Below are 288,358 nucleotides of genomic sequence, written 5' to 3'. Positions count from 1 at the left end.
AGCGAGAGAGGGAACACAAGCAGGGGGAGTGGGAGACAGAGAAGCAGGCTTCCCGCTGAGCAGAGAGCTCAAGTGGGGCTCGATCCCAGGACCCTGAGATCATGACCTGAGCCGAAGGCAGACACTTAACGACTGAGCCACCCAGACGCCCCTGTCTGTATATTTCTATTTCTATATAGATATCTATAGGTCTATATCTCTCTATATAGATATCTAGATCTCTAGATTTCTTTCTCTATCGAAAGATCTATATCTTTGTATATCTATATCTTGTATATATCTTTCTATAGAGAATGATAGAAATACATAAATATCTTGAGAGATGTATTATAAGGAATTGGCTCACATGCTCATAAAAGCTGAGAAGCCCTACGATCCGCAGTTGGTAAGCTAGAGACCCAGGAGAGCTGATGGTCTGAGTTCCACCCTGAGAGCAAGAGAAGACTGATGTCCCAGCTCAGGGGTCAGGCAGGTGGAGTTTCCTCTCGCTGGGCATTTTTGTTCAATTCAGGTCTTCAACTGATTGAATGAGGTCCACTCACGTTAGGGAGGGCAATCTTCTGTACTCAGTCTGCAGATTCAAATGTTAACCTCAGGGGTGCCTGGGTGGCTCAGTCGTTAAGCATCTGCCTTCGGCTCAGGTCATGATCCCAGGGTCCTGGGATTGAGCCCCACATCGGGCTCCCTGCTCGGCGGGAGGCCTGCTTCTCCCTCTCCCACTCCCCCTGCTTGTGTTCCCTCTCTCACTGTGTCTCTCTCTGTCAAATAAATAAATAAAATCTTTAAAACAAAACAAAACAAATGTTAACCTCATCCAGAGACACACCCAGAATAATACTTGATCAAATGTCTGGGCACCCCATGGCCCAGTCAAGCTGCCGTTAAGCATATCACTCAGATTATCCCTATAGTGAGTGGTACCCACTTTCTAAGAGCTATTCTGGGAGGACTCTCCACTCCCCACCCACCAACCAGAATGTCTGTCCCACGCTTCTGCAGTTCAGGAATAAAGGAGAATGATGAGATGTTATTTTGTATGTATGTATGTATGTATATCTGTATGTATGTATTAACAGTAATCTTGCAATGGTCCAGAAGACTAACGAAAAGCCTTTATTTCTGCTCCTGTGCCTTCTGATCCCTGGAAAACCTTGTAAATTAGGGCAGAGCCCATGACTTTTTAGACTCCCCAGAAGAGTGGGAGAAAGAATGGGCTTAGAAAAAGATGAGCGTCATCTAATACAGTACAGCTCACTCTTGTGTATTCAATATTACAAGTTTTTTTTTTTAAGATTTTTTTTATTTATTCATTCGAGACAGATACAGAGAGAGAGAGAGAGAACATGAGCAGGGGGAGAAGTAGAGGCAGGGGGAGAAGCAGGCCCCCCGCCGAGCAGGAGCCTGATGCGGGGCTTGATCCCAGGACCCTGGGATCACGACCCGAGCCGAAGGCAGACGCCCAACCATCTGAGCCACCCAGGCGCCCCACAGGTTTGTTTTTTTTTTTTTTTAAGATTTTATTTATTTGTTAGAGAAAGAGAGAGCACAAGCAGGGTAAGTGGCAGGCAGAGGGAAAAGCAGGCTCCCCACTGAGCAGGGAGCCCGATGCGGGGCTCGATCCCAGGACCCTGGGCTCATCACCTGAGCTGAAGGCAGACGCTTAACCGACTGAGCCACCCAGGCGTCCCCAATATTACAAGTTTTTAATAAAAAGTTTTCCCCCCAATTGGGCCTGATTTCCTGATATACCACCCATTGGTCCTCTTTCCCCCTAGCTTCCACCTCTCCTCCTTCAACCTGCAGCTGTTGCTGGAAAATGACCACCGTCATTCACCAGGAAGTTCCTGCCTGTCAATGCTTAAATGACTTATTAGTTGGAATCTTCCATTTATGTTGAGACAGTATCCAGATGCCTTATGCCTTATTTTACACCTCCTTTACACAAACACAGGCCAACTGATAGCCACAAGCATGATGAGTTTCGGTCATTAAAATTCCTGAATTCCTTTGGGTTCCATTTGGAAACAGATTTCATTACGGTTTTAATAATCATTCCTGGTTGTTACTTTGGTTTTGTTTCTTTATTTGTCTGTTTCGTTTTATCTCATGGCCAAGCTGTGAGAAGTTCTGTAGAGATAAGGTGTTCATATGTCCCAATTTGCCTGGGAGAGTCTCCATTTATGATGATCGCCTTGACTTAATTTGTTAATGACCCCTTTTTTCATTCTCAAAAGCATCCCAGTAGAGATGATAAATCATGTGTTCACCCTATAAATAGGGGCCATTTGGAACAGATTAATGTTAATTTAGTCTCATGGGTAAATGGTAAAGGTTTCCACCGTGTTCCTCTGTGCTTTTCTGAGACCAGATTCGAATTCCAGCATAGATGTTTCTGGGCTCCAAGGTAAACGTCTGAAAAGGAGGTCCTTTTTGGAGTAGTCTCCACCATGCCATTTCAAGGACTACTGGAAATTTCTATATATTTGATATTAAATATTCCAATCTCAGGAACTTTCAAATTTTGCTCCAAAGATCTATTCCTAGAACCCGAAGTTTTTTAAACATTATTTTAATGTAAACTTGGGACATCTATCCTTCAAACTTAATTTTTTTATTTTTTAACGATTTTATTTATTTATTTGAGAGAGAGAGAGCAAGAGAGAGAGAGCACAGGCAGGGGGAGGGGCAGAGGGAGAGGGAGAAGCAGACTCCCCGCTGAGCAGGGAGCCCCACTCAGGTCTGGATCCCAGGCCCCCGAGATCACGACCCAACCTGAAGGCAGATGCTTCACCAACTGACCCACCCAGGTGCCCCCAAACTTAATTTTTAAAATAAACGAACTTGATTTTGAAAAGAAAAGTTTATTTTTACTTGAAAACCTGAAGAACCTGCATTTACCCACGCATTTTTCACTCTAGACAGCTGATTTCTTTCCTTAGTAGGTCTGTGTCAGTAGGATTGTCCAGGGTCCATTAGAGCCCAAGTTGCTGCTCAAGACTGTTCATGTAGCCTAGCCTATTTGACTGCACCCAAGTATGAAGCAGAGCAATCCTCATCCTTCTGATGCACTTCTGGAATCATTGTTCAGTTCACTGTTATGAGACCTTTGCCTGAGTATAAACCTGTGCTTGAGTCAACCGTCATGGGGTGCAATAGGAAAGAGTAAGGGCTATGTGACACAGCTGGATGAAAGCTGGACGGAAGGGGGAAATTTCCTGGTGCCCCGAGTCTCAGGAAAGGTTGTGGGATGAGCCTTCTTGTCCTTCTTTTCTTTCTTCCCCTCTTCCCTTCCTGTTCTCTGACTTGCATTTATTTTCTTTTGTTCTTAACCCCTTGTCCTCTCTTCTTCTCCTCCCTTCTACCGTTCCTTTCTCCTCTTTCCCTTGTTCCTCCTACTTTTTTGCACCTCATGCTTTGTCCCCTTTCCTACTCTGCCTTTGGGCCTGTCATTGGCCCCATCTTGCAATGGATCTGAAAACCTCTCATTTTTCTCATCTCTTAAGCCTCTGACAAAAGCTAGGAGCCCTCTCCCTGGGATAGAGCACAGATGTGCAAATTGAGCATACAACTTCCGGGAGTTGATGATGCCTGAAGCTTTCCAGGTTAAGAGCTTCTAGAATAAGTGCACTTGTGGTCCACTTCTCGTTATAAATCAAGTGATAAAATGGTTGCAAGGAATCACCTTAAGGAGACAGAAACAACTTCAGTGAAGGAAGTTGACAAGTAGGTAATCAGCATGGATGTCAAAAGATGGCGCTAAGTCATATAGCAGGCAGTGAGCTTTGGAGAGCATATGAGACCGAGACCAATTTCAGACGTCCACACGCTCCTGCAGTTGGTTGTTAGTTAGCCAATGCTGAAAATAGGGACACAGCATCATCCACCCGATGACATCTGTTTGCTGCACCTGCAGCTGTCATCGGTGGTAGCTGTGGACGGCACCCTCTCTATACCATAGGGCCCTAAAGCAGTATATACTTGTAAGGAGTGACATTAACGTGAATTTAACTGGTCAGTAACGTAATAGCCTCGAGTAATTCTTTTTATAAATGAGTACTCTGAACATTGAAGAATAATTTTAGGCTAGTGGGAGTTATTTTTATTTTAAACACACACACACTTCATTTAGTCCCTGTTCGTTCCAAAATATATTTTTAAATTTCTTCCTTGAGGTACTGTCCTGTGTATGGGGAAAAAAACTGGGGCACCTGGGTGGCTCAGTCTTTAAGGGTCTGCCTTCAGCTCAGGTCATGATCCCGGGGTCCTGGGATCGAGCCCCACATCGGGCTCCCTGCTCAACGGGAAGCCTGCTTCTCCCTCTCCCTCACTTGTGTTCCCTCTCTCGCTGTGTGTGTCTCTGTCAAATAAATAAATAAAATCTTAAAAAAAAAAAAACTGCATCGCATATTTCTTATCTTTCCCCAAATCTCCTATTTGGATTTTTTTTCTCATTTTCTACCTACTGCCCAGGAGAACCAGATGACAATTTTATATTCAAAAGAATTTGCATGATATAAATGCACTCTTAAATAAGCATAATAGAAATGTATTGCTCTATTGTAAATTACTAATATAATCTCATTTTCATCTGGAAATTCTTTAAAGCATGGTTAAATTTTTAGTAATGGTAAGTTAATGACATATTAAAAATGAAACAGGAACCATTTAGCTGAAATATCAACAATATTATTATTATATATTTTAAAAGGTCATCATTTATTTGAAACGTAATTATGGAATGACTCTAAACCACACAGAGACTTATTTTAAAAGTATACATTACATTTTCCCACTGATACTTAGCTGTATTTTAAACAGTGGTGGTTGGATTTTTAAAGGGAGGAAGCACTGTATCATTATCGTGTGTTTATCCTTTGAACAAATTTGGCCCATAGGGCACTGACCTTCTAAAATCAAAACCAACGGTGCCACATCAATGAATCGATAGTGTTAGGTCTGCTCTTTTCTTTTGCCCTAGATTCAGGTTCTAGGGGTTATGTGAACTTAAGATAAAAAGGAATATGATGAAAATAACTTGGCTAGCTGGAAAAAAAAACGCACTTGGGCAATGGGGAAGAGTCAAGTGTATCAGTTAAATGGCACTTTGTTTTGGGGTAAAAATCTCTCGAAATTATCATGATACATTGAACATAGTGTGTGTTGGCAGTTAATTCCTGATTATTTAAAAAAAATGAGGTGCCTAAATGATCCAAAAGAGGATAATATTTTGAGACTTCTGTTTCACTGAACATGTATCTTCCTGCTGCGTTTTTCTTAAACAACTATTAAAATCATTTTATGTTGCCCAAGGGGCACATCTCAGTCTGATGGTAAGGCGTACAGGCTCCTTGAAGTGTGCCGTGGTGGGGAAGACCCACATCAAATGAAATATTTACCACAGAAATATTTACCGATAGAAAGTAGAAGTGATAATAATTAATTGGTATTTATATAGCACTATACAATTTATAAATTTTGCATATGTGCTCCCCAACTTTGGGAGGTAGGAAAAGCATATGTAATTATTACCCCTTGCTTACAGATGGATGGAGGATGGATGGATGGATGGATGGATGGATGGATGGATGGATGGATAGATAGAGAGAAAGAGAAGGAGAGAATGAATCAATAATAGGATTATATTTTTAATGAACCATGTAAACACTTAAATTTCAGTTTAACATAAACCCCAGTTGTATCCTTCTTAACTGCCACAGACAAGTTTTCTTAATTTTGCTGATATAGGTGTTATACGTTATTTTCTCTCTCTCTTTTAAAGATTTTATATTTATTTATTTATTTATTTATTTATTTATTTATTTATTTATTTATTTACTTGAGAGAGAGAGCATGAGCAGGGGTGGGGGAGAGGGAGAAGCAGGCTCTCCGCTGAGCAGGGAGCCCAATGCAGGGCTCAATCCCAGGACCCTGAGATCATGACCTGAGCTGAAGGCAGTCGCTTAAAAGACTGAGCCACCCAGGTGCCCCAATTTTTATAGCTTTGAAAGACCCTAATTCAGTCATTTTGAACTTCAATGCACTAAAAATTCCCCGGGGGAATTTGTTTAAAGTGAGATGCTTGGGGGGACGGTGCCTGTCTGGCTCAATTGGTGGAGCATGTGAGTCTTGATCTCAGGGTTGTGGGTTCGAGCCCCACACTGGGTGTAGAGGTTACTTAAAAATAGAATCTGTTTTAAAAAATGAGATGCCTGGGCCCCACACTCAGATATTACAACTCAATTTCTCAGTAGGGTCAGTGAATTTGAATTTTTGACAACCCCCCCAACCTCAAGAATTCAATTAAATGGGATCAAGAGACTCAAAACATCTTCCAACAAAGTACATCTTGCACATCTCCACGTACCCTTTCTTCAGAAGCTGATTCATAGAACAAACTGAGAGTCCAAATGCTTGGAATTCTCATGAGGTGGGTGATCCTTGTGAATCACTCTCTGTTTACAGTGAACATTCTGTTTTCTTGAAACACCTTGATTATAGAGATGAACATTTTGTACCCTGTGTTCTGGTGTGGGTCTGCCTCTTTCTCTCACTTGACAGTGAGCTACCAAAGGCAAAGGCTTCACTGTTAACAGCCTCCCCCCGCCCCGCCTTGCACCTAAGAGGTTTGCGACAAATACTCATTTGATTGACTTAAATGGACAGGATTTTAAAAATAAAAAATGCATATGCTTTCCTCTTCCAAGAACTGCTCAGAATTGCCTTAAGATAATTATTTCCTGGGTAGCAGTGAGCAGAAAGCCTTCGGAAGGGTTCTTCCCACCCTCCAAAGAGGCACGCGGAAAATATTGTTTTAAAGGGCTCTTCCCCATGGTTCAGGCCTCCCTTGGGCTCACCCTAACTACAAACTCATGTAGAACAGATAATTTACTTACCCATATTTTCCTAAAGTATTTTCTCATAAAACACTTGGAGCCAAGTAGAAAAATTTCCCTGAAATGTTGAAGTAGAAATGTAAAGCTTTGGAGTGAGGTTTCCGTGCAGGTCTTGTTTGATGAGTTATGAGCATTGAACACACACACACACACACACACATATATGCACACACACACACGAACGCACACATGCACACGCGCACACGCACCAGCAACAACATCTGCAAAAACGTCCATGTGCATCATTCCATTGTGCTACTCAAAAATATAAAAGAAAATGAGTTAAATAAAAACACACAACAGTGAATGTGTCCACTGGGAGTACTTCCTTGTGTTTTACATTATCACAGCTCAACATAAAGTCAGACCCTTAACTTGATTTTAATGTATTTAAGCAATAACCATCAAGGCACAGCGTACTTTCTGGGAATTAATGAGAAGCAAGAAGGGTTGATGGCCCAAAGTCAAACCAAGGACCGTTAACCCCAGCTGGCTATTAATTCCCCAGGAAATGCCTGGCACTGAAGTTGGTATTACTATTTATAAGCCCTTTATATATGAAGAAAAGAAATACATATATCCCCCCTGCCGTGCCTTCATTTCGCAGAGTGCTGTGGGAAAGCAGGGAGCTGAATCACACTGTTGGTTCGGCATCAGGCCTTTCCTGCTAAATTAAAAGTAATTATCAAAATGAAGGCTTTGGTCTCCAGCCAAAGACATACGTAAGAGCCCCCACACTACCCTCCTCTTCCTTGTCCCCACCGCTGGGAAATTCAAGGGCAGTAGTAATGCCAGCCCCTTCCCAGGACATTTTTTAATGAGGTCTCACACACGAGCAGTAAAGTGCGTGAGTCTTAAGCATACAGCTTGATAGAATTTTTAGATAGGTACTCACTCACATTATGGCCCAGATCAAGGTGTAGAACATTTCCAGAACCCCTAAAGCCTTCCCCATTCTTTCACCCAGGCAGCACCCCAACAAAGGGAATCACAATTCTGCCCTCAGTCCCATAGAGTCATCTTGCCTTTCCCTAAATCTCATAGAAATATAGGGTGTACTCTCTTTGTGTCTTTTTTTTTCCTCGCTCAACATTATGTCTGTGTTAGTCATGTGTTGTCCTTTTTTATTGCTGCTCCAGCATAACTTTTTTTCCCTGAGATTTATTTATTTCTTTGAGAGAGAGGGAGCACGGGAAGGGGAGAGGCAGAGGGAGAGAGAACCCCAAGCAGACTCCCTGCTGAGCGAGGAGCCCGATGCAGGACTCGATCTCACGACCCTGAGATCATGACCTGAGTCGAAATCAAGAGCTGGCCGCTTAACCAACTGAGCCACCCAGGCGCCCCTCCAGGGTAACTTTTAAATGCCCTCAAGTTTTATAAAACAAAACCAGAAAACTTTTTTTTTTCTTTTTCTGACCTGTAAGAAGGTTTTATGCCTCAAAGCTTGAATGTCTAGATTCTGTTTGCCCTGATAAGGTAAGACATATTTACGGGACCCCACACACTAAAAGGCCAGCAGCACCGTGCGTTTAGGACGTAAGAAATCCTACCTGTCACAAGGTAGCTGCTTTAGAAGGCTGTTCTAGGGCAGTGTAATCAGAATTGGGTGTAAACAGACATTCATAAAAATGTGATTGGGGTATCTTTCCTAACCTCCTCCCCCTGCCCCATTATGAAAGGAATTATTACTAAGTTCCTAGTATGCACTGGGTGCTTTATTTTTGTCCTCACAACACCTCTTGAATGTAAGTATTGTCTTCTCCAGTGTACAGTTGGGGAAACTGAGGAATGCTGGCTGATTTGCCCAAGGTTATAATAGTAAGTGGCAGGGTTAGGACTTGGCATCTGTCTGACTCGGAAATTCAAGCCCTGTCATCATACCCACAGCCAGGTGAGAAGGGTAGACCAGAGGAAATCAGCGACTGGGGCGAAGAAAAAGACCGAAGCAGGATTTGCACTCTGATTCCAGCATGAAGCCTGACGTTTGTGGGGCACACCTGAGCCATTAGCCCCTGGATTATTTAAGTGACTTTTTAGTGGAGCTTAGCTTTAGTCTGCATTCCTCTGTGTGGGGTATGTCTTAAGCGTCCTTTCAATATTCTTCCAATGTTGACACCTAACATTTATTGAGAACCAAATATGTGCCAGGCACCATTCTAATGCTTTATATGCATTGCTCCTTCTATAAGCAAATTTACTCTTGCCCTGTATTTTGACCCAACCATCTAATTCACATACAAATTCCTAAAGGACAGAATGTGTCTTATCTTTCTTCTTCTCCTTCTCCTTCTCCTACTCCTTCTTCTTCTTCTTCTTCTCCTTCTTCTTGTTATTATTATTATTAAAGAGGGAGAAGGGGGGGTGGGCAGAGGGAGAGGGAGACAGAGAATTTCGGGCAGGCTCCATACCCAGCGCAGAGCCCAACGTGGGGCTCGATTCATGACCTGAGCTGCAATCAAGAGTTGGGCACTTAACTAACTGAGGCACTCAGGTACCCCCTCCCATATTATTATTTTTAAACTTACTCTGAATTCTGTATTTAGTGGGTGCTGAGTAATTATCAGCTATAATATATTCATTGAATCCTCCAATAGGTTTTCATTTGGGGGCATGGAACACATGATGAACACTAGATAGCAGTGGGTGCCTGGGTGGCTCGGTTGGTTGGGCGGACTGCCTTCAGCTCAGATCATGATCCTGGAGTCCCAGGATCGATCGAGTCCTGCATCAGGCTCCCTGCTCAGCAGGGGAATGTGCTTCTCCCTCTGATCCTCCCCCCTCTTGTGCTCACTCACGCTCTCTTTCAAATAAATAAATAAAATCTTAAAAAAATATATTGATAACAGTGATCCTACTTCCCTACTGAAAAATTAGGAGATATTCTCTGAGTAAAGATTTAGTTTTTAAATTTTTGAATATAAAAAGCATATGGTATAATGATTAAATGACATGTGTTCACTATTATTCTGGTTATCTATTTCTGTGTAACCAATCACCCAAGGTAACCACCTGCACCCAGCAGGGAGCAACAGCTCTTCCATTATGCTCTCAAATTCTGCGGGTCCAGAATTCAGGCAGGGGACAGTAAGTGTGGCTTATTTTTCTTCCATAATGTCTGAGGCCTCAACGGTGAAGGTTCAGATGGCTGTGAGTGGCTTGAATGGCTGCCAAGGACTGGAATCAGGTAGAGGCTTCTTTACTCCTATGTCCGGCATTTGGTCTGGAATGACTTGAAGGCTGAACCTGATAACTGGAGCTCCTATACATGGTCCCTCCGTTTGACTTGGGCTTCCTCACATCCTGGCATCTCAAAATAGTCTGACATTTCACATGGTAGCTCAGGGCTCCAAGAAAGAATGTTCTAGCAAACGAGGTAGAAGCTTGCATCACCTTTTTTGATCGAGCCTCAGGAGTCACAAAGTACCACTTTTAGTGGACTCTATTGGTTAAAGCAGTCACAAGCTTGGCAAGATTCAAAGAGGGAGATAGGGGACGTAGATCCCCACCTGTCGATGGAAGTGTCGGAAGAACTTGCGGCCATGTTCCAATATCACCACAGATAGTCATTCATTCATGACTTTTATTGAATTGCATAACATCTGCACGGTCCCAAGAAAGCCAAGACCAAGTTGGCTTCAGTAGAACAATAATGGAGCTTGAAACTGGTGATTTGGGACTGTGAACTGTAATACTCTGGTGCCCAACTAACTTTATTTTGTACCCATCGGACATCTTGGATCTCCAGGAAAGTCTTTAAATTAAGCACTCCCATTAATGTGGGTGGGTCACCTTTGCTTTTCCACCATGAGAGTGAGGGGACCTTTCAGCTGATAGCTTCTATTTTGTTTCCTCACCCCTTCCTAGGCAGTGATATACCTTGAGATTTTCTACCTACTTTCCTGTCACGGCTGAAGGGGGACACTTCCTGTTTCCTGTGTGAGAAATCAGTAAGCCTTACCTCATAAAATTCTTAACTGGCTTAGGAAGCTGGGATCCAGCTGAGGAGACAACTGTGGAGCAGAATAATCGATATCTAAGGTCACAACCCAGGTTGATAACCTTGCGGTGAATGTGGCTCCAGTAATCTAGTAAACAGTTGCGCAGAGTATTTGCATTTGTTATCTAGCAGATTCGTCATTTTGTAACCATCAGTCTTTCTGTATGTTCAGTTGCTCTAATCTAGAATCAAGTGGTCCAGAATATCAGAGGGCACTTGGAGTTCATATGTTGGTTCAATGCATGCCTTTTAGAGATGAGGACACTGAGGCCAGGGAAGTTGCCAGGGGAGCCTTCTCCAAGGTCAAATGGCTGGAAAGGAATGGAGCACGGAACAGAACCCAAGTCTTCTTACTGTCAGTCCAGAGGCTTTCCGCTTGCATCCTCACTACCCATTCTTAGTGCCCTTCAGACTTCCTTAAAAGAACCTTACCCACAGAGGCAGCTGGGAGCAGAGGAGTCAAGAGACCTCTCTCCTTTTGTTTTTCCCATTCTCTTTTCCTGCACTAGATTGAGGGTGGTATTTTTCTGGGATTTTAACAGAGTATATGGGACCTTTTTGCACGGAGGCACATTTAGGACCGGGGATTACCTTCTGCTTAGGAGATGTCTTTAGTTCCAAAGGACTGAGGGTACCAGGACAAGGTTCAGAGGATAGGAAGCATTTGCATGAGACTCAAAGGTAAAAGGTAGAGATATAGCAACTTCACATCCTCCAAATTTTTCCCTTCTTGCAGATCTTAGGAGGATCATTAAGCATGATCTTAGCTGTTGGTATTTCATAGATTTTCTTTTCTTTTTTTTTTAATATTTTATTTATTTATTTGACAGAGAGAGACACAGCGAGAGAGGGAACACAAGCAGGGGGAGTGGGAGAGGGAGAAGCAGGCTTCCCGTGGAGCAGAGAGCCCGATGCGGGGCTCGATCCCAGGACCCTGGGATCATGACCTGAGCCGAAGGCAAATGCTCAACGACTGAGCCACACAGGCGCCCCATAAGATTTTATTTTTAAGTGATCTCTACACCCAACATGGGGCTCAAACTCACAGCCGCAAGGTTAAGAGTTGCATGCTCTATCGACTGAGTCGGCCAGGTGCCCCTAGATTTTCATAATCACATTGAAAAAGATTTTTTTCCTATTCTTAGCTTGCTTAGAAAACCCTCCAGCTAACACATTCCCTGCTCCGCGGGAAGCCTGCTTCTCCCACTCCCCCTGCTTGTGCTCCCTCTCTCGCTGGGTCTCTCTCTGTCAAAATAAAATAAAATAAAATCTTTAAAAAAAAAAAAAAAGAAAATTCAGTGTTCAAGGAAACGTAGCTTTTATAGCCACTTAGAGACCAACATAAGATGGTGACTTTGACACGGGGTATGTGCACACGTTTTAAAGATTCCTAGCTTTGAGAGGATCATTTACCAGAAATAACTCAGCCTGAAACTTATTTGTTTCTGCTAAACCTGAGGTTGATGTGTGACACCCTTCCGCACAGGCAGGGAACGGGCATACCTTTTCCAAAAGGAAAAGTAACGTGGAGCCATCCTCCTTAAGTTTCCATTTTTCCATGTATCTCTCCATTAGCAAGTGGAAATAGCTATGGAATCATTGGTGATGTAGACATTGTGACGTGAATTCTTAACTCTGAGTACTGGCAGACAGAAAACAAAACAAAGAAACAGACTCTTAACTATAGAGAACAAACTAATGGCTTCCAGAGGGGAGAGGGATGAGGAGGTGGGTGAAGTAGGTGATGGGGATTCAGAAGGGCACTGGTCATGATGAGCACTGAGTCATGTATAGAACTGTGGAATCACTTCATTGTACACCTGAAGCTAATAGAACACCGTATGTTAACTATACTGGAATTAAAATTAAAAACTTAATTAAAAATTAAATTAAGGATCGCCTGGGTGGCTCAGTCAGTTAAGTGTCTGCCTTCGGCTCAGGTCATGATCCTGGGGTCCTGGGATTGAGCCCCGCGTCAGGCTCCCTGCTCAGTGGGGAGTCTGCTTCTCCCTCTCCCTCTGACCCTCCCCCTGCTCCCTCTCTCTCGCTCTCTCTCAAATGAATAAATTAAAAACTTAAAAAAAAATTAAAGTAAAGTAACAGAAAAATTCCCTGCCCAGTCCAGGTATCAGTCCTAATATAAAACAGTGAGTATTGCAGTGTGGGTCAGCATGGGTTGAGATGACAATTGGCCACCCTGGCCAATTAGTGGACAGAAGATGAAGATATTGACAAAATCAAAGTACGGGCGTTTACTCTAGCCAGACCTGGCCAAGGGTTATAGTGAGAAGAAATTGAAGGTAAACATCAGAACTCTGCCGTAACTAATTAGCCGAGATATTTACATCTCTTTTCCTTTAATAAACACATTATTGGGAAAAGTCCCTTTGTATGTGGCGAATTTTATCATTTGTGATACAGAAGTGTAGAAAGTCTTACTTCAGAAGGAGGTCAATGTCAGCTTGCTCCAGTTGTCCAGAAATCTCTTTTATTTTAACACTTGCCAGCATAACAAACATCATCCAGCAGCTTCACTAAGCAAATGATTGTGCTCAGAAAAAAAACACTCTCTCAAGAAAACATTTTATGGGTTATTATTTACAATTTGAAGGCACCACCTGATAAAGAGCGAATTCATACCCTATATTTTTTATCAGCAATGCAAAGATTCAATTCATTAGGCACACATTATTTGAAAATTTACTCTGTGACTGGCCGTGGGCTAAAGTCTGGAAAGAATTGTCATAGAATTTTGCAGTGAAGAATTAGAAAATCAGATCGGGAATCTTTCACAAAAGCCTGACACTTAGAAGCTGTACCACGCTACTGTAAAGGTAAGATTAAGCTGAGAGTCATGGGATGGATGACAACATCCAACTTTTCATAACCGTTTCAGAAGGTAAAAGAAACAGATACCGCATCTGGTTTCTTTAAGAGTTTTACTTTGCCCCTCCCCCCCCCAAAAGAGTTTTACTTTGGCCAACGTATCATAAAATCCACATTTTACAGAGTAACCACGGGTGTTCTAAAGGCAAGCATCCACCACTTGCTTCCGGCAACCTGGCTATGGCTGGCAAAATAATGACCCCCTAAAGGTGTCCACCTTCTAATCCCCAGAACCTTTGAATGTATTCTTTTACAAGGCAAAAGGTACTTTGTAGATGCAAATAAATTAAGGATCCTGAGGTGGGGAGATTATCCCGGATTATCCAGGTGGGCTCACTGTAATCACAAAGGTTCTTACAAGAGAGAGGGAGGAGGGTCCGAATTAGGAGCTGTGAGGACAGAAGGACAGAAGCCAAGGTCAGAGAGGGGGCTGGGGAGAGAGGTTGGAAGAGGAAACGCAGCTAATTTTGAAGATGATGGAAGGGGTCACAAATGGAGGAATAGCCCCGACCGCTAGAAACGGGAAAACACAAGGAAATGTATTCTCCCCTGGAAGACTCCAGAAGGAAAGCAGCTCTGGCGATGGATACCTTGATTTTAGCTCTGTAAGACCCATTTTGCACTTCTGACTTCCCGAATTGCAGTCGAGTAAGTCTGTATTCTTTTAGGCCACTGCTGCAGACTCGAATACTGTGGCTGATGGAGGAACGTTCGTGGGAAATGACAGTGACCTTACCTTGGTAGAAATCTGAATGGGCTAGAAGCATTGGTCAGGCAGTGGGGCAATTGTAAAAAAAATTGTCACTCATTCTTTGACAGACCTCCCCTGGAGAGGTAGAGCCTATGTCCCCCTACCCTTGAACCCGGGTTCTCTTTGGGACTGCTTTGACCACTACAATGCAGAAATGCCACCATATGACATTTGGGGCCAGTCACAGAAAACCATGCAGCTCCCAGTGAGAAACATGACTACTCTTAATGTTCTTTTTCACTCTGTGAAACTGAAATTTGATAAATGATCACATCTCTTAAGGAAAATACCAGAAAGAATAAACACATTTCACCAAAGAAAGAAATTAAGCCACGCTTTGTAGGATTCCAATTCAAACAAATTATGGGCAATTTCCCTCTGCCTTTTTTTTTTTCTTTAAAAGGCATTGTACCAGTCTTTGGGCTCATTTTCTCACCAGGTTTGGCCAGATTCCATTTTTCACCCTGTGTTTTGCCATTTATATGTAACAGGAATTATTCCGAATGCCACTTCCTTTATTTGCTACACCAAAGGGAGAAAACCAGTCTCTACTCTCCAGTCTGGAACTCGGGGCTGGCACCAGCGATGATGATTTTTACTGCACCAGTAATTCCTACTATTTTCGTATGTTCTCACCTTCCAGTCTTTCCTGTGACCCTTCTTAGACCTCCCTCCTCTACTTTATCACCTTTCAAATATTGATCAAATTAAATATTCATCCTCTAACAGCACTTATTTAAACAAAAATGCTCTTCACCACCCAATTCCTTTCTAGCTCAGGGAAGCAATCATTTTTTTCTTGGGGACGCTTGGCCACATCGACAGGCAACTGCAAAACTATTTCTGATAAAATGTTTGTTCAGCTTTGCTTATTTAAAGAGATGAACTTTGCTGGGAGCCTCAGTGAGTATTAATGGGTTCTTTCTGAAGACATATTAGATGGCGGTTCTATATTCGAGCAATCACTTGCAGCCCCGTCTATAGAGTTCCAATTCAGGTTGGGCACCACTAAAATGTGATTTTTACAGGTAGCTCACATCAGTGACGATGAAAGGTACATGATTCAGAAGATTTTTGGAAATTCTTTATTTTGATATAATTTCAAACCTGAGAATCTCTCATATGACGTTCACCCAGATTCACTAATGGTTTACCTTCGGCGCCATTTGCTTTATCGTCATTGTCTGTGCATGTCTGTGTGTGTATTTTTTTTCCGAGCCATTTGAGAACAAGTTGATGATATCAGGTCCCTTTGTTCCTCAGTTTTTCAGAGCATATTTCCAAAAAGAAGGACATTCTCTTACATAACCACAATACAACTGTCAATGATTTGAACAGTTTTTAAATACCCATTTCCACTGAAAATTCAAAATGTCTTTCAAAGGACATTTCGGTTAGAACACTTTTTTTTTTTTAAGATTTTATTTTTAAGTAATCTCTACACCCAACATGGGGCTCGAACTCACAACCCAGAGATCAAGGGTCGCATGTTCTACCAACTGAGCCAGCCAGGTGCCCCCGAACACATTTTTATAATCAGGTCAAACCTATAGGTGTTGTGTGCTTTTTATACTGGTAGTTTCTGAGGGTGGAAAAGTCCTCCCTTTCCTATTTCACATGTACATACTTCATCCTAAATTCCTTTTGTTCCTGTAAATCCTGGGTCAGGGAGAAGGGAGAGGAGAGGACTTCTGAATTCAAGACTAAAAGGAAGGTCTGATTAAGTCTTTCTAGATTTTTCTGAAAGTGCGATCCCAGATGGTCCTAAACTGGACTTGGATCTTTGTTCTATCTGCACAAAAATTAGGAGACTGCCGCTTTTATTTAGTGATGCAATTTTCACTTTAGGCAGATCTCTATAAAATTTATTTTTTTCTGGACTTTGGAAAAATACACTTCATGGTACATCATGCTTGTCCAAGCTTTTAAGTAGCAGATCTAACTATCACCTTCCAAGAAAACAGTGTCTCATTTCTAATTTATTATAGCATCCCTACTTCCTTTTTTTTAAAAGATTTTATTTTTTTATTTGACAGACAGAGAGAGAGAGAGCACAAGCAAGGGGAGTGGCAGGCAGAGGAAGAGGGAGAAGCAGACTCCCCACTGAGCAAGGAGCCTGACGTGGGGCTCAATCCCAGGACCCTGGGATCATGACCTGACCCGAAGGCAGACACTTAACCTCCTGAGCCACCCAGGTGTCCCTCAAGATTCTATTTTTAAGAATCTCTATGCCCAGCATGGGGCTTGAACTTACAACCCCAAGATCAAGAGATGCCTGTACTACTGAGTGAACCAGCCAGGTACCCCAGCATCCCTACTTTCAGCTCAAACCCTTAATATATTATTTCCTTTATTCCATACTTATCTGGACATATAAAATTCATTTTAATACCATTTATCTATTCTTTAGCTTCACTTGAGTTAACTTAGCCATCAAAATCAGTAGCAGCCATGAAAATTTGACAGTGCCCATGTTTTGGTTGAGTGAGGATTTAATAAATTCTATTTCCCCTGTTGCCACAATTTAAAAATAATTATTTTAAATGACAAAATGTAGTTTTAAAATGTTCAACAAAATAGAATATGTTCTTACTGAACAAATTTCATTCTACTTTGCACAAAAAAGATGCAAATTTTGTGGTTAATTGAAGGCATTTAGTAGATAGCAAAGTGCGACTGGAAGCACAGAGTAGATGGGAAATTACTGGGTTGGGGCAGCTATTCTATTAGTGAAATTGTCAAAATTTATAGCATCGTAAATTGCAAGGTACTATAGGCATGTTAGATTTATTCTTACACATACAGTGGTACCCAAGGCTATTGTAGTAATATTGTTTTCAAATTTTATTTTCTAATTGTCTATTGTAAATATAGAGAAGTATGATTTATTTTTGTATAGTGACCTTGTACCATGCAATCTTGCTATACCCACTTATTCTACTAGGTTTGTTTTGTAGATACCTTATTGTTTCCTATGTAAGCACTCATCTCATCTGTAAATAATGAGTCTTATTTTTCCTTTCCAATTTTTATGCCTTTTATTTCTTTTTTTTTTAAGATTTTGTTTATTTATTTTAGAGAGAGAATGAGATAGAGCCTGAGAGGGGGGAGGGTCAGAGGGAGAAGCAGACTCCCTGCTGAGCAGGGAGCCCGATGTGGGACTCGATCCCTGGACTCCAGGATCATGACCTGAGCCTAAGGCAGTCGCCCAACCAACTGAGCCACCCAGGTGCCCCAATGCCTTTTATTTCTTTTTCTTGCCTTATTTCACTGGCTAGGAATCTTTAAACAGTGTTGAATCAAAGTGATGAGAGCAGATATCTTTCCCTTCTTGCAGATCTTAGGAGGATCATTAAGCATGATCTTAGCTGTAGGTATTTCATAGATTTTCTTTTCTTTTTTTTAAACTTTAAAAAAAAATATTTTATTTATTTATTTGACAGAGAGAGACACAGCGAGAGAGGGAACACAAGCAGAGAGAGCAGGAGAGGGAGAAGCAGGCTTCCCGTGGAGCAGAGAGCCCCATGTGGGGCTGGATCCCAGGACCCCGGGACCATGACCTGAGCCGAAGGCAGACGCTTAATGACTGAGCCACCCAGGCGCCCCTGAACACTGAATTTTCAATGAGTCAGGCAATGGCTATGCCCAGCAAGGTTCCCCTGGGCTGATGTTTCTCACTGGAAACTTCAGGAGATGCAGAAATGGGGAGTCTTTAACAGAAAGCCAAGAATCTATGAGAAAGCTAAAATCTACAAAACTAGAAAAATCCAAAGGGTGTCCCAAATGTCAGAGCTAGAAGCGGGTTTAAGTACAGAGCTAGGAACCTAAGAAATAGAAACGGGTGGAAAAGGGGTGCCTGGGTGGCTCAGTCGGTTGAGAGGCCGGCTCTTGATCTCAGCTCAGGTCACGATCTCAGGGTCCTAGGATCACGCCCGAGTCAGGCTCTCCACTCAGCAGGGAGTCTGCTTGAGATTCTCTCTCCCTCTCCCTCAACCTCTCCTCCTGCTCACACTCTCTCTCTTTCTCTCTCTCTCTCTCAAATAAATAAATAAATCTTTTTAAAAAATTAAAAGAAAAAGAAATGGTGGAAAATAGTAAATGGAGAGTATTCTGGACCAAAGACTTAGAACAGGAGCTACTAAGGATAATAATAGCTTCCCACCCTTACTAGCTTCAAGGTGCTTCACCATTCCTTGCTGGTTCTCATTTCCCTGCCTTCATCTTCGTAAATATTCCCCTTATTACATTCGGATGTGCTTTCTCTTTCCTGTTGCTGAAACTCTAACAAAGTAAGAGTCAGTGAAATGGATATTCACTATAGTTGGCAAAAATTCTAAACATTTCTGAATGGCATTGCTATCTGTTATGTAAGCCTGTATTTTTTTTTTTTTTTTAGATTTTATTTATTTATTTGACAGAGAGAAAGAGCAAGCGAGCGCACAAGCAGGGAGAGTGGCAGGTAGAGGGAGAGGGAGAAGCAGGCTCCCCGCGGAGCAGGGGACCCCAGGATCATGACCTGAGCCGAAGGCAGACGCTTAACGACTGAGCCACCCAGGCGCCCCTGTAAGCATGTATTCTGTGCTATAACTCACCTTTCCGTGTAACTTGTGATACAGGAAGAAAATGCTTTGTTCCTACCTTTTAGTGGCTTCTGGTCTGCCAAGATGACAAGATTGACACACAGTATTATAACACCACAAAGGAATTGCCATAGTGCTGCTAAATATAATGGGCAAATGGAAGATTTACCCAAGTTCCCTTGGCCTTTTCGGTAAAACTCTCCATTGGCAACACGAAGAAGGAATCACTGCTGGATTGATGATCTATTATCTTCCCTTGACTTTGTAAAGACAGAGACCTCCTTCTCTCCTTGGCAGACATCTAAGCAAAGACTCAGCTTGCTTATTGGTGTTTGTTATATCTTTTTCATATAAGACCTTCCCGAATCAAGTCTATCTTGGGCCAGGTTCCCCAGAGCAGAGACTGCGAGGAAGATTCAGGTAGAAGCTATTTCTGAAGGAAGTGCTCCCAGGAGAAACCAGTAAGGGGGGTGGGGCAAGCAAGACAGGGGAGGAGAAAAAAGCCAAGAGTGTGAGTTCAGGTGATGTCCCAATGGGAGCTCAGGAGTGTAAATTGCGCCTCAGAGTTTGTTGCCCTTGTGACAAGGGAAGGGGGATCTTTCATATGCCTGAACCAGTTAGTTATGGCTTATGGGCTGCCCAGGGTAGGAGGATGAGGTGGGAGGAACATGAACCTGCCAGCGGGTCCAGCAAACTGGATCCAGTAGCCCAAGGGTAGGTCGCTGAAGACAGTTGCAGGCGTGAGCAGTTAGGAGCAAAGCAGAGCACACAGAAGCTAGGGGATGGATACACAGAACCCATAAAGGAGGGTCTAGGGGATCTGACCAGAGTACCAGCATTATCTGCTACACAGCCTTTCCAGAGACACATCTGCAACTGGTTAACACACAGTGAAGCAAACTGGAAGGGAAAAACAAACAAACACGACTTTCCTCATATGCACGTGTTTAGGTTCTGGAGACTCTGGAAGAGATTACGAGTGACATCTTGTACCTAAGGTGCCCAACAGTATCCCAGGATGCTGGATTTTTCAGTGCTAACACCCAGACAGTCCGATGTAACCTAGGATGGTGGGTCACCCTACCTATATCTGAAATGCTACTCAAGGAAGACCTCTCTGATGGTGTTACGGAAGATCTAACCCAAGCAGAGCCAGCCGTGAATGAACCTCCCCTGATGTAGCACTTGGTGGTTTCCAGAGCTGCATTCATTTTATTTATTTTTAAATATTTTATTTATTTGAAAAAGAGAGTGAACAAGAGAGAATACAAGCAGGGGGACATGCAGGCAGAGGGAGAAGCAGACTCCCTGCTCAGCAGGGAGCCCATGCGGGGCTCTATTGATGCCAGGACCCTGGGATCATGAGGTGAGTCCAAGGCACCCACGTGTCTCTCCAGAGCTGCATGTAGAGTCTGGAAATCTGGAAAGAAACTGAGTCTCAACAAGGCACCTGGGGGCTGCAGCAGAGGATGGGGGACGGCTTCAATTTCGGACTGCCTTTCAGGTACAGCAATGGCTTTTATGAGCCAGGACAGACACAGGGAGTGCCCTTCTCAAGATGCATGTCTGAGGAAGACTCTCATTCCCCAGAATGGGAGAGGGTGCAATTCTCCAGAGAGCATCACAGGAGTGGGGCTAGCTCAGGATCAGAAACTCTCCAGGGACCTTTCCTGGGAGGTTTCTCCCGGATAAAATTCCCACAATAGTGCTTTCATGCTCCCTAGTCTCCAGGGAGAAGGGCATGGGGGGAAGATGTTTGACACGCATTTGAATTTTGTGTGTGTCACTGTTGAGTTCTATTGATGTGATAATAAATTTCCATTTAGCAGTATTCTTGTTTAGCTTCAGTTCAAATCTAATGTGAATGATGATGAGTAATAACACTTCAAATTATATCAATTTTCTATATGAGGAAAATATGCCATTTTCGTGACATTTTTGTTTTTGAAAAGGGGAAATCAAAAGGTGATTCATGACTCCAGCTTTTAACTTATGTATGAGTCAAAAAATTTTCTAAAGAATGTTGTCATGATGATTTCATCCAGGATAAGCTGAAAATGTTTGAGTGAGGGTTTTGAGTTATTGAATTACAGATAAGTTTGTATGCAGGTGTCAATCACAATGGTAAGAATCTTTTGGCTTTAACAGTTCCTGGAGCTAGAATGAGGGTTTATAATCCTAAGTGCATATAAAAAATATTTAGGGAGCTTTTTTGGTTTTTTTTGAAGATTTTATTTATTTATTTGACAGAGAGAGACACAGCGAGAGAGGAAACACAAGCAGGGGGAGTGGAAGAGGGAGAAGCAGGCTCCCCGCTGAGCAGGGAGCCCGATGCGGGCTCGATCCCAGGACCCTGGGATCACGACCTGAGCCGAAGGCAGATGCTTAACCACTGAGGCACCCAGGTACCCCTTAGGGAGCTTTTAAATGCCCCAGTGCCTACACCCCACTCAAGAATGAAATCTAGATTTTGGGAGTGGAGTCCGGGCGGTGGGCTTCATGGGCCCGTGATGTGTGGCAGTTTCACGGGACCCTACACGCACGAGGGCCCTGCCTTGGGTTTAATGCTCTGCCGCCGTCTTGAAAACTCTTAAGTAATTTTTGAACGAGGGGCCCTGCAAATTATATAGCAAGCCCTGGGTCCGGGCATTAGCATCTTTTTAAAAGCTTCCCAGGCGGTTTCAGTGTAGGAAGCACTGAATAAAGTGCACTAATAAAGAAGCCTTGGATCAGCTTGCCAGCAAACAGTGGACTCTGTGCTGATGAAAGAACCCAGAGCCAAAGCCTCTCAAAAAGACTGGCGGTTGCCCCGCCCCGGGGCTGCTGTGCTGGGCCCTTCCCGAGGCTCCTGACCCCGCCCGCCTACCCTGTCTCAATGGAGACTTCTAGGGGCCAAGCGGTGTGAGCCTTGTGGGAAGCGTCTACCACATCTCCTACATCCAGCCCGAGAACCTAGGGTGAGACAAACAAGGATGGGCGATGCCTTTCTCCTGGTCCACTGCTTTGGAATTAACAGGCGGAGAGGGCTGGGTTTACCCTGTACCCTCTGCCAAGGTGAGGTGGGGAGAGCAACCCTTAGGCTTCCCTTTGAGCCAGGTACCCGGAGAGGTCTTGAAACCCTGTGAGAGACTTTGCGAGTCTTCTCCTGCTAGAAATCTCGGACCCCTCGGCACCAGAAGGAGTGACCTGACCCTTGGCAGGACAGAGACTAGAGAGAAAAGAAGGCAGAAAACCCAAAGCCCTGAGTGCCTTTCCTTATTGTCCTCGCTCTCTGGAGGGGGACCGAACCTGAATCTTGTGTTCTTCGAGTCAGAGACACCCTTCGTCATCTCTGTGGTTGGAACACTTGGACTTCTGCACAGAAAGCAAGGCGAGACCAAATTATGCAAAAGAACGGTCTTGAATGGACAAATCCTATGGTTCAAAAATTGTCAGGTAGATCTATGTTAATACATTCAGAAATAAAAATTGAGCTGATGAAGAGGAGGGACACAAAGTGCTCATCGTGAATCTTGTTTACTTTGTACACTATCTCATTATTATCAAGTCTTTGCTACAACAAAATAAAATTAGACCAAAAAAAATGAACTGGCTTATCCTCTTCAATAGGTGAGCACGTTGAACATTCTTCAGTCCTATTCCGGAAATATATGAAGTTTTAACACATATTTATCGAGCACCTACAATGTGGTAGATACTGTTGCAGAGGCCTGGGCCTCAGCAGTTAACAGAATAGACCAAAAAAAAAAAAAAAAAAAAAAAATCCCAGCCCTCAGGGAACATGTTATTCTAGTGGGGAGAGTTGGACAATAAAAATAAATGAGTAAAATATAAAGGATGTTGATGGGAACAGATGCTACAGAGAAATAGAAAGCAGGAAATGGAGCTGCTGGAGGTTGGAGGTCCGTGGGGGTTGGGGATTCAGGGAATATTTAGATGATCACTTTGGCCTTGGGCAGTGGGGAAGTTTTGTCCTCACTTTTGGCTGGGATTGGCTACGGTTACCCTGCTACCCACCCCCCCACACACACCCCGGCCACGCGCCCCAGAAGGTTTAGTGCCCTGGGACCCACCTGCTGGGTAGCATCTCCAGACACGAAATCAGCCCACCCTAATGAGACCATCGAGTAGGTCTAGCAGTTGATGGAGTTCATGTGCCTTGTAAAGAAGAGCGACGCTTTACTGCGAATATCCTAACAAAAATACCACGAGTAGACCACTAACATTTTGGGTTGTCGACTTTTCTTTAGGGGCCCGATTTCAGATTTAAAAAAAAAAAAAAAAGATCAGATATAAAATTGGTTTGCATTCTACTGTAACGCTTTGATTCAATCTGTGGGCTACCGTTGAGCTCCGCCCGCATATTTTCATGAGGGGATACATCCAGTGAGGTCTCAAAGCAACTCCTGACTGCTTCACACATTTTCAGAAGTTTTTAGAGTCTAGGTATCGAGATCCAACAACAGACACACAGGGAGAATTATTCCAGTTTTCCTTTCTTCAGAGAATCGACGCTTTCCTTTTTTTCTTTTTTTAATATTTTATTTATTTATTTGACAGAGAGAGACAGAGTGAGAGCGGGAACACAAGCAGGGGGAGTGGGAGTGGGAGAAGCAGGCTTCCCGCCGAGCAGGGAGCCCGATGCGGGGCTCGATCCCAGGACCCTGGGATCATGACCTGAGCCGAAGGCAGACGCTTAACGGCTGAGCCACCCAGGCGCCCCATGACGATGCTTTCCTTTTTATTTCTCCTGGCACTTCTGGCTAAAGCACCGCTCTATTTATGTTCAAGTTGGTGCGGACTTCTCTCAAAAGTATTTGTTTCTCTTTTACTGATCGTATACGAAGTGGGAGGATTTCTGATGGTGACTGTGGGTCTATCTCGGGGTCTGTCCCCGGCATACATTGCAAAATGAGTTCCTCTCTAGGCAGGGGCAGCTCCAGCATTTCCATTAAGGAAGGACACAGGGGCCTGCATCTAATTGGAATTTGGAGGTGGGGGCAGGCATAGGGAGTCCTGCTGGGGCCTGCTCGAGGTTTCATTTGCATTGCAAATACATTATTTTTCTTCAGTTTAGGTATTTTAAGGGAAATGGCTGGAGAGGGGTTGAGAGCTCGTGGAGGGTGTTAGAGAGGCTCAAAGCCTCCCGCCCTGCCTCCACACTACCCTTTAGGGTCACAAATGCTTCCCGGTCTGGGAAGAGCAAAGAGGATAAAGCTCCTAGCTGACCTGTCACTCCTATGTTCCAGTCCCGTGTCACGATCGGAGTCAAGTCTAGGACTTCTATATAGAGCTCTGAGATTAAGTTTGCCTTGGGCTCTCCTTTGCCTCCTCTTCTCCGCTTTAACCTTCACCGAGCTCCTGCTAATCTCTGCTTCTCACTTCAGCTTGGCAAATATTTATGGAGGATACTCTATGAGCTCAGCATTCTACTAGGCAAAGGAGGGGGGGATAGAATGATGAACTGATAAACATACAAGTTGGGAACCGACATGAGTTCAGGCTGGGAAGTCTTCCAGACTCATTTACATTTTAATTTGGGATTACTGAAGACCAAACGCTGTAACACAAAGGGAGGAAGCTATTATAACCCAACAACTGGAGGTAGGATTGAATCAGTGGGGCCTGTGGGGTGTTGGGGGTGCAATGTGTGCAGAGGACCCCATCCTGCACATTTTTAAGTCATGCCACCTAGGTATCACGTAACCTCAGAGGAAGAGAAAAATCTCCAACCGTCTTTAGACACGTTAAGATTCTGTGACTATGATTCTTAGTTGTGGCCAAGTCCCATCTTGGGGGAGCCATGAGATTAGATAAATGCTCAAGATTCCTTCCAATTCCTGGATGATTCCACCCTGCTGTTGTCTTTCATGTACAGAGATGACTCCGCCTATCATTTTTTTAAAATATTTTATTTATTTATTTGACAGAGAGAGAGACAGCCAGAGAGGGAACACAAGCAGGGGGAAGGGCAGAGGGAGAAGCAGGCTTCCCGCCGAGCAGGGAGCCTGATGCGGGGCTGATCCCAGGACCCTGAGATCATGACCTGAGCCAAAGGCCGATGCTTCATTGACTGAGCCACCCAGGAGCCCCTCTGCCTATCATTCTTAAACATTTTACAAGTAAACATTTACTCTGTGCTGGATATGAGAGATTAGAGGCTGGCATCACCAGGAGTTGATGATTCCCTGGTATATTGGTTTTCTAGGGCTGTGGTAACAAAGTACCACACAATGGTTGGCTGAAACAACCGAAATTTATTGTTTCATGGTCCTGGGGGCTAAAAGTCCACAATCAAAGCATCAGCCGGGCCTCTGAGGAAGGATCCTTTCTCTGTCTCTTTCCATTTTGGGTAGTCCCAGGTGTTGCTCGGTTTGTGACAACCTCACTCTGTCCCACCTCTGCCTTCATCTTCACATGGCTGACTTCTCTCTGTGTCTGTGTCTCTTCCAGCAAAAACACCAGTCATATCGGAATAAGGGCGCACCCTACTTCACTATGACTTCATCTCAATTTACATCTTAAATACATCTGTAAAGACCTTATTTTCAAATAAGGTCACATTCACAGGTATCATGGGTTAGGACTTCAACATCTCTTTTTTGGGGACACAATTCCACCCACAACATCTAGTGGCCAACAATGTTTGTCTATGTTGAGGAATAAGGTTTTGATCGGCAGCCATGAAACAGACCAAAACAAAATGGTCCTCGGGGGAGCGAACCATGATCTGACTAATCTGGTATGCTTCTCAGTTGTGCTACTGAGTCATACATGTATTTACCAGATCTATCACACTGGCTGAACCCTTCCTTCCTTCCTTCCTTCCTTCCTTCCTTCCTTCCTTCCTTCCTTCCTTCCTTCCATCCATCATGGAATGATATGGTTAAATATTTGGTGCTGGGAAATTTATGGGAAGATCTGGATCAGAAAAAGTTACTCTTGGGGACACCTGGTTGGCTCAGTCAGAAGTGCATGGGACTCTTGATCTCAGGGTTATGAGTTTGAGCCCCATGTTGGGTGCAGAGATTACTTAAAATAAATTAATAAAGTTTCAAAAAAAGGTATATTCCTGTGAGTAAGGGAAATATTGAAATACTCCTTAGTTTATCACATACCCCCAAACCGTAAGAGAGCTTACCAAGAGTTTCATAACTGAAGGATCTATTGTAAGTATTCAGGTTTATATTTAGCTTTGAATTATACATATACCCCCCCCCCACACACACACACATTTTAAGTAACTTAGCTTAGAGCATCAACATTTCAATCTGAGCATTATATGGGTACTATTGTCTCTGTCATTGTCTTGTGTGATAATTGGTGACATAGTTTCCTAGCACCAGGAGACCAATTATAGTCTGGTATTCTGCAAATTTGAATCAATGATGCTGCTCACTAATCCCAATCAACCAAAGTGGAGAAACTCAGTTCATGCTTTTCTTAGAGCCAGAAAAGGAGACTCTGGCAAAACGGCTATCCTATCATCTACCCTTACCCCATAAATGATCTCCAATCCTCAGTTATCACAGAAAAGAAAGGAGAGAAGACTATGCATAATATGTTCGGCTCCCTGTGAGTTATAACACAGCCCAAAGAGTAAATGACCAAAAAATTTGTTAAAATAATTATCAGGAGAAAATTGCTCAAGAGGGGTAAGCTGGTGTGTTCCAGAACTCTGTGCTGGGGTAAGGATCAGAAAGGATTAAGCTGTTACAACAAACTCCTGTTTTGTTTCAAGCTCACTGTTTTGAATTTGGACTGGTCATCGGAACTCTCTCTCCATGGGTCCACATGGGATGTTCAGATCCGTCCCTATCAATGGCATGGACATTTCAAAAAAAACTTTTGAAAACAAATGGAGGGTGACACAGGATGCCTTGGAGACAGCAGGAGTGTCTGGTTAAACTTTCTTATTTAAAGATTAGTGAAAAATTCTCAATAGCATGGGAACTAAAAGGGAAACGTGAAATGTAATGGTATTTGGTCAGTGGAGCAAGGGATTTGCAGTGGTGAAAGAAAATACAGATGAAGTTATTTGGATTGTGCTTTTTATATATCTCTTAGCATAATTCAGGCTTAGAAAGGATCCGGATTGTGATTTTGTTGGCTTAGTTTTTGACCTGAACAAAACGGATTTGCCAGTTTTGTTTCTTCTTTTTATTCAAATGGGACACACCCTCCTGGTTTTGAGAAATCTGATTGTTATCTCTTAGTCAGAACCGTGCTTGACGAAGTACTTTTTCCAATTTTGGATGGTTAATCATGCTGGATTTTTACCGAAGACCTCAAGGGAAACTTCACTTGAAGGACAAAGATGCTTGTCAAGTGAGCTATGGATTAGGATCTGATTCTTTGGTGGAAGTTCAATGAACATAGTTTAGGCCAAGGTAGATTCAGTAAGGCAGACACAAAGAAATAAAATATGCTTCTGGGGAATGGGCAAGGCAGAACAAACACACTGGAACTCATTAAACAAGTAGCCGATGAGCAATTCATAACCAATATCTGATATATCATTGAAGACCCAAAGGTCACGTAATATCAACTCTATTGCAACACACATGCTCCAAAAGAGTCTGGCTGGCCATTGTTCTTGAGCTACCCTTAGCTGTTTTTATTTCACACAAAGTGTTTCTCCGGAGGCACCAAAAAAAAAAAAAAAAAAAAAAGATGTAAGAGTAAAATCGGATTTATCGGAGGCATTTACTTGGATTAATTAGGTAATAAAAGCATTTTCAAATTGCTAATTTACTAAGCAATGTCACCGGAATGCTGAATTACTTTACTTTTATTATGATGATCAAAAGAGATAAATGCAGGCCCAGCCACAAAACCAAAGCAGAGAGAAGAGAGGCAGCAGTCCTTCTTTGCATAATTACTGGTATTTGTTATCCTTGCCTTGAAAAGGGGATCATCAGTTTTTCTAAAGACTGTTTTCTTTGCTTCAGAGCCTCTTCTTCAGAATGCTGTTTATCATCCACGTTGTCCTCATTTACCCAGCAACAAATGCACTACGAATACGCTTTTCATTAGTCAATTTAATTTTCGTTCAAAATGTTAATTAAAAAGTGTGCATTTCATTCTTCTAGGGATGGAATTTAAAAAAAAAAAAACCACTCTTGGTTCTCAAGTGTTAGGTTAAATTACTAAAAGCAGTCGAAAAACAGGGTTAATCAGTGTGAAACTTAGTATCAGGAGCCTGGAGTTGACTTTGATAATTGATTATAATTCATTTCCCTATCCCTTCAGGAAAACAAAGGCTCAAAAATCATGGTATCTATAGCTTTATTTATATTTAGGGGGAAAATTTTGAACAAAACAAATATAAGAGGAAGCAGAAAGGAACTTTGCCTCAAAGAGAGAAACACTAAAGAAAAAGCTGCTAAACCAGATATCCCATCCCTAGAAAATGAATGAGAATTTTATTATTTCTTCGTTTAAAAAAAAAAAATCCGTCCTTTGCCAAATCTAAGAATGTTGCCAACTCGGGAGAAAAAGGATCCATTTTTCTACATAACCACATTTAATAATTTCCATGAAATTGACATTTTAGAATAATGGCAAAAAGCCAAATTATAAATTATGGATTCCTAATCCCTAAATTCTGAGCTCATTTTCTTAAGAAATACCTAAAGTACACTTTAAAACGAACCCAATTAATATAATTACGGAGGGCTTAAATAACACATACAAACTGGATCTGTTTCTGTAAAACACAGCTGTTCTGTTATTTATATTTTGCTATTACTTAAAATTAGAAATGTGGCCACATATATTAAGTAACTTTTTAAAAAGAGTGAATCGGTTGTCTTCTGCATCATTAAATTTTTAAAAAGCCCCTACAACCAATTAGCTTGGAAATCTGATATTCATGCCTCTGAATATTGCTGCGGTCGTAACAAGGAAAGCAGCACATCCAGGTATTTAATGTAACAGAAACAAGGCACAGGCAGCAACTTGTATCCCCTGGCAGTTGACATGCTAATTTCTTTGCCTTCTCTCTTTTGCTCACTCCACCCCGCTTCACCAACCCCCTTCCCCCCCAAGAAACGAGGCACCCTTCGGGCCCGTGGAAGGTGCCTTGCGGGGAGTGGAGACGCCGGAAGAGCGAGGGCAGAGCGCGCGCGGTGCCCACACCCTTGACCGCGGGGTGAGCGCGGGTGGCCGCCGCTGGCGCGGGAGAGGGGAGCGGGTCAGGAGCGCGGGGTCTAGGCGGAACCCCTCCACCCCCCACCGCCCGGGTGTGGGAAGCTGCGACACGAGGCCCGGAGCCCGCAGCCCCCGGCTGGGCCCGGGCGGGGAGGGGAGGGCGGGGGGCGGAGCGCGGCGCTGCGCGGGGCGGCGGGAAAGGGGCGGGGAGGACAGCTCAGGCTCCGGCGGGCAGAGGGACGGTGGCAGAACCTGCGGGCTAAGGTGGGAGGCTCACCCTCAGGGAGGAAAGGAAGCGAGGACCGCACGGCTGGGCAGCGAGGAGACGTTTGGAGTCCGGGGCTCAGGCCGCCTACACCTCCTCCTGCAGCGGACACGGCGCAGCGGGCGGCTCACCGGCCGCCTCGGCTACCCTGCGCGCAGGTGGGCACCCCTGAGCGCGGCGCTCTTGCCCCCTCCAGGGCCGCCGCAGGCCGGACGCCTTGGCGTCCAGGCCACCACGCTCGGGGACGAGGACCGGGCAGGTCCGGGGGCAGCGGGAAGGTGCACGGCCCCTTGGTGTGCCCGCTTGTGCGCGCGCGCTGTGCTACGTGGGGAAGAGGTGCGGAGAGGCTGCCTCCCTGGGGATTCTCCCCCTCGGGTCTCACAGTCCCCACCCCCACCCCCTCCTCGAGAGCCGAGCCCCGGAGTGGCTGCGGAGGACTGCGACCGCCCCCCCCCCCCCATCTCGGTGGTGCGCGCAGGTCGCTCCTCTCTTCGCAGTCTACACCCAGCAACCATCCGGAGGCCCCCTGCTCGGGGCCCTCGGGACTGTAGAAACCTGGGGAAACGAGAGTGGTGGCAGGACCAGCCGGGGCGTGTGCGGGGAAGGCAGGAGTTGCTGGAGTATTGTCTGCCGGGCGGGTGCCTGAGCCCGCGCGCTCGCTCGCGCTTTCGGGGGCCGGAGTGGGGTGGGGGGGAGGGTGGGATGGGGTTTGCCGAACTTATCTCTGAAGGCGGACGGTGCACATGCACTTGGCGCCTTGTGCACGTTTGGACGAGGGTTTAATGGAGGCACGTGGGAGCAGGACTGGTCGCTGGCGGGCCCCCAACGAGCCTCTTGGGATGGCCCAGCGCGTGTTCGGGGTCGGGAAGGAAGGGAGTGTGAGTGTGGGTGAATGTCCGTCCTAGGGAGAAGGAGGAGAGTGGCTCCAGGAGACGTGATTTTCTTGGATTGGCTGCAATTCTTTCAAGCGAGCCAGACTTTCGGGGCGTTAAAGTAAATTGCAGGTAAGTGGGGAACGGATCTCTGATGGGGCCAAAAAAAAAAAAAAAGTCCGCAGGGTTTGCGGATTCGGCGGGCATACTGGCTGGGTGGCTCCTGGCGCTAGCTCGCCTAGCGGGTGGGGGTGGAGCTGGGGGTGGGGGTGGGGGTGGGGGTGGTGCTTGCGTCTTTGGCTTAAGGTGCTGGAGCTGGGGCACTTGTTCTCGGTGGACTGTGGGACTCCGAGGAGGTAAAGAGCTGCGCGGCGCGGTGTGTTATTCTCAATTAACTCTAGAATCTGTATCTCTCTGTCTCTCTTACACACACACACACGCGGCGCAGTGTGTTATTCTCAATTAACTCTAGAATCTGTATCTCTCTCTCTCTCTCACACACACACACACACACACACACACACACACACACACACACACAGGTTTGGTCTGTTAGTCTCAATTAACCCGAGATAATCTTTGTCTCTCTGTTCTCTCTTACACAAAACACACCCTGGTTTGGTCTGTTATTCTCAATTAACTCTAGAATCTGTGTGTCTGTCTCTGACTCTCATCACACGCGCGGGCACACACATATCCCTCACATCTCATGGCTCCTTTGACTAACTGATAGTTTGTGGATTTTTATTTATTGCTTGTTCTGCTCATAGATTTTGATTCATCTGACTTTTTTTTTTTTAAAGAAAAAAAGACCTACCTGTATTGAAATCTGTGGGGTGTCTGAAAGACCTTTCAGCACTCTACATTCACATTCAAAATGGGAGTAGGGCATTATGAAAATAACCCCACCTAACTGCTGTTTAGAACGGAGAAAGCACCAGTTCATTTTAGAATTGATATTATTATTCTAAAGAGACATTTTACATTTTATGACCGTGTGAGAAAGTACCCTTTGCTTGGATCTCTCCCTCATTTTTTTTCTTCTTTGTGGTAATTTACGGAATTCTTAATTACCCAATTAACAGAGTGGTTAAGTTGTCTTCTGATTTGAAATGGCAGATCTTGAAATGGTTGTAGATTGGCATGTGGATGAGTTCTGTGACTCCATCTCGTTCTTTAATGAACTGATCAGAGAGTGGTGTTGATCTGAGACTTAATGCATGTTTCGATATCTGAGTAATTTACCAAACCATTGGGGGAGAGGGACTCCTTAGAAATTTTCCACAGAGGAGAAAGAACACTTTTATCTCTTGGAGCAAATATTTTGCTACTTGTTTTCCAATTGTCCCTGTTAGTTGCCTAGAAAAGATGCGTGGTTGATGAATAATACATAAGGCTTATTTCTTTTTTATGTCTACAGGTGGCAGTGTGGAAGCCAAAAACGGGAGCTTTCCAAAGTGGCTTCTGAAAAATAAGAGTGAATATACATGAGTAAGCTAGTACAGGAATCAGAAAAACCACAGGTATGTAGAACAATTAATACACCTAGCCGGCTTTATAATTACTGCATTCCAGTATCTTGACATTTATATAGACTCTTACGAAGTGAAACCTATTTTGAGGTATTGTGCAAGGAGAAAATGGCTTATTCTATTCTAGACAATGTATTTAAATAAAATCCTGCATGTCGTTCTATTGCATTACTTTTTACTCTCCTAAAAGAAGCATTGCTTTTCTGTTGTGACCGTGTGGCTTTGCATTTAACATTTAACCAGTTGTTGTTTGATACTTGCTTTGAAAAACACTTAACGAAACTGTATAAAACGGCCAATTTGGGGGAATAATTTCATTTGGGACACACTTAACAAGTCACCCTGTTGAGCCGACATAACCGCATCTGCTTTTGACAAAAACTACCTCTCACTGTTGACTTAGCATACCACTTGTCAGAATATGGATGCATTAGGCTGCTTCTTTTAAACCAGCCTTTTTTTTTTTTTTAACCATCTTGTCCGTTTTCTTCTACCAAGCTGAACATACACGACGTACCTTCATAATTCACCCATTTTACTAAATTAATGGCAGGTTTCATATGGGATCAAAGACAATCAAATTGAGACCATTTTTCATTTTGACGCAGTTTAAAAGAATTTGCCTTTGAGGATCATTGAAATACAAAGTTTTGCCTATTAAGGCCCTTTTCCAATAGCTGGGTAGCACAGTGTTATGAATGGTAGAAGAAGGGGGGTGGGGGGTTCCATCTCTGTGGATTTTTATCTTTTTTTTTTTTTAAAGATTTTATTTATTTGACAGAGAGAGATACAGCTAGAGAGGGAACACAAGCAGGGGGGTGGGGGAGGGAGAAGCAGGCTTCCCGCAGAGCAGGGAGCCCGATGCGGGGCTCGATCCCAGGACCCTGGGATCATGACCTGAGCCGAAGGCAGACGCTTAACGACTGAGCCACCCAGGCGCCCCTGGATTTTTATCTTCTGAGAATGGTGGGCCATGGCTCATGATGCTCTCAGAAGGAAGCTAAAGTTATTACTATATTGACTGTTAAGGGACAGGCATCAAAATGGCTGTTGAAGAGAATGAAGCCTTCTCTTTCCTAGGGGTGTATGCATTCATCATAATGCCGGAATGTGGTGATATCTTGTGATTTTTGACATTCTGCCTTTACGGCCGAAGAGGGATTTAATTAGCCCCTGCCAGTGAGGATGTAAAACAAAGTCAGATGCTGTTCCCGAAGCTTAAAATGGCCAAATTGGACTCTTAACCAGTAGAAGGCAAATTGGGAGCTCTGACTCAGAAAGTATAGACTACACTAAGGACTGAGAGGTTCTTACTGTAAAGACCCCAGGGATAGGGAGTGGCTTCAGGAAAGCTCGTGGACATTTAGGAGCACGTAATTGCACTGCGTGGGACTTAGATTCCTTATCTGACTCCGGAGCCTGGGAAGTAACTAATCATCTCTCTAACGCTTCTTCTTTTTTTTTTTTTTTTAAAGATTTTATTTATTGATTTGACAGAGAGAGACACAGTGAGAGAGGGAACACAAGCAGGGGGAGTGGGAGAGAGAGAAGCAGGCCCCCCACCGAGCAGGGAGCCCGATGCGGGGCTCGATCCCAGGACCCTAGGATCATGACCTGAGCCGAAGGCAGACGCTTAACCACTGAGCCACCCAGGCGCCCCTCTCTAACGCTTCTAATAGGAATAGGGTCTAATCTTCTAGGGCAGAAAGGAAGAGAGCAACAAGTTGAGGTTTTATTCTGTTTTTGAATCCTAACAATCTCATTGTAGAGACATGAAGGGCTGTAGAGATATTTTGTTTTATGAGGTATGGCATCCATACAATAAAGTGTAAAATGCATTATTCCAACGTGTCCTGCTCAGTGAATTTTGACACGTGCGTACACCCATGTCAAGATGGAGAACACATCCACCACCCCTGATTTTCTCCTCTTTCCCCTTCTGGTTAGTTTTTACCCTGCTTCTAACCTGAATGAAGGTAGCCATATTACGATTTTTGTTTTTCACATTGTGATTTTAAAAAACTCCATCCATTAGTTTTGTCTCCTGTTAAGCTCCATATAAATAGTATGTTACAGAAGGGATCCTTGTGTATGTCTTTCACATTAACATAATATCTAGGAGATTCACCCATGTTATTGTGTGTAGTAGTAATTTATTCTAGTTTATTGTTGATTTGCAGTTTCAGTGTATGGACATAGTACATTTGTTTATCCATTCTGTTGGGAGTTTTGGTTGTTTTCAGTGTGTGGCTAATATGAATAAAGCAGCTATGAACATTCTTTTTTTATTTTTAAAGATTTTATTTATTAGAGAGAGAGAGAGAGCATGCGGGGGCGGGGGAGAGGAGCAGAGGGAGAGGAGAAGGAGGGGGAAGGAATCTCCCCCAGCCGACTAGGAGGCTGAAGAAGAGGAGGACGACGCGGGGCTTGATCTCATGACCCTGAGATCAGACCTGAGCTGAAACCAAGAGTCAGAGGCTCAACCGCCTGAGCCATGCAGGTGACCCTGAACATTCTTGCTAGGAACATTCTTGCTAGGAACATTCTTGCTAGGAACATTCTTGCTTACGTTTTTTGGTGCACATGCCCACTCATTTCTCTTGAGCACATAACCTAGGAATGGAGTTGCAGGGTAGTAGAGGAGGCTTCTATTTAGCTTTAGTAGATAATTGCCAAATAGCCTGCCAAAGTGATTGTACCAATTTAAATTCCACAGTGGTGTAAGGAGTTCCATTTGTTTGTTTATTTATTTATTTTTAAGATTTTATTTATTTATTTGACAGAGAGAGACACAGCGAGAGAGGGAACACAAGCAGGGGCAGGGGGAGAGGGAGAAGCAGGCTTCCCGCGGAGCAGGGAGCCTGATGCGGGACTCGATCCCAGGACCCTGGGATCATGACCTGAGCCGAAGGCAGACGCTTAATGACTGAGCCACCCAGGCGCCCAGGAGTTCCATTTGATCTGTACTTTCACTAACACTTGGTTTTGGGGGTCTTTTTAGCTTCAGCCGTTTTTGGTAGGGGGGCAAATGGGTATCTCCCTGTGGGTTTTAAAATTTCAAAAAAATTTAGTTGTGGTAAAATACACATAACGTAAGATTTTCCACGGTAATCACTTTTGCATGTACAGTCGTGGCATTAAGCACATTCACCATGCTGGGTAACCACCATCAGCACCATCCATCTCCAGAACGGTTTTCATCTTGCAGAACTGAAACTGTGCCCATGAAACAATAAGTCCCTGGTTTCTCTTTCCCCAGCCCCTGGCAACCACCATTCTATTTTCTGTCTCTGAATTTTTTTTTTTAAAGATTTTATTTATTTATTTGACAGAGACACAGTGAGAGAGGGAACACAAGCAGGGGGAGTGGGAGAGGGAGAAGCAGGCTCCCCGCAGAGCAGGGAGCCCAATGCGGGGCTCGATCCCAGGACCCTGGGATCATGACATGAGCCGAAGGCAGACGCTTAACCACTGAGCCACCTGGGTGCCCCTTGTCTCTGAATTTGACCACTTGAAGTACCTCATATGGGTAGAATCCCAGAGTACTTGTTCTTTTGTAATCAGCTTATTGTACTTAGCACAATGTCCTTAAGATTCACTCGTGTCGTGTTACTTGTCAGAATTTTTTTTCAGGCTGAATGATATTACACTGTATGCATATGCCAAATTTTGCTTGTCCTTCTGTCGGTGGACACTTAGGTTGCTGCCACCTTTTGCCTATTGTGAATAGTGCTGCTCTGAACAGGGGTGTACAGATATTTCGAGACCCTGCTTTCAGTTTTCTGGGGCACATACCTGGAAGTGGAACTGCTGGGTCATATGGTAATTCTATTTAAATTTCTTGAGAAACCACCATACTGTTTTCCATAGCTACGGCACCATGTTTCATTCTCAAAAGTGTGGAGGGGGTTCCGGTTTTTCCACATCCTTGCCAACACTTGTTCTTTTCTTCCCTTTTTTTTTTTTTTTTTTTTAAGAGAGACCGTGCGTGTACATGCACGTGAGTGAGTTGGGGGGGAGGGAGAGGGGGGGAAAGAGAGAGAGAACCCTAGGCCCCAGGCAGCCTGCACCCCAAATCCAGCACAGAGTCGGGGCTCAATCCCACAACCCTGAGATCACGACCTAGGCTGAAATCGAGTTAGACACTCAACCAATTGAGCCACCCGGGCGCCCCTGTTCTTCTGTTTTTTTCTTTTTTTCTCTTTTCTTTCCTTTTCTGTGTCCTCCTCTCCGCTCCCTTTTGATAGTAGTCATCCTAATGGGTGTGAGGTGGTCCTTATGGTTTTAATTTATGTTTCCTAGTGCCTAATGTTAGATGCCATTTCATATACCTACTGGCATTTTGATATCTTTTTGTGAAATTTTTGTTAAAATGTTTTGTCCGATTTTGAGTTGGCTTTTTTTTTTCTGTTTGAGTTCTTTTCTATTCTGTAGAGGAGTCCTTTGTCAGATACACGTATTATTACAAATATTTTCTCCCAGTGTGTGGCTTGCCTTTTCACTATCTTCGTGCAATCTTTTGATGATTTTTAATGATGTCCAATGGTGGATTTTCCTTTTCTTTTATGGCTCTTGCTTTTTGTGTTCTGTTTATAAAGCTTTTGCCTACTTTGGGGTTATTTTTTAAAAATCTCTCTTTTAGTTATTGAAAATATGTAAAGGCAATCTGTTTGGAAAATGCAGTATATTAATTATAAGCTCATTTCAAATAAGTGCCCTAAGAATGAAAGTTGGGAATGTTCTTTGTTGCAGCAGGTGCCAGAGAAGGGGTTTGAAAAAGCGTGTTTTTCAATAAGATACATGGACACGGGTGCTGTTACTCAAAGTGGCCCCTGTTTTGGTCTCCCCCTAACACTGATTATGTCCTCAGGGCCCCTCTGGAGTGGGAAGAACCCTAGGGAAGAGCCTGGTGATGACTTGGCTAGAGGAAGGAATGTGGCAAAATGGATGAGTATCCATTTTTCCTTAATTCATAATCCATACTTGCTGAATGATCCTTCCCCTCTTCCATTCCCAAGGAGGGTTGCCACTGGTCGATGCTCCTTCTTTCCTTTGCCTCTGAAATATCAATGCCTCTTGGTATTCTGCCATTTATTATCCTTTTCTCTTCTCCACCTATATTTTTTCCCCTCGGTGCCCTGTGTTCATGTTCACTCTTAGGTCTTGAGTTGTCCCTCTCCCTCTGCCCTGTGTTCAAAAGGCTCCCCAGGTCTTTATCTCCTGCTCTCACCACCTGTCCTTCAACAGAAGGTCTAGATCTGTATCCTTACCTGCCTCCTGGACATTGCCCACTGGATATCCCATAGGCGCCTTTATAAAACACACGTGTTGTTCCTTTTCAGTCTGCTCCTCTGCTTTCCTGCCTTAATTAATGTATTTACCATTAATCCAAGATCCCGAAGTAGAAATCTTGGCACTGTCTCTATCCTCCCACACGGCCCCTGTCCCGCTCAGAAGCTATATTTAGTTTGGTTCAGGTCCCCTTTGGGATTTGTAGGAATAGACTTCCAGCCGATCTCCCTGAGTCTTGCCCTTGCCTCTAATCCCCCACTTGTCATCAGCTTGCCTTTCCTAAAACACAGATTTAATCATGTCATTTCCTACTCAAAAGTGATTTGTAGCTCTCTATAGCCTACAAGAGGCATTCAGATTCCTTAGCATGATTTACAGTGTGACACCCTTCATTATTTGCCTTCAACCTGCTTTTCCTGTTCCGTCATCTGCCATGTCCTCCCCACACTCCATCTGTCCTAAACTATTTGCCATTCCTAGAACATTCCGTGAGTTCTTCCCTGCATCTGTGCTTTTGCACATGGCTGTTTCTCGTCTGCTTCTGATGTCCATTCCTATCTACCGGTGACTTCGTATTTTTTTCTCTAAAAACCAACTCCAATGTGACCTCTTTGAGTGAGCCTTCCTATCCTCTGAGTAGATCTTGTTATTCACCCTTCTTTTAACGTCATCGGAGGAGATGCCTAAATGTTGGCATGATTGCATTATTAATCTTTGTGCCCCCAGTAATTACTGAGAGTACTACTTCACACATATGAAGGCATTTACTACATGTTCACTGAGTGAATCCTTTCCTTACTGTAGCAGTTAGCTTTTTGCTGCTTAACAAAACACCACAATATCATTTTATCAGTGGTTTTATTTTATTTATCGTTTAGTTATTTGAGAGAGAGCACGAGCAGGGGGGAGGGACAGAGGGAGAGGGAGAAGCGGACTCCCTGCCAAGCAGGACCCCGGGATCATGACCTGAACTGAAGGCAGGTGCCGTGCAGGCACCCCAGTCAGTGGTTTAAAACAGCCAGCATTTAGTTTAGCTCTTGATTCTGTGAGTTGGCAATTTGGACAGCACTCAGCCGGGCAATTCTTTAGATCTGGGCAGGTTGTCTGCTGGGTGGGTTTGGGGGTAGGGGGGCGCTGGCTCTTCTAGGATGGCCTCAGCTCTTTACATATAGTTTTTTTTTTTTTAAAGATTTATTTATTTATTTGAGAGAGAGAGAATGAGAGAGAGCACATAAGAGGGGGGAGGGTCAGAGGGAGAAGCAGACTCCCTGCTGAGCAGGGAGCCCGATGCGGGACTCGATCCAGGGACTCCAGGATCATGACCTGAGCCGAAGGCAGTCGCTTAACCAACTGAGCCACCCAGGCGCCCTACATATAGTTTTTTAAAAATTTTCCTTTTTAAAGTAATCTCTATGCCCAACGTGGGACTCAGACTGACAACCCTGAGATCCAAAAGTCACATGCTCTACCGACTGAGCCAGCCAGGTGCCCCAACTTTTTTTTTTTTTTTTTTTTTTTACTCTTTAACCAGGCTTGCCTGGGGTTCTTCACACTGTGGGTGGCAGGGTCCTAAGAGTGCGGGGCGCACACAAAGCCTCCTGAGGCCTTGGCTTGCAACTGCCACAAGGTTACTTCCTCTGAATTCTGTTAGCCCAAACGAGTCACAAAGCCAGCCCTGATCCAGGAGGTGGCGAAATAGATTTCCATCTCTTGAAGGGAGGAGCTGTGTCATGTTGGAAGGAGCAGAGATAGAGGAGGATAATTGCAGCCATTTTTTTTTTTAAAGCAATATACTGCATTTGCCTGGAGCAGGGATATGTGATTAGTGACTTGGGTCACCAGCAGGGAGGACAGTTTTGACCCCAGGTGCATCTAATTGCATCTAAGATGAGTCCAGCTAAGATGGTCCCATGTTTGCTAGCATCCTCCTTTGATTCTCCTGCCGAGTCCTCTGTCCTTATCCTTTTATCCAAAGCATATTTAAGACAGCCCCAGTTTCTTTTTGGCCTTGATGAGATACCATTGATGCTGTAGGATGGGGAAGCTGCTGTAATGTGCTGGAGAACGGGGAAACCTCTCTTTCCTCCTCATTCTGGAAACTGCCGTGGATACCCTTGAGCATTGGGGACCTTCTTGTTATGACACATGCTTTAGTATTTGCCATTGATTTGTCCCTAGCATCCCAATTTAAAAGGCATTTTGGGGGAAGGAGAATGTCAGGAAATGAAAAGAGATTTGATTTAAAAAAAAAAGAGAGAGATCTGATTGATGGGGGTTGTTCATCTGTGTTCTTCTGCGCCATGGGTGAAAATTGAAGATCTTGTACTGAGAAGCAGTAGTAGTTTACCCAATCTTAATGTGTGTGCATTTTTGCAGCTGTTACAAACTATTCAGAGTGGAAACCTGAATTTAAGTATTGGGTTTTATTTAAAGATTTTATTTATTTATTTGACAGAGAGAGCACAAGCAGGGGGAGTGGCAGGCAGAGGGAGAAGCAGGCTCCCCACTGAGCAGGGAGCCCGATGCGGGGCTCGATCCCAGGACCCCAGGATCATGACCTGAGCCGAAGGCAGATGCTCAACCAACTGAGCCACCCAGGCGCCCCTGAATTTAAATATTTCTGATGTACTACCTATTCAAGGATTTTTTTAAGGACCAGTGTACGTTAAGAGGAAGTATGGTTACAATATATGTGCAGGAGCTTGGTTGAAATATACATGAAGTGTATACCGGTAAATATTCTTAGAAAAACATAAATGAAGTGACCCTGACTTCCAGAGGTAGTAGAGTAACCTTGGGTCTGTTTGAGTTTCTCCAGAACTTTGTTTTAGTACAAATTTGTATGTGTTAATAGAGCTGTTAGAAGTAAAGAACACAGATCTAAATTTTTCCTCCTTCAAGCCCATTTCTACTGATCCTAGAAATACAGGTGAACTGTGAAGGGACCAAAACATAAAATAGGAGGCACTTGAAGGGCCTAAAGACCCCCTTATCCCTCTCACATGTTTGCCTCCTGCCTTGTGCCGTTCCTAGACTGGCCACTGATACAAGTTAGAGGCATGAAACATCCACAAGCCGACTAATCCTCTGTCAAAATAACAGATGTGTTACTATTTATGGGTGAAAAGAGAACTTTCACTTACGTTAACAAATATCTTCTTAGCATTTTTTCTTATGGCATGCTTTTCCTTTTATTTTGTAGAGAACGAACGATGTAGATCATATCTCACTGTACTCTATTTATAGATCAGTTTCTTACTGAATCTCTGTATTGTCTTTGCTGCTGGCTTAAAATATCGTAAATTCAAATGGCCGTAGTTCAGTATTTTTAGAAGGCCATGACTAGTTTGAGTTAGAGAAATCAATATTTTGGTGGTGACTAACATATAATAAAATAAAATTAAAAGAAAGAAAAATCAATATTTTTAACTATTCCCAGTTGAGCAAATCAAGGCATTTTAACAGATTGAAAGAGGATACTAATTGAGATGATATTGGCAGGTATTCAGGTTTTGTTTTTCCAAGAGCTAGTTTGATAGCCTAGACAATAGTGTAAAATGTTTTAAATACTAGGGGCGCCTGGGTGGCTCAGTCGTTAAGCGTCTGCCTTCAGCTCAGGTCATGATCCCAGGGTCCTGGGATTGAGCCCCGCATCGGGCTCCCTGCTCGGCGGGAAGCTTACTTCTCCCTCTCCCACTCCCCCTGCTGGTGTTCCCTCTCTCGCTGTGTCTCTCTCTGTCAAATAAATAAATAAAATCTTAAAAAAAAATGTTTTATATACTATATTCCTGACATGTTGCATAATGTGAATTCTCCTTCCCAAGTTATATCTACTGATGTATAAATACATAGCCTATACGTACTATAATTTCTGGGGAAGGAGCGAGGGAAGGAGAGGGAGAGAGACAGAGGGAGAGCGAGAACACACATCCTCCTGCGTAAGGTTAAAATACTAGCAAGAGCTGTACAGAAATCATGAATAAGCATAGAGCTGAGTTATTGAAACAACCACATAGAACAGTGACTTGGGGGCACCTGGGTGGTTCAGTCGTTAAGCGTCTGTCTTCGGCTCAGGTCATGATCCCAGGGTCCTGGGATCGAGTCCCGCATCGGGCTCCCTGCTCGGCGGGAAGCCTGCTTCTCCCTCTCCCACTCCTCTTGCTTGTGTTCCTGCTCTCGCTATCTCTCTCTCTGTCAAATAAATAAATAAAATCTTAAAAAACAAAACAAAACAAAACAGTGACTTGGGTTTTACCAGGGATTATTAGTAAAGAAGTATTTACATTGAAGAAGGTTATGATAGGAAAATGACTAACAAATTCAAGGTGATAGTTTTAGCAGGAGCCTCAGATGCCCCACTGAATGGTGTTAGGGGCCCTCTTGTCCTTTGAATACTAATCCCCACATTGGAAAATATTTGAACTGATTTGCTGGTTTTGTAAATAACTATATTTTTGTTCCCGATTAATGATAGCAAAATTTTCTTGTTATGCTCGCTGTCAATATTTTGGGTGTTCTGAAGGGTGGCTTGTGTACAGAGGTTGGGATCTGGGACCACAGAGGTCAGCTTTGCCTGTCTGGCAGCCCAGCTGTATGTGTGGGGTGGAGGGTCTTGGACTGTGTTTTGACAATGAAAATAAACAAAAACATGACATGTATTTGACCAGGAAAAGGTAATGGAGGAAAACAATGGAGTCTTAATGAATTTCCTAAAGAGGAAGAGGTATGGCTGTTTTAGCTAATCATAATGCCTCAGATTTGACGGGTGATATTTTTCCCCAAAACATCTGTGGGAAATTAAAAGGCCACGGGTACTGAGGGGACACCATGTGCTTTGGTGATAAAGAATCTATGCAGAGGGTCAGCTGTTGTCTTTTCTTTACCTCTAGGGAGGGCACTGTGGGATATTTTCCTTTGTTCACCATGCGTGTTCTTACCCATGTTATGGAGAAAGGCCTTGAGACACACAGAAATAGCCTGACTGCTGGGGTTTAAGTGATAGCCCTTGGCCATACCTTTCTCTACCTCTCTGACATGTTTTTCTGCTCTGCCTGTGAACATCAGGTTCACAGAGTGACCAGGGTCAGTGTGTGTGTGTGTGTGTGTGTGTGTGTGTGTGTGTGTGTGTGTAGGAGCTCTTCCCAGTGATGATGTTGGGTCTCCATGTCTACGTAGTCAGTGAATGAGCACCTGGTGTGTGGTATTTTGCATCACTAGCAGTGATTTTCCATCACTATCAGTGAAAATATATGTTCATTAAAATCAAAGCATTACACAGAGAGTTTTCACATTTTATTAGATTTGACCTTGGACCGGCCTGGTGCGAGCATCACAGGGCTGGACTAGAAGTTAGAAGGATGCTGTTCAGGTTTCTAGTCAGCTTCTAAATAGCCGTGGGTGCTGGGCACATTGTTCTTAATGCTCTGGGCTTCAGTTTTGGCCTAACATGAGGTTTGGACTGTTCACCTCTAGAGTCCCATCTTATTCTGCTACTCCATCAGGCTTAATGCCAAGATTGTGGCTTTTCCCCCGATTTCAGTAAACTCCACCATAAAACTATTACTGGTATTAAAAACATTTTTTTAAAAGATTTTATTTATCTTAGAGAGAGAGCACAAACAAGGGGGAGGAACAGAGGGAGAGGGAGATTCAGACTCCCTGCTGAGCAGGGAACCGCATGCCAGGCTGCATCCCAGGACCCTGAGATCATGACCTGAGCCGAAGGCAGACACTTAACTGACTGAACCACCCAGGGTTGATGTCTTTCATCAGTATTGGAAAATTCTCGGGGCACCTGGGTGGCTCAGTCGATTAAGCATCGGACTCTGGATTTCAGCTCAGGCGATGATCTGAGGGTCCTGAGACTGAGCCCTAAGTCAGGCTCCACAGTCAGTGGGGAGTCTGCTGGAGAGTCTCCCTTTCCCTCTGCCCCTCTCCCCACTTGCATGCTCTCTCTCTCTAAAAATAAGTAAATCTTTTTTAAAAATTCCGAGCCATTGTCTCTTCAAATACTGCTACTGCCCTGTTCTGTCTCTTAATTTCTTCTGGCTCTCCAGTTACATGGGCAGGAGACCTCTTCATGTTCCTTATGATATGTTTTTTTTCTTTCTTTCTTTCCCCTTTTCTATTTTTTTTTTTAAATTTTAATTTTTTATTTATTTTTAAGTAATCTCTACAGTAAGCATGGGGCTCGAACTCACAACCCCGAGATGGAGTCCACTCTATGGACTGAGCCAACCAGGTGCCCCTCCCCTTTTCTATTTGGGCTTTACTAGGGGTGTTTTCCATTAAGTTATATTCCGAGTTTACTATGTCTAGTCTGCTATAAAACCCAACCCTGCTAATTGACCCATCTGAGTTATTTCAGACACTATATTTTTCTTAAATTAAGCTATTTTATTTTTCTATGATGTCCATTTGATTTTTTTGCATAGATTCTAGTTCCTTTTTGAAATTCTCCACCTTTCCATCCGTTTCCTCTTTTTTTCCTCTCATTTCCTTTGACCAATTAATCAATTATTTCAAAGGTTTTGTCTACTGAATCCCATTATCTGGATCATCTGTGAGTCTGCATCTGTTGTCTTTGTTTTCTCTTGAATATTGGTTACATTTTCTTGCAATTTTTCTCATGCCATAATATTACCATAATATTTAATTTTATAACAAGCAATTTTGTGTGGAAGAATCTTACTAGTTGTACACCACATCTTCCTCCAGAGAGGATTTCCTCCTTTTCCTCTGTTAGGTAAATATAGTGAGGAGCTGATCACCTTCGTGCCATCGGGAGTTGAGCTAAGTCAAGGCCAGGTTGCAGGTTTAGGAAGACTCAGTCCAGCTATGGCTGCCTGTGCTCCTCAGGCCTGGTTCTTCCAGGCTTTTGATTGAAACCCTAAAGGATCTTTTGTCTTTTTGGGCCTGAAACACTGTGGGAGATTAAACCTTGCCCTTTGGGGGTCTTGACCTTAGCTTCCTGTCCCCTTGATTTTAAATTTGGGCGACTGTTTTGAGGAGAAACCTGGCTATGTATTTGGGGGAGCACTCCTCCTTTAGTAAAAACTTCATCCCTGAAACATTGTGAAACTGGAGACCTCACTCTGCCTTTTAATAGCCTTTGGCCTAATATCTCAGTCTTCCTCTTACAGCTCTAGAACTGGACAAATGTGGGTATTGTCCATTTGTCACATTAGCCTCCATTAGCGTGTTCACCAAAAAGTTTTGCTCACTTATTTTCCTCAGTAGAAATCCTTTCTCTTGGTACGTCTTAACCATGATGCTCCCAAGGGCCCTGAAGGAAGAGAATCAGAGATTTCTGCTCACCTCACACGGGCTCCCCTTCCTTTGACATACTTGTCCTTGAATCCTTTATAGTCTAACGGAAGCCTTATACTGTTTTTTTCTGCATAAAACGTATAAGGTGGGATCTGCAGTTTCATAATATACATCATTTTCATGTCCTCATCTATTCTCCTTGTGGAGTCTTCTGTTGAAACATTCAGTATTTTTCAGCTTCGTGATAAAAGTAATTTTGGTAGTGAAGCACCTGCTGACTCATTACAATATTGCCAAAGGAGGAAAATGGGACTACTTAGACAATATGGTCCTCTTCAAAATATTTGCATTTCATTTTTTTTTTAGTTTTTCAATTTTAATTTGTCTAGAAAACACTTTTTAGGTAGAAGATGGTGATGGAGGCACTTTCAGTTGATTTAAAGTTCTCTCAGATGGGTTCCTTACTGGACACATTTACTTCTCTTTTGTACTAAAAGGAGGCATGACTCATTACAAACCCTCCCATTTGTGAGGAGAATTTGCTCCAGAGAAATCTAGGACATTAATAGGCAGCATCCATATGGTTTGCACGTGTAAAAAGGAGAGAATGAGCCCCTCATATTATTTAAATTGGAACCATTTCAGTGTTAAGGAGCAGTTCTGTTGTTAACTTTTCTTAGAAGCTGCGTAAGACCTGGCCAGTGCCAAGAGCCCTAGGCCTGGTGGGAGCTCTGAGTTCTAGTATTGGCTTGGCCTCCCGCAAGCCGTTTGTCCCAGGGGAGGCCTCCGTGTTCTCATCCTAAGAATGTTAGGACATTGGAACAGTTGAATTCTAATCCTTGACCATCTCTGCCCTTTGGATTCCTGTCATTTATCATGTGGAAATTAAGGTTGTACTTGCATTTCAATGAACTATTTGCCAGGCTCAATTGAAAGAATAAATCCCTGCAAATTTCTTTCGACCCTTGCATTCTCTTGTGCTTGTGACACCAAGTGGGAAATCTTAGATCCTGTGTCTCAGCGTCTGAGAAACAATTTTTTTTTTAAAGATTTTATTTATTCATTTGAGACACAGAGATACGGAGAGAGAGAGAGAGAGAGCATGAGCAGGGGGGAGACTGAGGGAGAGGGAGAAGCAGGCTCCCTGCTGAGCAGAAAGCCCGCTGCGGGGCTCGATCCCAGGACCCTGGGATCATGACCTGAGCCGAAGGCAGACGCTTAACCATCTGAGCCACCCAGGCGCCCCTAAGAAACAATTTTTGTTTTTTTAAATCGTGTGTCTTCAGTCCTGAGTCCCTGGATTCGAGTCCTGGGTTTGTCACTTATCTGCTCTGGGGCCCTGGGCATTTCACCAACCTGTAAGGCTGAGTTTCCTCAACTGGAAAATGGATAGAAGAAGACTATAGCCACGCCAGTTTCACTGAAGAACGCAAATGATTCATACGTGAAGGTGCTCTATGAACAGTCAAGAGCTGTAAAAACATCAGTTATCATTAGGACTGTAATGACACATCCCTTGTCAGCAGTAACCATCTGTTTGTTGTGGCTGTCACTATTAAAAGAGAGATGTGAAATCAGCCCAAGGGTATTTAAATTATATACACCTTGACTTTTGTTCCCACTTCGTTTTTGTTTTTTTTGTTTTTTTCTGGGGGCTGGGGTAGGTAAGCTGACACTGCGAAGGATAAACTCTCTGCTTGAAACCATTAAAATGTAGAGCTGGAAGGGACAGTGGGATTATTTTAGCAAATCCCTTTCTTTGAAAGATGCTGTTTTAAGAAGTTGAACTGACTTAGCGAAGGTAACAGAGCCGCTTCGAGGTAAAACCGCAACTAAGACGAACCGTTCTCTGTTTAAACCTTCACTTGTGCAATGACTTCTACTATTTTGGTCAGGGACCCAGATAAAGAGATTTCTTTCGCTTTTAAACATTGGGGTTCTCCATTTCTCTTCTCCCTAACCTTCTGACATCCTTGACTTCTCTCTTGTCTCACAGCCAGCCCTTCCTTTCTAACCCTTTCTGGTGGTGGTACCTCACCCCACTCACCCCACTCCAGAGAAGAGAGTCCCCCACCCCTTACCCAAAGCTGCTCCCCCCACCCATGTGTTCTCTGGATTCTGACTCCGCTTGCCTCTTCTGGCATTTATTTATTCTAAAAATTATACTGTCTCTGTCCCATATTATCTTTCTTTCCCTTACTGTTGGTTCTTCTCCTTGGCCTACAAAGGTGCCCAAGCTTCTTGTAGGATTTTTTTTTTACTTTATCTTACAACACCACTTTTCAATATTTGGCTACTAGAAGGAGAAATTGGTAAGCAGAGTCACTCCTTTCTCAAGTTCCATCCATTCCTATTCTTTTTCTTCAATTTAAAAAAAAATTGTGGTGACACTCCCATAATGTAAAATTTACCATGTTAACCATTTTTATGTATGTAATTCATTAGTACTAAATACCCTCACGTTGTTGGGCACCCATCACCACCATCCTCTCCAGGACCCTTTTTGGCTTCCAAACTGGAGCTCTGTCCCCGTGAAGCACTGACTTCCCACAGCCCCCTGCTCCCAGCCCCTGGCAACCACTGTCATTCTTGGTCTTTATGGTTTTTCCATGCATTCCTTCTATAGTCTTGCACAAATGCAGTGACTGGCACTTGGTGGTGGCCAGAAAAGTTCTCTGCCTCCTTCCCCTGCCCCTGTCTTATCCTCAGCTCCTCCTTGTCCCCCATTTGTTGCAATGCATTTTCTGGTTTCTCCTGGGAACAATCCTCTCCTGATTTTGTAAATGGCGCACTTCTGCACCTGCCCGCTCTGCCCCTTTCTGTGCTCACCAGCCAAGGGGGGCTGTTTCCTTACACCCTTGGCATACCATGCTGAGCCTCCATGCCTTCAGCCCCTTGCTTCTCTTTTCTTCCATACACATTTAACCCAAATGCCTTTTTCAGTAAAGCCTTCACCCACAACCTTAGCTTCTGCTCCACAGAACTTCAGAAATCTGATTTCAGTGTTACTGGGATTTCACTTCGTCTCCCCTCTCCCCCGAGTTGGTAAATGCTTCATGGGCAGGGACTGTGGGTGATTCTCCATCAGACTTGGCCCTCACACTAGGCCCTTTGGCAGGGCTGAATAGATGGAGAGCATTCATTCATTCAAGGACACTTCTTACAGAAATGTGCTTTTCTGATTTAAGAGACTGAATGTTGATCAACCACAGGGAACATCAGAGTATAAGATCAGAAGAGAGTGGTTCACTTTGTGCTCTGTTGTGGGAATCTATGATATCAGCCAGTTGGTTAAATACTGAGTTACTATACGTGAAATCCCACAGTGTGCTGGGTAAAATAATGGTCCTCCAAAGATGTCTATGTCCTAATCCCTGGAACCTGTGAACATGTTCAGTAGGAAAGGGGAATTAAAATTGCCCATGGAATTAGGTTGCTACTCAGGTGACTTTAAAATAGATTATCCTGGGGGCGCCTGGCTGGCTCAGTCTGTAGAGCATGTGATCTCAGGGCCGTGAGCTCGTGAGTTCGAGCCCCATGTTGGGTGTGGAACCTACTAAAAAAAAAAAAAGAAAAGATTATCCTGGATTACCTGGGTGGGCTCAGTGTAATCAAGGATCCCTAAAAGGGGTGTGTGCTGTAGAATAAGCTTGTAGCTAATAAGTTCCTGGACTGCTGAGGGTCTTAAATTGCCTTGAATATTATCTTTGGTTAATGCTTCATTGATAAATTCCTTTCTATAACAGATCTAATTAACATCCGTTTTCTGTGTTACTAGCTGTAGTGAAAGAAAGGTATTTCATTGAATGCAGGTATAAGTCAGGTGCTTTATATAATATATTACCCTATTTAATGTGCTAAATAACCCAAGAAGTTGATATTATTAAATCCATTTATGGATGAGGACACAGGCAGGGTGGTTAACTTACACAAGGTCACATTGCTAGTAACTTGGCGACCCTGAGTTTTTAGTGCACATAAAAAGAAAAAATTCTGAGGTGTGGCATTCTCACTTTTGCAGGGCATGCTCATGGCTTCTCCAGTCTGATGGTATATTGTACAAAGTCTTGCCTTGAAATCTGAAAGTTGATTAAAAGTTAACCAGGAGTCCAACAAAATCTGGATTATATTTTGGTATATTTCCCTTTTGTCCTCCCCCCCGCCCCGTGCTTATGTATGTTGCAGTTTCCCAAAGCTGCAATCCTAGTTTTTTTTTTTTAATTTTACATTGTCTATTCTTCCATATCCTGTGTCTTTATAATTATTATCTTTAATAGACAATAGGTGGTGTCCAATTTTTTATTGTTACAAGGAATGCTGAAGGAACAGTTTCCAGCTGGGACATGCTGTTCTCTGGAGAGCAGGAGCCCAATCCAAACCACGCAACGCAGTTAAAACCTCGGCTTGGAGGTGGTCGGCGCCGTATCTGCTCACATTTCCATTAGTCAGTGTGTGTCCTAGGGCCAAACCCAAAGTCAAGTAAGTGGGGGCCATGTACTTCTCCCCCATGATGATCAAAAGGATGAGTAATCCTGTTATACAGAAGAAGAACTAGTTGGGAATAGCAATCCCATCTACCACCTGGAGGGGAATGAGATGATTAGAGCAGAACATAAAAATAGAAATAAATAAAAGTAGCAGATAGAGACAGGCAGGTGGATTGTGATTCCGACCTTGAGCAGAGGCTCTGTCTTCAGGCGCCTCCTCTGTGATGTGGAAAAATGAAAAGAAATGATGTCTCCAAAGCATGCTGTGCTCGCCTGACAGGTGAAAGGCTGCCAGCAAATACGAGTTCCCTTTGACGGTGTAATTTTGCCACAGGACTGGATGTGCTATTTTAGCGTCTGTTTGGATGGAACTTGACTTTCTTGGGTTTTAACTCAAATACACACAGTGCTGTGGATTTTCTAGTCATTAAAGAAAAGATGGGCCTAATTTCTGGATAATTCTCCTTAAGTCCCTTTAAAAAATGCACAACCACCAGGGAGCTAATGTCAAATTCCTGACCCCATTTCCCAAGCAGCCAAAATCAACATTTCCAAGGTAGGAGCTTGTTAGAATTGCCATCTTGGGCCCCACCTCTGACTTAACTGAATTGGATTCTGTATTTCAACAACATCCCCAGGGGATTCATATTTACGTTAAAATCTGAACAGCACTGATCTATAGATTGTCCTTAGAAATGCTGTTCTATTTTTATTTATTTTTTTTAGAGAGGGATGGGGGAGGGGCAGAGGGAGAGGGAGAGACTCTTAAGCAGGCTCCGAGCCCCAGAAATGCTGTTTTATTTATTTATTTTTTTAAAGCTTTATGGCTCTTTTTTTTTTTTTTTAAGATTTTATTTATTCATCTGACAGAGACAGAGACAGCGAGAGCAGGAACACAAGCAGGGGGAGTGGGAGAGGGAGAAGCAGGCCTCCCGCTGAGCAGGGAGCCCGATGCGGGACTCAATCCCAGGACCCCGGGATCATGACCTGAGCCTAAGGCAGATGCCCAACGACTGAGCCACCCAGGCGCCCTGGCTCTTTTTTTTTTTTTAAGATTTTATTTATTTATTTGACAGAGAGAGACACCACTAGAGAGGGAGGAACACAAGCTGGGGGAGTGGGAGAGGGAGAAGCAGGCTTCCCGTGGAGCAGGGAGCCTGATGCAGGGCTCGATCCCGGGACCATGGGATCCTGACCTGGGCCGAAGGCAGATGCTTAACGACTGACCCACCCAGGTGCCCCAGAAATGCTGTTTTAAAAGAAGAGTTTTCTTGGGGTGGCTCAGGTGGTTAAGCATCTGACTCTGGATTTTGGCTCAGGTCATGGTCTCAGGGTTGTGGGATCCAGCCCCGTGTTAGGCTCCAAGCTGGGCATGGAGCCTGCTTAAGATTCTCTATCTCCCTCTTCCCCTCCTCCCCTCCCTCTCTAAAAAAAAAAAATTAAACTAAGAAAAACAAGTTTTTTGAATTATTATTTGCCTTTCAGTTTGATCATAATACAATCAAAAATATTTAGGTAAGATTTTTTAAAAGCCTTCTTTTAGGGTATCTAGTATTTAAAATGGGCGTAGTTAGAACAGTAAGAATTTAGAATTATTTTTCTCTTTTCCAGCTTCTAAGAAAAACATTTATTATTACCTAGAAGGTTTAATTTTGATTATGAGCTTTTGGCCCATGACGTTTTGTTTGGCTTATTTGAATTTTAGAAATCTTAGATTTTAAGGGATCAAACTCCCCATAGTATTAGAAATAATCTAACAAGTAATGTTTAGAGTCTTTGGAAGAAAATGGTAATTCTTAAAGAATCTTTTGTTATCTGGCCCCGTTATTTGATAGTATTCTTGTTCTTGAATTTTGTTAGGTGTAGATTGTATGTCCAAGGGCCTAACTCACTGGAGGGAGGGTGCAGACACTGAATGAAGTGGTGTTTGTTTAAAAATCCTTTACAAACTCTTAGATGCCCAACCAGTGTAAGGTTTTCACCTAGTTTTAGGGCAAACCACAGCCTGTGGGGCCGTATCTGTACCTGTGTTTATAAATAAAGCTTTATTGGAACACAGCCATACCCATTAATTTACTTCATCGTCTATGGCTGATCTCAGGATACAACGACAGAGTGACAGAGACCATGTATGGCCTACAAAGCCTATAAACTATTTACTATCTGGCCCTCTGCAGAAAGTTTGTTGACCTCTGGTATCAATTAATGAAGGATAGCTTTTTGTATGTGTGTGAAATTCTTGTGTCTGAAGATTCTTGATTGTTTTTTTCTTTTTAAATAGAAAAAAAAGGAGTCAGCCTAACATTTAATAGGTTTTTCTTTTTCTTCTTCCAAATTGTATGTTTTTTTTTTTTTTTTAAAGATTTTATTATTGGACAGAGAGAGACACAGTGAGAGAGGGAACACAAGCAGGGAGAGTGGGAGAGGGAGAAGCAGGCTTCCCACCGAGCAGGGAGCCCGATGCGAGGCTCGATCCCAGGACCCTGAGATCATGACCTGAGCCGAAGGCAGACGCTTAACGACTGAGCCATCTAGGTGCCCCCAAATTATGTTAATATTAGGGCCCTGACCACAGGTTAAATTCACTTTGCCACCTTTTGGACCTGTTTCTTTTTTTAAGTCTTTCAACCAGTCCTTCGCAAAGTACTGGAGAAATGCTGTTATCAGCTGCTGACTTGACTACACAGATGCAATAGTTCATCAGCGAGCTGTATATTATATGTTTCGTGGCTGTATGCTACTTCCCTCATGCAGCCCAAAGAATCTTTTTCTCTTGGAACCCGGTAACCTTTGGCTCTTCCTTCCCTGGGGTGCCGCCTTGTGGTGGGTTGTGGGTCCCTCACTGACAAACTCCCGCACTGGTTAGTCACGGAGGAAAGTGAGTCAGCCAGTGTGTGACTCATTGCAAACTCAGTTCAGAGTAACAAACCCCATCGTACACCTCAGAGATCATGAGTCATTAGACTGAGACAGCCTGCTGGTGGATACGATTTGGAAAAACTCCCCTATTGTGATCTTTCAACCCTTTCTCCTCTTACTATAAATGGGCTTAGAGTAAACATTAACAAAAGAAGAAAGACGTTACTCATTAGTGTCTTTTGGGGATTCAATCTTGATTTTAGCTAATTCAGTATTATTCACACTTTACTTTGTTCTGTATGGTTATGTGTATATATTTTAAAATTAAATATTTTAAAATTATATATATACACACACATTTATATCTATCAATCTGTTTATAGCTCCATGTATTTTGAGTGTGTGTACATGTATATGTATAACTAATTCTCATTACTGGTAAGCCTTGTTACCGAAAGTTAAGAGAAGAGGCTGTGATTGTACCCTGTAGAGGCCCTTTTGGTATCTGGACTCCCTCCTGTGAAAATTTTACTCAGGTAGGTGTTAATCCATCACTCATTTATGAGTCCACAAACAGGAGAAACTTTATGCAAAGAATCACATCCATTTTCTTTCCACTTAAGTTATTTCTAGGGAAAATATGTTGACAAAGCATAGTAGTCCACTAATATTCCATCAATTCAAATAGCTACCATGGTAACTGCTAAGTTCTTATCTAAAGAGTAGGACCAATTTTCGAAATCTGTATAAAGATACCATTTATTTGCAACTATTGTCAGGGGAGAAAAATACATGTGTCCTAAATAATCAATTGTTTAGCTATACACGCCGGGTGTTAATGTCTTCAACTCCAAACTACATTAATAATGAGCAAACATATGAGCCAGCTTATTCTGCTGTAGCTTTTCACTCGTCCACCTGCATGAAAATAAAGAGAGAGACGTTACAAGAATTGACAGATCTGGGGTGGATTCAGTGCAAATAACACTTTAGAGACATTTGAAACTATGGTATTCAGCTAAGTGTTCCCATAGTTTAAAGCTATATTCGTTTCTGAGTGTTGCCAAGGATCCGGGTGCTATGAGCAGCTTGCAGCAGAGATTTGTGTGGTTGCTATGTGCAAAAGCCCTAGAATAAGCAAATGGGAACTGATATCAAGGTGGGTAAATATTACTATAGTAACGACTCATTTCTATAGGAGAAATTTGGAAAATAAACCTAGAATCCCTGGAACACGGGTAGAAATGCATGTTGCACAAAATGGACAGTACAGAAAAGCAAAAGTCAGGCTTCCACTTCCATTAAGAATAAAAAAATTTTAAAAATATAAAAAACATATAATTCAGTGGCCTCAAATAAAAATTTCAGCAATGTATCAAAAGGATAATAAAAAAAATAAAAAAGAAACAAGAACGACCTCAAATGAACAATTTTCTTCTTTTTCTAGTTCTTTGAGGAGTCAACTAATCCTAATGTTAGCAGAAGGAAGAAAATAAAGATCAAATCAGAAATTTAAAAAAAAGAATACTTTTCTTTTTGATATGGGCTAATTGAAAACATTATGTTTTGAGTGACTATCTCATGCCCTGTTGAGCATGGATAAAATCACAAGAGAAAGGGATAGTGTTCCATTTTTTTTTTTTTTAAGCATGACACAATACCAAAATACGCTTGTCGTATGAAATACAGTGTTCTAGAGAAGCTAATTGTATGTCTCCTTTAATTCCATTATATCAAATAACTCTTGATCATGAAATTCTTTTTAAGATTGATTTATTTATTTGAGAGAAAAAGATTGAGAGAACACGAGCAGGAGGGGCAGAGGGAAATGGAGAGAGAATCCCAAGCAGACTCTGCGCTGAGCGCAGAGCCCGATGAGGGGCTTAATCTCACAATCCTGAGATCGTGACCTGAGCCGAAACCAAGAGTCAATGCTTTTTTTTTTTTTTTTAAAGATTTTATTTATTTATTTGACAGAGAGAGACACAGCGAGAGAGGGAACACAAACAGGGGGAGTGGGAGAGGGAGAAGCAGGCTTCCCGCCGAGCAAGGAGCCCGATGTGGGACTCGATCCCAGGACCCTGAGATCATGACCTGAGCCGAAGACAGACGCTTAACGACTGAGCCACCCAGGCGCCCCCAAGAGTCAATGCTTAACTGGCTGTGTTATCCAGGTGCCCTGATCATGAAATGTTTTAAATACAGGCTGGATCTCTTGGGTTGCCCTTTATCTGACTCTTTCATTTTTAGTAGGATAGAAAAAGGGCCACACCATTATTAAAGCAAATTTTTTTACTATAAAGTATTGACAATTAGGTTTCTTTGCTGTCTTTTCGTCTGCTGTGGTGGTCTCAACCCTTGCTGCTCATTAGAATCACCAGGAGAAAGTTTTACAAAATATAGATACCTGGGTTCTACCTCAAATTTCTGGTTCAATTCTGATTCAAGGTGGAACATGGGCATGTGTGTGTGCGCGCCCACGCATGTATGTGTATGTGTTTAAACTACCCGTGTGGCTCTAATGTTTGGCCAGGGCTGAGAATTACTGTTCTAGACCCTTAACAAATCCTTAACAATTAACCACATTGTATTGATAATCTGTAAAATGGCATAAAAATTGTAAGCTTAGGTAGATGGCACCAGGTTATGTCTAGAGTGTCTGGGAGTCTCCTGCAGCTCTGAATTTCTGGAATTTTAGTCCCATGTCCTGTAGGTGATGTCTGATTATTAGCCAACTTACTTGAGACCCTTAGTAAGGAAACCCCTTTGTGAAAAAGGCCCAATCTGGTGGGGTGGGATGCCTGACTTAAGAGGTGGCTTCACTCAGAATGATGGTCCCCCAATTCTGCAGTGAGAGATTTCTGTAAAACAGTCCTTTGAGATTGGTTTTATTTCACTGGGACAACTCAGGACACTGAGGCTTAAAGAGAGTATCTCATTAGGAGGTGGCGGAGCTAGGATTTGCGAGTGGATTGGTTTGTCTCTTGGACACATGCTTTTTCCCGTTATCACACTGTTTCTCACAGGTCGAGTGGATCTTCCATGGCCTCGGTTGCTTGTGCTATGGTGCGCATAGAAATAAGATGGACTGAGGGCTCGTGAGCAGCCCCTGCTGCCATGGCGAATACCCATGTATTTGAACACATTTGGACTAATGTGAACAAATGCTCATTAGTGATGGGTGACATGTATGTCCTTAATGCTTGCAGACTGTGAAGACTCTTTTATTGTTTTTATGTATAAGTTCTACTGTGGTCGTCTAACATATATATGTAAAAGGGGTTCTTACAGTCCTTTTCAGGGAAGAACGATTGGAGTAGCCTATTAAAACCATATTTATTGAATGTATTAAATGTAATTTATTGAGGGGCGCCTGGGTGGCTCAGTTGGTTAAGCGACTGCCTTCGGCTTGGGTCATGATCCTGGAGTCCCGGGATCGAGTCCCGCATTGGGCTCCCTGCTCGGCGGGGAGCCTGCTTCTCCCTCTGACCCTCCCCCCTCTCATGCTCTCTATCTCTCATTCTCTCTCTCGCAAATAAATAAATAAATAATCTTAAAAAAAAAGTAATTTATTGAGAGTTCTGTAAAACTTGTCATCTAATAATGTGAGGTAGTTCCTGATGATTGATTTTTATTAGCTGAATGACTGGTAATGCCTTTGCTCAGAACTTTACGTGTCAGGTCAAGAGTGTAAACTTATTAATGGGGAAGTACCCACCTTCTAGTTATAGCAGAGATAATTACAAAAACAATTTTCATTTACTGACCTTCTGTTACGGGACAAGACACTGCAGATGTATTCTCTCTAATCTTCATGAGTTAAGTGGAATTCTTATTTTGCAGTACAGAAAACTAGACTTTGCTAAAAAAAACCCCCAAGACTGCAGTGCTAGTAGGTAATAGAGCTAAGATTGAAACTTAACTTTTCTGACTCTAAAACCTTGCTTAAGAGCTGTCCTGGTAGGGAGACTCTTCCTTCCTGTTAGTCCTCTTTTTTTTGTTTTTTTGTTTTTTTTAAATAAAGAAATTTCACTGAAAGTGTTTCTTCAAAGTGATTGTTCCAAATTAGTTTATCCTTATGTCTCAAAGAGCCGTTTACCATATGGATCTCCCCTTTCCCCGTTTGGTAGCTCGTTCTTTGGGGATTTTTCACAACCTCTTATGTATGTATGTGTGTGTATGAAATACAATATACGTGCAGAAATGTGTTGGAAACAGTGTGCGGCTGAAAGATATTGTAAACAAGCACCCATCTAACCACCACCAAGGCCAAGAAATGGAACCTGGAAGCCCTGTTCTTCTCCCTCCAGTCATTATCCCTTTCTTCCAGAGATACCCTGACTTTATGAAAATCCCTTCCTTGTTTTGCTTTTTAATTTTACTACTTAGATATTTATCTCTAAATTACGTAGTTTTGCCTGTTTCTGAACTTTATGTGAATAGATTAATAAAGCAGATACTTTTGCATCTGGCTTTACTTGCTCAACAGATTCCGTAATACCATTTTCTGCATAAGGATCATGCACATATTTTGTTAGACTTATTTCCATGTACTTGTTATATTTTTATGTGATCAAAATGGCATATTTGTCAAAATTTTATTTTTAACAATTGCTCTTATAAAATTAATAATTAATTTTTTTGAGCTTTGATGTTATGGTCAGCAATGTTGGTAATAAAAATCCTTTAACATCGTAATAATAGGGGCGCCTGGGTGGCTCAGTCGGTTGGGCGTCTGCCTTCCGCCTGGGTCATGGTACCAGGGTCCTGGGATCGAGTTCCGCATTGGGCTCCCTGCTTGGCAGGGAGTCTGCTTCTCCCTTTGCCCCTGCCCCGCCCCCCTGCTCATGCTCTCCCTCCCTCTCTCTCTCTCAAAAATACATAAATAAAATCTTAAAAAAAAAATTAAATTGTAATAATAGTGAGGCCTTTGATTTTTTTTTTCTATGAACATAGTCTTCTCATCTGTAAATAATACCCCCTTTACCTTCTTTTTTAACTCATGTCTTTTTCTTGCCTTATTATCATGGCCAAGACCTCTAGTACAATGTTGAGTAGAAGAAATGGTGGTAGACATCCTGTCTCATTCCCTTTTTGGGAGTGCTTTTGATATTTTACCAGTTAGTATTACGTTTATTATAGGTTTTTGGCATGTATCTTTTAGAATAGGAATTTCCCTTCTGTTGCTCAAGTTATTTTTTTAATCAATAGATGTCACTTTTTCTATATCGAGATTAGAATATGATTTTTTTTCTCTTAATCTGTTAATATGGTCAATTATATTGACTTTTATTTTATTTTTTTAATTTAAATTCAATTAGCCACCATATAGTACATCATTAGTTTTTGTATATTGACCGGCTTTAAAAATAAATAAATAAATAAGGGTGGAGTCCAGATTTAAATTCAGTTCGATCAGGGTGTTAGGATCCTTTTGAAATAATGCAGATTTGATGTGCCTAATATTTTCTTTAAGATTTTTGAATCTGTGATCAGGAATGAGACTGGCCTGTAGTTTTCAGCTCTTGTACAGCTCTAATTGTGTTTTTGTACTTGGCTCAATCTAAACTCCAGGCTGTGGAAAGTGCCCCTTGCTCCTGTTCTCCGGAAGGATTTGTATAATTTAGCCTTAAATCTTGTGTTAAGTGTTATTGCTTCCTTAAATTTTTTGGTAGAATGTGATGGTGTAGGTCTGCAGTTTATTATTATTATTTTTTTTTCTGTGGGAAGGTTTTTAATTACTCATTCAGCTTCTTAAAGGACTGTTCGGGTTTTACATTTCTTGGGACTGTTTTGGTAGGTTGGATTTTTTGACAATTTTTCCAAGTTGTCCAAAATGTTAAACTTTTTGGGATAAAGTTGATTGAAATATGCTCTTTAACTATCTTCACTATCTGCAGCTAATGTCTTTTTTCTCTGTTCTGTTCCTCAGTCTTCATTCAAAGGTTTGGCATGCTTATTAATATTCTCCAATGGCTAGCTCACACCTTTGCTGATTGTCACTGTTTTATGCTTGTTTTCTATTGAATTTCTGCTCTTATTAGTATTTCCTTCTGTGCGCTTTCTTTGGCTTTATTTTGGTCTGGAGATGCATACTTAGCTTTGTAATTTTTAGCCGCTCTTATTTTCTAACATATATATTTCTTTTTTTAAGTAACCTGTACGCCCAACGTGGGGCTTGAAATCATGACCCCGAGATCAAGAGTGTTACATGCTCTACCAACTGAGCCAGCAAGGTATCCCTCTAACATATATATTTCTTGTTTTAAGTAGTTTTGGCTTCATCACACAAGTTTTAAAATGTAGTAAATTTGTTATACGGTTTAAAATATTTTCTAGTTTTTACTGTTTTTTTCTTTGACCTAAGAGTTACTTAGATGTTATTTAATTTTCAAATAAATTGGGGTTGATTTAGTTCTGCTTGACAAAACATCATTTCTATTTCCTTTAGTGTAGTTCTGCTAGTGATGATTTTTTTCAGTTTTTGTTATTCTTTTTTTTTAAAGATTTTATTTATTTGTCGGAGCGAGCACGAGCGGGGGGAGGGGCAGAGGGAGAGGGAGGTCAGCAGACTCTCTGTTGAGCAGGGAGCCCCACACAGGGTTCGATCCCAGGACCCCCGAGATTATGACCTGAGCGGAAGCAGACACTTAACCGACTGAGCCACCCAGGCGCCCCTAAAGATTTTATGCTCTACATCCAATGTGCAGCTCGAACTCACAACCCCGAGATCAAAAGTTACATGCTCTCCTGGCTAAGCCAGCCAGGTGCCCACCCCTAATTATTGCTGCTTTGAATGTAATCTTCCTCTTTTCTCTGGCTCCTTTTAAAATTTTATCTGCATCTTTTAATTTTCTGCATTTTTACTATATTGTGCCAAAAGCATAGATTTCATTTACCCCTTCTGGGTTTATTAGGGTTTCTTGAATCTGAGAGTGGAATCTTTAGTGAATTTTGGAAAATTCTCAGTTGTTATCTTTCTATGTTGTTTCTAGCCCATTTTCTCATTCCTCCATCTCCAATGAAATATGTGTTACTTATTTTAGTGTGTTCTCCATATGTCCTTCTGTTTCAGTTATCTGTTGTTGCACGTAAGTCACTAATAATTAGTGGCTTGGAACAGTTCATGAATACTGGGAAGCATGGTTCACTCAGCCCTGTCTTTAGAAACTAGCTACCATACCTCTTATCCCTGCAGTTTTGCCCATCCTTATGCCTCTCTGTAATTCATTTTGAATACTCCCCCCTCCAACTTAACCTTTCAGCTTTCTTCATCTGTTGAGTTTCTAATTTAAAAAAGATTGTTTTCACATGGAGAACTAGTATTTTCTTCTTTTTCAAACCCATGTCATTAAAAAAAAAAGTTTCCAGTTCCCTACTGAATTTTCTTTTTAAAGATTTTATTTTTAAGTACTCTCTATACCCCGTGTGGGGCTTGAACTCACAATCCTGAATCAAGAGTCGCATGCTCTTCCGACTGAGCCAGCCAGGCATTCCAAAGCCTACTGACATTTTTAAGTTTGGCTTTTAGCCCCTTCAATATGTTAAGCATAGGTATTTTATAGTCCCAATTCAGACAGTTTTAGTATTTGGAGTCTTGTTTGTTTTTGTTTTTTTTTTTCTGTTGTGTCTCGTTTCTGCTTTTTCTTGCTCATGATTGCTTTTTTTCATGCATAAATGGTTATGTTTGATTATGTTTGGATATTGTGCTTGAAAAGCTAAGATGCCTTACGCCTCTAGAGAATGTTTTTGTTTTCTGCTGTCAGATGCCCGAAGGTACTAGCTTTCTGGAATCCTCTTATTAATCTGAGTCATCTGAGCCACCCAGATGACTTGAAGCCTGGCTGTAAGTCCATATGAGGGTTGGTGACTTTCTGTTCACTGTCCTTTTTTTTTTGTTTTAATCCCCAAATGAGGTGGTCTACTCTTATTGGGCCCCAACTTCTGTTTTTTTCTCTCCCAGAGGCCATCAGAAATAACCTTCATCCTCTCATTTTCCTAGGGTATCAGCAGATACAGCCATGTTTTCACTTTTGTTTCATCTTTTTTACTTCCCAGCAACATGACAAGGTTAGTTTCAAGGCAAGAAAGCGCATCTCTTCCAAATCCAAACAGACAGCTTATTAAGAATTTGGAAGCCCATGGTGACAAAAAAGTAAAAGCTCGGTTAACAGGCCTCAGCAAAGGTCACCTGGAGTGCTGTCACACATAACTCAGATCATTTTTTTTAAAGATTTTATTTATGTATTTGACAGAGACAGTGAGAGAGAGAGCACAAGCAGGGGGAGTGGGAGAGGGAGAAGCAGGCTTTTTGCCGAGCAGGGAGCCCGACACGGGGCTCGATCCCAGGACCCTGGGATCCTGACCTGAGCTGAAGGCAGACGCTTAACGACTGAGCCACCCAGGCGCCCCTCAGATCATTTTTTTAAGGAGCAAGTCCCCATGTCCACACAAGTTACAATACTGTAGCATAGATAGACATCTACATAGGCATTTCTACATTTCATCGTGCCAACCAAGTGTAACTGTATCTGAGCAAAACAGCCCCATCTGTGTCCTCCCACCCACCTTGAGACTTGGTACTCAGTGGTTTCTCACAGTTTTTTTTTTTTTTTGGTTTCTCACAGTTTTAACAGCTCTTTGGTACCTGTTAAGGTATTCTTCTTTGCTCAGCTGTTACCTTCAGTGGGTATATTGGCCGTGATTATCTGGTCCAGTAAAAGTTGATACAATTTTTAGGATTGGTTTGCTTTTTAGCCTTTATTCCTTAGGTTTTATGTGCATTCTTTATACATCGAGGTAATACATATTAATGGTGATCTTGGAGGACCAGTAACTTGTCATACCCCTAGTTTAATATTTGTTCTGGTCAGCATTGGCTTCCTGTGTTTTGCCTCCTCTTTAAACTCTTTACAACCCTAGACCATTAGAAGAGCGTCCTAGGCACTGTCTGAGCCATTGCTTTTCAATATGGCTTATGTTCCTCCTGCATAAGAATTATCAGGGAGGAAGTTACTAAAAATGATCTGGTCCAATGACTGCAGTTTTCATACAAGGAAACACAACAAGAACAGTTAAGTACTTTGAATTTATTTATTTTTTAAAAGATTTCATTTATTTGAGAGAGAGAGCACAGGGGAGGGGCAGAGGGAGAGGGAGAAGCAGACTCCCTGCTGTGTGGGGAGCCCGATACAGGACTCAATCCCAGAACCCCGGGATCATGACCTGAGCTAAAGATGGTTGCTTAACCGACTGAGCCACCCAGGCATCACTAGTACATTGAATTTGAAGTTATGACTTAATTTGTTCAGATACAGTTACATTTGGCACAATGAAATGCATATGTAGAGGTCTAAGAGATGCGCTTCTGGCCATGAAACTAACCTTGTCATGTTGCTGGGAGGTGAAACAGGTGAAGCCAAAGCGAAACCATCCATCTCAGGAGGGAGGTGATCATTTGGCAGCCCTCCTCCTAGGAAAGCTACAAGCATTCTCTCTCAAGCCTTCTTACCAATTGGCTAGCTCTGGAGACCAAAACACCTGTTCTGTCAACACCCTTTCCTGGTGTTCAGGCTGTGGATGGAATGTCTTTTGAGAGTGAAGTTGACTCCATCTTAGAGTTACCTGAGATCTCCACAAACCGGTGGGTCAAGTTAAGAGTCTGTTAAGGTTTTGGGGATTGCTCCTTTGTTACTCTAGTTGTTTTCCATTTTTGTCCTTACTAGAAACTTGCTTAAGCTTGTTACTGTTTTATTTTTTGGTTGCTGTTTTGATTTATTGTTTGTTACCCTTCCCTCCTCTTTATCTTTACCATTATGATGCCCATCCGATAGTATTCCTTTAGCGGAGGTGGAATGGTGGCTAGAAAAGCATCAGGTGACCAGAGTTCTTTCCTCTTTCTGACCTTTGGGGACTTAGTTTATTTCTGGGAGCCTTGGGGTCTTCACATCCAGAATGACAGGCTAGATGATGTTTATACTTGGGCTATCCATTTCTTAACAAAATTCTTAAAATTAGGCATCTGCTATAGACTGAATGCTTTTTTCACCCCCCCAAATTCATATGTTAAAATCCTTTTTTTAAAAAAGATTTTATTTTTAAGCAATCTCCATACCCAATGTGGGACTCAAACTCACAACCTCAAGATCAAGAGTCACATGCTCTACTGCCCGAGCCAGCCAGGCACCCCCGTATGTTAAAATCCTAACCCCTGAAGTGATGCTATTAGGAGGTGGAACCTTTGGGAGGTGATTAGGTTATGAAGGCTGTGCCCTCATGAATGGGAGAGACTCCAGAGAGATCCATTGCCCGCCTTCCACCATGTGAGGTTGCAGCAAAAGGAGGGCTGTCAGGAAGCAGGCCCACACCAGACACCGAATCTGCCAGTACCATGACCTTGGACTTCTTAGCCTCCAGATCTGTGAGAAATAAATGACTGTGTTTATAAGCCATGCAGTTTATGGTGTTTGTGTTACAGCAGCCTGAACGGACTAAGAGAGCATCCGAGTAACAGTATTGCATACTCACTTGGATAGCTGAGTATCCCTGAGTTTAGAAGCATCCAGGCAGAAGCTAGACATTTGGGAGCCATCAGTTATAAATGGCATTCAAAATTATGAGCTCACATGAGGCCACCAAGGGAGGGAGCTGTAGAAGAGAAGAGGGGCCAGCTGAGCACTGAGTCCTGGGACATCCTCCTATTGCTGGTAAAGGCACAAAGAAGGAACCAATAAAGACCAAACAGCTGTGGCCCGGCAAGTAGGAGGAGAACCAAGAAAACGGAGTGTCTTGGAGAGTCAAATGAGGAAAGTGTTTCAAGAAGAGGGCTGTGTTAAATGCAACAGCTAGTTTAGGTAAGGTAAGGACAGAAAGTTTACCATTGGCTGTAGCGATGTGAGGTCATGGTGGATCTCGATAGGCACCCTTTTGGTGAAGGGATGGCATGGAGGGGACACACTTTAAGGGGGGGAGGGGAATTAGCAAGTTTGAGAACAGAAAAGTGGGGCTGTCACTGAAAGGGAGGGGGCATGAGGTCAAGGTTTTTCTTTTTGTTTGAGTTGGGAGAACCCAAGTAATTGTAATGTTCATATGCTGATAAGGATGATCCAGTAAAGGGAAAAACAGTTATGAAACAAGAGAAACTGGGGACAGTTACAGAACTGTTGTCTTGGATGAGGCAAGAAGGATCTAGTACACGAGGGGGTTGGCCTTACTTAAGAGTTTAGTGTATTCATGGGAGAGAAGGTAGAGTATGTAGGCATGTTGGAAGTCATTAGCACCAATGTCAAATATGGTCCAGTCTCTACCTTCTGGACACATGGTAGGATTGTGCTTGCCCACCTCTTATGACACGGTGGGGTCATGGAACCGCTTGTGACCGGTGAGTTGTTTTAAGCGACACCCGTCATTTCTTTGCTTTAGCATTTGATTGTCAGCGCAAACATCCTCAGAAGTTATTTTCCCCTGTGCTGTGGCCACCAGCAATGTTCCAAAATCCCTGAGTAGGGACAACATAGAGCAGAGCCCCTAGCTGACCATGACGGACATTAGTGTCCTCTGTTGTTTTAAGTAGTTGTTCTTAGAGCATAAGCTTAGCCTGTCCTGAGTGACGTAGGCACAGATGTAGACAGGAGGACGTACGTGATGGTGGGGCATGTGGAAAGTCTGTTATGATCGTATCTGGTGTTGCAGTGAAGTAGGACAGTAAGCCATTAAGCTGAGAGTGAGGATGGGGGGAAGGCGTTGGAGATTTGAGGAGAGAGCAAAGGGGATGAAATAGTCACGAGGGAGGATCTTCGAGTGATCGGACCAACAAAATGTATCATGATTATCAATCAGGCAGCACTCAGGGCCCACTTGAGGTTGGTGGCCATGATGGAAATGAATAGTTGGTATGGGTGTGTTTTTCATTACTGCTGTTGACTGAGTGGGCACAGGCATGGTGTAGGCAAAGAACTGGATTGAAGGAGGAATTGGATTTTGCCAAGCAAGTAAGACAGAGGGCGGAAGGGGAGTTGGAGATACATACAAGAGTGATTATGTAGCATATTCTTTTAGGACTTTTAATCAGCCTCAGACATATTCTTAGGGTAGTTGACACTGAGGACTGAGAGACATAGTAAAAGTCAAAGTCAGGTCATGTAGACCTTGGTTAAATTTACAAAGCACTTTTGCACATGGCAGAAGATGAGAAAGGGCAGATGGTACCTGGGTTGGCCATAAAACAGTGCAGCTCTTTTCTTTTGGGTTGATAAGAAGGCCCCTTGTGTGCCCATGTCTATCCTCTGTGCTTTGTGAAGTCTCTGCCATAGTGGGCCTTCTTCCTGTTCTTTTATTCCCTCCTTTCTTTCTCTTTTCCCCTATGTATTCCTCTTTAAAATATCTGTACTCCCCATGTGTGGCTTGAGCTTGACCACGATCCTCCTTGGCCTTCTTTTGTCTCTGCTTCTTTTCCCTTTGTTTCACTGTAGGATTTGGCTCTTTTTTGGGCAGGTGGGGAGGGAAGAGAAGATAGATGTGGTGGGTTACCACAATTCAGAATTAGGCCTGGGGGTTGGATCTGTAAGCTGTGAGTCACCCACATGAGAAGCTTAAGTCATCCCTCTAGATCACCTGTGAATTCTCCAAATGACAAGCGAGAAAACTAAAGCCTGAGGTTACTTGTGTTATTTATGCAATAAGGGACAATTGTTTTTGACTCACGACTCCCCCCCCCCCCACAACATAGGGAATGTGGCCCATTAATGGTAAGAATTGTCCCTAAATCTCCCAGTTGGTTTCATGTGCACATGTGCCTCTTTCAGACCACGTAGATTGAAATAATATCCCACAGGGCACTCAATCAAAGCTTCTGTTCTCTCTTTGCAGCTTCTAGGTACAGATGCTGGTTCTAATTATGGAACTGTTTATAGGGATGCCCCGTGTTGATGTTGGGTCACTAGAAAGCCAGAGGGGCCAGCTAGTTCTAAGAGTTGTTAAATGTGTCTCTTGTGTTTCTTTCTTTAGATAGGGACAGGGGAGGGCTGGTTTGAGGAGGCCCTGCTGTCTACTTTTGTACTGAGCTTGAACCCTGGGCTGAGAATCCCAGACGCCCATTCTCATGACCTTGCATGCAGCCCACCCTACCTGATTTGAGAGGTGGATGATGCTCACGTGGGGCCTCTGTGCTGTATCAGAGAGAAGCAATTCATACGTGGTGTGTTGGGGTTGATGTTGGGAGCCTGGTGTTGCCCACACGAAGGGAAGAGACAGGCTTTGGCCATTGGGAGATGTCCTCTCTCACTTCTGGGAGTCCCCAGTGCTCTCATTAGGGCTTTCTTTTTGGTATCTCCAAGATCTTGAGTGCTTCCTATTAAAACATGAACCTTTTTGAGAGGAAGAGAACTTAACAAGCTCCCTTGAATGCATACCGTGTACAGAGTCATTAATTAGCATTTCCTTTGGCTAGATTTGGGCATGATGGCTGTTGAGGGATGAGAAGGACAGGATCAGGCCTTGCCTACATCACAGTTTAAGCCTCCCCTTGGCTTCTCTACAGCACGTGAGTTGGGGGACTTGGTAGGGTTTGCCGATTTCAGCTCGGGGCCACAGATGATCGCTTGCCCTCTGACTCTTTGCACTGTGGCGCCTCTGCTTTGTTCCTCAGACCCTCACCAGGATGTATGCGCCTACTTCTGGCCTTTCCTAGCCCAGTATGCTGAGGGCTCGCCCAGGGTAAAGCCTCACAGATCGGGTCACCCCGCTTTCTGATCTGTACCTCTGGGCCGGCGCTCCGGGTTGGTGGCAGTGAATTCACTGAGATGGGGCGGGTGGAAGAAAAACTGCGGTGCCCAAATGGGTTTCCAAAACGAGCTTTCCCTTTTTTACGAAATAGACTGCAGTTTTGTGGAGGAGCATGCAAATCACCTAGAAGCGGTGCAAATATCTTTCTCATCTCGTTTGTGATTTCATGTGCCTGAATAATGCCTGCGGTGAAATTCAAAGGAGGCTGTGTTCAGAATCCTAGGTCCCAACAGCCAGTTGGGTCCTGAGTGACTGGGAAATGCGGTCACTTAGTACCTGCTTCTTAACGCCTAGGGCCAAGATACAGAACCGTTCATTACATTTCTTTACAGGAGAAATAGCCCTGGATGTCCGAGTCCATTCCCTTCTGTCTGCTTTCTAACCAGCAGAACGTGGAAATCTGGAGCTTTCGAAAATGGGCAGTTTCCTTCAAGATTAGCCCTTTCTGAAAGGAAGGCTGGCCCAATAAGAGATTGCCCTGCCTTTTTGCTCTGGCAACTTAAGAGTTATTATTGTTCTTCTCACAAGTGTTGTCTCTGTAGAGTAACTTTTCCGTTTTGGGGGGAATGCATGCCAGATTGGGGTTTTCGAGTACTGAGAAAGTAAAGAGAGTTTTGGAATAGAGGGAGCTGGTGCAGGAACCTTTCACGAAGTCACAGTTGTTCGGAACAAACACTTGGACCCTCTGGCTCCGCGTGAATTATTCATTTTGCTGCCGTCGTGATAATAGCCACAGTGTTCGGGCTCTAAGGCTGTCTTGTGATATATCCTTCTTTTGCTAAAAGGCTACAGATCAGCAGCAGCCTCATTTGATTTCGAAGCCAATTCAGCATACCACGCATACCATTCGAGAAGAATGTGGGGATCCTGCCTGCTGTGAAAATGTCATGCATGCTTAAAATGACAAAGTTTGTCACAAGCCATGGCTGCCAGTACTTTTTAATTCTTCTTCTTGAATCTTCGAAGCGAGTTCATTGGAAGGGTTTTCATTTTCAGTAAGAAAACCCACTGAATTACCTGTTTTGTTTTCTAGCATCAAAATTGTTGAATTGGAAATGCAGAATATCCAAAACGTAGAGCGAAGGCAGTGTGTGTGTGTGTGTGTGTGTTTTTTATTGTGGTAAAAACAAAACACCGCATAACAAAGAATTTGCCATTTCAGCCATTTTTAAGGGTCCACGGTACAGTAGTGTTAACTGTATTCACATGGTTGTGCCACAGACCTGTAGAACTTTTCCATCTTGTAGAACTTTTCCATCTTGTAAAACTCTAAGTCTGACCCATTAAACAACGTCTCCCCTCTCCCTCTCCCCCTCCCCACCCCCAGCCCCCCCTTCCCCCTCCCCACCCCAGCCCCTGGCAACCACCATTCAGCTTTCTGTTTCTAGGATTCTGGCTACTTTAGATACCTTGTATAAATGCAACCAGGCAGTATTTGCCTCTTTGTGACTGGCTTATCTCACTTAGCCTGATGCCCTCACGGTTCACCCGTGTTGTAGCCTGTGACAGGATTTCCTTCTTTTTCTAAGGCTGAATAATATTCCATTGCATGCATGTACCACATTTTATTTATCCGTTCATCTGTGAAGGTGGTGTGTCCTTTCATAAGGGGTTCTTACGGAAGCTTTTCATGGGAGTTAAAGCTACTGAACCACAGAGAACATGGAAAAATCCAATCTGAGTCCCTCATGCTGAGCAATAGAACTTCTGTGATACTTAATACCAGACTTTTATACTGGCAAAACTTGGAATTTCCTCAACCGAAATTCTAGTATAAGGGGTTTAGGTTCACCCTGCCCCCACCCCCCCTCCCTCCTATCCCCACACACCGCCCTCTTCGAATTAGAGGCCCTCAGACTGGCCTTAGGGAATGATGTGCCTGGGAGGGAGCCCCTAGAGCTGGGATCCCGCCTGCACAGACTGAAGCATGTGCTCGAGGGCTGGCCCCAGGAGAGGGTAAGTGGTGGCATTTTCTCCTCAAGTTGTGCTTCACTGACCCTCTAGAGGAAAGAGATAAGGGAAAAGGGGTGGGGTGGGAAAGCAGCTGTTGTAGCCCTGAAAGGATGGATGACCTATGAGCTCATTAGGGTTAGTAATGGGCTCTCTCACTGGACTCTGGATCTTTCTCACACATCAGCTTCTCTGTGGATTCCAGCCCCGACTCAAAGCTGGAGCAGCTCTGGCTAGAGCGAAACCACACAAGCAATCTGCTCTGCCGTCTGGGTTTAGTCTAAATGTTGCCAGAGCACAGAAGACAAAGGTTTGACTTGAAAGAGCGAACACATGGTCCGGGAGACTGAATCATGTCGTGTTACTTTCACTTTTTCTTGACTTTGGTTCTTCCTCTGAGCAAAAGGAGGAGGCAGATGGGGAGGCCTGATTTGGGTAGTGGCTGGGCTCCCTGTCCTCACAGATGCTGTAACGGCAGTAATTTCCTGTCTTAGGCAGGTACGAGCTGTGAGGCTGAGCCTTTCCCCACTCCTTGTCCCTTTATTATTCTTGGATAAGGCTGAGGAGCAACAGAGGGTGGGAGCCCCTCTTTTCCTTTTCCCTGCAGGTTGCCAGCCACACACACACAGCCAGTGCTCTCCATTCCGTCCCTGAAAATGCACCCCCGCCCCCGCCCACACTAAGGGGACTGGGAGTGCCTTGCCTGTCTCTGGAACTTCTTTGCCCTCCTCCTAGGAACGCCCAGCAGGGTGCTGTTGGGTAGGTGAGAGCAGGAGAGAAGCTTCTGGAAATGCCCGGCAGCTTTAAGGAGAGACCTGAGGTGTCTGGGAGAAATGCTTGTGTGCTTGGAATGTGGCTCCCTGGAGACCCCCAAGCCTTGGGCACGCCAGCCATGGCGGCCAGGTATGGGGGGGGGGCGGGGAACAGGGAGAACTAAGGGCCAGGCATGCAGCTCTGTAGCAGTGACAGGCGGCTCTGGCCTGCCTCCGGAGGTGGAATGCTGAGGAGGGAGGTATACACGCAGGGCAGTCAGCTGATGGATTTTCAGGTGTGAGTCAGGTGAGGGCCCTGACAGATCTGTCCCCCACGGTGAGGGATCTCTTTAAGAGGCAGCTGGAAGTCAAAGACTTTGTTTTGTGGATGACAATTTGGAGACGCGAAGAAATATTTTAATAAGAGTTTGAGTGAGTCGTGCGTATGGCCTGTGAAAATAAGTTTACACTGTTGATTCCGTCTCCTCACATTTTTTTATGAAAATCTCCCAAGTCTGCCACAAAGTTGAAAGAATTTTGTCATGAACACACATATGCCCACCACCTGGATTAGGAGTAGCCTTTTTAAGATACTTGCTCTATCAAATATCTAACCATCTACTTGTTCATCTAGCCATCCATTAGCCCATCGTATTTCCTGATGTGCTAAAAAAAATATTTACCCCTAAATGCTTCTGCATTATAAGTTCAGTATTTGTTTTTAACTGTTTTTTAGATAAAATTTGCGTACAATGAAATGCACAAATCATAAGTGTAGAGTGCAGTGTTTTCTGTCATTTTGTCCTATTTTATAAAACTAACCTTCTGGTTCTAGTCACAGAATTTCTATAAATTATTTAAGAAGTGCAGGTTTTTTATAGATTTTATTTACTTATTGACAGAGAGAGCACAAGCAGCAGGGGGGGTGGCAGGCAGAGGGAGAGGGAGAAGCAGGCTCCCTACTGAGCAGGGAGCCTGATGTGGGGCTCGATCCCAGGACCCCATGACCATGACCTAAGCCAAAGGCAGACACTTAACTGACTGGGCCACCCAGGTGTCCCCATGCAGTTTTTTTTTTTTTTTAAAGATTTATTCATTCTAGAGAGAAAAAGAATGCACGCACGCGCCCACAGACACGCGCGCACACACGAGTGGAGGGAGAGAATCTCAAGCAGACTCCCCACTGAGCGCAGAGCCTAATGCAGGGCTCAATCCCACAACCCTGAGATCATGATCTGAGCCTAAACCAAGAGTGAAACCAAGAGTCAGATCCTTAACTGCCTTTGCCACCCAGGCGCCCCAAGAAGTACAGTTTTGAAAGTAGTTGGGAATGAGAGCATATGAGGAGCATATCCTAAAGATTATGTTCACTGTAACATGAAGTTTGTTCCTTTACCGCCCCTGGTCCTTCTTTTAAGTTCTTTTCCCCCTCCCACCCCCCCTTCCCCCGCCACACACACTGGACAGAGAAGAAAGTAAAGCAATTGATTGGTGCAGATTATGTTTTTTTAGGTCCAAAGGTGAAGGGCTAGCTAAGAAGTGACTTCTGGCTTTTGCCATTTGCCTGTTGGCAACCACTTCCACCTTTCCTTTTCTTAAGAAATTCAAGGAGAAACTGTCTAGTCCACACAGTTCACAACAGACAAAAACTCTCCCTCCATTCGGTGTAGCCATTCTATGAGGTCCCAGTAGACTGTTTGGTTTACTTGGGGAGAGAAGATGTAGGTATGTGATGGATCATGAAGGATCAGGATAGTCAGTGTGTAGTAGGAGTTCACTGGCAGCTGGTGGTTAGCGAAGGGTTCTGGAGGAGCACCTGCTTTGACGTGGTTCCGTGTGGATGGAGAGAAGAAGGGGAGAGGGCTTTCAGGGTCCCTGTGGAACGCTCAGAGCAGGCATGCTTTTTCCTTCAATCCCGTAGAACTGATGGCAGGTTTGAGGCGGTCTTGACAGATAATGTTGAAAAGGTAAATTGTCACGATTATGTCGGGCCGTAATTGACAGATCATTTTAAGAGGCCAGGACAGTTTATAGTTCCCTGGATTAGTTCCCATTTCTCACTTGGGGTTAACAGAAATCATACTGGACTAGGGCTTTTTTTTTCCCCCTTTGGTCAAGAATGGTTATCCATTTCCCTATTGATTGTTTGAATAAATAAAGAATTTGTGTGAGCTGTTTCCAAATAAGGTTATGAGACACGATGATCCCAGCAACCTACGTGGCATAAAGTTTCAATCCGAAGGTTTCGAAGTAAGTGTCCTGTTTTCACGAGAAGACGGTAGAGTCGTGCTCCTCTTATTAATGGGGCTCTGGTCACTGTTGAAACCGGCCCAGCAGCGTTTCTTGAGTATAGTTACTCATCTCCTTAAATGTTGCAAAAAAGAAAAAAAAAACCCTGAAGGGATAGGAAAACCAGAAAAGGGGAGGGGGGGGTAGTTGGTGATTTCGGAAATACAGTGACTAATTGCTTGTGCTGACTAATACCAGTGGACTCATAATGAGTAACAATAGTGAATTGAGAAGGGATATAAGTAGAAGGAGAGCTATTTAAAGGTTGCTTTAATACCAAGGACAGCTGAGTTGGTCCCACAAGTTAAGGATTCCCTTTGGGAAATTTGGAAGTAGTTCATTCGGTTCACCCCTACAAAGTTCTGTCTGTCCTTTATCTCGAGTCATCTTGAGGAAGTTATATACCCGTTCTTCGAAGTATGGCTCCTTTCCCACTTGGCTTCCTGGGGGGGGAATTCTGGGGACATGAGCTTGCTTGTGGTTTTGCGTTGAAGAAATGCTGGAGGTGTCCATTGAGAAGCAAGAACAACCAATTGATTAAAAAAGGTGGTTGGTGGTGGTGCCTGTGAACTAGAAACAAGAGGTTTGCTGGAGTTTATGTTCTCAGTTCCCGTTTCTAATCGTGGTATAAAAATATAAGAACTGACCAACCCATCCTTTTTGTAACTATACATTTTTTAAAATTGCAATTTCTAAAGTTGAAAATTATAGCATGTAAATAGAGCAGCAATACAACTGACCGAAAGGTGCAAAGATGGGAAAGTCCATTGTGGGATTTCCAGTTACCAGAGTGTTAACCAGAAAATGGGTTTTTTTTTTTTTTCATCCTTGTTGAAAATGTTTTTAAATGTTCATTTTCCTTGAAACTCCTTTTTCCTAATTCCACTTGATCCTAAGACAGATAAGGGGACTGACTGTCATTTCCTGTCACGCAGGTATGTGATAGGTTTTATTTTTATTATTATTTTTTTAAAGATTTTATTTATTTATTTGAGAGAGAGTGAGAGAGGAGAGAGCACGAGCAGGGGGAGGGACAGAGGCAGAGGGAGAGGGAGAAGCAGGCTCCGCGCTGAACAGGGACTCTGGGATCATGACCTGAGCCCAAGGCAAATGTGACTGAACCACCCAGGCGCGCCCCCCCTCCCCCCCGTCTTATTTTTATTGATACTGCTTATTGACTGGTCTCTTGTCCCCATTAGACTTAAAATCCCTGAGGCCAAGGCGACCATGTGGGTTATTATTACAATACCAACACCCACCTAACGCAGTGCCTAGCACATAGTAGTAGCCACTTATTAGTTGATCAAAGAAATAAAATCATGAATCATAACATTAAAAATGGATTTATCTAGGTAGTGTCTCGGGGATTATGATGTTGTATAGGATTTTTTCTTGAAAAAGATCTCAAACTCCCCTAAACCTAGGACATGACTGCATATTCAATTTTTAGCTAAAATCTTTAAATGAGTTTATTTTCCCATTGTTTTTTCTTTTTTAAAAAAGTTGAATTATTTATCATTAGTAATCTCTACACCCAGTGTGGGGCTTGAACTCATGACCTGGAGACCAAGAGTCTCATGCTCTACTAACTGAGCCAACCCAGGTGCCCCTTCCATTGTTTTTTCTGTTCTGTTTTGTTTCAGTATTTGGGACTTCCAGGCACTTAGGTCACTCATAAATTTTAGATGTGTATATATAGATAATATACAATTTATAAGATATATATATATTTTTTAAGGATTTTATTTATTTATTTGAGAGAGAGAATGAGATAGAGAGTATGAGAGGGAGGAGGGTCAGAGGGAGAAGCAGACTCCCTGCTGAGCAGGGAGCCCGATGCGGGACTCGATCCCGGGACTCCAGGATCATGACCTGAGCCGAAGACAGTCGCTTAACCAACTGAGCCACCCAGGCGCCCCTATAAGATACATTTTATATTATAATATATAACATATAAACATATATTATAAATTATATATGGATAAGTATTTTCCTCTTTTAGTATGATAAATAAGTAAGAAAATTATCTCAAAACGCATGAATTTGAACAGCATGAATAGGGATGACAAAACTTCAAGTTTCCTTGGTGAAGGTATTATCTGAAGGTCTTTGAGAATTTATTGAACGGGCTATTTATTTAAATAAATTCAAGTCCATAGGCAAGTTCATGAGCAGTTTTGCTTTTTTAAAGAAATCTAATGGTTTAGAAATAATGAATTGAAATTCTTATTAAACCATATGAGTTTCTCTCAGTTTAATTTCTTCAACATGAAAAAGCATATCCTTGCATGTAAAGCTGGAGATAATTTAAGTAATTTTGTCTTAAATTTAGCAGGCTTATTTTTCAGTTAGAGGTGCTGAGAGCAGACTCACGAAGTACCATTCCCTCCAAAGCGGTGGTTAATTTAGATGAAGTTTTAGAGCACCAGAAGAAACATACTATAGAGCTTGGTTTTGTCTTTAAGGAAAATTTCATGTAAAAATTTTGCTTTCACAATTAGAACGAATTGTTTCTACAAGGAAATAGTTTGTAAGATCCAATTTGGTTATCGTATTCTATCCTTTATAGATTTTGTTGGTTATATGAGAATGAGAAATGAATAGAGAGAGGGATTTATATGGACATTTGATTGAAGAGTTGCCTCAGGCTTTTTTGCATGCCACTTTAAACTGAGAGCATCTCCTGTTTTTATGTCCTCTGGTTTGGGCTGGGGCTAGGTGTTAAAAAGTATTGTCTCTTTTATGAAGAATCACCATTACCAGTTTGTTCTGAAGTACTATAAATGTTTATTCTGTAACATTCTGAGATCGAATGCTTCCCAATCTTATCTAAGTTCAGAACTTTGGAAATAAGTTAGTGAACAGCATGACTCTGTTTTCATTTTGATATATAAGCACCCCCAAAGGGGTTTAATCCTTTTTAAAAAAATTCACATTAGCGATGCTTGAAATATCTTTCCTAAAATCAAACTTCAGAATGGAATGGAACTCTGCAGAGAGCAGTGGCAAGGAACACAGGTGACAGAAATGTTTTGCAAAGAAGTTATTGAATGGGCCAGGAAATGCTGCAGATAAATAAGATTGAAGTGCAAAAGCCAAACCATACTGGAACTGGTAGACTCCTAGTTATTTGCAGGAGGATGGGAAGTTTGTGTGTGTGTGTGTGTGTGTGTTTAAGAGAAAAAGTGGGGAAGGGGCAGAGGGAGAAGGAGAGAGCAAACCCCAAGCTGGCTCCACACCTAGCACATGAGCCCTATGCAGGGCTCGATCTCACATCCCTGAGATCATGACCTCAGCCGAAATCAGGACGCTTAATTGACTAAGCCACCTAGGCGCCCCAAGGATGGGAAGTCTTTAATATTGGTCACCACTAAAGAGCATGGGTTGCTTCAGAATGTAGAGAGCATGTGGCACAAAGTAAGGGCTCAAGAAATGTGTTGAATGACCAAATTCATGATCTTAAAATTCTGGAATGCTAATGAAGCTTGAATCCTGGAAGAAGACATTTTAAGAAAATAAAGCAAACATTGTTTTATGTAGTGAGAGTCAAGTCATGGAATCCATTGTACAAAGATGGTGCCCACTGACACTTTAAAATAAGCTCAAGAAAAATTGCTATCAGGTGATGATGGAGGGTAGGTAAGAGGTGTCTCTGGTCACTGGAAAAAATAGGGCGCCATCTAGTGGAACCATTTCACTAGTGGCGTGTTTTGCATTAAACACTTAGAAGATTTAGGTTCTTCATAAAACCTATAACAATTGATTTTCTTTCTCAAAGAGTGTTATTTTTTAACATTTTGTTTATTTATTTGAGAGAGAGCATGAGCAGGGGAAGGGGCATTTCACTCCCCCCAATCTTTTTTTTTAAAGATTTTATTTTTAAAGTAATCTCTACATCCAATCTGGGGCTCAGACTCACAACCCTGAGATCAAAAGTCACATGCTGGGGTGCCTGGGTGGCGGCTCAGTTGTTAAGCGTCTGCCTTCGGCTCAGGTCATGATCCCAGGGTCCTGGGATCGAGCCCCGCGTCCGGCTGTCTGCTCGGTGGGAAGCCTGCTTCTCCCTCTCCCACTCCCCCGCTTGTGTTCCCTCTTTCGCTGTCTCTCTCTGTCAAATAAATAAATAAATAAAATCTTAAAAAAAAAAAAAAAAAAGAGTCGCATGCTGTACCAGCTGAGCCAGCCAGGCATCCTTTTTTTTTTTTTTTTTTAAAGCCCCCTCCAAATCTTAAAATCCCTTTTTATATTTGCCAAGTGCTTTAGAAAGTTTTACTTGTTCTGAAAATTCGTGAGAGGCAGGAGCGAATCTTTGACAATTTTCTCATTTTACTTAAAAGAAAATGGTGCCATAGGGGAGTTTTATATTTTGCCTTCACTTGAACAGCAGTTTCATGCACATTGGAAGGTACAAAAAAGGACGACAGATTACACAGCAATTGAAAAGTAAACCTCATTTCACCAACATTTTTTATTATGACAGTAACAAATTTAAAATGAAAGACAACTCTTCTAAAATTTTATACTGTTGAATAAATCAAATGTTTTATTCCTCAAAAGTTGGTATCTTCAGTGCTTTCAAATGCTCTCAAAATATTTGTCTCATATATATTTATCTTGTTTTTTGAAGCAATAACTTGAACTATCAATTTCAAGAGTTTTAAAGTAACTTTTTGCTGTTTTGTATATAGAAACAAATATTTGTATTACAAGTTAGTTTAAAAATATAAATGATTTTTTTTTTTTGGTCCTTAAACATCAGTTATTTTGCTCTCAAATAAATATAATGGTTTGAGGAATCATGATTAAGTTAGAAGATGCTGTGTAGGAAAGATGAGAATGACAAGTTGAGGGACACAGTGTGAACCTTATTTTATTGGTTTATGGCTTCATTACCCAGAATACTGCCTTTTGCCCTGCGTGAGTATCCCCTGAATCTAATGACCACAGTGAATTCTGGTGTACCTGAAAGCAGTGGAAAGGCCTAGAATTTCCACAGAGGTTATAACATTTTCCTTTAGTGCTGCCCCACAGAGGTGCCATTTGAAATGAAACTGCCTTCTAAACAAGAGGAATGGAAGGCCTCCCTTGGCCAACAGAAGACTAGCTTATTCAGAAAACTCATCATCGGGTTGATGTTGGCATGAGCGAAGGATGGGTTATTCCAAGACACCAGTGGTCTTCTGAGCTGTGGTCTGCCCATAAAGCGGTCAAGCTTGCAGAGGCTGTGGGACTTTGGGAAGCCAGAGTGTCTGCTTTCCCAGAATGCTTCACTAGACTGGGAAAGACAAAGGTGTTGTTTTTCCATGAACTGTGTAACTGGACCTTCTACGTTTTCTTGCTCAGTACATTTTAATTCCTGCCTTTCCGTATGTGCACAGGTCAAGTTATTTGAGAGTTAAACACAAAACAGAATTGCCTGCTGTTAAGGCAACCTAGAGAAGCAGAGAAATCAGTGTTTCAGGTTTCTTACCTACCATTAGGAACCCTCCTCCCATTTCCTTGACCCCAGGCAACCCAACGGGGGTGGGGGTGGGAGGCACTTTCAGTTTCTTCTCACCTGGTGACCTCTTGGCTGACAGAAATAAATTAGTGTGCAGTATTTATTCATATATGTAGCTGTTAGCTATTACTCCTTTCAGATAAAGTAGTTGAAACTTAACCAAAGCCTTGAAGAGGTAATAACTGAGGCCAAGGACTTGCCATTTTAGGATTGCGAACATTCGAGCAAGTGAGCGTTTTGCTGTTACTCGGTTGCTACCCACACGGGGCCAGCCCTGCCAGTGTCTAATCACATGAGAAGCACGCAAAGTAAATCTTACAAAAACTACTTATTATAAATATGGTTTCCTCTGGAACACAGGAAGCAAGCATTTGTCAGGCCTGTGAATGAAAGAAGGCTTTTCCGAATGAAGCCGTTTACACAGCGTACTAGATCGGTTGTATTCTGTCTTGTGAACTGAACTTAAGAGCCACGTGTCCACATTCTGAAGGATATGGGAGAGATCAAGAACTTGCCTATTTGGCTGCGTGCTTCTAGAAATTTGTAGATCTATATGTTCATTCTAGACTGGAGCCTTAAATAATTTTTACATTAAAAATAATTTTTGTGTTAATGTTTAGCAAGATTATGATTATTTTTCATGTACCTCCATATTTTATTTTGACAGCTTGAGTTTATCATTAAGCATTTTCCTTAAAGTGCGCACGGTTTTTATTTTTATTTTCTTAAGTAAGCTCTGTGCCCCAATGTGGGGCTTAAACTCACGACCCCAAGATCAAGGGTCACGTGCTCTATCGACTGAGCCAGCCAGGCACCCCGTCATTAAGCATTTTTAATAACATTTTGGTTCCCTTTCCATATTTTTTTCTCTTAGAGTCAGTGTGAAAAATTGTATTGGTTCTTCTTGCAGTTGTTAATAAGTAAACATTTCTTTGTACTTTCCACGCTGGAGCCCTATGCGTGGCTTGAACTCACGACCCTGAGATCAGGGTCTGGGCTGAAATCAAGAGTCGGACGCTTTAGCGACTAGGCCACCCAGGCGCCCCTCTTTGTGCTTTTTTTTTTTTTTAAAGATTTTATTTATTTGAGACAGAGAGAATGAGAGAGAGCACATGAGAGGGGGGAGGGTCAGAGGGAGAAGCAGACTCCCTGCCGAGCAGGGAGCCCGATGCGGGACTCGATCCAGGGACTCCAGGATCATGACCTGAGCCGAAGGCAGTCACTTAACCAACTGAGCCACCCAGGCGCCCTCTCTTTGTGCTTTTTAAGGAGAACTTCCTAAAATGCTGGAAGTCAGACATTTTATTCATAGCATTAAGGTCCGAGGAAGCTAGTTGGAGTGACGAAGGAGGGTTCATGCTCCCCTTAGAAATATTGAGAGATCAAGTGTCACTTGACAGACACTTTGTACAGTAGTTAGTATAAACCCACTTATTCCAAATGAATTTTCTTTAACTGATTCCCAATGTAGGTGCTTTGTTAACTTTTGACTACAGTAATAGTTATTCGGTTTTTAAAAATGGACTTTTATCACTGCAAATCAAGAATACTTCAAGCAGTTATAGAATAAGGCTGTTGTAACAGGCTGTTACACTGTCCCCTAGGGTGGTCACTGTTACATGCTTGAGTCCTTATATTCTGTGGGTGAGTGGTCTCTCTGTTTCTGTACAGTTCTTAGTACATAATCAGTGTTGGATATTCTATAGCTACATTGGGTTCACAGAGCGTGTAATACCAAGTCGAAGGCCTATGAAAGAGTTTGTACAGTGTTTAATGAATGCTAAGGTTTTCTCTGTATAGGAATTTATTAAAAATACATTTTTCTTCATGTACTCTAAATGCTGTATGCTTTTATAGATTTTATTTATTTAATCGACAGAGAGAGACACAGCAAGAGAGGAAACACAAGCAGGGGGGGTGGGAGAGGGAGAAGCAAGGGGAGTGGGAGAGGGAGAAGCAGGGGGAGTGGGAGAGGGAGAAGCAGGGGGAGTGGGAGAGGGAGAAGCAGGCTTCCCGTGGAGCAGGGAGCCTGATGAGGGGCTCGATCCCAGGACCCTGAGATCATGACCCAAGCCGAAGGCAGTTGCTTAACGACTGAGCGACCCAGGCGCCCCTAAATCCTGTATGCTTTTAAAATAGGCCTGGTTTGGGCTGCATTTGTTTTCATGACTTTTCCTTCATTATTATTTGACAGGGTTACAAAATGAGGCCTTTGCTGGTATGTTCACTTGATTGTCATTTGTATGTATCACAGAAGGATATGCTGTTCTTTCATCAGCAATACTAAATCAGAGCACTCTTTAAATCTTGGATTTTCTTTTGTCAACACCTCACACTCCTAGCTGTGGGCTAAGCGAGGGTGTTGAGATTAGCATGCAGCCCTGGGTGCTTGGTAAGCTATTGACTTGATACTGTGCTCATTTTATGAGTCTGTAACAACTCCATACTTGGCAAAAAGAGTTTCCAGCCTGTAAGAAGATGTATTCTGTCTTAAGACAGGCCTTGGCTAATAGGAGAGAGGTTTATGGCATCTGGGGAACAGAGTTAGGGAAGTCTGATTCAAAGAAAGGGGAGGGAGGGATGTGGTCTGTCCCGTTTTGGGGTGAACCAGGTGTCTAGGAAGTTTTCCTTTAAGCCTGCATTTGCTCATTTGTGTCATTTTTTAAAACCCTGGTCCCTTTTCCCCTTCTCAGGAGCCACATATTAAAAGATAGGCATATTTAGTAATTAAATACTTGGCATAGACAGAAGTAACAACGATTGCTGTTTATAGAAGGGAGGCATAGTGTTTTAGAGTTTGCTAGATCCATCCCTCCTTTTTTTAAACAGGTGGAGAAACTGAGTCCTGAAAGGTCGTGACATCCTTGAAGTTACACAGAGAACTGAAGTAGCATATGGCTCATCTAGAAGGTAAAGATGAAGGTAAAGATGAGAACGACTTCAACTTGATTGGCACCCTCTTGAAGAGAAATGCTTTTGCTCAGCTTGGTGAGTCTTGCCCTTCTGATTACATCACTTACGATTTTTAAAAATATGTTAAACTTACATTGAAAAAATACATATGTTGCTTTTAAAATGGAGGCTTTCGGTAGCATTTAGATCTATCCATATGTTATGGTTTAGGCCAGATTAACCAGCCAATTTCAGATCTGTTTTTTTGGAAAGCTTAGATGTATATTCACTCGAAGTTTCTGTCAAATCACAGCTTGTAGAAGCTATTTCCAAACGGCCTTTCATTTACTGGTTAAATTAAGGTTGCTCCTCGGGGCGCCTGGCTGGCTCAGTCGGAGGAGTGCACGACTCTTGATCTCAGGGTTGTGAGTTCGGGCCCCATGCTGGGTGTAGAGATTACTTTAAAAAAATAAAAAAAAAATTAAAAAAAAGATGTTTCTCTGAGGAAGAGGTCGTGTGCTCCTAATCGGCTGGCCAGCCTTCCCTGGGCCTCCCTGTGCTTTGCCTCCCTTCCACCTGCCTCTGAAGCCTCACGCTCCCTGTGTCCTGACCGCTTCCTTTTTGCTGTCCCTCTGTCCCCATGTACCTGGGCTCCTGGAGGGCCCAGGGGCTCAGAGCCAGGTGGAGGACTCCACCAGGCAGCTCTGTCCTCCTCCCACACACCACCGGAGAGTCACAGTGAGCACGACACCTGCCTGGAAAGCTCCCCTGGGGTTCTGATCTGCCACCAGGTTAGAGAATTCTTGTTGTAATAAGCAAAGGACTCCTTTCTTTGGGAAGAAGCTCAGAAAGTGACATGGATAATACAATCTTCTAGTTGGAATCCATGTTTGAGGTCAAAGGAGAATATGGGAGTTTTTCCCCCTACACTCTCACGGGTCTTCATTTGCTGAACACCTTTTGTGTGCCAGGCTCTAAAAAGTCTGACCATATTTAAGTCTGTAGTGCGACACTGTGAGGAGGAGATTATTGGCCTTATTTAGATATGAGGTCATAGATACTTAAGAGAGGCGTTCAAGTCACATGCCTAAGATCACACAGTTAGCAAACTGTAGAGGGTATTTGTTAGTTCTGTTTGTCTGTTTTCACCAAACCATTCTAAGAAAAATAACGAAATAAATGTTTGGTTTGATACTCCCTTTCTTACTTGTATATCAGTGTGAATGATAAGATAGTAATCTTTCAAGGCATATATTTCTGGTTTTGCAGAGTTTTTAACTGATAAGTAAACTGTGTGCTTATTTAAAAAAAAGTTTTTTTGAAGTTGCACTGTATGTCAGGCTCTGTGCTAGGTGCTCCGGATACAGCAGGGAATGTATAGAAAAATAAGTATTATTCTTACCAAGTCCTGAGATAAAACTAGAAGCTTTATCTGTGCATACGTCATCATGTTCTTTCTTGACTCTCAAGGTGTTGAAACAAAGAGCCCAAGATTAATTGTTGTCATTTCCCATTGACTCAACAGAATTACTGAACTAATTGGGTACTTCTTGAGGTTACTTAGCCAGCTCCTGAGGGTCTGGGGGAAATGCAAGCTAAATCATTCTCTTATTAATAATTTTTTTTAAGATTTTATTTATTTATTTGAGACAGAGAGAATGAGATACAGAGAGCATGAGAGGGAGGAGGATCAGAGGGAGAAGCAGACTCCCTGCCGAGCAGGGAGCCCGATGCGGGACTCGATCCCAGGACTCCAGGATCATGACCTGAGCCGAAGGCAGTCGCTTAACCAACTGAGCCATCTAGGCGCCCTCTTATTAATAATTTTTAAGGAGGGAGATTCCATTAAGCTTTTAAGATAGCTGTTGCTTTAGACTCAGACAGCCTGCTGTGATCCTGATAAATGATTTCTGCCCCATCAGAGTTGGCTGGTATAAATGTGCATTCTGAATACGTTTTAAAACCTTAAATTCTATGCCTTTGACCAAAATAACCACCTTCAGAGGTTTTGAATTGACAAGAGAGCCCCGGCAGGTGGTCAGACACCTGTTTGGTGCTGGTGTGGTCTGAATCCTCCTACGAACTGTGGTGACAGTCTCTGACGTTACTCCTGTTTTTCTGTCCCAAACTGTGTGGTCAGTTAGCCCAACTTTGCAACGTGGTTTAGAAGCTTCTAGGAACATCTCTTCTTGTAGTTATCTCAGCCACCTCATAGGTGACTTGACTTTTGTTTTTTCTTCCAGAACATTCTATGCTTCATATAGAATTACCTGCCTACTTTTTTTGTTCTTCTGTTGATTGCTGTGGTGAAAAGAGCCCGACCTCCTGTTACAATTGAATTATCAGACTCCAGTCTGTTTTATCAAGCTCTCCCACATGGGAATTTAACATCTGTAAAGCTACTTTCACCTCAGGTCTTCGGCTTTGTGATTGCATTTATGCCTTGAAAGTATAGGGGGAAATTAGAGACCCTTTAAATGCTTCCATCAGGAGAGGGCCAGTTGTAGGGGAAACCTCTCCCAAAAGAATAACTTGATCAAATGTTTATAGAAGTTTCCCATTAAAAGTGTTAATATTTATCAAGTTTTGAGATAAGCTAGAAGGTCTGTCTGTGCATGTTTCTTTCTGTCCTTTCTTCACTGTCGGGGTCTTGAAACACGGAATCCTAGAGTCCCTACTCTGCAGAACTACCTGGTTTACTCAGCAGGGAACTCCTGCTCTCTGGAGTATGTCATGCTGGTTGCTGGAGCCTGTTCCAGGGCCTTCGTGGCTCCAGGGCTGTTTCCCCTGCAGTATCTGGGTCATGCTTGGCTTGAGTCACCACACAATGGCTCCTTCATCTTGGTTCAACAAAATGCCCAGGGCTAGAATCATTATTTCTTTCAATGTCTGCCTTTTTGTCTTAACTCCTTAGTCTACTACTAATATGGCGTTCTCCATGTGCCTATCTGAGATCGTGCTTCAGATATAGGACTAAAGCACTTTCTAGGTTGTAGACTTCACCAACAGGAAATTTTATTTAGCCACCAAAAGATCACATATAATCATTCCTCAGTTTACCAAGGTGAAATTTTTCCACTGGGACCACTATGACTCTAGTGCTGGCGGTGGTGGGTTGTGTCTTGAGAAGCCTTTTGAAGGCCATGTATTTACACTCACTCCCTGCATTTTCTCCTTAGTAACTTCACACTCATTTCTGTTTATCTGGGTAATTGTTTAATGTCTATATTCCCTACTGAAGGTCAGATTCTATGCTAACGGGAACTGTCATCATATTGCCTCACAATACAGTAGCTGTCCAGTCAACACTTGTTTTTATGTGTAGTGTAAAGAGCACTGAGCTGGGACCCTTGGAACGTGGGCTCCAGTCCCATTTTTGCCTCAACAAGTCTACGACCTTGAGCCAGTCACTTCCCATGTCTAGAACAGAGTCTCCTCATCTTGTGAAATCAGGCCATGGGCAGGGAGATTCATGAGGTCGCCCTCAGCTTTATGAGTCTCGGTTTGTGTCTGACTAAATGGAGGAAGAAGTGAAGCCAGTCAGTTGAATGCCACGACTTTGTTTCCATACCCAGGCTGAGTCCGTGGAAGTGCCCTGCCTTGGGCTGGGAATGGCTGGCCCACTGCCTTCTCAAGAAGCCCGTGCCAGAACCCGAGTCACCTCCTTTGGGACATCTGAGGGCAGAGTTTTCCAAACTTTTTCTGTAGCAGCTGCCTTCCCTTCATAATAATAAAAGAATTAAAAAGACTGCGCATTATATGTGGGGAAGAAGCCATGTTGGCACTTAACCTGTCCCTGGGCATATGCTGTATGTAAGAGGGAAGAATCTCAGAAAGTGGTTCAGAGAGTACTTGTTCTGGTGGAGAGGGTGGGGAGACCCCGTGGCCTTCCCTGGCCAGCTTTACACTTAGACCTGACCCCACCTCCCATACCTACCTGCCACCCCTCAGTATCACCTCTACCCCTGTGGTTCCCAGCTCTCGTCATGGAACAACATTCCAGCCTGGCCAGTGACTGCAGTTAACTGTACTGGCCTGGCGGTGTGGGACAGGCCAGTCTCAGAAACAAGGAGTCTGCAATTTAGCCCCTCAGCACCCTTCCCTGAGCCTCCCTATAACCTCCCCCTACTGCCATCTGATTACTGCCAAGAAGATTGGAAACCTCTCTGCGACAGTCTGAAAGATCCTGGATCAAATTGTCTCTTCTCTGATCCAGGAAGAGTCAGACAATCCAACAAGACTCTCTTGTACCCATTCCTGAAAAAACTGCAACCTATCCAAACCCACCTGAGTTGAAATCCATAACCTCAGTAGTCCTATAATCATTAATAAAACCGGATTCATGGTTAAAAAAGAAAATTCTGGAAAAGACATTTCCAGTCCCAGTAGGTTTCGCCGGTAAATTCTAACAAGCATTTAAGGAAGACATAACACCAGTTTTAGACCATGTCTTTCAGAACAAGAGGGTAAACTTGCCAGTTTACTTCACAAGGCCAGCATTAATGATGGTAAAAAGCAAATTACAACAGTGACAAACCCACAGACCAATATCCTCATGAACATGGACCAAAGAAATTCTTCAAAGGATGGAAGCAATATTAGTTGCTGAATTTATGTATGTAGAGTTGTTCTATTTCCCTATCCTTTTAATGTCAGTGGGACCCCCTCTTTCATTAGTAAGAAATGAGTTTTTTCTTTGTCAGTCTTGCTAGAGACTTAATAATTTTGATATTGTTAGAGAACCAGCTTTTGTTTTCATTTATTTTTTTTCCTATTGTTTTTTAACTTTCAATTTCATTTATTTCTGCCCTTATCCTTAATATTTCCCCTACCTTCTTGCTTTGGATGTATTCTGCTCCTTATTTTCTAGTTTATGCAGGTGGAAACTTAGATTATTGATTAGAGACCCTTCTTTTTTTCTAATATAAACATTTAATATATGTTTCCCTCGAAGCACCATTTTTAACCGCATCACACACATTTTGTTATGTTGCATTTTTATTTTGTTCAATACAAAAATCTTTTTTCACTTGAGACTGTTTTTTTGACGCATACGTTATTTAGAAGTATGTTGTATAATTTCCAAGTATTTAGAAATTTCCCTTTTCTCTGTTTTTTGTTTCTCTTTTTGTTCTCTTTTGATTTCTAGCTTAATGTCATTATGATCAGAAGACATACTTCGTATTATTTCAATTCTTTTAAATTTGTTTAAGTTTTATACTTCAGGGTACGGTTAGTCTTGGTGAATGTTTTATGAGTACTTTAAAAGAATACATATTCTGTTTTTGTTACTGTTTTGTAAATACTCGATTTAATTGGTTGGTGGTATTTTCTGTTTGTTATTGCTATATATTACTGAGAGTGGAATGTCAAAGCTTTCAACTATGACTTTAGATTTATCTCTTTCTCCTTTGAATTCTGTCAGTTTTGGCTTCCTTTATTTTGAAGGTTTGTTGCTGGGTACAAATGTATTTAGGATTGTCATGTCTTATCAAATTGACCCTTTTATCATTATGTAATATCTTTGTCCCTGGCAATGCAATTGTCTTTGTTTTGAAGTCAACTTTATTTTATATTATTTTATATATATAAGATTTTTATGTTTTTTTAAAAAATATTTTACTTATTTATTTGACACAGAGAGACACAGCGAGAGAGGGAACACAAGCAGTGGGAGTGGGAGAGGGAGAAAGCAGGCTACCCGCAGAGCAGGGAGCCCGATGCGGGGCTCGATCCCAGGACCCTGGGATCATGACCTGAGCCAAAGGCAGAGCCCCCCAGGCCCCCCAGGCCTGAGCCCCCCAGGCCCCCCAGGAGATTTTTATGTTTTTTAAGTAATCTCTACACCCAGCCTGGGGCTCAAACCCACAACCCCAAGTTGCACGCCCCACTGACTGAACCAGCCAGGTGGCCTCCCCCCCCAACTCCAGCTTTCTTTGGAATGGTTGTTTGCATGTTATACCTTTCCCCTTCTTTTACTTTTAACCTACCTACTAATACTATATTTCAAGTGAGTTTTTTTCAAAGATTTTATTTATTTGAGGGAGAGAGCTCGAGAGCGCAAGCAGGGGGGAGGGGTGGAGGGAGAGGGAGAAGCAGACTCCCTGCTGAGCAAGGAGCCCGATGACCTGAACAGAAGGCAGATGCCTAACTGAGCCACCCAGGCGCCCCTCAAGTGAGTTTTTGTTAAGATCTAGTTGGTTCCTATTTTTTTATTCATTCTCACAGTCTCTGTCCTGTTTAGACCATTTTAGTTGACTGTAATTATTGATATGCTTGGATTTATGCCTACCATTTTATTAATGATTTTCATTCCTGTTTTCTGTGTTCTGCCTTTTGAATTATGTGAATATTTCCTAGTGTTTGATTTTTAATTGATCTGTGTGTCTCCTTGTATCTTTTATTGTGTATGTGTGCCTGCTGTAAGGATTACAACGTACATACTTTACAGGGGATTTGGAATCAGCATTTTACCACTTTAAGTGAACTGTGGAGACCTTACCACTGTTGTTTGTTATATTTATCTTATGGTTACAGTGACATACACTGAAAACCCCATAGACAATGTTCTAATTTTTGCTTTCAACAAAGAGCTCAAGAGGAGAAGTATAGTGTTTTATATTTACCCAGATGTTTCCCATTTCTGCTGCTCTTTCTTAATTCCTGATGTTCCGTGTTTCCTTGTGGTATCATTTCCCTTTTGTCTAAAGAGCTTTCTTTAGCTATTATCTTAGAGGAAGTCAGCTGCTAGTAAGTGATCTTAGTTTTCCTTCATCTGAGAATGTCAGTATTTTGCCTTCATTCCTGAAAGATCTATTCGCTGGATATAGAATTCTGTGTTGGCAGTTCTTTCCTGAGGAGGGTTAAAAATATATCAGGCCACTTCTCTCTCTCTTCCATGGTTTCTAGTAAGGAATCCATGGTCATTTGAGTTTTTGTGCTTAGAGGTAATATGTCATTTTTTCTCTCCCTGCTTTCAGGATTGTTTTGTGTCTAGTTTTCAGCACATTTTTCTTTGGGTTTATCCTAGGGGGAGGGTCACTCTGCTTTTTGAATTTGTGGATTTGTGTCTCTTGGGAAATTTAGCAAGTCTTCAGCCACTAGTTTGTTACATTTTGTTTCTGCAATGCACTCTTGCTCTCTTTTTGGGACTTCTGTGACACAAATGGCAGACCTTCTATTATTGTCCCCCAAACCCCCAGGGCCTCTGTTGTTTTGTTTTAAATCTTTTTTTCTCTTCGTTGTTCACATTGGCTAATTTCTATGGCTCTGTCTTCAAGTTTGCAGACTCTTCTCTCCATGCTGTGTTGAGCCCATCCAGGAAGATTTTATTTCAGTTATTTTTTCAGTTCTAGAATTTCCAGCAGTTCTTTATAGCTTCTGTATCTCTGCTCAGACTTCTGTTTTTCCATTGCTTTCACGATGGCTTATGATTGGTTGCTGGAACAGTTCTGTAATAGCTGCTTTAAAGTCTTTGTCAGATAGTTCAAGCATCTGTGTCATCTCAGCATTGGCATCTGTTGATTGCCTTTTCCCATGCTGAGTAATTCTGGATTTTATCCAGGCCATTTTTAATGTTATGTTATGAGGCTCTGGATCTTGTTTAAATCCCATGGAGAATTTGATACTTTTGTTGTCGCAGGCAGTTGATTTGGTTATGTTCAGAGATCGAGTTCTAACCCAACCTTCTGTGAGCTGTGGTCCCAATGTCGTTTCAGTTGGCTATGCCTTGGCAGCGCCATTTGGATGTGTTGGGTGGGTACGCCCCGTGGTGACCCGTCTGGCGCATAGGCCATTCTAGAATGTTCTCATAGTCTCAGGTAGGCTGTTGAGGGTGAGATCTGTGCGTGCCAAGCTTGTGGGTGAGCCCGGGAGTTTATAAACAATTTATATGGTGCCTTTCCTGAGCTTCTCCCTCTATATAATTTTTTCAGTACTTTCTAGTTCCATGGGGCTTCCTTTGGTCATTTAGCATGGGATTTCATTACTCTGCCACGTACTTCCACAGCTGTGGAAGTGTCCCTGGCACCAAGTGACAGGAGGACAGAGAATAAAAATTGGCATGGTTTTACCCCATCTTCTTGTAGCCACTGCTCCGCTGAACCCAGAGGAAGGCTCTTGTCCCTCAGAGTTCTGGTCCTGCACGGCTCCCGCTGCTGCAGGCTGCCATTGCCACTTGGGGGTTGTGACCCGAGAGAACAGAGCAAAGGAAAAGAAGTGGGGGATTTCTCCCACTCTCTGAGCATCATGAGTTCTTTCCTGCTCCCTGAGCCAGAGCTACAGGGTATCTCCAGGCTTGCTCTCTGTCAGCTCTCTCAGGCTTGGGGCATATTGGAGGAGAAAGTCATGGTAGACTCACTGGCAGGTTGGTGGTATTTTGAATTCCTGTCTTTTCTAATCTGCCTGCTACTATTTACTTTTCAGAATCCTCAAATCGCTGCTCTGTGCAGTCTCTCCAGGTTTTATAGTCTTGTTTGCTGGGAAAAACAGGGTGGAGGGTGCTCACTCTATTTTATGTAGAACCTGAACCTCTATGTCCATTTTTGAATGTGTAGAATAGTATGAGTCTAAACAATGAATGCATTAACTGCCTTTTTAAAAAAGATTTTATTTATTTATTTGCACGACAGCGGGGAGAGGCAGAGGGAGAGGAAGAAGCAGATGCAGATGCCCCACTGAGCAGGGAGCCCGATGCGGGCCTCGATCCCAGGACCCTGGGATCATGACCTGAGCCAAAGGCAGACGCTTATCGGATTGAGCCACCCAGGCGCCCGCATTAACTGCCTTCTTAATGTCACTCTACCCAGCTTGACATCTTTGCTTGAGAAACCATCCTGAGTACCCCCCATGCATCTTTTAGGAGGAAGGCAGGATCAATACTGCCAGTCATCTGATGAAACAAAAAAATTGCTTCTTTCTTGACTCTACGACTAAAAGTAAATGGGGAGTATTTTTCTCATGACCCTGTTTATTTAAATGAAAGCTCTTTTTCAAAGACAAGCATTAATACATGCAACTCAAAAGATTTCTGAAACCCTTCTGGTCCAACTAGAAAAGGACCGTGAAGAGAAGGCTTATGGAAATCTGAATCCCAACAGGCACCCTCTCTAGTAAGGGAAGAAGTATTTCTTCAACAACGACACCTTTGTTGTGTTAGATTCTACAGGTTGGGGGCGCCTGGGTGGCTCAGTCATTAAGCGTCTGCCTTCGGCTCAGGTCATGATCTCGGGGTCCTGGGATCGAGCCCCGCATGGGGCCTCTTGCTCAGCAGGGAGCCTGCTTCTCCCTCTCCCACTCCCCCTGCTTGTATTCCCTCTATCGCTGTGTCTCTCTCTGTCAAATAAATAAATAAAATCTTTAAAATTAAAAAAAAAAGATTCTACAGGTTGTATGTGCTTGTAATTCCTGGAGGAGGGATTATTGGGACAAGACTTTAAAAGAGTTTCATTAGAATGAGAGAGCCAGCTTCCATGAAAATCCACGTACCTCCCCTTTAGCTAAACGGTTAAAGGTGTCACCAGGGTGGTGAATGGTATTCAAAGACCTGTTGTTCAGGAGGGGTGGGGAGGGGGGCAGGAAGCTCTGTTGGTGTGAGAGGAGAATGGAATGTTTTAGGGAGGGGGGGGTTGTAATTTCCAGGGGCAGGGCGGGCAGCACGGTGGGAAGGTCTGGCTCCAGCTTGAGCCCACTCACAGGATGTCAGGGGGAAGTGTGACTAAGGTCACGGCCACGCTGCGTGGTGGGCCAGCTGTGGCCACACATCCTGAGTTTCCATGGTCTAATGCAGTGGGTTTGAAAGAAAGGGTGGATGCAGGATGCTGGCTGGGCGTGCAGAGTGCGTGGGCTGTTAGCTCTTAAGTGACAGTGGGCGGGGATTACAGCATTTCATCTGCTTTTCCTTTGACACCTTTTAAAGATACAACCCACGGTTTTCAAGGGCTTACGCCTGTGTCTGCTGGAGGGATCTTAAACCCCTTCCGATCCTTAGGAGCCCAAGGAAAAATTTCATTTGAGTACCCTTTGCAACAAACATGGAAATTGAGAATTAGATGGAGAGTCCGAAATGCTGTTCCTGTTCAGAAGTTTGCAAGGGAGTCATTTTGACGTCCTTCTCAGGGAATTTTAAGACGTGTCCATATCTGAGAAGTCTGCATACATTTCTTGTAACTTTCCTTTGGAGAAGGGGCTGTTCAGGATGTGTAGCAGGTTGGGTTTCAGAATTTCAGCAGCTTTATGCTGTTGTCATCCAGTTTGACAGATTGAATGTGCACTTAGAGGAAATGGAGTGTATTTTTTTTTTAAAGATTTTATTTATTTATTTGACAGAGACAGAGATAGCGAGAGCAGGAACACAAGCAGCAGGAGTGGGAGAGGGAGAAGCAGGCTTCCCCTCGAGGAGGGAGCCCGATGCGGGGCTCGATCCCAGGACCCCGGGATCATGACCTGAGCTGAAGGCAGACGCTTAACGACTGAGCCACCCAGGCACCCTGGAATGTATTTTTAATCGCTGGAATGTATTGTACCTAAGGAACTCGGGAGAGTGTATGTCAGGTTTCAGCTGTGATTAATATTTTGCTGATGAGTTTTCAACTCTGTGGCATGCTTAAGCTCTGCCTCTCCTTGACCAACAATGCCTAGTACTTCTTGACTGTAAAATGATAAACGAGTCTCAGAAAATCGGTCCGGGATTTCCATCCTCTGTTCACGTGAAGATTTGAGAAGGCTCATGTGCACATTTTTAATTTCTTAATTTTGAACAAAAAATTTATTACTAAAAAGTATGAAGTATGAATCTTTCTTCCCTCCCCACCCCCCCAGCAAATGAGAAGATATGCTTTATGGAATGAGGAAAGGGCTTTTCTTTTGGATTACTCGGTAGTTTGAATTCAAAGCATTTGAGTTCAAGTATCACCATAGAAACATGGGTGGGAGGCTGTAAGTACTGTTATTGTCAGACATCTCTGTTCAAAGTGCTGTGTTTTTAAGACCATGCCTCCTGGCAAGAATTCACTGAAGTGTATAAAGCATTTCCTTTAAAGTGCTAAGTATTTATTTGGTTCCTGGGTTCTTTCTAAAAAATTAAAGACTTGCATTCCTCCTACAGAAAGAGAAGATAGAAGAAATCACAATCTTCAGTTCTAGTATTTTGAACGTAATTGCCATATTCAAAATATGTGCATTTACCTTCAAAATCAGATTCCTGGAAGAGACAGGTATCTGCTTGAGGAGCTGTGACTTCTTCAGCAGAAAGAAAAAGTGGGAACCCACCCACATTTCTTTTTTTTTTTAAATTCTGACTGCCATTACGTATTCTTTTTTTTAATATTTTATTTATTTATTAGAGAGAGAGAGAGAGAAGGAGGGAGGGAACACGAGCAGGGGGAGGGGCAGAGGGAAAGGGAGAAGCAGACTCCCCACTGAGCAGGGAGCCACATGAGGACATGGGGCTCGATCCCAGGACCCCGGGATCATGACCTGAGCCGAAGGCAGACACTCAACCGACTGAGCCACACAGGCGCCCCCCACCCACATTTCTTGAGTGCCTCTCCTTTGCACTCCTGGAAGCAGGTCACCCCTTCTCCTTATGGTTTCTTGAAGTCAATTTACAGATTGGAAAGAAAATTCATAAACGGGTTGATCAGTGTGGCTTTGGTTGGGTGGGAGGATGATGAGAAGGAGAGGCTGCAGAGATGGGTGTGTTTGGAGAACTTAAAACCAATGGTTCTCAACTGAAGATGACTTTGCCGCCAGTGGACATTTGGTAGTATACGGAGCTGTGAGTGGGGGGGTTGTGGAGATGCTGTTGGCATCTAATGGGTGGTGGAGACCAGGAATGCTGCTAAACACCCTATGATGCACAGGACAGCCCCCGCCCCCAACAACAAATGATCTAGTCCCGAATGTCAACAGTGCAGATGTTGAGCAACCATGACTTAAAATTAACACAGAATCGCAGTGAAAGCCAATGTCCTCCCTTCCTCAACGGAGATGTATGGAAGACATTTTAGCTGGATTCCTCCATCTTAGCAAATAGCTGTAAGGATTATTTCTAGACCTCTCATGGAGTGGAAACTCCAGCTTACTAACAAAAGGATTTGCTTGTGATTTCTGGGCTCCATTATTCTTTAGGTTTTCATTTTCAGGATACACTTCTTTTCTCCAGCCCCCATTTCCCATAGTATAATTATGGTTTCTACTTCTACTTGCTCGCTCCACCATAGAGGTAATAATTAGCCGGTGGCCATTCAGTGTGAAGTATTCTTTTGTCCTGGGTATTTGGAGCCTGCTATTACATTGCCCCTGAGACTTAGATACCATCAACCAGTCAGGAGTGCTGGAGGGTGTTAGCATTGCTTAGGTCAGTACTAAGCATAAGAAATAGTAGGGTCACAAAGTCAGAATACAATGCATTGTAAGAATCTGGCTTTGTTAGCACCAAGTGGCATCAATATGTGGTTCTTGTTAAGAAAACACTTAAGTTCTATTTAAAGGAATTTTTTTGAAGTTTGTTTATTTACTTACTTTTAGTAATCTTTACACCCAATTTGGGACTTGAACTCACGCCCCGAGATCAGGAGTTGCCTGCTCTTTAGACTGAGCCAGCCAGGTGCCCCAAAGTTCTACTTTTTAAATGTTTAGCTTGTGCCTGGAGACTCAGAGATTGAGTTGCAAGACCTCAGCAGTTTAGAGGTCCCGGCCTCCCATCTGCCATCCAAACAGGTTCCTTTCTTCAGCATTCCAAGTGGTCATAGATTTGTAAGAGGTAATGTACCCATAGTATCTGGTGCAATCCATCATTCTTAGACATTTTGGAACACTTACCGCTGTTTTAAATGTCAGAACGCTAAAATCAATGAAGAGATAGAATGGAACTGAGGCAAGAGAAGAAAGCTGGAAGGCTGAGGAAAGGAAAGTTTGTGAAGAATGGGAAGTGTCAAATAGACCGGCCCTCCCAGGGGTGCATTGTGCGTGTCAGGAAATCTTTTTGAGCACCTAGCAGGTGGGAGTTCTTTAGGCACTGGGGATGCAGTAGAGAGAGGGGAGGGATAGGATTTAGCCCAAACTGAAAGGGCAGATGGAGGGAACAGCAAATAGAACATTCTAGTCTGTTGCTTTTATAAAATAAAACCTTTTATTGTGTCCTGGGAGAAGAGCACATGTCTGCTTCTTAGTTTTATTTAGGAAGTGTGCTTAATTACTTGAAAAGGAAATGATCTCTACCCTCTTAAAATTATATTGTAAAAAGATTCCATCGCTCTCGCTACCCAAACAGAGGTGTATATGGGTATAAAATAACACACAAATAAAACGGTCTTCTCAGTTCTAGACATTAACTGTCCATTTGAAAAAATAGAGCTCTACCCCCCCTTTACCTTTCTAAAAAAATCACTGAACATGGACACACAGGCTTTTGTCGTGGTTCACTGAATATTAACCTTTCGCCTGCTAGCAATTTAAATTCCACAGAAAAATACAAAACAACCTCATTATTTAAAACAATATTTGGGGGGCGCCTGGGTGGCTCAGTCGGTTGAATGTCTGACTCTTGATTTCAGCTCAGGTCATGATCTCAGGGTGGTGAGATCAAGCCCCACGTTAAGCCCTGAGTCTAAGCCCTGGGTCTGGCTCCTCGCTCAGCAGGGAGTCTGCTTGAGATTCTCTCTCTCCCTCTCCCCCCCCCCCCCGCCACTCTCAGTCTCTCTCTCTCTTTCAAATAAATAAATAAATCTTAAAAAATACACTCCTTGGCCTGAAAAGACTTATATATTGTATAAGTTTATATATATATATATATGATATAACTTCTATAAGTTTTCCTACTGATTTTTGATTTTTTTTTTTTTTTAAGTTCCTGAGGGAGACGGAATCTACTTAAAAGGATCGTAAGTGATTTTTACCCAGGGTCTATTCTTTTCTTTGTTTCTCCTCGGTTTTAATCTCTCAAAGAACCTTTTACAATTTTTTAGGAACTTGGCCTGAGTTCTAACCTTTTATCTGCTTCTAACAGGGTGGCTCTGAGTGGGGCCCTTGCCCTCTAATACCAATTTTGTTAACTATTAGAATGGAGTTCATTATGCTGTTCTCTCAACTTTTGTACATGCTTTTAAGGATTTCCATAATACAAGTACTCTTTTTTTTAAAAGGGCAGCAGAAATAGATAAAAGTGTTTCTTGTTCCAGCACTACCTTTGGTGTTCTTTAAAGGTCAGGGGGAAGATCTGAATATACTTCGAGGCCAAGTGCAAAAGCAGGCATGGTCTGGGATCAGGACCTGTCTTTGGTGAGCAGAAGATGAAGGGAGTAGCTGTGTGTGTTTGAGGTGGGGCCACATCGAAGTTCTTAGTTGTGACTAGTGAGTCCTGACCCACCTAGACCAGGCTTGCTTTCTTTTATTGGGGGGTCGGGGATATTTTCAAAAGCGACTTTTTTTTTAAGTTTATTTAATTAGCCTCTACATCCAGTGTGGGACTTGAACTCCCAACCCTGAGATCAAAAGTCACATGCTCTACGAACTTTTCCGATGAAGCCCATCCTCTGCCCATCCTCTGCTCATCCTCTTCAGCCCCAGGTTTTTTCCTTTCCCCTGAACACTGGCCCAAACTTTCTGTTGCTCTGAGCCGTGGTATATGTTCCTAGGCTGGATGTGGTGCCATCGCCAAAGTCTTGCATGCTCTTAGCAAGATGATCAGGAATTTCTTCAGTCCTGGCAATCCTAGGATCTGCTCATTTCTGGGACGCTTTGGTCTTTGCCCTGAAGCCCTGATTAAGTGTCTCACTTCAGTGCTTGCGTTTCTGGAGCCATCTCCTCATTATTTTGTAAGAGTTGTTTCATTCTGATGAACGCGATATGCCTTAGGTAAAACTTTTCCCTGGTACATCGTGGAACTCACTGATGCCTCAAACCTCACACTTGACTTTCTGTAAAGTCCAGCCAGAGCTACTGAGAACAGAGACTTGGGGATCCATCCTAAAAACCCCAGAAATACATTTTGATACATGAGCTCGGGAGATGTTCCTAGCAATCCGATGAATCTGCACACGTCCCTCCTAGTTTTCCGGGCAAGGACAGGGGGCTCTGAAGGGCGGAGACTCAAAAGAGCCCGGTCCTCGCCACTTTGAGGCTGGAGATAGATGTAGCGCCACCTGCCACGCTGATAGGGAATTGCAAGGCGCTCCCCGTTGACTTAGTGATAATGATTTTGTTTTTCTTGGTAAAACTCCACATCTTTGAAGAGGGCGAGAAGGGAGAAGAGGAAGGAAAGGATTAGATTGAGATTGTGCATAACTGCATAATAAGTGAATTTGAAGAATTGAGGTGTGGAGAGCAAATACAGTCACCCTGGCGCTGTTAATAGCGACTTTGTGAATAACTTCTACATAGGTTTCCCCTTTACTTAGAACCTGCTACCCCATCTACTTCCCCCAAACCGCAGTGTTTCTCTAAAGGAGGAGAGACAAAGAAGTTGGCTTACAATTTGCTGCCTAGTCTGATACTTGGTTCTCACATACTCATTTAAGCGATAGGTATTGGGCACATCGTGTACTAGCGTTAGACCCTGAGCAAGATGCTGGGGCCGGCCTAGTGGGCAAGACAGACTCAGACCCCTCTTCTAATGCAGGAGTGCCCACCGGCCTGTTGGTATGTTCTCTTTGGCCCACATAGGGCTGTAAGTGCTGCAGTGTTTTTTCCCCTCTTGAAACATTGGGAAATTTGGCCCCTTAGAACTGTATTTCCACGTGGCGTAAATGTCAGGGAAGTGAGGGGGTGGTGTTGAGAAATACCTACCATGGTAAGCACAGGCTTACCTACCACCTACCTTGGCCTCCCTCTCCTATTGTATTCGATCTGTTAGCTCTTGGGGGCCTCTTTGGTTGCGATCCCCATCTTTATGTGCCTCCTTCTGCAGTGATCACCCTGTGACACGGGGCACCTTGGGTGAGAGCCAGGACAGGAGGCCAGGTTGGGATGGGAAGTGTGGCTCCCAGCTGGTTCTCTCTGCCAGTGGTGGATGCTCTTGAGCTCTGCCCTTCATCCAGCCCTGCGCAGGCCACTGCTACACCACTCGCATGAGCCTGCTGTTCAGGATTAGATTTTGCCTCAGAAAGGGGAAATTGCCCTGGCCTTTTCTAGGCCTCCACACCTGTCTTTGTCTTTGTGGTTCCTTCTGCCTGGGGGCCACCTTTGAAAGCACATCCCGCCTCTCTTTCTCGAGTGTTCTGGAGGCTGGGCTTCAAGGCTGGGGGCAAAAGGCAGCAGAGACTAGAGCTGCCTACAGGGGCTCTCCAGATTCTACCGGATCACTTGCCTTGATCTGTTTTACATATTGGGCTTTCTTGTAAATTTCCTTTGAAGAAAGCATTTCGAAGCCCAAGGTATTGTCTGTTTCATTAATTGAGAGCCCACAAGTTGCCTTAGATTATTCGTTCTTTCCTTATGTTCGTATCTGGTTTCTGTAATTGCATCTTGAATTCTGGAGGGTGGGGTCTCTGTCCTCTGTGTTTCTCCCCACCCAGAGCCCAGCCTGGGACTGCGCGAAGGAAGGTAAAAGAATAAATATCCTTTGCACAATCAAATCAATATCTCATTTCCTGATTGTTAGAGCACAGAGTTTATAGGTGATACAGATTTAAGTTTTAATAGCCCGAGACCCTCTTCTGAGGGCACATGCATTCCTTACTTCTCTGAAAATTTGTATAGTTTTGAATATGGAAGCCATCCATACCATCGTCTCTATGTTTCTCTTATCCGTCCGGCTCTGTCTCATTAAGTCTGGGGCTAAAAGTAAGGGACAGGTAGTGACAGGCCTGGTTGGAACAACCCTGGGAGCCTCAAGCCACCTGATGGTGAGGGAGACAGGGAGGGCTGGGCCCTTTGACAGCATTCAGGGTGGAGACCACAGACCTCTCAGAAATACCCTGGGGATTTCCCGGACTCTCCCGCTAAGAAACACTGTCCTTACAACACGGCCTCTCCAACTGGGCAACTGAGTACTCTCTAGGGGAGAGCCCACATCCCCGGGCAAGGTGGAGGGATGACTGACTGGCACTTGGGAGCCCTGGTTTCCTTGCTAACCCCACCACATCGTATTTACTTAACCTTCAGCAGTCACTGGCATCTTTTAGGGCTGTTTCTAGTTTTAGGGATTAAATATGGAAGAGTCCTCACAGCACGATTTCCCATAGGTTCTAGATCTCCTCTCTGACTCAGCAGACAACACTTTATGCCAGTGCAGCCCCTGAAATTTCAGAGGAGGCGGTGAGGATAAAAGGCCCCTGAAGCAGGCATACATACCATTCATCTCAAGTCTCCACCCAACCCTTAAAGGTGCATTTTTGTATTGTCATCTGCACCAGATGTCAATGTTTTTGTGTTAAAACAATTTAAAAATTATTTTTGCGAAACCCATTATTTACCGTCCTCAAATTTTGGAGTATGATTGACGTCCCAAGGATACATGACATGCCGAGTCCCTGGTTTGGTGAATTTCCAAGAGGGTCCTCCTGCTACTTCTATGTAATTTTTTTTTCTCTTTCACGTCTATGTCATTTTTTGTGTGTGTGGGGTCAGTTTTAAATTCCAAGATGGAGAATATGACTTTATAATAATTATTCCATAGAGCAATTCTCTTTATCCTCCTAGTAACCCTATGAAATAGGTACTATTCGTTACCTCCATTTTACAGACGAGAAAACAGGCCCAGGGATATGTTATAACAGTAAGTTGCTCGATGTTGGTTCGTAAATGGTGAGGCTGGGATTTGACCCTGAACCTGTGCTGTTGACCTTACTCTGCTGTCTGCCTGTGGAGTAGACTAAGCCAGGAAGACCGATTTCTTTTCTGTCATTAATAACGGTTCGAATTATGATGCTGCTTTTCAAAGAATTTCATGTCATTTCCAGGTAACCTATTTCTCTAGAACTCAAGAGGCTCAATCATTGGGCTTTATGTCTTCAGTTAGCAAGAACTTGATCAGCCTCAGGTCTGTGGCCACCGATAGACTCTACCTGATGACCCCCAACTCATCCACTTCCGAGAGATGCCCCACAGAGAGTAACCTCTCTGACTGGAGTGACCAGTGTCAGACTAGAGAGAGATTCAAACTGAGGCTTGTGTCCCGATCCCCAGGTGATGGATCTCCATAAGCCATGTAGTTGGGGTGTTTTCAAACAGTGTGACTAAGATACAAAAGATACTGATATTGAACTTGCTGCTGTGGCTTTGTAGTATTATTTGGTGGTGATGCTCTTTACTTTTCATTCATTGTGTTTCTTAGCTATGTAAACAAAAAGCCAAAGTGATTCATTACCCACAGCTCTGTTTAATGCTTGTGGTTTAACATTTGCCAGATAATTCAACATATAGCCACACATCACCCCGGGTGAACAACAACAAAATCTTTCTGTTCCTTTCTTTCTTTCTTTTTAAAAATCTGTTTCTTTAGTTACTTTTATTTATTTTATTTTTTAATATTTTAGTTACTTTTAATTAAAACCTTTTTTAAAGATTTATTTATTTATTTTGAGAGGCAGAGGGAGCACGAGTGAGTGGGGGGTGGGGTGGGAGGGACAGAGGGAGAGGAAGAGAGAGAATCCCAAGCAGACTCCTTGCTGAGCGTAGAACCTGACGTGGGGCTCGATCTCATGACCCTGAGATCACGACCTGAGCCGAAATCAGGAGTTGGATGCTCAATTGACTGAGCCACCCAGGCGCCCCCCCCCCAATTTTTTTAAGTGATCTCTACACCCAACGTGGGGCTCAAACCCACAACCCCCAAGAGCAAGAGTTGCACGCTCCACTGACTGAGCCAGCTAGGCACCCCATGTTTCTTTAGTTACTTTAAAAAATTTCTGGATTAGGACTGTAGGCTTATGTATTCAGTGTGGCAACAGCAACAACAAAGAGTCAGAGAACAAACGAACCCATCTCTTAAGGTCTTGAAGAGACATAAAACATAGAAATTAGATCTTCCCCACTTTCCTACCTCTGGACCTACACACATTACCTCCATAGGTGCTCATGGGTTTGTTTGCCTATACTGCCTTACTGGGTCCTATCATCCGTCTCCTAATTGAGGCTCCTGCAGTTACCCATGTGTTCCTCAGCATCATCCACTTCTCCCACTCACATTCCCTTCCAGCTACTGTGCCATTTCTTGGTGGTGTCTTTATGTACTGCCTCAAATGCATTTCCTCCCATGCTCCATTGTTTTCATTCCAGTTAGGTTTTGCCTGCCCACCCCCACCCCCCAGGCTCCAAATGACTCCTGTCAAGAGTGCCCAGGAACTCCACCTTCCAAATCCAGGGCTGAGTTCTCAGTCCTTATCTTCTTGAGCCTTCAGGCAGGATTTGACCCAGCTACTCCTACCCTTTTCCTTGAAATCAGTTTCTTCACTTGGTTTCCTTGACACTACACTTGGTGCTCTGCCTATCCGAGGGTGTTCTTTGCCGATTCCTCCTGGCATTGCCCCAGCCTCTTCATATTCAAGTGCCTCGGTCCTCCTACCACTTCTCTATCTGTCCTCACTCCCAAAGTCAGAATTAATCCCTTGGCTTTACATACTACTTAAACGCTGATGATTTCATCTCCCAGCTTTCTGCTCAATTTCAACTTCATCTCTGCTTGGATGTCTCCTTGGCACCTCCAGCCTAGCATGTCGAAAACCCAGCTCTTCATTCCCCTCTGCATACCTCCCCACTCCTGCTGTACCCAGCCTGTCCCAACTTGGGAAAGAGCAGCTTCGTTTTTCCTGTTGCCCAGGCCAGAAACCCTGGAGTCCCCATTGAGTCTTCTCTTTAGCTTACCCCACCTCAGCAACTCCTGTCTTCTCTGCCTTAAAAATATATGCTGAATCTGACCAGTCACCCTTATCTCCACTGATACCGACCGGGCCAGGTCACTGTCTTCTCATTTGGATTCATCAACTAGGCACTTTGTCCCTCCCTTGCCTCAAGAGTTACCCTCTTAGATGGTTCCACTCTCCTGATCAGGAGCCCCATGCCGTTTGCTATTTCTCTCCGAGTCCAGACCGCAGTCCTTGAAAGATGATGGCCTAGAGAGCCCTATGTGATCTGCTCCCTCCATCCCCACTCAACCTAATCACTGCCATGTCCTTTTTTTTCCCGTTCTGCTATAGTGAGCACTGGCCTCTTTGCTGTCCCTGTAACTGACCAGGAATGCTCCTACTTCAATGCCCCTGCACAAGTTTTTCTTCTGCCTCACCCCCTCATTTATTGCCCAGCTCTCTCCAGAACCTGCTTCCTGCCTTCCTTCAGGACTCGATTGAAGTGCCTCCTTGATCAGAGGGGCCTGCCTTCCCCGATCACTCCAAGCAAAAGAATAACCACCCCTACTCCTACCCCTTCCTGCATCCCAGGATTGTTTGTTTGCTCTGTCTTGCCAGAGACCTCATCACCAGCTAGCTTACTTTGCATTTATTTGATTGTGTGTCTTTCCCCTCTGGACTAGAAACTCCCTGAGGTCAGGTACTTTGTCTCTTGTTAATTGCTGGATCCCCTGAACTTAGCCTGGTACCTAGAAGTTAGAAGTACTCAATAAAAAATAACGTTTGAATGAATAAGGAATTCCCTGGACAAGGTAGTCAGAAATAGGCTGCGGGGAAATGAGGATTTGCCTGGGGCGAGAAGAGGACCTAAAGCATCTATGACATTTAGTGTATTCTAAGACCCCCCTCCCGCCCCCACCTACTCCCCATATTTGACCATTTTTAAAATCTGGATGTAGATTAGAATGGGCAGCCACTCTCAGTAGCCATCTGCCAGGCCGTGGTCGTGCTGTTGCTGTTCCCACGCATGCACAAAGTTGGCCAAGAGCTGTTTACACGGGCAGCAGTTTCGTTGAGTTGTATTGTTGGTTCTATATATGACTGGGGGTATCTGCCATTTGATATGCTCTCAGTAAGATTACACTTACCGAAATGAAATTTTATTGGCATTGAAACAAAATCCTATTGTGTGCACAAAAAGGAAGGCATTAGCACGGCAGGGAGCAAATTTGATATTAGTGAGGCAAATGTTCATTGTTGGAGAAATGACTGAAATCCCACGTTTTCTTTTAAAGCAACGACTGGGAAAATACAAGTAGTTGAAACTGTTTCATTTGCCGCTGAGATAGATGCAGAAGGACTGCCAGTCCCGTGCCAAGCAGCACAAATGAAGGCAGGAGAAATAGCCCATCTCTCCAGACAATGCAAATGAGAAGCTCGTTTGACCCTCACTCAGGACTGTCTTTGAGGCATGGCGGCGTCATAGTTAATTGGCCACGTTTGTTTGTTACATAAAAGAAGGGAATGTCTTACAATGCACGACATTTCAGGTCGGGTGAAACAGAGTGGGTGTCTTTTCTACATCTTAGAATTCTAAAACTAAGTTTGTAAATCTTATTTTGTCATTTCTAGTTATTTTCATCTTTAAGATTCCAGTGTATCTTAAATCCGTGAGTATTTAAAGCGTATGCTACCATAGGCATTCAGCAACAAGGGAGAGGCTTGGTCAGTTACAGTTCGTTGGCTTTCTTATGGAATGTTTCTCTGGCATTTAAGCGCAACCAGCACCATTGGGAGTAATTATCCAGAAATGAGTTTGGACTTCAGTTTGCTACAATTAGTTGAAGGTAACTTTTTCAGACAGCTGCAGGTTTGGGTTTTGAACTCTTTCTTTTGAAATAATTACAGGCTCCTAAGAAGTCACACAAATCGTATGGAGAGGGCTCGCGGAGCCATCACCCGGCTTTCTCCCATGGTGACATCTTATGTAAGATGCAGTTTTTAAGGGGTCATCTTGTTTTCTTTTTTTTTTTTTTAAAGATTTTATTTATTTATTTGACAGAGACAGAGATAGCGAGAGCAGGAACACAAGCAGCGGGAGTGGGAGAGGGAGAGCAGGCTTCCCACCGAGGAGGGAACCCGATGTGGGACTCGATCCCAGGACCCTGGGATCATGACCTGAGCCGAAGGCAGACGCTTAACGACTGAGCCACCCAGGCGCCCGGTCATCTTGTTTTCTTACAATGACCCGTTAGGGTAGGAATTGAGAGGAAAAGTCGTTTTGTCATACTGTACAGCCAGCCAGTTCACGGTACAGGGTTCCCAGTCACAGGAGGTGAGATCAGAGGCATTGATGTCACAGGGGGATTCATAATATTGACCATCCTGTCACAGAGGAAATAATCAGGTTAAATTAATTTGCAACCTATTCCTCCCAACAGAAGAACTCTGCATCGATCTGTTTCGATCTGTTTTTGCTTCGACACAGCCTCTCTTTCAATGAAATTGTTTTAGAGTGATGGAAAATGCTCTACAGGGGCACCTGGGTGGCTCAGATGGTTAAGCTTGTGCCTTCGGCTCAGGTCATGATCCCAGGGTCCTGGGATCGAGACCCACGTCGGGCTCCTGGCTCAGTGGGGAGTCTGCTTCTCCCTCTCCCTCTGCCTCTTCCCCTGCTCATGCTCTCTCTCTCTCTCTCTCTCTCTCTCTCTCTCTCTCTGTCTCTCTTTTTTTTTTTTTGAATAAATAAAATCTTTTAAAAAAAAGAATAAGAAAATGCTCTACAAAACTCTTTAGTTCTAGAATCGCAGAGTCAGAAGGGACTGAAGGTCAGCCACACCCACTGGATAGGGTGACTTCCCCTTTATCATCCCTGCCAGGTTCCTAGTCCAGCTCTTCCTAAGGCCCCTCCTCTGCTGAGGGCCTCAGTCCACTTTCTACATGGACTTTTCTGACCCACATGTCAGACAACAGTCAGGTATCTCTGTGCTTTCTTGCCTTCTCTCTGCTTAAATATGTCCAGATCCTTTAATCCCGGCGTACCTGAGCTCCCCTCACTACCCTGCCGGCTGTTTCTCCACAGGCTGACTTTTTCGATAGCTTGGCCACATCCTGGAGGGAGGATAATGATGGATCAGGTATATTCATTAGAGAGTGAACTGAGAGATACAGTATAGGAAAAATAACAATAAAGAGGACTTGGTACAAAAAGCTCACCGTTAAGATCATATTTGTTTTTAAGCTTTCTTTAAAGATTTTATTTATTTGAGAGAGAGAGAGAGAAGGAGAGCACAGAGGGAGAAGCAGATTCCCTGCTGAGCAGGGAGCCCCTTGTGAGGCTCAATCCCAGGACCCTGAGATCATGACCTGAGCTGAAGGCAGATGCTTAACCGACTGAGCCACCCAGGCACTCCAAGATCGTATTTTTTTTAAATGAAGTCATTCCCTCCTTTTCTTGTTTTCTCTTTCCCATTTCTATTATTTATTCCCTATGATAAGCCAGACTTCTGTGGTTTGGTCTATGTTGTGACAACCCCGTTACTCCTGTCTTCCAGCCAAGTCCCCTCCGCAATACCTCTCCCCCCGCCCCCCAACACCACGACATCTTCCTGGATACCTGGCCTGCAAGTTGTCTTTGTTGCTGTTTTTGATTCTTCTACACTATTGCTAGGTACGAACTGGGTCACCTCCACATAGTTCATGACTGATTTGTAAGGTCTTCATGCATCTGCACTAAACATCAGTTATGCCTTTGAAAATCCTGGTTCTTCCCATTTGTAAAAACATCAGAATGGTCACCACCCCACTCCCCACTGCCACCTCCAAACATTTGGTATGTCATGGTGGGGGGCAGCAAAAACCCACACAAAGTACTCCAAGGACTTTTTTTCAGGGGACTCAAATTCTGAGAATTGATAAGACCGATTTTTCAGTGTCTTCTCCTGCAAATACTGTTCAGAATGTTTAAAAAAACAGAAGGAACTAAAATACGAATAGAAAATTTCTGGTCACTTCTAGCCCCGTGTCATAGAGACAGGTCAGGATGTGACAACATCAGGTTTGGGAAGATTATTTCTACTGCATGAGAAACTGGACAGTGTAAGTAGGAGAGTTTACTACTGGCTTGAAATGTAGAAAGTCAAATACAGCAATATCATTAACTTGGCTGTGTTCGGGTAGCAGGGACCTGGAGGGCTGGGGTAGAGATAGCCAAGTTACCTAGTCTGAAAACACATCTGGCTCATTTTTTTTTTTTTAGATTTTTATTTATTTACCTGAAAGAGAGTGAGTGTGAGTATGAACGGGGGGAGAGGGGCAGAGGGAGAGGTAGAAGCAGGCTCCCCACAGAGCAGGGAGCCTGACTCGCGGGGCTCGATCCCAGGACCCTGGGATCATGACCTGAGCTGAAGGCCGATGCTTAACCGACTGAGCCACCCAGGTGCCCCTCACATCTGGCTCATTTTATGTGACCCTACTATTGATATATCCTTCTAGATTATATAAATAGATCTGGACTAAAATCTCCAAAATATTAATGTTATATGGCAGATTTGGCAGTGTGTCAGCCTGGGCATACAAACTGTCATCCCTAAAGAGCTGTCGTTTCAAATTACAGTTTTCAAATTGAGGAACATAGAGGCATGGAAAAGTTAAAAGCTTTCGCTTATTCAGAGTGCTCTTGAGATAATTTATTTGGAGAACCCCCCGCCCCCCAAGAAGGTTGTGCTGGCGCAGAAGACACTGTCCCATAAATAGCAATGAACTTTGAAAAATGTGACAGTGTGATAAAGACACTATTCTCCTCGAGCTCCTGTGTGTGGAATATTCTGTAAGAGTACTAAAATCATAGGGTGCTACTTGCCTATCTATAGAATATCTGTAGATGAATAGATATACCATGCCTTTCTCTTTAGATGGCCAAGTTTTTCCCATGGTAATATTTAGATTCCACGAATTACTAAATAGATCGGATTCAAAAACATGGCATAAAAGGAAGTGCCTTTCTATAGGAATCTGGTTAGAGCTGCACCCTGACTACAAATAACCGAGCTGTGTTCTTGCTCTTTACGTACATTCCCAAAAAAACTGATTTCATAGGTTTTGGTCCATCGTTCTCTCAACCTGACTTCTCGTAAATTCTTAAAACGATGAGGATCCACTTATTTCAGCATAAGGAAGTTCAGACATTTTGTCCAGCAACTCTCTTCGCACCGAAAACTATTCTAAAAGAATGCCCACTTTTTCCCGACGGTTTGTTGTTGCACGCAGCATTCCCTTTGGAAAGCTCGGGAGAGGTGAAACTCATTTCTGAGCGATTGTTTTCATAAACTCCGTACTTGGCTTCTAGCACTGAAGGCTAGATAGTGTGTAACCTGGTCGCTACCCAGTATTAGCCACGTTGTTTTCACACTGCTCTCCAAGGGCCAAAGATTATCTCACAGAAGCTCCGAAATAATTCCTGTTTCTGAAATTCATGTGTAAAAGGAAATTTTTAAAGGGAAGAGGGTGAGACTCAAGTTCAAACCCTTAAGAATTTTTGTACAGGATTATATTGATTAACAGAAGCTCTCAGGCATCTTCTGGCAGCTGTGTGAGAGAAGGCAGTGGTTATAATTAATTTTCAGTGAGCGCCGCATATTTGATAATTGCTCTGATTCACGCTATTATATTCCTCTTCCTTCATCCACAGCAAAACAAGCTTAATTTGATTCATACCCTTAGGAAGAAAAAAAAGCCTAAGATTACTCACATGGCTGTGATTCAGCTCTTGGCTCCCACCTCCTCCTCCTCGTCGTCCTCCCCCCTTTCTCCCACCCTGCCACCCCCATACTCACTCCCACTCAGTGGCGTTGCCATCAGAAAACTGAGTCAGTTCGTTCTTTAACATGGGTGGGGAAAGAAGACAACTAATAAACTTTTCTGAGCAAGTATACACTGCTTAGATCTGAAAATCACTGCAGGAAGATGGGCAGTGCGGCTGCTTATATAACATGAAAAGCATGGAACAGAGAGGCAAGCTCTCCAGGAGAAATATTCAGATTGCCTGATATAAGTCTAGATAGAGTTGTTGTGTGTGTCCGTAGAGGTGTACGCATACACAGCCACGTAGGCAGGTTTCTTTTTTTTTTTTTTTAAGATTTTTTATTTATATACTTGAGAGAGAGAGAGAGAGCGTGAGCGTGCGCACAAGGAAGGGGGAGTGGGAGAAGGAGAAGCAAACTCCCCGCTGAGCAGGGAGCCCTACTCGGGACTCAATCCCGGGACCTTGGGATCATGACCTGAGCCGAAGGCAGATGCTCTACCAACTGAGCCACCCAGGCGCCCCCATCCCCATGTAGGCAGGTTTCTATGAAAATTCTGTAATATTGGGACTCTCACATATACTGTATACAAAGGTAGTCTTCTGATCTCAAAGGATACTTTGTTATAATCAAAAAGTGAATCTAGCAGCTGTCCAATGTTTTTGATCGTCGTAACACATAGGTGATAAAGTTGCTTTGCAACCTTCTACCTCCAAAAGAGCAATGTGACTTGGAAAGCCTCAGACTGTTGGGTTTCCTGCCCCGCCCCCCCCCGCCCCCGCCAGAGTTTTAAGATTGGTAGCCAGGGATGGCAGCTCACCCTTCATGGTGACAAACATGACTGAGGCAGCAATTTCTCTTCATTCCTTGGGTTTTCTCATTTATTCCCATTCTCCAGATGAAACAAAAGCCTTGGCGTGAAATGAGATGACTTTCCCACGTCCCCACAGGTGATAGTCCCAGAGCCAGTCCTGGGACCCAGGTTGTTTGCACCCTGACCTGTAGTTCTGGTTTGTGGGAACCCGACACAGTTGGATCATTTGGTATTTTAGCGATTGCCTGGGGACAGGAGTGGTAGCCGGGAGGAAGTTCTCTGCTGGAGCTCCAAACCTGTCTTTCACTGAACTGTTGAATCAGGTCTCTGTGCATCTTGGAACTGACACGCAGGGGAACAAAATCAAGCCTTCCCCCCAAACTCTCATTTGTAATCCTAACCACCTTCTCTCCATTTTGCTGGCTTTCCCCCTCATTATGTTACCATCTGTCTCACAAACATTGCCTGGATAAAACAGGTCAGAGCAGTTGCTCACCCTCGAACAAAACATAGAATCACTTCTTGTGTCCCCCAGAGCAGTGTCGAGCACCATCTTTGAGGAGTCCCATATCTATAAAGTTCGCCTGAGCCTCAGAAATGTCTGGTGCTGTCCTTTTTATCATTCTTCAGATATGTTAGATGCTGGCTGGAAACGATTAGCTTGAATTTCTTCACATAGTTTTCAGATGGAAACCCATGTAGTTTTCTCCTTTAAGACATGAAATTTCTTAATGAAAGACCACATAGGAGAGAATGCATGCTGAGGGGTTTTTTTTTTTGTTTTTTTTTTTTTTGTACCCCCTTCACACCCTCCATTCTTTGGTTTTCCCTTAGGGTAGCTATCGTAGAGTTTTATGTCCTGTGACCCTGTAGAGAGAATAAACAGTGGATCTCGGGTACTTTTTAAAAATGTATTTAAGGGCGCCTGGGTGGCTCAGTTGGTTAAGCGACTGCCTTCGGCTCAGGTCATGATCCTGGAGTCCCTGGATCGAGTCCCGCATCGGGCTCCCTGCTCGGCAGGGAGTCTGCTTCTCCCTCTGACCCTCCCCCGTCTCATGTACTCACTCTCTTTCATTCTCTCTCTCAAATAAATAAATAAAATCTTAAAAAAAATGTATTTAAATTCAATTAGCCAATGTATAATACATCATTAGTTTTTGATCTCAGGTACTTTTTCTGAGCCTGGGACCACTTCCTCATACCTCTGTTTGTGGGCCCCCTGCCACACCCCCCTCGCCCCCCAAAAGAACCATAGCATTCGCCCTGGTCTTGGACCCATTCACCTTCTTTTCTGGCTGATGAGTTTCCACGTCTTGACCCATCTGGGCTGACTGGAATGGAAGTTCTTTTTGAATGTCTTCCCTGGCTGGTCCTGACCCGATTCTGTACTGGATTTTGGGAATTCCGAGAAGTTGAAGCAGAAAGACCCAAACAGATGTCAGGTGTAAAATCAGGGGAGTATTTTAAACCACTGAAACTTAGGGAGCAAAATACGGCTTGGCGAGGTGTTTGTCATCATTGGTAAAATAGGTTACAAGTGATTCTTTAAACAAAAAAAAAGTTACGGAACTGTATTTTTCTCGTGCAGAAATGTGGTTTGGGGAATGACCAAGGTGTATATTACTCTAAAGTGATGGCGCAAAGAGCATCCAAAGGGTAGAGATTAGGTGATAATGATAATAGAAAAGCCAACCTTTAGGGGTGGCTCAGTCGGTTAAGTGTCCGACTCTTGATCTCAGCTCAGGTCTTGATTTCAGGGTCATGAGCTTGAGCCCTGTGTTGGGCTCCATGCCCTCAAAAAAAAAAAAAAAAATAGAAAAAAGAAAAGCCGACCTTTATATAGTGTTTACTGTCTGTCGGGCAAACACTGTGTTCAGAACTACATATATTATATTTTTAACCCAGGTACCACAGCTAGGAATGGTAGAGCCAGGATTCGAATCCCAGCAAGTCTGGCTCCAAGCTTTTAAAATGTTATAGATTCTTTTAGATGCCAAAGTTTTAGGTGTTTGATTTTTTATTAACGTTCTGTTTTCATAGTCTGTTTTTATTTCCATTGAAAGCCATGTAATTATAGATTTTATGTTCTCTGTGTGTCGTAGGAAGGTAACTTTCTTTAAGCCAATAAAATTTTACTCAAAAAAGTCAGTGGCTAGATTAATACATCCCTTTTGAAGTATGAATACATTTTAATAACCGAGAACTATGTACCCACAGTTAAAATACCAAGGCTTCAAAAGTGTAATTGGGAAATGCACTTCTTAATTGTAGTGTGTGAGTTTAATTTCCGAAAGCCAATTCTATATGTAAATTTAATGTAGGGTTTATTCCCGTAAAACCCTATAGGGAATCCTTTTGAAAAGTGAATAGTCAACTCCTGAATTAACTCTTTTTCACTGTTTTCAGTGCATGTGCTCTTTCTCTGGCTTCGTCTCTCAATTTGAAAATTAGATATTTGAATAGTTTTATATATTCTAGAAATAGAATGTATTTTCTATATCGTAACAAAATAAGTTCCCCATCAACAATAAATGCCAAGCCTCAGTCCGGGCAGTTGCTGACTTTGCTCAAGGTTAAAGGAAGTATGCTGAAAAGAGATAACTGTAGTGAAACTGCTCAGGCCGAGCCTTCCAGATTTTTTGTGTGGGGAATTGCACTTCTTATTACTGCGTTCTTCCTGTCTGCGTAATACCTGGGAACAATTTATTCCATGTAATGCCACTCCCATCTTGGTAGTAAACTTTTTCCTGAAGAGGAAGACTTTTAGGCATGCCCATTTATTTAATTGGAATTTTCACAGATGACAGTTGATGATTTTCAAGTTTTTCTTATGCCGCTCGTAGCAGGTTGGGATTAAAGGACTGTACAGATCTGTGTGAGTGAGTGTGTGTGTGTGTGTGTGTGTGTGAGAGAGAGATGTGGCTGTATTGTACGTGTGTGCTTGAGCGAGTCGCTCAGGTTAGAATGTGAATTGCAGTAAATGCAAAAGTGAAAGCCTCAACGTGGCTCTCATGCTCCCGACCACTTCCTGAAGAACCTGCCACGTGGGCCCCAGACTTGGACTTGAACTTGGGTCCTCAGGACAGAAAGAGTCTGAGTCCCCCATGGTAGAAAGCCTCTCACAGACCTAAAGGTATAAAACCTGTTGACTGCTGTCGTGTGAACTCAAACGTTTGGTTGCCTCAGTTGTAATAAAAATTTTCAGTGGATAACTCTGAAGTTTTAAATATTTGGGAATAGAGCCAGAGCTTTGCCATACCTTAAAAATAACCTTGCAACTTTCTCATTTACGGGATCCCGTCCTTTGAAACCCATTTAGAACGTGTGTTCTGATCCTGTAATGTGCAAGTTATAAAGGAAAAATGTGAGCTTGTCAGATTAACTACAATCACCAGTCTAATAAAACTGAGTCACAGCCAAATGGGCTGCACTTAGGCTACCCTCCCGTTCTAGGGAAAATGTGGCTGGGGGAGGCTGTGTGAGTCATCACCTGGTTTGTTTGACATACGCTTCCTTCCATAAATTGGGAATGGGAAGCAGCATAGTGTTCTGGGCTTGCCTCGGAGAAAGAGCTGTTGCAGTCTTGCATGATCAAAATAGGGCCTTTAGGTTTGAAGGATGAAGTTGAGCCCATGTTCTGGCTTCAGATGTCAGGGGGACGGGAGAAACTGACAGATCCAAACAAAGAACATTTGTAAGTACCATTGGGGGGGGGGGCGGCAAAGAAACGGTAGGAGGTTTTCACAATTGAATTTTTCCTAGGACATAAATATTTAAGAAATAAATTGGAGGTGTTAAAATAAAAACAGATTGGTAGCTAGTTCATTGGGTGGGGGGCTCATTTACTTAGTAAGAATGTTCTTGATGTAAGCAGACTAAAATGATTACATGAGACAGAGAGCAGGGGGGCGGGGGGAGACCTAGATATGATTTGGTAGTTCCCATTCAAATCTGCAAATTTGTCATGACGGTGTTTAATTTTGCCAGAGCTACCCACCCATTTTGAAAGAAATGCACTTTGGTTAAGAAACTTTTTCGTGGCAAACTTTGAATCTCCTTCAGGGGTATTTTGAGGGGATGGGAAGAGAGGGGACTTATGTCTCTTACACATTTTCCTACCGGGTTTTGTGGAGAGAGGTTCCCTGGAGCCTTTTAAAATAAAGCCATTTTGAATGCAAAATTGTCGGGGAGACTGTAGAGGAAGGGAGGAGTATATTTATAGCTGAAGTGGGTTTGTAAACTCAGCGTCTGCTTTGGGATTAATTTTTAATATTTGCCAGGCATTCTTCTGATTTCCATCCTGGCTTGGTTGTGGCTCTTTCTCTCTGTCTGTGTGAAGCTCGGATGTTCTCTGTTTTAAAGCCAGTTGTCACAGCCTGGGCGTTTTCTGTTTCGGCTTATGGCTTTTTTTTTTTTTTTTCTCTTTTCCTGAATGAGTGTCCTTTGTGTAACCCCAGTAATTCAGAAATCCTGCAGTCATAGGGACTGCCCTGTCATGTGACTTAGGTAGTAGGTGCTGCCTGTGATTGGTCAGCAGCTAATTGGCGGGTCCCTATAAGAGGTCCCGCTTTGGGTGTCCAGCCACTCTCCTGCCCGGAGTGCGGCTCAACGGGGGCAGAGGTGGGGGGGTGGTGGCGGGTGTCCAGTGATTCAGCCACATGTGATAGATGACCAAGTGACTGCTTCCTTGGGGTCCGCACATCAGTGGAAGACACCCACACTGGTGGTGGCTGACTTGGTCAAACTCTGGCTCCCCGAACTGGTAACTGTCACTTTAATATAGCTTACTGATTAAACTCAGAAAAATGCAGCTAAATTTTTCTCTTTTTTTTGCCAGGAACTTGTGTGGACTTACTCCCTGTTCCCCACCTCCCACACCCCCCCCCCCCCCGTTCTTATTCGTTTTGTAACAGGAATGAAATGCAGTTGACGCTTTAGAAAACTTTTGCAGGAAAAAGCGCCTCGTGTGATCTGGAACAAAGACATTTTATAATCAGGTTTATCAAGCTGTGAAGAGGGAGTTTTAGCGAATGGAATCAGCAGCATTCTGTCACCAGGAAATACTGCTTTATCCAGAATTGGTAAGTGAAAAGTGGCATCGCTCCCTAATAGATATCATATGGTGTATGTGGGAATTGTAGAATTGTTCACAGATCCCTAACAACTGTGTTGAACCAGAGAACACATAAACGGAGTGAGGAATTCTAGAAAGAAGTAGCCCAAGAATATAGTATAAAGGGTGAGAAGAAGCCAGGTTATTAACAAAGATGAGCTGGGCTCTACCAGTTTAGACAAATACATGTAATATAACTAGTTGGCTTCCCCCCCGCCCTTTTTCTTTTTAGTGGGGAGAGACCAATAAAATGGGTTGTTTGGTAGAGTTGGGGCATTGACATTCCATGGGTACAGATGTCCATTTAGTCTGAATAGTATGTATAATATTTGAAGGGATGCTTTCATAATTACTCAGCTCACCCTCCCATCTCTCTCTCTCTACCCAAGGATGTCAAGCCTTTAGTTAGAACTCTACAAAATGAAAGTTTAAGTAATGCATTGGAAACATTTCCTACTGATGTGTGAAGGGCAGATTAAGCTGGTAATAGACTTTTTTACGTTTGTGTCATGAATTTTAAGATTGTTCTATTTGATTACAATTAGTACAGCAAAAGGGTGGATATTTCTACATGGTCTATCATGTTTCGAGAGATTGTGATTAGCAGTTCTTACTGGTGGACATGCGTCTGTTTGTCTTCCTCTGAAACAAATTCAGTTTTGTAATCTTGAATCTCAGCTGCCCCAACATTCCAGAAAATTTCCAGAAAAATACAATAAAGCTTTGAATACCTGTGTTATATACAATAGGTTCTTATTTGTAAACTGTAAAAAAACCCACAATTTTCTATTAAGCATTTTATATTATCTGATTTCTTGATTTGGCTTTTTAAGAATGATTGTGCCGGGAAAGTGGAGTAGAATAGGAAAATATAATTAGAAGGGTAGGTGGCTACCTGATCTTACCAGTTTTCTTATTGGTCAGTAGAAGCAATCATGTGATGTCTACTTACAGAATCAGATGGAAAAAAATGTTACTTAACTGCTAGCGATTATATAGGTAGTTTTGGTGATGTTCCTTTATGAATGTGACTCTATATAATTGAAACCGTTATTGACAGAGTGGTAAGTTTGGGGTTATATAGGATACAGTGTTATTTTTCTGTTTTTTAATAACCGTAAGCCAAATTGAAAGTTGACTCTGTATGTCTGACTTTTGCTTCCCGTTCTGTTAATTTCAAAATCTGAAAATCCTTAACTTGAAAGGGAGAAATGTATAATAAAAAACAGGATAGCAATGTTGCAGTTTCTCTCTGTTGGCATTGGAGTGGGATGAGGTTGGAGGGGAGGGAGATGAATCTAGGAGGATCTATAAATTATTTTTGTCTTACACACTTTGAGAACTCTTGATCAATTTTTCTCAGACTAATAGTTCTCAAGACTTTTGCATAAGGATTTATTTTCGAAGAAATAAATAAAAAGTAAGGTGAACATAGCCTTGTTAAGGGCAGGTCCTCCAATAAATCAGATTGGTGATCCAAACGTGTGAATATTACAAGTTATTTGACTTAATTAAGGTGTGGCTGAGGATGGGAAAAATGCTTCTTGGTTCCCTGAAGCCCCTGAATAGGTGGGGTTTAGAATCTTGAGGACAGAAAACTGGTGACAAAGCTTTAGGATATTTACAGGTAACTTATATCCGACTGTTAGCTTGTGTTTAGTGATTCACAATTACTTTCAGTTCTGAATTTCATGTGAATACTTGGGCAAAACCATGATGATTTAATAACCTGGCTAAACACTGCTGTGCTTAATGGAAAAAAAAGCCTCTGTAAATTTTAGGTTTTACTCATCCATTTAGAAGCCATTGTTTTGAATGACAAAAATATAATAGAAGCAGGTTGAAACAATAAATGCCAGAAAGTAGCTTCCAGAAGAATTCCTTTAGAAATCCTCATGTTTTTAATTCTGTCTGCTCTTTTGTTATCAGTTTCTTAATTGTTAGAAATACCTGTACAATAAATACCATTGCCCCGAATTCCCCACTTGGGGTTACTGAGAGTATTAATATTTTTGCATACTCGGAAAAGATATTGATGGTAGGCACCTGTCTTTGTGGGCATGTGGAGCTACAGACTGAAGGGATTCTGGTTAAAATAATGTCTTGAGAATAGTATTTGCTATTTGCATATTCAGGGATCCAAACACGTTTCTTTGGGCTTGTTTCTTAAGTTTTCGGTGTGGTGTACGGTTTTGTCCAATTACATTTTGGGGAGGTAGGTATATGGGGTATATGGCTGTGTGTATATATTTGACTGGGGGGGAGCTTTAATTGCTCGCGAAACAAGTGGCTGTTTGTTAGAACCTAGATAAGCCTCCTAGTGTTGTTCCTATGACAACTGAGGGGTTGGGTGTTGAAATGTAGCTTTAAGTTCTCGGTTTGGAAATGTCATTCAGACCTCCCACTACAGTCTCATTGAGTAGGAGGATAATGAGAAGGGGAAAAAACCATAAAGCAACATAAGTATCTCCGTTCATTTCATGTCTTCCTGACTTGCCTTTGTGTACAGATCACCATGGGAGTGGTAAACACAGGGTGTGAACAAAGCGATACTTCAGTATAAAATAAATAGAAAGGGGTCAGAAAAGTTGGGCAAGATAAATAACCACATATGGGGGTAATAAAGAGGCGGGAGAAGTCGGCTTCCATGGGTTTGTGCAAATCCTTTATCCAGTGCTGACCAGCAGTGAGAACATCTTGAACCAGTTACTGTGCAACTCTTCAAGAGCTGCAGATCTTTCCTTAAAATGCAACGTGGAGCAACATTCCTTTGGTAGCAGGAGACTTTACCACTTTGGCATAACTTTGGCTCATCTCCCTTAGGCTGGTTGCAGAGGATACGGTTTGCTTTGAAGGTACACGTTTTTAAGTCAAGTATTTGTCATTTCATAGCTTGTCTGTTTCCTGTGGGAAAGATAAGGTCGTACTGTGAAAATCGTGGTAAAATGTAAGGATTTTTCTCCTATATTCAAAAAGTACTTTTGAAAACCCTTCAAGATTACTTGCGACCTGTTTGTAGAAATGACTTGGTTGACTGAGTATCTTATGGTGCGCTGTATTTGGGGAGGGGGGGAAGGGGTTGTTTAGATCATATTTGGCATTAGATTAATTATGCAGTCATGAATTTTCCATGCCTGAAGGGCTTCCTATTTTCCACTCCTAAGTGGTTTTGACTATTTATTTGGTCATTAACCACGTCCGGAAGTCAGAAAGGAAGAGAAGACTTCAATGGGTTTTGCCCCTTGCTTTATATATAGAGATCCAACATCTCTTCTGAAATCCAGAAAGCTCTGAAAACCAAACGACTGTCACGTGAAAAGCTTGGTAGTAAATCCTGACCTGAACCGATGGAAGGCTATAGTCTTTATTTATCCCACTTAGTACCAATGTTTGTATGTTTTACTGTAGAAATAGTAATGCGTTTGATTACGGAGTGCTGTACCAGGATCCCCCCCCCCCCCGGAGTTTTTTATAGGTAGGATAGTCACCCTGTCATCTTTTATCATATCATCATCATAATCACCAGAGTGTCAGATAAGGGTTTGTGGACCTCTAATTACTGATACACCTGGGGTTCACATTCTATGCCAGGCACCGCTGTAAATGAATCACTGACCTCTAGAGCAGTTCCTGGCACATAGGGGTATAAAATGCTTTACATATATCAACTTATTTAAGCCTCACAAAAACTGAGTGTCGCCAATGTGATCGTCATCCCCACTTGACATGGGGAAACTGATGCACAGAATGGTGAAGCAGCTTGCCCAGAGTGACACAGCCAGGAAGTGTAGTAGAGCCCAGGGTTGAAAGCAAGCAGGCTCATTGCAGTCTGCTCTTAATGAGCCCACTGCAGGTACGAGAGATGCCTGGAGATGGGGCCCTGGGACTCTCGACTGAGTGAGAGGGGCGGGTCAGCTATTTACCTGATTCCTAGTCACCCTGTGCCCTCGTGTCATCGGAAGCTGGGGACATCAGGGGCCTGCTGTGGAATGCCTACATCAAGTTCTCCTGGATGGGAGTGTGGGAGATCTGGGGGTCTGAGAGGCTATTGATCTCTTTTCAGGCTTCCCAGCGTTGATCTCCATCAGCAGTCAGCCTGACTTCTTTACCTTGAAAAATTAAGACACACAAAACAACTCTTTGCTTAGTCCCAAGGAAACGATCTTGAGTGGCAGGCAGGAAAGTCTTCTTCTTAGACCATTTTCTGGGCCCCTAACCCAGCAGGAGGTCTGGGCTCTGCTAGGGCCTGGGTCACCGTGGAAGGAGTGAGCTCCCTGGCTTGGGAGCCACACTGGGACAAAGCAGGGGCCCCTTGGGGGAATTCAGACAGCCTGTGGGACTTGAGCTGCACGACTCTGAATGCACAAAAGGCTACTTTTAACAGCACTTTTCAAAAAAGTATATAAGGTGTCTAATAACTATGTATTTCTAGGGCTAAAAATTTCATTTATGCCAAGCAGACAGCAGCCTTCCCATTCTGCTTCCCAAATTTGCTATTCCTCTACTCTGCTTGATTTTTCTTTTTTGCACTTATCTCTGTCTGATGTATTACTTATGTATTCGCTTGCCATTTCAGTCAATTACTAGCAGACATGTTATTTTTTGAACTCACTTAAGGATCCTTGATTTATTTCTCTTTGATCTCCATCTTCAAACTTATTCCCTCCCATCAATCTCAGACCACTATCAATAATGAAAGTTTTTCTGCCCATTGGGTTTTTCTTACTTATTAGTTATCATTTTTATATTCACAAGCATGAGAATTTCTTAAACAATTTTGATTGTGCAATCAGTATTTGGAGAACTGATGCCTTCATTCAGGAGAGGAAACTAGCCAAATTTGAATATAATCATTGAGTATTTTTTAAATCGAGAATATTTTAAATTACTAAGGAGGATATGCAAAGTAAAATACTTACATATTTTGTGAACTGCCTTCAATTTAGATAGGGAGCTGGGGAACTATACCAAATATTGATCCCAGTAAAAACATGGAAACCCTCATTTCCATGGGTTAACATGCTAAACCCACCTACCTGGTACTGGTTTTTTTGGGGGAGGGAAAAAAAAACAATATAAAACAATTCTAAAATATTACATTAAAGAATGTAAGTGATCTAATCTTGGACATTTCCTAGCTCAAGTTCCTAAGTTTTCAACTGTAACCTATTGCCTTTCAATCCTATATTGATTCTGGTTTATACATTCCAGAGTATTTAGGACAATCTAAAACATAAAATGAAAAATACATATATATTATTAACTAAATAATGCGGTCATGTAACTAGATGATTAGAGTGCTTACATAGTTGATTTTCTTTCTTTAGTTCTTAAGGGAACAGATTAGATGCATATAAAATTGAATACAGTGTACTTTTGTAAGTCAGTATAATATTTGGGACATTTTGTCCTTCTTTGTTATATATATATATATATATTTTAAATATTTTATTTATTTATTTGAGAGAGAGAATGAGATAGAGCCTGAGAGGGGGGAGGGTCAGAGGGAGAAGCAGACTCCCTGCTGAGCAGGGAGCCCGATGTGGGACTCGATCCCAGGACTCCAGGATCATGACCCGAGCCGAAGGCAGTCGCTTAACCAATAGCAAAATAGTTTCTTGTTGCTTTAGTTCACGTTGCCAACCTAATAAAGTAATACCTTGCTTAAAAACGAAGTTTAACTGCTTACTTGAAGGTAGAAGGTGGAATCATTGATTATGAAAAGCAAGGTAAGGTTTTATCTTAAAGGATCTTCCTTTCCTGCCTTGGAAGACTTTGATTCTCCTTAAGTAACCTATTCTACTAAAAGCCCATTGCTGGTGGCAGCCTTGGAGGAATGCTTTAGTTTTCCCACCTCTCCCAAAAGCAGATGGATAAAGACTTTTTAAATGAAAGCCCATCGATTTCTGTCAGTTAGGATTTGTGTGACATCTATAAAAAGTGAGACTAAAGTTCTTAAAAATGAGAGAAACTGAGCTGAGTTTGTAGGGCCCAGCGAAACCTTCCAGGGTGTTTTCAAAGTTCTGATTACTTGGGGGAAAAATCTCCAAAGTTCCAGGCATTTTCTAGCGAGCATCAAGTATGTGCCAGTGGTTACCATGACCCCAAGAAGGTGCCTGTTCACAGCACCCATTGAAGTGTTTGCTCCCCGAGAGGCCCAGGCTTTGGAAACAAGTAGACCTGTGCCCCAAGCTCATTCTGCCCCTTGCTGGTTGAGTAGACTACTCCATTTATTTCCCTAGGCCCTAGAGTAAGTGGAGTGTCAGTCCAAACTAGCTCATAGGACTATTGCATGAAATGAGAGAACACGAGTAAGGCACATGCTGTGGTCGCCGGAATAGTGGTGCTTCATACGCTTGAGTTCCTTTCCCGTGTCCTTTTGGGAACAGACTTCCGTTTAGTCTCAAAGCCTGTGGTCCCGTTCTAAGTTCTAGGTCTCTCTCTGTTTCGCATCAGATGAAGGAAAACAGCGATGGTGATGGTGGCCTCCATTTACCACCCACTTTGCCACCGTGTTCTAGGTAGTCAGTCTTGGCGAGCGCTCTGCCTGCATTGTCCTGTCTAATCCTCTGGACAACCCACTGGTGCAATGAGTATGCCCATTTCGTAGATGAGGACACTGAGGCACAGGGCTAAGGGACATGTTTAGGGCCATTCATTCCCCTGATAAGCTGTGGACCCAGAATCTGAATCCAAATAGGCTCTTGCCAGTATAGATGGTTAAGAACTTCTGGCAGAAACGCAGAATAAAAGTTGACTGAACCTGAAAGTCTCAGAAATGGTCTTCTCATTTCTATTCTGCAAAGTGTCACGTCTTCCAGGCCTGGCCCTCTCAATATTGAAATACACAGTTGACTTTTTCTGCTTCTTATTTCGCGAATCAACAGGAGCAATTTTAGTCATTTGTGTTTTATGAGTTTAAATTAGGCCACTAAAGTCCAGGAGGGGAATTCCTTGTTTTCATTTGATCTCATGCACTAACAAATTTACTCATGTAACTTCCCCTATTTTTTTCTCAAATGTTTTCACTTGAAAGTGGGGGTGGAAGGGAGAAGTATGTGAGCATTTGGGTCCCAGGGATGCACTTTCATTAGCCTTTCTGGAGATTCTTTATCTGGTATAGAATTAATGCACAGAAAAGTAAAATGAGTAAGAGTCTGTAATGACTAATGTTTTTCTCCTTTATCTGCATCTAGTTCTGGGTGCTATCTGGAAGGGCAAAACTGCAAAGTCCAGAATTGCAGGAAGCCCTCTATATGCATAAAAGCCTACATTTGGATGGGGAGTTGATTTTCAGAATATGGGAAAGGGGTTTCACATTGAGAATTTCCTCCTCTTTCAAATGTGGGCTGAGAATTTGACCTGGAAGGTGAGAGGGGGCTAGCCTAGCCCACGGATTCAGGATGCTGAGAAATCTCTCTCTCTCTTTTTTAAGATTTTATTTATTTGACAGAGGGAGCGAGAGAGAGCATGATGGGGGGAGGGAGAGGGAGAAGCAAACTCCCTGCTGAGTAGGGAGCCCAATGCAGGGCTCAATCCCAGGGCGCTGAGATCCTGACCTGAGCCAAAAGCAGATGCCCAACCTGCTGAGCCACCCAGGTGCCCCTAGAAATCTCTTTAAAACCTCTCCTGGCCTTGGACTGAGCCTGCTTGTGGGAGGATATACTAATGGAACCAACCAACCTTCCTTCCTTCCTCCCTTCCTCCCTTCCACCCTCCCTCCCTCCCTGTCTCCCTCCCTCCTTGCTTCCATTATCCATACTCTCACATAACTGATTCAACGCCTACCTGCAGACAGATGAAAGAAAGGACAGGGTGAGGGTCCATTAGGGGAAGGCAGCCCACTCTTTGTTCCTTTCCCCTCAGTGACTACATCTTTTATTTGATCCTTTGCCGTTTTTGCGACAAGGCGCATTTCACAGGCCGACATTCATAAAAGTCTTTAAGCATCTTCCTTTGGCAGCCGGGCTTCTTTTTTAAAGTCAGGAAAAGAAAAGGCTTGTGACAAGAAAATAATGCAGAGAAATGGTCTTTCTTTCTTTCTTTTTTGATGGTGGTGGAAGGAGGGCCCCTGGTAGGGAATGTGGCAGGAAATACAGTCGTAAGAACTCCTGAGCTTTCAACTCCTCTCCCTGTTTGGACGGCAAAGGCGTCCACAACGAGGCCTTGGAAAAAAATTTTTTAAGTAGGATTTAAATTAAATTGGAGGGAAAAGTCCTGCTGTGCACTCAATTAAATTTATTGTGAGTTTCTGAAAATATCTCTAAGTAGAGATGTGAAAAATGAGGGCTGCCTTCCCTCTTGGGGAGACGAGGATAGATAGGGAAGGAGGATTTACACTACCAACATTCTGTGATTTTTTTACCCTGGTGGTCCTTTGCCATCGGTTTTGAAGAACCCCTAAGCAGCCACTTCAGTTCTTTGTCACGGTGCAAACTTGGTGTGTTTTCTGGTACAGGGTTGACCACAGCAGCCTAGCCTAGGCAATGAAAGCACTTTCTATGTTTCAGCACGAACTGTGAGGTTCTGCATCAATAGGAGGTCTATATGGTAACAGTGGAGGGAACCATTAAGGTAGATGCAAGAGCAAAATTACTGAGAGTCTGAAAGGATGGCTCCATTATCTCAGGGCTCTTCTCTCTGAGCAAGATCAAATGACTGTCTGGGGCAAGCTAGGTAAGACAGGAGATTCTGCTGTTTTCTCCATCCTGTTTGACATCCCTGCTCTATAAAACCCTTCCTTATCTACTACCCATGGGTAGCAGGGAGAGAATAAAAGTGTTCTTTCTCCCCTCCCTCCCCCAGCCCTGCATGATTTCTCCCAATGTTTGGGGAAATGATCACGCTCCTGCAACTCCCGTCCACCTGGCCCTTGCAGTATGGGGTGTTTGGTTAGGTGTCAACAAAAATCGGCCCAGGTGCCAACTAGACTTTAGGTGGTGTTTTCGGTCTGGGAATACAACCGTGAACGAGGTCGCTGCCCGCGCATGGGGTGGAGCAGGGAAGCTGACAGAGGTCGAGCAAGGAGGTATATGCCAGGTGTCAGTAGGTACCTAGGGAGAAAAAGAAAACCAGGTCAGACGGATGAGTATCTGGGAGTCCGGGGAAGAGCAGCTTTATCCAGGGCTCTCTGGAAAAGGCCAAGGCCTCCCCGATGTTGCGATAATGGCTCAGAGGCTTACCCATGGGTATGTGGAGGAAGAAGGTTCTAGGCAGAGAAAACAAAACCACTGCAGTGGAGCTGGGAGGAGCAAGCTTGGTATGTCGAGGGGTTAGAAAGGAGGCCAGTGTGGAACAGCAAGCCAGGGGGAAGGTAGCAGATGAGGTCTGGGAGGTACTGAATGTCCGATGTCGTAGGGCCCTGTTGGCCATAGAAGCTGCTAGAGGTTAGGAGACGAGAACCAGAGAGAAGGAAGATGGTGTTCCGAGAGTATGGGCGGTTTATGTAGGGATCCTAGAGAGCCCAGCCCATGGTGCCTCATAACTGGAGTGTGTACAAGTCACTTAGGGCTCTCTTTTGGTAAAAAGCTACTTTCGTCATTTAAACGAGGATACGAAAACCTTGGTAGAGCGAGAGAAAGTTGAGCTATCAACTCCGTACCCCAGTGAAGGAGCCAGAAGTGGGTAATTCTTCCTGTCACCGTTACTCCTCAGAGGTGTAGGATCCTCAAGTGACTAGCATCGGGGTGTTGCTATTCCCTTTAGGCTTGCCAAAAATTCACTCCCCGTGGGGCATGTCTTTGCCCATTTTACGCTCAAGTGAAACAGTTTAGAATTTGGAACTGCCATGGTTTTCGAGTACTTCTGTGTTAAATATGCCGTGTTTTCTTTTTCGTAGCCCTCGTGTTTATGTTCAGCGAATTGATAGATTTCCTCATAATTCTGTACGAAAACTTGTTCGATCCAGGTTAAACAGCTGTGTTACGCAGCAACTCGTGTTACTGTTGGAGACAGAAAGGGAGCGTGGGAAAGTCAAAGCACTTGCCCCGTTGGGAGGAGCGGAATTGTATCAACTTTTTCTCTTCTGAAAAACTGTGCTAAAGACATTTTTTGCAATCTCTTAAAGATAGAGTTGAATGCTGTAAATGGATTGCAGCCCCTGGTCCATCATCACCTGATAGTAAAAATCCTCCCTCTTGTGTAAGGTATGTAGGATTTCTGTCATCTGGGACTTTTCCTGGTAACTGACGTGGCCCCAGTGAGAACAGGCGCCAAATGTGTGTACACGTCGTTGCATCGACATCGGACCACGCAGTTGGGTCTGACAACACAGAAGGGTTCGCAGGGGCTTGATAGCTCTTTGTGGTGATTGTCCGGGTTTATCTTTCCTTCACACCACCTGAGACTTAATCCCTGAACTCTTCTCATCTAACCCGACTTTCCGCTAGTTAGTTATGCATTTGGGTTAGCACTCGTATTCTTTGAGCCAAGGACCCACCTGCAGAAAAGAGTTACTGGTTTTGTCATTTATAGTTGAGTTCAACTGGACCGGATTTCCTCACTGCCTCTGGCTGAAACTTTTCTGACTGAGAGAATGAGAGTTTCACTTGTGGGTTGGAGAAATTAGTAATTGGGGAACGTAGAGTGTTTGGTGTTTGTTCCTTTCCACCCTCCTGCTGAGGTAGGAACTCTGTAGTGGGAGAAGGGAGTGGAGAGTTGGCTCTTCATGTGGAAGCCAGCCCCCTTGGATGAGCTGGATGGGGAGCTGAGAGAGAAAGGTGTAGAAGTGCACTGATAAGGAAGGATGTAGGAGAGCCCCAGGGGACCCCCAAATTTCTGGTCCTAAGTCCAGGTGGCCTTGGGCCCTTCCTTGCCTTAACCCGACCCTGGGGTCCATTCCTGCTTTAGCACCTGAGAAATGAGGGGCATGTTCTTGATTGAGCAAGGAATTCAGGAATGGGATTCCAAGTCCCCATCTCCCCCAAATTCTCCTGCGTACATCTCTCAACTGAATCTGCTTTCTAGGTGAAATGGAGAGAGCTTGGTATTAAGGTCCCTTTTCCACCAGTCTCTGACTTCTAGCTTTGAGGGAGACGCGTGTGTTACCCATGAAGTGGTGTGTTCTCTTTGGTCCTTTGTCTAAGGCTGGCCATGTCTGATGGTCTCCTGGGGCCTGAGCCGTTTTACCCTATGCACCCCGGGATTTCCCCCTCTGCTTCCCCCATATAAATAGACAATTTGCTGCCTGTGTTCTAAAACCTTGATATTTCTGCCTTTGACTGGAGTCTATTCTGGAACGACTGTGTGGTGGCTGGGCACTGCAAAATGAGTCAGTTCCTGCAGTTTGGTTACAAGTTCTCAAAAAGTATTTCAGAATGTGGATGTGGTCAGCAGAGTCATTTTCCAGGCATCTAAAAGGAAACCCACATCAACTGTAACAATTGAGCTGAGAACCGATGGCCCTGCACAGCAGAACCAGGCCTGCTTTTCCTCAAAGGAAAGCCCATAGCTGCCCTCAATCTAGCCTACTCTGTAGATCTTAAAGGAGACTTCATCTTCGTGCTTGCAGATCACATTTTAGCTGCAACTGATTGCATGAACAGAGAACTAGAGGTTTGGCCTTCGTCACTTTTTGAATGTGGGCACAAGTTTGACATACGAAATTATTTTTGTAAAATGGAATCTTAAGGGATTAGAATCCAATGAGCACCAAGTGTGAAATGTGGTTTTGGGACTGCCACTTTGGTGATTTTAGCTAATGCGCTGAGGAAGAACTAAGATGGTTTAGGTACCACTGGAGTATGTGAAAATACGATTATTTTGTTTACTGATTGAGTTCTGAAGCTACGTAGAATTAGCTGCAATACCAATAAAAAGAATTCAGTCCTTTTCACGCTTTAAAAGAACTTCAAGTTTGTCATAACATTTGGAGAATATTTTAGTTCTGCACTGGTAGATTCTGTTATCTGCTTGGGTACCATGAATTATGTAAAATTTTGATTGAGTTCTTCATTACCTGTTTTGCACCATCTGTGAAGACCGATGGAGTTTTCAATAATAAGGAAACAACCTAGAAAAAATGGGCAGATGGTTTGAACAGACACTTCCCCAAAGAACACAGACAGATGACATATAAGCACATGAAATGATGTTCACCATCAGTAGTCATTAAGCAAATGCCAATTGAGACACCAGTGATATACCACGACACACCTATTTGAATGGCTGCAGTGAAAAAGGCTGATCATACCAAGTGTTGGCGAATTTGTGGATGATCTAGAACTCTCTTAATCCATTTAGGTAGAAATGTAAACTGGCACATTTTGGAAGACACTTGGCCAAGTCTTACATCGTTAAACATACACCAACCATAGGTTCCAGATATTCTCCTCCTACAGAAAAGAAGGCCTATGTCTACATGCTGTGTTTACAGCTGTTTTATAAGTAATAGCTAAAAACTGGAAGCAGCCCTAATGTCCATCAACAGGCGAATAGATCAACAAATTGTGGTGTACTGTCTGGATACTACCGAAGAATGAAAAGAAGTGAGCTATTCATATAGTCAGCATGGAGGATCCCCACCCTAAGTGAAAGAAGCCAGACAGGAAAGAAGTACGTACTGTATGATTGAATTTATATAGAATTCTAGAACATGCAAAGACATTTAGAATGACAGAAAGCAGATCCCTGGTTGCTTGGGGTGGGAGAGGTAGGGTAGCAAGTGGGAGGGATTACAAAAGGGCACAGGGGAACTTTGGGGCTGGTGGATAATCTCACTATCTTGTTTGTGGTGATGGTTCCACAGGTGTATGCATATGTCAAAACTTAGTCAAATTGTATACTTTCAGCATGTGCAGTTGATTGTGTGTTAGTTATTCCTCAATTAAGAAAAACTAAAAAAAAAAAGCAATCACTGTGATGGTAGATGGAGCATTAATAATGCCCTTATTTGAAAAAATTAAAGACTTAGCATCTCTTAGAGGGGGAAAAACCTGATGCAATTTTAATGGTTTGGGGATAGAAATAGAACCTTCTAGTACAGATGAGAAACCAAAGTTAAGCTGAACGTAATAAATGTGAAAGCTTTAGTTCCTCCTATTTCCAAGGCACTGAAACAAGTGGTTCAAGACGGATCTTGTCCAGCACTGTGGGGTCAGCTGCCTGCCCAGGTTTATAAGCATCTGTCCTCAAATACAACTACTGTAGCACTCACCAGATGATGAGGGAGGCCTAAGGCATCTGAAGCAGGGTTCAGATTGCAGAGATAGACCTGAAAACCCCACCTCTAGATTCTACCATTGTTAGAGAAGTAAATCTATTTGCAGAGCACGGGGAAATTGAAAAAAGCACTTTCATAAACCTCATTTTGTGCGATCATCTCAATAATCCCATTATGGGTAGGATCAGTATTCTCATTTGCTTGGGGAACACGCTGAGACCCAGAGAAACCAGGCCGTTTGCTGGATCACAGAGTCCCCAACGTTTTGGGCAGCCGTCACCGTTCTTCCTACTGTAACTTGCTGCTTCCCCAAATTCCTGTCATTGAATATTTGGCCAGGATTCTTCACCCATTGATTTGTCAGGCAGTCACAAGAGTCCCCTCTTTTGTATATGAACTGTTCATGGCAGTGATTTTTAATCCTGTTTCCCCATCTGTAAGTGGGTAGTAACATAACTGCGGGCTACACGAGATTGTCGTAAGGGGCAAAGGCTCATATGGTGAAAGAGCCGTGGGAGCTCGTAAACACCATATACACAGCGGGGGTTCCTATTTACTATGTACATGATTTCCTTATTGGGCCGGCTTACTGTTGGCACGACAGCGAGCGAGCAGCTTTGTAGAACCAACAGGTAGTTGGGAGAGCTTCGTTCCATTAGTTGCATCATGACTTCCATCAGGATTGTCATGTTCATAATAAATGAAATTATTTTACATGCTTCCTTAAACAGTGTCCGTAGGTGGGGTCCCGGTGATTGAAACTGGTGGCTTTGAAAGGGCACAAAACAGCTGAAGGCAGGTGCCATTCAGGTTTACTTAGCCAACGAGGTTGGCCCATCTCTGCTTGGCCCCTTTTTCCTCCTTGGCTGTGTTGACTGCCATTTATTTCTCTTTGCTCTTTGTCACGAATCCAGTGGCCCTCTCTCTTCAGTATCCCTCTTCCTTTGTGATGGGTCTGTTGCCAACCAAACTTCTCCCCAGCTTCGGGGATAAACGATATGGGGACCATTGTGGCCTTTTGTACTCTCTAGGATGGCGTTTCACAAAACATGTTTTCAGGAGACAGGGAAAACGCGTGGTCAAATAAGTTCAGGAAAAGCTGGGTTGAACAACATTAAATAGGTTTCTTTCCTGCAGGACTCCTCAGAACTTTTTATGGTTGTATGGAAACTTCGAGAGGAGCATATGGTACATCTACAACATTTCCCAAATTTAACAGATTCAAAGAATTTGTGTGTGTGTGTGTGTGTGTGTGTGTAATCATCTCTCAGTTTAATACTCCAAAGTTGAAGACACTTTGGAAAATGCCGTTCGGTAACTTGTTATTTGATATGTGTTTTCGGTCCGTCCCTCCTGGCACATCGAATACAAAACATGATTTGTTTTCTTGACTCGGTCGCAAGAGTTCCAGGTTCTAAACTTTTTATTCATGGTTTTAAAACTCCTTCAGGTTTCTTTTAACCTTGGAAAATCAGGAGATGTAATCATAGGAGGGCACAGAGATCGGAAGGTTTTGCCTAAGGATGAAAGTCAATGGAAGGAATTTCTCGCTCTCTCTTTTTTTTCACCAAATCGTCTAGATTCTGCCCTTTGAAGTACCTCCATTTATTTCATCCTGGCTTCCATAGGGGCATTTAGGAAAGAAAAGTGATGGACACACCAGCTCTCTGGTGGACATGGGGCTTGTGTTAACTGTGAGTCACTACAGCCGTAGGATGACTTTGACCTCTCAGCAAGAATTATCATTGTATGGAGTTTTTTTTTTTTTTTTTTTTTTTTTACAGTTTGTTCCCCAGACCACAGAAAGTTGAATAATCAGCATAGGACTTAAAAGAGAGAGAGTGTCAGAACGAATAGTAATTGTCAGCAAGAAATTTGAATAGTTTCAATGCTGTTGCCTGCCAGCTAGGAATGGGAAGCGGGAGAATGAAATGGGGGGTAAGGGGCATTGAGTTGGGACGCGGACCCAGTGATTTGGGACTTGGGTGAGTTGGGATCGTTCCTGGCCTGTCACATCTCCATAGGATGTGTGAGCACCCCACAGGCTGGGTATGCCAGGAAAGCTCAGTCTTGTGGTTTGGATTGCTCATCAGGCTCCAGGGGTTCACGGCTCTTCTAGGCTTGCCTACTCACATCTTGTGTGTTCTCATTAGAAATTGAGGGTTCCCCATCATTTCTGAGCTTCTTCTTCCTGGCCATTTTCTGGAAATGCTATTCCTTGCTATTCCTTTTTGACTGAAAATCGCTACCAAGGTACCTTGCCATTCACACTCCCCAGATTACCCCCCCCCCCGCACGCCCCTCCACATACACACACATTCTCTTATCCTCTTTAGCCAGTCCTTTCAAGGTTATGTTATCCTTTAGTGCCAACTATCTCTCCTGACCCCTTTCTCCACTCCTAGAAAGAGGAACCAGATTTCCCCTGTGTTACCATTAATATAAACAGCAGTTGTGTTTCTGTTATTTACCCTTTCAACCTAGCGATAAAGCTTGCCACTGCGTCTCCCCCCCGACCCTGCACAGGAAGACAGACTTCCTTCCTTCATTTCTTGCCTTTGCTCAGGCCTGTGAATAATCTTCCCTTTTCTCCTTCTCTAACTTTTTTTTTTTTTTTTTTAAACTCCCGAGAGTGACTCCTCCTGTATCCTTCCCCTCCCAACTTCTGGTTCTCTCCATCTGATACCCTTCCCCTTCCACCTATTGCCCAGGACCACCCATGAAGCTGGTCCCTCGTTGACGAGTACCTGTGTGTGGTGGCTGGGTGTTGGGCTTCCCTTACACCCCCTGCCCCCTGGGCTGTATCAACCTTCATCTCTCCTCCTTGTCCTTTGTCATTTTCCATGGCCCTCCCTCTTCACTATCCCTCTTCCCCTTTATGTTCTAGAGGACTTCTGTGATGATTTCACAAATCCATCTCCCCTTGTAAGCAGCGAGCTTCATCTTTGGATATTTGTGTCTTCGTTATGTTTTGAATCTGGTTTATTTTAATTAGATGGATTGTGTTTCTCTAAGCATTGACATATGCTCGACAGAACCATCCATATATTGGCAAAAACCTTTCACTGTGAGCATGGACCTAGTCCAGCTTCAACTAATAAGGAAGGAAGAAGGGGAGAAAAATGCTGTCGTCACGACTTTTCAGGGCCCTTGGTCAGTACTCAGTTATTGCCACCGAAACACTTTTGGTTTCTTTATGACCAGTTGAACTGGTCACACATCCACTGGGTGGCGATCACTATGGGAGCAAATGCTTGATACTTTACTGCTGGCTTTCTTCCGTCTCTAGAAGTTTAAAAATAGCCAGTTCTGCCCTTTTCCTTTATTTAGCACATATTGGGACAGTCTTTATAAATGCCCGTTAGCTTTCCTGTTTTCTCTTTGTTACACAAGAAGAATCCAGGTTGTCATCCTGTTCCTCTTGGTGAATTTCTTGCGGGTGTTGTAGCCACTAGGTCATCAGATAATATCAACAGGCATGATATATACATGTAGCCCTCCATCATTTCAAACCGTTTTTATTAGCCCCTCCAAATCTTCACATGTATCGGTTAGCTGTCTTCCCTTTTCCTTTGTGGTATGAGCCATTTACCCAAACCAATAATTTAAAAAAATCCGCATACTACCATACACCTCATAATAATTGAAGCCCAGTACTACTTCTGGTAGACACCTGTGGTTTTTTTTTTTAAAGATTTTATTTATTTATTTGAGAGAGAGAGAATGCGAGAGAGAGAGCATGAGGGGGGGAGGGTCAGAGGGAGAAGCAGACTCCCCCGCCGAGGAGGGAGCCCGATGCGGGACCCGATCCCGGGACTCCAGGATCATTAACCAACTGAGCCACCCAGGCACCCGACACCTGTGGTTTTTCGACGAGGCTTCCTTTGATCACAATATAGTTCATTTTGTAATCTTCACAAGCAAAAGAAATTGTTACATATGGATGTTCCTTTTGTTCTCTTCTTTCTTCTGTTCTCTTCCCTCCCCTGCCATTCCCTGTTCAGTTGTCTCGAATTTTTTCATTTCACCAGAGTAGATCTTGCTTAGGGCGTTTAGGAGAGCCTTCCCGAACCCCCGGGACTCTTCTGTACCGCAAGGGATTATATAGGAACATGCACTCTGAGACAGTGCTGTCACTAGCCTACAGTCTGTTAGGAAAATATGCTCTTTTACAAATAGCTTGATCCTGTAAGCACCCACAAATCTTACAGAAAGGTACCATAAAACTAAGATGGGAAGCAAGTATTGTTCAAAGGATAAAGAAATACAAGAATTTCCCTGAAATGGAGATACTCTCTCACTATTTTGTTGTTGTTGTTTCTCTTATTTTTTTCAGATTTTACTTTTTTTTTAAAAAAATATTTTATTTATTTATTCATGAGAGACAGAGAGAGAGAGAGAGAGAGGCAGAGGGAGAAGCAGGCTCCCAAGGAGCAGGAAGCCCGATGTTGGACTCGATCCCAGGACCCTGAGATCATGACCTGAGCCGAAGGCAGACGCTTAACCATCTGAGCCACCCAGGCGCCCCAGATTTTACTTTTAAGTAATCTCTACACCCAACGTGGGGCTCGAACCTACAATCCCGAGATCAAGAGTCCCATGCTCTGCCGACTGAGCCAGTCAGAGCCCCCCTTGGTTTATTTTTCAAAGTGTGTTAGTGCAGGTGCCGGGCACTTCATTTAGACTTCTTTGACAAATATTTACTAAAAGATGACGATGATCCATTGTACCATGCTAGTACCTGGGGAATCTCAAAAGAATAGGACTCAGTTCTTACCCTCAAAGAGCTCACATTCTCAGAGGGAGACGCATTTCTAAACAAATAATTGAAGAGCAATTTGGCTTGGGTTTCTGGCTGAGGCACAGACTGAGTGATCTGGAAGCTGGTCCTGGGTAGCATGTCGCTAACTTTCCAGAAGACTCTGGGAACACCCTTTAGAATCCTAGAAGAGTCTCCTTGAGTTGGGCCCGGCAGAGGGGGAAGAGCAGTGGGCCAAGCAGTGTGCAGAGGACGCGTAGTTGCTCTCCTTCAGTCTGTCTGAGAGTAGGAAGAGTGAAGAGAGACCAGATGAGGACTTTCACAGCGTGAACACATTCAGTGACCAAAGGAGTTTTTGTGCAGTGGCAAGAGCCAGAGACGTGGCAGAGATACGATTATAAATGAAACCTGCAGTCTTAGGGGTGTGTGATATGGGTGACTTTAGACAATAGCACAAAGCTTAGAAACGAGACCAACTTTCGAAAGACCCCAGTAATGATGTAGCATCGTCATGGGTTAATTGTGATTAAATAAAAGTCTGAGTCAAGGAATCTTGGGGGGTTACTGCCTGCTTGGTTATTTATAGGTTCAGAAAACAGTCACCTTGTTTTGATATTCTTTTTTTTTTTTTTAACTTAACCGTTGATAGAATGCAAATTACTTTTTTTTTCCTTCAGTGATAAGCAGTCCTTATTGCACACTGCGGACATCATATGAAGTGAATTGAGGGGGTTCCTTTCAGAGAGGGGGAGAAGTGACAGTGAGATGTATTTGAGTTCAGTTAATTTTTGGAACTTGTCCATAAGGAGGCTGTTACTTAGGTGAAAATTATCCTTTTTCTCGGAGCGTTTTTTAATGAGTAAAATGATTCATGTTTTCATCCAGTGATTGTGTAAAAAAACAAAAAAAACAAAAAAAACTTTGGTTTTCGTTGAGAAGGATTAAAGGCATGTGTCTAATTGCTAAATATTATTCTTAAGAAACTAGTCTGAGTCTGTCTTTATGGGTTCTAAGTGGTTTCGCCTTTAGAAGCTTGTTTTTGGATCTTGTGCCAACCCCATCCCTTCCCAGGCCTGTTCAGACTAGAATGATCTGGCAGGGCAAAGTCTTTTTAATATATATATATATATGTCTTGAGCAGGAGCGTCTCAGAAAAGGTTCACCTTGCTCTTTAGGTTGATTTGCAGAGCAGTTTACTAACTAGAGCGAGGTGAGAATCAAGTGACCGTCAGCTGATGTGAATGTTTTCAGGTATGTGAGATCCCGTGACTGGACACACCGACTGTGGCGAGACCCTGGCTCAGATATTCTTAGCGTCACACGAAAGGAATCCCAAGTTCACAAGAACGTACTTGAATTAGTCACCTGTATTTAAAAGGTTGGTTTTTCCTCTGACATCATTTCACCCCGTGGCACACTGCGTGTATATGTGTGCATTTCTTTCTGGGGCGATAGTTGAGTTAAGGAGACTTTTTGTTCTTAACCACGTGGGAGGCAGTTTGTTAGTTGTTTTGTTTTCTTGCAAACGACTTTGTTGAGGTATAATTGGTATACAAAGAACTGTGCATATTTAATATGTGCGGTTTGATGCATTTGAACGTAATGCAAACATCCATGATGATATCAGCACAATCAAGGTGTGACAGGCCTGTCCGACACTTCCTGAAGTTTCCTTGTGTGTGTGTGTGGGGGGGGGGGTCAGAACACTTACCAGGAGATCTACCCCATGGGAGACCATTCTTACTCGCTTCTAAAGTAAACTCTGACTTGGTTAGGATAGCATTCTGGGGTGTGTTCTGTCAAATCCATAAATAATATTTTCAAAATTGGTCTGTACTCCTATTGAGTTACAGAAAGCCGCTGGTACATGCCCTAAAATATGTGAGATCTCATGGATGGGGGTCAGAGGGGACATCTGGAGCCCAACTTGACAGTTTTGACTTGGGAAAGTGAACATTCTGGCTGTGCTCTGACATTGTTCATCCCTCTCCATTGACTTCCACGTACAGTGCTTGGGGTCAACATTTCTTTCCCCAAACTACAGTTTCTAAAGTCAGTGATACTTTGGGAGGGGGTCAAATAGCATTGTCCCAATAATCCCTTAAAAAGACAGGGTACAATCTACTCTTCTTGGGTTGAATGACCCACGAAACCACATTTCTTTCATTTCCAGTGGAACTTTGATGAGAATGCCATTTGATATCTGTCATCTTAGCTTTAAACATCAGCGGGTTTCTTTACTTCTTGATTTGGTTTATAGGTCACCCCTGTTCTAATTCTGGAGGGGAAGCTCTTCAGATTCTAGGTTAACATTTCAAGAAATGGTCTTTATCCCAGTTCCAGGCAGGTTTTTCAACAGCAGGTGGCAGGCTTCTTCTTGCTCTCTTTCCCATTCTGCATACCTTGAATAAATGGTCTGTAGCCAGAATGGACAGAATTTTTAAAAATTACTGTCTTTGTTTTGCTTGTTTGCACCACGAATGAAACTGGGCAGCAAGTACCTTGGTTATAATTTTGTTACCTGGCCCTGGGGCTGAGCTGGCTTCTTAATTGTTAGATAATGGAGTTACATAATGTGACATTTTTAGTTGGACCCGATTGCTTTTCTTTGACTATGACTTCTAAACGTTGGAAATGTGTTATTGGTTAATAGTCTATGCTATAGTGTATTCTTTAGATATTCTATTGTGTATTTTAATAAAGTTGAAAAATGTGTGTTTATTGGTTGGTGGTTGACACTAATCTATGGCCCCGCCTCTAATAAAATCTTATTTACAGGTTTTCCTTTCGTATTACCTAGATAAGTTTAGAAGTAGGGGGAAAAGACCATCTTAACTTTATAGTTCTTTAAATGTAAGGACATTTGGAGGATAGGCCGGGCAAGCTTTAACAATTAAAAATATCATTCTTCTAATTTAAACCTAGACCAAAACTTATAAAAGGTAATCCTTTGGATTTTGGCATTAAAACTAACCAAACTAAACCCTTGTTTCATTGTAATTGCAGTCTCATTCATAAAAGTAGAGTTATGAACATTTAGTTTTAGTGGTTTATGAAATGTAAATTGGCGTGTTCTATAAATGCTTTGTTTTACATTGAGGGTATCAGCCAAACCTGCACAAGCAGTCTTTATTTCTACTTTGGTAGGTATGCCCAGGCTTTCAGGCAATGCCAAAATGTACTTCATAGATGGAATTGGTTTTAATTTATTTAAAAAGAGAAAAAAAAAAACAAAACAAGCAATCAAACAAAAACCTACTTCACCTTGTAAATTTCAGCCTCCTCCCCTAAGATCTAACCACCTGATGAAACACTATTATTATAACTTGGCAAGTAGGTTCTCTCTTAAAATTAGACATCTGCGATTACATAGTTAAAGCATTCCCTTAAAATGTATATATTCAGAGCTCCCAGAAAGCTGGTCATTTTTTCTTATAGCTAACAACAGTTTTTTTAAAGGCACTTTTCTTGGCAACAAATATTTGACCTGTCCAGTCAAGTTCTAAGTGTAGCCTTTCTTCCAGTTGATGATCACTTTCCTACATCTTTTCCAAGTGATAGCCAAAGCCTACAAATTCCTACAAAGGTAGGAGTCAAAAACGCATACTCAGAGCAAAGTCGTGTGGTCATTTACATTCTAGAATAATCTTAAAAGTCAAACATAATAATTGGCCACAGTGGTCATGTGCTAATACAAGAATGCCTTCGCGAAGACACCAGGCTTTGTGCTGCTTTGGGGCCTTTGTTCTGACTTTCGCCTCCCTCTGCAGTGTTCTTTCTCACCCCAGGTATGTGACAACGTTCTCCTCCTCCTCCTTCAGGAAGCTGCTCAAATGTCACCCCCACAGCGAGGCTTTCCCTGACTACCTATGAAAATAGCGTTCCTCTTTACTGTGGCATTCCTCTGTGAAATAATCCTACCTATCAATTGAGTTTCTTTTTTGCCTTTGCCTATGCACACCTTAAATCTTTGACTTCAGGCACTGCCACATCCCCAGTGCCTGGCATAAAGTACGGAAAAGGCACTCAGTAGGCATTTCTGGGGTGAATGAATGAGTGAATGAATGAATCAATGGAGAGGATGCTTACCTGCACTGGCTTATGGGAGGAAGGCTTGAAACTGACATCGTGGTGAACTGCTGCCTTGAATACTTTGTGGCATATCTTTTCTGCAGGTTCCTTTGGTGTTTCAGACATTTCAGAGAAATAATTGTATCATCCTCAATTTATAGCGGGGAAATAACTTTTTTTTTTTTTTTTTTTTTTTTTACTGCCATGTATTTTATGTATGTGTGTCATGGCTAGATTAGCCAAGTTCAAGTGGTGGGTTCGGTTTTTTTCTTATTTGCTCAGTTCTCTGTTTTTCATATATAACATTTTATTGCAAAAACATGCCAAATAACCAATTGTAGATTTTTCTCACAATCATGTACACTCCAGAAAGGCAGGGATTTTCATGTTTTGTTTGGTTTGCTGGATCTCTAGCAGCTGAGAGAGTATCTGGCACTTTCTTCTATATCACTCAATCAGTATACACACCGAGGAAATAAAGCTAGAGGTTGTTTAAAACTCTATACGTGGGATTATTGTCAGAATGTCAATAAAGAAAATATGAAATTGAGATCTAGTGATATCATTTCCACATAGGTCTCCAGGATTGATGTTTTTCCTCTTTTCCTTCCACAGAGCCCCTCCCCCGGAAGGCTGCGGATCATCATCTAGCTGCCGGAAGGTGTAGGTACCCTCAATGGCTCAGTAGCCAGTGTAGATCCTGTCTTTTGTAATCAGTAGCTACATCTGGCTACTGGGTCTCTGATGGCATCTTCAAGCCTCTGTTACAGTGTCCTGAGTGAGGTTACTGCGAAGAACTTAATAATTAAAGCTTTACCTTGATTTACATTCACGTACACACACATAGCTGGAGTGTGGGAACCATCAAGGTTTGTGAATGATGAGGTATATTTGATTTCAGCACCACAAGAAGGAAGAATCCATAGACCACAAGAAGGAGGAATCTTAGATTATTTTTCTTTTCTTTTTTCCGCTTCTTTTCCCCATGTGGAAGGTATCATCTGGTCTCAAAACCAACTATCTACCTACCTACTTATCTACCTATATATCTCATCTATCCATCCATCCACCCTTTTCATCTCTTGACTTTTAAATGGCATTCTAAATGTGATTAAATAAGAACGTTTGATGGTATGACAGCTTAAGGAAATTTCACTTATAGACGTCTGGTAGGTAAGTCCCAGCAGCGCATTCTGACCTGTCTTTCCAGTGTGCTAGACATGGTAAATACCAGCAACTTTGCAGCAGGCTGTTGTGTTGAAATCCTGTGTGGGGGAGGACTTGCAAGCCCAACATCCAGGTCTGGGGCGTGAACCTGGCATACAATGTAGATTTCTGTGTTTCTTGGGCAACAGCTACATTGTCTGCTGGGTTTCAGGCTACCTGGAAACACGTTCTCCATGGTTGTGTCCTCAGAGCTTCACCTGTATGGGTTTGGGATAACTGTTTTCCAAGAAGCGTAAACCAGTGGGCTTCAGCATTGGACAGAGAGCAGAGAACAGACCTCGTGACAGCTGGATCACCTTAGCCAAGAATGATTCTGTTCCGATTTTACCCAACATGCTCTCACGCACCAGCCTAGGAAACCCAGTGAACCAGACAAAAGGTGTAATGTCATCCTTCCTTCCTACTCTCTGCCTCAACTCTCAAAGATTAATCACTTACATGTTGTTATTAATTAGTATTTGGTTTCTGTTGTAATTACTGTCACAGGGCCTAGCCACCCGTATGGGCCCCAATCACACTGCCCTGCTACCTCGCTGTCCCTCATTTTGGCCTCTCGCCCACATGCAGGAAGGTGGTTTAGTTTAGTTTTTTTTTTTTTTAAGATTTATTTGAGTGAGAGGAGAGAGAGAGAGAGCATGAGTGGGGAGGAGGTGGCGAGGGGCAGAGGGAGAGGGACAAGCAGACTCCCCACTGAGCAGGGGTCTGACACAGGACTTGATCCCAGTGAGCTAAAGGCAGACAGCCAACCGACTGAGCCACCCAGGCGCCCTCAACCCTGTTTAGTTTTGTTCTCCCTCTACCACAGCCGCGTAACTTCTGTGAGTGACTCATTCTCCCTGGAATCCATCTCTCTCACTCTGCCCCAACATTTCCACTCCATCATTTGCTCCCTAAAGTGAACTCTGGAATTCAAGTAAACTGGATTTTTTTTTTTACCACCGTTCCCCATCTCTTATGAAACCAGAAGAGCAGCTTTCTTTTTTTCAAAGATTTATTTCCCAGAGAGAGGGAAAGAGAGGTGGGGGGCGGAGAGAGAAGGGACAGAGGGAGAGGGAGAGAGAGAATCTCAAGCAGACTCCCCACTGAGTGCAGAGCCCATCATGGGGCTTGATCTCATGACCCTGAGATTATTATTATTTTTTTAAGATTTTATTTATTTATTTGAGAGAGAGAATGAGATAGAGCATGAGAAGGGGGAGGGTCAGAGGGAGGAGCAGACTCCCCACTGAGCAGGGAGCCCGATGCGGGACTCGATCCCGGGACTCCAGGATCATGACCTGAGCCGAAGGCAGTTGCTTAACCAACTGAGCCACCCAGGCGCCCTGACCCTGAGATTATTAACTGAGCCGAAATCAAGAGTTGGACACTCAACTGACTGAGCTGCCCAGGCGCCCCAGAAGAGCAGCTATCTTATGGAATGACAGAGAACTTGTAAAGATAAGTCACCAGTTTGCAAGAGAAAGCGAAGAAGAGAATGGAAATAGCTTCTGTTAAACTATGTTTACACTATGTTTTATTTGTCTGCTCCTGGTAAATAAATATAATCCTCTAAACATAAAAAAAGACCCGGCAATTAAAACCCTTACATTCTCCATAAGAAAGGAATGTAAAATTTCAAGGAGAAGTTATAAACCCTTGGGTATATGAATTTGAAGATTTTTAGTAAGAGATGATGTATTTTTAATTAATATGAATTAACAGATTTAAAATGGAAAGTGAATTATGGGGAAAGGGCTGTATGTAATAGTTGACTATAGTGATAATAATGGAGTTTTGTCACCCTGTGCTGAATTCAATAAAAATAAAGCTAATGACTTGGAGCTTTCAAAAGATTGTATTTTTTGTGTGTGTGCATGTGTGTCTTTCGGCTTCTTATCCACCCATCAGTTGTATTCTCTAATTCTGCACCGAAACCACTGGACCCTGTGTCCTGGGAGAGAAAGCCCCTTGTCCTTGAGGTATTTGACATCCTTGGAAGAGTGATAAAGGTCTCTAGGTAGCATGGTTATATTTAATACCTCCTAATTATCAAAAGCACAGTTTCTTTCTCCCACCTCCTTCCCATACTTGTAATGCTCTTTGAGCCCCTTTGTCATTAAAAAAAGAGAGTGTTGACAATGGGGCCAGCTGTGAAGAACTCCTTACATGGTCAGGTTTTCATTTCATGGACCAGTATTGAATTGATCCCCAGAGCAAGATTCAAGGTAGAAATGATGGGTGGGGGGCTTGTTTTCTCACTTTTTCTCAATCTTCTCAACCCCCCCAAAAGGGATGGACATTGGTGCGTTGGTCCTTCCTAAAAGACACAGCAAACTGGCTGTAGTCTTTTTTTTTTTTAAGCTTTCCATTTTGAAACAATTTCAGACTTTTAAAAAGTTACAAAAAGTAATACAAAGACAGTGCTTTATATGGGAGTTGAAAACGGGGCAGCCCTTTTGGAAAGGTTTGGCAGTGCCTCAAAACGTTAAACAGAGTTGCCATATGACCGGGCCGTTCTGCTCCTCTGTATACACCCGAAAGAATTGAAAACAGATATGGGAAGAAATACATGTTCACAGCAGCACTATTCCTATTTATTTTTTTTTAAATTATTTATTTTAGAGAGCATGCGTGCGTGAGTGGGGGGAGGGGTAAAGGGAGAGAATCTCAAGCAGACTCCCTGCCGAGCGTGGACCCCCCCCTCCATGGGGGGCTGGGTTTCACAACCCATGAGATCATGACCTGAGCTAACACCAAGTGTCGGACACTTAACTGAGCCACCCAGGTGCCCCTACTCATACACTCTTCTTTATAATGGCTAAAAGGTGGAACCCAAGTGCCCATCAACAGATGAATGGATTAAAAAGGGGGATATATCCATACAGTGGTATATTATTCACCCATAAAAAGGGATAAAGTACCAGTAGATGCTCCAACACTGGATGAACCTTGAATACGTTACAGTAAGTTCAAGAAGCCAGACACCCAGGCCCTATGCTGTGTGATTCCATTTGTTTAAAATGTTCAGAATAGGCAAGTCTGGAGAGACTCACAGTAGATGAATGGTTGCCAGGGGCTGGCTGAAGGAGGGAGTGGGGAAAGACTGCTAATGGGTATAGGGCTTCTCTTTGGGGTGATGTAAATATTTTGGAATTAATGTTCTAGCGATGGTTGCACAACTTCGTGAATATACAAAAGACCACCGAATTGTACACCTAGGGTGAATTTTACGGTATGTGAATTATATCCTAAAACTATAAAAGTCTCACATACTCCTTTTTTATGATTTTATTTATTTGAGAGAGAGAGTGTGTGAGCCAGGGGAGGGGAGAGGCAGAGGGAGAGAGAGAAGCAGACTCCCCGCTGAGTGTGGAGCCAGATGCGGGGCTGGATTCTAGGACCCTGAGATCATGACCTGAACTGAAATCAAACACAACCAAAGTCAAAGGCTTAACCGACTCAGCCACCCAGGCGCCCCTCACATATTCTTTATCGTTTCCCAAAGTGTTAATACCTTATATACCTACAGTTACTAAAAAAATCAGTAAGTTAACATCAATATGGTACTGTAATCTAGGCACGTGATTTACATTTCGCCACTTGTCTCACTATTGTCCTATTTCAGGTTCAAGATGCATTTAAAATCCCATTTTAGTTGCATCTCTCTAGTGTCCTTTAACCTGGAAGAGTTCTCAGCCTGCCTCTTTCATGACTTTGACACATGACCACTACAAGCCAGCTACTTTGTAGAATGCCCTTCAATTTTTAAAAAAATTTTCTCTTAAGATTTTATTTATTTATTTATTTATTTGGGTGGGAGGAGCAGAGGGAGAGGAACAAGCAGACTCTGCCCTGAGCGCAGAGCCTGACATGGGGCTCAATCCCAGGACCCTGAGATCATGACCTGAGCTGAAATCAAGGAGTCAGACGCTTAACCGACTGAACTGCCCAGGCACCCCGAATGCCCTTCAATTTGTATTTCTCTGATGGTTCCTTCTGCTTTAAATTCGGGTTACACATTTGGCAAGAATGCCTAGCACACAAATGACGATTTGCTTTTCTTAGTGATCATTAGGAAGCACATTATGTCAGTTTGTCCCACTACTGCTAACTTTGACCATTTGGTTAAGTTGGTGTCTGATCCTGGCTACTTATTTTATTTTGCTTTATATATATATTTTAAAAAACTTTTATTTATTTTGAGAGAGAGAGAGGGAGAACAAGTGCATGAGCAGGGGGAGGGGCAGAGGGAGAGGAGAAGGGAGAGAAGCAGACTCCCTGCCCAGCGCGGAGCCTGTCATGGGGCTTGATGTCAGGACCCGGAGACCGTGACCTGAGCCAAAATCAAGAGTCGGAAGCCTAACTGACTGAGCCCCCCAGGCACCTCTACTTTGTTGCTTCCAACGCTGCATAGTACTCTATGGAGTGCAGCTGCCGCATTTCAGCTATGCCATCTCCAAAGATGGACCCCAAAAGTGAATCAATACCTTGTCACCACAAATAACATTGTAGTAAACATTCTACTACCTGTCTCCTGGATCTGTGTAGGAAATTCCTTGGAATATATAGTGAAGGCAAGTCTAGGCTTCCAACATCATTGAATGAGACTTCTTATGCACATTCCTGCCAATAATTAATACAATGAAGCCGGTTTTGCCAGTCTAAAAGATGTAAAGTGATACCGTACTGTTTTTTTTATGGTTTTTTTAAAGATCTTTTTTATTTATTTGACAGAGAGAGACACAGCGAGAGAGGGAACACAAGCAGGGGGAGTGGGAGCGGGAGAAGCAAGCTTCCCGCTGAACAGGGAGCCCGACTCGGGGCTCTATCCCAGGACCCTGGGATCACGACCTGAGCCGAAGGCAGACGCTTAAGGACTGAGCCACCCAGGAACCCTGATACTGTACTGTTTTAATTTGCATTTCTCTGGTTACTAATGGCCATGGGCATCTTTTCATATGCATTTGAGCTTTGGGAGTTTTCTGTAAGGGTCCTATCTTTTTCCATTTTTTAACTTAAAATTCTGAAATACAGTATGCACGTTGGAGCAAACACATGAAATAAATGAACAACTCACTGAATAGATTTGTGTAACCACCACTCAGGTCAAGAAATAGAATATTGCCAGGACTTCAGAAACCCTATCTCTATGTGTCTGTCCCAGTCACTATCCCTCTTCCTCCCAAAGGTAACTCCTATCCCAAGTTCTAAAATTATAGCTTAGCCTTGCTTGTTAATGAAGTTTCCATAAATGGAGTTATATAGTACAGAATCTTTTTTTTTTTTTTAAGATTTTATTTATTTGCGAGAGAGAGAATGAGAGCCAGAGAGCATAAGAGGGAGGAGGGTCAGAGGGAGAAGCAGACTCCCTGCCGAGCAGGGAGCCCGATGTGGGACTCGATCCCGGGACTCCAGGATCATGACCTGAGCCGAAGGCAGTCACTTAACCAACTTAGCCACCCAGGCGCCCTAGTACAGAATCTTTTGGTTTTGACTTATTTTGCTCAAAAAATTGAGCATGTTGTATGTAGGTGTAGTTTGTTCATTTTCATTGCTGCATCTTAATCCACATTAGTAAGCTTTGGAAGTACGCAGTTGTGTACTTTTTGCGAGTATTCTTGCTATGTGTGTTCTTTCATTTATAACCTGATGGCACAGATGCACTCATTCTGTTGGAATAGAAATGTGAGATCATAGGGTATGGGTAAGTCAGCTTTAGTAGATAATGCCAGTGTTACCTGGTGATTGTTACCCTTTATACTTCCATCAACCATGTATGGGAATTCCTGTTGCTCTACATCCTCACGGACACAGTATTACAAATCATCTTCATTTTAACCGCTCTGCTAGGTATATAATGGTATCTTATGGTGCATTTATTTTGATGACTAATGAAGTTGAGCATCTTCTTGTATGTTTATTGGCCATTTATTTATTTTATTTTTTAAAAGATTTTATTTATTTATTTGAGACAGGGAATGAGATAGAGAGAGCATGAGAGGGGGGAGGGTCAGAGGGAGAAGCAGACTCCCCCCTGAGCAGGGAGCCCGATGCGGGACTCGATCCAGGGACTCCAGGATCATGACCTGAGCCGAAGGCAGTTGCTTAACCAACTGAGCCACCCAGGTGCTCAAGTTTATTGGCCATTTAGATATCCACTTTGGTGACGTGCCTGTTCAAATTTCTTGCTCGTTTTTATTTTTAAACTTTTTTTTAAAGATTTAATTTATTTATTTGTCAGAAAGAGAGAGAGAAAGAGAGAGACAGAGCACAAGCAGGGGGAGTGGCAGGCAGAGGGATAAGCAGATTCTCTGTTGAGCAGGGAGCCTGATGCGGGACTCGATCCCAGGACCCTGCGATCATGACCTGAGCTGAAGGCAGATGCTTAACCTACTGAGCCACCCAGGCATCCCCCTTACTCATTTTTATATTGGGTTGGGTTTCTTGTTGACCTGCAAGGAATTCTTCATATATCCTGGATGTAAGCCTTTTGTTATTTTACTACAGATATCATTTACTCTAATGTCCCTTTTTGTTTTCTCAGTGGTTTCAATGATCAGAAATAGTTAATCCAATCTATCAATGTATTCTTTCCTAACTAACAGTGCCATTTTTTGTGTAGCCTGTTAAAATCTTTCCCTAATCCAAAAGTTGTATTGTTTTGCCCTTCACGTTTAAATCTCCAATTCTTCTGGAATTGAATTTTGTTAATTGGGTGTGATTGGCATCAAATTTCAGCTTTTAATAGAGGGATATGCAATTTACCAAACATTGTTGAAGAGATTTTTCCCACTGCCCTGCAGCACCACTTTTGTTGTAAATCAAATGTACTTATATGTATGTGTCTAGATACCTATTCCATTTTATTGGTCTATTTGAGTATTCTTGTGCCAATACCACATTATCTTTATTACTATAGCTGTATAAGTTTTCGTAGCCACTAGATTTGTTGTTCTTTGATATTGCTTGGGGCATTTTAGGCACTTTGCATTTGTTTTATAAATTTCAGAATCCACTGTCAGTTTTGACCAAAAAGTTAGGACTTTACTTGGAATCATAGTTAATCAGTTTGGGAGAATTGACATTTACACTTTATTGAGTCTTTTGGTACATGAAGATTGGGATCTCTCCATTGGTTTAGGTCTTCCTTATTAAAGTTTCATCATTTTCTGTGTAGACCTCTGAACATACCATACATCAGATTCATTCCTAGGTATCTGATCTTTTGTGATGCTACTATAAATGCTCTCTTTTAAAATTTCACTTTGTAATGGATTGTCGCTAGTATATAAAAATGCAGTGATTTTTTTCTTCATATGCAGCAACTTGGCTAAACTTATTTGTTAATTCTAAGATTTACTTGATTCTTTTGGACTTTTCTATGTATACAAATATATTTGTGAATAAGTTTTCTTTCTTTCTAATCTATATTTATTATCTATCTATCTATCTATCTATCTATCTATCATCTATCATCTATCTATCTATCATCAGCTGTACTGGCTAGGTCATGTAGTATGGTGTTGAACAGAAGAATAGATAGAGGGCATCCTTGTCTTATTCTCATTCTCAAAAGGAAAGCTTTCAACATTTCACCAATAAGTATAATGTTTACTCTAGTTTCTCTGTAGAGCGGATACCTTTTAAGGCAGTTTACCTCTCATTGGAGGTTGTTGAGTTTTTATCATGAGTAGATAGTGAATTTTAACAAGTGATTTTTCTGCATCTGTTGAGATGATCATCTAATTTTGTCTCCTTTGTTTAGTTAATGTGCATTAAAATGATGTTTTAAAAAATCACCTTCTATGAGGCATAATTTACATATATTAAAATGAAACCACTTTAAGTATGTAGTGTGAAGAGTTTTGATAAATGTATATACCCATCAACAATCATTACAGTCAAGATATAAAGCATTCTATTATCCCCCAAGTTTCCCATTTAAGTCAGTTCTCACCCTTGCCACACACAAAAGACACACACTGATTTGCTTTTTATCACTGGAGATTGAGTTGCCTTTACTAGAGTTTTATGTAAATGGAATTATGCGATATGTAGCCTTGTGAGTTAATAAGCGTCTTACACTTGGGATAATGTTTTTGAGATTCATCCATGTTGCATGTACCAGTAATTTGTTCCTTCTTACTGCTCAGTGTATGGATTTAACACAATTTGCTTATCTGTTTAATGGATAATTGAATTTTTATCAGTTTTTGATTATTATGAATAAAACTTTTATGAAAAATATTCAGTCTCAGTATGGACATATATTTCCTTTTAAGTTGCACATTTCTAATGACTAAAGATGTTGATTTTCTTTTCATGTGTTTATCTGCCATTCATGTATCTTTTTTTGTTAAATGTTTCTTTATCTTTTGCTCATTTTTAATTGGATTATTTGTCTTCTCCTTATTGGTTCTTAAGAGCTCTTTATATATTCTGGATATAGATTGTTTTATTAGATATCTGTTTTGCTAATACTTTCTCCCAGTCTGTTGCATGCCCTTTCATTTTCTTAAGACTATTGTTCAAACATGGGGTGCTTGGGTAGCACAGTTGGTTAAGCATCCAACTCTTGGTTTCAGCTCAGGTCATGATCTCAGGGTCATGAGATCGAGCGCCACGTGGGGCTCTGCAGTGAGCAAAGAGTCTGCTGGAGATTCTCTCTCCTTCTCCCTCTGCCCCTCTCCCCGCTCATTCTCTCTCTCTCTCTCTCTCTCTCAAATCAATCAATCAATCAATCAATCTTTAAAAAAAAGACACCGTGGTATTGACATGGAGATAGATATGGAGATAGATATTATCTATCATCAGAACAGAATAAAAAGCGTAGAAATAGACTCACACATATATGGTTAATTGATTTTTTAAAAAGAGGACAGGATAATTAATTAGGGATAGAATAGCCTAAATTATCAGTTTTTCCAATTCTACATTGCTAATATATAGAAATACTTGATTTTTTTATATTAACTGTCTACCCTGTGACATTGCTAAACTTCCATATTTGTCCTAGTCTGTTTGAGCTGCTATGACAGGATACCATGGACTGGGTGATTTATAAACAACAGAAATTTCTTTCTTACAGTTCTAGAGGCTGGGAAATCCAAGTAAAAGACACTGGCAGATTTGGTGTCTGGTGAGGGTCTGTTTCCTTGCTTGCTGTGTCTTCACATGGTAGAAGGGGATGAGAGAGCTTCCTAGAATCTTTTTATCAGGGCCCTAATCCATTCATAAGCACTCCAACCACATGACCTAATCACCTCCCAGAAGCCCTACCTCCTAATACCATCACATTGGGGGTTAAGATTTCAGTTTTGAATTGGGGGGGGGGTGGGACACAAACATTCAGTCCATTGTAGTATTCTTATAGCTTTTTGTAGATACCTCAGGATTTTTTTTTATGTTATAAATGTTTTTTATGTTATTCATGTTGATAACATGAATAGTTTTTTTCATGTTATCAACATGAATAGTTTTATTTATTTGTATTATTTTATTTTCCATTATATATATCTATATATAATTTCTTGCTTATTACCCTGAATAAGACTTCAAATACAATGTTGAATAGAAGTTTTGAGAACAGAAATACTTTTTCTTTTTTCTTCATGTAATAAGATGATCATATGGCATAAGTTTTTTTTAATTAAAAAAATTTTTTTTATTATTATGTTCAATTAGCCAGCATATAGTACATCATTAGTTTTTGATGTAGTGTTCAACGATTCATTAGTTGCGTATAACACTCAGTGCCCATCACCACATGTGCCCTCCTTAATACCCATCACCCGGTTACCCCATCCCCCACCCCCCCTCCCTTCTGTAACCCTCAGTTTGGCATAGGTTTTTTAGTCAATAAGGCAAATTACTCTGTTCTTTTTAAAAGATTTGTTTATTTATTATTTATTTGAGAGAGAGCATGCATGTTTGGGGGGGTGAGGGGTGGGGGAGGGAGGAGGGGCAGAGGGTGAGGGAGAAGGAAGAAGCAGACTCCCCACTGAACGTAGAGCCTAATGCTGGGCTCCATGTAGGGCTCCATCCACGTGGGGCTCCATGCAGGGCTCACTCCCAGGACCCTGAGATCAGGACCTGACCTGAAACCGAGTAGGGCACTGAATTGACTGAGCCACCTAGGCACCCCTGACTTGCTAATATTTTGTTGACAAGATATGTAGCTATGTTCATGAAGGATGTCTGTAGTTTTCTTCTCATAATTTTTTTTCTGATTGGTATCATGGTTCTGCTGGCCACATAAAATGAGTCGGGAAGTATTCTTTCCTCCATTAATTTCTGAAAGAGTTTGTATCGGATTGGTAGTATTTCTTCTTTTAAATGTTTGATAAAATTCACTAATGAAATAATCTGAGCCTGGAGTTTTCCTTATGGGAAGATTTTATTTTTATTTTTATTATTTATTTGACAGAGAGACACAGCGAGAGAGGGAACACAAGCAGGGGGAGTGGGAGAGGGAGAAGCAGGCTCCCTGCAGAGCAGGGAGCCCGATGTGGGACTCAATCCCAGGACCCTGGGATCATGACCTGAGCCGAAGGCAGTTGCTTAACCGACTGAGCCACCCAGGCGCCCGGAAGATTTTTTTTTAAGATTTTATTTATTTATTTATTTATTTATTTATTTATTTATTTGAGAGAGAGAGAGTGCATGAGCAGGGGGAGGGACAGAGGGAGAGGGAGAAGCAGACTCCCCACTGAACAGGAAGCCCGATATGGGGCTTGATCCCAGGACTCTGGGATCATGACCTCAGTGGAAGGCAGATGCTTAACTGGCTGAGCCACCCGGGCGCCCCTGGAAGATTTTTAACTAAGAATTCAATTTCTTTAATAGATACTGGTCTTGAGATATTCTGTTTCTTCTTGAGTCAGTTTTCATGTTTGTGTCTTTCAAGGAATTTGTGTGTTTTCCCTTTTTTTCTTGATGAATGATTTCAACACTTTTTTTCAGTAATTGATAGAATAAGAGCACAGAAAATCAATGAGGATATAGAAAACTTGAAAAACACGGTCAAGCAACTTAATCTAACTGACATTTATAGAACATTCCACTCACAACGTAATACACACTCTAAGTTCACATGGAACGTTCACCAAGATAGATCATATTCTGGGCTATAAAACATGTTTCTATACATTTTAAATTAACATTCATCCAAGTAACCCAGAGCTGAAAAAAGAAATTAGAAAATATTTTTAGTTGAATGAAAATGAAAATATAGCATATCAAAGTTTGTGGAATAGCTTTAAATATTTACATTTATATTAGATAAGATGAATAATCCAAAGTCAATTACTGAAAATTCTACCTAAGAAGCTAGAAAAAGAGCAAAATAAACCCATGGTAAGTAGAAGGAAAGAAATAAAGTAAGAATAGAAATCAACGCAATAGAAGATGTACAAACAATAGAAAAATTAATTAAGCCCAAACCTGGCTTTTGAAAAGATCAGTAAAATTGAAAAACCTCCGGCTAGACTGATCAAGCAAAAAAGAGAAGCCACAGATTATATGAGAAATATAAGGGGATATCACTATAGATCCCCTAGATCTTAAGAGCTTACTATTGAGTAGGAAGCATCCCTAAACTTCTCTTTTTGAGGTTGACTTAGCTCCTAATGACCTTTATTTTCTGTACAAATGTTAGAGTAAATCTATCGTGTTTCTTAAAAAAAATCCACCTTGGATTTTGATTGGATTGAATTTATAAATTAATTTAGATTGAATTGAGACCTTTAGAATATTGTCTTACTATCACAGAAAATAAAATGTTTTCCCCTTTTACACAGATCATCTTTTATAGTCATTAGTAAATTTTTAAGTTTTCTCCAAAGAAGTCATATATTCTTGGATTAAATGGCTGCTAAGTACAATGATATTATTTATTTCTGATGTAGAGGAACACATTGTACTTTGTAAGCTGTTTTTTTATCTGGCACTTTTGCTCCACTTATTTATTAGATTTAATAGCTTATATTCTGTTGACCTTTCTAGGGAAATGAACTTATCTGAAAATAGTGACAATCTCATATATTTCCTTCTAATACTCAACCTCTGACCTCTTTTTCTTCTCTTGTGCCTCTGGCTAACATTTCCAGTACCATATTAATTAGTGGCCATTTCAGTGGGCATCTTTATCTTATTCCAGATCATAAGAGGAATGCTTTTAAATTTTCTATAATAAATATAATGTTGGTGGTAGGTTTTATTGAGTAAGAAAAATCACTTCTAGATTGCTGAGTTTTTTGTCATAAATATTGAACTATATCAAGTTATTTCTCTACATTAATTGAGATAATAAGTGACTTCCCTTAGTCTGTTGTAAACCATCCTTTCTTAGTGTAAACATGATCTGTTTTTGTTGTATTGTTTTTCCATTTTTATATTAATTGGCTAATATTATCTTTTAGAATTTTTAAAAAGATTTTACTTATTTTATTTGAGAGAGAGGGAAAGTGAAAGGAAAAAGCAGACCCCCTGCTGAGCGGAGAGCCTGATGCAGGACTTGATCCCAGGACCCTGAGATCATGACCTGAGCCAAAGGCAGATGCTTAACCGACTGAACCACCCAGGTGCCCCTCCTTTTGGAATTTTGAATGTATATTCAAAAGTGAAAGGGGCCTAAATTTTTCTTGTATATATATTATACTTCAATATGAAGCTTACATAATTTTTTTTTTAATCCAGGGATCTCAGTGAAGAATATAGGAGAAAGTGACCTCTGAGCTCTTTGAGATTCTACAAAATATATGATTTCTCATCAACCCTGGAAACAGGTAACCTTCTGCTGAGGCAACATCATAACCTGCCTCATTCCTTATTCATTTGACTTCCTTAACCAGGTTTCAGTTTAAGGGTCCAGTGTTGAACTACTGTTTCAGTGTGCTCATTTAAAGTTACTCAGTGGGATTCCATAAGTGAATAATAATAAATCCATGTAGTTGTTTAAAAAAATCAGGTAGATCTAAATGCACTAATATGACAGGGCACCCAAGAACTATTACTAAGTGAGCGGGGCAGGGTGTAGGCTTATGTATGTAACACGATCTCATTCACTATTTGTATATACGCGTGAAAATTATCTGGAAACATACCCAACAAAGTGTTAAAGTGGAGTGGGCCAAAAAGGGAGGATGATTTGCTTTTCATATTGTACCCTCCTGTCATGTTTGATTTTTTTTAGTCCTGTGGTTATATTACATTTATATACATCACATGAAAAATAAACTCCCCAGATCAAATTTACATTGTAGAGCTCAGATACTTCAACCTATCAGTCTCCTAATATTTGAGGATTTTTGTTGGTAGGAAAGAGAGTCATGATGCTGCATTAGAGAAATATCCGGAGTTGAGTGCTGCATTCATTAGGGCAGGTTTACATGAATGAAATCTGTGATCAGGTCCAGCATTGAAAACCGGTCAGAATCCCACAGTGACAGTACCCATCCCAGGATTGCTAATTGCAGCTTTACACTGAGTACCCTTTCCATGGCGATGTGGGTGGTCAGCGGTAGCTAGGCTGCTTTGTTCAGACCCATTGCCCCTACAAAGAAATTCTGATTTGAAAGTGCCTGAATGATGATGGATTACTTATCAAATTTACATAAAGAGGACAGCACACGCAAATACTTCATTACCCCTTGGCTTGGCCTTTATTTTGTTAGGCTACTTTCATTTAGTTTGCGTTTGATTTCATTGAAGTAATGTCGAAAATTTTAGCAGATTGTAATCCCAGTAAAAGCAACCTTTTTCTTACATTCAATGTAGGAAAAGCACAAAAGAAGAAAATAAAAATCCAACCACTAAGGGATGTAGGAAAGACCTTAGGGTACGAAGCCAAAGAAAGAATTCTTGGTCTTTGGTGCAAAAAGGTGGTTTGTTTTTTTTTAAGATTTTATTTATTTATTTGCGAGAGAGACAATGAGAGACAGAGAGCATGAGAGGGAGGAGGGTCAGAGGGAGAAGCAGACTCCCCGCCGAGCAGGGAGCCCGATGCGGGACTCGATCCTGGGACTCCAGGATCATGACCTGAGCCGAAGGCAGTCGCTTAACCAACTGAGCCACCCAGGTGCCCCAAAAGGTGGTTTTATGAAAGCACGGGAACAGGACCCGTGGGCTGGAAGGGCGGCACCGGGGTCATGAAGAGTGGCCCATTATGTACTTTCAAGTTGGGAGGGGGTTAGAGATAGCGTAAGTCTCTAAGGAATTTTGGAAGCAAGGTTTCCAGGACCTTGAGGGGGCTAGTCTTATTTTTGGGAAAGGGTCATTTGTTACTGTTTAATAAAACCTGAGTCATGAGACCCTTTAGATGTATATCGTTGGGTCATATGCTTGGGGAATGATTGCCAACATGTATCTTGGGGGGTAGAGATAAGGGAAGTTTCCAAAGGAATTTTTATACGTTAAAGTAGACTTACATGATCTTGGGGGTTGGGCTAAGATTACCTGTTGCCCTTAGCAAAGTATTAACATCGAGGCAGTTGATGTTAATGTCACTCTGGAGGAATGTCACTCTGCCTGTTTCAAGGACTTGTCAATGGGCTATAGGTAGTAAGGAAATTTAATAATTTTTCTTCTGCTTTTGTTTCCTACATCATAAGTACAGTTTGACATATATTTTTCCCTTCTCTTTAGCTGTCTTTAGCTATGAATATATATTTTCATTTTTTACATATTGATTTTTGTCCAGATTTGCCTACAATCTATCACATCTTTTTTTTTTTTTTAGATTTTATTTATTTATTTATTTGAGAAAGAGAGAGAGAGCTCGAGCACATGAGCAGGGAGGAGGGGCAGAGGGAAGGGGAGAAGCAGACCCCCTGCTGAGCAGGGAGGCCCAACGTGGGGCTTGATCCCAGGACCCTGGGATTATGACCTGAGCCAAAGGCAGACGCTTAACCAACTGAGCCCCCCAGGTGCTCCTACAAGCTATCATGTCTTTTACATAACATTCAAAATTCTTCTAAAACATGATTTTCAGCTATCTAATATGATTAGCATAGAATTTATTTAACCAATCTCCTATTATTAGACATTCTATAGTAACAATGTTTAGTACTATAAGTTACTTTATACAAAGGGACTTATACATACCACTGATTTATCTTTTTTTAGGATTCTTAAAAGTATAAGTGAGTTCAAAGGATATAAATATTTTTTATCTTTTAATACAAATTGATCTCTGGGAATATTGTACCGATTAACAGTCTTACAAGCCCTATAAGTTGTCACTGTAATTTTTTTTTTTACATGTTTTATCAACTTGGCAGGTAGAAATAGTATTTTGGTTTAGTTTGGATGTATTTGATTACTATTGAGGCTGAACTTACTTGTAGTTATTTTGATGTACATGAGCTATGACCTTGTCTTTGTATTCCTAAGCACATGGTAATATGGTAGATTCTCTCTAGATAATTCCAAAGGGCTTGTTGAGGAACTGACAGTGCTACTGAAATTTCCTTTTTATTTATTTTTTTTAAAGATTTTATTTATTTATTTGAGAGAGAGAATGAGATAGAGCATGAGAGAGGGGAGGGTCAGAGGGAGAAGCAGACTCCCCGCTGAGCAGGGAGCCCGATGCGGGACTCGATCCCGGGACTCCAGGATCATGACCTGGGCTGAAGGCAGTCGCTTAACCAACTGAGCCACCCAGGCGCTCCTGAAATTTCCTTTTTAAAAAAACTTCTTGGACATCTAGATTCAAAATGTATACTGTTGCTGTAAATTTTCCTATCTCAGAACTCTAGAGAAATGAAAACTTCAGCTCTTTGAGAGTTTTAAAGGCCAGGTACACAGACTTATAAAAGCTCCACATGTGATGATGACGATGGTTCTGTCTTCCAGAACGTTCCCAAGGACACACATTTTAACAGTGTAACCTCTTTGTTATACACAAATTGTAGAAATTGAGATTGAATTTAGCTATCAAGGACACAAGATTTTTTGGCAGATGCAGTGTATTTTTGTCTCCTGGGAATCATCTGTTTTACTTGATGGCATTTAGCTTACCTGACTTCCACAAGCAAATCTGGTAAATAATAGTTTACATACAATTTTGGATTTTAACACAGATGTGCTTCGGTAACCCAGAACATACATATAATTGGAATTAGAGATCCTACATAAAATACACTTGACTCTCGAAATAATTCCTTGAGTTTGTGACTAGTTATTGCCAAATTACCAGAAGATTAATTGATCACCATCATCTGTTAATAGAGACAGCAAATTGTAATTAATTAACAATGGTTAGGAAAGGATTAATTTGGTTAATTGAACAGTATATACACTCCATATGGAGCATGGATTGTCAAAGTTTTAAAATTCAGCAAAATGTGCTTATCACTAAATTTAAATTATTTCCATTTTTAACTTGGAAGACATCAGGATTATGAAGTTCCTTAGTAATGTGTATGATCATTAACCTTAATTGTATAGTGTTCTAGAAGGATTAGATTCAGTGTTTTAGTAATCCTCTTCTCTCCTTGAAATCAGCTTGTCGTTTGTTGAGAGAGAGACAGATTTTTTTCATAGTTATTTTTTCACAGTTTATACTCTAGAAAGCCAGTTTACTGATAGCATTTTTGTTAACCTCACACAAATTTTGAAATTAGGAATAAGTTGTTTTTAATAGTTTACTTCTGTTGGGTCTTATTAACCTTAAGCTAAACTTCTCATTTAGTAAGTTGATCTAGTGGACCAATAGCCAAAAAACGTAATCTTGTTTTATCTGTTCTAGTATGCTGCATTTCCCATATACTCTTTTCTTAAATTGTGGCATTTTTGTCACCTAATTTGCACACATACTAATCAATAACCTTGTGTTAATTTTGTAGAAAAAAATTGAAGTACCTTAAATCATTTGCGGAGATATTCTTGTGAATTCGTAAGTTTTATGAATTATTTCTTTTAAAAAAGGTTTTAGTTGTTTCTTTTTTCTTATTTATAGTTTAATTTTCTAGAAGTTGTGTGGGAATATACATAGTTTAAGAGGCACATAGGTCTATAACCTCTTCCCCTCTACTCTCCCCTCCCCCAGCATTTCCCAGTCCCCAGAGACAGCCCCCTTCAACTTCATTCCTTCTTTCGTTTGGTATTTGCTTCCCCCCTTTCTCTGTCTCTTTTTTTTTTCTTTATTTTTTATTATGTTATGTTAGTCACCATACATCACATCATTAGTTTTTGATGTAGTGTTCCATGATTCATTGTTTGCGTATAACAACACCCAGTGCTCCATTCAGTACGTGCCTTCTTTAATCTCTTTTTTTTTTTTTTTTAAGATTTTATTTATTTATTTGACAGAGAGAGACACGGCAAGAGAGGGAACACAAGCAGGGGAAGTGGGAGAGGGAGAAGCGGGCTTCCCGCGGAGCAGGGAGCCCGATGCAGGGCTCGATCCCAGGACCTTGGGATCATGACCTGAGCCGAAGGCAGACGCTTAACGACTGAGCCACCCAGGCGCCCCCTTTAATCTCTTTTTAAAAAGTAAACTCTGCCCCCAACATGGGGTTCGACCTCACAACCCTGAGATCAAGAGTTGCACGCTACACCAAATGGAGCCAGCCATTTTGTCTCCCTTTTTCTAAATAAAATCCTTACACTGCTACTTCTTGATTTTTCAGTTGTCCCCCTACCATCTCATACAAGGACACTTTCCATCCCCTATTCTCCTGGTGTAGCTGCACTGAACAACTGGAACAATATTCTGTGTTTAATTATTATGGTTGTGTCATGGATGCTAGTCACAGCTAAGTCATGAAGTAGACTATGACTACTTTTTTTTATTGCATAACTTTTTGTTTTCCCTGGAATAGATAATTTTTTTCTGTTTGTTTAGTTTTCTATGTACCTACGAATACTTCACCCCCAGACTCTTCTCTATTTTTCCTCTCAGTAAGTTTGAATACATTAGATACTCTATCAGTTTCTTCTTTTTTCAGAGAAGTCTCTTCCAAGACTCCTGATCTGCTTAAATATGGACAGCTTGCTCCCTAGGCCCGCTGAACAGTCATCCTAGACTCTCCCTTCACTACCATATTCGGTATTCTTTTGTGCCTTCTTCTTCACTTGGTTCTCCTACTGCCTTTTCTTGTATTTTCCTTTTTTGTGGTTTACTGTCTTTTTTGGTGAGCACCTCCCCCAGTAGTTTCCCAAGAAAGAGGGCATGGGAGGTGAAATGTTTGAGACTATAGGTGTTTTATTTTGCTCTTATACTTAATTCATAGTTTCACTGAATGTAGAATTCTAGGTTGGAAATGATTTTTCCTTCAAGTTTTGATGGCATTGTTCCATTGTTTTCTAGCTTCCAGCATTGCTGTGGAAAAATAAAATGCCATAATGATTCATGATCCTTTATATAAAAGCTGGGGTTTTTTTCATCTCTCTCTCTGTCTCTCTGGAAAGATCTTTTTCTTTGTACCAAGTGATTTAAAACCCTGCCTTGATGTGGATCTATTTTTCTCCATTACGATGAGCTCTTTCAAACTGGAAATTCAAATCTTTCAATTTTGGGAAGTGTTCTGAAATTATTTTACTGCTGATGTCTTCCTTTCTGTTTTTCCCCGCCTTTTGTTTGTGGAACACAGGAATGGGAGAAAGGGACAGCTATTACTCTTTATAAGTCTTATAGACCTTTTTGCCTCTTAAACTGTACACATTCCCCCACTACTTTTAGAAAACTATAAATAAGCTATAAATAAGAAAATAGCTAAAACTTGAAAAGAAGCAATTTATAAAACTTAAGAATTCATAAGACTACCTCAGCAAATGATTTAAAATATTCCCAATTCAACATAACATAATAAAATTAAAAAAAAAATATTCCCAATTCCCTTCTATAAAATGAACTCACATTATTCAAATCTGGATCTTCTGAATTGTGCCTTGACTTATCTTTTTTCCTTCTATTTTTAATCGTATACTTTTACTCTGTTCTTTTTTTTTTGAGAGAGATGTTCTCAACTTTATCTTCCTAATCTTTTATTGAATTTTAATTTTATTTCCAATAGTTCTTCAACTCTCTGTGTATTCTGAATGTTCTTTTTTCATATCAACTTGTTCCTGTTTCATGGACATAATATTTTGTCTCTCTGAGGATATGAATAATCCTTTTTTAAAAGCAGTTTTCTTCTCTCTGCAAAGTTTGTTTCTTCCTATTTTCTGTTTGGTTGTTCTGTTCACTTTGTTTCGTATTCTCTTGTATCTGGTGACCCTTGAATGTCTGAGTACATTATAAAGCTTTGGACACATGAGTAGGTTTTTCAGTGTGGGAAGCACTGTAGGGTGATCTGCCTGACCTGTTTCATTAGGAAATGCTCAATGTTAATATATTTTTTCTCTGAACTGGTCAGATTCCCAAGGGAGGACCCTTACCATCTTTTGCCAGCATTTGAAAAGCAGATTGGGAAAAGAAAGCTGGCCGAGTCAACAGTTAGTATGTAAAATTTCCCTTATTCTCCTTATGTTTATTTTAGTATTTCTACCATCTGCTGTACCTGGTGTTTCCTAGTCAGGAGATTTGCTGTCCTTAATCACTCAATGAATAAAACTTCAGTCTTCTGCTAACATGAGGTAGAATCTGTGTCTCTTGGCTGTTTGGAGTGAAGGAGACACTTTGGGACCTAACTTCTTAACACAGATTTTCGATGAAGCCTCCTGTCTTTCACCTTACCTTAGCTGCCATTTCTATGGCTGCTACCAATCCCTGAGCTCTTAGGGAATTCTAAGGTGCAAAATGGGTTGTTTCTTGGCTTTCCCCACTGCTGGCTTAGAATTCAGCTGAGTTGAGCCTCTTAAGTCCGTCACCACTTACCCGTCTGTTTTCCAGCTTCCAAAATTTTATTGCTGCTCTCTTCCCTCGCTTCTCTTTGCTCCTCTGGCTCTATGGCAGATGTAATGTGTGTGTTCAGTTGGTCATTATTATCCAGAATGGTGCCCTCCTTTTAACTTAAATTCATTATAATATTCTTGTGCTTTTCTAATACATTTCATTTCTACCCATTGCTCCCACCATCCCTCTCTTCCTTCAATTTAGCCATATGTTCAAATGTTAAATCTCATTTATGATATGTAAAGGAGGTTCTGAATGACAGTTGCAGATTTCAGTGCAACTGTTGGAAGAAACCATATGGTGTGAGTGTGCATGAATGTATACACACACACACACACACACACTATGATTAGATTAAATACCTAGTTTATTTAGGGAAGAATATAGAATCATCTTGGAAGCAAGGTGGCCAAAGAGAACAAGGGCAGGTTTGGCATATCTTGTGAAGTTATCCTTCCAGCCTCCACCCCAGCATCCCTTGGAAGCTGCAAATGACACTGAACATGTGAAGTTGAGGTGTTTTGTTTGTTTTCTTTTTTGATCTGGGCAACCTTTTTTAACTTCACTGCAGTATCACTGAAGAAGAATTTACGCAAATCATGTACGGCCTTGGAGGGGAATATTTGGACATACCCTAGAACATTGGAGGCCAGCTGGAGAGTAGACGGGCAAGTGATTCTTGGCTAAACTTAGCATCAGTAGGACCCCATGCTCATTTAGAGGAAAAAATAGACTGAGTGCACATGTCCCTGGATGTTCTCTGCATCCATCTCCTCAGTGCCCTGTAAAGCATGTTTCCCCAGGGCCTGTCCGCAGTCTTCGATAGCATATCCCTTTTGCAGGAGTGGTTCTGATCCTATGTTTGGTCAAAAGATCATATAGCATTAAATTTTTTATTTTTTATTTTTTTAAAAAAGATTTTATTTATTTATTTGACAGAGAGAGACACAGCGAGAGAGGGAACACAAGCAGGAGGAGTGGGAGAGGGAGAAGCAGGCTCCCCGCAGAGCGGGAGCCTAATGTGGGACTCAATCCCAGGACCCTGGGATCATGACCTGAGCCAAAGGCAGTCGCTTAACCGACTGAGCCACCCAGGTGCCCTAGCATTAAATTTTTTTAAATTTAATTTAATTTTATTATGTTATGTTAGTCACCATACAGTACATCATTAGTTTTTGATGTAGCGTTCCATGACGTATAGCATTAAATTTTATTTTATTTTTTAAAGATTTTATTTATTTATTTGACAGAGAGAGAGAGAGGCAGCGAGAGAGGGAACACAAGCAAGGGGAGTGGGAGAGGGAGAAGCAGGCTTCCTGCTGAGCAGGGAGCCCGATGCGGGGCTCGATCCCAGGACCCTGGGATCATGACCCAAGCTGAAGGCAGACGCTTAACGACTGAACCACCCAGGTGCCGCATAGGACTCTGTTTAGTATGGATTGGTTTAGTTATAGAAGCTTCAAAGAGTGTCATAAGGTGCTCAAGACCTTCATATGGCCTTATGGTGGGTGCTACAAGGACCATAGTGTTTGGTGCAAGTCTATTTGCAGAGAATACTTTTCTAGAAAATAGCAAACATAAGTGAGTTCAAACAGACCAGTAATTGGAAACAGAGTGAGAGTGTGTCACCAAGGTATAAATAGCTAAATAATTCATTGCCATTCATAAAAGAAAAGAACATAATATGTGACCAAAAGGAGTAAGTTGAATATTATCCACTTTGAAAAAATTGCCACTCCAAATTGCTGTTTAAACAAAGACTTGTTTTGGTACAGAGATGATAAGCCTGGAAATTTTTACCCCAGCAGAGCTTGGTGAGCTGTAGCCCTTATGAAAGCAGCCATCAAGGAGGATTTCACCCATAAGCCAAGGAAGGCTGAGCTCACATGCCCTAAATTTTGTTCCTTGCCCTGAAATTTCCTTTAGCAGTTTAAGTGTCCTGCGTGTTTGGCGGTTGAGTCAAAGTTAAATAATCAGCAGTGTTATGAGTTTTTGAGGTATTTAATTCTTTTGGCAAATTGGTTTTTTCCCATTTGAATTCAGCTCAGATGCAAGGAGTGTTCTGTCTAAATCTGAGCTTTCATATTGAGGAATAAGCAAAGTTTATTCCCATTTTTTTTAAAAAATTTTATTTATTTATTTGACAGAGAGAGACACAGCAAGAGAGGGAACACAAGCAGGGGGAGTGGGAGAGGGAGAAGCAGGCTCCCCACAGAGCAGGGAGCCCAATGCGGGACTCGATCCCAGGACCCTGGGATCATGACCCGAGCTGAAGGCAGTCGCTTAACCAACTGAGCCACCCAGGGGCCCAGTTTATTCCCATTTTGTCCTTTCCTACAGGATGGCTATTTTTAAGTTAATACAATTCTTTAGCAACGAGTATTTATTATATGTTTTAGAACTCTGAATCAGAAATGTAAGAAAATACCCTTAAACCCACGTTTTTCGGGCTTGTTAAAGAGAACACAGACTCAAATTTCAAGATGACATTTTTGAAAAAACGGCACAAACTACAATTTTCGGCAGCTTTGCAGTGTAAGAGGATTTTGGGGGCAACTTCTTATGTCTGTAGTGTAGCTTATATGGCCTCTGGTGAAAGTACCGTCCCGGCTTATGTTTGATCTCTTCGTAGAAACGTCCTTTCCTCCCTGTTCAGTGACTGGATCTACAAAGAGCCCATGGTTTATCAGTATTCACATTTTAATGAGTTCCAAGACTAAACATAGAATTGAAGAAAATTTTTAACCTGTAATATGTATATATATATCTCAGTTGATGGTATGCATTTCCAAAGTTGTACATCACATTAAGGAAAACATTTGAATGAAAGGGCAAATATGGACGGTTTTTCAATCCAAATCCTGATGCCATTTGCTGGAAGGTTTATAACTAAAAAAAATTCCCTCTACAGAAATTTGACAATCAGTTTGCCCTCTGTTCTGCATTGTGCACACTTAAGATATGTTTAAAGTCTTTGGACTCCTTTCCAATATTACAAGGACCTAGTTTTGTTGGTTTCTCTGTTTATTTTAAGGTCCTATTTTCAAAACAACTTCACAGCTGGGAAGAAACTAAAAAATGAGAAAATTAACTCTAGAGCATATTGTAGAAGTTCCTTTTAAAAAATATTACCTGTTCAGAGACCCTGGGTGGCTCAATTGGTAAACATCTGACTCTTGATCTCAGCTCAGGTCTTGATCTCAGGGTTGTGAGTTCAAGCCCCATGTTGGGCTCCATGCTGGGCGTAAGCCTACTTAAAAAAATTAAAAAATTAAAAAAAAAATGTTGCCTTTTCAATTCTTTTAGACTGAGGGATGTCAGCAATTCACAGCCTTCACTTTACAGATGAGAGTGCTGAGACCCAGCTAGAAAGCCAAGATATGTATCTGCTTTGGGCAAAATAACTTTAAAGAATAGTAATCATAAGCATATATGTATCAACCTGATATATATCTCTCTAATGTTGACTATCTTGTTAGCACATAATAAATGTGATGAAAAGAAGAAAATTATTATGTTTATATTTATAATATGTATTTGTATATATTTCACATATACATTATGAGAGGCTAATTTGACTGTTTGGACTTTGAACATTCCTAGTCTGCATTCTTTTCTTTTTTTATTAACTTTTTTCTTTATTCTTATGTTAATCCCCATACATTACATCATTAGTTTTAGATGTAGTGTTCCATGATTCATTGTTTGTGCATAACACCCAGTGCTTCATGCAGAATGTACCCTCCTCAATACCCACCACCAGGCTAACCCATTCTCCCACCCCCCTCCCCTCTAGAACCCTCAGTTTGTTTTTCAGAGTCCATCGTCTCTCATGGTTCGTCTACCCCTCTGATTTCCCCCCCTTCATTCTTCCCCTCCTGCTACCTTCTTCTTCTTTTTTTTTTTCTTAACATATATTGCATTATTTGTTTCAGAGGTACAGATCTGAGATTCAACAGTCTTGCACAATTCACAGCGCTTACCAGAGCACATACCCTCCCCAGTGTCTATCACCCAGTCACCCCATCCTTCCCACCCCACCCCCCACTCCAGCAACCCTCAGTTTGCTTCCTGCGATTAAGAATTCCTCATATCAGTGAGGTCATATGATACATGTCTTTCTCTGTTTGACTTATTTCGCTCCACATAATACCCTCCAGCTCCATCCACATCGTTGCAAATGGCAAGATCTCATTCCTTTTGATGGCTGCATAATATTCCATTGTATATATATACCACATCTTCTTTATCCATTCATCTGTCGATGGACATCTTGGCTCTTTCCACAGTTTGGCTATTGTGGACATTGCTGCTATAAACATCGGGGTGCACATACCCTTTCAGATCCCTACTTTTGTATCTTTGGGGTAAATACACAGTAGTGCAATTGCTGGATCATATGGTAGCTCCATTTCAACTTTTTGAGGAACCTCCATACAGTTTTCCAGAGTGGCTGCACCAGCTTGTATTCCCACCAACAGTGGAGGAGGGTTCCCCTTTCTCCGCATCCCCGCCAACATCTGTCGTTTCCTGACTTGTTAATTTTAGCCATTCTGACTGGTGTGAGGTGGTATCTCATTGAGGTTTTGATTTGGATTTCCCTGATGCCGAGCGATATTGAGCACTTTTTCATGTGTCTGTTGGCCATTTGGATGTCTTCTTTGGAAAAATGTCTGTTCATGTCTTCTGCCCATTTCTTGATTGGATTCTTTGTTCTTTGGGTGTTGAGTTTGATGAGTTCTTTATAGATTTGGATACTAGCCCTTTATCTGATGACATATCAATGTCATTTGCAAATATCTTCTCCCATTCTGTCGGTTGTCTTTTGGTTTTGTTGACTGTTTCCTTTGCTGTGCAAAAGCTTTTTATCTTGATGAAGTCCCAGTAGTTCATTTTTGCCCTTGTTTCCCTTGCCTTTGGCGATGTTTCTAGGAAGAAGTCGCTTCGGCGGAGGTCAAAGAGGTTGCTGCCTGTGTTCTCCTTTAGGATTTTGATGGACTCCTGTCTCACACTGAGGTCTTTCAACCATTTGGAGTCTATTTTTGTGTGTGGTGTAAGGAAATGGTCCAGTTTCATTCTTCTGCATGTGCCTATCCAATTTTCCCAACACCATTTGTTGAAGAGACTGTCTTTTTTCCATTGGACATTCTTTCCTGCTTTGTCAAAGATGAGTTGACCATAGAGCTGAGGGTCCATTTCTGGGCTCTCTATTCTGTTCCATTGATCTATGTGTCTGTTTTTGTGCCAGTACCATGCTGTCTTGATGATGACAGCTTTGTAATAGAGCTGGAAGTCCGGAATTGTGATGCCGCCAGCTTTGCTTTTCTTTTTCAACATTCCTCTGGCTATGTGGGGTCTTCTCTGGTTCCATACAAATTTTAGGATGATTTGTTCCATTTCTTTGAAAAAAGTGGATGGTATTTTGATGGGGATTGCATTGAATGTGTAGATTGCTCTAGATAGCATTGACATCTTCACAATATTTGTTCTTCCAATCCATGAGCATGGAACGTTTTTCCATTTCTTTGTGTCTTCCTCAATTTCTTTCATGAGTATTTTATAGTTTTCTGAGTACAGATCCTTTGTCTCTTTGGTTAGATTTATTCCTAGGTATCTTATGGTTTTGGGTGCAATTGTAAATGGGATCGACTCCTTAATTTCTCTTTCTTCTGTCTTGTTGTTGGTGTATAGGAATGCCACTGACTTCTGTGCATTGATTTTATATCCTGCCACTTTACTGAATTCCTGTATGAGTTCTAGCAGTTTTGGGGTGGAGTCTTTTGGGTTTTCCACATAAAGTATCATATCATCTGCAAAGAGTGAGAGTTTGACTTCTTCTTTGCCGATTTGGATGCCTTTTATTTCTTTTTGTCGTCTGATTGCTGTGGCTAGGACTTCCAATACTATGTTGAATAGCAGTGGTGATAGTGGACATCCCTGCCGCATTCTTGACCTTAGGGGGAAAGCTCTCAGTTTTTCCCCATTGAGAATGATATTTGCTGTAGGTTTTTCATAGATGGCTTTTATGATATTGAGGTATGTACCCTCTATGCCTATACTCTGAAGAGTTTTGATCAAGAAAGGATGCTGTACTTTGTCAAAAGCTTTTTCTGCATCTATTGAGAGGATCATATGGTTCTTGTTCTTTCTTTTGTTAATGTATTGTATCACGTTGATTGATTTGCGGATGTTGAACCAACCTTGCAGCCCAGAGATAAATCCCACTTGGTCGTGGTGAATAATCCTTTTAATGTACTGTTGGATCCTATTGGCTAGTATTTTGGTGAGAATTTTTGCATCCATGTTCATCAGGGATATTGGTCTGTAATTCTCCTTTTTGATGGGGTCTTTGTCTGGTTTGGGGATCAAGGTAATGGTGGCCTCATGAAATGAGTTTGGAAGTTTTCCTTCCATTTCTCTTTTTTGGAACAGTTTCAGAAGAATAGGTATTAATTCTTCTTGAAATGTTTGGTAGAATTCCCCTGGGAAGCCATCTGGCCCTGGGCTTTTGTTTTTTGGGAGATTTTTGATGACTGCTTCAATTTCCTTAGTGGTTATAGGTCTGTTCAGGTTTTCTATTTCTTCCTGGTTCAGTTTTGGTAGTTGATACATCTCTAGGAATGCCTCCATTTCTTCCAGGTTATCTAATTTGCTGGCATAGAGTTGCTCATAATATGTTCTTATAATTGTTTGTATTTCTTTGGTGTTGGTTGTGATCTCTCCTCTTTCATTCATGATTTTGTTGATTTGGGTCCTTTCTCTTTTCTTTTTGATAAGTCTGGCCAGGGGTTTATCAATCTTGTTAATTCTTTCAAAGAACCAGCTCCTAGTTTCGTTGATCTGTTCTACTGTTCTTTTAGTTTCTATTTCATTGATTTCTGCTCTGATCTTTATGATTTCTCTTCTCCTGCTGGGTTTAGGCTTTATTTGCTGTTCTTTCTCCAGCTCCTTTAGGTGTAGGGTTAGGGTGTGTACTTGAGACCTTTTTGTTTCTTGAGAAAGGCTTGTATTGCTATATACTTTCCTCTTAGGACTGCCTTTGCTGCATCCCAAAGATTTTGAACAGTTGTGTTTTCATTTTCATTGGTTTCCATGTATTTTTTTAATTCTTCTTTAATTTCCTGGTTGACCCATTCATTCTTCAGTAGGATGCTCTTTAGCCTCCATGTATTTGAGTTCTTTCTGACTTTCCTCTTGTGATTGAGTTCTAGTTTCAAAGCATTGTGGTCTGAAAATAGGCAGGGAATGATCCCAATCTTTTGGTACCGGTTGAGACCTGATTTATGACCTAGGATGTGATCTATTCTGGAGAATGTTCCATGGGGACTAGAGAAGAATGTGTATTCCGTTGCTTTGGGATGGAATGTTCTGAACATGTCTGTGAAGTCCATTTGGTCCAGTGTGTCATTTAAAGTCTTTATTTCCTTGTTAATCTTTTGCTTAGACGATCTGTCCATTTCAGTGAGGGGGGTGTTAAAGTCCCCCAATATTATTTTATTGTTGTCGATGTGTTTCTTTGCTTTTGTTATTAATTGCCTTATATAATTGGCTGCTTCCATGTTAGGGGCATAGATATTTACAATTGTTAGATCTTCTTGTCGGATAGACCCTTTTAGTAGGATATAATGTCCTTGCTCATCTCTTATTACAGTCTTTGGTTTAAAATTAATTTGTCTGATATAAGGATTGCCACCCCAGCTTTCTTTTGGTGTCCATTAGCATGGTAAATGGTTTTCCACCCCCTCACTTTCAATCTGGGGGTGTCTTTGGTTCTAAAATGAGTCTCTTGCAGACAGCATATCAATAGGTCTTGTTTTTTAATCCAGTCTGATAGCCTGTGTCTTTTGATTGGGGCATTTAGTGCATTTACATTCAGGGTAACTATTGAAAGATAGGAATTTAGTGCCATTGTATTGCCTGTAAGGTGACTGTTACCGTATATTGTCTGTGTTCCTTTCTGGTCTATGTTGCTTTTAGGCTCTCTCTTTGCTTAGAGGACCCCTTTCAAGATTTCCTGTAGGGCTGGTTTGTGTTTGCAAATTCCTTTAGTTTTTGTTTGTCCTGGAAGCTGTTTATCTCTCCTTCTATTTTCAATGACAGCCTAGCTGGATATAGTATTCTTGGCTGCGTATTTTTCTCATTTAGTGCTCTGAATATATCCTGCCAGTCCGTTCTGGCCTGCCAGGTCTCTGTAGATAGGTCTGTTGCCAATCTAATGTTTCTACCATTGTAGGTTAGATATCTCTTCTCCCGAGCTGCTTTCAGGATTTTCTCTTTGTCTATGAAACTCGTAAGTTTTACTATTAGATGTCGGGGTGTTGACCTATTTTTATTGATTTTGAGGGGGGTTCTCTGTGCTTCCTGGATTTTGATGCCTGTTTCCTTCCCCAAATTAGGGAAGTTCTCTGCTATAATTTGCTCCATTATACCTTCTGCCCCCCTCTCTCTTTTTTCTTCCTCTGGGATCCCAATTATTCTAATGTTGTTTCGTCTTATGGTATCGCTTATCTCTCGAATTCTGCCCTCCTGATCCAGTAGTTGTTTATCTCTCTTTTTCTCAGCTTCTTTATTTTCCATCATTTGGTCTTCTATATCACTGATTCTCTCTTCTGCCTCATTTATCCTAGCAGTTAGCGCCCCCATTTTTTATTGTGCCTCATTAATAGCCTTTTTGATTTCAACTTGGTTAGATTTTAGTTCTTTTACTTCTCCAGAAAGGGTTTCTCTAATAACTTCCATATTTTTTTCAAGCCCAGCTAGTATCTTTAAAGTGATGATTCTGAACTCTAGATCTGACATCGTACTAATGTCCGTATTGAGTAGGTCCCTGGCAGTCGGTACTTCCTCTTGTTCTTTTTGTTGAGGTGATTTTTTCCATCTTGTCATTTTGTGCAGAGGAGAATAGATTAATGAGAGAATAAAATGCTAGCAGAGTAACAACGTCCCCAGAAAATATACTCTAAACAAATCAGAAAAGACCTGAAGCAGTGGAAAAAGAAACAGAAAGAGAGGAAAAAGAAAAAGAAAAAAAAGAAAAAGAAAAAGATAAAGATAAAAACAAACAAAAACAAACAAAACAAAACAAAACAACAACAAGAAAAAAAAACAGAATGTGATCAAATATGATCAGGCTGGTATATAGATCAGTGCCACACACTAGATTTTGGGTGTATTTTGGTCTGTTAGAAGAAAGTGCCTCCCAAAATTTTAAAGAAAGAAAAACTTATATATGTACAAAAATAAGGGTTGATATGATGAAGGGATGGAATATGACTGTAAAGATGGAAATTATAAAAAATTTTATAAAAGGAATTGATAAGAAGTTGTTTGAAAAAAGAAAGAAGAGGATTTAAAAAAAGAAAAAAGAAAAAAAAGGGAGAGAATGTGATCAGGCAGGGGAGTAGAAAAAAACCATATACTAGAGATATAGGGCATATTTTGATCTGTTAGAAGAAACTATCCCAAAATTTTAAAGAGAGAACAACTTATATATATATGCCAAAAATACAGGTAACTACTATGAAGGGATAGAATATGACTCTAAAAATGAAAAATAAAAATGTTTTTTTAAAAAAGGGATTGATAAGATGTTGGTTGAAAAAGGGAGAAAGAAAAATTCAAAAAAAAAAAAAAGAAAAAAAGATAGTTAAAAAAGAAAATTAACTTTGAAAGACTAAAGAATCATGGTAAAAAAGCTGTGAATTCTATGTGCAGTATTCCCCTAGCGCTGGAGTTCTGCCGTTCTCATTGATGGGTAAACTTGGTCTTGGCTGGCTATTCTCGCTGATCTTCTGGGAGGGGCCTGTTGCCGTGGTTTCCAAATGTCTCTGCCGGAGGCGGAAGTGTCCCGCCCTTGCCCCCTCCCGGCTAAGTCATCTGCTCGGGTTTGCTCTCCGGGGCTTTTGTTCCCTGCGAGCTTTCCGTACAGCTTTGGAGGCGGAGCGTGAAAATGGCGGCCTCCCAATCTCCGCCCCAGAGGAGCCGAGAACTCGGGGCCCCGCTCCTCAGTGAGCCCCCAGAAAAAGCCGTCAGTCACTCTCGTCTCCCCAGTCTCCGGCCACACCCCGTGCTCACCCGGCCTGTGACCGCGCGTTTCTATCTCTGGCACCCGACCCCGGGCGGAGTCTCCAAATCCAGCAGATCCCTGCGGTGCCCTCCCGCGCGGCTCCTCCCGGGGGAGGAAGGGGAGTCTCCCCGGATCTGCCGCTTGTTGGGTCCCTGCTGGAGGAGCAGGGGCCCGACGGTGCCGCGGATCACGGTTTATGGCCACCCCGAGCTGAGAGCCCGCGCCTGGGCTCCGCCTCTGCAGCCGGCTCCCCCGCTCCGATCCCTGGGAGCTCTGCCACACTCAGGCGCCCCCGGTCTTTCTGTGACCCCGAGGGTCCTGAGACCACACTGTCCCGGAGGGTTCCACCCCCCGCTTAGCCACCAGAGTGACGTCCCTCGGCGGAGCAGACTTTTAAAAGTTCCGACTTTGTGCTCCGCGGCTCTATCACTTGCCAGAAGCAGCCGACGGAGGCCCCTCCCCCGCCGTCTATCCTCCTGAATATCGCCTGGGATTCACTTCTCCGCACGTCCTACCTTCCAGAAAGTGGTCGCTTTTCTGATGAGAGAGTTGTTGCTATTCCTTTCTTTGATCTCCTGTTGGGTTTGTAGGTGTTCAGAATGGTTTGATCCCTATCCAGTTCAATTCCTGAGAGGAGACGAAATCCAGGTCTCCTACTCCTCCGCCATCTTGCTCCGCCCCTCCCTAGTCTGCATTCTTAAGAATAACAGCAAAAAATGGAGACAAGGCTTGAACACTATGCAAATTTTGTAAAGAACTTGCTTTGGGGATTCACTTCTGCAGACATTTATTGATGCCTGCCATGTGCCAGGCACTGTGCCAGATTCTAAAGAGGTACCGAATTTCTTTTAACAAACAATCCTCAAATCTCGGTAACTAAACCCTAAGTCCTAGGCCAATGTAGGCAGCAAGTGTCATCAGGGTTGTAGGGTGACCCAGGCTTTATCCAGTCTGTGGCTCCACGTGACGGACTGACTGGATTCTCACCAAACCCAGCCTGCATTCAAGATGGCAGAGTAAGGGGCGCCTGGGTGGCTCAGTCGGTTAAGCGTCTGCCTTCAGCTCTGGTCAGGATCCCGGGGGCCTGGGATCGAGCCCCGCACCGGGCTCCCTGATCCGCGGGAAGCCTGCTTCTCCTTTTCCCTCTGCCCCTCCTCCTGCTTGTGCTCTCTCTCTCTCTGTCTCCCCCTCTCAAATAAATAACTTAAAAAAAAAAAAGATGGCAGAGTAAACTAGCCAGGGTAGGTTATGCACGTGGTGTTCTGGAGTTAGTTCATACAGGCTCACAAAAGCCAATGGTTAGCATCGCTTCCCAACTCTATGATCAGGGACCTCACTTTGGTAGCTTGAAATCAGCCACGGTGGGAGTATTTATACCATGGAAATCAGCAAATTAAAATTGGGGTTTCATTTTGTTTTGTTTCACTTGGAGATCCAGTTGCTAAACGTTTATCAGCACACAACTGGTTATATGAACTGCTGTTCAAAACAATCTCAGTATCTCAGTAACTTGATGCAATACATTTTTCTTAGACACATCACATGTAATACCAGCTGACAGGGGACTCCGCTCCAAGCAATAATCCAGGGATTCAACTCCTTTCACTGTGAGCTCCACAATCTTTATATGGCTTCATAGTTATCCTGGGACATTTCCTTACAGGCAGGGGATGGGTGGTAGGAACACAAAGAAGGCCCACCACCTCTTAATGCCTCAACCGGAAAGTGACACTTCACTTCCGTGCACTTCCAGTAATGAGAACTAATCACAAGGCCACACCTAGATGCAAGAGAGACAGCACGTTCTTGACAGTGGAGGGTAGCAAAGGAAGTGATACCTTAAAACAATTGAAGGCTGAGCAAATTTGGGGGTGGGGTGGGGGATTCAGGAAGACCTGGATTAGGAAGTACTCATTATGTTGAATGAGGCTTGCTCATGTGATGCGAATTTGACCCATTTGAGTGATCAAAACAAGTCACAAGATCAGTCCATATTTGAGAGGAGGGGAAAGAAGTGTCACCTCTTGAAGGGAAAAGTGGCAAACTCACATTGTAAAGGGGTACGGTCACAGGTCAGCATGATTTTTAGTAATCTGCCACAATACCCAGGATCCCAACAACCCAGCCTGCTGGTCTGTTCTGGAAGCCATTTTGTGACTTCTGGCTACCTGTGATGGCGGCCCTAGGGTTCACTTTAAAATAATTTGCCTGGTGCCTGCAAAACATGGGGAGAACCCAAAATTCTTCTCCAGCTGAAATCTGCCAACCCAGCCTTAGGTCTCTACTTTAACTCTGTTTTGTGTTCCAGCCATTTGTCTACAGGTCATTTTTTTTAAGTGAGGCTTGGATGGCTATGTATTTCCCCCTTAGGACCGCCTTTGCAGTATCCCATAGGTTTTGGACCGATGTGTTTTCGTTCTCATTGATTTCCATGAATTGTTTAAGTTCTTCTTTGATTTCTTGGTTGACCCAAACATTCTTGAGCAGAGTGGTCTTTAGCTTCCAAGTGTTTGAATTTCTGCCAAATTTTTTCTGGTGATTGAGTTCCAGTTTTAGAGCACTGTGGTCTGAGAATATGCAGGGAATAATCTCAAACTTTTGGTATCGGCTGAGACCTGATTTGTGACCCAGTATATGGTCTATTCTGGAGAAAGTTCCATGTGCGCTCGAGAAGAATGAGTATTCTGTTGTTTTAGGGTGGAATGTTCTGTAAATATCTATGAGGTCCATCTGGTCCAATGTATCATTCAAAGCTCTTGTTTCCTTGTTGATTTTCTGCTTAGATGATCTGTCCATTGCTGAGAGTGGAGTATTGAGGTCTCCTACAATTAACGTATTGTTATCAATAGGACTCTTTATTTTGGTTAACAGTTGGCTTATGTAGATGGCTGCTCCCATGTTGGGGGCATAGATATTTACAATTGTTAGATCTTGTTGGATAGAGCCTTTAAGAATGATATAGTGTCCCTCTGTGTCTCTTATTACAGACTTTAGTTTAAAATCTAATTCGTCTGATATAAGAATTGCTACACCAGCTTTCTTTTGAGGTCCGCTGGCATGGAAGATAGATCTCCATCCCTTCACTTTCAGCGGGGATGTATCTTTAGGTTCAAAATGAGTCTCTTGTAGACAGCATATGGATGGGTCCTGTCTTTTTATCCAATCTGCAACCCTGTGCCATTTTATGGGAGCATTTAGGCCATTCATGTTGAGAGTGATTATTGAAAGATATGAATTAATTGTCATCATGTTGCCTGTGAAGATGTTGTTTTTATAGATTGTCCCTGTAAATTTCTGTTGTAGATCACTCTTGGGGTCTTTCTCCTTTTATAGAACCCCCCTTAATATTTCTTGCAGGGCCGGCTTAGTGGTCACATATTCTTTCAACTTCTGCTGGCTGTGGAAGCTCTGCATCTCTCCATCCATTCTAAATGAAAGCCTTGCCGGATAAAGTATTCTTGGCTGCATGTTCTTCTCATTTAGTACCCTGACTATGTCTTGCCAGGCCTTTCTGGCTTGCCAGGTCTCTGTGGATAGGTCTGACGTTATTCTGATGTTCCTTCCTCTGTACGTTCCTCCCTCTTCCCCCTAACTGCCCTTAAGATGGTTTCCTTGGTTCTAAGATTTGCAAGTTTTACTATTACATGCCAGGGTGTTGGCCTGTTTTCCTTGATCTTAGGAGGGGTCCTCTCTGCCTTTAGGACTCGAATGTTTGTTTCATTCCCCAGATTAGGGAAGTTCTCAGCTACGATTTGCTCAAATACATCTTCTAGCCCTCTCTCTCTCTCCACTCCCTCCGGGATTCCAATGATTCTGACATTGGAATGCCTCATGGTGTCACTTATTTCTCCAATTCTATTTTCATGGATTCTGAGTTGTTTTTCCCTGGCCTCCTCTTTTCCCTTTTTATCTATTATACTGTCTTCCAGATAGCTTCTTCTCTCTTCTGTCTCAGTTACCCTAGCTGTTAGATCATCTAGATTGAATTGGATCTCACTGATAGCATTTTTAAGTTCTGCCAATTCCCCTTTTATTTCTGCCCTTAGAGACTCTATGTTGCCATTAATTGATTTCTCCATTCTAGCCATTGTCTTCACAATTGCTAGCCTGAATTCCATCTCTGGCATCTTGGTTATGTCTGCATCCATTTGTAAATCTGCAGCATAAGTCACAATCTCTGAGTCTTTTCTGTTTTGGGGGCTCCTCCTAGTCATTCTGTTGATGGGTGTTTGAGGGACTGTATAGAGTCCAAATTATTGACCAGAACCCAAGCAAGATGCACCTGTTTTCTTGGGACCTTAGGGTTGCTGGCCTCTTGTTTTCCCAGCCTGTCTTCTGCGGGAGGGGCCTGCCGCGCTGTTACTCAGGCAACCGTGTTTGGGCAGAGTTGCCCTGCGCCCCTGTGGCAGGGGATGGGCTCAGCAGGAATCAGTTTTGGGGGCTTTTGTTCTCTGGCGCCTTTCTCTGGTGGCTTTCTGCGTCTCTTCCGCGAGTCAGAGCAGAAGAGACCGTTTCCAACCCTCTGCCTCAGAGCGGAGAGACCGCAGTCTGTTCTTCAGTGAGCTCTCCAGGCCACACCGTCTCCGTTTCTGTCCCTGCTGCTATAAACTGCAGCGTCCTGGGTTGTGCGCCCCTCCGCAGCGCCCCCAGTCCTGCCTGCAGGTCGGGGCACGTCTCTGCCCTTTGTGCTTCTAAAACCGCCAGCCGCTCCCAGTTCGCAGGCGCGACCCCGCTGCTCCAGGTTTCTACCCCGGGGCGGCCCTAAAGTCCTTTCCCCGCCACTACTGGTCTGCGAGTCTGTGCCCATCCCCAGCGCGTGAGGCTGTCACTCACCAGCGGTGTAGGATCCCCACGTCCAGGCTCCCTCCCACTGCCATTTATGCTCCGATATCTGCCCGCAGAATCACGGCTCCCCCCTTTGTACCTCAAAACCAACCGCCGGCGATATTCTGTTTGTAGAGATCCAGATCTTCTTACATCTCAGGCTGGTTTCGTGGGTGCTCAGAGTGGTCTGGTCGATATCCAGCTCAATTTCGGGGACCAGTTGAAATAGGGTCCCCTACTCATCCGCCATCTTTCCCCCCTCTGGTCCTGGACTCTTTAGGAGAGGAAGGTAGCAAGAGGGCTCTGCGGGAGGCTGCTGAAGCTGTCCAAGAAAGGATATGAGTTTCTGAACACAGACAGGGAGGATGTAGACTAATCTGAGGACATTCCTGCAAGAGAATCTGCAGTATAAAGTGACCAATTGCACACTAAGAATGAATAAGATGGAGACATGAGAATAAATGCCTCTCCAATTTAAGAAAATTGACAGTTATTGTGTCATTAACTAAGATGGAGACAGAAGGCAGAATAGGTTTGAATTATCTTTTAGTCTCACTGAGTTTGGGGCTTCTATGAACCATTCAAGTGGAAAATTATAGCAGCCAATTGGACCTTAAGAGAGGTTTGAGAATCGATGGCATAATGGCCATTAGAATGATCAAAATTGGTTTGATCATAGGACATAAAGTGACAAGAAAATAATATGGCATTCTTATTATCTGAAAAACTTTAATGAAGAGTTTTGTACTTCAAATATCTATCAATCAAAAATATTCAGGCAGGCCAATTTCTAAGTATCCCAATGCAGGAGATAAAATTCAGTACAGTCACAGGATACAAACTTAACAGACAGAAATCAGTTGCATTTCTATACACTAATAACAAGCTTTCAGAAAGAGAAATTAAGAAAACAATTACATTGAAAAGAATAAAATACCTAGGAATAAATTTAATCAAGGAGGCGAAAGATCTGTACTCTGAAAATGATAAGACATTGATGAAAGAAATTGAAGACAACACAAATAAATGGGAACATATGCTATGCTCATGGATTGGAAGAATTAATATTGTTAAAATGTTCATACTAGCTAAAGCAATCTACAGATTCATTGCAATCCCCATCAAAATACCAACAAAATTCCTTACAGAACTAGAAAAAAGAATCCTAAAATCTTCATGGAACCACAAAGGTCCCTGAATAGCCAAACCCATCATGAGAAAGAAGAACAGAGCTGGTTCAAACTGTACTAAAAACTTATAGTAATCAAAACAGTATGGGACTGGCATGAAAACAGATGCACAGATCAGTGGAATAGAATAGAGAGCCCAGAAATAAACCCACACATTTATGGCCAATTAATCTATGATGAAGGAGACAATGGGGAAAAGAACCTCTTCAATAAATGGTCAGGAAAACTGGAAAGCTACATACAAAAGAATAAAACTGAACCTCTATCTTACACCCTACACAAAACTTAATTCAAAATGGGTTGAAGACTTGAATGTAAGACATGAAACCATAGTACTCCTAGCAAAAAAACATAGGCAGTAAGCTCTATGACATAAGCAGTACTTTTTGGACAAGTCTTCTCAGGCAAGGACAACAAAAGCTAAAATAAATAAATGGGACTACATCAAACTGAAAATCTTTTGCACAGTGAAGGGAACCATCAACAAAACGAAAAGGCAACCTACTGAATGGTAGAAGATATTTGCAAATCATACATCTGATAAGGGGTTAATATCCAAAATATGTAAATATATATAAATTTGTAAAGAGCTTACACAGCTTAATATAAAAGAAAACCAAACAACCTGATTAAAACATGGGCAGAGGACTTGAATAGACATTTTTCCAAAGAAGACACAGGTGGCCAACAGGTACATAAAAAGATGCTCAACATCACTCATCATCAGGCAAATGCAAATCAAAGCCATAGTGAAATACCACTTACAAACCTGTCAGATTGGCTATTATAAAAAAAAGGCAAAAAACCCCAGGGTGTGGAGAAAAGAGAATCCTTGTGCACTGTTGTCAAGAATATAAATTGGTGCAGCCACTCTGGAAAACAATATAGAGGTTCTTCAAAAAATTAAAAATAGAACTACCATACTATCTAGTAGTTCCGCTTCTGGGTATTTATCTGAAGAAAACAAAAACACTAATTCAAAGAGCTATATGCCCCACTATGTTCATTGCAATGTTATTTACAATAGCCAAGACATGGAAACAACCTAGGTGTCTATCAATAGGTAAATGGATAAAGAAAATGTGGTATATATAGACAATGGAATATTACTGAGCCATAGAAAGAATGAAATTTTGCCATTTGCTACAACATGGATGAACCTAGAGGATATTATGCTAAGTGGAATAAATCAGAGAAAGACAAATACCATATGATTTCACTCATATGTGGAATCTAAAAAACACAACCAATGAACAAACAAAACAGAAACACTCATAGATACAGGAAACAAACTGTTGGTTACCAGAGGCAGGAGGGATTGGGAGATGGGTAAAATAGGTGAAAGGGATTAAGAGGTACAAACTTCCACTTATAAAGTAAATAAGTCATGGGGATGTACGGCATAAGAAACATAGCACAATATTGTAATAACTTTGTATGGTGACAGATGGTAACTAGACTTATCATGGAGATAATTTTGTAATGCATAAAAATATCAAATCACCATGATGTACATCTGAAACTAATAGGACATTGTATATCAATTATACCTCAATAAAATATTTTCTTTCTTTTTCTTTCTTTCTTTCTTTCTTTCTTTCTTTCTTTCTTTCTTTCTTTCTTTCTTTCTTTCTTTCTTTCTTCTTTCTTTCTCAAGTAAGCTCTATGCCTAACGTGGGGCTTGAACTCATGACCCTGAGCACAAGAGTCCCATGCTCTACCGACTGAGCCAGCGAGGCACCCCTCAATAAAATAATTTTTTAAAAATAAAACCCTTCAACTGAGAAAAAAATAATCTGCCATAACATTCTCTCAGGGAGCAAAGGGACTTAAGGTATTCTCATTAGCCCTCATGAATTTTAGAATTTTATGTGGCATAATAAAGGTTCATCAGTGAAAATGAAAATATCAGACACAAGGGATATATCATCATAGACTTTCTAAGCAGTGATCCCTGGAATAGAAAAGTAAGATGGGAGGCTACAGGAGGTTCTCAGGAGTCAGTACTGAGTCCTTTTCCAAAGAGTTGCTATTTTAAGGTCAGCTCTGATTCAAATATTTCTGGTACTGAATACACAGGGGAACTCGGGTAAGCCTGAGTCAGCTTCACACCCTCAACTGACTTCATCAACCAAGACACATTCTAACTCGGCCATTTTATGAGACTATGAAAGTGAGATCTACTTGAGGAAGAAGTGATTTGGTTTGACCTTCAAGCAGTGGAAAAGAAAACACTTGTCGCTTCAGGAGCACTTCCTCAGAGGAAGCCCTGCCTCAGGAAGTCAAAAGCCACTGGCATTTCCCAGGCTCCTGAAATGTCAGAAATATTGGCTCTCACATTTGTATTCATGAGGACTACATGTTTGAGCATCACTGGCGGGCAACTCTGTTAGTCTGAAGCTCTTATCAAGTTCGTTGTTTCCTTAGCTCTCATGGTCCAAGATGAACAGTCAGTGTCATATGCTGTGAGAAGGCTCCTGGAAACTCCCTTCTCCAAAGCTACAAGATGTGGGTGGAGAGAATAAAGAACCGGGTTTCCTAAATCTTAATCCAGTCCCCCCAGACCTGGTATGGTCTTATTACTCTATTCCGGAGTCAGATATCCCACAGCGTGATCACTGAGACAAGATTTGGTGGGTTTTGTGTCTTTCAGGGAAGTAGACAACATCAAGAAACTTCTTACTCTGGTGCCACCTGGTATGAATGATTCTTAAATGCACCACAGATTACAAAATGGCCAAGATTTGCAAACACGCATTTTAAAATAAATTTTCTTCTTTCTATCACTGGAAGCAATGCCAGCAGATAGAAAATAGGCAATAGTAAAGTCTCTTCACGAACCTCTGGGTTTGCAAACACAATCCTGAAAAGAGAGTGTTGTCACCCATTCTAGAATAATTGGAGGGTATTTGATAAGGTAGAAGTTGACCTTCAAAGAGCTTTAAAATCCTTGGGAAGTGGAAACTGTTCTGGAATCCATGGCTTTCTGGATTCAGGGAAAAGAGTGCTTAAAAAAGATGGTGGATGAGCAGATATAAGCCACACCTAGAGATAGATGCCCAGTGCCCAGCTTCCACATGAACTCTTTGGTTGAAATGCACAGAATGCCCAATGGAGTAACAGCCTTGAGTCATTTGTATCCAAAGTACTCTGGGTAATGAGGAGTCACCTTAAGGATATGGTGCAGGTTAGGGATAAGGAGTTTACACTCAAAAGAATCACCACCCTTGTCCCAAACTGCTACTGATCCTTAATCTACTGCCAGTCGCTCCCCACCTTCCCTCCTCTTGGGGTTTATGGAAGAAAAACAGGTGCTACCACCAGGATGTGAATTAATTAACCAAACTGGTTCCCTAGTTAATATCAGGGCCATCGGTCTCCTCTATGATTTTGTTTATTTATTATTTGGCTACCTTTGGGGATCCCTGATGAGCAATTACCCTAGAAGTGAGAATACCTTTTAATACACTACTTTTTGCGGCCATTTTCTTAGGTATTTACTATGTGCCAGGTTTTGTGCTAGGCATTTAATGAACATTATTCTCATAAAAGATCCTGAGACGTGGGTATGCCTATTTTACAGGGAAGGAAACTAAGAGTCCCTGAGGTTAAATGACTTAACCAAGGTCCCTGAGACTCAAACCTAGATCTGTGTAACTCCACTGTCCTATTCTGCCTACACTTCATTACACATCTTTAACCAGTTATAATAATGTTTTTCACTAGGGGCTCCTGGGTGGCTCAGTTGGTTAAGCGACTGCCTTCGGCTCAGGTCATGATCCTGGAGTCCCGGGATCAAGTCCCACATCGGGCTCCCTGCTCGGCGGGGAGTCTGCTTCTCCCTCTGACCCTCCCCCCTCTCATGCGCTCTCTCTCTCTCTAATAAATAAATAAATAAATCTTTAAAAAAATAATAATGTTTTTCTCCATACTTAATGATAAAGCTATGGCTCCTCCTCAAATAACTTTTAAATGGTTTTCCACTAGTGTTTAGGGGTTCATACTCATTCATTATCACTGTTTAATTCAGTTTCTGTTGGGGTCAACTTTTGCCCTTGTTCACCTGGACGTGCCTTTTGCTCCAGCCAAACTAAAATATTTCATGTTCTCACATACCGCCCCCCCCCCCCACTTTCCAGTGCGTATTCTTTTGTAAGAGCAGAAAGATGGGCATGGTGGGTAGATAGGGCTGCATGGTGTTCATCTTCTGCTCAGTTTTGAGACAAATAGAAGCTGAAGACATTGTTTTAAGGATGCTGTGTCCGACATGAGACACGGGACATAACTTCCTGTCTATGTGTATGACCCTGGAGGGCAAAGGGCCGCTCTCCCCATTTCTCCATAGAATTAATAAGTCTTCAATCCCAGGAGCCAGAAGGGACCATGATGCCAACATGGCCTCCACCATAGTGGCTTTGGGTGCACTGGAGATAAAAAGCCTGGGCAGATATGCCATATCCACAGAGGGGGTGGTGGCTCTGCAGAGTGGGCATGACTGGGGTGCTTCCCCTTTCAAAACACTGGATAAAGAACAGGATGGAAGAATAGGAGAGGACAGTGCATGAGCACATGTAAAACACCCCTTTAAGGTCCTAGAAGTGGCTGCAATGACTTGGAAGGGAGATGGTTCCGGGGCTGAAGCCAGACATTTTCCAGAGTTATAAAAGAAATACAGGTTATCGCCATTTTGTGATCTCACCCTGATTTGTACCATCCAGCTAGTGGGATTTGGACAAGGTTGCGGGATAGTTCATTCATTTGGGAAGCCTGTATCAAATACCTCATATTCGCCAGACATCGTACAAAGCCCTGAAGATCCTGAACAAATAAGACCTAGGCCCTGGCCTCTGAAGACTTACGTCATGATAGCGTGTCTACTTCTTAACCCCACAAGAGGTTTTGTACTGGATATGTCTTCAATTTTTGCCCTAGGATGGCCACCATGACCGCACAGATTGTGTCCTGCATACAGAGTATGACGTCAATGGCAGCCCCCTGAGTTGTGTATTGCACGTCATGTGATGGCCCTGTTGGCCCACATATTCTTCACCTAAAATACCATCCCCTGCAACTTTGTCTTCCAGCTCCTTCCAGATGAATCTCTGATCTGAATTCTCCTCTCCATCCTCGCCTCCTCTCTTGACCACAACCCCCAAGGTGTTCTTCTTTCCTCAGGCCTCCTTTGGCCTATTCTTTCTGCAGTGGAACCTGAAAATTAGACAGGGCCTCCCTGGTCCCTTTCTCGTTCAATATTTTCTCATACTATTATTTTAGCCCTGTGTTCTTATTTAGCTTTTGGCGAGCCTGAATCATATCTCCTTGCATGTGTTTCAGCTGCAAGGGTAGGAAATGTGTCATATCCATCTTTGTGTCTCCCTACAGGATTCGCACATAATTGAAATTCAATAGGACAAAAGAAGAAAGTGCTATTTAAAATGAGAGACCTTTTAAAGAGTGAAAGATGCCAGCTGAAATGGAGTGTCTGTGACAAAAATCTTCAGTCAATACGTTTTTCAAATTCTTTCAGTTGTTGACTCTCAAATATTTATGCTAATGACAACCAGGAAAAGCACAGATTTTGGAAACATACCAAACCCAAGACTACTTCTAGCCAACTAATTCTTTTCACCAAACTTAGCAAGAACATCTAATAAGAAGAGGCTCGGATACCACTGACCCCCTGCAATTCTCCCTTGAGGAGTCAAGCGTGGTTTTTTTCTCGGGTTCAGACCCCTAGTGGGAGGTCCAAAGTATGGTGATCTGAGGGTAGAGGAGAAAGGGAGGAAGATGAAGATGGGAAGAAAAAAAAAAAAACAAAGGATCTGAAAATTAAAGAAAACCTATACTTAATTGTTGATGTAGAGCTTGGATTTAGAAATTCAGACAACATCAGCTAAGGTTATTTCCAATTAATTACTTAAGTAATTTTATTCTTATAAAGAACAGCTGCTTTAGCTACAGAAGAAAGGAAGGGAGGGAGGGAGAAAGGAAGGAAGGAAAGGAGAAAGAGAGAGAGAAGGAGGACAGGGACAGCAAGAGGGAGAGAGAGCATGAAGCAGGAGGGGGAAAGGAGCAATCTCCAAACAGAACACTGTTTGCTTTCTGGTATTTTATTGAAGCTCAATATGCTTTAATTGACATAAGAGTCTGGAATGCTCTGAAACTCTGACTAAGGGGATGGCCTCCTTGGATAATTTAAGCTTCCTTTCTCATTCGTAACCTCAACCACAAGGTTAAACTGGCACTCTGTTCTTTTTTAATTTCATGAGTAAAAAATGCACCGAAAACCATCCCTCTGGCCAGAATGAGTGATATTTCCTCCACATCTACTTTCTGACAAATAGTACATCCTAAACCAGGTAGCTGACTAAGTCCTTAGTCACAGAAACAGAAGTTTTTCATCTGAAGTCAGTCTCTCACTCTCTGAGTTGGCCAGGCTGCCCCATCTGCTCTGGGACACTGGAACCCCATGAGTCAATTAGAAACCTAACTTCAGGGGAGTGGGATACTCAGAGAAAAACCCCAGCATCCTGTACCCTCTGAATGTAGCACCACACTGGGACATGTATCAAGAAAATGCAAATAGTTTGACATAAACTAAGAATTAGTAGCTTCTGTGGTCTGATACGAGGGAGCCTGGGAAGACCCTAATGTCACCTTCCCCCACAGGCCTGTGGCCTTCTGAGGTAAGGCTCTAACCCCTCCTCAAAGGTCAAGTGATTAAGGCCCCTACAACATTGTTAGTTACATCTTCATGTGACTGTATAGCCTAAAAGAAGGTTTGGAGAGAAGGAGAGGGAGAGGGAGAGAACAAGAAGAACAGTGTGTTTTAGTGGGTACATGTAAGATCCTAAAGCAGAATCTTGGAGAGCTGGGTGCCTTTGGGAAAGTTATTTTGCCTCTCTGAGCACCATATATATATATGCACAGGGCAGTTGATCGGACTCAATGATTTCGCCTCCCTCTGGCCTTCCCTCCTTTTGCCATCCTAGGGCAAAAATTGAAGACATATCCAGTACAAAACCTCCATTCTCTCTTTCCTTTCCTTCTTTTAAAAAAATTTATCTATTTGAGAGAGAGAGAGAGACAGACTGGGGAATGGGGAGGGGCAGAGGGAGAGGGAGGAAGAGGAAGAGAAGCAGACTCCCTGCTGAGCGCAGGGCTCCCTCTCATGACTCTGACCCTGAGATCCTGACCTGAGCCGAAATCGAGAGTCAAATGCTTAACTGACTGACCCAGACAGGCACCCCTCCTTTCCATCTTTTCTACAAGTATTTGTTGAGCCCCTGCTATGGCTTTGTTCGAGGCACTGGGAATATAACCGCGAATAAAATAGGCGAAGTCGCCATTCTGTGTAGGTTACATTCTAGTGGGGGAAACATAACAAATAAATAAATGGATACGTAATACAGATAGTCCTCGCTTTGCATTGTTCTGAGATACATGAATGTCAGTCACCACGGTTTAGTTAACAACAGTCCCCCAACAACATAGCTCAGATTTCAGTCACCACCCTATATTAATTATGAGTAATTGCATAAAGTACAAATTTCACTTTACTCTCCAGTCCACCAGTTGCTATGATCCCCAAGTGACAGCTGCATGTTATGGTCAGTGACCAATCACATCTCTTCTTTTCAAAGTCAGACAGTGACTGCCCACTGCTCATCTTTATTCAGGTCACACAAGGACAGTAAAGCATGTAGTTTGCTGCCTTCTCATTTACCAGTGGTAGAAAGATACTACAGGCAAGGTCATTTAAGTTTTTTTTTTTTTTTTAAAGATTTTATTTATTTATTTGAGAGAGTGAATGAGAGCGAGCGAGTACATGAGACGGGGGAGGGTGAGAGGGAGAAGCAGACTCCCTGCCGAGCCGGGAGCCCGATGCGGGACTCGATCCCGGGACTCCAGGATCATGACCTGAGCCGAAGGCAGTCGCTTAACCAACTGAGCCACCCAGGCGCCCCTTATTTTTTTTTTTTTATTTCAACTTTTAAACCCTATTAGATGGTCTTTCAGAGAGGTTATTGATACTACAGCTGGGGAGAGAGAGACAGACAGACATTTGCAAAGGCACATTTAGGAGCCTAAATGAATAAAGTAATTGTGACTTGTGATGAAAAGGAGGAGGGTGTCCCAGAGGAGGGCACACCAGCTAAAAAGTTCACATTAAAGGAGCTCTTAGTGATTTTTCATGGCACTGAAAATACAAAGGGAAAAATGTTGGAAGCTGATCCAAACTTAGAAAGGAGTATGGCTGTGTTCACCAAGGACTATCAATAAGGTTGTCTCCCTGTCTCAAGTTTTACCATGGGAAGAAGGAAGCAAACACTGCTCAAACTACTCTTTATATGTTTTTAAATTGTGGTAAAACCTACATACCATAAGGTTTATCATTTTAATCATTTTTAAGTGTATAGTTCAGGGGCGTTAAGCACATTCACATTGTTGTGTTACCATCACCACCCTCTATCTCAAGAACTTTTTCATCATCCCAAACTGAAACTCTGTGCCCATGAACACTAAGTCCCCATTCCCTCCTCCCCACCCCGCCCCTGGTAGCCTCAGTTTTACCTTCTGTCTCTATGAATTTGACTATTCTCGGTAATTCAGGTTAAGTGGAATTATACAATATTTGTCCTTTTGGGTCTGACTTATTTCCCGTAGCATAATGTTTTTAAGATTCATCTGTGTGGTAACATGCATCAGAACTTAAAACAGAACTTAAAACAGAAGTTCTGAATGATATTCCATTATGTGTATATAATACCACATTTTATTGATCCCATTTGGGTTGTTTCCACCTTTTGGCTGTTAAGAATAATGCTGCTGTGAATATCGGTGTTCAAATACCTGTTCGAGTCCCTGCTTTTCATTCTCTTTGGTATAAACCTAGAAGTGGAAGTGGGATTGCTGGATTATAGGATAATCCTATTTACTTTTTTGAGGAACTGCTCTGCTGTCTCCCACACTGGCTGTACCATTTTACATGTCCCCAGCAGCGCATAAGAGTTGCAATTTTTCCACATTCTCTCTAGCACTTATTATTTTCTATTTCTTTTCTTTTCTTTCTTTTTTTATTTTTTTGACAACCGCCATCCAATGGATTTGAAGTGCTAGCTTGTTGTGTTTTGATTTGTATTTCCACAACAGGTAATGATGTTGGGCACCTTTTCGTGTGCCTTTCGGCGATCTATCTTCTTATGAGAAATATCCATTCAACTGATAGGTTTTCTACAAAATAATATAACATTTTATTTAAAGAATTTTTTAAAAGTAAGCTCTAGAGGCGCCTGGGTGGCTTGGATGGTTGAGCATCTGCCTTCAGTTCAGTCGTGATCTCCAGTCCTGGGATCGAGCCCCGCCTCTGGCTCCCAGCTTGGTGGCGAGCCTGCTGCTCCGTCTCCCTCTGCCTCTCCCCCTGCTTGTGTGCTCTCTCTCTAATGAATAAATAAAATCTTTAAAAAAAATAATAATCTCTACACCGAACGTGGAGCTTGAACTCACAACCCCAAGATCAAGAGTCGTGTGCTCTACTGACTGAGCCAGCCAGGCACCCCAAGAATAAAACATGTTAATTTTCAATATTCTTTTTTTTTTTAAGATTTTTTTTTTAATTTATTTGAGACAGAGAGAATGAGAGAGACAGAGAGCACACGAGAGGGGGGAGGGTCAGAGGGAGAAGCAGGCTCCCTGCCGAGCAGGGAGCCCGACGCGGGACTCGATCCCGGGACTCCAGGATCATGACCTGAGCTGAAGGCAGTCGCTTAACCAACTGAGCCACCCAGGCGCCCAATTTTCAATATTCTTAATGTTTTAAATTACAGTGTAGTAAATAAATGTTCATGTTAGAGGTTTTTTTTTTTTAAATTTTTCTATAGGTTTATAACCAACAATAGGAGAGTTTTTAATTAGTGGTCATTCATGGAGCAATCGTAATTTCCCCCATTTATTTTTTTTTTTTAAGATTTTATTTACTTATCTGACAGAGAGAGACACAGTGAGAGAAGGAACACAAGCAGGGGGAGTGGGAGAGGGAGAAGCAGGCCTCCCGCCGAGCAGGGAGCCTGATGTGGGGCTCGATCCCAGGACCCTGGGACCATGACCCGAGCTGAAGGCAGATGCTTAATGACTGAGCCACCCAGGCGCCCCTTCCCCATTTATTATTAAGAATGTTTTGCATGGTTTCAGCTTGCACAGCTACTTTTATGGTCTCCCACTATCACGCAAAGTGAGGATTTCCTTTAGAGTGTTAGATTAGTGATAAGAAATACGAAAATGAAGCAGGATGAGGGGCTAGGGAGAGATGGACTGTGATGGGAGAATGGGCTGTTTATGCTGGTTGTCAGGAAATGCCAGTCTGCGAAGGTGAAATTTGAGTAGAGGCCTAAATTTAGGAGGAAGGAAGTCAGCCATATCCCTGCCTATGTGAGGAACATTCCAGGCTTGGGGAATAGCAGGGCCGAAAGCCCTCAGATGGGAGCCTGTTTGGACTGACTGAGAAATAGCAAAAGTGTTAGTGTGGCTAGAGCACAGTGATGGAGAGGGAGAGTGGTAGCAGATAAGGATGAAAAGGTAGACAGGGGCCAGTTCATGTAGGGCCTTGTTGGCCGTGGTATGCACTGTGGATTTTACTCCGAAGTCCTGAGAAGCCATTGGGAGGCTGAAAGTCAGGTCATGTTAGTGCACAGGGCATCTGATTGGTTAGGGGTGAGTTCCTCTCAGGGAAGAAAAAGAGAGATTAAGGATACTAAAGATTCACTTCACCTACTTCATAATTTGTCTAATGGTCAGTCTTGGCTTGACAGCGAAGAGAGATAAAAGACTTCTGGAGACTAGGACCTACTCATAGTTTTAATGAGCATTCTTTTTTTTTTTTTTTGGCATTTTTTATATTCATTTTTTTTATTCTTATGTTAATCCCCATACATTACATCATTAGTTTTAGATGAAGTGTTCCATGATTCATTGTTTGTGCATAACATCTAGTGCTCCATGCAGACTGTGCCCTCCTCAATACCCACCACCAGGCTAACCCATCCTCCCACTCCCCCTCCCCTCTAGAACCCTGTTTGTTTTTCAGAGTCCATTGTCTCTCATGGTTCGTCTACCCCTCCGATTTCCCCTGCTTCATTCTTCCCCTCCCGCTACCTTCTTCTTCTTCTTTTTTTTTTTCTTAACATATATTGCATTATTTGTTTCAGAGGTACAGATCTGAGATTCAACAGTCTTGCACAATTCACAGCGCTTACCAGAGTACATACCCACCCCAGTGTCTATCACCCAGTCACCCCATCCCTCCCACCCCACCCCCCACTCCAACAACACTCAGTTTGTTTCCTGCGATTAAGAATTCCTCATATCAGTGAGATCATATGATACATGTTTTTCTCTGTTTGACTTATTTCACTCAACATAATACCCTGCAGTTCCATCCATGTCGTTGCAAATGGCAAGATCTCATTCCTTTTGATGGCTGCATAATATTCCATTGTATATATATACCACATTTTCTTTATCCTTAATGAGCATTCTTGTGTACCAAGGAGGTCTCTCAATTCTTTCAGTCTCCCTGAGAGCCTCCTGGAATTTTCTCAAGAGGTTTTTAGGACAAGATGCATCTCCCCCAGGACGTGGAAGACAGAGGGATCCTAGTAAGCAGAACCATCAGTGGACATGAGTGCTCTCAAATTTCCAGAGAAGCAGCAGCCAGACTTCTCCACATACTAGGCTGGTTTCACAGACCCACAAGTCCATGGGTCAGACAGGTAGGACAAATCAGTGAAGCTGGCCCAGGGGGACTGGTGAGATGGCCAACTCATGCCCTGGTTGAGGCCACCTAAAGTCGGTAGCCAGTAGCAGCTCCTGCTAACTACCATGAGGAAATGTGGTCCTGGGGGACCTAGATCTTCAAGAGAAGCAGGAAATCCAGATTATGACGGTGAGTCGTGGCAAGTAATTTTTAATGTTTAACACATCATGCAGGCTATATATAAGTATGTCTTTGGCCCTTATGCTGTTATTTCTGATCTTAGAGGGCCTTGCCCCACAAACAACTTTCCACCAGTCCCTAAGAATATTCATGCAAAGAATCAAACTGTTCTCTTTCTCCCACCCCATGTCTTCCAGAAGGGAATTACACTTACATGAAAATCTCAGTGTTTTGGGAACTTTTAGTGACCTTTCAATTTCATGTTTAATCTATCTCAACCAATTAAAAACCTTAAAAAAAAAAGATTCCTGGATTTGGCAGAAAACTCTGGATTGAGCAGACAATGTTACTTAGCTTCTGAGTGTCCATTGTTTTCTCAATACACTACAAACTCTTAAAAGATAGGATATCTTCAAAAAATAATGAATGAAAATTTAAAAAGATAGAGTATCTTTATTAAGCAACTTGATACAAAAAGGATCACTAGACAACATCATTAATATCATTGATTTACAAGGCAGGAGTTCACTAAAAAACTCATGTTTGCTGCATTCGAATTATAGAGAACCAAGAAGAGCAAAGCAAATACAGAGAGCATTTGATTAAGATGTTCTTTGTGTTGAACTTTCCAAAAAGATCTATTGAAATATTTGTAATACTTAGAAATTGTACATATGCAGACTTTCTTGCACTCCTAGAAAAGCTCCATATTTACACCGGTGTTTTAGTTTCACTTTCCTGCTGCTCATTTGTTTCAAAGAAAAGAGAAGTTTAAATGGGATTTTGTAATTCGAGGTTATGTTATGAGAGAAGGGAAAATTATATCAGTCTTCCAAGGTCATCCTTTTAAAAGATTTTTTTAAACTTATGAAGGCAATTTAGTCCATTATTTAACTTGAAAACAAAAAGTTTCCTATCTTAAAAAAAAAAAAAGCCCCACGACTGTTACTCTACTAAACTCAAAAAACCTGAAAAAGAACTTACAGTATCTTAAACCACAGTGGCTGTTACTCAGTGTTTGGTTAGAAGGAAATCTTCAGTGTGTATTTCTCCCAGAATCTTCATTTGATATAGATAATTACTCTCAAGTCATTTAATTATCTCTTCTAAGAATATGAACATCTCATCTACTTGGTTGGCTTCTGTAGCGATAGCAGCTTCAAAGCTTCAATAAATGTTGGCATAGCTCAAGCTAATGGGAAATAGAACACATACCCAGCCTCAGAAGTTGGGCAGCCCAGTTTCTCTTACAGAAATAGACCAAGAGGCCTATTGCTAATTTCTTCAGAGTAGCACCAGGAAAGGACGTTTCTATATTCATTTTAGGGCCACGTGAGCATTTACAGGGACCCAGAGAGGATCCAGTTTAATTTAGCCAAGGACTGATCCCCACTATATCCCATTTCTGAGGTGCTTGCCCTAATGACAGGTGGAATTAGATGATCTTTAAGATCCCTCTCAAACCTAGGAGGCTACAGCTCCACCTTTGAAGCCCTCGCAGTTCTCGTTGCGTTCAGTCAAAGAATGAGGGCTGTGAGATCTGTCAGTATACATGGCAAGTGGCTCTGGAATACAAAGAATATTTCGTGCTTTCACAGAATTCCATTCATCGGGTAAAGGGAGAAGTGGCCATCTTGAGCCACACCCCTCACAAAAGAGATATGGTGCCGGTATACAGCACATGTCGAACTCAAATGCCTTTGCATACTGCTAGATTTGGTTTTCGATTTTGTTATTTTCTTCCTTTGCAGAACAGTGTCCTATGAAATAAGAAGTGACAAATACCAACCCGATATTGTAGAAGAAGTCAAAATAAGAGGAGTGAGTGTGTAGGAGAAAAAGATTCTCTACAATGTCTGAATGAAATGATGTAGAACACTGCTCACAAATTTAAGGAACCAGGTCATGAGGCACAAACTGGAAACTCTCCTTAGAATTTTTGTTGAGACCTTATGATGAAGAGTTAACATTAACACTAGCATGCGTTGCCAAAGGTCAGGCCAACTGAATGAATTTCCTATTGCCACAAATTGCTACAAACTTAGTGGCCCCAAACAATACTAATTTATTGGGGCGCCTGGGTGGTGCATTTGGTTGAGTGATGTACTCTTGGTTTCAGCTCAGGTTGTGATCTCAGGGGCTTGAGATTCAGCCCCATCTTGGGCTCCATGCTTAGTGTGGAGTCTGCTTAAGATTCTCTCTCTGCCCCTCCCCGCTGTGCTCTTTCTCTCTCTCTCTCAAATAAAATAAGAGATCTTGAAAAAAATAATACTAATTTATTATCTTACAGTTCTGGAGGTCAAAAGTCCAAAATCAGTGTAATTGGACTAAAGTTGAGGTGTCATCAGGGATGGTTCCTTTTGGAGGCTCTGAAGGCAGAATCCATTCCCTTCCTTTTCTGGTGATTCTAGAGGGTCCTTGCATTCCTTGGCTCATGGCCCCTTCCTCCATCTTCAAAGCCAGCAATGGTGGGTTGAGTCCTATTCATATCAAATCACTCGGGTGCTAACTCTCCTGCCTCTGTCTTATAAGGATGCTTGTGACTACATTGGACCCACCTGGATAATCCATAATCTCCCCATCTCAAGATATTTAATTTAATAACATCTGCAGACCCCCTTTTGCCATGTAAGATACCACATTCATAGGTTCCCAAGATCGGGATGTGGGCATCTTTGGCGGCCATTACGCTGCCTACCAAACTTCACTACACTACAAATTTCAGTGGGCTCTAGGGGATGACAGTTTAGCAAGAAAACATGATTTCTTTTAAAGCATCAAGTTTAGGGGTGCTTGGCTGGCTCAGTTGGTGGAGTATGCAACTCTTGATCTCGGGGTTGTGAGTTTAAGTCCCACACTGGGTATAGAGATTACTTAAAAACAAAATCTTTTAAAAAAGTAAAGTATCAAGTTTATGGCACCTTCTGGGGACTCCTGAGTTACCTTTGCCTACTGTTATGTTTCCCCATGTAGGGCCAGTCTTGTTTTACATATGGAGAAACAGAAGCCCAAAGAACAAAATGATTAACTCCAACAGCCCTCCAGTGTGAGCAAGGCAGGAATAAGTCTGGAGCATGGGCTCTTGATGCTCTGCTAGCATATTTCTCACCTTTCTCCAGTGCCTCTCTCAGGAGGTATACCCTAAAGAAATGTTGGAGTGAGTTTGGCACCATATTGGGTAGCACTGGGCAGGGTGGGAGTTGAGAGTAGATAAAGGAAGGGAAATGACATTCTTTTCCATAGAAAGGAGACAAAGCAGCCACACAGCAGCTGTATTCGCAGGCTCTGCTCTCCACTCTTACTTAGACTTTTATTTTTCATGTATTTATTTTTAAAAGATTTTATTTATTTATTTGAGAGAGAAAGAGCGCGTGTGTGTGCCGGAGCGAGGGTGGGGGGGTTGGGCAGAGGGAGAGGCAGAAGCAGGCTCCCCGCTGAGCAGGGAGCCTGATGCGGGGCTGATCCCAGGACCCTTGGATCATGACCTGAGTGGAAGGCAGATGTTTAACCGACTGAGCTACCCAGGCACCCCTCTTATTTAGACTTTAAAGAGTGTCCCCTTTCATAGTGTCTTCTCGACTTTAAGTTGGATAATGATACTAGGTGTGCTTCACTTTATGTGTGTACAACCTGGTATTTGAGGACACCTATTTCCTTGGTATAGTGATAGAGTAAACCATTTGAGAACTGGAACGAGTTTTGGGGTCAGACCCTGGGGGGCTCATGCCCCAGCTCTAGCACAAAGCATTGGTTATGTGACCAACTTCATGAACTAGATGTGATAAGAAGCTAATCCACAGAAAGTGGTTAGCATGGTGCAAGGGTGCATAAATGCTTACTGAATAATAATGTATTATTAGATAATAATAGTTTTATATAGTTATTACTATATATTAACCATATATATTATATATTATATAACCATATATATTATAACTATATACAATAACTATTATTATTATTAGGACATCAGTTGGCCCTGCATGAGCTGGGCCCTGTTACCTCCCCAGCCTCATCTCCTACTATTGTCTCCCCTTGTCCACGGTGTTCTGATCACACCAGCCTTCTTTCTGATCCTTAAGCAGGCTGTGAGAGTCTTTGCATTTGCTGTTCTTTTAACTTGGAACTCTTCCCCTAAATATTTAGAAAGCTACATGTATCTCATTATTCAGGCCTTAGCTCAAATATTGCATCCTAGAAAATTCTTCTCTGACCACCGCAGCCACTTCCATCCTCCCCAGTCACACCCTGCACAAGTGTCTTCTTTTATTCCCTTCCTTGCTGGTCATTATTAGGCTCTGAAATTACCTTCCTTTTCCCTTCCTGCCTTTCTCCTTCTCTGTAGATTTTAAGCTCCTTTCATTTAGCAGTGTAATCATGTTCCTTGATATATCTCCAGCACATGACAGGGGTTCAGGGTTAGTCAGCTAGCCTGCCAACTGATAATAAACTACCATCAGGATACAGATCTTAGTTTAATGTATTAATTTGAAATTTTTGTTTTTTATAAGCATTGACCTCTTGGGATCCATGCCCCCTCCCCTTGTTAATTACACCTCTCTCTGAGTTTCGTCATCCCTTCCCGGCTCTTCCTCCTTTTTATCTCATTTCTTCAGGGCCATAAAGTGGGCTTCTCTCTCCTTCCAAGTACTTTTAAAAATTCTAATAGAGGTGCACCTGGGTGGCTCAGTTGGTTAAGTGTCTGCCTTCGGCTCAGGTCATGATCTCGGAGTCCTGGAATCAAGTCCCTGCTCAGTGGGGAGCCTGCTTCTCGCTCTGCCTCTGCCCCGCCTTGTGTTCTCTCTCTCAAATAAATAAATTAATAAATCTTAAAAAAATAAAATAAAAAATTCTAATAGAGTACTCTCAAAGTCCAAGAAACTTATTATAAGACCAAAAATGAATCGTTATGAGTGAAACTTCAGAGGCCATTTTTGGTTGATAAGGAACGATATTTGCTCCCTTTACCTCCTTGATCTAAAGCACAATTGCACAGTTGCTCATAGGCTCATGTAGGTCAAGGGCTTGCCCAAGTCTGTCTTATTCCCAGTGATTTAAGCATGCAACAAACACTCATAGATGTGTGTGACATGAATGGAGTTTTCTCCTATCTATTCATAAAATCATTTGAAAGAAATGCAAATCAATAATGACCAGGAAAGAGCATAAGAATCCTTCCATAGGTCCTGACAGACCTCTTCACTCCTCTCAGAATCAGGCCAGGGGCCAGCTGATCTGCCAGTGGAGAGGGGGTCCAGAATGGGTGGGGTTGGTGAGTGCCCTATTCTTAGGCTCTATCTCCTAGGACTTGGGGCTTGGCAGAGCTATTGGGGCCCCCGGGTCACAGTCAAGAACTGTCAGTAAGAACAGGAAATACATCTAATACAATCTCGGTGTTTCCTTTGAAAAGAGAAAGAGAAATCCCATGGCTGGAGTCAAAAAACTTGGGACCATAGAACTTCAAAATTGGAAGGGTCTTCAGAAGTCATCTGATCCCTTTTCCCATTTTCAGTTAAATTACTAGCTTACAATAACCCGGTAGTGGACCTGGGAATATAACTCAGGACTGACACCCATTGTCTTCTTGTGAGGAATGAAAAAAAAAGATGGAGTAGATAGGGCAATTTTCTCCTTCATCATCATGTATGAAAACTCTCAGAGAACAAATATAAGGCTATGTAAATAGATATGCATGCTATTCTTTATTTCATACACTATATATAGAGAGAGACATATATATATGTCATATATATATAAGCATGACATATATATGTCATGTATATGTTATATATATAAAGCATTCATAAAAATTTCAGCTTAACATAGCTGGAAAATAGAAAAATGTTTAAGTTTCTGATCTCAAAATTCTTACCCTCAAAATAAATCTTTATATACCATATGGTAAATGATTTTTTTAGTTTAAATTCAATTAACCAACATATAGTACATCATTAGCTTCAGAGGTAGAGTTCAATAATTCATCAGTTGCACATAACACCCAGTGCTCATCACATCCTATGCCCTCCTTTTTTTTTTTTTAAGATTTTATTTATTTATTTGAGAGAGAGAGAAAGCATGAGGTGGGGAGGGTCAGAGGGAGAAGCAGACTCCCCGCCGAGCAGGGAGCCCGATGTGGGACTCGATCCAGGGACTCCAGGATCATGACCTGAGCCGAAGGCAGTCACCTAACCAACTGAGCCACCCAGGCGCCCCATCACATGCCCTCCTTAATGCCCATCACCCAATTACCCCAGCCCCCCACCCACTTCCCCTCTGGCAACCCTCAGTGTGTTTCCTATATTTAAGAGTCTCTCATGGTTTTTCTCCCTCTCTGATGACTTCCCATTCAGTTTATATCGAGTTAATATTCTGGGTACCTTTTCACTCCAGTAAACAGTATTTTTTAATGAGTGCTGGGTTATACATTATAATATACAAACTGTTACACATTTATATTTGGGGCTGCTATGGGACAGCCTAGAGCACCTTTCAGAAAGACAAAATGTTGGCAATAATATCCTTTCTTCCTCTTCATCCTTCCTTCTCCTCTTTTCTCTTCTGCCCCAAATTGGCTCTTCCCACAAACATTTCTTTAGAGACACAGGGAATGCAGTCTCCCTGGGCAATGTATCAGTGCTGCTCAGCACTCATTTTTAGCTACCTACAAATCCAAGCTCTTTAAGACCACCTTGAGTAATAAAATATTAGCTTTGCAAAGTTGCTATACATTTCTTTCCTCAGAAAACTGAACATTTTAAAAAAGCTTTGAGACACAAATGTTTAAAAAGTCAGTCCCCTCTTCTTAAATCACGTATTTATTTTCCAGGGGTGTGGAGGATGGGGGTGGGATGGCATTGATTCTCTGCCTGGTATTAATTTTCAGAATTTTCAGTGTGTCATTCTGTGTGTGTGTGTGTGTGTGTGTGTTTCTCCCTTTGGAAAAATAAAAGATGGGTTTCCTTGCCCATCATGGAAAAAATGTAACATATAACTAAATCCCTTCCTGAGAGCACAGACAACCAAAAGCAGGCAGCTGAGATCAGGGTGGTGAGGAAGTTTTGTCATTTCCAGAAGGAAGCATGAGTCATAGTGTACGACATTTTGGGAGGCCTGAATCAGAGCTGTCGAGGAAGTCAGTTCTCAGACAGTTTAACTTAGAACCACAATGTAATTTAATATAACGTCTTCAGTATCTTGTCTTTCTCCAAGATGGCTGTAGACATATGGGGCACCTGGGTGGCTCAGTCGTTAAGCGTCTGCCTTCGGCTCAGGTCATGATCCCAGGGTCCTGGGATCAAGCCCCGCATCGGGCTCCCTGCTCGGCGGGAAGCCTGCTTCTCTCTCTCCCACTCCCCCTGCTTGTGTTCCCTCTCTTACTGTGTCTCTCTGTCAAATAAATAAATAAAATCTTTTTTTAAAAAAAAAGATGGCTGTAGACATAGATGTGCTGATTATTTTCATTCAGAAACAGAGAGCAATTTAACAGTTGAAGAGTTCCACTAACCTACTTCTGAGGCAACCGGGTCTGGAAATTATAATTAATATATATCTTTTAGAAAGGAGAAAAGAGAGTAGGTAAGAGAGGGAGAGAGGACACTGCTCTAAATCTACTAATAAATGAAGAATGGTCAAGTTTAAATTATCTCTATCAAAAATAAATTATTATGAATAACTAAGCATTTTAACAAACATCCTTTTCCTCTTTGAGGCCAAAGTGTACTTGAGAAAAAAATCTTTCCACATATTCAAATTTCACATGCTATAAGATTCTGACCTATTTTGCAAAGGCTTAATACTCAGTAAGTTTCCAGAACGCTAAGGAACACCCCATATAACCATCCAGAAGATGATCATGGGTGGGGTTTAGGATGAGAAGAAATGCTGCTCTTTGGGGCTGGGAGAAGAGTGGTTTTGTGTTGGGGTAGGAGCAAGCTGGAGAAGAAATGCAGGGATAGCAAGATGGAATACCTTCCCAAGATTGGTTTGGAGCCATTACTAAGAGGTTTGGGGTAAGATAAACAGAAATGTTTTAAATTAGAGGTGAAGAGCACAGAGGAATCTTGTTATATTATGGTTCCAGGGTCCTGATGATTCAGAGGCCCGATAATATTAACTATAACAGGCTTTGATAATCAAATAGATTTGGAGTGAATTCAGATAGTTAATTTTGGGTTCTGCCCCGCTCCCAATCTCCACCATGATCTCCTTGAGGCCTGAGAGCTGAGAAGGGTGTAACTTTAGTATGATCATTTCCTGTGGTTGGTTTCACTCTCAGCTAACCACTTACAGGGAGCCAGCTGCTGTTAGGCCTGGGAAAATTTGCTTGGGGGCATTATGGCTTTTAGCAACCCTAGGAACATGTGTGTAGATGGGAAAAGAAGAAAGAGGAACATATGTTGCGCAGTCTAGTAATTTAGGAGATACACACACACGCACACACACACACACATATACACACAACATAAGGCATGAGGCCCTGAGATCCATTTGGGGTATCAAAGGATGGCAAGAGCTCTAAACCTGATAGTAGCAGAAAACCTGTCCTCCTAATCTTCTAGGTTGTAAAGAGACATTATTAATATCAGGACTTACAAGATCTCTACAAAAGTTTCCCTCTGAGTCAGGCTTAAACTGGGCTAGAGGACCTGCCTTCAGGGTATTGGGGGTGGCCTTCTGCCCCATCCAACTCCCTAGAACTCAGCAGGTCACATGATCTTTGCCTCCTTCAGGATAATTTGGTACTGTCACAGAAAGTATGGTGGGACAGGGGTACAACAGAAAATCACAGGATATATGGTCAGAAGGCCTGGTTTCAACTTTCCAGTGTGTCCTTGCAAGCTGGGAACTTCAGTGTCCTGATTCCTAGAACTGGGGATCCAGACACCAGGGTTGCAGTGAGGACCTAATAAGTACTGAGTAGTGGTAAAGCCATAGCACCTTGGGCATTGCCACATGATGGGGTGGTAACTGTGCACCGTGAGGGAGCCCTTCTCCTTCTAGACCATTCTTCTTTTCTTCTTCCTGGTCCATAGAATAAGGATTTCTCAAGTCTGTCCCCTACCCTCCTTACCTCCCACTGCTGCCATGGGAAAAGGGACCTTTTTCCCTTTGCATCTGAACTATTTTCAGGAGGCTTCTCCTTGGCAACTCCCACCTTGATCCTTGCTCTTGCTGTTTTCATTTCCTGGCATACTCTTCCCCCAGATGCCCACATGGCTTGCTGCTCCCCCATGTACCTTTTGGCTAACTCCCGATTTCCTCCACATCCTGGTCCCTGGTAACCACAACTCTCCTTTCTGTTTCTGTGAGATTGACTGTTCTTTTCCCCCACATATAAATGATACCACACAGTATTTGTCTATCTCTGTCTGGCTTATTTCACTTAATGTAATATCCTCTAAGTCCATCTAGGTTGTCACAAGTGGCAGGATTTCCTTTTTTTCTCATGACTGAATAATATTCCAGTGTGTGTGTGTGTGTGTGTGTATCTTCTTTATCCTTTCATCCAACAATGGATACAAATTGACTTCTTCCTTTCTGATTTGGATGCCATTTATTTCTTTCTCTTGCCTATTTGCTCTGGCTAGGATTTCCAGTACTATGCTGAATAGCAATGGTGAGGGTGGATATCCTTGTTCCGATCTTAGAGGAACAACTTTCAGCTTTTCACTATTGAGTATGATGTTAACTGTGGTCTTGTCAAATATGGCTTTTATTATGTTGAGGTACATCATTCCTTCTATACTTAATTTGTTGAGAGCTTTTATTATGAAAGGATGTTGTATTTTGTCAAATGTTTTTTCTGCATCTATTGAGACAATCGTGATTTTTTATCCTTCATTCTGTTAATATGGTATGTCATATTGAATGATTTACATATGTTGAAACTTTTTTGCAACCCAGGGATAAATTTCACTTGATCATGGTGTATGATCCTTTTAATGTTGCTGATATTTTTGTTGAGGATTTTTGCACCTATACTCATCAAGGATATTGGCCTATAACTTTCTTTCCTTGTAGTGCTCTTTCTGGTTTGGCTATCAGGGTAATGCTGGCCTTGTAAAATGACTTTGGGAGTGCTCCTTGTTTTTCAATTTTTTTGAGAAGACTTTGAGAAGGATTCATATTAATTCTTCCTTAAATGTTTGGTAGAATTTACCAGTAAAGCTACCTGGTGTGGGCTTTACTTTGTTGGGAGGTTTTTGATTACTGACTCAATCTTCTTACTTATTATTGGTCTATTTTTTCATGATTCAGTCTTGGTAAATTGTATGTTTCTAGGAATCTGTCTATTTCTTCTAGGTTATCCAATTATATATGTATCCATTATTATGTATCCAAACATATAATTGTTCATGATCCTTTGTATTTCTGTGGTATCAGCTGTAATGTCACCATTTTAATTTCTTTTTTTAGAGTTTATTTATTTATTTATTTATTTTAGAGAGTAAGAGACAGCATGAGTGTTGGGGGGGAGGAGCTGAGGTGTAGGGAGAGGAAGGGGGAAAGAATCTTGAGCAGACTCCATGCTGATGTGGAGCCCAATGTGGGGCTTAATCTCATGACCCTGAGATCATGACCCGGGTTGAAACCAATAGTCAAATGCTCAGCTGACTGAGCCACCCAGGCACCCCACTTTTTTCATTTCTGATTTTATATGTTTGACTCTTCTTTTTTTTTCTGAAGTCCAACTGTGAACCAGAGCTAGTAACTTTGCTGATCTCTTCAATGACAATCTTTACCAGGCAAAATGGCCAGGGACAGGACCAGCCTCTGACCCAGAAGGATCTGAGAGTGTGTGCTCTCTCAGTGAGCCAAGGACTTATAAGCACATTTTGCCTCCACTACCTTCCTCTAGTAGAACTCTTAGACATAGATAACTTGCAACCTGTTCCATAGAAAGACCTGCTTTGGCCTTTCTACAGCACAGCCTCTCCCTATGTGATGATGATTCCATGAATTCAAGAAATTGTGTCCATCCAGAGGTTGTGATCCTTCTTCTAGACAATGCTCTGTATAGCTGGGACCCTGAGATTCCCTGCTCAGTTGACCCCAAGCTGGCTTCTAGAACCCATATAGTCCTCTTCCCTGGGCCTTTATTCCCAAGGACAGGGGTGCTTCTCTTGACAGGAGTGCTACAGATGGCGATAGGACATGGGATCTGGAATGTCCTATGTCTACATAGGTGTCTTCATGGTCCCTCACAGTGTATAGTTGCATTAGAAATGAGAAGAGAGGGACTGGCCACAGGCCTAAGACCTCATTGGTCTTTTTGTCCCAAATTACACAAATATTAGAGATGGATCTACTTTTTCCATCCAAGGCTAAAAGTTGGGTTCATTGGAATTTCAGTCCATTTATAAGAATCTGATCTTAATCTCTGGTTTTGCTTCTCTCTGATCATAAGTTAACAGGTCAGGTCATAAGGTTGTTCACTGCCCATGGCTGGGCCAAGATAGTATGAGGAGTGCATGAACTTTTGGCCAAGATGGATATGGCCCTATCAGGAGACCTCAGGAAGGCCAAATGCAATCTTGAGCTACATTGACTGAAGTGAGCCATAGCCAAGCTCCTACCTTGGTGGAAATTGCTTTCATGAGCATCCTTACACTAGGCTCCCAAACACCTTTCCTCTACCTTCTCAAGGGCAAAGGCTGTGTCTTAGTCTATGTGGAATCCCTATCCTTTAGCATCAAGTCTGGCTCTCAGCAAATACGCAATAAATGCTCATTGAACCCTACTGATTCTGCCTAGAAACTACTAAGTAGGACATTATCATGCTCACCTTAGCATAAAAAGTATGTTTCCCAGCTCTTAGGTAAAAGAAAACAGAAACCGTGGCCCCATTAAAAGAATCAGAGATGCCACTCCTAGAGGAATTGTCAAACACAACAGGCATTTGACAGAATATATGGAAGGAAAATCAATCTTTGTCCCAAAATTAACAGATCTTTGTGATCCGAGGGCTACAGCAATACATTCAAGGAGGACTCCACAAAGTTTGTTCATTAAACCATGGTTCTCAAATTTTAGGGTTCATCAGAATAACCTAGAGGGCTTTCTAAAAACATGTATTCCTGGGCCTCTCTCCTAGAGTATCTAATTCAGTAGCCCAGTGTGGGATCTGAAAATTTACATTTCTAACAAGTTCCCAGATGATGCTGATGGCGCTGGTCGGGACATCACACCTTGAGAAACATTGCTTTAAACAAAAGAAGAAAGGTGCTTCTTAAATTAGCAATAAAGACCTTAACGCAAACCAATGTGAGATATAGAACAGTTCAGTAGATGACCCAAACCAGGATCATGAAAATAAAAGAAATCCAGGTTGAACAAATCAGAGACATTAAACAAGGCTCAGGAGCCAACTTTAAAGAGGCTCCCACTGGCGAAAGACTGGACAATTTGAGCTTCAAGAAGGATAATAATTGCAATTGCAACCCATTAAATATGTTTAAATCCATTTGTTTTTTGTTTTTTGTTTTTTACTTTTGGTTGTTGGATTCGAATTTTATTAAGAACATTTGTAGACTCACCGCGAGATCCCTGCATAAATTCATGGTCATTTTTATACATGTTTATAGTAATTTTTTTTAAGATTATTTATTTATTTATTTGAGAGAGAGAATGAGAGAGACAGAGAGCACATGAGAGGGGGGAAGGTCAGAGGGAGAAGCAGGCTCCCTGCCGAGCAGGGAGCCCGATGCGGGACTCGATCCCGGGACTCCAGGATCATGACCTGAGCTGAAGGCAGTCGCTTAACCAACTGAGCCACCCAGGTGCCCCATGTTTATAGTAATTTTTATCCTACGTGGGGTTCAATGAGCTTCATGGATTTGTGGATTGATTTATTTCATCAGCTTGGAAAGTTCTTGGACGTTACCAACTCAGATTTCCTGCTGCATTTTCTCTCTACTTTCCTTCTGGGACTCCAACTATATTAGATCATTTGACATTGTTTGACAGATACTAGATGCTTTGTTTTATTCCCCTTGGTCATTTTTTCTTGGTCCTTCAGTTTAGAAACTTCCTTTGACCTATCTTCAAGTTCACAGAACTTCTCTTCATTTGTATCTAACCTGTTCTGAAAGCAAACTCTCCAGAGACATAGGATCCATCTTGCTGTAGACATTCCATAGACTCAATCTCACATCCTGCAACTTGTATTTCATGGTAAAAAATCCATCCCCTCCAATGCCCTCAAGTGCAAAGGCCTGTACAATTGGCCATTTCTCTACTACAAACATATCAAATATCTTCAGGTGACCTTGGGAGCTGTAAGGAATGCCAATTCTACTACAGTCTCGAACCATGTCCGCAAAGCTGGCAATTTTAAATTCTTCTGCAGCTTCCTCATCTTCATACTCATTTTCAGTCATGCAGTGGAAATGCAGATTTCTTCAATGTGCCACATAGGGTAAGAGATAGCGATAGTTTATAGGATTACAGTACAGATGGATGCTATCTGATTTAATCAATATAATTACATCATCTAGAACTTCTTCAGAAAACCCCGTTTTCTCAAAATCACTTGTATTCTGATTGTACAAACCAAACAGAAGATAGTTCGCCTGCTCTCTGCAGCCTTCATTGTACCTGCTATCGATTCCTAGGATGCAGAGGATCCCATCAGGTCGAGACTTCCTGCTTTGGGTCAAGATGCTCTGAACCTGGCGGAGTCGGCTGCAACTGACAGAGGGCGACCCGCGGCCGGAGCCGCTGGGGGACCGTGCGCGGGGCAGCCCAAGCCGGTGTGTGGGGTACACGTCCATGGCGGCGAGCAGGGGAGGAGGACGCTGCCGCGGCGGGGGTCGCTCCTAAATCCATTTGTTCTTAATATTTTAAAAAGCTAACTGGTCACCACCAGGGGATAATAAAGAGAAAATAATCAAGCACTTATCCGGCCTTTCCTACATGAACTCTCTCACTGAGTAACAATTATAAATGAGAGGTAATGTCTTCTTATACAAGTATTATGTAAAAGTAATAAAAATAAGAAATAATAGAATTAGAAAATCACCATTTTACAGCCTCCAGTGAACTAGTGGATCCAGGCATTGAACATTGACAGCTGCTAATATAATAAGAGAGACCACGAGATGTTATGTAATCTTACCAATGAAAGAACAGAACACCACCTAAATATACTGTCTTGCCAAAGAGATTGAATACGATTCTGATTAAGACTCTGGATTCGACTGCCAATTTGCAGGAAGTACTGAGGACAGAAGAATATGCTGAACTTCACTAGGACTGCACATGCAACCGACAAAATCCAAACGGTGGGAAATTCTATCGGTCAAATGCTCCCAGTTCCTCAATAGGTAAATAAGAAAAAGAAAAGGATGGAGAAGGAAATTGTTAATTAAGACTTCAGTTTTTTTAATGGGCAAGATTAAAGTAAAGTAAGTAGAAATGTACCCTTGGGTGACGAAACTATAAAGAAAGGCAAGTCAAGATAGTGGTTGTTTTGTAGGGGAGGAGGGAATTGAGAAACTTCTAGGATGGCTGGCAAAGTTTTCTTTCTTGATCTGGGTGGTGATTACAAAGGCCTAACTCCATTGTGTGGTGGGATTTTGTGTATCCCTGTTTCATTTTATAATAAAAAATTTTTTAAAAAGTCAATCAACAACTATTGTAGACAAAACAAAAGAGTGAACTGTTTGGGGCTATGTTCCATGTAAAAATGCTTACTTTATAGAGACCAAGATACCTAAATATATATATTTACAGACCTAGGTCTGCCTTGTCTTATGAGGTAGGTAAGAGAAGATAACTTTGCAGGTGGTGGAGAGGGTAAATCGTAACCATCAGGCCAAGCAGAGGCTTTCTTTCAGTTTAGTGCACTGTGGAATCTACTGACAGCGTTAGAGTGAAACGTCCAAACTTAGTCTTTTATACTTACAAGAATATAATAAATAAATAAGGCTTCAGAGGACCCGATATAGAGAGTTATAAAAGCAAAAACTCTTGGGCTTGTTTTTCCAATTTGAGAAGGAAAATGTTGAATACTGGTTCTAGTTGCCATATTGTTAGCGAGGGATATATATTCTTTGTTGAGCTCCACTCAAAACCTGCTTTGGGACTGTGGATTTGCCTCTGTGGAACTGAAGCTTTGGAAGTTTATCTGACTTCTTGTTCTGCCCAACAGGTTCAAGACAAGTGGATCAGTCCCTTGGTCTGATGGGCTCTAAATCTGTGATTTTCAAAGAAAGGGAGAGACCCTCCCACCTTGCTATACCCAAAGTGCTTAATACAGTCCAGACACATCACAGAAGCTGAGTCTGCCAGTCTGAAATAATTGCCCTTCCCACTGGCCTCATTTTTACTTTTCATAGAAGTTGACTCTTTCGGAAATATTGTCAAAACTATGCTTACAGAATTATACTGCATAATTCATGTCCTAAAGTCATCTTGGTTTATAGCAAAAGGGTAAAAACTCAATATTTAACAGTACAAATAAAAGAAAAACTTAAGTCCCCAGAATAAAGTATAATGCACACTCCTGTGTGTTCTTCTCTGAAAGTGAAAGCATAAATGCCTTAATAATTATAGCTAATGCTTTTTGGAAGGCCAATATGTGGCCAGGTAATTCCTAGAACATTTTACATATATTAACCCATTTAACCCTCATCACAAGCCTACAAGGAAGGGACTAGGACTATTAATTACCACATTTCACAGGTGAGGAAACAGACACAGCGAGGATGCGTAAGCTGTCCAAGGTCACACATACTCCCTTGGCCTTCATCAGACTCTTCACCCTGTGGCAGCCAGAGTGATTTTTCTAAAAATAGAACACAAACTATTGATGCCATCCCACTATTTTTTTAAATTAACTTATTTTATTTATATTCAAGTAGTTAACATATAATGTATCATTAGTGTCAGATGTAGAGTTCAGTAATTCATCAATTGCATATAACACCCAGTGCTCATTCCATCACATGCCCTCCTTAATGCCCAGCATCCAGTTACCCCATCCCCCCACCCACCTCCCTTCCAGCAACCCTCGGTTTGTTTCATATAGTTAAGAGTCTCTTATGGTTTGTCTCCCTCTCTGATTTCATCTTATTTTATTTTTCCCTCTTTCCCTCTATGATCCTCTGTTTTGTTTCTTAAATTCCACATATGAGTGAAACCATATGATAATTGTCTATCTCTGACTGACTTATTTCATTCAGCATAATACCTTCCAGTTCCATCCATGTTGATGTGAATGGTAAGATTTCATCCTTTTTGATGGCTGAGTAATATTCCTGTGTGTGTGTGTATGTGTGTGTGTGTATCACATCTTCTTTATTCATTCATCTGTTGATGGACATCTGGGCTCTTTCAATAGTTTGGCTATTGTGGACATTGCTGCTATAAACACTGGGGTGCAGTTGCCCCTTCAGATCACGTTTGTATCCCTTGGGTAAATACCTAATAGTGCAATTGCTGAGTTGTAGGGTAGCTCTATTTTTAATTTCTTGAGGAAGCTCCATACTCTTTTCTAGAGTGGCTGTGCCAGCTTGCATTCCCACCAACAGTGTAAGAGGGTTCCCCTTTCTCCACATCCTCGCCAACATTTGTTGCTTCCCACTACTTTTTAAAAATATTTTTTTTATTATGTTATGTTAATCACCATACATCATTAGTTTTTGCTGTAGTGTTCCATAATTCATTGTTTGCGTATAACACCCAGTGCTCCATTCAGTACGTGCCCTCTTTAATACCCATCACCAGGCCAACCCATCCCCCCATCCCCCTCCCCTCTAGACCCCTCAGTTTGTTTCTCAGAGTCCATAGTCTCTCATGGTTCGTCTCCCCCTCCGATTCCCCCCCTTCATTTTTCCCTTCTGCTATCTTCTTCTTTTTGTATTAACATATAATGTATTATTTGTTTCAGAGGTACAGGTCTGTGATTCAACAGTCTTACACAATTCACAGCACTCACCATAGCACATATCCCCCAATGTCTATCACCCAGCCACCCCATCCCTTGCACCCCCCACCACTCCAGCAACTCTCAGTTTGTTTCCTGAGATTAAGAATTCCTCATATCAGTGAGATCATATGATACATGTCTTTCTCTGATTGACTTATTTTGCTCAGCATAATACCCTCCAGTTCCATCCATGTTGTTGTGAATGGCAAGATTTCATTCCTTTTGATGGCTGCATAATATTCCATTGTATATATATACCACCTCTTCTTTATCCATTCATATGTCAATGGACATCTTGGCTCTTTCTATAGTTTGGCTATTGTGGACATTGCTGCTATAAACATCGGGGTGCATGTACCCCTTCAGATCACTACATTTGTATCTTTGGGGTAAATACCCAGTAGTCCAATTGCTGGGTCATATGATAGCTCTATTTTCAACTTTTTGAGGAACCTCTATAGTGTTTTCCAGAGTGGCTGCACCAGTTTTCATTCCCACCAACAGTGTAGGAGGGTTCCCCTTTCTCTGCATCCCCGCCAACATCTGTCGTTTCCTGACTTGTTAATTTTAGCCATTCTGACTGGTGTGAGTTGGTATCTCATTGAGGTTTTGATTTGGATTTCCCTGATGCTGAGCGATGTTGAACACTTTTTCATGTGTCTGTTGGCCATTTGGATGTCTTCTTAGGAAAAATGTCTGTTCATGTCTTCTGCCCATTTCTTGATTGGATCATTTGTTCTTTGGGTGTTGAGTTTGATAAGTTCTTTATAGATTTTGGATACTAGCCTTTTATCTGATATGTCATTTGCAAATATCTTCTCCCATTCTGTCGGTTGTCGTTTCGTTTTGTTGACTGTTTCTTTTGCTGTGCAAAAGCTTTTTATCTTGATGAAGTTCCAATAGTTCATTTTGCCCTTGCTTCCCTTGCCTTTGGCGATGTTTCTAGGAAGAAGTTGTTGCGGCTGAGGTCGAAGAGGTTGCTGCCTTGTGTTCTCCTTTAGGATTTTGATGGACTCCTGTCTCACATTGAGGTCTTTCAACCATTTGGAGTCTATTTTTGTGTCTGCTGTAAGGAAATGGTCCAGTTTCATTCTTCTGCATGTGGCTGTTCAATTTTCCCAACACCATTTGTTGAAGAGACTGTCTTTTTGCCATTGGACATTGTTTCCTGCTTTGTCGAAGATTAGTTGACCATAGAGTTGTGGGTCCATATCTGGGCTCTCTACTCTGTTCCATTGATCCATGTGTCTGTTTTTGTGCCAGTACCATACTGTCTTGATGATGACAGCTTTGTAATAGAGCTTCGAGTCCGGAATTGTGATGCCACCAGCTTTGCTTTTCTTTTTCAACATTCCTCTGACTATTTGGGGTCTTTTCGTGTTCCATACAAATTTTAGGATTATTTGTTCCATTTCTTTGAAAAAAGTGGATGGTATTTTGATAGGGATTGCATTAAATGTGTAGATTGCTCTAGGTAGCATTGACATCTTCACAATATTTGTTCTTCCAATCCATGAGCATGGAACATTTTTCCATTTCTTTGTGTCTTTCTCATTTTCTTTCCTGAGTATTTTATAGTTTTCTGAGTACAGATTCTTTGCCTCTTTGGTTATATTTATTCCTAGGTATCTTATGGTTTTGGGTGCAATTGTAAATGGGATCGACTCCTTAGTTTCTCTTTCTTCTGTCTTGTTGGTGTATAGGAATGCCACTGATTTCTGGGCATTGATTTTATATCCTGCCACTTTACTGAATTCCTGTATGAGTTCTAGCAGTTCTGGAGTGGAGTCTCTTGGGTTTTCCACATAAAGTAGCATATCATCTGCAAAGAGTGAGAGTTTGACTTCTTCTTTGCCAATTCAGATGCCTTTTATTTCTTTTTGTTGTCGGATTGCTGTGGCTAGGACTTCTAATAATATGTTGAATAGCAGTGGTGATAGTGGACATCCCTGCTGTGTTCCTGACCTTAGGGGGAAAGGTCTCAGCTTTTCCCCATTGAAAATGATATTTGCTGTGGGTTTTTCATAGATGGCTTTTATGATATTGAGGTATGTACCCTCTACCCCTATACTCTGAAGAGTTTTGATCAAGAAAGGATGCTGTACTTTGTCAAATGCTTTTTCTGCATCTATTGAGAGGATCATATGGTTCTTGTTCTTTCTTTTATTAATGTATTGTATCACATTGATTGATTTGCCAATATTGAACCAACCTTGCAGCGCAGGAATAAATTCCACTTGGTCGTGGTGAATAATCCTTTTAATGTACTGTTGGATCCTATTGGCTCGTTTCTGGTGAGAATTTTTGCATCCATGTTCATCAAGGATGTTGGTCTGTAATTCTCCTTTTTGATGGGGTCTTTGTCTGGTTTTGGGATGAAGATAATTGTGGCCTCATAAAACGAGTTTGGAAATTTTCCTTCCATTTCTATTTTTTGGAACAGTTTCAGAAGAATAGGTATTAATTCTTTAAATTTGGTAGAATTCCCCTGGGAAGCCATCTGGCCCTGGGCTCTTGTTTGTTGGGAGATTTTTGATGACTGCTTCAATTTCCTTAGTGGTTATAGGTCTGCTCAGGTTTTCCATTTCTTCCTGGTTCAGTTTTGGTAATTTATACATCTCTAGGAATGCATCCATTTCTTCCAGGTTATCTAATTTGCTGGCATATAGTTGCTCATAATATGTTCTTATAATTGTTTGTATTTCTTTGGTGTTGGTTGTGATCTCTCCTCTTTCATTCATGATTTTATTTATTTGGGTCATTTCTCTTTTCTTTTTGATAAGTCTGGCCAGGGGTTTATCAACCTTGTTAATTCTTTCAAAGAACCAGCTCCTAGTTTCGTTGATCTGTTCTAGTGTTCTTTTAGTTTCTATTTCATTGATTTCTGCTCTGATCTTTATTATTTCTCTTCTCCTGCTGGGTTTAGGCTTCATATGCTGTTGTTTCTCCAGCTCCTTTAGGTGTAGGGTTAGGTTGTGTACTTGAGACCTTTCTTGTTTCTTGAGAAAGGCGTGTATTGCTATATACTTTCCTCTTAGGACTGCCTTTGCTGCATCCCAAAGATTTTGAACAGTTGTGTTTTCATTTTCATTTGTTTCCACGAATTTTTTAAACTCTTCCTTAATTTCCTGGTTGACCCGTTCATTCTTTAGTAGGATGCTCTTTAGCCTCCATGTATTTGAGTTCTTTCTGACTTTCCTCTTGTGATTGAGTTCTAGTTTCAAAGCATTGTGGTCTGAAAATAGGCAGGGAATGATCCCAATCTTTTGGTACCAGTTGAGACCTGATGTGTTACCTAGGATGTGATCTATTCTGGAGAATGTTCCATGGGCACTAGAGAAGAATGTGTATTCTGTTGCTTTGGGATGGAATGTTCTGAATATATCTGTGAAGTCCATTTGGTCCAGTGTGTCAGTTAAACTCTTTATTTCCTTGTTGATCTTTTGCTTAGATGATCTGTCCATTTCAGTGAGGGGGGTGTTAAAATCCCCCACTATTATTGTATTGTTGTCGATGTGTTTCTTTGCTTTTGTTATTAATTGGCTTATATAATTGGCTGCTCCCATGTTAGGGGCATAGATATTTACAGTTGTTAGATCTTCTTGTTGGATAGACCCTTTAAGTATGATATAGTGTCCTTGCTCATCTCTTATAGTTTTTGGTTTAAAATCTAGTTTGTCTGATATAAGGATTGCCACCCCAGCTTTCTTTTGGTGTCCATTAGCATGGTAAATGGTTTTCCACCCCCTCACTGTCAATCTGGGGGTGTCTTTGAGTCTAAAATGAGTCTTGCAGACAGCATATCGATGGGTCTTGTTTTTTTATCCAATCTGATAGGCTGTGTCTTTTGATTGGGGCATTTAGTCCATTTACATTCAGGGTAACTATTGAAAGATAGGAATTTAGTGCCATTGTATTGCCTGTAAGGTGACTGCTACTGCATATTGTCTGTGCTCCTTTCTGGTCTGTGTTACTTTTAGGCTCTATCTTTGCTTAGAGGACCCCTTTCAATATTTATTGTAGGCCTGGTTTTGTGTTTGCAAATTCTTTTAGTTTTTGTTTGCCCTGGAAGCTTTTTATCTCTCCTTCTATTTTCAATGACAGCCTAGTTGGATATAGTATTCTTGGCTGCATATTTTTCTTCTTTAGTGCTCTGAATATATCCTGCCAGTCCTTTCTGGCCTGCCAGGTCTCTGTGGATAGGTCTGTTGCCAATCTAATATTTCTACCATTGTAGGTTACAGACCTGCTTTCAGGATTTTCTCTTTGTCTCTGAGACTCGTAAGTTTTACTATTAGATGTCTGGGTGTTGACCTATTTTTATTGATTTTGAGGGGGGTTCTCTGTGCCTCCTGGATTTTGATGCCTGTTTCCTTCCCCAAATTAGGGAAGTTCTCTGCTATAATCTGCTCCAATATATCCTCTGCCCCTCTCTTTCTTCTTCTTCTGGGATCCCAATTATTCTAATATTGTTTCGTCTTATGGTATCACTCTCGAATTCTGCCCTCGTGATCCAATAGTTGTTTATCTCTCTTTTTCTCAGCTTCTTTATTTTCCATTATTTGGTCTTCTATATCACTAATTGTGTCTTCTGCCCTCATTTATCATAGCAGTTAGAGCCTCCATTTTTGATTGCACCTCATTAATAGCCTTTTTGATTTCAACTTGGTTAGATTTTAGTTCTTTTATTTCTCCAGAAAGGGTTTCTCTAATATCTTCCATGCTTTTTTCAAGCCCAGCTAGTATCTTTAAAATCGTCATTCTGAACTCTAGTTCTGACATCTTACTAATGTCCATATTGATTAGGTCCCTGGCAGTCGGTACTGCCTCTTGTTCTTTTTTTTGAGGTGATTTTTTCCATCTTGTCATTTTGTCCAGAGGAGAATTGATGAAGGAGAGAACAAAATACTAACAGGGTAACAATGACCCCAGAAAAATATACACTAAACAAATCAGAAGAGACCTGAAACTGGGGGAAAAGAAAGGCAAAGAGAGAAAAAAGAAAAAAAAAAAAAGATTAAAAAAAAAACCCCAAAACAGAATATGATCAAATATGATCAGGCTGGTGCATAGATCAGTGCCACACACTAGATTTTGGGTGTATTTTGGTCTGTTAGAAGAAAGTGCCTCCCAAAATTTTAAAGAAATAAAAACTTATATATGTACAAAAATAAGGGTAAATATGATGAAGGGATGGAATATGACTGTAAAGATGAAAATTATAAAAGATTTTATAAAAGGAATTGATAAGATAAGAAGTTGGTTGAAAAAAGAAAGAAGAGGAATTTAAAAAAAAAGGGAGTGTGATCAGGCAGGAGACTAGAACAAAACCATACACTATAGATTTAGGGTATATTTTGGTCTGTTAGAAGAAACTGTATCGCAAAATTTTAAAGAGAGAACAACATACCAAAAATAAGGTTAACTACTATGAAGGGATAGAATATGACTCTAAAAATGAAAAATAAAAAAGATTTTTTTAAAAAGGGATTGATAAGATGTTGGTTGAAAAAGGGAAAAAGAAAAATTCAAAAAAGAAAAAAAAGAAAAAAAGAAAATTAAAAAAATTAACTTTGAAAGACTAAGGAATCATGGGGAAAAAGCCATGGATTCTGTGTGCAGTATTCCCCTAGCGCTGGAGTTCTGCCATTCTCATTGATCAGTAAACTTGGTCTTGGCTGGCTGTTCTCACTGATCTTCTGGGGGAGGGGCCTGTTGCCATGGTTCCCAAATGTCTTTGCCGGAGGCGGAAGTGCCCCGCCCTTGCCCAGTCTGGGCTAAGTAATCTGCTCCGGTTTGCTCTTGGGAGCTTTTGTTCCCTGCAAGCTTTCCGTACAGCTTTGGAGGCGGAGAGTGAAAATGGCGGCCTCCCAATCTCCGCCCCAGAGGAGCTGAGAACTCGGGGCCCCGCTCCTCAGTGAGCCCCCAGAGAAAAGCCGTCAGTCACTCCCGTCTCCCCGGTCTCCGGCCGCACTCCGTGCTCACCCGGCCTGTGACTGCGCGTTTCTATCTCTGACACCCGACCCGGGCGGAGTCTCCAAACCCAGCAGATCCCTGCGGTGCACTCCCGTGTGGCTCCTCCCGGGGGAGGAAGGTGAGTCTCCCCGGATCTGCTGCTTGTTGGGTCCCTGCTGGAGGAGCAGTGGCCTGACTGTGCCACGGATCACGGTTTATGGCAGCCCCGAGCTGAGAGCCCACGCCTGGGCTCCGTCTCTGCAGCCGGCTTCCCCGCTCTGATACCTGGGAGCTCTGCTGCACTCAGGCACCCCTGGTCTTTCTGTGACCCCGAAGGTCCTGAGACCACACTGTCCCACGAGGGTTCCACCCCCCGCTTAGCCACCGGAGTGACGTTCCTCAGCGGAACTGAGTTCTAAAAGTTCCGATTTTGTGCTCTGTTGCTCTATCACTTGCCAGAAGCGGCTGACGGAGGCCCCCTCCCCTGCCATCTATCCTCCCGAATATCGCCTCAGATTCACTTCTCTGCACGTCCTACCTTCCAGAAAGTGGTCGCTTTTCTGATGAGAGAGTTGTTGCTCTTCTTTTCTTCGATCTCCTATTGAGTTTGTAGGTATTCAGAATGGTTTGATCCCTATCCAGCTGAATTCCTGGGACCAGACGAAATCCAGGTCTCTTACTCCTCCGCCATCTTGCTCCTCCTCCACTCTTCCCACTACTTTTATGGGCAAAGTCCAAACCAAAGCCATAAAATGGCTGCAAACACATCATCTGAAGGTAGTCTCCTTCCTATTCATCAGCCACATTTTTCAGCCATCCCTGCCTCCTCACTCTCTTTCCTTGAGCAACTCCATTCACTTCCTTCAATGTGTCAATCCCTCCTGAACCCCCATGCTTTCTCACCTGCTGATCCCTCTCCCTAGAACCCCTTTTCTCCAACTCTTTGCCTACCCAACACCTTTTTGTGGGTAGTCTCACTACCTTGCTGCAAATACATACTAGGTTAGGATCTTGTAGTGTGAACTCCCCTTACATATATGATGTCCCTCAGTTGGTGTGACTTTGTTTCCTTATGTGTGTTTCCTGATAGATTGTAAGTTTTATGAGGTCAGGGACCTTGACTAACTTATTTATTGCCGCTCCTCCAACATAGAGCCCCCTGTTCTGGTAAGTAGCAGGCACTTAATAAATATCTATTGGATTCTGCTTATTGTTATCAATGGGTTTTTGAGACCTAGGCCAGAAATGTTAAGTTTATGACACGATCCTATAAACACGAGTTTAATCATGTCAAACCTACACTACATATTTGTTTCTGTCCAGATTCTTCATTCAAGGTCAGGACAGACCAGCTTGAGAATCTTGGGAAGTGGTGGTAAGAGCTGGGGTTGGGTTACAAATAAGAAAATACAGTATAAGACAGAATAAAATAATCACCATAATTTTCTTTGTGTGTATGGAGGGGGTGGGCAGGAGTTGGAAATCATGTACATCAGAAGATTGACATAGAAACTAATTCAATTTCTTTGCTCGTTATTGGTCTATTCAAGTTTTCTATTTCTTCCTCTTTCAGTTTTGGTAATTTATGTTTCTAGGAATTTATCCATTTCTTCTAGGTTGTCCAATTTGTTGGGATATAGTTTTTCATAATATTCTCTTATAATTGTTTATAAAATAGTGACATAAAACTAAGCACAAAAGAATGGGGAGGATTTTGATAAGAAGATGGTGGAAATAGCAATCTAGAGAGAAGGAATAGCATAAACTAAGGCTTGGGGACAAGACAAGGCATAAGTTGTTCAGGGATGAACATCTTACTTAACATCTCAGCACAAGACAATGATCAAAGATGCAGATGAACTGTGGATTAATGTGCAGAGGTACTCGTAAATAACAACTCTGGATGACTTACATCAAGTGGATTCCAGTGTTCTCAAAATCAGTCCTGGTTTTACCAGGAAAAAGCTTTGTGTCAGCATTTCTAGCGTCCTTCTCCATAAGAGAGACAGCCTGATTAAAGAAACTTGAGCAATTTCTTTGGTGGAGCAGATTTCTTTAGTTTGAGGGATACATGAATTTCAGACAACCGTGGCCCAATACCACAAAACCCTGGACTCATCAATTCCCTTTGTTTGGAATCTATATTTTCCTTTGGCTGTGGTTTGACCTCCCATGGAGGGCTGCCTGGAGGAAGAGAATATGCTGGTCAGGGAGGCTCAATAACCTCCATTCCTATGATTCTGATTTCCAAAAGCACATTAACAAATCCTCTTCTTGCATGCACTGGGTCGATGAGAAGCTGTCTTGGAGAGATAGAGCCACTTTCAGGATTGTTGAGTCAGGTTTCTGAGCTTCCAGTGATGAGGTTCAGTCCTCAGGCTGCACCTGTGATCCAAGACATTGAATAAAGGCACAGTGGTGTCGTGGCTAAGAGTGCTGACCCTAGAGCTAGTACCCCAGCTCCACCATTATGGTGGTAACTCCCCCCCATGTCTCAGTTTTCTCACCCATAAAATGGGGATAATGACAGAACCTACCACATAGGATTGTCATGGAGATTAAATAAGTTAATGAAAATAAAACCCTTAAAAGAATGTCTGGCAGCCAGGAAGTGTTCAATAGTATAAGCTATTTGTATTGTCCAGTCAACAGAGAGACAGTCCAGTTAATAACATCTCCTGTAATTCTCAGAGCCATTCTTCAAGGTATATGGTATATGACTATGAATATCTGGTTACTCATGAATTTTTCTCAACCCAAGATATATGAAACCAAGGCTCACAGCAAGCAAAGAACAGTTATCACCCATCTTCCCAGAGGACAATTTCACTTAAGATTTAAGGCACAGATAAACACTTTGATATTAATAGAAACATATATTGCATATGGAGTGAAATGCGAATGTTGCATAAATGTTTACTATAAAGCATAAAACTTTCAAGAAATTTCTTGTCTGAAGTATACCAATTCTAGGACTTACCTCCAGAGTCCTGGGGCTGTGAGTTTGGTCTCCTCTCTCACTGAGAGAATTTGATTCTGAGAAGGCAGTTTTATTTCTAAGTCCTTTGGGACTGCCTCACTATACCTCCGATGTCAGACAAGACAAGATAATTAAATATGAAACCGCTGCTTGCTCAGGAAATACTTCTGTACATTAACAAAATCAAAGTAGCATTAATGATAATAGAAAGATGGCCAGATCACTGAAAACTTCATAGTGGCCCCATCTATATATTATTATTAGCTGTAAGGATAAATTTTTTTTTAAATTTTATTTTATTATGTTATGTTCATCACCATACATTACATCATTAGTTTTTGCTGTAGTGTTCCATGATTCATTGTTTGCGTATAACACCCAGTGCTCCATGTAGTATGTGCCCTCGTTAATACCCATCACCAGGCTAACCCATCCCCCCACTCCCCTCCCCTCCCCTCTAGAACCCTCAGTTTATTTCTCAGAGTCCATAGTCTCTCATGGTTCATCTCCCCCTCTGACTACCCCCCCTTCATTTTTCCCTTCCTACTATCTTCTCTCTCTCTCTCTCTTTTTTAACATATAATGTATTATTTGTTTCAGAGGTACAGGTCTGTGATTCAACAGTCTTACACAATTCACAGCACACACCATAGCATATACCCTCCCCAATGTCTATCACCCAGCCACCCCATCCCTCCCACCCCCCACCACTCCAGCAACTCTCACTGATATGAGGAATTCTTAATCTTAGGATAAATATTTTAAGCAGTCATGCCCTTGCCTTCTTGGAGTCAACAAGGTAAAACAGAAGGATATCTACACATAAGCATAATTATTGGAGTCAAGAAAGATGGGGGGGAGGAAAGACACATAACCACCAGGCAGAAATGGGAGTCATCTAGCTCAAAACAATATGTGTAGAATTGATCCATGTTCTTTCTCTGAGTGATGCCATCTGCTTTGAGTGTCAAGGATGGAGGAGGTGAGTAAGACTGGAATAACAGGAAGAAGCCTGGCCACCCCCAGCATCTTATTTGTGTTCTATCCATTCTTTTTTTTCTTCTTCTTCTTTTCCTCGGTGGCCTTCCTTTTTCCTCCTGGACAGCCAGTGTCCTCAAGCCTTCTCTTCCCTGTTCAGTTTATCAGCTGTGGAACTTACAACCCCACCCACATTAAAGAATATATGGCTAATAAGCCTACCATGGCAGCTTTGCCAAAAAGCTTGCCTTAAAAAAAGTAATGATCTACTTTTGTATTTTGATAATTTCAATTTTACAGAAAAGTTGCAACAATATATCCTTTACTTGGATTCACCAATTGTTTGCATTTTGCTTCATTTGCTTTATCATTCTCTCTCTCTCTCTACATAAGTAGATAGCTTATTTGTTTGTTTTTATTTTTTTTGAAACATTTGAGAGTAAGTTGGTGACATTAAGCCCCTTTTCCAAATACTTCAGTGTGCATTTCCTAAGAACACAGACATTTTCTTACATAATCACAGTATAGCAATCAGAATCAGGAAACTTAACACTGATACAATGCTATTATCTAATCCACACTCCACATTCAAGTCTCACAATTGTCCCAATGTGCTTTATAGCTATTTTGTTTTTCCTAATCCAGAATTTGATTCAAGATCATGCATTGCATTTGATTGTCATGTAACCTTAATCTCCCTTAAACTGGAATAGTCTGTCAGCATTTCCTTGTCTTTTGTGGCTTTAACATTTTCGCCGAGTACAGACTAGTTATTTTGTAGAATGTCCTTCAATTTGGATCTGTCTGATGTTTCTCCATGATCAGATCCTCTGATAGGACCACCACAGAAGTGCGGTTGTGCTTTCCCAGTGCATCATATCAGAAGGCACATAACATTAGCTTGTCACAATATTGGTGCTGTTAAATTTGATCCCTTTGTTTAAAGGGGTGCCTGTTGGGTTTCTCCATCGTACAATTATTATTTTCCCATGATAATTAATAAGTGATGTGGGGAGATTCTTTGAAACTATGTAAATATGTTCTTCATCCAACTTCTACTCATGAGATTTAGCATCTGTTGATTTTCTAACTCCATTATGCTTTCTACATTTATTAGTTGACATTCCACTCTAAGGAAAAGCTTTCCCCTTCCCCTATTTATTAGTATAGACTCATAAGGTTTTGTTAAATTCATTGGACTATATTATTGTAATTACTTGTTTCAAATCTCAAATTATCCAAGATTTCACTAGTGGGAGCACCTCCAAGCTGGGTTCTGTGTCCTTTTGATAGGTCCCTACTATTCTTTGAGCACTTCCTTATTTTCTGGCACAAGATATTTCAGGATCATCTTATGCTTTCTATGCCCCAGCCCTGGAATCATACATTTCCCCAAGGAACCCTGGTTCCTTTTAATGGAGGATTGTATTTAGAAAACAAGATATGGCACTAGACGTATTCATTGTTACTGATGTGTCAGTGTTTCTAGGTACTCTCAGAGAATAGAGCTAAGAAATATAGGCATGTATGTGGACACACACATTCAGACACACACGTACACATATATAAATGTACACAGAAGGTTGCAATTTTGGCTTAAGCCAAAATTATGAAACATTGGCTCAAATTTTGTTCTCTAAAAAGTGAATGGAAGATGGCATTTTAAGGAGCAAGATATACGTCTCTTGGTGACTCTGAAATCACACTATGGTGATTTGACCTTGGAATGTGAATTGACCTGGGAGTGAACTTTAAATCTTTGTTCCCATTCACTTGTTTTGTTGTTGTTGTTGATGTGGTTTATGTATGTATGTATGTATGTATTTTTATTTCAAGTTTTTATTTAAATTCTAGTTAGTCAACATTTATGGCAAAATTGATTTCAGGTGGCGGTGCCTGGGTGGCTCGGTCGGTTGAGCTTCCAACTCTTGATTTTGGCTTGGGTCATGATCTCAGGGTCATGGAATCAAGCCCCACATCAGGCTCTATGCTCAGAGCGGAGTCTGCTTATCCCTCTCCCTCTGCTTCTCCCCGCCCCACGTCTCCCATATGCATATGCTCTCTCTCTCAAAAATAAATAAATGAAATGTTTTTAAAAATTGGTTTTAGGTGTAGAATTGAATGATTCATCACTTACATGTAACACCCAGTGCTCATCACGGTAAGTGCCCTCTTTAATACCCATCACCCATTTAGCTTATCTCCTGCCCACATCCCTCCATCAACCCTCAATTTGTTCTCTATAATTTAGAGTCTCTTATGGTTTGCTTCCTTCTCTCTTTTATCCCCCATCGTTATGTTCATATGTTTCGTTTCTTAAATTCCACATATGAGTGAAATCATATGGTATTTGTCTTTCTCTGACTGACTTATTTTGTTAGCATAATACACTCTAGCTCCATCCATGTTGTTACAAATGGCAAGATTTCATTCTTTCTGATGGCTGAGTAATGTTCCATTAGTCTGTTTTGTGTGTGTGTGTGTGTATTTATACACATCTTCTTTATCCATTCATCAGTTGATGGACATCTGGCCTCTTTCCATTGTTTGACTATTGTTGATAATGCTGCTATAAACATTGGGGTGCATGTGCCCCTTCCAATGAGTACTTTTGTATCTTTTGGGTAAATACCTAGTAGTGCAATTGCTGGGTTGTAGGGTAGTTCTATTTTTTAACTTTTTGAGGAAACATCATACTGTTTTTCAGAGTGGCTGCTGCAGTTTGCAGAAGACATGATGCTCTATGTACAAAACCTGAAAGACTCCAAAAATTGACTAGATCTGATACATGAATTCAGCAAAGTCACAGGATATGAAATCAACGTGGATAAATCTCTCACATCTCTGTGTTCCCATTCACTTGTACTCAATCATCAAAAACACTGCCGAAGGATTTAGGGTGATCAGAGGCTTTGAAAGAGAGGGGAGTTGACAATGCAGCAGGACAGGCCTTTTGCACCTGGGAAGGAGTTGTAGGTGAGCCTGACAAATAGAGGCCTTCTCTCGGGCAGTAGGGTGAAGAGAACAAAGTATTGTGAGTAAAACTCACAAAGTCTCAAGTTAAAAATGTGATCTTATAAGACAAAGAAAATGGGGAGGGACAGCATGGAAATGTTTTAGAAATAAGGCTGCACGGTGTTAGTGCAAAACTGCTGATGAGTTTAGGAAGCCACCTGTTATTTCAGGTGAATGATCCATCCAGCCTCACTCTGTACAACTGAGATCACATATCTCATGAGATATAAAATAACGTATCTTAGTATGTGTTTATTATTAGTTTCCTTGACTACCTGAGAACAAAGGGGCACCGTGTCTTACTCAACACTGTGCCACTATAGAACTTACTACCTTATAATTGTTCAACAAGTGTTTGCTAAAAGTTTCTTTCTTTGATTTATTTGGCATGTTTAAAATGTCCTTAACTGGCACTCATAACTTTTGAGGCAATAATTGTAATTTAATTTTATTATAAACCTTTAGTTTGGTTAATGAAAATATATCTAGCAAAAAGAATGATTATTTATAACATCTTAGACAGATGGGCTGCCTTTGGAAAAAGAAATGCACTGAGTGAGATAAATATTAAGTTCTTTGCTCAAAACACCTTCCCACTTAACAATAGTCCGGCTGTAGAGGGAGGCTGCCATGCTATGATAGTGGAAGCTGCACCATGGAAACCAATGTCATCTGCCCACCAGCTCATAACTGCATGACCTTAAATAGATTCCGTAACCTCTGGAACTCAATTTCCCTTAGGATGGGTTTGGCCATTGCAAAGGAAACTCTCCTGACTATACAGATGTCCCTAGAAATGCTGTAGTCTATATTTTTCATTTAGAGGGCATTAGTTTTCTAGTGCTGCCTTTATAAAGTACCACAAACTAGGTGGCTCAGAAAAAAAGAAATTTATTGTCTCACAGTTCTGGAATCCAGAAGTCCAAAATCCAGGTATTGGCAGGGTAATGATCCCTCTGATGGCTCTAGAAAAGGATCTGTTCCAAGTTTTTCTCCTAGCTTCTGGTCACCTCAGGCATTCCTTGCCTTACAGAATGGCTATCTTCTCCTTTTGTCTCTTCATGTTGTCTTTCTTCTGTGCATGTCTGTCTCTGTGTCCAAATTTCTGCTATTTATAAGGACACTAGTCATAATGGATTAGGATCCACCCTTGACTTAACATCTGTGAAGACCTAATTTTCAAATAAGTTTACATTCTGAGGTACTAGGGGTTAGGACTTCAACATATCTTTGTTGGAGGACACAATTCAACCCACAACAGAGGGGAAATGGCAAAGTCAAGTCTGATCCAGGTGGCTGGATATCTAAGGCATTTGGAGATCTGTTCTACATGAGAGAAAGGGTGAATAAAAGGAGGCACACACAGCAATAGGAAGCTTTCTACAGAGAGGATTCCTGCTGTCAATCAAATGTGCTGGATTAAAAATGGCCACAAAATCTTTGACAGTTCTTTCATTGAGAGGTGAGGTCTATGTTCCCTCTGCTGAATCTTGGCTGAATTGTGATGGCTTTGACTAATAAAATATGGTAGAAGTGATGCTCTGTCACTTCCGGATCTAGCTTTTAAGAGGACTGGCATTTTTTGCTTCCTTCCTCTTAAAGCCTTGAGCCATCTTTTGAGAAATCTGACTACCCTACGGTTGCCATGCTATGAGGAAGTCCAAGCTAGACCCATGGAGACTCCATGTGGGAGGGAGATAGAGATAGAGATAGAGATAGAGATAGAGATAGAGATAGAGATAGAGATAGATAGATAGAGAGAGAGAGAGAGAGAGACCCAGCCAGTCTCTGGCCATTTTATCCACCAGATGTACAAGTCATCCAAATTGAAGGTCCAGACTTTGTAGAGCAGTGATGAGCTTCCCCTCTGTGCCCTGACTGGATTCTTGACCCAGCATGAGAGCATAATAAATTGTTGTTTAAAGCCATTTAGTCTGGGGTAGTTTGTTAAGTAAGAATAGATAACTGGATCTCAGAAATGGAGATATTCAGTGGATGTGAAGGTAGAGATAGGGGGTCTGGATGTTTTTTGAGGAAAGGATCCGAGCAGTGTGAACAAGTGGGTGGAGTTTGGAGTTGGTGCTGGTACTAGTAGAGACTCAGAAAGCACACCAGCAGAAGCCAGATCTCATAAGCCAAACAACCACACTGTGGAGTCAGGGGAAGTCTGCTGGTTTGGGAATGGAGGTGGGGGATGGAGTTGGGGGTGACGTGGACACCCAGAAGCTCTCCCTGGTCCTGTTGGGGAGCTTACTGGTAGCAAAAACAGACTCCAGCTACCAGTGCCAAGCTTGTTTCTCATTGGCCCACAGACTGGAAGGCAAGTCTTCACTGCCCAAACCTGGAAGGGTCTGGGTGGATGGATGGAAGGATGTCTACTGGGGTGGGAAAGAGAAGGGGGGTGGTTTCCTGGGACAGATGAGGGCTGCAGACATTACTCTTGCACTTCAGGGAATATGGAAGGAAGGAGACACTGTCAGGTCTAATGGTGCCCAGGACAAGCATGCAGAGGAATGGTTCTGTAGCCTGTCATTCCAGCTGTCTTTGATCTGGAACCCACCTGCTTTTCCCACATTGTTCTCCAAGGCTTATCTTCATGCATGCTGTGTTCTCTGTATATGACACCCACTTCCTTACTTTGATGCTTTCACTCAAAATGAAATGGTTTTGTTTTTTTTTTTTCTTTTCCCAGCATCACATGTCTGGACCCTGGATTCACAAGAGGCCCTTGGAATATCACATGAAGATTGTCTCTGATCCCTCAGTGTGGAGGTAACCATATACTCTCTGAACTCAGAAGGTATGTTGTCTATACACTGCTCAGCTATGAAAGTCTTGCCTTGTCCTTCCTTATAGCCCAGGGACTTGCAAACAGATCCCATTTTACTTCTGAGACTACCCAAATGCTATGAGCCTCACAGCAATCCAATGTCAAATGAACACTTAACACATTTTATTGAGTTGGTGGCTTGAAGTAAATCCTAATATTTATAAAGGCCCTGATATTTTTAAAAATGGAAATATTTTAGGGGCGCCTGGGTGGCTCAGATGGTTAAGCGTCTGCCTTCGGCTCAGGTCATGATCTCTAGGTCCTAGGATCGAGCTGCGTCTGCTCCTGGCTCAGCAGGGAGCCTGCTTCTCCTTCTGCCTCTCTCCACTGCTCCTGCTCTCTCTCTCTCTCGCTGTATCTCTCTGTCTCAAATGAAAAAATAAAAATTCTTTAAAAGAAATGGAAATATTTTAGAACTCAAACAACTCAGCCATGCCCATACAGCTAGGAAGGATAATTGTAGGATCCAAATCCAGGGGAGGGGGCTCCATAGCCAGTGCTCTGAAACTCTACCCTGTGCTGTGCAGTGAAAGCTTACTGCCTATCCAGAAAATATCTTATTCTGACTGTAGATGATTAAATTAGTTGAGCCAATTAAAAGCAATCATGCCAATTATAAGCTATATCCAGTTAAACTTGACTTTCATTCATTTGCAAACTATGTGCAAGATGGGTGAGATGTCTCTGCCCTCAAAGATATTATCCTCAAACATGTTGAATTGGAGTTCTAATTTCTGGTGTGAAAAAAGCTTCATCTGATTCAACCTGTTTTACTGCAGCTATTAACAACTTGCCAGTCTGTAAAAATAGGCTGTGTCAGTTTTTCCTCTTTGGAGACCCTCTGTACTACCAGGTTTGAGATGTTTGGATCTATCTCGAGTCTCTCTGCATCATTGTTATTACTGAGGGTTATGGCTGGAAGCAAAAGATAGACCAGGTAGAGGCTTTAGTCTTTCCACAATACCCATCTAGGGTAGGAGCTCCAAGTCTAGGGGGAAGAGGAGAAGGGAAGACTGAAGTAGACAGGAGCCAGTGCAGGTGAGAACGTCAAGAAAGTAACAGCAAAAGGTGTAAAAAATGATTGAAGAAGGGAATTAAAAGAAAGAGAAAGATTAGAGATGGAGAAAAATGGAAATAGAAGGAAGTGGTGGGGGGGCGGATAAGAGAGAAAGTGCTTTGGAAACTAAATGAGAAGCCTAAAAATAAACCAACAGGCAACAACAACAACATTTAGAATCAACTGTGGCTTTATTTATAGCTGGGTTGCCCAAATGTAACTGTCAATTTATTCACTATCTTGACTTCATTAGATAATGCGCTTGCATCGTCCCAAAATATTTCCTTTTGAATGAAAGGATCCTCCCTATGAAATATTTCCATGTCTTGGATATGACTACTCTAGATACTTCCTATAGGTGGAATCATACAGCACTTGTATTTCTTTGTCTAATTTATTCACTTAGGATGATGTCTTCAGGGTTCATCCATATTTTAACATGTATCACAATTTCATTCTTTTCTAAGGCTGCATAATATTTCATTGTATGTATATACCACATCTGTCTAATCTATTCATCCATTCATGTACCTTTGAGTTGTTTCCACTTTTTGGCTATTGTTGGTAATGCTGCTATGAATGAACATTGGAATACAGGATGGTGTTTTGTCCTAGTGAAGGGGTAATGTTTAAACTCTGGAAAGAGATGCAAAGTGGGCTTTTAGGGTGCTTTGGTTCTAGAACACTGAAGCCAACTTTGCTTGGGTAAATGAGCCATCTGTGGAATCTAGCCTGTTATCAGAGCTTCTTTCACATTTGGGTTTGGAAGCAAAATCCTAGTTAGTAATCAAGTTTTGCTTGGCCTCATTTTGCAAATGTTTTGTTTCGAATTTTGGAGCTCTTTGAAAGGATGACAGACAGGTGAGTTGAGAAAATATTCTTGAATCTCTAGCCCAACACCATCATAATATCATTCCTTTGTCATACCCCATTATATCCCCAACTACAGGGTTTTTCTAGAGTAAGTTACTGCCCTTCTAGAAAGAAAAAGAAGATTTTGACATCTACTATAATACATATACACATTCCATGCATCTACCACATCTTTTAGAGCCTGGATCAGCTCATCAGCACAGATTTTCTAGAAAATAATGGATCAGACCTTGGCCCACCGAATTTGAATTGTGTGTGTGAGATTTGACCATTGTGGGGAAATGTTCTTTATTGGTGTGTGGTTTTTGTTGTTCACCGGGTTTCCCAAGATTTTGGTAATTTATTCAAAAGTAAGGTGGGCCATTCCTAATCTAGAGAGTTTCTCTTGAGGTGAATTTTCAAATTTTATCCATAGACAACAACTCAGAGTGATTCTGTTATAAGTTGAATTGTGTCCCCCTTCCCCATATCACTGCAAGTTCATATGTTGAAGTCTTAACCCCCAGAGGACATCTGACTTTCATCTGACCAGAGCTATCAGGAGTGCCCAGTGCTTCGGGATTCTCAAACATGAGCTCGTATTTCTATATTTATTGGAAAACTCTAAGCCTGTGCCTTCTTTTTAAAATTTTATTTTAATATTCTGTGTGACAAAGTGAGAAATATGCATAAAGCACTTCTGCTGCACCCACTAGCATGTGATAGTCGTCTCAAGAAAAAGTACTTGTATAATTGAGTTGTGAGCTGAACTAGCTGCTTTTTTTCGTGGAAGACCATTTTTATTTGAACAAATAACCGACAGACAAATCATGGTTATTTGGACTTGGGTATTTGGCAGATATTTTTTTGACAATGAACAAAGTGAGTCTGTTATTTCAAGGAAAACAACTGACGGTATTTGTTGCCAAAGATAAAATTCCAACTTTCAAGAGAAAATTAAAATTTTGGAAAGCTTATATCCATCACCATGCACTTGCCAGCTTCCCAATACTTAAAGATGTTTTCTGTGAGATTAGTGTTGATATTAACAAATATGATTTTTAAAATTTTGTGTAATGAAATGTGTCAACATTTGGAATATCTGTATAACTCGGTGAACCAATATTTCCTAAATGACCAATTCATAGTTTTATAAAATTATGCATGCATAAAAAATGTATTCCAAGTGCAAGACATACCAATGAATTTTAATGTAACAGAGAATGAAAAGCTCACTGAGATGGTCTCAGATTCCGTGTTGCAACTAACCTTTAAGGAACTACAATTTCTTGCATTTTGGTGTAGTATCAAAGAAGAATAGCCACAATGATCTAAAACAGCTATTAAAATATTTCCTCCCTTTTCCAATTACATGCCTGTGTAAGGTGGATTTTGTTCATATATATACTTCTACCAAAACAACATATTGCGACAGCTAGAATGCAGAAACAAATATGAGAATCCATCTGTCTTCTATTAAGCCAGATAATAAAGAGATTTGAAAATGCAAAATAATGCCACTCTTCTCACTAATTTTCTTGGTTTGAAAAAAAAGAGTTATTTTTCATGAAAATATTTTGCTCTTGTTAACCTGTAATGAGTTTATTGTTATTTCAAAAATGATTTGCAAATACATATTTAATACCATCTAATTTTTAATATGGTAAGAGTCAATCAATATAACCCACGTAAGCCAAAGCTCATTGAGGTCCTAAATAATTTTTGAGAATGTAAAAGGATTCTGGGCTCCAAAAATTTAATGCCACCTGTTGGCATAGGTGACACAGAGCAACGGTTCTCAAAGTAGGGTCAGGGAACTCTGTATCAGAACCATCTGGGTAGCTTGTTATAAAATGCAGGTTCCTGGGGCTTGTCCCAGATTGAACTGGGTTTCCTAAAGGGCCAGCTTGTATTTGTTTTCATATACTGACATTTCCAAACAAAGCAAAACTCGAGTTTAAGAAGGTCTTAACCTTATTTTAAAGATTTTTTATTTATTTATTTATTCATTAGAGACAGAGAGAGAGAGGCAGAGGGAGAAGCAGGCTTCCCGCGGAGCAGGGAGCCCGATGCGGGACTCGATCCCAGGACCCTGAGATCGTGACCTGAGCCGAAGGCAGACGCTTAACCGACTGAGCCACCCAGGCGCCCCAGGTCTTAACCTTATTAAGGCCCTTGCTAGTGTGGCCAGTTTTTCCAAGATTCTAGACAATCAAACTGAACACAATAGCTGTTCTACCAGAGATCCAAACCTTGGGAATTATGGCCACCTGTGTGCAAATGCAGTGATGAGACTTCTTTAGACAGTATTTTCTGCAGAAATAACAGATATGGAAAGAAGTTGACATATGGCAGTGGAATGCATTTGACACATTTTCTCCAGATTGTTGTGGAGCCGAATATGTATTCTCAAGGTTTTTCCTTCTTTCTGTTCCAATACTAAAGCCAACCGCTGTGGTGGCCATTTGAGATGAGGCAGGGGAGGGGGCGGGGTATGCAATGAGGGCTGAGTTGAGCACAGAAGAGTGGATCTTGGCAACTAAGACATACAGAAGCCAAGCTAAAGAATGTGTTTTTCTGAAAAGCCACATCTGGACCCCTGGTTAACATCCTGACTAATCTTTGGCCTCAGACAAGAGGCCAACCGCAAAAAAAAAAAAAAAAAAAAAACACAAAAAACAAAAACAAAAACAAAACAAAAAACAAAAAAACCCCACAGAGAGTATGGAGATTTGTCCACTTCTTTGATTTGTTGAATCCAAAGCACTTTGGCCACGTGCATGAATAAGTATGCATGTGCACGCATATTGACGTGTATAGAGGGGTTGGAAATTTCAATATTCAACTGGGAAATGTGTCTTCCTGTGATCTGCTTTCTGGATAAAACCCAATCTCTTCCTTTATGAATTCTCAAAACAGGCAACTCTGCAGGCCCTTGTAGTTGGAACAGCTAAGCAAGGGCATGGGCTACAAGCTAGGGTCTGAAAGTCAGTTTTTCGTACATGGTACAGGATTTCTCTTGCTTTTTTTTTTTTTTTTTTTAAAGATTTTATTTATTTATTTATTTGAGAGAGAGAATGAGAGAGAGAGCACATGAGAGGGGGGAGGGTCAGAGGGAGAAGCAGACTCCCCACCGAGCAGGGAGCCCTATGCGGGACTCGATCCTGGGACTCCAGGATCATGACCTGAGCCGAAGGCAGTCGCTTAACCAACTGAGCCACCCAGGCGCCCCTCTCTTGCTTTTTTTTTTTTTTTAAAAATGACACTTGTGTTATTACACTGGGACAGTTTTTACAAAGTCAAGCTGCTGACATGTGATTCTATAACACTCAATTCCCTTGTTATTTTCCTTTGTCTTACTGCTGGAGGCTTACGTTGATCTCCCATTCCTTCCTCAACCTTACACTCCTGCCCCTGCCGTACACATCTAAAGTTGGTTTCATTCTGATTCAAATTTCTTCTCTAAAATTTCTCCTGAGTTCTGCACAGCACAAAACATAAGAGGTTTTGTTGTTTTTGTTTTTTTTCCATAAAGCAAAAAAATTTGGCTGACAATTCACCTATGTGTTGTGGAAGTAAGAAATGCAGGCATGGAACATCGATTTGAGCAAAGAAGTCAAAGAAACGGTATCCAGAAAACTAGGTCCACATTGGCCAAAAATATTGGAAAGATGAATTAGACTTGTGTAAGCTTAGAATGCAAGTCAGTATAACAGGCTGCATTTGTGGGTTATTATCGTAGTGCCTGTTTCTCCCTTAATACATTATCCCCTCTGTACTAGTGTGGCTGCTGGCCAGAGAATGATATGCTCAGATTATGGTTAATGGCTCCCTTCTGCCTTTCCACTCTTTTTACCCCTCTTCTGAGAGATCCTATGTGGCTAACCGCCCATTCCCCCGCTTCAGAACTGCCCCTGAGCTCCAGAACATCTTTCCTTCCTCCCTCCAGGTTAAACTTTTATTTAAGGACAGTCTGCTCCAGACCAGACATTTGGTATGTTTTACTCTACTTCATTCTCACCACAATCCCATGAAGTAGCAATTATTAGCTCCTTTTCACAAATAAGGAAAAGTGAGGTTATGACAACTAGTGAGTATCACAGCAAAGAATTCTGGGTATTCATTCCGCTGGACTGCCCTATCTCCACCTTTCCTCGTTCCCTAGATGGATGCCGTGAGCTGGCATAATCTCGTGAGTGAGCTAGTGTGTGATGAGTTCTCATTGTGCTCCCCACAAGGGTGACTTTGCATCTTGAAGGAGAGGTCTTAGAGCTGGGAAAGACTCTGCTGGACTTCTAGTGGAGTGGCATAAGGTAAGGGACATGTTTGGGGTCAGAAGGAACCTCTCCGGGAACGTGAAATTCTACCATAGAGAGGAGGGTCCCAATCTGGCAATCCTTGGGCCATGGCTGGCAAATATTTTGTTTGACCCACATGGTGTTTTTGAAAACTAGGAGATCCAACATAAAAAGCTAGATTTGTAGCTTCTCTTGAAAAATTGGAGGATCTCACATCACTGTACCCATATTCTTAGGTGACAACAATCTCCTAGAGCTCCCGCCTGGAGAGACCCAAGCTCTCCTGTCATCACAAACCCTGCAGGTTTTCTGGCCTATTTCACTTATTTCTGGGCTGCTGTAGGCATCTGAGTCTGAGGCCTCCAAAGTACATGAAGGTCTCTTCTGCCCATGGGAGGGGCACCATCCCTGAAGGTTGAGGCTATAAAGAGACCTGAAGGCTGAAGTTCTGTTTCTTTTTTCTTCCATTTTCCTTCGAGAAAAAAGACAGTAAGTACATCAGCCTCATATTCCAAGTCAGGGAAACTTCTGACAAAAATAAGTTCCCCATGAAATCAAAAGTGCTCCAGACTTGTGGGCAGGGCTCTACAGTCTGATGAGGCTGTGTTCTCATTAAGAGTCAGACCTTTGTCTCAATCATAATTAAGGTGGTGAGGCCAAGGAGAGCTGGCAGCCAGCTACATTCCCTGCTACAATTTAGCCAAAAGGGTTGAAAAGCATCCAGGCCCACAAATATGGCAACAAGCCCATAAAACTCACAGGACCTTACCCACTTTTATAGGCATTCCCCCTCCTCTAGCTTGGTCCTCTCAACACCCACTTATGGGGAAACTGACTCCCTCTGCTGATCCTTAACTAATCATAATGAATTTCTATGCAGGGGAAATACATATGAAAAGCCATCAAAATTAACTTTATATTGTAATAATCATAACCTTAATCATAGCTAAAATTCATTGAACTTTTAGTTTATAACTAGGCATTGTATGGTGCACCTGGGTAGCTCAGTCAGTTAAGTGTCTGCCCTCAGCTCAGGTCATGATCCCAGGGTCCTGGGATCGAGCCCCGCATCGGGCTCCCTGCTCAATGGGGAACCTGCTTCTCCCTCTCCTGCTCCGCCTGCTTGTGCTCTCTCTTTCTCTCTGTCAAATAAATAAATAAAATCTTTTAAAAAAAAATAACCAGGCATTGTGCTAAGCTCTTCTAATGCCATATCTCATTTAATCCTTGCAGCAATCTTAGAACTAGTTATCATTATAATTCCCTTTCTACAGATGAACAAACTGAGACCAAAGAGGTTAAGCAATTTGCCAAAGGTCACACAGCTAAAAAGTCTTGGAGTCAGAATTCAGGACCAGATATCAGGGATGGGTACCTTTCCCGTGGGCAAAGAAGGTCTCCATCTACACACTATTAATTTTTGGAAATCTTTAATTAAAAATCCACAGTTACTACATAAGACATGAAATCAGGCTAATTCTGTCTGCTTCCTTTTGGCAGCCAGTGCATGATGCTTCTACCCTATTTTCCTTTGCACATGGTTGGTAACAGAGCCGCTAGGGTCCTAATCATGTCTTAGAAATTTCTTTGAGTACTTTTTGACTGAAGATCTCAAATGCTGTTCCCATTCTTTTGCTTATTATCGCTTGTGCTCATTTTGGCTCAGTGCTCGATCTCAGTGATCAAAGACTTCAACCCACTGCAAGTACACTTCGTTTTATATGCACCACATTAGGAAGCCTTTTCAGTCAGAGTTTGATATGTGCTGAGAATTTAGTAGTGAGTGGAAAAACTTGAGCAATCTGTTGAAGTTCAGACAGTACCAATGATTTCCCCTTTAACTGCAAATGCCTTAAACTTTATATCCATGGAATATGGTGCTTGCATGTGCCTGGATAATTTTATGTCTTATAGAGACATACATATGGCTATTATTCTAACAGCTATCATTCTTCTGTTTTACTTGGGACTTCATGGAAGGGAGCACCCCCATTCCCCTGTTCTCAGAAGGTTGTTATTTTTTTTCCCCCAAAAGAAAAATATGATGTGTGCTGAGTTTTGTTTAGGTGGTAGCAAAAAACAAAGATGCAAATGAAAGTTTTTAAAAATTTGAAGTTGAGTGGGTAGCTCTAAAATGTCATAGAAATCAACTCAATTAGATCTTTGGCTGCAAAACATCAAAATAGATTAACACTGCTTAGGCTGGCTTCTTATAGCCTGAAACAATGTGGCACAAAAAGTGTATTCAAAGGCATTAGTTGTAGGAAAATTGCTACCCAAAGCAGGGCTTGGGCAGGGTGAATTTGGGGGATGGAGGAAAAAGGACCTTTTTGTATATGGGTCAGAAGTTAAAAGGGAGATAGTGATAAAACTAAGACAGCACTTTTCTTTATCAAAACACAGACTTTACCTCTGAATTACCAAGCAGGTGTCCTGAGCAGGTGGTCTGTACATCCGCTATCAATCTCTATTGAGATCTGCAAGGCATGAGGAGAGTATGAACAGTGCCAGAAGGGCCAAGTCCCAGAGTGAGTTAAGGCATGCGGAAAGCACAAAGAACACAAAAAGGACTCATTTAGTCATACACAAAAGAAGAAGAAGTGCAAAGAAGGAGGCTGCTCACTCAATATGAGCAGGTCACAGGATAAAAGCAAAATGCCTCAACTCTTTTTGCCTTCACAGTTGAGAAGAGGGATCTTCAACCGCTCGAATATATATATATACATATATACATATATATGTATATATATACACACACACACACATATATATATATATCCAACAATATATTGAGGGACAAAATCTTAAGAGAATTAGATATTAAGAGCTCTTACACAATAAAATGAATTTAAATTATACCCTGGACACTGAAAGAAGACTTTTGAAGGGTGTGAGAGACTCCTGAGGAATGGGGATGGTACTGCAAGTCCAGTTCCCTGGGAAACAGACTCCGGGTTAGAGACTTACATTAGGGTATGCCTTCCCGACCAACACTGATGAATGGCAGCAGAACAGGACAGAGGGAGAAACTAAATAGAAATTCAGTCACAACAAAGACCTGGGTTGATCCCATGGTAGGCTCTGAAGTTGGGAGGGACTTGAAGACTTTTCTTACCTTGAGGCAAGAGAACCAGGTCTTTATAAATTCACTTCCACCAGTCGATGAATGTGGGCTTATCCCCCTCAACCCCCAGGAGCAGGAGGTGACCTTGGGAGAGGAGGCTGTCTTTAGCAGAGGGCAATTCCCAGAGAGGGACTCAGCTATAAGTTGTCAATAGCCTAACTCCCAGCAGTTGGGAGAAATTAGTTCCTTTGTCTTAAGGGGGTATCAATCAGTGAACTATCATAGTATCACAATTTACAAAAGGAAGAGAAATTTAGATTCCAGAAACTATATACCAGTAACCTTGATACTGCGACTCAACAAATTTTAGCATGATTATCAAATAGATGGTCTTGGAGCCTTTAGAAAAGGAAGTGGTGACCACCAAAAACCTAGGTGGGATCGTTGGGAACAGTGTTACATGCACGAATTTGTTAGTGTCCATCATGGTGACAGCCCTCCAAACTCCATTTAACTTTGCCATTTTTAACATTTTAAGTCAAATGCCTGGCTGAATCCATATAAGACACATTTATCAAACCTGCAGATGACCCAGAGTTTGAAAGATAGCCAAAGCCAAAGCCAAAGCCAAAAAAAAAAAAAAAAAACAAAACCCAAACAAACCAAAAAACCCATATAAAATGTTTTTAAAACCTTGTCCAAAAAATCAACAAAATGAAATTTAGTAAGAATAAATGTAAAGTAACTCACTGAGATCCAAAAGTGCATGAAGGAACAGATTTGACTTAACAGTAGTTCATAATGAAAGATGACGCAGATGGAGTAGTTTGTTTTAATATAATTTACATCAGCAGTGTGACATGATTGCCAAGCAGGCTAATTCAGTATTGGGATTCACTAAGAGAAATATGGTGTCCTAAACAATTGAAGTAAATCCTAATTTATCAGAAGCTCTATTAGAGAGAGCGCTCTATGAGAGATTAAGTATGTGAGGTTTTTCCTGTCTTTAGAGAGAGAACTTACAAGATCATCACGGTGGAGGCAGAGGCAAGAAACCTGCCTCAGAAGTGGTGGCCTTGGAATCTCTGAGAGCAAACTTTCTTATCATGGTAGAACTGAATACCTTAGAAGGGGTGCCAGATAGACTTTAAGGTGGTCCCTATGATCCCGACCTTCTAGAATTCACACCTTTTTCTATGATCCCCTCCCCTCAAATGTAGGCAGGACCTGTGACTTGCCTCTAACTAATAGAACATGGCAAAGGTGATGGAATGCAACTTCTGTGATTATATTTGGTTACACAAAATTCCACCTTGCTAGCAGACTCACTCTCTTCCTCCATTTCTGACTTTGGAGAAACAAGTTGCCATGGTGTTAGGGTGCCTAGGGAGAAAGCCACATGGCCAAGAACTGTGGGAGGTCTTGGAGCCAAGGGCAGCCTCTACTTGACAGCCAGTAAGAACGGAAGCCTTCAGTTCTATAACCAAAAGGGAATGAATTCTGACAACAACTGGAGTGAGCTTGAAAGCAGATCTATTTGCAGTTGAACCCCTGGATAATAACTGAGCCCTGGCCAGTACCTTGATCCTAACCTGACAGAGGACTCAGCTAAGCCATGCTCGGACTCCTGACTGACCTACATAGACTATGTTCCTTTAAGCTGTTAAATTTGTGGCAATTTGTTACTCAGCAATCAGTAAATAATACAGAAGGGAATTTATGGTAAGGAGAAGCCCCTACTACCTGTGAGAAAAGAGAAGTCCCTTCTGGGGAAGGGGCGGCCATACCTGACTCAATCACTGTGGCCACAGAAGGTGACAGTCTGATTGATCAGGTACATATCATATAACTACCCTGAACATGGAGTTTCAGGGGGCAAGTTGCAGACCCTGTTAATGCCTTTTCCCTCAGCCCACCTCTAGTTCACTGGTAGCTGCACAAGAGTTTCCAGCAGGCTAACAGTATTTCAACCTCAAATTCCTGAGCCTCTCTGCTTTTTGGCCTGAGAGCTTGCTCAGCCTTCCAGTAGGGCAAACCAGAAATGCTGGATATGTCACACCACCTGAGGCAACCTCCAGCTGGGGAGGGATGGGCATCAACAGATAAATACTTCAGCTTCCCTCACCCTTGTTGGAACAATTGTGAGGCGTGTTTGACACAATGCCTCCGAAGGTCACAGTGAGATTGAGCAAACTACCCCATTAGCACACCCTCTACTGACTTTCCTCTCTTCCTGTCTCAGGTGTGCTTCTGGGATCATCTCCCAGATTAACCACCTACACCCAAATCCTTGTTTCACAGTCCGCGTTTGGAGAAGCCCCAAGTAAGAAGACAGAGGATCAAACCCACTTGGGTCACCCAAATTGATGAGAGGTCGTGTTAAGTAAAAACAGAGGAAATTCATTCAGAATAAACCTGACTACAAGATTTCAAGGCAGGTTTAATTTCAGGAATTTTGCCAACTTCATTGTTCTTATTTCACAGGGGATTTTAGCATCAGTCTCCTGTACTTCTAGCCCTAGCCATTGCCCTTACTGTAGAAGGCCACTGGCAACTAGAGAGGCCAAGTTAGAGTGTGGGATGGATTGGAGAAAGCCCATTGCTTCATCAAAAAAAAAAGTCAAAATCCAGGTTGAGTAGACAGTAGTTCAATGGCATCATCTCTTTATCCCTAAAGGTAAATTTTACAAACAGGCAGCTTTCTGTAGTTGAGGGAAAAATGAACAAAATTTGTGTGAGGAAAATGCTATTTTGCATACATACAGAATATCTTATCTTGATGCCAATAACAAAATTTAGACAATATGTTCATGTTTCTTTGCTTTTATAAAATAATCCAGTGAGATTTAGAATTTAATACTCAGAAGACTATACTGTTGATTAATAAGCATATTATGGCAGAGATAATATCCATTCTTGCCTTCTTCTTACCTACCAGAAAACTGTATTAATGGAAGCAACAATGCGTCAGGCTAAAATCTATCATCTCTTATAGATAGGCGCAGCCAATGAGATGTAAGTAGAACTGTTGTGTGGTACCCCATGGAAGGCCCCATAAAGGGTGCTGAGTTAATTGGAAAGTGTGTCTTAACTCTTCTCCTTTCCTAACTTTCTGATGCCTATATTGTTGGAGCTCTAGAACCATCTTGGATGGTGAGAGAGTCTTAAAAAGGAGAGCCATGTGTTAGGATGGAGGAGCAGAGAGAGTAAATGACCTTGGTCTCTGACATCTGTAGACCTGCTGTATCAGTTCTAAAGAGCTTATCATCACACTTCTTTTACATGGGAAAGAAATTTTTATTGTGTTTAAGGCATCGTTATTTGGCTTCTAAGGTGCATTCAGCCCAACTTGATCCTAACTGATACATATAACCACACATAAAATCAGAAGACAACAGTTGAAAGTCTTGCTTAAAACTATCAAGAGGGAAGATGGTTAATTAACGTCAGCAATGTGTATGCTTGCACAATGCAAGAATAGTTCCATAGTAAAAATAATTAGGATGTGCACAAATATATCCACAAACATAATCAAAGTTTCATAACACCAGTGTTTGGGATTATGGTAGAATTCAATAGCAGAGTATTCAGAAGGGGAAACTGTTATGGACTGAATGTTTGTGTCCCCTCCAAATTCATATGTTGAAGCCCTAACTCCGAATGTGATGGTGTTAGAAGGTGGGGCCTTCGGGAGGTCATTAGGTTTAGTTGAGGTCCTGAGGGTGGGTGGGCCCTCATGGTGGGATTCATGCCTTTATAAGAAGAGACCAGAGAGCTAGTTCTTTCTCTCTCCACCATGGAAGGACACAGCAACAAGGCAGCTATCAGCAAGAAGGGGCTTTCATAGGAACCAGTCTGCCAGCACCTCGATCTTGGACTTCCCATCCTCTAGAACTGTGAGAAAGTAAATATGTGGGTTTTGGGGGGGATTTGTTTATTTTATTTTAGAGAGAGAGAGAGTGTGTGCATGAGTAGGGGGGTGGAGGGGCAGAGGGAGAAGAAGAGGGAGAGAAGCAGACTTCCTGCTGAACATGGAGCCCGATGACCTGTGACTCAATCCACAACCCTGAGAACATGACCTGAGCCGAAATCAAGAGTCAGACGCTTAATTGACTGAGCCACCAGGCACCCCAATAAATATCTGTTATTTAAGCCACCCCATCTGTGGTCAGGTATAGCACCCTGAGTTATAAGACAAACATGTTTGTTTTCAATTTTACCCTTCCCCTTGAGTATCTTAGACTCATAGATATTATATAGTTTAAAGTAAACTTATTAAGCATCTATTTTAATTCCCTTACTTTAGAAAAGAGAAAACCAAAGTTGTCCCCTACGGTCACTGTTACCAAGTTCTGCAAATCTTTCTTTGAAATATGGCAGATTTATCTTCTCTTTTTTATGTCTACTCCTAATGTATCAGACCAGCTCTCACTGCTTCACTTGTGAGTTTCAATTACCTCCTCACCGAATCTCCCTGTCTATAGTCTCCCCTTCCTGCAGTTAATTCTATACCTTTCTCCTGTGAGAATAATCCTCACAAAACCCTACTTTTGCCCAGCGACTTCCCTTTTAGAGCACCTCCAATGGTCTTCAATGGCCTAATCAATCAACCATAGTCAGTCATACTTTTCCCTAGCTCTAAATTTTATTCTTTCACGTCCGACTGTGCCCAGAGAAAGCATTTGCATCAATCTTTACTTCTTCAATGGGCTCATTCATCAGTCTCAATAATGGATCCATCAGATTTAGCTGCCCCGTTGTACACTCAGGCATTGTTTTGATTTGGTAGTGCCAAACTACTAGCTAGTTTTAAAAAAGGATCACAATTGTTGGGAAGCTTTGTTTAATGGAGGGTCAGGTACTTGAGCTGGCTCTGGATGACTGGAACTGGGTGGTGGAAGAGCACAGCTGCCAGACAGAGCTTTGATTAGCCATGAAGAGACAAATAAGCAGGGGCAGGTTGAGACAGAAAGAAAGGACAAAGAAGAGAAGCAATGTATGCAAGGACTGCCAATTCCAGAGGGAAATGGGATTCACTTGCCTTTGATCATGCTTTGCCTACCGGCTGCTTATTTCTTCTGACAATTCAAATTCTGTGACATCCATCCACCAAGATGAGTCAAGTTCCACTCCGCTCTCTATGAAAATTGCTTCGGTTACTTAGCTCTTCTATTCCCTGCCTTTCCACAGCATCTTTTGGCTGTTGGACGCATTTGACTTGGGATTTTATTTTATTTTTCATCTTATTATATAGCCTTGTTTGGCAGTATTATTGTTCAAGATATGCAAGACCCATCTCTCTCAAATAGTTTCCAAATAATGAGGGCTAGTGCTCTGTTGTCTTATACGTATATTTCTGTATCACAACAGGGCTTGGCATATAGAAAGTAACCAATTGCGATTATCTGAATGTAGACAAGATGTATTTAACATATATAAATATATACAGCTGAGAAAATTCTTTTCAATATAACAAATATTCTCTTCAACAAAATAAAAGTAAATTTGATATGTGTAATGTTTTCCTAATAAAATTGAACATTCTGTAGGCATTAAAAATACAAGCACCCAAATTCTTTAAATAGGCAGAAATTATACTCAACATTCTTTCCCACTGTTTGATTGGCAAGAACTTAGGGACTCTGATCACACAAGATTTCTCTTTCATGAAAATTTATATACATCAGCAGAGCAATTTCAACCTGGATGATTAATCAGATCATGAAAATAGCCTTGTTATGTAGTTATGACAGGTCAGTGGTCCTCATTAAAATCAGATCCTGCCTGTAATATACCTTTTACAACATCAACAATAACACATTTTCTTTGCACTATTTATTTACTTATTTATTTGTTTATTTTTTTAAAGATTTTATTTATTTATTTGACAGAGAGAGAGAGACAGCGAGAGCAAGAACACAAGCAGGGAGAGTGGGAGAGGGAGAAGCAGGCTTCCCGCCAAGCAGGGAGCCCGATGTGGGGCTCGATCCCAGGCCCTGGGATCATGACCTGAGCTGAAGGCAGATGCTTAACGACTAAGCCACCCAGGCGCCCCTTCTTTGCACTATTTAATACAACATCTGTGAAAGCATATTCCATGGACTGATGTTAATGGGTCTTATATTAAAAGAGAGGTTCCTTAGTCAAACAAGCTTGGGAAAGTTAAACAGACGTCTCAGTGCTTTTTATATATTAATGTGCATTTTGAGTCTCCAAAAAGAAATATGTTATGCAATGCTTCCCAAAGTACTTCAAACCATGGCTTGTTGGAGGCAGAGCTTCTGAGGAACAAATATGGGGAAACACTAATTGATAGATTGCATAAAGGCTACAAGAAAAAGTGGGAGGAGTTTTGAACTTGACTGAGTCTGACTAGCCTAGATTACTATGCTGTGAGGCATAACCTAGCCCTGGGGAGAAGCTGCATGTAGAGAGATACCTAGACAAATCTAGCTGTGCCAGTTATCCAAGAAAGGGCACTAGACATGTAAGTAATGAAGTCATCTTAGACATTCCAGCTCTAGCAAATGCCATGTGGAGAAGAATCAAGGAACTCAATCAACAGGTAGAGCCATGACAGCTTTTTCCAGCCATTCAATCCACTCTGGCTAAGATCTGAATTTCTGGCCCCAAATTTTGTGAGATGAATGCAGTTGCTGTTTTGTGACACTAATTAAGGTGTAGGATAATTTGGTAAGCGGCAATAGATCACTAGATAAGTTTGGTGAAATAAACAAAAGTATGAAGTTTAGCTTGATATTTGGCATAAAATGGGTGCTCATTAACATTAGCTTCTTTCCCTTCTTTCCTCCAGAGGACTTCATCATGTGGCATACATGCCCATGGTTGATTCTATTCTTATGTAGATCTGAGGTTGAAAGAAAATAAAGGTGTTGACAAGAAAGAAGTCAAGATTCTAGATATCTAAGACACTGAAAATGTATATATTTGTGGGATGAATATCTGGGTGAAAGAAGGTCTGTTTTAAGATTGACCAACATTCCGTCATTCTAAACAAGGATTGTAAATTGTCCTCCTCTGCTTTCTGGTATATTTGCAGTGATTTTTAAATATGTCTGCAAAGTTTTTTGATTCTTACTACATTGAGAGGTTGGATCTACATCCTCACCCCTTGAAAAGGGTGGGATTTTGTGACTGGGTTGACTGAGAGTATGATAGAATTAGTATTATGTGACTTTCAAGGCTAGGTCATAAAAGGTGATTCAGCTTCTACCTTGTGAGCTGGAATATTTGCTCTTGAAGCTTTCAGCATCCATTAAGCAGTCTGATAGTTACAAAGAAGTCCAAATTAGCCCATGTAGAGAGACTACATGGAGAAGGCCGGAGACTCTATGAAAAATGAAAGATACCTGAAACAGTCACTAGCTCCAATGCCCTGTTTTCTAAATTCAATCATTGTCTGACTGCAACCACATGAGAAATCCAGAGCCCAAACCATTCAAACAGGCTCTTCCTCAACTCTTCTCTAAATTCCCGGCACACAGAAGCCATAAGCAATAATAAAACAATTGTTTTTTAAGTCACTAACTTTTGTGGTAGTATGGGGTAATAGCTAATTGAAACTATATTCATTTAAATACATTAATAAAGTGTTAGACTGTGTTAAATTATGATCACCAGGTGGAGCCCATTTTCCTTTTTTTGTGTGTGATTCTACTAAATTTGGTATTTTTTTTTAACCATTCAACTATCTGTGGGAAAATGATACATTTATTCATGAGCAAAAATCCTCCATTTGTTAAGCTAACTCAAATTGCAAAAACAGTTCTTACTTATGAAATAAAAAGTTAAAGTGCACAATTTCTTCTTAAATTTTCAAACACTCCAATCATCATTACATTTTCCAGTGGGTGCATCCTTCCCTGGGTATTAAGACTTCTGGCAGAGCAGAATCCAGAGTTTGTGGAAACAAGAAAAAAAAAAAAATTGAAGATGGTGCTACTCACACTTCTTTTCCTTGATTCTTATTCAGGAGAATGTGAATAAAAGTACTATTTTTACTGCTCTCTGTGCCATCTATTATCAGTCCACTCTGTATGGCTAGTGAGACGTGAATATTTTAGAGTGGAAGAAATTTCAAGGAAGGGTGAACAAACACTTAAGGGCTAATCTAACATAGGTCTCCTCTCATACTATTACATTGAAAACTGCATCGTTTCTCCATAACACTAATCACTGTTTGGTTAATTTGGCATGAGCCCCAAGTCCACAGCCTTTTATTAGCTCAGATTTTTAATTGCTCCTGAGCCTTACTTCCAAATGTTTCTCTCTGCTTTCCACATGATTGAAAGTGAAAAGATTGGTTCGGCTCTTCACCTGTTTTCACAGAAAATCATCTCACAACTGATTACCAAGAGTTCAGCAACTTTGCTGTAGGTCTTAAAGGCCATGGAGGGTTGTTAAATCACAGAGTACAAGGTCTTCTTTCACTCCACTGGCTCTCACCCTCTTTCTCCTTATGCCTCTTCATCTTCATCTGTCCTTTTCATATACTGTTTTCTAATAATTCTCACCCAAAAACTCTTTTGGATTTTAATTTTAAAAAGTATATTTTAAAAACTATAAACTAAACTACAAACTAAAAATTTTGGCATTTAGAAAGAAATAGCCTTAAATGCTTCAGCTAAAAAAGAAAAAAAGAAAAAAATTAAAGAGATAAGCATCTGACTTAATAGAGGGTTTATAAAACCAATAGTCAATTCTTTGAAAAGACTAATATATGTACAAACCTAAAGATTGATCAAGAAAAAAAAACAAAACCACAAAAATACTAAGAATGACAAAGGATACAGGTATTAAAAAGAACTTTGTCCATACATTAAAAATTTTAAGTAAATATTCAAATTCCTAGGAAAATATAAAATTGACTCAAAAGGGAGTAAAATGCCTAAAATAGTAGTTTAAAAACTCCTTTCACAAAGAGGACAGAAGTACAACACAGTTTTACAGGTTATTTCTATAAACATACAAAGAACAAACACACTTATATAACCAATTCCAGAGGAAAATAGTCCAACCCTTGTTATGACACCAGCATAAGTTGGATATCAAACCCCAACTTTGACAGTATGAGAAAGGAGAATTATAGAGCTATTTCACTGATTAATTCAGATGCAAAATCCTAAATAAAATATTATCAAAGAGAACACTGTGATGTATAATACAGGTAATACATCATGACATTGGGTTTATCCCAACAATGGAAAGTTGGATTACATAGAAAACCTAATAAAATTTTCACATTAATGGATTAAATAACAAATTTTATAATAATCTGAATATATGCAAAAAATTTTTAATGAAATCAAAGAATTCTGATTAAAAGATTATTAAACTAGGAATATTAAGGAGCTCGGGGTGCCTGGGTGTCTCAGCTGGCTGGGTGTCTGACTCTTGATCTCAGTTTCAGGTCTTGATCTCAGGGTCCGGAGTTCAAGCTCCATGCTTTAAAAAAAAAGAATATTAAGGAATTCTATTAATCCAATAAAGGGCATCTAAAAAATTTAGAGCAAAATTCATACTTAGTGTAAGAATGTTAAAAACATATCCTTAAAGAGCAGGAAGAAGACAATGGACTCCATTATCAGAAGTTCTATATTTAGAATTGTCATAACCAGCACAGGAAGGAAAGGAATTAAAGATATAAGGACTCAAAACCAAGAAATAGTAAACTGTTATTTTTTCAAAAATGAGATTACTGTCTCTATAGAACACCAAAGTCATTAGGATGTGTAGAAAGTTTAGCAAGATGCAAGAAAAAAATTAGTATTCAAGAACAAATTGCCCTCTACAATAATTTGTTAATGGATAAACCATATAAAAAGATGTGAATTGTGACATCAAAAACATAAAAGGGGGAGAGGAAAAAGGTAGAGTGATCCAAGTTCAGTTGTTATCAGCTTAAAATAAACCGTTATATCTATAAAATGTTTATATAAGCTGCACGGGAACCAAAAAGAAAAAACCTACAGTAGATACACAAAAGATAAAGAGAAGGGAACTAAAGCATATCACTACAAAAAATCAGTTCATAAAAGAAGACACGAAGAGAGGAAGGAAAGAAAAAGGGACCTAAAAAGCAGCCAGAGAACAATTAGTAACATGGCATTAATAAGTCCTTACCTAGCAGTAGTTACGTTAAATGAATGTAAATGGATTAAATTCTCCAAACAAAAGACAAAACCCAAATATATACTGCCCACAAGAGACTTGCTTTAGCTTTAAGGACACATTTATTAACATATCTGAAGGGAGAAATAGACAGTAATACAATAATAGTATAAGACTTCAATACACCACATTCAACAATGGTTGGATCATCCAGAGAGAAAAGTAATACAAAAACGTTGGACCTGAACTATACTTTAAACCAAAAGGACCTAACAGACACATACAGAACATTTCATCCAAGAGCAACAAATACACATTCTTCTCAAGCACATGAAATATTCTCCAGGCTAGATCATGTTATGTCACAAAGCAAGTCTTAACAAATTTAAGAAGATTAAAATCATAACCAAGTATCTTTTCTGACCACAATAATATAAAACTAGAAATACATAGCGGGGTGGGGGGAACTAGACAATTCACAAAGATGGGGAAATTAAACAACACACTCCTAAGCAACCAATGGATCAGAGAAGAAATCAAAAGGGGAATAAAAAAAAAATCTTGAAAGAAATGAACACGGAAACAGAACACACCAAAACTTACGGGATGTAGCAAAAGCAGTTCTAAAAAGGAGGGTTACAGTGATAAACACCTACATTAAGAAAAAAAGAAAGATCTCAAATCAATAACCTAACTTTACACCTCAAGGAACTAGAAAAAGAAGAACAAAACTAAGCCCAAAGTTAGCAGAAGGGAGGAAATAATAAAGATCAGAGCAGAAATAAATGAAATGGAGACCAGAAGGACAATAAAAAAAGATTAACAAAATGAGCTGTTTTTTTTAAAAAGGTAAACAAAATTGACAAAGCTTTAGCTAGACAAAGAAAAAAAGGGAGTAGACTCCAGTATATAAAATCATAAATGAAAGAGGAGACATTACAACTAAAATAAATGTGTGTGTCTATAATTAACCAAATCAAGTGTTTCCAGGCCATTAATTGGTTGTTATAAATTTGTGTTAGATTAAGAATCATTTTAGAAATGGAGCAGAGGCAATGTAGGAAGAAGTCAGCACCTGTCAAGTCAGTTGGGATCACTGGATGGGCTGAGGACCAAGAAAAGGATAATCCTCCCTGTGAAAAGAAATCTTAACTTCTCAATCCTTAACAATCCCCTAGGCCACCCCCAGGCCATTCCCAGAAACAGCTACCCAAACCCAGGCCTAATCCCTGCATGTCTTGTCGAAAACCTTAGATGAATCCATACCAAAACCCACAACTACAAATCCCATTCCAGGACAACCCATTCTGTTGAGCCTGCAACCTGTACACCTTGGAATTCTTGCCACTGACCACTCTCTTGATCAATAATACTACTTCTCTCCCCAGTAGCAGGCCAAGCTTGCTTAAAGTTTCTACCTTGTAGATTTCCTTATTTAGGCACTTCTTTTAATTCTGACACTATTAAATTTTAGCTAATTCTGAAAACTCTTTCTTCCTGACATCATGTACCCATGATTTTTCTCCTACTTCTATGTAGGAGGTGCATCCTCTCCTATAGGCCCAATGATAGTTTCTCAAGACTCAGTTTGAGGCCTCTTTTCATTCTCTCTCTATAACTCTTCCTGTGAGGCAAACTCATCCACATCCAACAATGATTATTTTATTTTTTTTTCCAACAATGATTATTAAAAATGGTATAGCCTCATCCCAAATCTCTCCTCTGAGATTCAAACCGGCGCATCCAATGTCCTACTCAACACCTTCCCTTTCAAGTTGCAGAGACATCTCAGTTAATCAGGGCCAAGTCTGACTTTATGCTTTCTCTCCAATATCTGATCCTCTTTTGGTATTCCTTACTTTAGTCAGCAGCTTCCCCAGTTGGACATGATAGACACCCAAGATTCATCTTTGGCACCTCCATCTCTCTTACTCTTTATAACCAATCCATCAAACGAGCTGTGTTGATTTTCCCTCCTATACCCATCCCCTCCCATTCATCTCTTCTGGTACCACCCTGGTCCAAGCTACAATCATTTCCAGTTTAGATGATTGGACTAGTCTCTTGAAAGGCCTCTTTGAGCCCAGTCCTTCTGCCTCCAATACATTCACCACCATCCATACAGAGTAATCACAAAATGAGAATCTGGGTATATAGTGCCTCTCTAAATAACCTGCATTGGCTACTCATTGTTCTGAGCCTAAAGATAGACAAATTAAAATGGCATGGCTTTCAAGGGTGACTTGACACTTTAGCTCTGCTTTCAAGTACTCTCCCCCTGACTCCTTGTAGTTTAGCCACACTAACCCTATTTCTGTGCCTTGAATGTGTCATAATATCTTTGACACAGGACCTTCCCACATCCCTGTCTGAAACTGTCTGAAACATTGTTTTCTTCTTCTGCATACTTCAAAGCTCAGGCCAAACTTCATTTCCTGAGGGAAGCCAGGTAGAAATGCCTTCCTACCCACATCAGAGTACAGGCCAAAGGAGGGCTTCAGGGCAGGAAAGGAAAGCATTTGTAGGGCCTTGTTTTCTCATTCTTCCCTACATCTGTTTTATATATTGGCAACTTGGTAGCTCTATTTTCCAAAACTCCCTGCATCTCATCATATCCCCACAGGTCACAGCTGCGTACCTGGGAAACCCAGGTCTGTGGTTCTGCATCATGGCCAAATTCCGGTTGACAGCTGACTCAACTTTGAGATATAAAGGACAAAAAAGAAAAAAAAAATCCATCCTTTCCTTGTCCTCATTGATCTTGAGATCAAGGAGTTGTTATTCTTGTAGGCACTAAGGAGTAGGAACCAAGAAGTTTCATTTTTCAGCCCATGTAGACACAGACCTCCAACAGTTCAAGACTGGTTCTAAATTTAGAATTGTTAAAGTTGGAGTGTTTGCTTAGTCTGACAAATATACTATTCTCCTGAGTCCAATATTTAGAGTCTACATATTTTTTCCCCACTCAAAAATTGCTACAGGCTATGGCTGCTATTCAGCTTGGGAATTCTAATAGTAACTCTTAACAACTCTCAAGTCATTCTGACTTTGACCTTCTTCACCCAGACATAACCAATGTATTTTACTTTAGCTAGACTGACTTACCATTTTCCCCAAGCTGTTCTGTCTTACATGGCTCCTGGTTTCTCCCCAGAATTTAGTAGTGAAACTGCCATTTATGGGAACACATTTTGCTAATTGTGCCCCAATTTGGATGAGTCACAGGAGCCACATTGCTTTGTTGTGACTACACACTTGGCTGTTGCTGAACTGCCCCAAACAGGAAAATATAAATTGTAACTATCTACTCCAGAAATGGGAGAATGGGCTAACTTCTTAGATTTGATGAGATGTTAGCTTTCAATTATTTAGGGTCCCCCACCCTGGCATTTTTCCAGCTTCCTGGAGATATATAATTGACATATAACGTTGTGTAAGTTTAAGGTGTACAATGTAGTGATTTTATATATGTACATAGTGCAAAATGATCACCACAATAAGGTTAGTTAATGCATCCATCACCTCACATAGTTACAATTTGTGTGTGTGGTGAGAACTTTTAAATTCTGCTTCATTAGCAACTTTCAAATATACAGTACAGTATTGTTAGCTACAGTTATCATGCTCCATTATATCCCCAGAACTTAATCACCCTACAACTAGAACTTTGTACCATTTGACTACGTTTACCCATTTTCTCCACACCCTACTCCTCGCATCTGGCAACCACCAGTCTGTTCTCTGGTTCTATGAGCTCGACCGTCTTTAGGTTCCACATATATGTGAGATCATACAGTCTTTGTCTTCTCTGTCTGATTTATTTCACTTAGCATGATGCCCTCAAGTTTCATCCATGTTGTTGCGAATGGCAAGATTTCATTATTTTTTATGGCTGAATATAAATATAAAAAATATATATATTCTTTATCCATCCATCCACTGATGGACACTTAGGTTGTTCTCATATCTTGGCTACTGTCAATTGTGCTGCTATGAATATGAGGTTGCAGATAGCTCTTTGATACAGTGATCTCATTTCCTTTGAATATACACCCAGAAGTGGAATTGCTGGATCATATGCTAGTTCGATTTTTAATTTTTCAAGCAACTTCCATAGTGTTCTCCATAGTGACTGCACCAGTGGGCATTCCCACCAACAGTGCATGAGGGTTCCCTTTTCTCTACATCCTCACAAGTACTTGCTATGTCTTTTTGGTACTAGCCATTTTAACAGGTGTGAGGTGACATCTCACTGTGGTTTTGATTTGTATTTCCTTAATGATTAGTAATGTTAAGCACATTTTCATGTACCTGATGCCCATTTGAATATCTTCTTGGTTGTGACAGTTTCTATTGCATTTTTCAGTTAAGTCATTGTATTCCTCAGCTCTTGAATTTCTGTGACTTTTTATGGTTTCTATTTCTTTGTTGAACTTCTCATTTTGTTCATGGATTGTTTTCTTAATTTTGGTGTCTGTGTATTCTTGTAGTTCACTGAACTTCTTTAAGAGGGTTATTCTGAATTCCTTGGCAGTTTATAGATCTCGATTTCTTTAGGGTCAGTTATTGGAGCTTTATTAGTGTCTTTGGTGATGTCATGTTTACCTCATTTTTCATGATACTTGATTCTTTGCATTGGTATCTATGCATCTGAATAAGCAGTCTCCTCCTCTTTATAGATTCACGTTGGCAGGGATGGTTCTTCACCAATCAGCTCAGCTTGGAGTTCTGGATGGGTCAGCTGGTAACATCCTTGGGAAGGTGGAGCTTGCTTTTGGGGTCTCTATTTGGGCAAGGCCACCGCCTGTGCTCCCAGGACAAGGGGAGTGCTGTTGAATGGGTTCTGCAGTTGGCTGGTCTCCATATTCTAGCAAGACCACTGTGCTCTCTGATCAGGCAGGGCTGCTGGCTGTGCTCCATGGTCAGGTGAGGCCACTAGCTGGGCTCTGCAGTCACCTCTTGTCAGGTGAGGTCACCTGCTTTGTTTCTGGCAGAGTGGTACCCCTGGTTGGATTCCTTGATTGGCCCTGGCTATAGGCTTTTTTCTGCAATTACTCCGTGTGTGGTGGAGTCTCAGGCTGTGATCCCCAACCATATGCTGCTGCTGGCTGGACTCTGTTTCAGCAGGGCAGCACACTGCTGTGTGAGTAGGCAGGGATGCAGGCTGTGCCCTGAAGTTGGGCTGGGCTGTAGGCTGAGCTTCGTGATCATGTAGGCCACTTGTTGTGTTCTGTTGCTGATCAAGTTCACTGGCTGGACATTTTGGTCAGGAGGGGAAACCAGTTGCAGGTGGGCGGAGCTACAGTCTTTGCTCCATGGTTAGGTGGTGGTCACTTTCCAGGCTTTTTTGTCGGGAGGGGCCACAGAGAATGCTTCATGATTGGACTGTATCACTGGCTAGGCTGTGGTTGGGTGGTACTGTAGGCTGGGTTGTGCTGACAGCTGGGTTCTGAGGCTGTCCAGTGTCACTGTTAAGACTTCCTGGTTATGCAGAGCCAGGGGCTATACTCCATTGTTGGGCAGGACTGCTGGCTTCATTTCTGCAGCTGCCCAGATTCTCTGGTTAGGTGAGGCTACACTCAGCAGTTGGGCGGGGCTTCAACTGTGATTTCCTCCCTGTGTGGGTGTGAACCAGGCAGAAATGCCCACTGTGCTCCCTGGTCATACAGGGCCATAAGCTCAGCTCTGTAGATGGGCAGAGTTGCTGGCTGGAATCCCTGCTGGAGCACAGCTGGGAGGAGGAATGTGGTCTTGCCAAGATCTGAGTACTGTTAACTGTAAGCCCCGATCCCCTTCTCCATTTCTATCTGATCTTCCGTGGCCAAGCCCTGCAGATTTCCCTACTTGAGCCCCTTGGGAAGCATTCCATAAAGCTGGGGAAGCTGGATGTCTGCTTTCGGCTCTCTTTTACCCACTAGAGAAACTGTAGGCCCAGGAGGCCCTCTTGGTGTGGCACTGCGCTTGTCTGGGGAGGGGCAATGTGGTCAGAGCGTAGCTGCTTCTCTTACTCTTCTAATGCTATCCTGCTCAGTCTCTGTGATCCAAAGGGATACCTCAGCCTCACCCCTGGGTTCTGGGATTTTCACAAAGGTGTCTTGTCTATGGATAGTTGCTTGTTGGTTGCTTTGTGAGGGGGATGAAAGTTGGGATCGACCTATATTGCTGCTTTGATAACATCATTCCCTTTTTCCTTCCTTTTTTTTAAAGATTTATTTATTTACTTTTAGAGGGAGAGAGAGCACACCCACAAGGCAAGTGGGGTGGGAGGGGCAGATGAAGAGGGAGAATCTTAAGCAGGCTCCACACTCAGCACAGAGCCCAACATGGGGCTCGATCTCACAAACCTGAGACCATGACCTGAGCCAAAACAAAGAGTCAGATGCTCAACCAACTGAGCCACCCAGGTGCTCCTCCCTTTTTCCTTCTTAATGAGAATACTCTGTTAATAAGAATTTAACCATCCCAAGAGTTTTGGCAGGGTTTGAATGGAATGAAAGTTTTAGTGTCCACTCAATGTAGCCTCTCATAATCTATGGATCATTCTACATGTGGTGGTAAATTAGTTGCTTGGTTCACCGCTTCTGTAGTGCCTAAAGCACAAATTCAAGTTAAATATATTTTCATTATACAAGTGAAGTTATATCTCTTTGTTATATACCCCTTCATTCTCTTTCTTTTGAAGCAATTGATCTACTAATATATATGTATCTGCAGGTATCTGTAGTACAAATACATTGTGTGAAAGATGAGATGTAGTGGTTGCAAGAAGTAAAACTTTTGGGAAACAGTCGATGATTGAGACTCATCATGACTGATGGACTTTATTAATATCATGGTGCATGTGTCATCTTGTGATGGAAGGGCTACATTGGGATAAACCACACACTTGCTTGTCTATAGATGCTGAAGTATTTAGGCCAGATTTTCTCACAAACCCACATAGATATTCCTGCAACTTGGCACTGCAAAATACACTGCCTTGTGCATAGAAGGCGATTATCTGCTTCTTTTGGGTGATGGCAGTTATTTCAGGGAGGGACCTACAGTCTAGAGCTTGAGTCCATAGGCCATACTCAAACTCAGCCTGTAAAGACGTTACTGAATTGGAGAAAAGAACCTCTCCTAATTAAAATGTTAAAATCCCAAGAGCTTGGCTAAGAGAGGAGGGAATTATGGATGGCATATTCTCAAGACTGGCTTTTCTGCTTTCCAGGTAATCATGCACAGGTAAGGGTAATATGAATATGTTTTTCCTGAAAGGTAAGCTATAGTTACCAATGCCAAGGTAGAAAACAAGACTGTGATTGTTGTGACAAATAAAGAAATATAGGTAATAACAGCACCACTAAAACTAGAGATCATGCCAAGCTTCAGGTTATAGGGATGACTTTACATAAGGCCTGAAAGGGTATATTATTACTTTAGATTCAAGTTCTGAGCACAGTTTTTCAAAACTAGAAATAGCATCCTTTGTAGAATTAAATTTCAACTTGGTAGTGAAGTCACTTTGTTTTCATGCTGATTCACCCAGAACATGCCAAAGAAAGTAGCAGTAAAAATGTTCATGAAGTTTTTGATAAAGAAGACAGAGCAATGGGTTTTTGAGGCTTTTCTGAATGATTTCTCTAATTTCTTCTTGAATCTGAATGGCTCTGAAGGTCAGGATAGACCAGTTATGACTTTTCCAGGAAATGAGTAATAGTAGGACCAGGGGACTCATTTCTAGAAGCCAGGAGGAACGTTTCATCCAGAACCTGTAGGTGGGGTTTTCCCTCACGAAAGCCTTCAGGGAGTTCCAGAGGCGTGTGCAAATTTGAAATGGGAATCGCCAACCTAACACAACCTTGCCCTGGAGATTCTGCCAATTCTCTTAGCTCTTTCTTTGGTTTTCCCCACCCCGCGTGGCTGGTCCTTTCCTTTCCTTCTCATTCTTTTCTTCTCTTATTTTCAGTTCATTGTCCAACATTCCTCCCTGCAAACTCCAAATCTTAATACCCATGCAGAAACCTGGGAATTCTTGAATAAGCATTATTTAGAATTCTCTCTTCCTGGAAGACAAGAAGGAAGACGACTGCCAAATGCTGTTTGTAAGACTCCCACCCAAGCTACAACCATGAAGAGCTCCTAAGAATCATTGCTGGGTGAAGGAGGCATTCATAATTCTTTTGAAATTTGTGTTCTGTATAGAAAGAAATTTCTAGTTGTAGTGTTAAAATGCAGTTAAGTGGCTCCATTTCCCTCCTTCCTTCATTCACCAAAAATGTATCATGTACCTACTGTATGTTGGGCATGGTGTTGGGAGATGGGATAGAAGACACAGTCACTGCCCACAAAGATTTTTATGGTGTAGTGAAGGAGGTAAGTAAGAAACACAATAATTACACTATAGTCCTGAAAAGACTGAGAGATGTGTATTCAGTCAGTATGCCGTGAGTAGTTAGGGAAGGTTACCAGGAGCTAGGGACCCAATTACTGGAGTCCTAATGATGAGTAGTAGTGAGGAGGTGGTGTGTGTGTGTGCACGCATACACACATGCCCACACATGCACCTACATACACTTTTCCTGTAGCATCCTGAACTTCTTTAGAGCTCTCCTTCCAGTTGTTCAATGTTCCTCTTTCTCATTAGGTTGTGATATACAATATTGACTACATCGTTTCCAAGCAAAGCCTTGGGCTCAGGGGTCTCCATACAAGTGTAGAGCAAACTGATAAATCATGCTCTTCCCAGAAAAGGGTGATGAGACAGCAGTGAGATCACAAGGAGGGGAGCTACTGGGATTTGCAAACTTGAGGAATTGCTGGTGTTGCTTAGTTTTAGAAAAGTTCAAGTTATCACCAAAAGCCACTTTCTAAAGCTTATTACATGGCAGTAGGATTCTGTAGACAGAAGAATGACACAGGCCAAGCTTTCCTTAGCATATCCTTTCCTCTCTATGGTATCCCCAATTTTTCTTCTCCCTTCACCAGCTTTCTTCCCAAGGTTCAGGAAAGAATCAGTAGGTTCAATTCTTCTTTGTGTTATTTATTTATTTATTTTTTGCTTACCCCTCACAGGGACATATGCATTTCAGTAAATGTGTCTTCATTCAAAAGTCTAAATCTGAGGGCACCTGGGTGGCTCAGTAGGTTGAGCGGCTGACTCTTGATTTTGGCTCAAGTCATAATCTCAGGGTTGTGAGATCAAACCCCGCGTTGGGCTCTGTGCTGAGAGTGGAGCCTGCTTGAGATTCTCTCTCTCCCTCTCCCTCTGCCCCCTGTTTGGGCTCTCTCTCTCCCCCTCTTTCTCTCTCTCTCTACAAAAAAAAAGTCTAAATCTGTAATGGAATGTATTTGGAAATTAGGGGGTAGTTGGGAGGGAATGCTTCTGGTGTCTTAAGGCTCACCCTGGTAGGCAAACCCCTCTTCTGCCTATCTTACCCATTTCTTGAAAGAATGATCTTGACGCTTCATGACACTAAGGGGTAAAGCAGAAACCTACACCACACACCTTCAACTGTAGATCAGATTCCATTAAGGTGAACTCCAATGGCTGCCCACATTCTTTAGCTCTATTGGAATGTAGTTGTGTTTGGTGTTAGGCAAACTGGGTAAACTTAGCACTAGTTTAGAAATAGTTGATGTAATGGAATAGATGATCTCAAAAGTCTCCAACTCTAAAATGCTATGAATTCTGTGAATTCTATTCCTATTAACTTTTACTTGTGACCTGGGGATAAGATTAATAAAATAAAATGAAAAACTTAAGTTTGTCCTTTTTCCACTAATTTTCTATGATAAAGTAATGCATGATAATGTTATAAAGTTTACCATATAATGAATATATAAAATGTGAACTGAATCTCCCTGCCACCCCTGGTTTCTCTACCCAGAGTCAAACACTGTTAATATTCTCTTGTAGATCTGCTCAGATATTTTCTATGCCTACACAGAATCTTAGTCTTTTTAAGATAAGAATTTTTCCATTATGCAGTAATGCTAGACAGACACAATGAACAATATATTTTCTATTTTAATGTATTTAACTGATTATTCTTTCTCCTGTTAAAATTCATTTTCTTAAAATGATTTTCTTAAAGTACACACACATATAAGAAGCATAATATTCTTGGATCATTTACATAAACTGGAGAATTTTCAGAACATTTGATTTTTACTGGGAGTTGAGTTCTTTTCAAAACGCACATTAACTTCAGATATATTTACACTAAATTAAAAAGTGAGCAAAGTCATGACAAGCTTGGATTTCTAATCTGTCTTCGGAAAGGATCACATGTGTCAGGTGGTTTGTATTTAGTGCTGATGTTTCATTAATGGATCCATATTACTTTATAAAATATATAGTTTCAAAAATTCTATCAGTGTGCTTGGTGTGCCTTCTTGAAACTATTTGACATATTAGTAACTTCCTGGCATGATGCTTTTTTGAAGGAACCACCCTAGCTCTATTCTATGTCTTATCAATGACATACTAGATAACATTGGGAAAACAGTACAGCATAATTAATAGCAATTATCAGATAAGATCTGTGTGACTTTTGTTTTGTTGATTCCTAAAGAGAGGAAGCCCAGGGAAGTGATTGTTTAGCTTCCTGAAATGCCTTTTAACAAGATTTTTTTAGCCTTGTGGAAAGCCTAGACTCCAAGCTCTTTCTTGTTGGTAAGTGCTAAACTTAGCCAGACCCCCTGCTGCCTCAATGGATCCCATTAACCAGACAGTTGCTAGATTTCCACCTCAACCTGAAATGACTCAGCCAGAGACCAGAATGGGGCATTTTGAGGTGAAAAACCCAACCCCTGCCTGAAGTTTTTATATCAGCAACAACAGGGTATGTCCCTGAAGATAGTGTGAAACAGCTTGTTCTACTGAACAGTGGTTTGTTGCTTTGCCTTTCAAATTGCATGTGGATGACAAGGGACAGAGTGGGTGCAATGGTGCCAATGCACATGGGGCTGTCAGCTGGGGAGATGGGGGTTTTCCTGAACCTACGCATCCTCTAGATGGCTCCAGATGGATCGAAAACTCCGAGCGTCTCTTTTCAGCATCAAGAGGCAGATGATCAGCATTTGCAGAAACACGTGACACAAGAGCAGCACTTGGACATTATGTAAAGAGAGCTGCCTTTGTTCTGTTCCCAGGAGGATGCAGAGGGAAAGCTCCACAAAAGATCCAGATTAGAGCCATATAAACACTGAGCAGCTAGAGCTGGAAACCTTAGGTAAATGCCTCTCAGGGAGATACAAAAGGAGAAAGGAGGTAGGGAAAGAGAGTGGACTAAGGGAAGCCTAAGGAAAGGTAGTGAAATTTTTGTGAGGTGGGGAATGGTACTTAAAATTTCAAGTGATTGAAAATTTAGCATATTGAAATACATCGGATCCAGAAGGATTAGGGGCCAAGTCAACAGTTAGGGAAAACTCCAACAAAAGTGAAAGTGGAAAATTTGTCTACAGCTTATTTTTTTTTATAGACAAGGGAATTTGACTTATGATGGCTTCCATAAGCATGCCATATTCATGAAACAATAGTGTGTTAAGAAGCAAAATGACAAACCGGAAAGGACCATGGAAAGAAATCTAGGTACTAAGCACTAGATAATTAAATTGGCATAGGCTGATTCTGGAGAAAATCTGGAATCGTGGTGAGGTAGACTCTTCCATTGACGGTCTCCAATGAAACACTCCTCACAGGATTCATGCCCTTGGGTAGTCTTCTTCCAAATGGACTCAGGTTTGGTCATCTGACTGGCTCTGGCCAGTGGAATATCAGCAAGTGAGATGACGTAGAGGCTTGATAAACCCTTTACATTGGAACTTGCCTTTTTGGAATACTCCCGCATAGAAGCATTGTTGTAAAGATACTTGGGCTAGACTGTGGAATGAAGAGAGGACACGAAGAGAGAGACTGTAGATGGTGAGAGGCCACTTTACGTATTACTACTTCAGTCAAACTCCCAGCTGAATGCAGCTCCTTGAGTGACCTTAGCTATACTACATAGAGCAAAAGAACCTTCCAGTTGCTACCAACCAACCCACAGAACTATGAGAATAATGAATTGTCATTTTCAGACACTAAGTTTTGATGGTTTATTACGCAGTAATAGAGATCTGAAACAAATAGTCATGTAAATGCCCTCATTTATCAAACAGGAAGCTGGGACCGAAAATGGCCAAAGGGTTTGCCCAAAGTCTTACAACTAGTTAGTGAAAGAATGGGGACTAGAACTCAGATCTCTTGATAGCCAAACAAGTGTTTCCTCCTCCACATGACCCAAAACACTACTATTAATATCTAACCCTTAGTGAAGGATTTCTGTATGACAGGCACTATGGGAAGCATTTCACATTCAGGTACTACCATTATCCCAATTTTATAAGCCAGGAAACCAAAGTTTAGAGAATAATTTGCCTGAAGTCACACAGCAGGTAAATAATAGAGCTGTCTTTCTAATCCCACACTCTGACTTCACAAACTTGTCTGAAGCACTGTATTATAAGAATGATGAATTATAGGTTAAGTATGAGTAAAGTAAACAGCCTATACAACAACGGGATTTAATCCACATCTGCCTCATTCATCACTCGTTTGAATTAAAAAATAATTGATCCCCACTAAATACCATTGTTGAGGATTAAATCAACTGGCCTTTGATCCAGTTCAGAAGGTATGCATAGATATGGTCTGCCACTTTAGGGATTTGGAGACCAACATTAACACCTTGTCACTATTTAAATGTTTGGCAAAATTCTCTTTTTCTGTAGGTTCCTATATAACTTAAACCCATGGCTTTTTTTGCAATACAAGTATCCATATGGTATTTTCTCAGTTACATTTGAATGATTGATATGTTATTTAGCAAGAACTGTTTGCTTCATAAGGAGCCTTAAAAATGCATATCTTTTATGTTTGAAAAAATGTTTTTGGTAACTGAAGTGAGTCATTTAAGTATACCTCTTCTGTAAAGCCTTTCTTGGTGAATCCTGGTCCTTAATGGCTCACGTCTTTATTCATTCTCCTTGTTCAATATATATTAAAGCATTCCAGTGTGAATATACTAGACGCAAAGGGCATACAGATTAACAAAATAGAGCTCTGCTTTAAGAAGTTTAGAATAATAGCAGTATAAGTTGATATGTCCTATCACAAAGGTATAGGTTAAGCCCTCTTCATCATTCATTAAGCTAATTTTGGTTAAGTGCTGACATCATGTCAGATAGAGAGCTGGGTGCCAGGTGAACCAATCAGACATAGCTCCCATCTTCAAGATCCCACAGTCCAGCAGGGGAGGTAGTTCATAATCAGGTAAACACATTGACAAAATGATCGGAACAAAATGAGAAGGCTGCTGTCATACAAGAATGGTCTGGGGACAGAGAGCTGGGGAGGAAGTATTTGCTAAGAGAGGAAGATCAGGGAAGATCTCTGACATGGCAACATTTAAAGAGCCAGACATATGAAGGAGGGGAGGAGAGAAGATACATCAGAGAGGCAACTCAAAGTGCAAAGATGCTGGGGTGGGGGTAGAGCTTGACACATACTAGGAATTAACCCCAGGCTCTTGTGACTGGATTATGATCAGTTCAGGTACTGGGCAGTGGTAGAAGATGAGGAGAGCAGGTATCAGATCATGTAGGCCTTGAAAACCATGGTAAGAATTTTATTCTCAGTGGGATGAACAGCTGTTGAAAGGGGGATGGTGTAATGCTGAGCTCAAGGACTCTGGAGACATGCTGTCTAAGTTCATTTCTCACCCCAACCACTTAGTGAATGTGTTCTCTTGGATAAGCAACTTAACTTTTCCATACCTCATCTTGCTCATCTATAAAATGAGAAGAAGAAGAATACTTATTGTTGTGAAGATGTATCGCATCAATAAACATAAAAGGCTTAGAAATGTACTTGACATTAAGCATTCAATCTGTGTTAGCAATTAAGCAAAGAAGAGGCATGATCCGATTCACATTTTTTAAAGATCATTCTTTCCACAGTGTGAAGTTGAAAAGAGGAGGCTGGGAGAGAAGGAAGAGAGACCAAGCTTTGCTATTTATCTAAACTGGGGATTGTGGAGGCTTGGACTCTTAACTGCTATATTCTTGTGTTAGACCATATTGCCTCACCAGCCGTATGAATTCACTTGACAGGTAGCTGAAAGGAGATCTATTCAGCATGGTCAGAAATGGACCTTGGTTGAAGTAGAACAAGCAAGACTCATATCCACTAGGACAGTTGATGAAAACAGAAAGATTTCTGAGGTAGTAAATCATCCAGGTAGTCAGGACTGGTATCAAGAATCACAGTGACCCAGCATGAGGCTGAGTTTCCCACAGACAAGCTGAGAGAATGTGGTAGAAACCAAGTTAGTTCAAGAAGGATTTCTGAGTGTCTACTGCAGGTATGCCACAGTTGGACAGACCGTTGGCATAATGGGGTATGGCATTCACCTGATGTTCAGGAGAATCATCTTCCAGGTAGGTAACAGGAGTTTATCCCAAGGGCACTGATATCTCGGGTGAGAAGTCCAGACAGAGGCTCAATTCTAAACAACCAGCAATGACAATTTTACCCATGCTGAAGTGTGACTTTCTTAAGAGTTGGGAAATTATCTTATTCACATTTTAAAAAACAATAGCTTTATTGAGATACAATTCATATACCATAAAGTTCAATATTTTAAAGTATAAAATTCAATGGTTTTTATGATTGTATGGAATCATACAACATGTGTGGCATTTTGTGTCTGGCTTTTTTTACCTAGCATAACGTTTTCAAGATTCATTCATGTTGTGGCATGTATCAGTACCTTATTCCTTTCTATGGCCAAATATTATTACATTATATTTTTATGACACATTTTGTTTATCCATTCTTCAGTTTATGGATATTCAGGTTTTTTCCATTTTGGACTTTATGAATAATGCTGCTGTGAATATTCATGTACAAGTTTTTGTGAGGACATATGCTTTCTCTTCTCCTGAGGATATACCTCAGAGTAGACTGTCTGGGTCATATGGTAACCGCATATTTAGTTATTTAATTATTTAAAGAACAACTAAACTATTTCCCCAAGGGTCTGTACCATTTTATATTCCATTAGTGTATAAAAATTTCAATTTCTCCACATCCTCATCAACACTTAGTCTTGTCCATCTTTTTTATTATAGCAATCCTAGTGAGCGTCAAGTAGTATCTCACTGTGGGTTTTTGTTTTGTTTTGTTTTGTTTTTGCAAAAAACCCTTCACATCACTTTATTTTAACCTTTATTCAAAAATGTAAAAAGTATAAGAAATGTGTAGTCCTGAGCTTCAGATGCTGACCTTCGATCTCATAGGCAAGTGGGGCAAAAATGGTCAGGATAGAAGTTCAGAGTTCCTACCACTCCAAGGAGACTAGGGCCTGCCCCCCTGCTTCTTGGCAGGCAGGATGAGACACAACTCAGCTTCCTCCTGCACACTCCCTTCTTCTTCACTCTCTCCTTCCTCAGAAATATCATTGCTTATAGTAACAATCTGGTGCTACCCTCTGATATGCACAGGGCCAGAACCTGACTTCAGACAGAAGGTTACAGGTGGCTGGAGCTGGAAGTCATCCAAACTGAGCATGAGTTGGCAGGACAACTTGAGGTTGGCCACAGGGACTGCAATCTCCTGGTGGTCATGGTTCCTGGCCATGACTTCTACCACACTACACTCCTCTTTGGCCCCCTCAGTGAGGCAGAGCATGGTCAAAGCCAACATAGTGCTCCACATCATCCTCTTCCTCTACCTTGAAGGTGAAAGAGCAGGTGTGGCTGGAGCGCTCACAGCCGAAGGAAAAACTGTCCACAGTGATCAGAGCCGGGACTCGCAGACCACCCCCCACCATCCCCAGGGCTCCGTGCTCCTGACTCAAGAATGCTAAGGAGGCAGCTGCGCCGGTGGCCATGCTACAGTCTCACTGTGGTTTTGATTTACATTTCCCTAATGACTAATGATGGTAAGCATGTGCTTGTTGGCCATTTGTATATCTTCTTTGGATAAATGTCTATTCAATCCTTTGCCTCTGTTTTAATTCGTTTAATTGGCTTTGTTGTTGTTGTTGTTAAATTGTAAGTGTTCTTTATTTACGCTGGGCACAAGTCCCTGTCAGATATATTATTTGCAAATGTTTTTTCCCCTTATGTGTGTTGTCTTTTCATTTTCTTAATAGCATCTGTTGAAGTACGAAAGTTTTTAATTTTGATGAAGTCTAATTATTTTTTCTTTAATTGCTTATGCTTTTGGTGTGATATCTAAGAAGACTTTGCCTACTCAAGGTTTTACTCCTTTGTTTTCTTCCAAGAGTTTTATAGTTTTTGCTCTTAAATTTGGGTCTATGATCCCTTTTGAATTAATTTTTGTATATTGTGTAACATAGGGGTCTAACTGTGATTTTTTTTGTGTGTGTGTATGTGGATGTCTAGTTGACTCAGCACCATTTGTTGAAAAGACTATTCTGTCTCTCATTGAATTGTCTTGGCACTCTTGTCAAAAATCAATTAACCATGAAATCATCTCATCTGTGATTTCTAATATACAGCTTAGAGCCCTGAACTTTGAAGTTTCCTAGTTGGAATTCAGACTTCCATCATATTTAACCTGACTTGATCTTTTAAGTCTGCCACTAGTGTACTATACTGATCCTTTATACCACCAAGCTCTGGGACTCCCCCACATTTACTCCTCTCCATTCCCAAAGTTTTATGTCTCTCTCTGGTGTGTATGTGGACAAAAGGAGCAAAGGTGGATGAACTCTGGTGGGGTATTAAGGTTTAAATATGGTTTTTAAGTATAGCAAATGGGTAGAGGGCTAAGCAGGAAATATTTATAGAATTAAAATAAAAATATGTGCACCATGAATGCTAATAGTTGGAGACTTCACTAACCTATGTTTAATAATTGTCATGTAGAGCATTTGTTGAGATGAAATGATTACTCCGAGTCCAATAATTTGGAACAAAAAGAGGCCCGAACGGGCTGCACCACCAGGGATTGCCGAGAAGTGCAGGCATGGAAGTGAAGCCCAGAGTCTGGGTGGACTCTTGATTTTATTTTCTTAGAATGTACAGTCTGTGGATGCAAAGAAAAAACAACTCAAGAAAGCAATCATGTGAGGGGCAGCGAGGAACTGTGTACATGACTATCAGTATGGGTCCTAGTGAGGCATTAGCTAGGGGGCTGCAGGAGATGGGAGAGCCAACCTCAGTAGGCCTAACTATCTTATCCGCCATCATTGCTGTTTTCAGCATGTACTGTTTTCAGTATGGAATGATGGGGGAATGGTTGGCTTTTGCCATAGGCATACAGCTTTTGCCATATATGTGTGTTCCTGTTATTATTGTTTCTTTTACCCACTGAGGTCTTGCTCTCCCACAAATAATGGCTAGAAAAAATAGAAGATCAACAAGAAAGTGGAAGATATGAACAACACTATAAACCAACTAGAAAAAGCATCTTTAGATCACTCCATGTAATGACAGTACAATGCCCATTCTTTTGAAGTGCACATAGAACACTCTCCAGGATAGACCATATGCAAGGTCATATAACAAGCCTCAATAAATTTAAAAGGACTGAAGTCATACAAAGTATGTTCTCTGACCACAAAGGAATGAAGTTAGAAACCAACAACAAAAATAATTTGTGAAACTCACAAATATGTGGAAATCAACTAACACACTTCTAAATAACAAATGGATCAAAGAAGAAATCACAAAGGAAATCAGAAAATACTTTGAGATGAATGAAAGTGAAGGTACAATATACCAAAACTCATAGGATACATTGAAAGCACTGATTAAAGAGAAATTTATAGCTCTGAACACCTATATAAAAAAGAGATCAGTAACCTAACCTTCCACCTTAAGGATCTAGAAAAAAAAAAAAGGCAAACTAAACCCAAAGGAAGCAGAAGGAAGGAAATAATAAAGATTAGAAACAACATTAATGAAATAGAAAATACAAAACCAATAGAGATAATCAACAAGACCAAAAGTTGGTTGTTAAAAAAGATCAACAAAATGGACAAGCTTTTAACCAGACTGACCAATGGAAAAAGAGAGAAGACTCAAATTACTAAACCAAGTATGAAGGAGAGAATGCTACTTCCAATCTTCCAGAAATAAAAAATTTTATGAGCAAATATTATGAACAACTGTATGCCAACAAATTAGATAGCGTAGATGAAATGGAAAAATTCCTAGAAAGACACAAACTACCAACACTGATTCAAGAAGAAATTGAAAAAATCTGAACAGAGGTGTCACAAGTGAAGAGATTGAATTAGTAGTTTTAAAATTTCACACAAAAAAAAGCCCATTCCCAGACAGATTTACTATTGTATTCTACCAAACATTTAAAGAAGAATTAATACTATTTCTTCACAAACTCTTCCAAAAAGAAGAGGAGGGAACATTGCCCAACTTATTTTATTAGGCTAATATTAACCTAATACCAAAACCAAAGATATGACAATAAAACTAACAGGCCACTATCCCTTATGAATATACAGACACAAAAATCCTCAAAAAAAAAAAAAAAAAAAACCAGCAAAGTGGACACAGCAACATATAAAAAGTATCAGATATGATGATCAAGTGGGACTTATCCCAGGAACACAAGGTTGCTTTAACATCAATCAAGGTAATGTAACATACTGATAGAATAATGGACAAAAGCTACATGATCATTTCAATAAATGCAGAAAAAACATTTGATAAAATACACATCTTCATGATAACAAGTCTCAACAAACTAGAAGTAGAAGGGAACTTCCTCTTTCTGATAAAGGGCATCCACAAAAAATTAGCAGCTAACATCATACTTAATACTGAATGCTTTCTCCTTAAGATCAGAAACAAAACAAGGATATCTACTCTACCTACTTCCTTTGAACATTGTATTGGAGGGTCTAGTCATGGCAATTACATAAGAAAAAAAGAAATAAAAGGCATCTAGATTAGAAAGGAAGAAGTAAAACCATTTCTATTTTTACATGAACTGATCTTGTATATATAAAATCCTAAGGAATACATACACAAAAAACTATTAGAATAAAGAAGTTTATATAAGTTACCAGGTACAAGATCAATATACATAAATTAATTATATTTTTATATGTCAACAATGAACCAAAAGAATATAAAAAAGAATAAATACTTAGAAATAAATTTAACAAAAAAGTGCAAAATTTATACTCTGAAAGCTATAAAATAGTGCTGAAGGAAAGGAAAGAAAATGTAAATGAATGGAAAGTCGTCTTGTGTTCATAATTCAAAAGGCTTAATATTGTTATATGGAGATACTCCCCAAGTTGATCTATAGATTTAATGCAATCCTTATGAAAATTCAAGCTGGCTTCTTTGCAGAAATTTATAAGCTAATCCTAAAATTCATTTGGAAATTCAAGTTTCTCATAATAGTCTAAACAATATTAAAAAAGAACAAAATTGAAGGACTCATTCTTTCTGATTTCAAAACTTACCACAGATGTATCTTGAAAGAAGTTGCTGTGGCCAATGTCAAAGAGGTTCCTGCCTATGTTCTTCTCTAGGATTTTGATGGATTCCTATCTCACATTGAGGTCTTTCATCCATTTTGAGTTTATCTTTGTGTATGGCGTTAGAGAATGGTTGAGTTTCATTCTTCTGTGTATAGCTGTCCAATTTTCCCAGCACCATTTATTGAAGAGACTGTCTTATTCCCATTGCATATTTTTTTCCTGTTTGTCGAAGATTATTTGACCATAGAGTTGAGGGTCCATATCTGGGCTCTCTCTTCTGTTCCATTGGTCTATATGTCTGTTTTTGTGCCAGTACCATGCTGTCCTGGTGATCACAGCTTTGTAATATAGCTTGAAATTGGGCAACGTGATGTCCCCAGCTTTGTTTTTCTTTTTCAACATTTCCTTGGTGATTCAGGGTCTTTTCTGATTCCATACAAATTTTAGGATTGTTTGTTCCAGCACTTTGAAAAATGTCATTGGAATTTTGATTGGGATGGCATTGAAGGTATAGAAGGCATAGACATTTTAACAATGTTTATTCTTCCGATCCATGAGCATGGAATGTTTTTCCATCTTTTTGTGTCTTCTTCAATTTTTTTAATGAGTGTTCTGTAGTTCCTAGAGTATAGATCCTTTACCTCTTTGGTTAGGTTTATTCCGAGGTATCTTATGGTTTTGGTGCTATTGTAAATGGAATCATTTCTCTAATTTCTCTTTCTACAGTTGCATTGTTAGTGTATAAGAAAGCATCTCCAAAGGCTAGTGAAACAGCTTCTTCTCCAAGAGAACACCAAATGGCGGATGATGCTGGTGCTGCAAGAGGGCCTGGAGGGCCTGGGGGCCCTGGAATGGGAGGCCATGACAGCTTCCATGGAGGCTTCAGCAGGGGCATCTGGGCCAAGGTCATGGCCGTGGTCGGGCCGGGGTCAAGGCCGTGGAGCCCGCAGAGGCAAGGCTGAAGACAAGGAGTGGATCCAGGTCACCAAGCTGGGCTGCCTGGTCAAGGACATGAAGATCAAGTCCCTGAAGGAGATCTGTCTCTTCTCTCTGCCTGTCAAGGAATCTGAGATCATTGATTTCTTCCTGGGAGCATCCCTCAAGGACGAGGTTCTGAAGATCATGCCTGTGCAAAAGCAGACCCATGCTGGCCAGCAGACCAGGTTCAAGGCGTTTGTTGCCATCGGAGATTACAATGGACACATCGGCTTGGGTGTCAAGTGCTCCAAGGAGGTCGCCACTGCCATCCGTGGGGCCATGATCCTGGCCAAGCTTTCCATCATCCCTGTGAGGTGAGGCTACTGGGGGAACAAGATCGGCAAGCCCCACACTTTCCCATGCAAGGTGACTGGCCGCTGTGGCTCTGTGCTGGTGTGTCTCGTCCCTGCCCCCAGAGGCACTGGCATTGTTTCAGCCCCTGTGCCCAAGAAGCTACTGATGATGGCCAGTATCGATGACTGGTACACCTCAGCCAGAGGCTGCACTGCCACCCTGGGGAACTTTGCTAAGGCTACTTTTGATGCCATCTCCAAGACCTACAGCTATCTCACCCCTGACCTCTGGAAGGAGAAGGTGTTCACCAAGTCTCCATATCAGGAATTCATTGACTATCTTGTGAAAACCCACACCAGAGTCTCCATGCAGAGGACCCAGGCTCCAGCTGTGACCACCACCTATTTTTATACAAGAAAAATAAAGTGAACTAAAGCTTATTAAAAAAAAAAAGGCTAGTGAAACAAAAGCAAAAATGAACTTTTGGGACTTCATCAAGATAAAAAGCTTCTGCACAGCAAAGGAAACAGTCAACAAAACAAAGAGGCAACCCACAGAATGGGAGACAATATTTGCAAATGACACTACAGACAAAGGGCTGGTATCCAAGATCTATAAAGAACTTCTCAAACTCAACACCCAAAAAACAAGTAATCTAGTCAAAAAATGGGCAGAAGACATGACAGACACTTCTCCAAAGAAGACATACAAATGGCTAACAGACACATGAAAAAATGTTCATCACCATTAGCCATCAGGGAAATTCAAATCAAAACCACACTGAGATACCACCTTACACCAGTTAGAATGGCAAAAATGGATAAGGCAAGAAACAACAACTGTTGGAGAGGTTGTGGAGAAAGGGGAACCCTCTTACACTGTTGGTGGGAATGCAAGTTGGTACAGCCACTTTGGAAAACAGTGTGGAGGTGCCTCAAAAATTTAAAAATAGAGCTACCCTATGACCCAGCAATTGCACTCCTGGGTATTTACCCCAAAGACACAGATGTAGTGAAAAGAAGGGCCATATTCACCCCAGTGTTCATAGCAGCAATGTCACAGCTTGGCAAAGAGCCAAGATGCCCTTCAACAGACAAATGGATAAAGAAGATGTGGTCTATATATACAATGGAATATTACTCATCCATCAGAAAAGATGAATACCCAACTTTTACATCAACAGGGATGGAACTGGAGGAGATTATGCTAAGTGAAATAAGTCAAGCAGAGAAAGTCAATTATCATATGGTTTCACTTATCTGTGGAACATAAGGAATAGCATGGAGGACATTAGGAGAAGGAAGGGAAAAATGAAGGGGGGAGGAATTGGAAGGAGAGATGAACCATGAGAGACTATGGACTCTGAGAAACAAACTGAGGGTTTTAAAGGGGAGGGGGGTCGGGGGATGGGTTAGCCGGGTGATGGGTATTAAGGAGGGCACGTACTGCATGGAGCACTGGGGTTTGTATGAAAACAATGAATCATGGATCACTGCATCGAAAACTGGTGATGTATGGTGACTAACATAATAAAATAAAATAAAATATAAAATAAAATAAAATAAAATAAAATAAATAAAATAAAATAAAATAAAATCTTACCACAAAGATACAGTAATCAAGGGCGCCTGGGTGGCTCAGTCGTTAAGTGTCTGCCTTCAGCTCAGGTCATGATCCCAGGGTCCTGGGATCGAGCCCCGCATCGGGCTCCCTGCTCCACGGGAAGCCTGCTTCTTCCTCTCCTGCTCCCCCTGCTTGTGTTCTCTCTCTTGCTGTGTCTCTCTCTGTCAAATAAATAAATAAAATCTTAAAAAAAAAGATACAGTAATCAAAACAGTGTAATACCAGTGTGAAGATAGACATATAGATCAATGGAATAGAATTGGAGTCCATAAATACTGCCTTACATTTATAGTCAATTGATTTTCAAGAAAGGTGCCAAGTTAATTCCATAGGGAAATAACAGTCTTCAGCACATGGTGCTGAAACAACTGGGTATCCACATGAAAAATAAAAAAGATATTAGACTACTACCTCACACCATACACAAAAATTAAATCAAAATGTGTCATTAACTTAAATATAAAAACTAAAATTATAAGACACTTAGAAGAAATATAGAAATAAGTCATGATGATCTTGGTTTAGGCAAAGACTTCTTAGATATGACACCAAAAACATGAGGGCAACAATAAGAAAAATGGATTAATTAGACTTGTTCAAAAGTAAAAATTTTGTGCTTCAAAGGACATGATCAAGAAAGTGAAAAGACAACTCACTGAACTGGAGAAAATATTTGCAAATCATATTATCTGATAAGGGACTTGCACCTAGAATATATAAAGAACTCTTATAATTCAATAATAAAAAGACAAATAATCCAGTTAAAATGTGCACAAGGAAGATATTTCTGATATATCTGATACATATTTCTGATACATCTTTCTTTTTTTTTTAAAGATTATTTATTTATTTATTTAACAGAGAAAGAGGGAGAGAGAGCATGAGCGAGCAGGGGGAGCGACAGGCAGAGGGAGAGGGAGAAGCAGGTTCCCTGCTGAGTGGAGAGCCTGGCATGGGGCTCAATCCCAGGACCTTGGGATCATGACCTGAGCCAAAGGCAGATGCTTAACCAACTGAACCACCCAGGCGCCCCGATACATATTTCTGATACACATTTCTTCAAGAAGATATTTCATGCACAAGGATCTGAGTACACATTTCACCAAGAATGGCCAATCAACATATGAAAAATGCTTAACATCATTCGACTTCAGGGAAATGCAAGTCAAAAGCACAGTGAGATACCAATTCACATCCACTGGGATGGATTAAACAGATGGACAAGAAGAAGTGTTGGTAAAGATGTGGAGAAAGTGGAACCCTCATGTACTGCTGGTGGGAATGTAAACTATTTCAACTGCTTTGGAAAATGTCTTGCAGTTTCTCAAAAGGTTAAACATAGAGTTACTGCAGGTCCTGGCAATTCCACTCCATTTTTATGTATTATTTTCTTTAACAAATATATAACAGATATCAGATCAGTAAGTACTTTATAAATATTGTCATTTTCCACAACAATCTTTGAAGTTGGATACTATCATTATTCTTATATCACATATGTGAAAATTGAGATCCAAGTTTAAGTTATTTACCTAAGGGGCGCCTGGGTGGCTCAGTTGGTTAAGCGACTGCCTTCAGCTCAGGTCATGATCCTGGAGTCCTGGGATCGAGTCCCGCATCGGGCTCCCTGCTTGGCAGGGAGCCTGCTTCTCCCTCTGACCCTCCCCCCTCTCATGTGCTCTCTGTCTCTCTCATTCTCTCTGTCTCAAATAAATAAATAAAATCTTTAAAAAAAAAAAGTTATTTACCTAAGGTCACACAGCTGGTAAGTCACGAGGCTAAAATTTGAACCACGGTGTCTGACTCTAGTGTCCATACTTTTAACCATAAACTTCATTATCTCCATATAAAAATAAATATTTGAAATATTTGTGTAATATAAAAATCCCTATATACAAGACACAGTCTTCTTGAAAGCCTTCTTGAAAGATTATCCCTTGTGCATAGTAATAAACCACTGTTAAAAAGCTAGTTATTTAATTTTATCTTAAAGAAAAACAAAGCTAACATTAATATAGTGCTTAATATGTGTCAGACACTTAAAATTTTGTTTAAATTGCTACATAAACACTTCCAGGTAGATTCTGTTATTGTTCCATCTTGTAGAGGTCCAGAGGAGTTAAGCAATTTGCCCAAGATCACACAGCTAGTTAAGTGTCAGAGCTGGGATATAAACACAGTGTCCATGTTTCTAACCACTATGAAATATGTTTCTTGATAAAATTCATTGGGCTTAGAGGAATGCCAATAATTTACACCCTTCTTTCCCATCTGAGCTTACAGGACTCAAAGGATGAGATAAAAATACCAGCTTTGTTATTGTTAAAGCTGTTTGGAGAATGAAACTTAGGTGGGTTATCTGCCTGACCCAGGCCTCTCCAATGGAAATTCAAAGCTCTCTGCAGGCAGATGCTGGGGGAGGAAGGAATAGAGTTGCACCTGCCCAGTTTTTTCTCCCAATCTCACCCACCAGGTAACTCTTGAGTATAGGCTGGGCAGGAACCAGGAATGTGACCACAGGCAATCAGGAGAGATGGGAAATAAGTACCCTGCCTCCAGCCAAACTGTAGACAATTTGTTCACATGTAAACTAAAATGTCCTTTAAAAACAGTGAGGCATGGCATTTGGGAAGATTTCTTTACTTAAAATTGAAGCAATACAGTGAAAAGAACCCCGGTTTAGGCATTGGGAGACCTGGTGGCCCAACCCAGCTCAGCCTGTGTGACTGTGGGCATTACATATCATTCCTCTGAGCCAGGAATTAATTACTCCATCCAAAATTCTGCCTATAAAATATACTTCATGAGAACAGTTTAAAACAAAACAAAACAGGGGCACTGGGATGGCCCAGTCAATTAGGCATCCGACTCTTGACTTCAGATCAGACCATGATTTCAGGGTCGTGAGATTGAGCCCCACATCCAGCTCTCCACTGGGCGGGAAGTCTGCTTGAAATTCTCTCTCTTCCTCTCCCTCTCCCCCTCCCCCCCATTCTCACACACATTCTTTCTCAAATAAATAAATACAACTTAAAAAAAAAACCCAAAAGCCAAACAAAAACAAAATGAAACTCTCCACTTACAAAAATATTAAGAAAATTCTTTCTTAAGTGATTTCCTTCCTCTGGATTTATTTCTCTAAGCTTACCAACCTATGCCATTAATTTCTATTATTATATATTTTAAATGGAATTCACAGGGTCTTGGGTGTTTTTTCTTTCCTACTCCACTTCCTTTCTTACACCCTGTTATTCTTCTTCCCATGTTTTCTACTTGAAGAAACTGTTCATGTTGTCTCTTAGGTTTACCTCATATTTATATATTCCAACCTCCTTCAACCTATACATTTTCCAATAAAGCAACAAGGGAAGGAGGAGGGAGGAGGAAAGCAAGGAATGAAGGAAGGAAGGAAGGAAGGAAGGAAGGAAGGAAGGAAGGAAGGAAGGAAGGAAGGAAGAAAAAGGGAAAAAAACAAAGATACTTTGCATTCCTTTTTTAAAAATGCTTTTTGTTCATTTTTAAGGTAAATTGTACTCATCATTTGTATATATTTATTTATTTGTCTAATTATTTATTCAAAGCCTCTCTCTTGTCACCTAAGCTATAAACTCCATGAGGGCAAAAATTACAATGGTTTGTTCAGTTTTGCATACCTATGCCTTGCCTGGTGCTAAGCATGAAAATGAGTAGTTAAAAAAGTTCAATAATCATTTTAAAGAAACCCAAACTGTATGGATTTCTCACTATAAAAAAGTGATGATCTTCGAGCACCTAACTGGCTCAGTTGGTTAAGCAACCAACTCTTGGTTTCAGCTCAGGTCATGATCTCATGGGTCATGGGAGTGAGCCCCACGTCGGGCTCTGCCCTCGGTGGGGAGTCTGCTCGAGATTCTCTCCCTATGCCTCTCCCCCACTTGCTCTCTCTCACTCTTTCTCTCAAATAAATAAATAGATCTTTTAAAAAAAAGAATTGGGGTAATTTTTTAAAAAAGTGATAATCTTCATCAACTGTGAGAATATGATAATTTTTCTCACATTTTCTTCTAGGTGAGTGTGCAGTCTCTTTCCTCTGGCCCTAATGTAGCAAGTAGATTTAATCAATTCAGTAAAATAACCAACCAGTTAGACCAAAAAGTGCAAAACCATTGTTTAAATGCATTGATCATTAAATTGATTGATCAGAATAGCAACTCAGTTCATCAATAGTGCCACGGAACACAGCACAGGGCTTAATGAAAATGCTTTACCCAAGCCCAGCCACACAACCAGGTCTAGCTACACATTGCCAGTGGATCTGTCTATTGAGGGGCCTCCATAGACTTTTGGAACAGAAGGAGCTATTTGGATCATCTTAACCTAGCAAAGATGAAAAAGGTGCATCTTGTTGGTGTCCAGCTTTTTCAAGCCTTTAAAGTTTATTCCTCTGAGATGTTCAGCATTTGTTATACTTGAGAAAATTACAAAAGGTAATAGAAAAGCTAAACTCTGTCATTGCTTCCTTTTGCTCTCCATATATGTGCAAACTTCCCAAGAAGCTCTTGCATCAAAGAAGGCTTGATACACATTTTGGCAATTAACAACAGTAAGGGAACCTCTTTCTCCCCTAATTTTTGCTGTGGACAAACAGTACTCCCCTCTGGAACTTCCCCTCTGGAAGTTCCCTAAAACTGACAGTTGCTATGGGCTGGGATTTTCAGTCTTGGCAGTATTTCCACATTCATTCTATTTATAGGGCTGTTTTTTTTTTTTTTTTTGTTGTTGTTGTTGTTCTTGATGTTTAGGAGAGAAGTTAAGTCTCTGACTTACAAAGAAGTTTTCCCCCAAAATTTCTAGCAAATCCTTTGCATCATTTCTTCCCTTGCTGATCCTTCTTTTTGAAGTGTAAGCAATGCCTTACATAATGCTGCAAACATTTCATCCAAGCTGAGGAATCCTTAGTTGAAGCCACATTTCCATACCTGTGAGGATATTTCATAGCAAACCAATGCATCTCAGATACTTCTGTAGGCATCAATAAACCCCTTTTCCAGTTTTTCACCAACAGGGAGGAAAATGAGTATGTGAGGAGGTGATAACAACTATGGTGGAAAGAAGAGGCAGAATGTGTGTGTGTGTGTGTGTGTGTGTACGTGTGTACATGCTTGTATAGTTGGGTAGTAGGTGCTCAAAAGGAATCTGTTCTTTTTCTTATTGCTACCATCCTCATTATTATTATTTTATTAGTCGCATGTGAAACAATGTCTTCTTTCTAAAAGGATACAGTAAAGCTGAAAGCCTTGGATCACCCATGTCAAGGGTAATACGGGTCCTAGGCTACAGTGATCGATAGGTTAACTCCTTAATCCACCTCTTTTTCCTATGTCAATAACTAAGAATCTGCCAATATAATGGGGAAAATATGCAAGCAAATATGGTAAGTATTCCTCCTGACAGCTGAGGACATCTGCGTGCTCCATCAAAATTCGACCTCAAACTCTTGGAGTTTGACCTGAAAACAGAAAAATGCAAAGTTTAGATTAGATGAATAATTGTATACTTGTTTCTAAAAAGTCCCAGGCTTAACAAACAATTGTTGCAAACATAGTCTAATCACCGGATTCTGCTTTCTTTGTTCCTCATACAAGTGAAAGATGCTTTAAGCAATAGTTTTTTTAAAAAATGTTTTCTCATCCAAAAAGAAAGCCCAGAAATGGCTTATTTATTAGCTTTCAACTTACAGTGAAATCACAACTGAGGGGAGGAAAAAAAGCCAACTATCTCTTCCATTAAAATGAGATAAAAAATAGTTAAATGATGAATACTAAACTTGTTTATTTTTTAATTTTTCTCTTCTATTTTTATAACTGACTCATGCTAGTTCATTCCTATTTTAATCCCTAATTAAGTGAAATAATGTAATTTTTCGGTCATAATATAAATAAATAAAGCAAGAAAATAAGTAATTCATCTTTCCGTGATCAGCTCTGTTACCAGATTAGAGTGGGTTTAAAGATATGTGTATTAACACTTGAATAATAATAATAAAAGGAAATATAATCTCTTCTAATAGTGTTAATTTTAATGGAAGCCAAACTGGATTTCACATATTCTAGTCCTCCACATTGCACACAGCAGCTGAGGTGGTTCTTTTAAAATTTATGGTAATAAAATTCCATCCTCAAGTTAGCTGATCTTGCCCTGCATTTCGTGAGTGCTCTTGGATATGGAAAGAAGTGTGCTGTTAAATATGGAAGTCCAGCATTGAGATAAAAATTATATTCTCAAATTTCCATTTATATTGAGAGCTTTGATGGTGCTGGGCTGGGCTATACCAGATTACAACAAAATGTTTTCATTTAACTGTCTTCTTTCATTTATTTTTTAAAGAGGCATGATCCCCAAATATGTTGAGATTAAACAACTTATGTCTAAATCACACATGGGTCAAAGAAGCCTCAAGAGAAATTTTAAAATATTTTGAACTAAATAAAAATGAAAACACAACTTATCAAAATTTGTGGGATGTGGCGAAAGCAATGCTTCTTTTTTAATATATGTATTTAATATATGCATATATTTAAAAAATCTAAAATCAGTAATCTGTTTCCACTTTAGAAAACTAGAGAAAGGAGTGCCAATTAAATCCAAAGTAAGCAGAAGAAAGGAAATAATAAAAACTAGAGCAGAAATTAATGAAAATGAAAACAAGAAATCAATAGAAAAAAAATCAGTGAAATCCAAAGTTTCTTCTTTGAAAAGGTAAATAAAATTGGTAAGCCTCTAGCCAGGATAATTAAGGGAAAAAAAGGAACAAATTACTAAACATCAGAAATGAAAGCACAGACATCACTACAGAGTCTATAGACATAATAAAGATATAAAGAAATGCTATGCATAACTCTATGCCCTCAAGTGTGATAACCTAGGTGACATGGACCAATTCTTTGAAAGATACAATTTGCCAAAACTCATACAAGAGGAAATAAACAATATGAATAGGCCTATTAGAGAAATTGAATCAATAATTAATAACCTTCCAAATCAGAAAACACTAAACCTAGATGGATTCACTGGTGAATTTTACCAAACATCTAAGGAAGAAATAATACCAATTCTCCACAATTTCTTTCAGAAAATATAAGCAAAGGGATATATCCTAACTCATTCTATGAGAGCTAAAAGGAGAAATAAATAGTAATATAGTAATAGCTGGAGACTTTAATACCTCACTCTCAACAATAGATAGATTGTCCAGGCAGATAATCAATAAGGAAATAACAGATTGGAAAAACACTATAGACCAAAAAGACCTAACAGATATATACAGAACATTTTAGCCAACAATAGCAGAATACACATTCTTCCCAAGTGCACATGGAACATTTTATAGGTTAGACCATATGTTAGACCACAAAATAAATCTTAGGAAATTCAAGATTGAAATCATACCTAGTATCTTCTCTGAGCAACATGGCATGAAACTAGAAATCAAAAACAAGAGGAAAACTGGAAAATTCACAAACACATGGAAATGAAACAACACTCTCCTGAATAACCAATGAATCAAAGAAGAAATTAGAGTGGAAATAAAAAAGTTTCTTGAGACAAATGAAAATGGAAACACAACAAACTAGAACTTGTGGGGTGCAGCAAAAGCAGTTCTAATAGGGAAGTTCATAGCAATAAATGCTTACATTAAGAAGAAAGAAAGATCCCAAATAAGTAACCTAACTCTATGCCTTAAGGAACTAGAAAAAGAACAAACTGAGCCCAAAGTTATTAGAAGAAAGGAAATAATAAAGATTAGGGCAGAAATAAAATGAAATAGGGAACAGGAAAACAATAGAAAGGAATAACCAAAATAAAAGTTGGTTCTTTGAAAAGAAAAATAAAATTGACAAACCTTTAGTTAAACTGAATAAGTATAAAAGAGAAAGACCCAAATCAACAAAAGTATAAAAGAAAAAGGAGACATTACAACTGATACCACAGAAATTCAAAGGATCATAAGAGGCTGCTATGAACAATTATACACCAAAAACTGGACAACCTAAAATAACTGAAAATATCTTAAAAACATACAACTTACCAAGACTGAATTAGGAAGAAATAGAAAAATCTGAATAGACCAGTTACTAATAAGGAGATTGAATCAGTAATCAAAAACCTTCCAGTGAAGAAAATCATAGGACCAGATGGTTTCACTGGTGAATTTTGCCAAATATTTAAGAAGAATTAACACCAATTCTTCTCAAATTCTTACAAAACATCAAAGAGAAGGGACTACTCCTAAATTCATTTTATGAGACCAGCATTATCCTGATACCAAAACCAGAAAAGGACACTACTAGGAAAGAAAACAACAGGCCAATATCACTGATGAATATAGATGCAAAAATTCTCAATAAAATACTAGCAAATTAAATTTAGCAGCACATTGAAAAGATCACATACCATGATCAAGTGAAATTTATCCCTGGGATGCAAAGATGGTTCAACATATGGAAATCAGTCAAAATGATACATCACATAAATAAAATGAAAGAAAAGAATTATATGATCATCTGAATAGATGCAGAAAAAAATATTTGACAAAATTCAACATCCATTCATGATAAAAATTCTTAGCAATTTAGGTATAGAAGGAACATATCTCAAAACATAAAGGCCATATATGACAAGCCCACAACTAACAACATACTCAATGGTGAAAGGTTGAAAGCTTTTCCTCTAACAAGAGGAACAAGAAAAGAGTACCCACTCTCACCACTGTTATTCAATATAATACTAGAAGTCCTAGCTAGAGCAATTAGGCAAGAGAAAGAAATAAAAGATATTAGAATTAGAAAAGAAAAAGTAAAATTGTCTTTTTGCAGATGATGTGGTTTGACAATAGAAAATCCTATTAGAAAACCATTAGATCTCATCTATGAATTCAATAAATTTGCAAGATACAAAATCAACATACAAAAATCAGTAGCATTTCTATACATTACCAACATATTACCTGAAAAAGAAATAAAGAAATCAGTCCCATTTATAATAGCTTCAAAAACATAAAATACTTAGGAATAAATTTAACTAAGGAGGTAGAAGATCTCTACTCTGAAAACTTCAAGACACGGATGAAAGAAATTGAAGAAGACACAAATAAATGGAAAAACATCCTGTGTTCATGAATTGGAAGAATTAGTATTGTTGAAATGTCAATACTACCAAAGACCATCTATAGATTCAATGCAATCCCTATCCAGATTCCAATGGAATTTTTTACAGAAGCAGAAAAAAATTCCCAAAATTTATATGGAATCACAAAAGACCTTGAATATTCAAAGAAATACTGAGAAAGAACTGAACAGTAGGCACCACACTCTCTGATTTCAAGTTATACTGTAAAGCTATAATCAAAACAGTATGGTACTGGCATAAAAACAGACAAACGGACACATGGAACAGAATAGAGAGGCCAGAAATAAGCCCAAGAATATACAGTCAACTAATATCTGACAAGGGAGCCAAGAATGGAGAAAAGATATTCTTTTCAACAAAAGGCACTGGGATAATTGGATATCACATGTAAAAGAATGAAACTGGACCCATATCTGACACCACTCACAAAAAATAGCACAAAATGGATTAAGTACTTAAATGTAAGACCCCAAACCATGAAACTCCTGGAAGAAAACATAGGAAAAAAATCTCCTTGACATGGGTCTTAGTAATGATTTTTTGGGTATGACACCTAAAGCACAAGCAATGTAAGCAAAAATAAGTAGGTGGGACTACATCAAACTAAAAACTTCTACACAGCAAAAGAAACCATCAACAAAATGAAAATACAGCCTACAAAATGGGAAAAGTATTTGCAAACCATATATCTGATAAGGAGTTAATACCCAAAATATATAAGAACTCTAAGTCATTGTGGTTTTGATTTGCATGTCCCTGATGATTGGTTATGTTGAGCATCTTTTCATGTGTCTGTTAGCCATCTGTGGATCTTCTTTGGAAAAATGTCTATTCAGGTCCTCTGACTATTTTTAATTGGATTATTTGTTTTTCTGGTGTTGAGTTGCATAAGTTCTTTATATGTTTTGGATATTAACCCCCTATCAATCATTTGCAAATATTGTTTCCCATTCAGTAGGTTGTCTTTTTTGTTTTGTTGATGGTTTCCTTCGCTGTGCAAAAGCTTTTTATTCTGATGTAGTTCCAATTAGTTATTTTTGCTTTTGTTTCCCTTGCCTTAGGAGACATATCTGGAAAAATGTTGCTATAGATGATGTCAAAGATATTGCCTGTGCTCTCCTCTAGGAAATTTATGGTTTCAGGTCTCACATTTAGATCTTTAACCCACTTTGAGTTTATTTTTGTGTATGGTGTAAGAAAGCGGTTCAGTCTCATTCTTTTGAATGTACCTTTGCAGTTTTCCTAGCACCATTTATTGAAAAGACTCATTGACCATTTACAGATTCATTGACCATATATGCATGGGTTTATCCCTGGCCCTCTATTCTGTTCCACTGATCTGTGTGTCTAGTTTATACAACTATTACTCAGCCATAAAAAAGGATGAGATCTTGTCATTTGCAACAACCTGGATGGACCTAGAGGCTAAGTGAAATAAGTACAGACAGAGAAAGACAAACATACACAGTTTCACTTATATGTGGAATGTAAGAAACAACAAATGAATAAACAAACAAAAAGCTGAATCAGAGCTATAAATACAGAAAACAAACTGGTGATTGCCACAGGGGAGGGAGAGGAGAGATAGGCAACATGGGTGAATGGGGAGTGGGAGATACAGGCTTCTAGTTATGGGATAAATAAGTCACGGGAATAAAAGGTACAGCATAAGTAATACAGACAATGGTACTGTAATAGTGTTGCATGGTGACAGATGGGAGCTACACTTGTGGGGAGCACAGCGTAATGTATAGAGCTGTTGAAACATTATGTTGTATATCTGAAACTAATGTGACATTGTATGTCAACTCAAATTAAAAAAAGAACTCGTGCAACTTGATAGCAAATAAAATAACACCACCAACAAAAACGCAATTAAAAAATGGGCAAAGTACCTGAATAGACAGTTCTCTAAAGAAGATACATGAAAGACCAACAGGTATATGAAAAGATGCTCAACATCACTAGTCATTAGGGAAATGCAAATTAAAACCACAATGAGAAATCATTTCATGCCAGTTAGAATGGCCATCATCAAAAAGATAAGAGATAAATGCTGGCATGGATGTGGAGAAAGGGGAACCCTTGTGAACTGTTGGTGGGAATGCAAATTGGTGCAGCCACTGTGGAAAACAGCATGGGAGATCATCAAAAAATTAAAAATAGAGCTACCAAATGATTCAGCAATTCTACTTCTGGGAATATACCCAAAAGAAATAAAAACACTAACTCAAAAAGGCATCTGCACCCTTATGTTCATCGCAGCATTATTTACAATAGCCAAGACATGGAAACAATCTAAGTGTCCATGGATGCATAAAGGGATAAAGAAGTTGTAATATATATATATATATATATATATATAGTGGAATATTATTCAGCCATAACAATGAGAAAATCCTGTCATGTGCAACAACATGGATGATGGACCAACAACACTTACGCTAAGTGAAACAAGTTAGAGAAAGACAAATACTATATGATTTCACATATATGTGGAAAAAACAAAAACCCAAATGCATAGAAAAAGAGATCAGAATTATAGTTACCAGAGGCAGAGGGGAAGTGGAGGAAGGTTGTCAAAAGGTACAAACTTCCAGTTATAAGATAAACAATTACTAGGGATGTAACATACAACATCATGACTATAGCCAACCCTACTGTGTGATATATAGGACAGTTGTTACAAGAGTAAATCCTAAGAGTTCTCATCACAAGGAGAAAATATTTTCCTTTTTATTGTATCGATATTAGAAGATGGATGTTAGCTGAAGCTATCATGGTAATCATTTCACAATATATGTAAATCAAACCATTATGTTGTACGTCTTAAACTTAAGCAGTATTGTTTGCCAATTCTTTCTCAATAAAACTGGAAAGAAAAGATACTTGTAATAAAATGTTTATAACAAGCTACTTACAAACTTCATTCTGAACAGTGTTATATCAGTGAATGGAAGAGATACACATTCCGTAATGTATGTAGAGAGGTGTCTAAAAACACTTGTAATAGAGATGTTTCTAACAAGCTCTTTGAAAGTTGCCTTCAGAACAGTGTTATTTCAGAGAATGGAACTCACACCCATTCTTTAATGTATGTAGTGAAGTGTAAAAAAACTATTTTATTGAAGATTTTTAAATGAACATACTTTCAAACTGTGTTCAGCACAGTGTTATTTCAGTGACTAGAAGTGATGCCCACTCAGTAATGCATGTAGTGAAGTGTTAAAGAACATTTGGAATAAAGATGTTTTTAAGAAGCTAAAATAAATAAATAAATAAATAAATAAATAAATAAATAAATAAATAAATAAATAAATAAATTCTGCTCTGCAAAAGACAATGCCAAGAAAACGAGAAGACAAGCCACAGAGTAGGAGAAAATATTTTTAGAAAGACACTTCTGATAAAGGACTGTTATCTAAAATCTACAATGATCTCTTAAAACTCAACAATAAAAAAACCCAATTAAAAATGGGTAAAAGATTTTTATAGACACCATCAAAAAGAATATGCAGATGGCAGACAAGTATATGAAAATATACTCCACATCATATATCATCAGGGAAATGTAAATTAAAGCCACAATGGAGATACTACTACATACCTCTAAGAATGTAAAAAATGGGGAACACTGGGACCACTAAATGCTGGTGAGGATGTGGAGCAGCAGGAACACTTACTCATTGCTGATGAGAACGCAAAGTGGTACAGCCACTTCGGAAGACAGTTTGGTAGTTTCTTATAAAACTAAATATTCTCTTAAGTATATGATCCAGCAACTGCACTCCTTGGTACCTACCCAGAGGAATTGAAAACTTAAGTCCTCACAAAAACCTGCACACAGTTGTTTATAGCAGCTTTATTCATAATTGCCAAAATTTGGAAGCAACCAAGATGTCCTTTTGTCCCAAGGAGTATATCTTTAGTATTTCAAACTTAATATGTGGTGATAGTATTCCTTGAGTACTAACCATATGCTTTAGAAAAGGATAATGAGTTAATGTGTTTAGTCTTTCAAACTCAATGCAAAATTATGTAAGTTAATAGTCTTTTAAACAAACCTAATATAAAATGCACTGCATCTTGCTATGGACTGAATTGTGTACCCCAAATTCCTGTGTTGAAGCCCTCAACCCTCAGTGGGATGGTATTGGAGGTGGAGACTTTGGAAGGTAATTAGGTTTAGATGAGATCATGAGGGTGGTCCCACATGATGGGATTAGTGCCCTTATAAGAAGAAACATCAAAGAGTTTGTTTTCTCTCTCTCCACCACGTGAAGACAAGCCAGCAAGCCAGGCAAGAAGGTAGTCATCTAGAAGCCAGGTAAAGGGCCCTCACTAGCACCTGAGCATGCTGGCACCTTGATCTTGATCTCTCAACCTCCAGAACTGTGAAAAAATAAGTTTTTATCGCTTAAGCCACTCCATCAATTGTATTGCATTATGGCAGCCTGAGGACACTAAAACCCATCATCAACTCTCCTTGACTACTGAGCCTCCCAATGCATTTTGCACCTCCTGAACCCTTTACTTAAGGAGATTTCACCACACCACATACCCTAGATCAGTTCCTGGTTGTCTGGGACTATTTGCCATACTCTGAAGTTCTGTCTAACAAACTCAGATTTGTTACATTTTATTTCATCCATTCATCCCGTTATTCATTCATTTTAGGCAATTTATTGAGGGCTTGCCATGGGCTGGGCCCCAAGGTAAGTGGTGGTAAACAGAGGTGAAACAACTTTATGTGCTTCCTGCCTTTATGGAGCTCTCAGCCCCATCAGGAGACAGTAAATTAATAAACAGATATGTAATCATAAATCATGAAATAGGAAGAAGGAAACCAAGAAGGCCTCAGTGTGGCACTGATATTTTAGCTCATTTCTGAAGGATGAGGATGAATCATCTATGCAAATAGCCAGAGGAAAGCGTAACAGCTAGAAGGACAGGTACCTGACGTTTTCTAAAGGGAAAATGACCTTGAACTGAGAGACAGTTCGGTGGAACACTGTCATGTACCACCTAGATCCCGCTTCACTGAAGGACTTATTGTCCCCAGTGCTGGGAATGCTAAGGACAGACAACTTTCAGTGTCAGCACTTTCAGATGCCACGCCACCAAGGTCACATCTTTTCCAGTGATCAGCTCATGTGGGAAGTAGAAGGCTTGGCCATGTTATTTCAAAGGGGGACAAACCTGAAAGGCCATTTCTAGCCCCAGGGCTCCATGTAGGATCAGTCAAGTCTGTCACTATGCCAGCATTGCTGCTCAATTTCCCCAATTGCCTACCCCCCTTTCTCCCATTCCCTTCATAAGGGTTGGTCGCAGGGCTCTCCCTAATAAACATCCTGCATAGTAAACTCCATCTCACAGTGTGCTTCTTGGGCAATTCAAACTATAATACCCACTATGGCTAGACCAGAGTGATTTAAGGTGAATCAAGAGCAAAAATGAAGTGTCAGATGATGCCAGATTTGGTACATGATGTTTGATTTTTTTTGTAGTGTACTGGAGACCCCTGAAAATCTTTAAATAAAGCATACCACAATGCCTCACTCCAATCACTAAAAAAAACACCAGGAAAACGTAAACCAGGGGACATTTGACAAAAAAAACTGATTAATACTCTTTAACTGTGTCAAGGTCATGAAAGATAAGGAAAGAGTGAGGAACTTTTATAGATGGGAGGAGATTAAGCAGAAATAACTGAATGTCATGTGAGATCCTGCATAGGATCCTGAAAGAGAAAAGGACAGTGGGAAAACTACTAAAATTAGAATAAGGCATGTAGTTCAGGTAATAGTATTGTACCAATGTGAATTTCTTGGTTTTAATAAGTGTGCTATGGTTATATAAGATGCTAACATCAGGGAAACCTGAGTGAAGGATGTAAGGGAATTCTTTTGTGCTATTTACACAAGTTTTCCGTAAGCCTACAAAACAAAAGTTATTCGGGCTGCTGTGTGGAGAATGGGTTGCAGGGAAAGCAAAAGTGAGAGAGGATAGACCAGTTAATAGAATGTCATAATAGTAGTGATGATGAAAGGTGGTGGTGGCTTTGACTACAGCAGAGGGGGATTTAAGGGGAAAAAAAGAAGTCAACCACATCAACCACACCTCATTTTTCTATGGCAGACTTCTAGTCTGGAGCAGGTATAAAGTGAGAGAGAAATACAGTTTAATGCTAAATCAAGTTTGGAGTTTTGACTCAAACTAGACTGAACAATCTAATTTCTTTCTTTTATGAAGAAAAATATTAATTAATTAATTATTTGAGGGAGAGAGAGAGAGCATGAGCAGGGGCAGGGGGAAGGGGTAGAGGGAGAGAATCTCCTGCAGACTCCTCGCTGAGCACAGAGCCTGACGGGGCTCGATCACACAACCCTGAGGTCATGATCTGAGCTGAAGCCAAGGGTCAGACGTTTAACTGACTGAGCCACCCAGGTGCCCCTGAACAATCTAATTTCTGAATGTAGACTGTCCCATAAAGTATCTTGAGGTCTGTCCAGTCATGGTCAAGAGTCTTGGACTGCTGGGAGTTTTCAGGCTTAGGAAGCAGGGACGAGGCTGTCAAGGCAATTACATAAAAGTTTTTTTTTTTTAAGATTTTATTTATTTAACAGAGAGAGACATAGCGAGAGCAGGAACACAAGCAGGGGGAGTGGGAGAGGGAGAAGCAGGCTCCCTGCAGAGCGGGAAGCCCGATGCGGGGCTCGATCCCAGGACCCTGGGATCATGACCTGAGCTGAAGGCAGACGCTTAACGACTGAGCCACCCAGGCGCCCTACATAAAAGTTTTAAATGGAATGTTATTATACATATAAAGGATATATTTAATGTACATATGTAGCTAAATGATAATTACAAAGTAAAATTCTGTTTACACACTACCTAGCTTAAGAGAACCTTGGCTCTCAAACCTTGCTATCTATCAGAATCAACTGGAGAGCTAATAGAGAAGAAAGAGGTTCAAGTTCATGGAAGTAGGATAAGACTCAGACTTTTACCAAGTTTTCCTCCTGATTTTGACACAGATCAAAATTTAAGAACTGCTGAACTAGAACATTAATGATATTTTTGAAGGCTTCTGTATACCTCTCCCTAGTCACACCCCACTCTTTCCAGAATAATCCTCACTATTCATTACAGTTTTTCATTTGTACCCATTCAAGTATCCCTAAAAAACATTTTGCTTAGTTTTGCCCATTTTCAAGCCTTATATAATTATTAACACTGTATATGTTTTTTTCTGTGACTTGTTTTTTATTTGTTACATTATATTCTTGAAATGCATCCATTTTGATACATGATACCATTCATTCATTTGTGGTCATTGGTGCATAGTATTCCATTGTATAAACATGTCACAATTAATTATCCATTGTACTGGTGTTGAATATTTAAGTTGTGTTAAGTAACTACATATTGAGAACTTCCCTGGTTGCTTGGGAAGTGTTAGGACCTAATGAAGGGTAACATTTCTGCCCTCCATTACTCCCTTGCTGTCCTCTCCTCATCTACAGTTTTGGACCCCAACTGCCACTAAGGAATGACAAGGAGCCCCTTTCACCCAAGGGCTAATGGAAGTTGAGTGGAGAACCTAAACTATCATCCCCACCCAACAGTAATAAGGTGACACTCTCACTCACTGGAATGGTATCAGAAAATACATGTTTATTTTCATTTGAGCACTTCCCTCTGATACTTAATTATGTATTTATCTCTTTTATCTGTCCCCAACACTAGAATGTAAGCTCTATGAAGGTTAAGAACTTTATATACAGGGCGCCTGGGTGGCTCAGTTGGTTAAGCGACTGCCTTTGGCTCAGGTCATGATCCTGGAGTCCCTGGATCGAGTCCCGCATCGGGCTCCCTGCTCAGCGGGGAGTCCGCTTCTCCCTCTGACCCTCTTCCCTCTCATGCTCTCTCTCATTCTCTCTCTCAAATAAATAAATAAAATCTTAAAAAAAAATTAAAAAAAAAGAACTTTATATACAATAAGCATTGTATATAAATACAATAAACATTGCTGAGTTCTTAGATCCTACAACTTGCCTGGCAAAAGTAACCCTACATCTATATTTATTGAATGAATGAATGAATGAATGAACAGATGAATGAATAAGATAATATTTAATTTTTATTGGGTGTCTATAAGCCACTCATTATGCATAGAATATTATTCAAAAGGTCTTTAAATGCAAATGTGAGTTTTGCAAGTTATGGAATTGCCCAGATTTGGTACAATACAAATAGGAAAGAGCTTTCTTCTACTTTACTCTTCATTCTATTCCCACCTGTGGCTCCTTTAAGGAAGGAATGGAGAAAAGAGAGCTTGGAGTTGGTGTTATGTTTCTCTTGACTGTTGAATACCCTCTTATCTTGGTAGGCATCCAAACCCTAAGTCTTCTATGAAGTGCATTGGTGGAAGCTACCTCACTATACCTTCCTTCAGATGTAGGCAATAAGCTTTCTGGCAGACCTCTCTTAATAATATCCCTTTATTTCCTGCTTCTAGGGGACTTCCCATAATCTCTATTCTTGTGGGGTCTTTTTGCCCCAGCAGGTTGCCTTTTTGGGTGGAGTCCTTTCAAGGATCCCCTTCGTGACCAGGACTTGACCTTGCTCACCAAGAGGTGGCAGTATGGTTTGATCCAATACTGGCCCTTCCCTCCACGCCATGCCATCATGAGCTACTCTACCAGCATCAGTACTCTTATGTACCTTAAACTTCAGAGGACACATACAAAGTGTATCAGTTATCTATTGTTGCATACACACTTAGTAGGTTAAAACACTTCAAAACTTAGTAGATTAAAACAACAACCACTTCATTTTGCTCTAAATTCTGTGTGTCAGTAATTTGGGATGGGCTCAGATGGATGATTTTCTGCTGGTTCGCCTTGTGGTGACACATATAGCTGCAGTCATCTGGTGGCTTGATTGGGGCTGGAGGGTCTAAGGTAACCTCACTCACATGTCTAGCAGTTGGTGTTGGGTGTTGGCTGGGTCACATATCTCCAAGTGATCTCTCAGCCTCCAGCAGGCTATCCTAGGCTTCCTTACATGATGAAGCATTCTAAGAAGGAAAGCCCCAAAGCACAAGCACTTTCTAAGCCTCTGCTTCTGTCATACTTGCTGATTTCCCATGGCTGAAAGCAAGTCACATGATCAAGCCCCAAGTTAATGTGGGAGGTGTCTACAAAACACATTTGGAGGTTGTTATTGTAGTAACATGGGGTTTACCTAAAATTAGGTGGTGTTCTGGAGCTGACAGTTGATTGTACACATTTCTTCACAACTTTACATCAGTGACTTCAGGCTTGATGGGAATATTTACACCACAGAAGTCAGCAAATGCTACAAATCAGGGCTTCCTCCACCTCCACCCCCTTTCCAGAGAGCAGGTTGTTAAACATTTACTAGTGTGCCACTGACTAAAACACTCAAGAAACAGCATTAGGTGTATCTGTGAGAATCTTTGGCTCTTCTTTTAGGAGGCAGGCCCTCATCAAGTGCTTAAGATTCCAAATTTGACTAGGCAGGAGAAAACCCCTATCTTTCCCTAGAGGAGGGGGAAAATGCCACATTCATCTTTTCTGTAAATTCCCTTCAAAGATCACATTAGTGACTATCTAGTCTCCTCATATGTATTCTAGAGATTTGTAATAGGGTGAGTAATTGAAGGACCAGTTAGTCTACATCTTAGCAAATCTCAGGGGACTATGCCTAGTAGAGGACTTGTGCTCAGCTTTGAACAAAATCATTCCATATCCTTTTATGTATCTTGTTACACAAACTTTTCCTGAGCTGGATACATATATATGATTTATCTCTATATAAATAATCCATGCTGAAGGATATGCAGTCCTTCCATACTAGAGATCCTAAATCTTATCCTTGAAACAAGCCAGAGCATCAGAGAGTCATAAATCTACATGTTGGCACTATGCCATTGACCTACACAGATGCATACATTATTTAAAAAAAATTAAAACCAAGAGTTAACCATTCTATTTCCTCTGAGAACACGTTGAAGAATGTTGCTCACTGCTTCACCTGGGGCCTCTTGCCTGGTTACCCACAGGAAATGATGCCCCTTGTGCTCAGTGCCCCTGGCTTCTGCTGAGCACTGGGAAGGTTTTATGTCACAAACACTGTAAGATTTGTAACAGGTCAAGTTTTTCATTTTGTTCTGGTCAGTAAAAAGTACAGAAAAGCTTTCCCTTCTCTAGCAATTGTTCAGGTCATGATGGTTTGCATCTCCTATGTCAACTGATCCTTCCAGACTTATGCTTCTTTCCTTTCCTACTTTCCTCTCCTTAACTTCAATTTCTTCACTTATTTTATTTTTTATCTTGTTTTATCACTCTGACTTTAAAAATGATAATTTTTTTGCAATAAAAAAGATGTAAATAAATAAATCATAAAAAGACTATTTTCCTCAGAATGTGGTCCATGGATCATCAGCATCAGCATCATCTGGGAGTGTGTTAGAAACACAGACTCTCAGGCCTCACTCCAGATCTACTGAATTAAAATCTACATTTAACAAAATCCCCTGGTGATTCATATACACATTAAAGTTTGAAAAGTGCTGTGCTAATGCTCTACCTCTATCTGGTACTTTGGAATCCTCAAGAATAAACTGCAGTATCTTCACATCTATGGGTGCCTATTTCATACCCATGAATTTCTGTTTGCCTCTTCATTTTCAGGGCTTTCTATCTTCATAGTGTAAAGGCCCTGCTAAGTAAGTCCTTAGGGCCACATTCCTGGGGTGCCATGGTGAATCAGTCAGTTAAGCATCTTGGTTTTGGCTTAGGTCATGATCTCATGGGTCATGGGATTGAGCCCCGCATGGGGCTCCACGCTTAGTGGGGAGTCTCCTTAATGATTCTCTCCCTCTGCTCTTCCCCCCACTCACACTCTTTCTCCCTTTCTCAAATAAATATATAAATATATATATATTTTAAAGGATCACATTTCTAGGGGTTCTGAACAGAATTCTGGGAATGTTCTACAGGCTGCTTTGCTACTAAGAGTGTGCTGCTTTGGCCGTAAAACTTTTTTTTCCCCCAACTTTAATTTTAATATAATTTAATTTTTTTAAAAATTTTATTATGTTATGTTAGTCACCATACAATACATCATTGGTTTTTGATGTGGTGATCCACGATCCATTGTGGCTGTAAAACTTTTTGTTAACAACTATGAAATAGACTGTCCCTCAAGCCACACAGATTTAAAATGGTAAATAATAATAGAGGACGAGAGAAATTACAAAGTACAGCCACAGAACAAATGATCAATTTTAAAATGCAAAGCAATGAGGTAGAAAGATGCAGGAAAACTGTTCCAGATAAGAAAGACTATAAAATAGAAAAGTTCTCACAGTAGGAACCTGATGTGAATTGATATCACATTTATTCCTGAATCCTCACTCCATGAATTACAATTTCTAAATGATGCGTCTGAACGATGTGATGCTGTTTGTGATGATAAGTGGTGGGAATATCAATCCTATAACTTTTGTAAGATCCAATTTTGGGGGGATAGGAAACAACAGTAAATTTCTTACTACCAATCTCCATTGTTTTCATACTATGTAAAGCAATTCCTCCTTTAAAAATGCAGGCCCAACATTAATTTCAGTGTCATCTTTCTTTGAACCTCTGTTCCTGTCTTATGGGGGCACATTGTTTTTTCTCATCTTTGAAACTACATTAAATACCTATAGGACTGAAGGATGAATAAAAGCTTCCTCCCCTCTTCTAAATTTTAGGCAGAGATCTCTAGTAGACCCTTCTTCTGTGAAGCACACTTCTGGCCAAAACACTGGAAGAATGACCCTGAGACTCAGAATTTTGTCCCTGTGAGCAGCATCTTGGTGTACCTATGTTGAAGGGGTCACACATTCATGAAACCAACAAATAACTCTAATATATAAAATTAAAAACTGGGCTCAGCTCCCAGGTTTAAATTGACCTTATCTTTCTTGTCTTTCATAAATATTTGTTAAGTGTCTACTATGGGCCAGGTACTACATCAAGTGCTGGAGATGGAGGGGCAAATAAAACAGTCCCTGGCCAAATACTCAGATTCTCAACTGCTATTTTAGGGGATTTTTATAAGGAAGAAGAAAAGACCAAGTAATGTTTTCTGGGAGTGAATGAGTTTTTGAAGAAAGTCCTTCATTCCAAATAGGATCTAATTTTTCTCCAGGGCTTTGAGGAAGATTCCAAAGCTTAAGGAGAGGGTCTTTGTGAAGATGCTGACATGCTCAGTTAGAAGGTCATCCATGCCTGCCTAACCAGATGGAAACCTAACAGTGAGAACACGAATCTCTTCAAAAAGGATGTGGAATAACATCTAGAGTAAGAGACCAATCTTGAAGACCCATGGCAAGAGAATATTACTCTTAGATTCTTACAAATAGTATTCATTTTAGCATTCCTTTACATATGGAAAGCCCTAGCCTAAGGTTCTTATTTAAGAAGCCTGACATATAGGCCCATTACATTGATCTAAACCACAGCAGAGATAGAGGTGTCATAGAGTCCTGTATTATGAGTCAATGTGCAACTGGAAGGGGACCTGTGAAGCCATTATATGTCTTATCCTTTCAGAAAAAACTCTAGAAATGTAGGGAGCTGAGGGCTAGGCTGATGACAGTTCAGTAAAGATTTTCACCTGAGGCCACAAGGGTCTCCAAGGAAGAACGGACTAGAGAGCCAGAGCCATCCAGGGTTACTAAGATTCAAAATGTCAGGAGGGGTGTATAAGGCTGGCACAATCAAAAGAGGCCAGAGACCAATCATGGGAGTTGGGGTACAGTGCTAGGAATCTAAAGCAGCAGTGTGGGGGCTGAGGATGAGGATCTAAGATGATGATTGGAAATAGCTCCTGGAGGTATTTGCTCCAGGAGCCAGCTCCTGGCTGGCTTTGATGATCTTCAGGAATCTGAAATTAGAGGGTCAGCAACATAATTGGACCAGATGCTTATGGGGAAATGTGACCCTGATATGGATGAATTGTGTCCCCCACAAATTCATGTTGCCGCTCCAAGCCCCAATGTGACTGTATTTAGAGTAAGGAAGTAATTAAGGTTAAATAAGGTCTTAAGGGTGGGGCCCCAATATAGTGGGATTAGTGTTCTTATAAACAGAGATGCCAGAGAGCTCACTCTTCCTCTTTGCCATGTGAAAACACAGCAAGATAGCAGCCATCTGCAAGTCAGGAAGAGAGCCCTCACTATTAACTGAGTTAAAGGGCATCTTGATCTTGGACATCCGGCCTCTAGAACCATAAGAAATATGTGTCTGTTGTTTAAGCCACCCAGTTTGTGGTTTTTTTGTCATTGCAACCTGAGTTGACTAATAAAGACCCCATTATAAATACAATCAAAATGCCTATTTATAACCAACAAAAACACAAAGCGTGTAGTACTAGAGGAAGATCAGAGATGGAATAGGATGGAAAATCCAGAAATAGATCCTATCACAGATAACATAAAAGAGGCATCCAAAATATTGCAGTTTAGATAAGGGGTTGGCAATTTAGAAAAATAATAACTTAGAAGTTCATTTCCCGGAATTCACCAAAATAAATTATAAACATATTGGCAAGTTAAGTTGAAGTTTAGATTTGAATATTTTTCAGGTTTCAGGAGAAGAGTTAACTTTAAAAACTTTAAAGCATTAGAAGGAAGGACAAAAGGAAAGATAGATTCAAGCACATAAACACCAACACCATCATTTTGAAAAACAAAATTAAACAGCAAGCCACATACTGAGAAGAATGTTTCAGGTAATGACTTTCAGGGAAATTAGTTTTAAAACAAAAAGTAGAAACTGGCCAAAATACAAAACATGCAGATATCAACAGAAAATTGGGAAAAAGAAAATTCACTGCTTTTAGGGGCACTGGGCGGCTCAGTTGGTTAAACGTCTGACTCTTGATTTTGGCTCAGGTCACAATCTCAGGGTCGTTAGATGGAGCTCTGTGTAGGGCTCCATGCTGGGTGAGTCTACTTGAGATTCTCTCTCCCTTTGCCCCTAATCCTCTCTAAACATAAATAAATAAATAAAATCTTACAAAAATGCACTACTTTAGAAAATACAAATAAGATGAAATGTTCAAACTTGGTTGCAATTAAAGATATGCAAATAAAATTCAAATAGAATAGTCACACAAAAACCTGCACACGATATTTATAATTGCTTCATTCATAACTGCCAAAATGTGAAAGCAACCAAAATGTCCTTCAGTAGGTGAATGCATAAAATAAACGGTGGTGCATCCAGGCAATAGAATATCATTCAGTACTAAAAAGAAATGAGCAGTCAAGCCATGAGAAGACATGGAGGAAACTTAAACACATGTTACTAATGAAGCCAATCTGTAAAGGCTACATACTGTATGATTCCAACTATATGACATTCTGGAAAAGGCAAAACTATGGAGACAGTGAAAGATCAGTGGTTGCCAGGGATTGGAGAGAGTGGGAGGGATGAATAGGTAGAATACAGAGGATTTTTAGGACAGTGAAACTACTCTTTATGATTATCTAATGGTGAATACATGTCATTATACATTTGTCCAAATCCATAGAATATACAATATCAAGAGTGACCCCCAATGTAAACTATGGACTCTGGGCGATAATGACATGTCAATGTAGATTCATCAATGTGACAAATGTACCACTCTGATGTGGGATGTTGATAGTGGGGGAAGCCATGCGTGGTGGGGGCAGCAGGTATATAGAAAATTGTCCTCTTCACTTTACAATGAACCTACAACTGTTCTAAAAAAAAATAAAGCCTTTAAAAAATTTTTTTAAATCAAATAGGAGATACAATAGAATACTAAACGATACCATGTTTTATCTACTAAATAGGCCCAAAGCATTATGATTAAGATAACCCAAGTACTGAAGGAGGGCTGAGAAGAATGTGGCAGCTCTGGAATGTACTTGAACCTGGAGGCTTGTCATTTGATTACAGTACTTTTAAGAAAGCAATTTGACAAGACAGGTCAATTGCCATTCAAGTGCTCATATTCTATTAGGAATTTATCCTAAGGAAATGATGGAAAATGAAAATGAAAGTAAATGCTATGTAGGTGAAGAAACTTTTGACACAATTTGTCTAATGTTGAAAAATAGGGAGCAATCTAGCCATTTAATGGTAGAGGCACACTTAAAGAAATTATGGTATGGCCACTTTATTGAATATTATCTAGCACTAAGAACTATAATACTGAAAAAGAGATATTTACATGACAAGATATGTAGAAGATGAGTAAAAGGTCCCCACTTTGCACATACACTTTTATTGCAACTATGTAAAAACGTACGACTATGAACAGAGACTGGAAATGAGTACACAGAATTGAAAAGCATTACTGTGGTAGGGTGGTGAGATTTTAGATGTTTTTTCTTCATCATTTTGCCAAATTTTCTACAGTGCTTTTATATTGTCTTTAAGTGAAAAGGAGAAAACAAGACACAATCTGCTTCGTTGATATAGTATTGTAAGTATTCTATTCTATAAAAAGAAGAAACCACCAGGAAATGAAGAAAGGAAAAATAGTTGCAGTAAGAAATTCTTATTGAGAAAAACAACCAAGGGGGACATAAATATTTAGATACTGCAGAATGCGCATGAAAACATATTTCAGTGTATAGGTCCATAATTTGTATCCACAGAACAAAATGGTACTAACTTTATTCCTTTCTAATAAAAAAGAATCTTTTAGTGTTTTCTTTCTTTTACTTCTGAGTTTGGAATGAGCTAAATTCTGGATTAAATGAAATAGTGCAACGCTTAGCACATAGTAGGCAGCCAATAAATGTCAATTTCCTTCCTTCCTATGAAATACAAGATACTCTAATATAAAAGTAGTTTTATAGCCCTAAAGAAACAACAGTTCAGGAATCAAAGCCAACCTCATCTCACATTCACTACTAGGGTAAACTCTTTTAGTTTTAATATTTCAAAAAGGAAAAAACCCCACCCAAACTCTAATGATGGAAATGGTTTTCTTGCACTTTAGTCTTTAGAGAATGAGACATACTACAGTTTTTAAGAGACTACCAGCTATTTTAGTAATGATCCTGAGAGCCTGAATATTCAGTCCAATGTTATACCTTCTCTCCACTGGGTAGATCATCTGAGAAAGAGCAAGCATAATTCAGTGTTACTATTTTATCTTTCTTAGTGGAAATAGTGGGGATTGGATATTGTTGCTAGAATATCCGGAATTTTTTAATAGACATTACAGGAAACCTGGGGCTTTCTGGGCAGCGTTTATGAATTTTAAGGGGACAGAAATAATCCATTTTTCTGGGAAACACTCACTTAGGTGGGATGGACTCTTCTTAATGATGTGTTAATGAGGTGGCTGCAAAGGCCTGATGCTGATGGCCCAAGTGAGAGGGGCTGTGGCCTCCCAGTGCTCCCCCCCCCACTTCGCCTTTTATTCAGGAGACCGCTCCTGCCTGTTGCCTGCTTTGTACTTTCTCCCCTCCCTCTCCCTTTGGCGCCTGACCTCTGTGCCTGTATGTACAAAGCCTGACAGATACACAAGACTCCTCCCTGTTCCACGGACCAATCAACCCAAGCTGGGGTGTGGCCTCTTACCTGGTCTTAGCATTTGTTACTCCTCATCCAAATCTCCCTCCGTGTGTTTTGTGCAGTTAAAGTCCTTGTGATCTCTAATGACAAAAACTGGAGACTAGTTTGCTTTTGGAAACCATGTGTTCTCACTTACTAAAGGATTAATTTGGTTATTGGGAACCGGACCTTCTTTCTGTTTTCTAATCACCCTGCATCCTGCCCCAGGGTTAATATTTAGCATAGAGGGCAACCCTTCCATCTGCTCTGCTCTCAAATGTTGCACACGCTGAGAAAGTAGTATTTGGGGAGTAACTTTTTGTTTGCTAACTTTTTACTTAGATATAATTTCAAATTCCAAGAATAGTGTAAGGATCTCTCCTATATTCTTTACTCAGATTCACCAATTGTTTACATTTTGCCCCATCTGTTTTACTCTCTCCCTTTTCTTATGTGCATGTGCATATATATATATATATATATATACACATTTTTTTTTTCCTGGACAGAATACTCTCAAATGAAAATAAGCTGGCAACATCAAGCCCCTTTACCAAATACTTCAGTGTACATTTCCTAAGATCAAGGGCATTCTCTTTAAAAACCACAGTACCACAATCAAAATCCCCCTTCTCCTCCTTTTCCTCCTTCTTCTCCTCCTGCCTCTTTTCTCCGTCCCACCCACTCTTTGACTATCATTATGGGCTTATAAATTTTTATTTCCTGTTATAATAAAATACAGCTATTTTCATATTCATGCTCAAATTGCCAAATTGCTTGATCCTGCAATATATTTAAACCAAACTGATAGTATTGACAGTAAACCTACTGAGTAAAGTTTAAGATTTTTTTACAGCTCTTTTCATCTTCAGAATATATGCCACTAAATATATAGAGTATTGGAGTCAGAGAACCATGTTCAAATGTTGCTTGAAATAATTTATAATTCTTTTTTTCTCTGTGTGGATATATTATCAATTTGATATACAGCAAGGTTCATCTGTCTCTGCTTATGGTCAATATTAGGATTTTCTTTTTTTGCTTTTTTTGATGTAACTTTATTTTTGAATATGTAAAATATTAATATATTTCAAAAATGAGAACTACACAGAAAAGTATCCCTGGAGAAGTCTCAGTTCCATCTTGATACATTTATCTCCATTCATACCTCCATAGTAGCAATTTTTATGTTCTGATTGTCCTTCTTATGTTTCTTTTTTTTTTGCAAATATTAAGCACCTATATATAACTATATACATATAGTTTATAGGTTTATGTATATGTCTACATATACATATAGGGTTATATCTATTTTATATATTGATATATATACAATATATACAATGTAAATAATGTGTATGTGTATTTGAGATCCTGATGTCATTTCTTTTGGATAAATACCCAGTAATGGGATTGCTGGATCATATGGTAGCTCTATTTTTAATTTTTTAAGGAAACTTCATACTATTTTCCAAAAAGGCTGTGCTATTTTGCATTTCCACCGACAGTGTGCAAGGGTTTCAATTTCTCTACGTACTCGACAACACTTGTTGCCTTTTGTTTTTTTTAATAATAGGTTATTAACTCCTTATCAGATACGTGGTTTGTAAGTATTTTCTTCCATTTTGTAGCTTTTCACTCTGTTGATTGTTTCCTTTCCTGTGAAGAAACTTTTTAGTTTGATGGGGTTTTTTGTTTATTTGTTTGTTCATTTTGTTTGTTTGTTTGGTTTTTCGCCTGTGGTCTTGGTGTTGTATACATGAAATCATTGCCAAGGCCAATGTCATGAAACTTTTCACCTATGTTTTCTTCTAGAAGTTATAGAGTTTTGGGGTCTTACATTTAAGCCTGTAATCTAGTTGAGTTGATTTTTGTGTATGGTGTAAGATAACGGTTTAATATCATTATTTTGCATGTGGATATCTTGCTTTCCCAGCTCCATTTGTTGAAGAAGCTATTTGTTCTTCATTGTGTATTCTTGGCTCTCTTGTCAAAGATGAGTTGACTGTATATGTGGGAATTTATTTCTGGGCTCCTTATTCTGTTCATTGGTTGATATGTCTGTCTTTATGCCAGTCTCATACATACTGTTTTGATTATTATAGCTTGGTAATATATTTTAAAATCAGGAAGCTTGATGCCTCCATCTTTGTTCATCCTTCTCAAGATTGATTTGACTATTTATGGTCTTTGTGGTTCCATACATGTTCTAAAAATGTTTTCCATTTCTGTAAAAAGCAATGCCATTAGAATTTTGATAGGGGTTGCATTAAATCTGTAGATTACTTTAAGTGATATGGAAATTTTAACAATATTAATTCTTTTATTCCATGATCATAGAATGTCGTTTCGTTTGTTTTTGTATTGTTTAATTGCTTTCATCAATGTTTTATAGTTTTTAGTATATAAGTGTTTGACCTCCTTAAAGTTTATTTCCACGTACTTTATGCTTTTTGGTGCTATCATAAATGGATCGTTTCCTAATTTCTTTTCCAGATAATTCATTGTTGGTGTGTAGAAATGCAACTGATCTTTGAATGTTGATTTTGTATCCTGAAACTTTACTAGAATTCATTTGCTAGATATAACAGTTTTTTTTTTTAACAGAGTCTTTAGGGTTTTCTATATATAAGATCATGCCATCTGCCAACAGGGGCAATTTTGTTTCTTCCTTTCTGATTTGGATGCCTTTTATTTCCTTTTCTTGCCTAATTGCTCTGACTAGAAATTCCAGTACTTGTTGAACAGAAGTGGAGAGAATGTGCATCCCTGCTGTCCTCTAAATTTTTGACAGCTCTTTATATAGCAAGGAAATTAGCCCTTCACCCATGATAAAAGATGCAAATATTTTTTATTTCATTTTGTCATTTTCTTTACTTATGTTTTTTAAGAAAATTTTATTTTCATTTTTTTTATTTATTTATTTTTTAGATTTTATTTATTTATTTGAGAAAGAGAGAATGAGAGAGAGCACATGAGAGGGGGGAGGGTCAGAGGGAGAAGCAGACTCCCTGCTGAGCAGGGAGCCCGATGCGGGACTCGATCCCGGGACTCCAGGATCATGACCTGAGCCAAAGGCAGTCGCTTAACCAACTGAGCCACTCAGGCGCCCTTTATTTTCATTTTTATGTAGTAGACTTTATCAATCTTTTCTTTTCATTGCTTCTTGATTTTAAGTCATATGTCAAAAAGCTTTCTCCACTTCTGTATTATGAAGGAATTCACCCATACTTTATTTTAGCACTTAAATCATTCATGTGTTTTTGTTTAAAAAAATACATTTTCAATTTTATCTTCAAAATATCTATCTAAATGAACATTCCTTTAATAGTTACCTGATTTCCTGTTTGAGTTCCCCAGAAGCAGACTCTAAGTTGAGGATTCATGTACATGTGATTTATGTAATAAGTGCTCCTGGAAGAAACTAGGAAGTAAGTGGGGGAAGCAGGACAGAGAATGGGAAGAAGCCAAGGCAGAGTGCAATTTCAGGCCAGGTCCCAAGGACGGTAGGTCCAACCTGATCCCTCAAGAGAACTCTGCAGTAAGTTATGCCTCTAAGGTGTCCTCACTTGAGGCAAGGAAGTTGAGCTTTCTTACTGCCACATCCATCAGGCACTGGCTTAAAGCCGGCCCAGGCAAAGAAAGCAGTCATCAGAAGAGTCTCAGATGTAGCCTTTGGAAGCAAACACACACGAAACCAGGAGAGGGGTGTGTAGAAACAGTAAGAGAAATCTGAAGGGATCTGAGTGAGTACCAGCAATGCTTTCGCCACAGCTGGCAAAACCTAAAAAGCAGAAGGGGCCTGGCCTGTGGTGAGAGGGAAGGAGGGGAAAAAAACCCCCAAGGGAAGAATCACTTCTTGTTTCTGCAATTCTGTTATTGTCACATTTTCAGAGCCTTCTCCAAGAACCTGTCTCCATATTCCTCCATTCACTGACCATCTGGAAATCTAAGAGCAGACTGCTGACCCTGACTGGGGGCCCCTTCCAGCCACAGGATCCTATGAACACACATCTACATCTTCAGTTAGATGGACCCATGAAGTCTCCTATCCAATCATTGGAGGCCCTCCAAATGGGAGCTCCTCCAGCACCCTCTCCTCTTATATCTTGTCATTCCAATCCTTTTTAGTGGTTAAGAGACCAAGCTGGGAAGTCAAATCTTGGAAAGCCAACTCAGCCACTTATTAGATACATGACTTTAAACAAGTTTCTATGTGCCCTCAATGCCAGTTTATTTATATGAAAAAGAGAGATAACACCTACATTGCAGAGTCAGTGTAATAATTACATAAAATAAATATATAAAACCCTTGTTATGGTGTCTGACACACATTATTATTATCATTCATTATCCTCATTCCACCTGGATATTTCTCACACTGATGACTTCCTTCCAATCCTTTCTCAAAGACCCTCATTCTACTGTAAATAACCTCCCTTATATCCTCAACCACTTAACAGAGCACTATCTTCTGGATCTTTCCAGAGCACAACATCTCTCCTGAAACTCCCAAGCTTCTTCTATAGAAAAGGCTGATTCTTCTACACCCACTTATTGCATGCTGTCTACTTAATCATGTCTCCTAGCATCCCAAAACAACTGGAAGATTATTACTCCTCCATCCTGGGGCAAGAAAGCCTCCTTCATTAAGATTTATGACAACTGTATATACTTCTTTATATCCCTCTCCTCTTTGTTTTATCTTTGAACCTCTCACTTGTTCCTCTGTATTCATTAAAAGCCTGGATACCTGCTCCCTGTTTTCTTCTCCTCCCCATGTCCTATCTTCATGCTGAACAGTTTCTCTATCCATGAGAAGCCATCCAGCATCCTGGTCTTGTGGCTGTTTTTTTTTTTTTTTTTAAACATCTTCAACACCAACAGTCTTCACCTGTCACTACCCCAGTGATCCACTTTGACTGTCATACCCTAGACTTGATATCACTTGGGACAGCTCTGCCTCCAAACTCATATTCTACTGTACCATTATGGATCTTATCTTTTTATCCTTCCAGCCTTTTCTCTTCCTTCAGCTCTTTAACCTCACATGCAGAGACATCAAAGCCATTTTATTCCTAGTCCATCAGCCCTGTTTGGCTTTATCTTCTCATCTATCCAAACATGACCCCGCTGCACTCAGCCACTGTATCCTTGGAGTCAAAACCAAGCCCATCATCTTTCCTATAGTCTTCAACTTTAGATCAACGTTGCCATCTTCCTTTGCTGCTCCCACATCTGGGCTGCTGAATGCTACTGTAGAAAAATCACATCCTTGGATGGATTAAGACCACCACAGAATTATGGTCTCTAGTCTTTCCTAAACCCTCAACACCCCTTATTAGTTTGTTACCTTATTTCTGACCAGTTTCTCCTATTTCTCTGACTGGTTGCTCCACTAACCTCAAGTAATCTATCATTTCAGTGCAGATGACCTTACCTCCAATTTCACCCATAATATCAAGGCCATCAGATATTGAACTTCTGTAATTTCCCCCCATACTTGTGAGTCATTTTTATCTGCACCTACTTTCAGGTTTGGTCATTAATGATAAAGAAGGTGAAAGTAGGCTGTGGAGGCTGTCCTTTATCCTGATAAAGGCAGTTCCCTCCATATCCCCCTCATCTCCAACAGATTCTTTTTTTTTCTTTTTTCTTTTATTATGTTCAGTTAGCCATCATATAGTACAACATTAGTTTTTGCTGTAGTGTTCAACGATTCATTAGTTGAGTATAACACCCAGTGCTCATCAAAACGCGTGCCCTCCTTAATACCCATCACCCGGTTACTCCAGCCCCCCCATCCCCCCTCCCCTCTGAAACCCTCAGTTTGTTTCCCGGAGTCCATAGTCTCTCATGGTTTGTCTCCCTCTCTGATTCCACCCCCTCTTCAGTTTTCCCTCCCTTCCCCTATGGTCCTCTGCACTATTCCTTATGTTCCACATATGAGTGAAACCACATGATAATTATCTTTTTCTGCTTGATTTATTTCACTTAGCATAATCCCCTCCAGTTCCATCCATGTTGATGCAAATTGCGGGTATTCATCCTTTCTGATGGCTGAGTAATATTCTATTGTATATATGGACCACATCTTCTTTATCCATTTATCTTTGAAGGGCATCTTGGCTCCTTCCACAGTTTGGCTATTGTGGACATCGCTGCTATGAACATTAGGGTGCATGTGCCCCTTCTTTTCACTACATCCAACAGATTCAAGGCATTATTCTGCTCATTACTTCCTCTTTCTTCTCTATTTTCAACTTATTTCCATTCTGAGGTACTTCTCTGTGGCTCCTAAATCTTCCAATATCACTATATCCTCCTCTTTCACTAACCTTATCTTTCCCCTTCTTTTCACGGCCAAGATGCTCCAAAATAATATTCTATACTTCTGCTGCCCCCTCTTTCTTGCTTTCTGTATATGCTCCAACCTGCCTTAGCCAGGTTTCAGCCTTCACATTTCATACAAACTGATCTTCCTAAGGTCACTAGTGGCCTTATGACTGCCAA

The 288,358-nt window shown here is 41.2% G+C and overlaps 1 long non-coding RNA gene and 1 pseudogene across 3 annotated transcripts; both read left to right on the top strand.

The window, feature by feature from the left end:
* The first annotated feature begins 29,499 nt into the window (after positions 1 to 29,499).
* Positions 29,500 to 101,325, top strand: LOC135361922 (uncharacterized). Of its 3 annotated transcripts, none has more exons than XR_010406092.1 (6): positions 29,500 to 29,682; positions 30,430 to 30,528; positions 31,817 to 31,919; positions 57,990 to 58,071; positions 78,938 to 79,096; positions 92,850 to 101,325. It is a non-coding gene; the product is annotated as an uncharacterized LOC135361922 (long non-coding RNA). The 3 variants fall into 3 exon arrangements; XR_010406091.1 differs by lacking the exon at positions 92,850 to 101,325 and adding an exon at positions 82,576 to 88,181; XR_010406090.1 differs by lacking the exon at positions 92,850 to 101,325 and adding an exon at positions 81,244 to 88,181.
* A 7,934-nt stretch (positions 101,326 to 109,259) lies between these two features.
* Positions 109,260 to 255,797, top strand: LOC135361921 (small ribosomal subunit protein uS5-like; annotated as a pseudogene).
* The last annotated feature ends 32,561 nt before the right edge of the window (positions 255,798 to 288,358 follow it).

This window comes from Mirounga angustirostris, unplaced genomic scaffold (assembly GCF_029215605.1).
Source record: "Mirounga angustirostris isolate CCGP_5_RB_7025 unplaced genomic scaffold, mMirAng1.0.hap1 SCAF_11, whole genome shotgun sequence".
Lineage (NCBI taxonomy): Eukaryota > Metazoa > Chordata > Mammalia > Carnivora > Phocidae > Mirounga > Mirounga angustirostris.
Note: the sequence above shows the minus strand (reverse complement) of the source record. Positions and strands in the feature narration are given on the sequence as shown.